At 45.3% G+C, this 254,679-nt stretch overlaps 1 protein-coding gene across 1 annotated transcript; it reads left to right on the top strand.

Moving 5' to 3' along the window:
• Nucleotides 1–11,499: 11,499 nt before the first annotated feature.
• Nucleotides 11,500–146,013, top strand: ANKK1 (ankyrin repeat and kinase domain containing 1). The gene is made up of 8 exons (XM_073585302.1): nt 11,500–11,757; nt 89,826–90,120; nt 121,859–122,010; nt 128,921–128,970; nt 130,267–130,422; nt 137,450–137,583; nt 138,338–138,377; nt 139,685–146,013. The coding sequence occupies exons 1-8, from the start codon at nt 11,570–11,572 to the stop codon at nt 140,968–140,970; spliced, it is 2,301 nt and encodes a 766-aa protein (XP_073441403.1). The 5' UTR covers nt 11,500–11,569; the 3' UTR covers nt 140,971–146,013.
• Nucleotides 146,014–254,679: the final 108,666 nt, after the last annotated feature.

Genomic DNA, 254,679 nt, shown 5'->3' with positions numbered 1-254,679 from the left:
GGTGTTGGACCCCTAATAACTTGTGAAGGAATAATTTTAATAAACATGTAAAAAAAATGTATTTACACCCCCTCCACCAGTAGAATATAAAAGTTTTAATCACTCACCTTCTTGTATAATGCAAAAAGCAAGTTACAAAAATGATTAACAAGATAATAATAAAAGTAAACAAATAAAAGCAAGAAAGTATATACATATATATTTATATCATATACGCTTATATATATATTTCTATATACTTTAAATACTGTATATATACACATACACACATATCTATATCTATATATATATATAAAAATGAATGTATGTGTGTGTATGTGTGTAGCGGCCACGCTCACTACATATAGCCCCACCCAATCACTAAGCATCTTTCATTTCACCAGAGCTGTTTAAAAGAAGCTGAGCTGTGATTGGTTGCTATGAGCAACAGTTTTCCCACTCCACAACACCTCAACAGACACCGACCAGGTGGGAGAAATCTAGTAGCCCCGGGAACATAAGCTCCCAGCCATTGTCTGCCCCCCAGAAAGGAGCAGAGATCACATGACAGAAATGAATCACTCGCTCCCTCCTCCATCCCATAGTCCAGTGCCCACATACCCATCACACATCCTCCATCCCATAGTCCCGTGCCCATATACCCATCACACATCCTCCATCCCATAGTCCCGTGCCCATATACCCATCACACATCCTCCATCCCATAGTCCCATAGGCACATCTTCCTTCTTAAAGGGATCTCCGGTATGGAAGTTAGGGCAAATCCCTCAGCGCTTTGGTTCTCACCCCAGGCTCCTTTAAAGGGATCATTGGTATGGAAGTCAGGGCAAATCCACTCAGTGTTCTGTTTATGACTTCAAGCCCTTCTTAAAGGGATCCCAGGTATGGAAGAGAGGGCAATTCCACTCAGCGCTCTGGTTCTGACCCCAGAAACCTCTTAAAGGGATCCCTGGTACGGAAGTGAGGGAAAATCCACTCTGCGCTTTGGTACTAACCCCAGGCCTCTCTTAAAGGGATCTCCGGTATGGAAGTTAGGGCAAATCCCTCAGCACTCTGATTCTGACCCCAGACTTCTATTAAAGGGATCACTGGTATGGAAGTGAGGGCAAATCCATCCAGCGCTTTGGTTCTCACCCCAGGCCTCTCTTAAACGGCTCCCTGGTATGGAAGTGAGGGCAATTGCCTTCAAATGCTTTGGTACTGACCCCAGGCTCTCTTAAAGGGATCCCTGGTATGGAAGCTAGGACAGTTGCACTCAGCGCTCTGGTTCTGACCCAAGGCTCTCTTAAAGGGATCCCCAGTATGGAATTCAGGGCAATTGCCTTCAAATGCTCTGGGACTGACCCCAGGCTCTCTGAAAGGGATCTCCGGTATGGAAGTTAGGGCTAATACCTCAGCACCCTGATTCTGACCCCAGGATTCTATTAAAGGGATCATTGGTATGGAAGTGAGGGCAAATTCACTCTGCACTTTGGTACTGACCCCAGGCCTCTCTTAAAGGGATCTCCGGTATGGAAGTTAGGGCAAATCCCTCAGCACTCTGATTTTGACCCCAGGCTTCTATTAAAGGGATCATTGGTATGGAAGTCAGGCAAATCCACTCAGCGATCTGGTTCTGACGCCAGGCCTCTCTTAAAGGGATCCTCTGTATGGAAGTTAGGGCAATTCAACTCAGCGCTCCGGTTCTGACCCCAGGCTGACAGGATGATGCAGGATATTAGAGGTAGTAGTCTGGTGGCTCTGATAGGATGATGTGGGATATTAGGGGTAGTAGTCTGGTGGCTCTGGCTGATGGGATGATGTGGGATATTAGTGGTAGTAGTCCGGTGGCTCTGGCTGACGGGATGATGTGGGGTATTAGTGGTAGTAGTCCGGTAGCTCTGGCTGACGGGATGATGTGGGATATTAAGGGTAGTAGTCTGGGGGCTCTGGCTGATGGGATGATGTGGGATATTAGGGGTAGCAGTCCGGTGGCTCTGGCTGATGGGATGATGTGGGATATTAGGGATTGTAGTCCAGTGGCTCTGGCTGACAGGATGATGTGGAATATTAGGGGTAGTAGTCCGGCGGGGCTGACGGAATGATGTGGGATATTAGTGGTAGTAGTGCGGTGGCTCTGATAGGATGATGTGGGATGTTAGGGGTACTAGTCCGGTGGCTCTGATAGGATGATGTGGGATATTAGGGGTAGTAGTCTGGTTGCTCTGATGGGATATTGTGGGATATTAGTGGTAGTAGTCCGGTGGCTCTGACGGAATGATGTACGATATTAGTGGTAGTAGTCCGGTGGCTCTGACAGGATGATGCGAGATATTAGGGGTAGTAGTCCGGTGGCTCTGACAGGATGATGTAGGATATTAGTGGTAGTTGTCTGGTGGCTCTGGCTGACGGGATGATGTGGGATATTAGGGGTAGTAGTCCGGTGGCTTTGATAGGATGATGTGGGATATTAGTGGTAGCAGTCTGGTGGCTCTGGCTGACGGGATGATATGGTATAACAGGGGTAGGTGTCCGGAGGCTCTGACAGATGGGATGATGTGGGATATTAGGGGTAGTAGTCCGGTGGCTCTGGCTGATGGGATGATGTGGGATATTATAGTGAATGTGGCTATGAGGAGTGGGCGGGGCTATACACTCAGCTTTATATATATAGATGTAATCATTATAATTTGTTATAACTAACCGTAGTTAGTTACTATGCCCAGGCAAAGCCGGGCTCTTCAGCTAGTATATATATATATATATATATATATATATATATATATATATATATATATATATTATTATATTATATATATTTTTCCATTTTTCTACCTACTTTAAAAAATTAGAAACTATATATATGTATATGTGTGTGTGTGTGTATATATATATATATATATATATATATATATACAGTGGGGGAAATAAGTATTTTATCCCTTGCTGATTTTGTAAGTTTGCCCACTGACAAAGACATGAACAGTCTATAATTTTAAGAGTAGGTTAATTTTAACCTTGAGAGATAGATTATCAAAAATAAAGTCCATAAAATCACATTGTATAAAATTATATAAATTTATTTTCATTTTGCAGTGAGAAATAAGTATTTGATCTCTCTGGCAAACAAATAAAATTCAGAAAATCACATTGTATAAATGATATAAATGTATTTGCGTTTTTCAGTGGGTAATAAGTATTTGATCCCTCTGGCAAACAAGACTTAATACTTGATGGCAAAACCCTTGTTGGCAAGCACAGCAATCAGACATTTTTTAGAATTGATTTTGGTCCACTCCTCTTTGCAGATCATCTCTAAATCATTAAGATTTTGAGGCTGTCGCTTGTCAACTCAGATTTTCAACTCCCTCCATAAGTTTTCTATGGGATTGAGGTCTGGAGACTGGCTAGGCCACTGCATGACCTTAATGTGCTTCTTTTTGAGCCACTCTTTTGTTGCCTTGGCTGTATGTTTTGGGTCATTTTCTTGCTGGAAGACCCAACCACGACCGATTTTTAATGTCATGGCGGAGGGGAGGTTGACACTCAGGATTTTATGGTACATGGCTCTAACCATTCTCCCATCAATGCCCTGTGCCCTTAGCAGAGAAACACCCCCAAAACATGTTGTTTCCACCTCCATGCTTGACAGTGTGGATGGTGTTCTTTGGGTCATAGGCAGCATTTCTCTTCCTCCAAACACAGCGAATTGAGTTAATGCCAAAGACCTCAATTTTTGTCTCATTTGACCACAGTACCTTCTCCCAATCACTCACAGAATCATCCAGGTGTACATTGGCAAACTTCAGACGGGCCTGCACATGTGCCTTCTTGAACAGGGGGACCTTGCAGACACTGTAGGATTTTAAACATTTACAGCGTAATATGTTAAGCGAACAATTGTTGGGTAACTCACCAAACCCTGACTAATGCACTAGCAGGATACAGCAAAGCCCCAATGATAAAGGCTGGGGCAGCACAGGTGCACTCCACTGATGAAGACAGCCAGTTAACCCATCAAGGTCCGGCTGCCTAGTGGGAAATGCACACTAATAAGGCTTGCATAAGACCTAAGTCACACTAATAAGTGTGATGCATAGTGTCTGAGCAGCCTATCAATGACGCCAATATAGGCAGGCCGCTCAGCACTGTATACATGCGTCACACCAAAAACCAAGCCAACATGAAGGGCTAAGCTGTATCCTGTAAAAATGATAAAAAGTGCAAAAAGATAAATGATAAAAAAATGGGGTATTGGTTACTATTTTGGCCAAAGCAGATAAGCTCACAACCCACCGTCAAGGGTCCCCAGATATTGTGAGTCCCTAACACTAAATCTAAATAGCGAACAACGGAAAAATAAATTTTCCAAAAATTTATTTTTCCGTTTTTTCCGTTGTGGCCCAGCTGTCTTGAGATCATTAACAAGTTCCCCCTGTGTAGTTTTAGGCTGATCTCTCACCTTCCTCATGATCAAGAATACTCCATGAGGTGAGATTTTGCATGGTGCCCCAGATCAATGTCAATTGACAGTCATTTCTTTTGTGGTGTTGCTATCAGTCATCAAAGAATAAAGTTACATTAAAACCAGCACACATTTGTTTTTCTCGTGAAATTCTCAATAACTTTGATGTCACATGACCCTCTTTCCATTGGAAAAAATAAAATTGGATCCAAAATAGCTGACTTCAAAATGGCTGCCATGGTCACCATCCATCTTGAAAAGTTTTCCCCCTCCCATATACTAATGTATATATAAACACATGGGCCATCGACACAGTGAACTGTTAGGAACGGCGGAACGCACTAAATAAAAATAATAATAAAGTGCGTTCGCCGCTCGGGGTCCACCGTGCAGTAGGTGATATAACCGCTGCTAAGTGGTGGCAGGAGCAATATGGCGGTAGTGCGCACAGGGTTAAACGTCACCCAGGTGCGCAGAGCAATCTCTGTTAGGTCACAGAGATGCCAAATAAATACAAATACAAAGGCTGAGCCTGTTGAGGTCACAGTACTCAGTATAAATGCACACACGGTATCAGGTCACAGGAGTAGCCCAAGACGGAGGCACTACATCCGTCTAGACCTACCGTGTGTGCGGCGTCGCAGCTTCAGACGCTAAGGAGGGCTGCTACTGCAGCGCGGCATGGACACTGCTGCCAAACCACAAAGCTATGACGCAAGCGCAATGTCGGACGCTAGCAACTGTGGATGTTGCAGCAGAGGAGCGCTGGCGCTGATTCTAAACTCAGTCCCTAACCACATACGTAATATCAGAGGGAAGGGGTTTTATAATGGGTCATTCACAAGAATCATAAATCCGTCCTCATGCACACAGCAGCAAGTAAGTCTATACTAGCGCATGGCGGAACAGCCATGCGCGCCTTTTATAGCAGCCGGGACCTTCCGCAAGCTTCCAGATCTCTGAGATGGACCAATGAGATCTGGAGCGGGACCTGAGCACATGACTCTCGATCTCCAATGGGAGATCGTCCCATGAGCATGCTCAGTAGGAGGGCAGAAGGACTTAAATAGCAGGAGACTGTAGAATGTTAGGGTCTGGATCCCTGCAGAGTAAATGCAGAAATCCGACGCCTAATAGTGAACAAGTCTGTAGGACAGTGTTCACACCACCAAAAGACTGAAACAAAGAAATACACATTATAACAAATGTATAAAAATACTCTGTTGTAAAAAGTAACAGTAAACAGCAAGTGCTAGCAAAAATATGATAACAAAACAGGGTATTTGGTTGATACATTTTTTGCAAAAAATGTATACTAAGCCGCTCTACTAAATGTCAAGGTATACACATATCAGAGCAGTCCCTAACTGATGTATTTAAAAACCTGAACATGTGTACAGTACCTATATGAGCAGGATTCAGAAAGGTAATGTCCGATGTGGACACGTTGTGGAAGATGGCTTATATGTGCATGGTCCACAAGGGAAGGATGGATATCTCCCTAATCTTGAAAAAACAGGAAACCAATTGAATATAAACACATGGGCCATGCACAAAGTGAACAAGTCTGTAGGACAGTGTTCACACCACCAAAAGATTGAAACACAGAAAAATACAGTATAACAAACATATAAAAATACTCTGTTGTAAAAAAGTGACAGTAAACAGCAAATGCTAGTAAAAAGATGATAACAAAACAGGGTATTTGGTCGATACGTTTTTTGCAAAAAATGTATACTAAGCTGCTCTACCAAACGTCAAGGTATACACATATGGAGCAGTCCCTAACCGATGTATTTAAAAACCTGAACATGTGTACAGTACCTATATGAGCAGGATTCAGAAAGGTAGTGTCCGATGTGGACACGCCGTGGAAGATGGCTTATACAGTTAGGTCCATATATATTTGGACAGAGACAACATTTTTCTAATTTTGGTTCTAGACATTACCACAATGAATTTTAAACAAAACAATTCAGATGCAGTTGAAGTTCAGACTTTCAGCTTTCATTTGAGGGTATCCACATTAAAATTGGATGAAGGGTTTAGGAGTTTCAGCTCCTTAACATGTGCCACCCTGTTTTTAAAGGGACCAAAAGTAATTGGACAGATTAAATAATTGTAAATAAAATGTTCATTTCTAGTACTTGGTTGAAAACCCTTTGTTGGCAATGACTGCCTGAAGTCTTGAACTCATGAACACCACCAGACGCTGTGTTTCCTCCTTTTTGATGCTCTGCCAGGCCTTCACTGCGGTGGTTTTCAGTTGCTGTTTGTTTGTGGGCCTTTCTGTCTGATGATTAGTCTTTAACAAGTGAAATGCATTCCTAATTGGGTTGAGATTAGGTGACTTACTTGGCCATTCAAGAATATTCCACTTCATTGTTTTAATAAACTCCTGGGTTGCTTTGGCTTTATGTTTTGGGTCATTGTCCATCTGTAGTGTGAAACGACGACCAATCAGTTTGGCTGCATTTGGCTGGATCTGAGTACACAATATGGCTCTGAATACCTCAGAATTCATTCGGCTGCTTCTGTACTGTGTCACATCATCAATAAACACTAGTGAGCCAGTGCCACTGGCAGCCACGCATGCCCAAGCCATCACACTGCCTCCGCCGTGATTTACAGATGATGTGGTATGCTTTGGATCATGAGCTGTACCACGCCTTCGCCATACTTTTCTCTTTCCATCATTCTGGTAGAGGTTGATCTTGGTTTCATCTGTCCAAAGAATGTTCTTCCAGAACTGTGCTGGCTTTTTTAGATTTTTTTTTAGCAAAGTCCAGTCTAGCCTTTTGATTCTTGATGCTAATGAGTGGCTTGCACCATGCAGTGAACCCCCTGTATTTACTTTCATGCAGTCTTCTCTTTATGGTAGATTTGGATATTGATACGCCTACCTCCTGGAGAGTGTTGTTCACTTAGTTGGCTGTTGTGAAGGGGTTTCTCTTCACCATGGTGATTATTCTGCGATCATCCACCACTGTTGTCTTCTGTGGGCGCCCAGGTCTTTTTGCATTGATGAGTTCACCAGTGCTTTCTTTCTTCCTCAGGATGTACCAAACTGTAGATTTTGTCACTCCTAATGATGTAGCAATTTCTCGGATGGTTTTTTTTCTGTTTTTCCAGCTTAAGCATGGCTTGTATCACCTGCATGGAGAGCTCCTTTGACCGATGTTTCCTTCACAGGAAAACCTTCCAAATGCAAGCACCACACCTCAAATCAACTCCAGGCCTTTTATCTGCTTAATTGAGAATGACATAACGAAGGGATTGCCCACACCTGTCCATGAAATAGCCTTGGAGTCAATTGTCCAATTACTTTTGGTTCCTTTAAAAACAGGGTGGCACATGTTAAGGAGCTGAAACTCCTAAACCCTTCATCCAATTTTAATGTGGATACCCTCAAATGAAAGCTGAAAGTTTGAACTTCAACTGCATCTGAATTGTTTTGTTTAAAATTCATTGTGGTAATGTCTAGAACCAAAATTAGAAAAATGTTGTCTCTGTCCAAATATATATGGACCTAACTGTATGTGCATGGCCCACAACAGAGGGGTGGAGACCTCACTAATCTTGCAAAAACAAGAAACCAATTGAATATAAACACCTTAACGTTTGATTAAGCGGCTTAGTATACATTTTTTGCAAAAAACGTATAAACCAAATACCCTGTTATGTTATCTTTTTACTAGCACTTGCTGTTTACTGTTACTTTTTTACAACAGAGTATTTTTATATGTTTGTTATGCTGTGCTTTTCTGTGTTTTAATATATATATATGTATATATATATATATATATATATATGTAGTTTCTAACTTTGTAAAGTAAGAAAAAATGTGTGTGTGTATGTATGTGAAATGAGGCCTGATATCCAAAGCGTTAAATCTTTGACTCATAGTTATTCCTTATTATGCAGGTTGTGAAAAAATATGATTCTATTATTTTCATTTTATGGCCTATTTTATAGTAAATGTTATATTGTAGCAAAATTATGGGTTATGGTTGCACTGACAGCTATAATTTTATATTGTTCTCCAGACACTGCAGATACATTTATTTATATTGTCCTTATGGTCATAAATCAGACTTCTGACATCTTCCATTTAATGTGTTTCGTTTTTGTGAGATTGGATTTTCAATATTACGAGTTTAGAGTTTAAATCTTGAGATTTAGGTATAAAAGTTTCAGCTGAAGTATAAGGAACATTGGTAAACATTTACCATAAAGTAAATGATGATACTGTTTTGCTCTTTTATAACAGCCTTATAATTACTAAGTATTACTGGTATGTGTCTGACTCATGTACAGAAAATGTGAGATTATCCTTTTACACCTCCGTTGCAACCTATGAGTACTATAAGCAGATATTGCAAAAAATGTACAGTAATTATACCACATGGAGAGATTTTCCTCAGCTTGACCCAAAACCGAAAGCAGCACCAAAACAGAACCAAAATCTACCACTAAACCTCCATGCATGGTTCCATCCTTTGATATTGTCATATTTTATTTTAATTCAGAGACAGTGCCACACTTATCCCATGCAAAAAAGCAGTCCGTCCAGTAACGTGCAATAAATAGCCACAAATTCCAAAAACATACAAACACATTGTAAAAAAAAGTGACTTCAGTATAAAAATTAAGTGGCACACACTGATCACAAAGCTTAACACTAGGTTTCTCTGTCACCAGCTTCTTCAGGAGCATGGTTGACTTTTTGCTCTTGGACACTCCATATCAGATACTTTGGATACTTTTGTAATTCAGTCTGTAATAGCCAATATCCTGATCTCGAGCAATCTATATGTTCTCTCCATTAGGGCTATTCAAATTAGTGTAGCTGATAAAAGCTAAAAGCTACACAACTAAGCTGCAAGAGCAAACATGCAAAAATGTGCAACTAATTATAATAAGCAATTACTTACCAATCAATTTTCAGTGATCTATTTGAAAGCGTGAAGTCTTATTAGGCAACAAGTTATTTGAGTGCATTGTACTGTAGAAGTATACTTATTTATGTACTAGCTGAAGAGCCCGGCGTTGCCCCGGCATAGTAACCAACTGTGGTTAGTTATAGCAAATTATAATGATTATATTGCACATCATATATTCAACACTACAGATTGGCAACACAAATTTACTCAACGATTACCCAAGTATTGATAGTATTTTATTTTCAACTCATTCAAGAGCCTTTTTAGACCTCATTCACACGTTATTTGGTCAGTATTCTTACCTCATTATTTGTAAGCTAAAACTTGGAGTAAAACAATCAGTGGAAAAGTATATTAGAAACACGTCACCACTTCTATATATTTCTCCCAACCGTGGTTTTGGCTTATAGATACTGAGGTAAAATACTGACCAAATACTGAACATGTGAATGTGGCCTTATACACAGCCTCCTCCTGCAGCGCCTCACTCTTCTGTATACACAGCCACATACTGCAGCAGCACCTGCTTCTCTCATTCATCTCACACCTCCCATTTTCCCCCTCACACCTGCCATTTTCCGATTACTATTTTCCCCTCACTCCTCCCATTTCCCCCTCACACCTGCCATTTGCCAGGACCTGTTGAAGCGCTCGAGCAGCGTGAAACGGCCGTTGTCAGCCTTTCTTGTACTCCTTATGTCACTCCCCCGACTTGACATGTTCATGATATGTCAATAAATCAGTGAAACTTCGATCTCGATGAGTGCGACCTTTTCTCTTTGCATGGATTCTCAGGATTGACTGTTTCCAGGTCTGGCACCCGAGATTCCCAGTTGCTGGGCTTCTGTATGCCGCACATCATTTGAAGTCATACGGTAACAGCGGTGCCGTCCGCTTTTTATCTTGAGTTTTGTGACATACATACATACACTCAGCTTTATATATATATAGATTTTACTCATTTATATAGCGCCGTTACAGACATTATTTTGGCACTGTCCCTGATGGCGCTTATAATCTAAATTCCCTATCAGTATGTCTTTGGAATGTGAGGAATCCGGAGTACCCAGAGGAAGCCCATGCAAACTCGGGGAGAACATACAAACAAGGATGTTGTCCTTGGTGGGATTTGAACCCAGGACCCCAGGGCTGCAATCCTGCAGTGCTAACCACTGAGCCACCCAGTAATGTGAAATAAAAGCCTTTAATTACAAAAATGTAAAAAGCCATCATGAAAAAAAGTGCCTTCAACATAAAAATTCAGTGGCATACACTAGGAATAAGCGAACCCGTCGATGTTTGGGATTTGAGCGAACTTTATTCCAAAGTTCTGTTTGGGCACCAGAACTATACCCGAATTTGAACCCAAACCCCATAAAAGGCAATGGGGACCCGAACTTTGGTTCTCTTTCTCAGGTACTCTTGGGTTTGCTCATCTCTAGCATAGACTGAACACAAAGCCTGACACTGAGTTTCGCTGTTACCAGTTTCTTCAGGGGCACTATTTATGTCTTTCAATTGGATATTCCATATTAAAAATGAGCTGTGGATATATTTTTTAATTCTGTCTGTAAAATCCAATATCCTTGACTTGTGCATACTTTTCATATGTTCTCTTCAATTACATAACCTGTTAGGGCTATAAACAAATAGGATGGCCGGTAGACCTCAGAAATCTGCAAGTGAAACATGCTACAATGTGTAGTTATTAACAATAAGAAAACAATTACCAATAAATCTAACGTGATCTATTTGAAAATAAGGTCTTTGAGTCCATTTTAGCCATACCTTGTCCACCCGTTGGCCAACACCAACTGTTCATAATGTTAGGAAAGCAAAAACAAATCAAAACTGTAAAATAATAGAAAGTAACACGACCTCTTGTAAGATAAATAAACCGTGACTCATCTTTACTGTACTTCAAAGGTTTCCCCATGTAGGGATTAGAGAACTACTATTTTAGTGGTTCCATTCTGTCCTGACATAACATACCTGAAGTTGTGAAACTGGTATATACAAGTCACTATAGGACGGAATTCCACCTGCATTACACATTACCTGTTCCCGCCCCCTGTGAATAATGCCGTCATTCTCAATCCAGGAAGAGGAACTCTTAAAAAATCTGAAGTTGCAGTCTGACACACGAATCCTAACAAATGTGCCAGGAGGACACCTCAGAAACATGGCTGTGGACGGGGAAGAGAGAACTAGCAACCTGACTCAGTTTAAGAAGGAGGACTTTGAGAATGAATGGATTCCTATAGCTCTAGGTGGATTTGGGAAAGTGTACAAAGTTAGGCACAAGAAATGGTGGTCAGTCTATGCTGTGAAGTGTTCGACTGCATTCTACGGAGATCCTGAACTTGAAAGGTATTTTTATTACAACTCCTACTATATTTCCTAATGTGTCCTGAAAATTATTTTAGGCAGGTTCGATTCCGTCCGAATAAAATTTGGTCCAATTCCAAAGTGCCCTGTTTTCTGTGAAAAGATGTTTTTGTGTTCTGATGTCTCTCCGGACCGAAAGCATTATAAACGAAGGAGAGACAAGAGGCTATAAAGGAAAATTATACAAAACGTTCACTGTAATATCTCTAGTGATCTAGGACAGTTGTTTACATCCAAGGTTGTCTAGTGGCAACCCTGAAGATCTAAGGCAGTGAATGGGTTACTGGTACAACCCCAGTGGGATAGGGCAGTGAAGAGGTTCCTGACAACATTAAAGGTGATTTAAAGCAGAAAAGAGGTTAATAGTAGCATCCCTGGGGATCTAGAGCAGTGAAAAGGTTACTGGTATTCTAGGGCAGTGAAATGTTCACTGGAAACATTCTTGGTGATCTAAAGAAGAGAGGAAGTTACTGGTAACATCCTTGGTGGTCTGGGGGCAGTGAAAAGGTTACTGATAGAGGTTGGAAAAGTTGGGCTTGTTTAGCTTACAAAAAAGACTCCTCAGAGGAGGTCTCATATACATGTATCAATATATGTGTGGTCAGTACAAAGGATGGCATATGACTTATCTGTCTAAAAACCATACTAAGGACAAGGGGGGTACTCATTACAGGTGGTAGAAAGGTGATTCCGGCAGCTAAATAGGAAAGGGTTCTTTACAGTTACAGCAGTCAGATTGTGGACTGCGACCACAAGAGGTAGTAATGACCGGCACTATAACAGCTTTTATACAAGGGCTTGACAATTTCCTCAGTACACAGAACATTGTGTGATAGATCATTTGGGGGAAAAAATGTACCATTGAGGTTGACGTCGATAACCTATGTGACTCTGTAAACAAGGTGCACAGACCATTTACCAGCCCCTGGTCCTTGAGATGTAGCAAATCTTAGTTTGATGATTAGCACTCTGTTATTTGTGTTTTCTACATCTTGTCTCTGTTATTGTATCAGGATGTGCCGAGATTTTTCTACCTCCGTCATCTATAAGCACTTAGGTGAACATTAGTTACATGGCCTTGTCTTGTTTACCAACTACTAGACCTTTTTCTGCTTTGCAACAGTGTATCCAGGGAACGATTGTCACTTCTGAAACAATTAGAAGCGCAAAGAGCTTGTGATCACAAAACTTTTTATACAATTCTTTTATTATCCGTCAAGTACAAATGTTTCTAGAGGCCTCAGTGGGGGAATAACTCGTAACTTATGTGTCAAGAACATATTTTTCTGTTTTCACTGTTTACCCAAGTAAAGCTGGAGTGCTACTCTGTATAAATATTCCGCAGCCATGTCTACATCACGTGGCTGCTACAGAAATGGAGTGTTGTCATTTTTAGGTTTGCTACATCTTTACAATGGTTCTTTTGGAAGTAGGACAGAGTAAAGGGCAAATTTACTCAAAGCCTCAAAGCAGTGACCAGGTAGAGAAAAGTGCTGACAGAAAAAGACAAATTATCAGGAAATGCTTAAAGTGTAAATAAAACTTAAAAAAAATATCGGATATGTTGTAGCCTGAGGTTATTAGCCTTTACCGGAGCGTGCACAGATCGGTGTATAGACTCACCGATTATGGGTCCGTACACCGGTCTGCACGCTGAAGCATAAACTGTAAGCTTCTGCCCCTTAGGGTTTGTGCATCGACCGTATGTTGGGTAAAGTGCAATCCGACAAAACATGAGATCGCACTCGGACAAATGTTATTCTATGAAGTCGGGAACATGTCTGACTTTTCATTGGACCGAATCTGTTTGCATGTGTAAATGGGATCACAGTTGGCCATGCAAGATAATTGGTCTGTGGAAAAATACGGACCACACTGGCATGACTTTCAAGTGCCGTCCGATTTTCACAGACTGACAAAATGAAGAAACTGGAGAAGTTTTATTTTTCCATCTTCTCCAAATGCGAGAAATTATGATCACACTCTGATCGACCTCTTATTAGAGTGAGATCAGAGTGTGATTAACCTAACTGGACCGATTTTCTCGGATATGACACCAGCCTTAGTTTTAGCAATTGGTGGAGGATTCAGGATCAGGACGACTGCCGATCAACAGAGGCTACAACCTCAAACGGTGCAAGCGATAAAAACAATATTTACTGTAAGAACTACAATTTTGAGGGGCTTTGTGCAAATAAAGAGTAATATGTGGGATGCACAAAGAAGATAAATTGACCCATTTTCACCAATATTGCATTCATAGTTTTCTAATATCTGTTGGCAGACTTCTTGAGAACTTTGCACAGGTCTCTTCCTCTTCCTGACCCAGTTTCACTGAGTCTTTAGAGTGATTATTAGGAATGAATGCACCAGAATTTGCTGTGTATAACATCATCCTTCCTATTGTGTTACTAACAATACTTTAAACATTTTTTTAAAGACAGCACCTCCTCAAAAAAGCCCTTAGCCCATCAAAGTTTTTATCCTCTTACTCTGTTGCAATCACCATATTATAAAGCTCTGTGCACTTATAGTTGCTCATTTTGTCTTTCTGCCCAGCTAATTCTTCTCTTTTCCATTAGGTTTATGACATCACGTGATTAAACACTGACTAGCTGAATCCTTTTAAGCTCTATGCAGAAACAGGAGGTCAATTTTTCCTGTATAACTCATGAGTCATCACTGCTAAAGTCCCTGTCAGAGGGGAGGAGCGAGCAGCTGGGTCAGGAGTTGAAGAGGGGAATGATTTTTGCAGGGAAAAGAGACTTCCTGTTTCTACATAGAGTAGAGAAAAGAGAAGAATTAACTGGGTAGAAAGGCAAAATGAGCATTTGTAAGTACACAGTGCTGTAAAATATGATGACTGCAATATATTAAGAGGATAAAACCTTTGCTGGGAGTGCTTATTTAATGAGTAAGAGTTATTAAGAAGCAATCTTATATTAATTAAACTAAGTATTCATAGTCTTCAATAATCTGATAATTGCTCAACAATGAATAATGAATAGATAATTTGATAACAAAACTATATATGTATGTATGTAGCTAAATTGGCTACACATTGTGGATGAATAAATAGATCACAGCTGGCTCTCTGATATTAGAATTGTAGATAGGATGTCTTTCTTCTTGGGCAAGAAATTAGTTTTGTACCCGAATCTTCTGTAGCTAAATGCCATGGCCAAGTATTGGTTTGGTAGAGCCCACACACTGGGTATTATCCATACCAGCTCCACTCCAACACAAATATACTAAGCGCTTCATATATTTTTTACTAGTATAGCGGTTTTCATCAAACATTTTAAAAGCACTTTATCTATATTTTTGTCTCCATATAGTGCTGCATGATGTATAAAGAATAATGCAGAGGTTTTTCTGTGTATGGTGTATACCTGTCCACTCCTAAGTGATGTGTGATTTCATAGTTGATTCTTTATTCTTTGAAATGGTCTTCCTAATTCTGAACACGTCATAATGTATCAGGACTTACAGAGAAGACGAAGTCTCATCATATTGCACTTGATCTTACCCTAGTGGCAGCAGTTATAGATCAGAGACATACTGTTCATAATGCTCATACTAATACTGCTCCTAATGTGTACAGCAGAGTCTCAGTGTATCTTATGTTAAGTATACAGCAGAGCCTCAGTGTATCCTATGTGATGTACACAGTAGATTTTCAATGTTTACAATGTGATGTGTACAGCAGAGTCTCAGTGTATCCTATGTCCTGTATCCAGCAGATTCTTAATGTTTTCCATGTGATGTACTGCATATAGCAGAGTCTCAGTGTATCCTATATGATGTATACTACAGATTTTCAATGTATTCCATGTGATGTATTCAGTTTAAAAGCAGTATATCCTATGTGACGAATAGAGTAGAGCTTCAGTTTATATTCTATGTGATGTATATAGCAGTGTTACTGTATCCTTTGTGATGTATACAGCAGAGCCTCAGTGTATCCTGTGTGATTATATACAGCATAGTCTCAGTGCATCCTATGTGATGTATACAGCAGAGCCTCAGTATATCCTATGTGATGTATACAACAGTGCCTCAGTTTATCCTGTGTGATGTATACAGCAGAGTTTCAGTGTATCCTGTGTGATGTATACAGCACATTCTCAGTGTGACCTGTGGGATGTATACAGCAGAGCTTCAGTGTATCCTATGTGATGCATACACAGAGCCTCATTTTATCTTATATGATGAGAAATAAGAATGGTGGCACTCACCATATGCTCCAGTAAAAATAGTCCTTTATTCCAACAAACATATCGAAAAAGGCGGTAGGCAGAAGGTGTGTGGGAGTGTGGAAAACTGGACGACAGCCATTTCGAGCTACAAACCTCACTTCTACGGGTCCACCTCAGGAGATGGTATAAAGGACTATTTTTTACCGCAGCTTATGGTAAGTGCCACCTTTTTTTCCCTCTTCACATAATGCAAATGTGATTTCTATGGTGAAGCACCTTTAAATGTAGCTGCAGGTGGCGATTTCATTGAAAAAAGGACTGCCGATACCAATGTAATATAAACTGGTGCCTATTAGCCTCACTTTCACAGTTATTTATCCTATGTGGTGTATACAGCAGAGTGATAGTGTATTCTATGTGATCTATACTCTAGATTCTCAATGATTACCATTTGATGTATACAGCTCAGGCTTCTATGTGATCCAACTCCAGCCTATGTCTGCTGACTCCTGCTGGTAAAAAGTTTCTTCCTGTCAACACATAGCATTTTAAGGCTGCTGACATCTTATAGAAATGCATTGAAGAATAGGCACATAGGAAATATATAGAGATGAGCAAAACAATTCGTAGCGAATTAAATTTGTGTAGAACATTTTGGGAGTAGATGAACCCTACAAATTCAAAAAATCATTTTGCTGACTGCAAAAGATTGCATCAACTAAAGAAGAAACACAAGATCTTGATCACAGATGGACAGGCTTGCCCATTATTCCTTGTAGCTCAGATCACATGGCATACATAACCAATCATGAAGGGCTTTCATTGCATAAAAGCAGAAGCAGGTATCGCAGTGACCATTTTGATGTGTATCTGGATAGTGAAAGGCAATTGCAGCTCAGAACAGCTAACCTCCACTTTCCCATCGCTATATATGTTAAGGTTACTTTAATATTATTAAAGCTGGGTTTTTGTTGCAGAGCTTGGACGGAGTTGGTGGCAATTCTAGTGGACCTCAGAGTGGTGTACACATGTTTTCAGGGCAATTGTACAGGCTTTACAGTACTATCAATTAGTGGCAAATCAGAAGTGTGCCTACTTTGGACATGATCTGCATGAAATAACACTGATCCTAATATATCTGCAGCTTTAGTCCTTGGAACAAATCTCATGGAATTACTTAAAGTAGAAAGAATATGAGAAAATGTAAGAAGGAACTGAAATAAGGTCTGGGAGAGGAAATCACATGGGAATTTCCAATTATTGACCACTGATAAGCCACTTCCAGGCTGGCACTAATTATGGGGCTGCTCTACGGCCGACACTGTTTATCAACATAGTCCTAGAATGTTAAGGGTGCTTAGCGATGACCTTTGTCACTGGCACTATTTGTTGGGGTAATCTTTGGCTGGCACTGTATGTAGGGCAGACTCTAGTTATTAGTAGAGCGCAGGCTCGTACTGGCCCATAGGGTAACAGGGGAATCCCCCGGTGGGCCACTGTGCAGATCTGGGTTCCCAACCGAATTGTATGTGCAGTACTTGGCATAATTCACTTGATTTACTCTGTACAGAAAAAAACAGCATCTCATCATTCATTAACCAAAGTACCCAGTTTATTATTATATAGAGATATAAGTAAATTTGTGAAAGAAGGTTGTGTAATATTTGTATGCATGTGAAAAGTGGGGCTCCCCAGAGTCAATGTTACTGGTGGGCCCTTGGCATCCTAGTCCAACACTGGCGGAGCGCCATAAAATACCATAACTATTTTTCTATATGTTTTCTTACAGATGTTTTCTTAATTTTTTTTCATTTACCATAGATACTGTTAGTTGTCTCAGTTTTGTGTATAGTATTGTACATGTATAGCAGTTGGTCACACTCAGTTTACAATGAACTTTGCAAAGCTGATTAAGCTTTGCATTTACTAGTTTCTGTGACTTGTAGTTTTGCTATAGAAAGGACTGCAGAATTCCTTCCCTGTAAATAATGGCACGCTCTTCCTTATACTCAAGTAGGCAAAATCTGCATTCAGATCCCAACAGTAGGCCAAATTTTTGTCTTTTGTCTTTGAACCTTTCTAAATAACCCTTTGAAAAACATTGCATAAAAATGTAGCTTAAAGGGGTTGCTTACCTTTGGGGGACTACTGTCTTTTTGTAATCAGTTGGTGAGAGTAAAGTTGCAGAATACAGTACTTTGAAAAAGTATTCATACTACGTGAACTTTTCCACATTTTTTCACGTAACACCTACAAGCTTAAATGTATTTTTTGGGGACTTTATGCTATATACCAATACAAAGTAGCGTTTGTGAGATGTAAAGGAAATTATACATGGTTTTCTAAATATGTAAAAAAAAGTACATTTAAAAATTGTGATTCAACCACCTGTAGTCTGATACCCCTAAATAAAATCCTGGGTGCCGAAATGCCTCCATATGTCATATAATTAGCAAACTGAGTCTACCTATGTGTAATTTATTCTCATTATGACTACAGCTGTTTTGTGAAGGTCTCAGATGTTTGTTTCAGAACTTGTGTTGAGCATTCCGATACCGCAAGTATCGGGTATCGGCCGATATTAGCTGTATCGGAATTCCGATACTTAGTTCCGATACTTTTTTCATATCGAATACCGGAATCGGAAGTTCCCATAATGCTAGGAGCCCGCTCGATTTGATTCAGCCAATGGGGATCCTCAGAAGTGTGGGCATATCCTGTTAGGCATGTAGGCATGTTAACAACTGGCATGGCTGTGATTGGCTGCTGAAATGATGTCATGATGCACTATAAAAAGCGCTGCAGCCACCATTTCTGGTCACTCTGCTGTGAATTCAGTTAGGGACAGGCTGCTGTTGAAGACTGTGAGGGACAGTTAGAAATAGCGATTCCACAAAACATATAGTGCTTAACCCAGGCTACATAAACCACCACTGTAGCTTGCTTTTCCCTAGCAGCGCTGTTTTTACAGCTGTCTGCAAGGGCTGTGTGAGTGCAGACCCATGCTGTGTAGTGTGTCCTGCAGGCACGTCTGCTTGTAGGCCGGCCAGCGTGTGTCTCTGCCTCATACACATTTTTCTTTTATTGCTGCTTTTTTTTTCTCCTGTATAGTGTGCTTCCATACGTATCCATATACGTTGGTTGCAAACACTAAAGGAGTGGACAGCGGAGCCTTTCAGCAGCCTTTCAGTGCTATAGCCCATTTCTCTGCACTGTTTTTGGCTGTCTGATAGGTCTCTCTGTGTGTGAGTGCAGCTCACGTTGCAGTGTGTTCTACAGCCACCGCTAGCTGTAGTCCGCTCAGCGTGCGTCACTGCCTCATACATAGTCCTTTTTTTGCAGCTAATTTAGCCAGATTTTTGCTCCTATATTAGTGTGCTTCCAACCGCATCCATTGTCATTGGTTGGTTGCAAACACTATATAGGATTAGATAGAGGAGCCTTTTTGCTGGCTTGTGCCCTTCAGGGCCAGCCAGGCTAGTATCACCCTATTTTTTGGAGCCTCATCAATTGCATTGTAGGTTAGCTTCCTGCATTGTAATCGCTCCAAAAAGTTTGTGATACTATAGCTTTCAAACTTTGGTCACATCCTTTCCTTTCCCCCCACCCAAAAAAAAGGAAATAAAGTTCACCAAACACTCCACTTTACAGTTGTGTAGGCCACATTAGATCATATTAAAGTGTAGTACACACACTCTTAGCCAAATTAGTGTTTCTTATACTGGTTAGCAGGTGTTCAGGAATAAGAACACTAAGCCACCCCTTTTTTACTTTTCTGCCTATCTTTATCAGTCTACCAAGATGAAGAAGGCAGGGAGTAAGGCACGTGGTCGTGGCCGTGGAGTTTCAGCAGGGAGAGGACGGGGGGATTCAGCAGGGAGAGGACGTGGGGATTCGGTGTCTGCTGCGGCCACCAGTGACCCAGCATCCCCCACTTTTACCAGGCAACAGTCCTTCATGCGCAGCTTTGTAGGACCTCGCCGTACCCCACTGCTGCGTGACGAACAAATTGAAGCCGTTGTCAGATGGATGGCAGCTAACGCATCCACTTCAATGACTTCCGCATCCTCCCAAGGCCAGAGCACTGAAGAGCAACCATCTGTCTCTTCACCACCTGCCAAATTGCCCAGGCAGTCTGAGAGCCCTGGACAGGAGCCATCTCAATCTTTACTTCTGTTCTCAGAATCTGTTGGCTTGGAAAGAGGTGGCCAGCCAAGCAGCATTCTAGAGCGTGAAGAAGAGGGAGTATGCAGTGATGCGCAACTGCTTTGTCCCTCTGAATCTGAAGAGGCGGGTGGGCCAGTGCTTATGGTCAGCACACCTCAGTATGCATCAGATGATGATGAGACTCAGTTGCCAATTTCTGGTGCGTACGGTGCTGGCGAGACAACCCAGGACCAGCCGGTGCTTGAAGAGGGGAGTGGAGATGATGAGGTCCTTGACCCATCATGGCGTCAGCCACAGGAAGGTGGTGGGAGCAGCTCTGAGGAAGAGATTCCCTGAACGGCCAAAAGAGGAGGGAGAGGGCGGGGGCAGACTTGGTTGCCTGTAGCCTCCACTTTGGCACCCTTGAGGAGCAATCCTCTTCCAAAACACAAAACGGGCGCTCCCAGGACTTGCAGTGCGTGGTCTTTTTTTGACACAGTTGCAGATGACATTTGCTTTGTCAAATGCAAGCTGTGTCATCAGAAAGTGAAACGAGGGAAAAATGTGACCAACCTCAATACCACAAATATGTGGAAACATGTGCGTACCAAGCACAAGGTGGAGTTACACAGACACACTGAAGATGTAGGCCAACCTTCAGCAGCACCTACCACCTCTTCAGCTCGTGTTGGGGCCTCTTCCTCCAGCTCACACACAGCTGGTTCAGCTTCCTCACTGGAACGCCATGGAAGAACCACTGCCACTGTTGTCCAGAGACCCAGTGAAATTCCACCCACTGAACCACGTTCGCAGTCATCAGCACACTCCAAGGCCACTCACCAGCAATCGGTAGCACAGGCATGGGAGAAAAAGCGGCCATACTCGGCAAACCATCCCCGAGCACTGGCTCTGAATGCCGGCATTGCCAAACTACTGGCCCTTGAGATGCTGTCATTCAGGCTGGTGGAGACTGACACCTTCCGGAACTTTATGTCATTGGCAGTTCCACAATACAATGTGCCCAGCCGCTTTTATTTCAGCAGGCAAGCTGTCCCTGCCCTGCAAAAGCATGTGGAGGGAAAAATTAAAAATGCGCTACTAAATGCCGTCAGTAGCAAGGTCCACCTGACCACCGATGCGTGGACCAGTAGCCATGGACAGGGACGATACCTTTCCCTCACTGCCCATTGGGTCAATGTTGTGGAGCTGGGTACAGATCTGGAGAGTGGCTCTGTATGTATTCTGCCAACTCCAAGGATTGCAGGAATGCAGTCTGTACATCTTGAGTCCTCCTCCTACTCTAGTTCCTCGGAATCAGCACTGCGTGAGCCTGTTAGGCCAGATATGAGCACAGGTGTGGCCAAACGTCAACAGGCCGTCCTTAAATTAATTTCTTTGGGGAATCGGAGCCACACAGCACAGGAGCTCTGGAATGCCATCAAGCAGGAGAGCCATGTGTGGTTTGTGCCAGCGAATCTCCAGCCAGGTTTGGTAGTGAGTGACAATGGCCGAAATCTAGTGGCAGCTCTGGGCCTAGGCAACCTCACTCACATACCATGTCTGGCACACGTGCTCAATTTGGTCATGCAGAGCTTTCTGAGGGACTATCCGGATCTTGATGCACTGCTGCACAAGGTTCGCCTAGAGTGTGCTCACTTGCGGCGTTCCAGCATGGCAAGATCGCGCATTGCATCTCTGCAACGCCGATTCCACCTGCCAGAACATCGCATCATATGTGACCTCCCCACCAGGTGGAATTCAACGTTACATATGTTGGAGCGGTTGTGTGAGCAGCAGGCAGCAGTAATGGAGTACCAGCTGCATCAGGCGCAAACAAGTCGCACTGTGCGCCGGACACACTTCACCACCACTGAGTGGGCCACTATGAGGGACATCTGCCAAGTTTTGCGTGCCTTCGATGACTCCACGCGGATGGCCAGTGCAGATGATGCACTAATCAGCATGACTGTCCCCCTCATCTGTCTGCTTCAAAAAACCTTACAAGCACTAAGTGAGGAGGTTTTTGAAGAGGTCGAGGATAAGCAGTCAGAAATGCCATCTGCTTCTGGCAAGTCTGCGCAAGGTGCTTCCACACAAAGGCCCAGGCAGGGGACACTTAGTGAGGAGGATGATGAGGAGTCAATGGAGGAGGAGGAGGAACACATCTCTCCAGAGGAGGGAGGTACACAAGGCTCTAGTAGTCAGTGTGTACAGCGAGGGTGGGGTGATGCTGAGCAGGCAGAGATGCTGCCTCAAGCTGGGGACAGCGTTTCCGGTCCAGTTGGCAGTCTGCAGCACATGGTTGATTTCATGCTGCAGTGCTTGTTAAATGACCGCCGCATCGCCAACATTCTCCACACGGCTGATTATTGGGTGTACACCCTCCTAGATCCTCGCTACCGGGACAACTTACAAAGCCTCATACCACAGTTGAACCGGGAGCGAAAAATGCGGGAGTACCAAGAAACACTTGTGCAGGCCATCATGTTCTCCATTCCCCCCACAAGTGTTGCTGGTAGTGCTTTTCAAAGCAGCCATGTGGGTAGAGGCAGTGGAGGAAGCTCTGCACAAAGAGGTAGCAGAGGCAGTGCCGCAGGACTAGGCAAGGCCAGTATGGCCCAAATGTGGAAAAGTTTTGTGGGACCGCCACAAACGGCTACACCATCACAGACGGCTCCAGTCAGCAGGAGGCAACGTTTCCATCAGATGGTGACAGACTACTTGTCGTGCCCTGTTCGTGTTCTCCCAGACGGCTCTTCCCCATTCAAGTATTGGGTCTCTAAGCTGGATACATGGCCAGAGCTTAGCCAGTATGCATTGGAGGTGCTGGCTTGCCCTGCTGCCAGTGTATTATCGGAACGTGTCTTTAGTGCTGCAGGTGGTGTGGTAACAGACCGTCGCACGTGACTATCCGCCGATAATGTTGACCGGCTTACTTTTGTGAAAATGAACAAGGCCTGGATCTCACCTGAATTTGCCAGTCCTCTTCCAGAATAAATAATTGGCTGGCAACAGGATCCAGGTCTCCTGTTGTGTTCATGTTTCTATGACCTGAACTTTATTTCCTGGGCTACAGCAACGCCCGTTGTTGCTCCGAAGTGCTGTCCGCACAGACAAAACACTCGCTCATGTGTAAGTGGAGTTCGGTAACGTCAGCTGATCCCCTGCTGTGTGTACGGCAAACTCTCCTGCTGCCTACAACTTCTGACTACCTCTGATTTAATATGTTCTCTGATTTGCCCTCTGTCTCCACTCTGTTTTGAGTATTTCCTCCGGCCTACAACACCGCCTGTTTCTGCTCTCAAGTGCCGTCTGCACAATCCACACTTGTTCCTGTGGTACCTGGGTCCTGTAACATCTGCTCATCTCCAGAGTTGAGCACGGCAATGTCTCCTGCTTTGTCTACATTCCCACTACTTGTAGTGGAAATGTGGACAGAGCAGGAGACATTGCCTGACTCGCCTCTAGGGAGAAGCTGCTGTTACAGAACCCCAGTAACACAGGAACAAGTGTGGGTTGTGCAGACGGCATTTCAGAGCAGCAACTGGCGTGGTTGGAAGCCAGAGGAAATACTCGAAACAGAGTGAAGACAGAGGCCTAATTGGAGTACGTTGACAGTTAGTAGTAGTCTAGAAACAATCGCAAACTGCCACCAAGTAGGCCTCGGCCTGCTACCTGATTTTCCCTGGGCTCCGACACCGCCAGTTGGTGCTCAGAAGTGCTGTCCGCACAGACAAAACACTCGCTCATGTGTAAGTGGGGTTCGGTAACGTCAGCTGATCCCCTGCTGTGTGTATGGCAAAGTGTCCTGCTCCCTCCACAGTCAAACAACCTCAGATTTACACCTGGCTCCAAGTAGGCCTCGGCCTACTACCTCATTTTCCCTGGGCTCCGACAACACCCATTGGTGCTCAGAAGTGCTGTCCGCACAGACAAAACACTCGCTCATGTGTAAGTGGGGTTCGGTAACGTCAGCTGATCCCCTGCTGTGTGTATGGCAAAGTGTCCTGCTCCCTCCACATTCAAACAACCTCAGATTTACACCTGGCTCCAAGTAGGCCTCGGCCTACTACCTCATTTTCCCTGGGCTCCGACAACGCCAGTTGGTGGTCGGAAGTGCTGTCCACACAGAAAAGCACACTTGTTCATGTGAAAGTGGGGTTCGGTAACGTCAGCTGATCCCCTGCTGTGTGGAGGACAAACTGCTGCTGCCGCCAAATTTTAGATACTTCAGATTTAAACATTCTCTGATTTGGCCTCTGTCTCCACTCTGTCTCTAGTATTTCCCCTGACCTCCAACACCGCCAGTTTCTGCTCACAGTTGCCATCCACGCATTCCACACGTGTTCCTGTGTTACTGGGGTTCTGTTACGTCAGCAGATCCCCCAATGTGTGTCCGCCACTGTCTCCTGCGCTGTCCACCTTCCCACTGCAAGTGGTGGGAATGTAGACAGAGCAGGAGACAGTGGCAGACACATCAGGGGATCTGCTGACATTACAGAATCCCAGTAACACAGGAACACGTGTGGATTGGGCAGACGGCTACTGTACGCATAAACTGGCGGTGTTTGTGGTCACGTGAAATCCTGGAAACAGAGTGGAGACAGATGCCTAATTGGAGCACGTTGACAGTCTGTTGTAGCCTACAAACAATCTAAAACTGCCACCAAGTAGGCCTCGGCCTGCACCCTGGTTCTCCCTGGGCTCCAACAACGCTAGTTGGTGCTCGGAAGTGCTGTCCACACAGAAAAACACACTTGGTCATGTGAAAGTGGGGGTCAGTAATGTCAGCTGATCCCCTGCTGCGTGGAGGGCAAACTGCTGCTGCCTCCAAATTCAAACAACGTCTTATCTTAAACTGCCTCCAAGTAGGCCTCAACCTACAAAATGACTATCCCTGGACTCCAACATCGTCAGTTGTTGCTCGGAAGTGCCGTCCACACAGAAAAACACACTCGTTCATGTGAAAGTGGGGTTCGGTAACGTCGGCTGATCCCCTGCTGTGTGAAGGGCAAAGTGTCCTGCTCCCTCCAAAGTCAAAATACCTCAGCTTTACACCTGGCTCCTAGTAGGCCTCGGCCTGCACCATGATTGTCCCTGGGCTCCAACACCGCCAGTTGGTGCTCGGAAGTGCTGTCCACACAGAAAAACACACTCGTTCATGTGAAAGTGGGGTTCAGTAACGTCAGCTGATCCCCTGCTGTGTGAAGGCAAACTGCTGCTGCCTCCAAATTGTACCTACTTCAGATTTAAACATTCTCTGATTTGGCCTCTGTCTCCACTCTGTCTCAAGTATTTCCCCTGACCTCCAACACCGCCAGTTCCTGCTCACAGTTGCCGTCCACGCATTCCACACTTGTTCCTGTGTTCCTGGTGTTCTGTAACGTGAGCTGATCCCCCAATGTGTGTCCGGCACTGTCTCCTGCGCTGTCCACCTTCCCACTGCAAGTGGTGGGAATGTGGACAGAGCAGGAGACATTGGCAGACAAACATCAGGGGATCTGCTGACATTACAGAACACCAGTAACACAGGAACACGTGTGGATTGGGCAGACGGCTACTGTACACATAAACTGGCGGTGTTGGTAGTCACGTGAAATCCTGGAAACAGAGTGGAGACAGATGCCTAATTGGAGCACGTTGACAGTCTGTTGTAGCCTACAAACAATCTAAAACTGCCACCAAGTAGGCCTCGGCCTGCACCCTGGTTCTCCCTGGGCTCCAACAACGCTAGTTGGTGCTCAGAAGTGCTGTCCACACAGAAAAACACACTCGTTCATGTGAAAGTGGGGGTCAGTAACGTCAGCTGATCCCCTGCTGTGTGGAGGGCAAAGTGTCCTGCTCCCTCCAAAGTCAAAATACCTCAGCTTTACACCTGGCTCCTAGTAGGCCTCGGCCTGCACCATGATTGTCCCTGGGTTCCAACAACGCTAGTTGGTGCTCGGAAGTGCTGTCCACACAGAAAAACACACTCGTTCATGTGAAAGTGGGGTTCGGTAACGTCAGCTGATCCCCTGCTGTGTGGAGGGCAAAGTGTCCTGCTCCCTCCAAAGTCAAAATACCTCAGCTTTACACCTGGCTCCTAGTAGGCCTCGGCCTGCACCATGATTGTCCCTGGGTTCCAACAATGCTAGTTGGTGCTCGGAAGTGCTGTCCACACAGAAAAACACACTCGTTCATGTGAAAGTGGGGGTCGGTAACGTCGGCTGATCCCCTGCTGTGTGGAGGGCAAAGTGTCCTGCTCCCTCCAAAGTCAAAATACCTCAGCTTTACACCTGGCTCCTAATAGGCCTCGGCCTGCACCATGATTGTCCCTGGGCTCCAACACCGCCAGTTGGTGCTCGGAAGTGCTGTCCACACAGAAAAACACACTCGTTCATGTGAAAGTGGGGTTCAGTAACGTCAGCTGATCCCCTGCTGTGTGGAGGGCAAACTGCTGCTGCCTCCAAATTGTAACTACTTCAGATTTAAACATTCTCTGATTTTGCCTCTGTCTCCACTCTGTCTCTAGTATTTCCCCTGACCTCCAACACCGCCAGTTCCTGCTCACAGTTGCCGTCCACGCATTCCACACGTGTTCCTGTGTTACTGGGGTTCTGTAACGTCAGCAGATCCCCCAATATGTGTCCGCCACTGTCTCCTGCGCTGTCCACCTTCCCACTGCAAGCGGTGGGAATGTGGACAGAGCAGGAGACAGTGGCAGACACACATCAGGGGATCTGCTGACATTACAGAATCCCAGTAACACAGCAACACGTGTGGATTGGGCAGACGGCTGCTGTACGCATAAACTGGCGGTGTTGGTGGTCACGTGAAATCCTGGAAACAGAGTGGAGACAGATGCCTAATTGGAGCACGTTGACAGTCTGTTGTAGCCTACAAACAATCTAAAACTACCACCAAGTAGGCCTCGGCCTACACCATGATTGTCCCTGGGCTCCAACAACGCCAGTTGGTGCTCGGCAGTGTCTTTGGCACGGGGACTCCCTGTTGCCCAGCCTGGTTCCAGCACGACTGCTGTTTCCGGGTAGTGTCAAGGTCACTATGCCACCAATCCGTCGTCCTGTCGTCTTGCGGCCGGGTTAGCCGACTCTACGTTGCCTGCAGTTTAGGTGACTCCTATGTGGACTGCGGGAACTGGCACCGAAGGCTGGATCCGTAGTGCCAATGGGACATGGACCCCCTGTAGGACTGTGGGTTTCGGTAACTGCGGCCGGCTTGCGGCCTGGCTACTTTGCTTTCAATGGGTACCTTCTGCTACCCACCCGGGTTCCAGCACTGTCTGCTGGTTCTCGCCAGAGCCTTTGGCCTAGGTGCCTCCATCTCGGTATCCGAGGTCCAGCACCGTCAGCTGGTCCTTGGTAGTGCTTTCTAGCACAGGTACCTCCTGCCTATTAACCGTGGTCCAGCACCGTCAGTTGTTCCTCGGTAGTGCCATTGGCTCTTGTAGCTTTTGCTACCCATCTGGGTTCCAGCACCGTCACCTGGTTCTCGGCAGTGTCTTTGGCACGGGGACTCCCTGTTGCCCAGCCTGGTTCCAGCACGCCTGCTGTTTCTGGGTAGTGTCAAGTTCACTATGCCACCAATCCGTTGTCCTGTCGTCTTGCGGCCGGGTTAGCCGACTCTACGGTGCCTGCAGTTTAGGTGACTATTATGTGGGCTGCGGGAACTGGCACTGAAGGCTGGATCCGTAGTGCCAATGGGACATGGACCCCCTGTAGGACTGTGGGTTTTGGTAACTGCGGCCGGCTTTCGGCCTGGCTACTTTGCTTTCAATGGGTACCTTCTGCTACCCACCCGGGTTCCAGCACTGTCTGCTGGTTCTCGCCAGAACCTTTGACCTAGGTGCCTCCATCTCGGTATCCGAAGTCCAGCACCGTCAGCTGGTCCTTGGTAGTGCTTTTTAGCACAGGTACCTTCTGCTTAGTAACCGTGGTCCAGCACCGTCAGTTGGTCCTCGGTAGTGCCTTTGGCTCTTGTTCCTTCTGCTACCCATCCGGGTGCCAGCACTGTCTGCTGGTTCTCGCCACAGCCTTTGGCCTAGGTGCCTCCATCTCGGTATCCGAGGTCCAGCACCGCCAGCTGGTCCTTGGTAGTGCTTTTTAGCACAGGTACCTTCTGCTTAGTAACTGTGGTCCACCACCGTCAGTTGGTCCTCGGTAGTGCCATTGGCTCTTGTTCCTTCTGCTACCCATCCGGGTGCCAGCACTGTCTGCTGGTTCTCGCCACAGCCTTTGGCCTAGGTGCCTCCATCTCGGTATCCGAGGTCCAGCACCGTCAGCTGGTCCTTGGTAGTGCTTTTTAGCACAGGTACCTTCTGCTTAGTAACCGTGGTCCAGCACCGTCAGTTGGTCCTTGGTAGTGCCATTGGCTCTTGTTCCTTCTGCTACCCATCCGGGTGCCAGCACTGTCTGCTGGTTCTCGCCAGTTTCTCAGCCTTCTTGTACCTTCTGCTACATTTCCAAGATCAAGCTTTTTGAAATTGTCTTTGGTAATCCTTATTGATCTCCATGACGATGACACTGATGATGACGACCCTGAAGACTACACCAAAGAAGACCAGAAATATGACCCTAAATAATAAGACCAAGAGTACAAAGAACATGAAGACAACCACCAAGATACAGAACAAAAGACAGAAGAACAAGAAGCAGAAGAAGCAAAAGCAGAAGAACAGAAAGCAGAAGAACATTAAGCATAAGACAAAAAATCAGCATAGAAGAAATCAAAATTATAAGCAGAAGAAGACTAAGCAGTAAATGGGGGTGAGTCCGTTCCTCCTCGTGGTGCCCCTGGAAAATGCCTGCTGCTGCAGGCCAAACTGAACGCGGACAAATCCTGTTGTAAATCTTTTGTGACAGGCAGAACGTAAGGTGTAATCTCATAACTTTTATAGATAAGTACTACAGGAATGCCTGTCACCATAAGAAAATGAAGAAAAAGAAGAATAGGAAGAAGATGAAGAAATAGCATATGAAAATTAATAATAGCCGAATAAGAAGAATATGAAGAGTGGAAAAAAAAATTAAGAAGGTGAAGAAGAAGAAGATGAACAAGGTGAAGAAAAAGTTGATGAAAAAAATGCTACTGCTGCGGATCATGAAGGAGAAAGTGTGGGAGAAGTACAAAAGAAGGTGAAGAGCATGGAAGTTGCGAAACATACATATCTGACTAAATATAAAAAAGTTAACATAGTCAATATCTTTTTAACTCCGAACGTCTTGAAAAAAAAATTGGAATTAATGCTATGCCATGTGATTTGAATAAACCACTATGCTTTTAATGTCTCCTCCACCTCCCACAATACATTCTACATGATTCTTATTTGTTTTCAATTATGTAGTAGAATTAGCCAACAAGGAAATAAAGGCCTTTTTTTTAATTCCGATACCGGAAGTCCCATTGACTTGAATGGGACTTCTGGTATCGGAATCGGCGATACCCGATATTTTTTTCGTATTGGGCGATACCATCCGATACAATATTTTTGGGTATCGAACGGTATCGCTCAACACTATTCAGAACATTATGGATCATATTGTTTCATGGAAACCAAGGAACACACAAGACAGGTCAGGGATAAAGTTGTGATGAAGAGTAAAGTGGAGTAAGGTTCTAAAAAAATTGCCTCAAGCTCTGAACACTTCACGGAGGACTGTTCAATCCATCATCCAAAAATGGAAGGAGTATGGCACAAATGCAGTATTGACTCGAGGAGGCTGAAAACAAATGCACATCTCAATTTTCAGATTTTGATTTTTAAAATATTTAAAAAACATGTATCGTTTTGTTACACACCTGTCCCAGATCTTGGCTTTGCTCCCTTTCCCCCCGGTTTGCTAAATGTTGTTATTGTCCATGTCAGACTTTGCAAGTAGAGTTGAGCGACTTTGGTCAGATCGGGTTTCATGAAACAAAATTTGTTTCAGATGAAACTGGTCCGACTAGGGCAAAAAAAGACGGAGTTTCGTCCGAAACCCGACCCCAATGCAAGTCAATGGGAAATAAAAGTCGGCATTTAGCGGATGACATTCATCCACTCAATGCCGACTTTTATTCCCCATTGACTTGCATTGGGGTCGGGTTTCAGACGAAACTCTGCCTTTTTTTGCCCTAGTCGGACTAGTTTCATCTGAAACAAATTTTGTTTCATGAAACCCGATCCGACCAGAGTCGCTCAACTCTATTTGCAAGTAGTCCAGTGTGCTCCCATGTTATAATCTAGCTAGGGTTATATAAGGCCTACCAAAACCCACCCATATGTTGGTATTAAGACTTTTAGTTTGTACACCGCAAACTGGCTGTGGTCTCCAGGACGTCTCTTCTCTACCTACAGCTTCTATCCCTCAGTTTCCTGTCTGCGGCTTTCAGAACCACTGCTGTCTTTGTTCTACAGGACATCTCCTGTTTGCCTGTGGCTTCCAGTTCATCTGCTACCTGTTTGCATTCTCCCAAACGTCTCCAGTCTGCCTGCAACTTCTAGTACCTCTGTGACCTGTTCCCGGTTTTCCAGGACCTCTGCTAAGGGTTTGTGGTCTCACGGATATCTCTGGTCTTCTGGCTGCTTCCAGTGCCTCTGCTACCAGTTTGCAGTTTCCAGTACCTCTACTGCCTGTGTGCAGTCTCCAGAACATCTCCTTTCTATCTGCAGCTTCCATTAACTTTGCTACCTGTCTCACGTGTCCCTCACCTGCCTGCTGCGCCTGTGGCTTGTGTACCCACCTGGATCTTGGGCTTCAATGATCCACCTCACTGAACAAGCCTAAAATATTTCCTTTACACTTCACAAATACTTGCTACTTTATGTTGGTCTATCACATAAAATTCCAATAAAATACATTTAATTTTGTGTGAAAAAAAATGTGGAAACGTTCACAAGTATGAATACTTTTTCAAGGCACTGTAGATACATTTTTATAGACATTAAAGGTACAGTATACCATAATACAATACAATATTTTTATTTTTTCTAAATTCAATGTTAATTTATGGAACAAAATACAAATTTGCTTTCCTTATCAATTCAAAGAGACAACAAAAAAGCCTTTACTTGTGTATTTCCAGGGAATAAAGCAAAAATAAGGTCACAGAGGTCAGAAGTGTCCAAATGATATATCTCGTATATTTGCTGTAAGCAAATTTTTTTCCTTAGAAAGCTGTATTGCTTCTTGTTTCTGTATCAAAAAATGCAGCAGAAAGGGGGAACAGGTGAAATCTGGCAGAAAACACAACAGATGTTATCAATAAGGAACAAGAAGTGACTACTTTTCCCTATACATACCAAATACCACTTTTTAGATTTCCGTGTTCAGAAACCTCTGACATAATTTTTGAATTAAAGGTATTTTCAGACACTTTCTGGAAAAAATTTCTGTTCTCATTATGTACATAGAGTAAAGACCCCTTAAAGCCTTTTTTGTATTTTGACTGTCTTCACATTATCTTGACTCTTCAGGAGTGTGAGAGTTTCTCCAGCTTTATGGGAGCATTTTTATTTATGAGCACACTCCGTGATATGTTTATGGGACACTGACATTGCTATAATCTGTCGAGGAGGTTCATAAGAAGCAGTAAAAAATGAAAAATGCTACATTGTATCAGGAGCTTGTTGTGACCTCTGTTTTTTAGTATGTTTGCTTTTACAGAAGGTCAATATAGAAAATAAAAATACAAGGCACAGAAAATGTCAGTAATATATCATTTAAGCATTAGTTTGTGCACTCATTACTGAAGTTTTTTAAGTTGGGAATAACCTTTTAAGTCTCAAAAAAAGAGCTAAATCAGCCATAAGTCAGGGATCACATTAAGGGTATTGTTTCTGTTTTCCTGCTGGCTTCTGTAAATTAATATTTGCTCTCTTTGTCATCTGAGTGGGTTGTTTTTTTTCTCCTCTGGGATAGATAATTCCTCTTAGAATATACGAGGGGCGATCCAAAAGTAATGATAATCAATAATAAACACAATGAATATAGTAAAAAAAAAATATATATTTTTCTACATAGTCTCCTAACAAGTCTATACATTTAGTCCATCTCTTTTCTAAACTTAGAATTCCCTTCGAAAAAAATTCTTGATCTTGACCCTCAAAAAACTCCCCAACAGCGGTTATCATGTCGCTATTGTCGTCAAATTTCTTGCCCCGGAGGTGTTCCTTGAGCCGAGGAAAGAGAAAGAATTCACTGGGGGCTAAATCTGGTGAATAGGGGGGGTGTTCCACCAGTTCAAAGCCCGCTTCTTGAATGGTAGCCATGGCAACTGCAGCTTTGTGAGCCGGTGCGTTATCTTGGTGAAACAGCAATCCAGCCCGCCTTTTCTCATTGATAGCCTCCCGCAATCTACTTACTTGTTCTGCGTAGTAGGAGCCCGTAATAGTGGCTCCCTTTTCCAAATAGTCCACCATAATAATTCCTTCAGCGTCCCAAAAAACGGACGCCATAACCTTCCCTGCTGAGCTTGACACTTTGAATTTCTTCGGCGTCGGCTCGTTTCCATGTCATTGATTGTTGTTTAGTTTCGGGATCAAAGTGGTGGATCCAGGTCTCATCCATGGTCAAAAAACATGACAAAAAATTCTCCTTGTCTGCTTGGAACTTTTCGAGATTTGCTATTGAAATGTTAACTCGTTTCTTCTTTTGCTTGTCAGTTAACATTTTTGGCACCCAACGCGCGGAGACCTTTCTCATATGCAATTCTTTTGCAAGGATTCTTTGAATACTGCCATATGAGATCCCTGTGACCTCAGCTACATGCCTGATAGTCACGCTTCGATCTGCCAACACAACTTCTTCAACTTTTTTCACGTTTTCTTCATTGAGGGATGAGGATGGGCGTCCTTCGCGATGTTCATCTTCCGTCGATGTTCTTCCCAGCTTAAATTCCTTGGCCCAGTGTGCAACTGTGGAATAAGGAGGAGAAGAGTCCCCCAATGTTTCCACCAAGTCGCTGTGTATGTCTTTGGTAGACATTTTTTTCAAGCAGAGGTATTTGATGACAGCTCTGAGCTCGTTTTTTTCCATTTTGATGCTCACTCCTTGGCAGTTCATATTCAAATGAATGTAGCTCCCGGGAATCGTGGCCTATTTAAGTGATTTTTTTTCCTGGACTAGTGGGTACCTAAGAGAGAAGAAAACATTTTATTTTAATTTCTGTGTGCAATAGAAATAACCGATTATCATTACTTTTGGATCGCCCCTCATATGCACATGATGCATTTTGATGAATTTTTGGAGCTCAAAAAACACCTCAAATATCACTTTAAAAACTTTTCCTATTCAATAGTGCTGTAAAATCACTTTGGCGTTCACATCTTTAGTGTTTGGAGGGTTTATAATTTCCAGTTTTAGTTTTGAAAAACATGTGGAGGAAAAAAAAGAAAGAGAGTGCACATAATTTCTTTGAATCTGATCCTGATGGAATCTATTCCAAACTAGACACTGTCCAATCAAAAGGTTGCAAAAACCTGTTCAAGAAAAAAAAAAAGCTCTTTCAAAAAGCTTGTAAAGCACATCAACCAGGAATTTCTTCAGGAAACAAAAGGCTATGTTCAAAACTCAACAGTTATGCTGGCCTGGAAAAGGTGTTGTATCCACATACATAAAAGGTATTGTGAACACAGAAGGTTTTTTTTAGGAGTTTTTGGAGCAGAAAATGAGCAAAAGCTGAACAAAAATTCTCCAAATCTCGAAAAGTCCTCTAAAACTGCTCTAAAAGCTCCCCAGAAACACCCTATTTCCACATTGCCTTTCAGACATAGAAAGAGAGAACCTGCAGCTGCATTCCCCTCTTCTTTTTTCCTCTTTTTTGTTATAATTATAATGTAAAGTGCTGCGGAATATGTTGGCGCCATAGAAATAAAATTATTATTATTATTATTATTATACTTGATTGATTTTTGGATGAGCGTGGAGATTTTTAAATTCTTATAGAAACCCCAAATCAAGGATATATTAGAAACTAATTAAATATATTACTTATTTAAAGAAACATAGATTGATAGATTCTTTAGCAAAAAAAATTAGATATATACTATTTAGGGCTCATCCAGACGTTCGTGTACGAGAAAAACAAACCGATTATTGTGATGAAACTTTTGTCAGAGTGTGGTCAGAGTGTGGCATCCAAGTGCGGTATGATTTTTTTTACAGATCATAAACTATTTTGATTGGACCATTGCATCAAAATTGGACCGGTCTCTGCAATTTTTCATGGACCGCTTTGTCTGTGAAAAATCATGGACATGTGAATGGCCTCGTACACTATCACATGTATGAGACCTCTCTGTGAAATCCACGGATAGCACTCAATCGCCAAAATTGGACTTCTAAATGAGGCCTCAAGAACATTTTTACATAAATACTTTTCAAAACCTGTTGATGTTTTAGCTGTGCATATATATTTTATCACCTTCTATTTTTAATCTCCGATTCTAATTTGTGCCACACTTTATTCTTCGAATAATTTGCCATTAGCAGATTCGAAATCTGATCTGAACCTGACAGAGGGCAAAGAGGTTAATGGATGTGAATATACAGCAAGTAGTTAGTTTTCCGGACTTGTTATTCTTCACATCAACAGTGTTTTTTCACTTTGACAAAATCACTTTTTTTTGCTGTTGTCTTATTCGGACTTTATTAGGAATATAATCTGTATGCAAAATCCGGTCACGGTGTTCTGCTTGTCACCATTAGACATATGTGTCATTAGATTTTATTATTATGTCTTTGGCAATGGGCAAATTTTTGTGTTTTCCGTCCTCTGTTATGTAACGACTCATTTTAGGTCCCAGATAAATCATCGGAGCTGAAGCACTGATGGAAATCGAGCTGAAAAATAGCAATTATGTTGAATTTCAATGCCTGATTAAAGTTTCATTTGTTCCCTTTTCAATAGTTGGCAGTGATCCATGAAGAAGAATTCTGCACAGTCTCGCAGATTGATGCCGCCAAGTGCGGGAGAAAATAGCTTCAAAGGGTAGCCATTCCTCTAAAAGAGATCGATTCATGTTACCCAAACCATTGACAACATGAATCACAGCCGGGCTGCACGATTGGAGTTGGAGTTAGTTATATTCTTCTCTTACATGCTCCAATACGTCAGAGAAAATATAGGTAGTAGTTTCGGACAAGGACCATAGGTGGAGACCAGACTAGTCCATTCCCTGCAGAGCTAAGCATTTAGACACTGAACCGGTGACTTTCTCAGTGGTGAAACACATAACCCTGTTTTCTATCCATGTACCAATAAATATTTTGAAAGAATACCATCTACAGTGAAGGAAATAAGTATTTGATCTCTTGCTGATTTTGTACGTTTGCCCACTGACATGGACAGTCTATAATTTTAAGGGTAGGTTAATTTTAACATTGAGAGAAAGAATATCAAAAATAAAGTCCATAAAATCACATTTTATAAATTATATAAATTTATTTGCATTTTGCAGTGAGAAATAAGTATTTGATCTCTATGGCCAACAAGACTTAGTACTTGGTGGCAAAACCCTTGTTGGCAAGCACAGCAGTCAGATATTTTTTGCAGTTGATGATAAGGTTTGCGCACATGTCAGGAGGAATTTTGGTTCACTCCTCTCTGCAGATCATCACTAAATCATTAAGATTTTGAGGTTGTCGCTTGGCAACTCAGAGCTTCAACTCCCTCCATAAGTTTTTTATGGGATTAAGGTCTGGAAACTGGCTAGGCCACTTCATGACCTTAACCCCTTCACCCCCAAGGGTGGTTTGCACGTTCATGACCGGGCCAATTTTTACAATTCTGACCACTGTACCTTTATGAGGTCATAACTCTGGAACGCTTCTATGGATCCCGGTGATTCTGACAATGTTTTCTCGTGACATATTGTACTTCATGTTAGTGGTAAAATTTCATTCAAATAACTTGCATTTATTTGTGAAAAAAACGGAAATTTGGCAAAAATTTTGAAAATTTTGCAATTTTCCAACTGTGAATTTTTATGCCCTTAAATCACAGAGATACGGCACACAAAAAACTTGATAACTAACATTTCCCACATGTTTACTTTACATCAGCACAATTTTGGAACCAAAATTTTTTTTTGTTAGGAAGTTATAAGGGTTAAAAGTTGACCAGCGATTTCTCATTTTTACAACACCATTTTATTTTTAGGACCACATCACATTTGAAGCCACTTTGAGGGGTCTATATGATAGAAAATACCCAAAAGTGACACCATTCTAAAAACTGCACCCCTTAAGGTGCTCAAAACCACATTCAAGAAGTTTATTAACCCTTTAGGTGTGTCACAGGAATTTTTTTGAATATTTAAAAAAAAATGAACATCTAACTTTTTTTCACAAAAAAAATACTTCAGGTTCAATTTTTTATTTTACCAAGGGTAACAGGAGAAATTGGACTGCAAAAGTTATTGTGCAATTTGTCCTGAGTACGATGATACATGATTTGTGGGGGGGAACGACTGTTTCGGCGCATGGCAGAGCTCAGAATGGAAGGAGCGCCGTTTGACTTTTTCAATGCAAAATTGGCTGGAATTCAGATCGGACGCCATGTCACGTTTGGAGAGTCCCTGATGTACCTAAACAGTGGAAACCCCCTACAAGTGACCCTATTTTGGAAACTAGACCCCCCATGGAACTTATCTAGATATGTGTTGAGAACTTTGAACCCACAAGGGCTTTACAGAAGTTTATAACGTACAGCGGTACAATTAAAAAATCATATTTTTTCCACAAAAATGATCTTTTCACTCCAATTTATATTTTCCCAAGGGTAACAGGACCCTAAAAGTTATTGTGCAATTTGTCCTGAGTATGCTGATACCCCACATGTGGGGGTAAACCACTATTTGGGCGCATGGCAGAGCTCGGAAGGGAAGCAGCGCCATTTGACGTTTTTGGCTGGAATTGAGATCGGACATCATGTCGAGATTGGAAAACCCCTGATGTACCAAAACAGTGGAAACCCCCCACAAATAACACCATTTTGGAAACTAGACCCCCTAAGGAACTTATCTAGATGTGTGGTGAGAACTTTGAACCCCCAAGGGCTTCACAGAAGTTTATAACATAAAGCCATACAATTAAAAAATCATATTTTTTCCACAAAAATGATCTTTTCACCCTCAATTCTTATTTTTCCAAGGGTAACAGCACCCTAAAAGTTATTGTGCAATTTGTCCTGAGTACGCTGATACCCCACATGTGGGGGTAAACCACTATTTGGGCACATGGCAGAGCTCGGAAGGGAAGCAGCGCCATTTGACGTTTTTGGCTGGAATTGAGATCGGACACCATGTCGCGATTGGAAAACCCCTGATGTACCTAAACAGTGGAAACCCCCCACAAATGACACCATTTTGTAAACTAGACCCCCCCAAGGAACTTATCTAGATGTGTGGTGAGCACTTTGAACCCCCCAGTGCTTCACAGAAGTTTATAACGCCCGGGCGTGAAAATAAAAAATTCGTATTTTTTCCACAAACATGATCTTTTAGTCACCATTTTTTTTTATTTTCCCAAGGGTAACAGGAGAAATTGGACCCCAAAAGTTGTTGTCCAATTTGTCCTGAGTATGCTGATACCCCATATGTGGGAGAAAACTACTGTATGGGAACACGTCGGGGATCGGAAGGGAAGTAGTGACGTTTTGGAATGCAGACATTGATGGAATGGTCTGCGGGTGTCATGTTGCCTTTGGAGAGCCCCTAATGTACCTAAACAGTGGAAACTCCCCACAAATGACCCCATTTTGAAAACTAGACCCCCTAAGGAACTTATCTAGATGTGAGGTGAGCACTTTGAACCCCCAAGGGCTTCACAGAAGTTTATAATGCCAGGGCATGAAAATAAAAAAATCGTATTTTTTCCACAAACATGATCAATTATTCCCCAATTTTTTTATTTTCCCAAGGGTAACAGGAGAAATTGAACCCCAAAAGTTGTTGCCCAATTTGTCCTGAGTAAGCTGACACCCCATATGTGGAAGAAAACTACTGTATGGACACACATCAGGGCTCGGAAGGGAAGTAGTGACGCTTTGGAATGCAGACATTGATGGAATGGTCTGCGGGTGTCATGTTGCCTTTGGAGAGCCCCTAATGTACCTAAACAGTGGAAACCCCCCACAAATGACCCCATTTTGAAAACTAGACCCCCTAAGGAACTTATCTAGATGTGAGGTGAGCATTTTGAACCCCCAAGGGCTTCACAGAAGTTTATAATGCCAGGGCATGAAAATAAAAAAATCGTATTTTTTCCACAAACATGATCAATTATTCCCCAATTTTTTTATTTTCCCAAGGGTAACAGGAGAAATTGAACCCCAAAAGTTGTTGTCCAATTTGTCCTGAGTACGCTGACACCCCATATGTGGGAGAAAACTACTGTATGGACACACGTCAGGGCTCGGAAGGGAAGTAGTGACGGTTTTGAATGCAGACTTTGATGGAATGGTCTGCGGGTGTCATGTTGCCTTTGGAGAGCCCCTAATGTACCTAAACAGTGGAAACACCCACAAATGACCCCATTTTGGAAACGAGAACCCCTAAGGAACTTATCTAGATGTGTGGTGAGCACTTTGAACCCCCAAGGGCTTCACAGAAGTTTATAATGCCCGGGCATGAAAATAAAAAAATCGTATTTTTTCCACAAACATGATCAATTAGTCCCCAATTTTTTCATTTTCCCAAGGGTAACAGGAGAAATTGGACCGCAAAAGTTGTTGTCCAATTTGTCATGAGTACGCTGACACCCCATATGTGGGAGAAAACTACTGTATGGACACACGTCGGGGCTCAGAAGGGAAGCAGTGCCATTTTGGAATGCAGACTTTGATGGAATGGTCTGCGGGTGTCATGTGCGTTTGGAGAGCCCCTGATGTACCTAAACTATTGAAACTCCCAATAAGTGACCCCATTTTGGACACTAGACCCCCCCACGGAACTTATCTAGATGTGTGGTGAGCACTTTGAACCCCCAAGTGCTTCACAGAAGTTTATAACGCTCGGACGTGAAAATAAAAAAATCATTTTTTTCCACAAAAATGATATTTTTGCCCCCAATTTTTTATTTTCCTAAGGGTAACAGGAGAAATTGGACCCCAAAAATTATTTTGCAATTTGTCCTGAGTAGGCTGATACCCTACATGTGGGGGTAAAACACTGTTTGGGTGCATGGCAGAGCTTGGAAGGGAAGGAGCACCATATGACTTTTTCAACTCAGAATTGGCTGGAATTGAGATCAGACGCAATGTTGCATTTGGAGAGCCCCTGATGTGCCCAAACAGTGGAAACCCCCAATTCTAACTCCAACCCGAACCCCAACACACCCCTAACCCTAATCTCAGCCCTAACCCTAGCCCTAACCCAAGCCCTAACCCTAACCCTAGCCCTAACTCTAACCTTTTCCCTAACCCTAACCCTAGCCCTAACCCTAGCCCTAATGGAAAAATGGAAATAAATACATTTTTTAAATTTTATTATTTTTCCCTAACTAAGGGGGTGATAACGCGGGGTTTGATTTACTATTTATGGCGGTTTTTATTTTTGGCAGCTGTCGCACGCTAAAAGACGCTTTTTATTGTAAAAATAGTTTTTGCATCACCACATATTGAGAGCTATAATTTTTCCGTATTTTGACCCACCGAGTCATGTGAGGTCTTATTTTTTGCGGGACGAGTTGACGTTTTTATTGGTACCATTTTCGGGCACGTGACATTTTTTGATCGCTTTTTATTCCGATTTTTGGGATGCAGAATGAACAAAAACCAGCGTTTCATGAATTTCTTTTGGGGGAGTGCCTTTACACCGTTCCGCGTGCGGTAAAATGGATAAAGCGGTTTTATTCTTCGGGTCAGTACGGTTACAGCAATACCTCATTTAGGTCTTTTTTTATGTTTTGTCGGTTTTATGCAATGAAAACTATTTTATATAAAAAACAATTATTTTTGCATCGCTTTATTCTGTGAGCTATAACTTTTTTATTTTTTTGCTGATGATGCTGTGTGGCAGCTCGTTTTTTGCGGGACAAGATGACATTTTCAGCGGTACCATGGATATTTATATGCGTCTTTTTGATCGCGCGTTATTACACTTTTTGTTTGGCAGTATGATAATAAATCATTTTTTTTTGCTTCGTTTTTTATTTTTATTTTTTAAGGGGTTCGCTAAAGGGGTTAACAAATGGGACAGTTTTATAGGGCGGGTTGTTACGGACGCGGCGATACCTAATATGTGTACTTTTATTGTTTTGGGGGTTTTTTATTTTCAAAAAATGAATTTATTGGGGAATATTTTTTTTTTTTTTACTAATTTATTTGGCGATTTTTTAAAAATTATTTTTACACTTTTTTTTATTTTTTTTTTTACTTTATAACATAGTCCCAGGTGGGACATCACTGTCCTGTGACAGATCGCTGATCTGTCACATCATAGATCACTGTGACAGATCAGCAATCTGTCACAGGCATTGAAGAAGACTTCCTCTTGCCTGCGCTTTGCAGGCACTGAGGAAGCCAGCTTCCTCAAGGCCCCCGAAGGCCCCCGTTGCCATCTTGGATTCGGGGGCCTGGAGGAAAGGAGTCCCCCGCAGCAGCACTGCACATTGCGCTGCCGTGGGGGGCTCAGGGAAGCACGGAGGGAGCCCCCTCCCTGCCGATGCTTCCCTTTAACTCCCGGTACACCGCGATCATGTTTGATCGCGGTGTGCAAGGGGTTAACGTGTCGGGGGCGGTCCGTGACCGCCCCTGACACATAGTGCCGGGTGTCAGCTGTGATAATCAGCTGACACCCGGCCGCAATCAGCGGCGCTCACCACGTGGGCGCCGCTGATCGCGGTAGACGTACTATCCCGTCCATGGGCATAGGGGCCCGGGTCCCATGGACGGGATAGTACGTCGGATGTCAGGAAGGGGTTAATGTGCTTCTTTTTGAGTCACTCCTTTGTTGCCTTGGCTGTATTTTTTGGTTCATTGTCTTGCTGGAAGACCCAGCGATGACCCATTTTTAATGTCCTGATGGAGGTAAGGAGGTTGTCACTCAGGATTTTACGGTACATGGCTCTATCCATTCTCCCATTGATGAGGTAAAGTAGTCCTGTGCCATTAGCAGAGAAACACCCCCAAAGCATAATGTTTCCACCTCCATGCTTGACAGTGGGATTGTTGTTCTTTGGGTCATAGGCAGCATTTCTCTTCCTCCAAGCACGGCGAGTTGAGTTAAAGCCAAAGACTTCAATTTTTACCTCATCTGACCACAGCACCTTCTCCCAATCACTCACAGAATCATCCAGGTGTTCATTGGCAAACTTCGGACAGGCCTGCACATGTACCTTCTTGAGCAGGGGGAACTTGCGGGCACTGCTGGATTTTAGACCTTTGCGGTGTAATGTATTACTGATGGTTTTCTTGGTGACTGTGGTCCCAGCTGCCTTGAGATCATTAACAAATTCCCCCCATGTAGTTTTAGGCTGATCTCTCACCTTCCTCATGATTAAGGATACTCGACGAGGTGAGATTTTGCATGGTGCCCCAGATTGAAGTCGATTGACAGTGATTTTGTATTTCTTCCATTCTCTTACTATTGCACCAACAGTTGTCTCCTTCTCACTCAGGTCTTGTAGCCCATTCCAGCTTTGTGCAGGTTTATGATTTTGTCCCTGACATCCTTAGAAAATTCTTTGGTCTTGCCCATGTTGTAGAGGTTAGAGTCTGACTAATTAATTGAGTTTGCAGACAGGAGTCTTTTATAAAGGTGACTATGTAAGACAACTCTCTTTAATACAGGTAGCGATTTGATTAGGAGCGTCTAACTAGTCTGTAGGAGTAGGAGCCAGAACTCTTAATGGAGATAGAGGATCAAATACTTATTTCCCACTGCAAAATGCAAATAAATTTATATAATTTGTACAATGTGATTTTCTGTATTTTATTTTTTATATTCTATTTCTCAATGTTAAAATTAACCTACCCTTAAAATTATACTGTTCAAGTCTTTGTCAGTGGGCAAACTTACAAAATCAGCAAGCGATCAAAAACTTATTACCTTCTCTGTAATTCTTCCTATTCTTCAGCAGAACTGTGGCTCTTCCTCTCTTTTTCACTTTTAGTTATTAATGGCAGCATCTTCCAGCTCACAGGGGCATACCGCAAAAGTAGCAGCTGGTACCTCCATATCCCAAGACATTAAAACAGAGTTGTGCCTAATTGCAACACATCTTATATATGATCTAGCACGTGGTTTATGCTTCTATGTATCATACACATTTCAAGTTACAGTTCAAAACTATGGAGTGTGTGGAATTTTCTTTAACAGATAGATAAGTGTGATCCATCACTGCACATAACACATCTCCTGAGTCCAGTGGTAGCAGCTGTACACCACTCCATCCGACGCTCAGCATTGTGTTTGGTGATGTACGGCTGCATGAAGCTTCTCGGCCATAAAGCCCCCGGAGGAGGTGCAGTGTTTGTGTTGATGTTATTCAAGAGGAGGTTTGGACTCTGCATTTATGGGGTCAGAGAGTGGTGGTGACTTTTCTGCCCTCTGCTTCTCAGCACCCACTCTGTAACATTACGAGGTTTCCACTATGTCATTGAGATGGTGCGGTTCATTTCTCAACAATATCACTCACAGATAATGAAGGAATATTTAGGAGGAAGAAATGTCATGAACTGACTAGTGAGCTCTGCAACACTGGAGGATCTGTCATATGGGATAAAAGGCAGATTGCAGGTGAGGGGCTGGACGTTAGACACAAGGGGAGCGATGGACCAGATGTTATACACTGGAGTTGAGGGAATGGATGTTATATACTGGGACGAGGGGCTGGATGTTTTGCACTGGGTGGGTGAGGAGCTTGATGCTATACACAGGGGATTGAGGGACCATATGTGATACACTTGGGGGCAAGGGGCAGGATGTTATATACTGGGGGCAAGGGGCCAGATAATATACAGTGGGTACGGAAAGTATTCAGATCCCTTTAAATTTTTGACTCTTTGCTTCATTGCAGCCATTTGATAAATTCAAAAAAGTTAATTTTTTCTCATTAATGTACACTCTGCACCCCATCTGACTGAAAAAAACAGAAATGTGGAAGTTTTTGCAAATTTATAAAAAAACAAAAACTGAATAATAACGTGGTCATAGGTATTCAGATCCTTTGCTCAGACACTCATATTTAAGACCCATGCTGTCCATTTCCTTGTGATCCTCCTTGAGATGGTTCTACTCCTTCATTGGAGTCCAGCTGTGTTTAATTAAACTGATAGGACTTGATTTGGAAAGGCACACACCTGTCTATATAAGACCTCACAGCTCACAGGGCATGTCAGATCACATGAGAATCATGAAGTCAAAGGAACTGGCCAAGGAGCTCAGAGACAGAATTGTGGCAAGGTAAAGTTCTGGACAAAGTTACAAAAGAATTTCTGAAGTACTCAAGGTTCCTAAGAGCACAGTGGCCTCCATAATCCTTAAATGAAAGAAGTTTAGGACCACCAGAAGTCTTCCTAGACCTGGCCATCCAACCAAACTGAGCAATCGTGGGAGAAGAGCCTTGGTGAGTGTAATGAAGGAGCAGCTGCCATCTTGGATATGGGGCCTAATGCTCGCCTCATGTCTGAGCTTGGCATCCATTTTGGTCTGAGTTCACCAGAATTGCAGGCAGCCAACTGTTCCTACCCCCCCAGGGCCTGTGTGCATAGTGAATAAAGCAGGAATTAGTGCTCCAATGTTGAATAGCAAGGCCTTTTAGTATTATAATGAGATAAGGCCCAAAACAGAACTTCAAAGCTTAGGTAAGGAGCCGCGCCAGCATGGGGCAGGAAAATGCCTGAGGTCTTTAATTAGAATATACCTGTCAGCCAGACACAGGAATACACATCCATTGTGTGTCCCAGTCGCTCCGGCTCCATCCTAGGATCATGGATTATGAACACATCTTGCGAGTTATGGATTCATGAAAATATCCGAGTGACCCTGAGGAAATCGCGCATCTGGCAGTGTGTCTCCTGAGTCGGTGAGGGCGCTGGGACCTGAGATATAGAGATTGGCCCTCCACAGTGACCCAGTGGGGCCATGTTTGCTCTCCACATGACAGGCAAAACAAACCACATTCACTGGTACCTCTCATGTCCTGATCTGACCATGCTGTAGAAAGTTACCCCCTTTCTTAGATATTTCGAATAAGTTCTGCAGAGAGCTAAAGGGTAGAGATTATTAGCCCACCCTCTGACATAGGGGGAGGAACCTAGCGTGTTTAAGAACTAGCAGCCCATGGCAGAGACAGACACTCACACAGAAGAACCAGACGATGATGATCTAAGAAGGAACTGGGGACAGATCTGCCAAGGGGAGCAGCGGCCCATGCTTTGGGGGTCTGTCCGGCAACTAAGATTCTTGTACCTGTGGACTGCAGAGCTCCCGGCACCCTCTTGCAACCTGGTAAATTGACCTCCAGCTTAATATCTCTAAGTCTTGTACCTTATTATTATATTTTACTCTGACTGCAAATCCACTGTAATTCCATTGTATAGCTTTCTGTATATTTCTGTAATTATCTAGTGCGCCCTTAAGGCAATTAAACTATAAAATTAATCTTGGCTGATGCTTTTACTCTGATCACGAATCTTAGAATACCCAGCGGGTAACAGGACATCCTCCCCGGCGGTCATTTGCTCTAGGTGCAGTTCCCTTACTGACCTGAGAGACCAGGGGGGCGCCGGAGAACTGTGCCTGTGTAGTTACGTCACAGTGGTGACGTGGGAGGAACGGGTCCTGTGTCCTCCACAATTGGTGGCAGCGGTGGGATCAGAGTAATTGTGTGCGTGGGACCCCTACTCCCAGACACTAGAGACTACCAGCGGTAACTTTCACTGCTGGGGTCTTAAGGTCAGCCCAGCACTAGACGGTCAGAATGCAAATATAGTAAGTTGTGTGCGAGGCCAGGGTTGCAGCTGCGTCAGTAACCAAAGGTTCTCAAGATGGCGGAAGGCACCAAGAGTAAGGCAAAGGGGGAGGCCAATGCTATGGTCTATCAGGAGGTGGTGGAGGACAATACCAATGAAGGCGAGGGGGAGTTCAGCCAGGGCTCCCCAAGGAGCCAGACCCCCGTGCTCAGTCCCACAGTGGACAGTCCACCACCTGCCCACCCCAGCCTGTCCAGATCAGAGGCCCTTTTCCAAGCGGCTATGGCACAGCTCGAGGCTGGTAACGACGCCGCCCATGACAGACTCCTGGTGGCGGCAGAGAAAGCGGCAGAGCGTGAGCATGCCGAACGTGTGCTGCAGGCTGCAGAATGCCGTGAAGCTGCAGCGCACCGGCACCGACTGGAGATGGCTCAGCACGGGTTCCCGCTGGACGCACCAGCCCCACCGGGGACCAAGGCTTCCAAGGTCTGGGTGGAGGACTTCCCCCTGTTTGGAAAGGATGGAGACCTGGATTCCTTTCTGCTGGCCTTTGAGAGAACCTGCCTACAACCCCACTGGCCCTGGATCAGTGGGCAAGGTACCTGACCCCCCATTTGAGAGGTAAGTCCCTGGAAGTTTTGGGGGACTTACCTGCCGGGAAGGAGCAGGACTACAACAGCATCAAGCGGGCCCTGATCCAGCGCTACAACCTCACCCTGGAGTCATACCACAGGAAGTTCCGGAGCCTGCAGCGGGGCTCAAAGGACACCTGGACTGACCACATGCCGGCACTGCTGAGAGCTGCGGAGCACTGGACCTCGGGTCTAGAGCTCACCACCCGCCAGGAGGTCCAGGAACTGTTTGTCACAGAGCAGTTCTTGTGGAACTGCCCAGAGGACCTCCAGCAGTTCCTCCGTGACCGGAAACCAAAGGGGGCTTCTGCTACAGCCGCCTTGGCAGACGAGTATGCCAACAACAGGGCCTCTGAGCCAAAGAAGACTGCCAGCAGCACCTGGAGAGGGGGTAAGCCCAGTCCTGCCCCTGTCCCCCCAGCCCCCAGAGTGCAAGGGGTGTACCCCCCTGCTGCCCTCTCCAGGCCAGGAGCAGAACCCAGACGTTGTCATCATTGCAACCAGCCGGGACACTTTAAGGCTGCGTGTCCCCAGTGCCATAAGGCCCCATCACTGTCCCAAAAACCCTCCACTGTTTTGTGTGTGGGAGGGGGTGGTGGGAGGTCCCTTGACAATTACCAACCCGTCACCATCGGCCACTCAGCGGTCGGGACTGCGGGACACAGGCGCTGAACGAACCCTGGTACGTCCTGAGGTGGTGTCCCCTCAAGACTTGGTGCCTGGGAAAACCCTTTCCATCTCCGGAATTGGAGGTGTTGAACCGGCGCTGCCCGTCGCCAAGGTGTTTTTGGACTGGGGCGCCGGGAGGTGAATGCCGGAGGTGGGAGTAACGCCAAATATTCCTGCCAATGTGTTGCTTGGGACCGATTTGGGGCGGCTAGTGTCTCAGTATGTGGCCACTGAACCCCCAAGTCCGGCTCCCCAAGAATGTCATGACTGTACTGTGACTGCTAATGTTAATGTGTTGAATGTGCCTCCAACAGTGGAGGTGGGAGTAATGCCTAATATTCCTGCCAATGTGTTGCTTGGGACCGATTTGGGGCAGCTAGTGTCTCAGTATGTGGCCACTGAACCCCCAAGTCCGACTCCCCAAGAATGTCATGTCTCTACTGTGAATGCTAATGTTAATGTGTTGAATGTGCCTGCAACAGTGGAGGAGAGAGTGAAACCTGATGGTAAGCCATGCATTGACATTACAAACACAGGGCTCACAGTGAGGATAGGTGAGAAGACTGCAGGGGAGAGCTCAGAGGTGGAGGGAGGGGCTGCTATGGGCAGTATAGGGCCCCTAAGTGAATCCAGCCTGCTGAGTCTAGGGCCTCTGCAGAAAGAGGACCAGGCCATGGGGGGAAGGGGCGTCCCGGGAGAGGAGCCACCAGGTAAGACCCCAGGGCAGGAGTTCCCCGCATCCGGGATGTCAGGAGGCCAGGGAAGTCTGCCTGACCTAGCGACTTGGTTGGGGCTGAGGGGAAGCAGGCGCTACCTGTGGTCTCAGTGGTCATGGCTGCTGTTACCAGGAGTAGGAGCGCCGGAGCCCAAGGAGCCTCACGGAGGTCGACCAAGTGGCTGCCGAGTCAGACAGCGGCCAGGAGACAGATCCCGGGGAGCTGACTGAGGATGTGGCAGTTTCGTCAATTCTTGCCACATCGAGTCAGGGATTTCAGGCAGCGTTGGAAGCTGACGCTAGCCTGAAAGCTCTCAAGGAGCAGGCGGCACAGCCTTCCCTGGAGTCTGACCGCGAACGAGTGGTCTGGGACCAGAGATGGCTGTACCGGTTAATGGTCCAGCCGGGTTCACCGGAGGCGTGGCCCAGGGACCGACAGTTAGTGGTACCCTATCCGTTCAGGGCAGAATTGTTGCGGATCACACACGAGATTCCCATGGCCGGACACCTAGGGATCACCAAAACCAGGACCAGGCTAGCTCAGCATTTCTACTGGCCGGGAATGAGGACTGAGGTGATTGCCTACTGCCGTTCGTGTGACACCTGTCAGAGGGTGGGGAAGGTGGGGCGGCGCCCCAAAGCCCCACTGGTAACTCTGCCCATCATCGAAGAGCCTTTCTTGAGGGTGGCTGTGGATCTCATTGGACCTTTCTCCACTCCCAGCCACTCCAGGAAATGCTTCATACTAACGGTAGTGGACTATGCCACCCGGTACCCGGAGGCAGTAGCTTTGTCGTCCATTCGGGCTGACAAAGTGGCCACTGCCTTACTGGAGATTTTCTCCAGAGTGGGGTTTCCCCAGGAAATGCTCACCGACCGAGGGACCCAGTTCATGTCGCAGCTGATGGAGTCTCTCTGTAAGCAGGTACAGGTGCAACATCTGGTAGCCAGCCCGTACCACCCACAGACCAATGGCCTGTGTGAGCGGTTCAATGGCACCTTAAAGCAGATGCTGAAGATGTTGGTCGACTCCCACGGGAGAGACTGGGAGCGGTATCTCCCACACCTGCTGTTTGCCTACCGGGAGGTCCCACAGGCCTCAATGGGGTTCTCCCCTTTGAGCTCCTGTACGGTCGACATGTACAGGGGCCCCTTACTCTGGTGAAGGAAGCATGGGAAGGGGATTTGGCCACCCCTGGAGTGTCAGTCATTGAGTATGTCATGCGCTTCCGGGACAGAATGATGGCCTTGACACGGCTGGTGTGTGATAATATGGCCCAAGCCCAGGCTGACCAGAAGTGGTGTTACGACCAGAATGCTTGGGAGCGGACCTACGAGGTGGGTCAAAAGGTGTGGGTACTGGTCCCCGTACCTCAAAACAAGCTTCAGGCGGCCTGGGAGGGTCTATACCTCGTGCACCAGCGGCTCAACGCTGTCACCTATCTGGTCACCCTGGACCACGCCCGTGGAAGGAGGAAGGCCTTCCACGTGAACATGATGAAGACCCATCATGAGTGGGAGGCTTGTGCCCACCCAGTGTGCAACCTTCCCGAGGAAGGATAGGTAGAAACCCTCCTGGATCTGCTCACCCAAGCCAAGGCGGGTGGATCCATCGAGGATGTGGGGGTTGGCCACCAGCTCTCGGAGGACCAGCGTTCCCAGCTAGTGGTCACCCTACACCCCTTTCGGAAGCTGTTAAGCAGCCTGCCTGGAAGGACTGAGACAGCCGTCCATGACGTGGACACCGGCAATCACCCCCCGATCCGGCGTTCAGCATATCGGGTCTCTCTTGAGGTGCAGCAGCACATGCGCCAAGAGATAGATGAGATGCTAAAGCTGGGGGTGATCCAAGTGTCCAACAGCATGTGGGCTTCGTCTGTAGTCCTCGTCCCTAAAAAGGACTGAACTACGTGGCTCTGCGTGGACTACCGGGGGCTCAGCGCTGTGACGGTCACTGATGCGTACCCAATGCCGCGCATCGATGATCTGCTCGATCAGCTGGCCGGGGCCAAGTACCTGACCTTCATGGATCTGAGCAGGGGGTATTGGCAGATTCCCCTGACCCCTGGGGCACTGGAACGCTCTGTCTTTATCACCCCATTCGGACTGTACAAGTCCACGGTGATGCCATTCGGCATGAAGAATGCCCCTGCCACTTTTCAGAGTATGGTCAACATGCTGCTCGAGGGACTGGAAGGGTATGCAACCGCGTACCTAGATGACATTGCCATCTTCAGTCCCACCTGGGAGGATCACCTAGAGCACCTGGCGCAGGTGCTCAGGCGGATCCAGCGAGCAGGCTTGACCATTATGCCAGAAAAATGCCAGCTGGGTATGAGAGAGGTCCACTACCTGGGACACCGGGTAGGTGGGGGAGCTCTGAAGCCAGAGCCTGGGAAGGTGGATGCCATCGCATCCTGGCCCACCCCCACAACCAAGAAGCAGGTGATGTCCTTCTTGGGGACTGCCGGGTACTATAGGAGGTTTGTTCCACACTATAGTGCCCTGGCCAAGCCCCTGACGGACCTCACCAAGAAGAGGCTGCCCATCGCAGTCGACTGGACAGTCGCCTGCGAGACAGCTTTCCAGGCGCTCAAGACCGCCCTTTCTAGTTCTCCTGTACTACAAGCAGCCGACTTCACGCAGCCTTTTATAGTGCAGACCGACGCCAGCGACTTCAGCCTCGGTGCTGTGCTCAGCCAGGTCGACAGTAAGGGTCATAAACACCCCGTTCTGTACCTGAGCCGGAAACTCCTGCCGAGGGAAGTGGCCTATTCCACGATGGAGAAGGAATGTCTGCCAATTGTGTGGGCCCTGTAGCGTCTGCAGCCATACTTGTACGGACGCCAATTCACCGTGGAAACAGACCACAATCCCCTCAGCTGGTTACACACGGTCTCTGTGACGAATGGGAGGTTGCTACGCTGGAGCCTCGCTCTCCAGCAGTATCACTTCACCATTCGCTACAAAAGAGGCAGGGACCATGGTAACGCTGATGGGTTGTCCCGGCAAGGAGAGGGTGTGGAAGGGCGCATAGGGGAACACAGGAATGTGATACCCCCTAGCGCCCTCTAAAGCAGGGAGGTGTGATGAAGGAGCAGCCGCCATCTTTGATATGGGGCCTAATGCTCGCCTCATGTCTTAGCTTGGCATCCATTTTGGTCTGAGTTCACCAGAATTGCAGGCAGCCAACTGCTCCTACCCCCCAGGGCCTGTGTGCATAGTGAATAAAGCAGGAATTAGTGCTCCAATGTTGAATAGCAAGGCCTTTTAGTATGATAATGAGATAAGGCCCAAAACAGAACTTCAAAGCTTAGGTAAGGAGCCGCGCCAGCATGGGGCAGGAAAATGCCTGAGGGCTTTAATTAGAATATACCTGTCAGCCAGACACAGGAATACACATCCATTGTGTGTCCCAGTCGCATCGGCTCCATCCTAGGATCATGGATTATGAACACATCTTGCGAGTTATGGATTCATGAAAATATCCGAGTGACCCTGAGGAAATCGCGCATCTGGCAGTGTGACTCCTGAGTCGGTGAGGGCGCTGGGACCTGAGATATAGAGATTGGCCCTCCACAGTGACCCAATGGGGCCATGTTTGCTCTCCACACGACAGGCAAAACAAACCACATTCACTGGTACCTCTCATGTCCTGATATGACCATGCTGTAGAAAGTTACCCCCTTTCTTAGATATTGGGAATAAGTTCTGCAGAGAGCTAAAGGGTGGAGATTTTTAGCCCACCCTCTGACATAGGGGGAGGAACCTAGCGTGTTTAAGAACTAGCAGCCCATGGCAGAGACAGACACTCACACAGAAGAACCAGACGATGATGATCTAAGAAGGAACTGGGGACAGATCTGCCAAGGGGAGCAGCGGCCCATGCTTTGGGGGTCTGTCCAGCAACTAAGATTCTTGTACCTGTGGACTGCAGAGCTCCCGGCACCCACATGCAACCTGGTAAATTGACCTCCAGCTTAATATCTCTAAGTCTTGTACCTTATTGTCATATTTTACTCTGACTGCAAATCCACTGTAATTCCATTGTATAGCTTTCTGTATATTTCTGTAATTATCTAGTGCGCCCTTAAGGCAATTAAACTATAAAATTAATCTTGGGCTGATGCTTTTACTCTGATCACGAATCTTGGAATACCCAGCGGGTAACAGGACATCCTCCTCGGCGGCCATTTGCTCTAAGTGCAGTTCCCTTACTGACCTGAGAGACCAGGGGGGCGCTGGAGAGCTGTGCCTGTGTAGTGACGGCACAGTGGTGACGTGGGAGGAACGGGTCCTGTGTCCTCCACAGTGAGAAAGGTAAAGAAGAACCCCAAGATCACTGTGGCTGAGCGCCACAGAGGCAGTAGGCAGATAGGAGAAAGTTACACAAAGTCAACTATCACTGCAGCTCTCCAACAGTGGGGCCTTTATGGCAGAGTGGCCTGACTGAAGCCTCTACTCAGTGCAAGACAAATGAATGCCCGAGTAGAGTTTACGAAAAACACATGAAGGACTCTAAGACTATGAGAAATAAGATTCTCTGGTCTGATGAGATGACGATAGAACTTTCTGGTAATAATTCTAAGTGGTATGTGTGGAGAAAACCAGGTACAGCTGATCACCTGCCCAATACAATCCCAACAGTGAAACATGGTGGCAACATCATGCTATGGGGGTGTTTTTCAGCTGCAGGGACAGGATGACTGGTTACAATTGAGGGAAACATGAATGCGGCCAAGTACAGAGGTATCCTGGATGAAAACCTTTTTCGGAATGCTCTGGACCTCAGACTTGGCCGAAGGTTCACTTTCCAATAAGACGATGACCCTAAGCACATAGCTAAAATAACAAAGGAGTGGCTTCAGAAGAGCCCTGTGACCATTCTTGACTGGCTCAGCCAGAGCCCTGACCAATTGAGCATCTCTGGAGAGACCTGAAAATGGCTGTCCAACAACGTTCACCATTGAACCTGACGGAACTGAAGAGGATCAGCATGGAAGAATGGGAGAGGATCCCCAGATCCAGGTGTGGAAAACTTGTTGCATCATTCCCAAAAAGTCTAATGTCTGTACTAGCTCAAAAGGGTGCTTCTACTCAACACTGAGAAAAGGGGTCTGAATACTTATGACCATGTGATATTTCAGTTTTTATTTTTTTTAATAAATTTGCAAAAATTTCTAAATTTGTTTTTTTAGTCAAGATGGGGTGCAGAGTGCCCAATAATAACAAAAAAATGAACTTTTTTGAATTTACCAAATGGCTGCAATGAAATAAAGAGTGAAAAATTTAAAGGGGTCCATCGTTGTATGAGCCAAAGTGAAGTGGACTTCATGGGAGACGACCAAGGAGTACACCATTGTTCAAAAAAATCATAAAAAAGCCAGACTTTAATTTGCTAAACTACATGTTGACAAGCTACAAAGCTTCTTGGAGAATGTACTATGGACAGATGACACAAAGATGGAACTTTCTGTTAAGACACATCAGCTCTATGTTCACAGAGGGAAAAATGAAGCATATCAAGAAAAGAACACTGTCCCTACTGTTGAACATGGAGGGGACTATGTTATGTTCTGGGGCTGCTTTCCTGCATCTGGCACAGGGTATTAGAATGCTGACCATTGTCAGCATAACAATTAAAGTGATACCTTAATATGTTGATAATAATATCAGCTGGCAAAATGGAGAAAAATGTGGACTAATCGCAAATAAATATAGCAACCGTGAGCAAAGCTCCAAAAACACGAGAAAAAGTCCAGAAGGAAAAATAAAATATAAATATTTTATTGTTGCACTAGAAAAGACAATTGACTGGTACAAAAAGGAATGGGAAGGGGACAATGAAATGTGGCACATTCATAACCGCATGGGTATGAAACAAGGGGTGCTGGGCCAATTACAGCCTATGTATCTGATATAATGTTAAACATGGTATAGCAAATCATACCATCAGGCAAGAAATAATCCATGCAATAGACTTCCTCTAAATCAAATAAACATCACATATTCTATATATAGTCAGATGCCGACATCATACTAGAAGTGAAAGTGAAAGTAAATTATACCTGATGGGCAGCAGCCAGAGGCTTCCTTGTGTCCAGACACTCACCCCGACACGCGTTTCAGAGGGTCAGTCCTGTTCATTTTCATAGATTATTTTTATTTATTATTACTTTTCTCAAATTCAAGTTATTTCTATGACCATTGTGACTTTTTCTGTCATTAAACGAGGGGTACCAACAATTTTGACCACGTGTGTATGAAAGCCTGCATAGAGTTTACTAAAAAACACATAAAGGACTCCCAGACTATGAGAAAATAAGAATCTCTTGTCTGATGAGACGAAGATAGAACTTTTTGGTGATAATTTTAAGCGGAATGTGTGGAGTAAACCAGGCACTGCTCATCCCTTGCCCAATACAATCCCAACAGTGAAACATGGAAACTCATGGCCGTACTAGCTCAAAAGTGTGCTTATACTCAATACTGAGCAAAGGGTCTGAATACTTATGACATGTGATATTTCAGTTTTTCTTTTTTAATAAATTTGCAAAAATTTCTACATTTCTGTTTTTTTCAGTCAAGATGGGCTGCAGAGTGTACATTAATGAGAAAAAAAATGAACTTTTTTTAATTTACCAAATGGCTATAATGAAACAAAAAATGAAAAATTTAAAGGGGTCTGAATACTTTCTGAACCCACTGTGCACTGTTTTTCCCTGCACAATGCTGTGGCGTTTGGCTGAGCTTTGCTGCGCAGGAATTGTGAAGGGTACTCAGAGGTACATTATCAATTGTTGCCCCTTTGTTTTCTGAGCTGATGATGGTTTCGGTTTCATCGGCTAGAGCCCCAGCAATCATAAACCGATGGCATATCCACATCATTTTATGAGATAAGAAAACCTCTTTGAGATGAACAATTATTTTGCAGTCTCAGCAGATGCCGCTCCGTCAATGTGCGATTAAGTTCTGAAATGGGCAGAATTTTGAATGCAGCTCTGGAGAATAATACTGACTATACTACAGTTCTGGTACAAGATATGTAACGAAAAGTATTAGGAAAGCTACCGATCAGTTACAGTAAATTAATATTTTATAAAAGCTGTGAAATGGTGTAGACTAAAAACGATCTAGATTTCCTTGGCAGAATTACTTGGTAATGAGAGGCTAGCACTCAGTCATGCTGATGTATTTGTATGAGACACTCATGACTCTTCTCTATCCTTCACTACTTTGTTTTTGTTCTTTACTTTTCAAAGTGACTCATTCCTAAAATACTTCTTAAAATGGAAATAAGAAGATGACACTTGTCAAAGAAATCTGGCTTGGCGGCTGGATGAACCGGTTGGATGACATTAGTGAATAGTCACTTTAACGCTGCTGTTTTGTAAAATAGCTGATCTTTAGCGTGACAAAGAGAAAGTCTAAACAGCTTACATTTCTGATTCAAGCCTGTGATAAGAGGAATTTACAGGGGAACAGTGCACTTGACAACCAGTATCTCACTTTACTGATGTACATTCCTTTCTTACATATACAGAAAATACAACTAATGTAATCCCTGGCCTCGCTGTAAACAGTCGGTAATGGTAAACTGAACTCTTGGAAATTTTTCAACCGTGTTTTAGAGCGGAAAATCTACAGCATTTTACAGTAATGGAAGAGAATTTGGAAATCTCACCTCCATGTTGAAGAGATGTCTCATGCCAAAGCTTTTTTTATTCTAGAAAATATAATTTTCTTTTGCATCTATTGCAATTTTGTTGCCGAAATTTGTTGGGGCCTGCAGAAAAATCCAGCAGAGTAAATATTTAATAAAACTCTTGATGCTCATTGCTTCTGCCTCGCTTCTGCCTCTTTCGTCTCTACCCATGTTGGTAGCGGCCTTTCCAACCAATCAGAGACTGCAGAGGTCACATGTCACCAGAAGAGCATTGAAAGGGTCTAAAGGGGACAGAATTTTTTTTTTCTTCGTGTACCATCAGAAGTAGAGATGAGCTACTTTGCCTTTTTTCAGGTCGAGTCGGGTTTCATGAAACCTGACTTTTGCAAGAGTCGGGTCAAACGAAATCGGCCGATTTTTGTGAAAAGTCGAAGGCCGACTGAAACACGAAACCCAATGCAAGTCAATGGGGAAGCAAAGTCGGCAGAGAGTGGAGGACAGGAAACACACCTACAGTGCCCTTTTGTATGCCAAAAACATCAATTCTTATTACTGAAGCATTTCAACCTTAATTTACTTCATAATACTAGTTACGCACTTAAAAATGGGGGTTATTTGGCTAAATTTGTTGGGGGGTAGGGCTGGCTCCAGGTTTTCATGTGCCCTGGGCCAAAGAGCGCCCCTTTAACACATACCACAACTCACGATGCTCCGATATGGCAGAGAAATAGCGGTATAGTACAATGAAAAATACTTCACTTTTTACATCTCATGACTGATATCCATTTTAAATTCTCCAATAGCTCCAAAAACGGACTGTATATTACTCCATACAGTATTATGGCCACCGCATAGTGCGCTATACAGAGTAATGAGGCCCATATATTTCTCCATACAGAATCATTGGTCCCATATAATGTTTGAAACAGTATATGATGAGCTCTACATAATGCTACAGTATATGTTGGTCCCCATGGATGAAGCTGCACTGTCTTATGGGCCCAAATAATGCTCCATATATAATGGGCCCCATTTCTAATGCTCTAGTGTATAATGGGCCCTGTAAATGCTGCTCCAGTGTCTGATGTCCACCTTTGGAATGCTCCAGTGTATGGTGGGCCCCATATATCATTCTCCAGAGTATAGTGCTCCCCAAAAATTGCTGTCCCAACATTGAAAACAATTAAATAAGTCTCCTCAAATAAGTCTCCTCGCTAGAGAATCCCTGTACTAGTCTGGGCGTACAGACGTGATGTCATTGCGCTCTCTGATCAGAATATCACTGTCAGGAAACGCGGAAGACGGCATGGCGGTGGAGCAGGGAGAGGTAAGTATTTCAACTTTGCAAGTGCTGTGATCCTGAGCAAGCAGGGGGGCCCACTCGTTGGCGACGGCACTGGCACAGGGCCCCTCATAATATGGCGGTGTGTCTGACGGCGGGTGGGCCGAACCTGCACTTTCATCTGCACCTTCCTCTTTGTCACTGTGTAAAGTGGTAAACCTTAAAAGGTGTCCCAAAGCCGAAAAAATGCTCAGAAGACAAAAATTAACATATGGAAAAGGGCAACTACATTTAGAAAAGAGGCGGAGGAGTAAGAGGAGGTGGAGGAGACACAGATATAGGCTTGTCATGCCCTTATGAAGTCAAGAAAGGCTGGAATAAAAATGTAAAATACAAACCAAAAAAAAAAAATTCTGAAATCGAACACGATCATATACCGTCGGACTTCCCACCAATAAATTATGCCAACTGGCGATCGGGCGGCGTTATTCCCACGAACCTCCAAACAGTGTCCATGAAGGAAAAGTGTTTGCTTTCCGGGGGCAGTATGATTGCAAAGCTGAACCTTAAAGGAATGTCCAAAAGGGCACCAGCAGGAGTGGAGCCTGCGGCTTAAGTGGACTCCACCCGGGAAACCACAACCATGCCACCTCAAGAAAAGATGCACACATTGAAAGTTTTGTTGATTCTGTGTGTGGTGTGGTATGTCCATTTGTAGTTGTGCTAGCGATTTGTCAGCTTTATTCCGTTAACGAACGAGACTCCGACATGCCCCCGCGGTACGCGTCAAGCTTACTAGAGGGATACATGAGGCTCTGGCATGCGAGATCGAGCAATAACATTCTATCATGGCCTTACATGTCCGGGGCTGCATGCGTGCTACACTGAAAGGACCAGCTTTGTCGCTTACAGGTGCAGATAACCCGCTGAACACCGTTAGTGATGGGGATCTGTGATTCCAATTATTCCCCGCGAATGATGATTTCCCAGTAAGTGCAGGTCAACCGCAATTCCTGAATTAGGCCTAACCGGCATTCCTGAAAAAATGCAAAAAATTACGTGTCCAAACCACAGGTGCTGTAGCTTGCTTAACAGCTCGGCAGCCGTTCTCAGGCCCAGTAGGGATTCCACAAGATTCTGGAAAGTTGATAAAGGGTACAGTTTCACTGGATAACACATATATATGTAGCATAGGTTACACATTGAAAACCTATGTCTATATATCAGGAGGCAGGCTCAGACGGTCTCAGGCCCAGTATGGATTAGACGTGATTGGACAAAGGTGAGAAAGGGTACCGTATCACTGGATAACAGGTATGTATAACATAGTATACACATTAAAAACCTATGTCTATAGATCAGGAGGCAGACTCAGACGTTCTTAGGTCCAGTATGGATTAGACGTGAATGGACAAAGGTGACAAAGGTTACCGTATCACTGGATAACAGGTATATATAGCATAGTTTAAACATTTAAAATCTCCGTGTTCTCAGTATAGATTAGACAACAATCTAAAAAGTCGAAAAAAGGAAATGTATTTGAAGTGTACACCAGTATTCACTTTTGGTGGTAATTTTTAATCTTCATACATATTTCTGTCTCAGTAAGACAGTCCAGACTCTCCGCAATAGGAAATGAGATGCATACAATTGCTGACATAAAGTCTAGTGATTGCAGAAATCTAGGAATGACTGTTCACGGGAAAAACGTCTGCACAATTCTCAGAGGCGATGCTGACCCTCAATTAATTTGTGTGTGGAGACAGCAAAAACAGTTCTTTGTGAAGAAAGTGTTGCTGTATCGCAGTACCATTGATCCCATCGCCGTTACTCATATCCATCCAATTTTGATCACAGGGAGAGATGTAAACATGGTGCTCACTGCCTAACATGATCTGTCACGTAACTTTGGAGTGCAAAACACAGAAGCCACAGGCCGCAGGCGATTCAATTGGATTGGCATGAGAGGGCACATTTAAAAATATGCGCTGGAATGTCACACGTCTGTGGGTAGGAAAACTGTGAAAGCTGATGAGAAACAACCACTGCATCTCATTGTGAGTCGACGTCCATAAGAAATGGAAGCCATTGATCATCTGAAGCTAGAGCCCGGCCAGCGGGACAGGGCATAGCTACGTCTTAACCATCATCTTCTATCAGTTCAACAAATTTGTAGTGGCAGTCCCAGTGAAGGATTTGACTACACAGCGGAGGAGCAGGGAGAGGTAAACATTGCAAATGCTGGGACCCTGCCCAAGCAAGGGGGGCCCACTCGTGGGCGTCGGTACTGGCACTGGGCCCCTCATAGTACGGCGGTGTGTCTGACGGCGGGTGTGCACCCCCACCGTCAGAGACACTTGATTGCACTATGAGGGACCCTGTGCCAGGGCCTGCGCCCAAGAGTCGGCCCACCCACCTGTCCAGGGCAACAGCACTCGCACGATTGCGTGCGCTAGGTGGTGACCCCGGCCATGGGGGGAGGAGGCAGCCCAGTTAGGGAGGTTTACAAAATGGCATATGTTGATGTGGGACATTCACCTGCTGCTAAAGGCGAAATTGGTCAAGTCCTAGGAAGAGGAGGACCAAAGAAAGCCAATTTTCTGGCAACCTATGTGTCATCAGGGTAAGGTGTGACAAAAACTTGGAAACCCATGCATGGTTCATTTTAATGAAGATTAGATCATCCACATTTTGGGTCGAGAGACGGGTCCTTTTTTCTGTCAGAATTGATCCAACAGCACTGAAGACTCTTTCCGATAGCACACTTACAGCTGGGCAAGCGAGCTCCTGTAAGGCATATTGTGCCAATTCAGGCCAGGTGTCCAGCTTAGCGGCCCAATAGTCAAATGGGAATGACCTGTGAGGGAGAACATCGATATGGGATGAGAAGTAGTTTGTAACCATAGTTGACAAATGCTGTCTCCTGTCACTTTCAATCGATGCAGTATTACCAGTCGTGTGAGCGGGACTTGAAAAATCAGTCCACAATATGGTCATGAAACCCCTGTCTCCAACGCCACTTTTGATGTGTGCACCACCAAAACCTCTTCCAAGTTGCCCACGGCCCCTACGGCTCGTGTGAGAACCATCACCGCTGCTGTGTGCTGGGAATGCCTCAAGCAACCGGTTTACCAGAGTTGCTTGTTTGTTAGCCAATATTAGGTCAAGGTTCTCCTGTGGCATGATGTTTTGGAATTTGCCTTTATAGCGTGGATCCAGGATGCTGGCCAACCAGTAGTCATCATCGTTCATCATTTTGGCAATGCGGGGGTCCCTTTTTAGGATCTGCAAGGCATAATCTGACATGTGGGCCAATGTTCCCGGTGTCAATGATGCACTGCGAGTGCTGGGTTGAGGAGCACTTTCTGGCAAATCCACATCCCTCCAGTCACGCACAAACCCTGTACCAGACCTTGCCATGCCAACATTTTCTCTTGCCCCACGAGAAGCATCCTCCTCCCCTAAATAATCATCCCCATCATCATCCTCCTCCTCCTCTTCCTCTTCTTCCTCCACCTCATCCAGGAGAGTTCCCGGAGCAGACAATGGATGACTGTCATCAAGGCTTCCCTCCTCCTCTTCCTCATCATCCTCGGCTGCAGACGCCTGCTCCTTAATGTGTGTCAAAGCTTGCATGAGCAGACGCATAAGTGGGATGCTCATGCTTATGATGGCGTCGTCTGTGCTTACCAGCCGTGTGCATTCCTCAAAACACTGAAGGACTTTACAGAGGTCTTTCAGCTTCAACCACTGCACACCTGTCAACTCCATGTCTGCCCTCAAAGTGCCTGCCCATGTATCCTCCCACAAATGCATTAAGGCCTGCCTCTTTTCGCACAGCCTCTAACCCATGTGCAGGGTGGAGTTCCACCTTGTTGCAACGTCGATAATTAGCGGTGCTTGGGAAGGTGGAGCAATCGCTGCAGCTTCTGCATACGACTGGAGTGTACCGGCGACCAGCGGATGTGCGAGCACAGTCTTTGGACCTTCTGAAGCAGGCCTGTTAACTCCGGATAATTATTGAGGAAGCACTGCACCACCAGGTTCAAGGTATGAGCCAAGCAAGGTATGTGTCTGAGTTTTGAAAGGGCTATAGCTGCCACAAAATTCCGGCCGTTATCACTAACTACCTTGCCTGCCTCAAGATGTAGACTGCCCAGCCATGACTCAGTTTGCTGCTGAAAGTAGTCAGCCAGTACCTTCGCAGTGTGTCTGTCGCCCAAACACATCATCTTCAACACAGCCTGCTGATGCTTTCCACTAGATGATCGATAGGGGGACATCTCGTGTGCAACACTGGCAGCTGCGGATGGAGTGCTCGTGCGACTGCGTTCTGTGGACAAGCTTTTGCTTCTGGAGGAGGAGGAAGGTCGAACGCCTACAGCCAACTGTTGGCTAGATAGCACTGTCCCACCACCGCTGTCCCCTGTGGACCCTGCATCCACCACATTAACCCAGTGCGCAGTGATGGACATGTAACGGCCCTGGCCATGCCGACTGGACCATGCATCAGTTGTGAGGTGCACCTTTCCACTCACTAATTGCTTGAGTGCATGTACAATGCGGTCTTTCACATGAAGGTGGAGGGCTGGGATGGCTTTGCGAGAAAAGAAGTGGCGACTGGGTAGGTCATAGTGTGGTACTGCGTAGGCCATGAGTTCGCGGAAAGCTGCGCTTTCAACCAAGCGATAGGGCATCATCTCTAACGAGATTAGTTTGGCAATGTGGGCGTTCAAACCCAGTGTACGCGGATGAGAGGACGAGTACTTTCTTGTCCTACTCATAGTCTCTGGTAGGGTGAGCTGGACTTGAGAGCTGCATATGGTGGAACTAGCGGTGGACATGGCGGACTGAGAGAGGGTTGAGGATGGTGATGGAGTTGGTGTTCTTTCTGATGGCCTAGATTCAGTCTTTCGTTGCAATAACAGTGTGATTCCCTGACTGATTTGCCCTTGCGACGACAACTCAACATTTGCTGCTGGTGGTGTGCTAACCGGTGGGCTTACAGTGGGGGAAACAATATAGTGTTGCTGACTACCTTCTTTGGGAGCAGTTGCACATGTGGTACGTGAGTTTTGGTAGTCCGTCCACGCTTGCAAGTGCATGGTGGTTAAATGTCTTAGCATGCAACTGGTATGTGGAGAATTGGAATCTCTCTAGACTTCAGGACACAGTTGGATTCCGTCAGGCCCTGGTTATATTACATCGCAATGTGACAGGCAGATTCTGGATGGTGTAAGAAATGTGTATAGAGGACTGTGGAGAATTTGAATCTCTCTAGACTTCAGGACACAGTTGGATTCTGTCAGGCCCTGTTTATATTACACCGCAATGTGACAGGCAGATTCTGGATGGTGGTAAGAAAGGTGTGCAGAGGACTGGGGAGAATTGGAATCTCTCTAGACTTCAGGACACAGTTGGATTCTGTCAGGCCCTGTTTATATTACACCTCAATGTGACAGGCAGAAATTGCCTAGTGTATGACAAACTACAAGGTGTATATAGAATTGGGCAGAATTGGAATCTCCCTAGATTGTAGGTCTGTAAGAATGGACAAACTCCTCAGCTTTTCCTTACAGAGTCACACACTTAGATAGCTTCAATTTGGCCGTGATGACAGCCATTACACGGTACTGTGAGAGGAGCGTACACGTACACCGCTGTACAGTGTATGTAAAATTGTCAAGCTCTGTGTTTTTGTATACGGACTCACACACGCTGTCTCTCTCTAGTTTTGAATGTAATCAAACAGCAAATATACTAAACTGTTTGAAAAACGGACAAAACTATAAGGTGTAGGTCTGTAAGAATGGACAAACTCCTCGGCTTTTCCTTACAGAGTCACACACTTAGATAGCTTCAATTTGGCCGTGATAACAGCCGTTACACTGTACTGTGAGAGGAGCGTACACGTACACCGCTGTACGGTGTATGTAAAATTGTCAAGCTCCGTGTTTTTGTATACGGACTGACACACGCTGTCTCTCTCTAGTTTTGAATGTAATCAAACAACAGATATACTAAACTGTTTGAAAAATGGACAAAACTATAAGGTGTAGGTCTGTAAGAACGGACAAACTCCTCAGCTTTTCCTTACAGAGTCGGTGTAGGTCTGTAAGAACGGACAAACTCCTCAGCTTTTCCTTACAGAGTCACACACTTAGATAGCTTCAATTTGGCCGTGATAACAGCCATTACACGGTACTGTGTGAGGAGTGTATACCGCTGTACGGTGTGTGAAAAAATGAGCGCTCAGTACCTCACCAGGACAAAACAATAAAATTTGGATTGCTTTTAAAAAAGCAGTTTGAACACCAGTGTGCAAACAGCAATGCAGCTAGCCTTAAAAGGCAGGCTAATCACCACCAGCGCTGCTGCACAAAAGCAAAAATCTTCACATTTCACTGCACATTAACTACAATGAAAAGCGCTATCAGCAGAAGCAGTTTTTTTTTTCTTTTTGCCTTCCTAACGCTATTCCTACAGAATCAGCAGCAGCTCTCCCTATTCTGAGATCAGCATGAGTAACATGGCGGTCGGCGTGCATGCCCTTTTATACCCCCTGTGACACCCCACAAAGCAAGCCAATCACTTGCATGCCCTTCTCCAAGATGGTGGTGACCGCTGCCTATGTCATCACGTTGCCAACAGTGTCCGTTCTTCCTGATTGGCTGAAAAAGGGTGCTAAAGCATCTTTTGAAATGCGACTTTGGCGCTGAAGTCGCCGACCTTGTGGCCAACCTCACGCTAAGGTCGGGATTCGTTTCATGAAACCCAACTTTGGCGAAAGTCGGCGACTTTTGAATTTTTTCGACCGGTTTCGCTCAACTCTAATCAGAAGGGTTAAAGCAATATAATCTACTTTTATTTGCTCAAGAGCTAAAAAAATTCCAACATTGATTCTTTTTATGGGTGTTGAAAAATTAAAGTAAGATTTTATAGGTTTAAGACTTCTGGCGCTGACTTGCTTATGATGCTCATTCTGGAAATCTACACAGGAGAGTAGTCGATACCTGAAATAATCCATATCTACTAGAGATGAGTGAATCAGGCAAAGTTTGAATTTGCCTGTTAGTGGGGATTTTGCCGGGAAAGTAAATTTTTGTCAGCCAATTGAATGTCCCTTATTACACTCTGGGGTCTCTCCAGACCCTAGAGTATAATAACCGTAAGATGTAAAACATGAATAGATCCTTAAACTCACCTCAAAGCTCACCTCTCCAACCCCCTTGTTGCTCCCTGTCACTTGTCCAGTCTTCTTACTGCTATTGCTCTAGCTGAATTCCCAGACTTTTACAAGACAGGTCCACACTTTTGACAATTAAGTGGTCTAGGACAGTTCTGCTCATGCATGCACAAGGTCACTGTGCACGTCATGATGTTATCACAATGTCACGATCCAGGTTGGATCTGACAGAGTAAAAGCACAAAGTAACCTTTTTTTCCCTTGGCTGTGTGCCAAAGGTGGTTTTGCGCCCGGGGGCCATTAGGGTCATTGCACTGTGGTGATTTCAGTTGTAGTTTTCCCCCCGGTGGCCATTAGGGTCATTACACTCTGGTTATCTTAGTTTGTGCACGTAATTATGTTACAGGTGTGATAGTTCTATAAGAGAGTATCAGGTGTGTTAATCATGGTTGGTGATGAAGTATTCATTTGCAAGCAAGCCTGGGTGAAGGATGGAGCTAAAGGAGAGTCATGGGCAGCTCAGTGAGATCCCTGAAGTGTCAGCTATGGTGTCTGCAAGGAGTTCTGGCATGGCGTGGTGGAGTCGCAGCTATGGTGTTGGCAAGGATTTCGTGCATGGATTGGTGGAGTGGCAGCTATGGTGTAGAGCTGCACTCAAAATGCTGGACGTTGTTGCTGAGAGCTGGACTCAAGCATGCTGGACTTTTTAGCAGAAAAGCTGGACTCATTTGCGGGACTCTGTTTCTGGACAGCTGCACGCAGGTGTGGACTCTGTTTGCTCCAAGGCTTCACTATGATGCTGAGAAGGTCCGTTTCTGGACAGTGCACCGAGATGTCAGACACGGTGGAGGAAAAGATGCACACAGGTGGTTGGCTCTGTTGCTGGGAGCGTAAGCAGCAGAGCAAAGCTAAGTGGTGTTCCCTTGTTTTGTCACTTTTCCTTATGTGTGTTTAGTGCAGTGGTGGGATTAGTTTCCGCAGTGACCAATTCTCTAGCGAGGGTTTAGGTGCAGGGCGAGTCAGGGTTTTGAGGTTCCTGATCGGCGCCCGGTGCAGAACCGACCTAGGGAATGTTAGGAGTGTAGAGACACTGACTCAGGGGTGCGCAGGAGGTCTCCACGTCCCCCATTCTCTATCGCAGGGCCACCATTGTTATTGTTACCCAGGTTTCCCCTTTTCCCCTATGTCTTATTGTATTAGTTACTGGCCTGCGGGCCGTGTCACATAGGACAATTACACGTGCCGCGTCCAGTTGTATCAGTTACCGGCCTACTGGCCGTGTTACTCAGGATGGGGCACGTGACACACAATATGAAGTTATACATGCCTATGTCCAAACGTCCAAGCCTCATTACTGCTGATGGTAAAAAATGGTTCTGTAAAGATATGGCTTCTTGACGTCCTTTGTACCATGAAATCCTCATGTGCATGTATAGAACCATCCTGGACCCCTTTAGAGCCAGAAGTCCCAGTTTACCATGAAGAGGCCCAGGGATTCGGAACAATAAGAATATACAAAAGGTGATGGTGAGGAGTGGAGGGCTGGAGGAGTGCGCAGTGAGATCATTATAGTAACATAGTAACATAGTTTTGAAGGCTGAAGGAAGACCTTATATCCATCTAGTTCAGCCTATTTTTAGTGCAGCTGTTCTGCATTGTTGATCCTGGGGAAGGCAAAAAACCCACAGAGTAGAAGCCAATTTTCTCCATAGGGAAAAAAATTCCTTCCCCTAGCTGGGTCAACCATCTACTAATAATATTCTGTTATTCGTAACCTTCTATACTGTTACTCACAAGAAAAGCATCCATTCCTTTCTTAAATTCATTCAGTGAGTTGGCCATCACCACTTCCTCAGGAAGAGAATTCCAGAGCCTCACTGCTCTTACCATGAAGAACCCTCTTTTATGCTGGTGCAGAAATTGTCTTTCCTCCAAACGAAGAGAATGCCCCCTTGTTCTTGTCACAGTCCTTGGTACAAACAGAGATCTCTGTATTGCCCTGTGATATACTTGTACATATATATTAAGTCTCCCTAAAGTCTTCTCTTTTCTAGAGTAAATAGACCTAATTTTGATAACCTTTCTGGGTATTGTAGTGAACCAACTCCATTTATCATTTTAGTAGCCCGCCTTTGAACCCTTTGAAGTTCAGTAATGTCTTTCTTGAGCACCGGCGTCCAAAATTGCACACAATACTCCAAGTGTGGTCTGACGAGTGATTTGTACAGAGGGAGAATTATGTTTTCATCTCGTGTCCCCAGACCTCTTCTAATGCATCCCATGACCCTATTTGCTTTGGTGGCAGCTGCCTGACACTGGGCACTCCAATTTAGCTTCTTAGTGACTAAGATGCCTAAGTCTTTTTCCATGTCTGATTTCCCCAGCAGTTTCCCATTTAGTAAGTAATTATAGCATCTGTTTCTCCTTCCCATGTGCATAACCTTACACTTATCTGTGTTAAACCTCATTTGCCATTTTTCAGTCCAATTCTCCAATTTACTCAAATCTGTCTGTAGTTGCAAACTGTCCTCCTTTGTGTTAGCCACCTTACATAGTTTTGTATCATCTGCAAATACTGATATTTTACTGCATAAGCCATCAACTAGATCATTAATAAATATATTAAATAGTAGGGGGCCCAATACAGAACCCTGTGGTACCCCACTAGTAACCCTGGCCCAATCTGAGTATGCACCATTAATAACCACTCTTTGTTTTCTATCACTAAGCCAGCTACCTACCCATCTACACACATTTTCCCCTAGCCCAAGCTTTCTCATCTTACTTACCAATCTTTTATGTGGGACAGTGTCAAATGCTTTAGAGAAGTCGAGATAAATTACATTCAATGATTCTCCTTGGTCCATTTGAGAGCTTACATCCTCATAGAAGCTGATCAGGTTAGTTTGACAGGAGCGTTTCTTCATAAATCCATGTTGATATGGAGTTAAACATTTATTAACATTGAGATATTCCATAATGGTATCCCTTAGAAACCCTTCAAAAATTTTACCCACAACAGATGTTAAGCTTACCGGCCTAAAGTTTCCAGGTTCCCTTATACACCCCTTTTTGAATATTGGTACCACATTTGCTTGCCGCCAATCAAAAGGAACAGGCCCTGTTTCTATAGAGTCTTTAAATATAAGGAATAGAGGCCTGTCTATCACATTACTTAACTCCCTTAATACCCGAGGGTGAATGCCATCAGGGCCTGGTGATTTGTCAATTTTAATCTTACTAAGTCCGTTCTGCACTTCTTCCTGGGTTAGGCAGGTAATACTTAATGGGGAGTTTACAATATCACTCTGCATTTCCCCTGGCAAATCCTTTTCCTGTGTGAACACTGTTGAGAAAAAAGTATTTAAAACATTTGCTTTTCCCACATCACTCTCTATGATTTCACCCTCATTGTTCTTTAAAGGGCCGACACCATCAATTTTAATCTTTTTACTGTTTATATAATTAAAGAATAGTTTGGTGTTTGTTTTACTTTCCTTAGCAATGAGTCTCTCGGTTTATTATTATTATGCATTTATATAGCGCCATTTATTCCATGGCGCTTTACACATGAAAAGGGCAAATATAGACAAGTATAGTAAACATGTGTAAGACAAGGGACACACAAGTACATAAGGAGAGGGGACCCTGCCCGCGAGGGCTCACAGTCTACAGGGATGGGTGAGGATACAGTAGGAGAGGGTAGAGCAGGTCATGCTGTGGTTCAGTAGACCGAGGATCATTGCAGGCTGTAGGCTTGTTGGAACAGGTGGGTCTTCAGGTTCTTCTTGAAGGTTTCCGTTGATGGTGAGAGTGTGATGTGTTGCGGCAGGGAGTTCCAGAGTATGGGGGAAGCACAGGAGAAGTCTTGTATGCGGTTGTGGGAAGAAGAGATAAGGGGGGAGTAGAGAAGGAGATCTTGAGATGATCGAAGGTTGCGTGCGGGTAGGTATCTAGAGACCATGTCACAGATGTATGGAGGGACAGGTTGTGGATGGCTTTGTATGTCATGGTTAGGGTTTGAATTGGAGCCTCTGGGCGATAGGAAGCCAGTGAAGGGTCTGGCATAGGGGGGAGGCTGGGGAATAGTGGGGAGACAGGTGGCTTAGTCGGGCAGCAGAGTGTAGGATGGACTGGAGCGGAGCCAGAGTGCTAGAGGGAAGGCCAGAGAGTAGGAGATTTCAGTTTCCACTTTTGCTAAATGTATTTGTTTTTTACACATTTTATTTTTTCTGTATAACTTTTTAATGCTTCTTCATTGCCTTCTTGTTTTAGCTTCCTAAATGCCTTGTTCTTGTTATTTATTGCCCTTTTTACATCCTTATTTAGCCACATTGGTGTTCTCCTGTTCCTAGCCCTTTTATTTCTGTACGGTATGGCTAGCTCGCAGTGGGTGTGTAAAACTGATTTAAATATTTCCCATTTATTTTCTGTGCTCCTATTTTTGAGAACATTGTCCCAATCAATTCGGCGAAGGTCCTCTCTAAGCTGATCAAACTTTGCTTTCCTGAAATTCAGCGTTTTCGTAACCCCCTTCCAGGGCACCCTACTGAAGGACAAGTGGAATTGTATTATATTGCGGTCACTGTTCCCTAGGTGCCCATCGACTCGTACTTCTGTTATTCTATCTGGCCTGTTGCTTAAAATTAAGTCCAGAAGGGCTGTCCCTCTAGTTGGGCCCTGCACAAGTTGTGACACATAATTATCCTTGGTCACTGAAATTGGTTTCCTTTCTGAGATACACAGGTTTCAGTTTCCCAGTCTATGTCGGGGTAGTTGAAGTCCCCCATAATAATCACCTAATTGTGATTTGTTGCTTTGTCTATTTGTTTCAATAATACATTTTCAGTGGTTTCTGTTATATTTGGTGGCTTATAACAAACCCCTATGAGGATTTTATTACTTTTCTCTTATTGTATCTCCACCCATAGAGACTCCACCTCTTCATTTCCCTCTTGTATATCTTCTCTTAGTGTGGGCTTTAAAGTGGACTTTATATATAGACAGACTCCACCCCCTTTCCTTTTTTTATGATCCCTCCTAAACAAATCATATCCTTGCAAGTTAGCCGCCCAGTCATAGCTGTCGTCTAACCATGTCTCAGTTATTCCTACTATGTCGTATTTTTCCTCATACATTACCAACTCCAGATCTTCAATCTTATTGGTCAGGCTTCTTGCTTTGGTCAGCATGCAGGAAAGAAGTTTTGCTTCATTTTTCTTAGCTTCCTTCTGAGTACCCTGTCTTGGGTCCTCTTTACCACATCTAGTATCCTTGATTAGTTTGTCCTTCTGCTGCATGTTCTTGTCTGCTATTTTTCCTCCCATCCCCTCTTCTTCTAGTTTAAAGCCCTCCTGATGAGTGTGGCAAGTCTTCTGGCGAATGTGTGTTTCCCAGGTTTTGTGAGGTGTATCCCATCTCTTGCGAGAAGTCCATCGTAGAGGTAATTCACGCCATGGTCCAAGAATCCAAATCCTTGCTGCCTGCACCACCGTCGTAGCCAGTTGTTCACCTCTAGTATCCTATTCCATCTTCTGATGCCATGGCCATCGACTGGGAGGATTGATGAGAAAACAACCTGTACGTTCCGTTCCTTTATTTTCTTCCTCAGAATTTCAAAGTCTTCGCAGATAGTTGGTAAGTCATTTCTTGCCGTGTCGTTTGTGCCTACATATATCAGTAGGAAAGGGTAGTCGACCATGGATTTGAGGATATAGGAATGTATATGTTAAATATCATTTACTTTTTGATGGCCCTTGTGACTCAGCAAAATGCCAGTTTGTGGCCTCCGTTTTGCTAAATCCTTGCGGAGGCGAATTGCAAAAAAATCCATATTTTGGGCAATGCAAATTTTTGTAATATTTAGTTGGAATTCAATTCCAGTTGAATATATTATATTTGATTATCTCTAATATCTACTCAAGTTGAGCTAGTTTCCTCATTCTATGGCATCTGTGTATAGATACCTTTATCGAATTAGGATGTTTTAGCATTCCCATATATACAGCTTTTTAGGACACTACCTATTGGGCCACAGAAATCATGAAACCCAATAGTTTAACTCAGAAGTTGTTTTAAAAAAGATATTTGATACATAAAATTAGATTTATTCTTTTAAAGTAAACTTCTAACTTGGAATAACATTACATTGCATAACATTACTGTCATGATCCAGGTTGGATCTGACAGTTTAAATGCACAAAGTAACCTTTTTTTTCCCCTTGGCTGTGTGCCAAAGGTGGTTTTGCCCCCGGTGGCCATTTGGGTCATTGCACTTTGGTGATTTCAGTTGTACTCTGGTTACCTTAGTTTGTGCACGTAATTATGTTACAGGTGTGAGTGCTCTATAAGAGAGTACCAGGTGTGTTGATCACTGTTGGTGATTAGTCCTCAGTTACAAGCAAGCCTGGGTGAAGGATGGAGCTAAAGGAGAGTCACGGGCCGCTCAAAGAGAGTCCTAGAGTGGATTGGTGGAGTCAGCGATGGTGTCTGCAAGGAGTGCTGGCATGGCATGGTGGAGTCGCAGTGATGGTGTCAGCAAGGAGTGCCTGCATGGCTTGGTGGAGTGGCAGTTGCGGTGTAGAACTGCACTCACGGTGCTGGACTTGGTTGCTGAGAGCTGGACTCAAGCATGCTGGACTTTTTGGCAGAAAAGCTGGACTTATTTGCGGGACTCTGTCTCTGGACAGCTGCATGGAGGTGGTGGACTCTGGTTGCTCCAAGGCTGCACTATGGTGTTGGACCCGGTCGGAGGAAAAGATGCACGCAGGTGGTGGGCTCTGTTGCTAGGAGCGTAAGCAACAGAGTAAGCAACAGAGCAAAGCTAAGTGGTGTTTCCCCTGTTTTGTCACTTTTCCATATGTGTGTTTAGTTCACTGGTAGGATTAGTTTCTGCACCAACCAATTCCCTAGTGAGGGTTTAGGTGCAGGGCGAGTTAGTGTTAAAAGGTATCCTGATCGTCGCCCGGTGCGGAACCGGCCTAAGGAATGTTAGGAATGTAGAGACTCTGACTCAGGGAAGTGAAGGAGGTTTCCACGTCCCCATTCCCTATCGCAGGGCCACCATTGTTATTGTTACCCAGGTTTTCCCTTATTGTTTAAATTCGCCTTACTGGAGGCGGGATTTCCAGATTTACGTGTGACGTGTATTACCTAAATTCGCCTGTTGGAGGCGGCGTATCCAGCTGCATGTGTTATTATTTAAATTCGCCCAACTGGAGGCGGTGTATCCAGGGTCACGCGTGTCATCTAAATCCGCCCTGATGGGGGGGCTGTGTCCAGCCACGCGTGACCGTGACAGAATCACCAATCTTACTTTTTTTCTCTGGTTAGCCTCAGGCCATGTTCAGACCTGTGAGTATTGGCTGCTGGGCCTCACTGAGGAGAGTGAGGAGCTGCATGGTGTGAAGCAGTTCCAGCAGCAGTAATCAGGGTCTGGGGCCTTCCCTCTGGCTCAACCAGAAAATCAAAAAGACGGCTCCGGCAAAGAAGCCCCCTAGAGTCGCTGCTGGGGAGCAGGACTTGTTCATACATGTGGACATACCCAGACAGGTGGGTGGAGTTGGTCCCCATGGTGCAGTCTGGGGTTCCCCGAGGTGAAGGGGTGCGTCCCTGTAGTGAGCAGACTGGTGTTATAGTCTGCGGGGTTTACGCCAAATCTTCCATACTACCGAAGAAGCCGCCCCTCCTGGTCATTCGGAGGAAGGCGACCAGGGAGTGTATTTTTCCTCCATATCCCGTGCCCCTTCCTCTCCAGTGTGAGCAGTACGTGTGCTGCAGGAGAGTAGGGGCATGTCTTAACCCTCGCCATTAGCCAACCCAGAGAGGCGCAAACCTCGTGGTGAAAAGGGTTGGAGGGTGGTTTTCCCTTGGTGAATAGCGGGAGTGTGAGTGTGGTGACACAGGGGGACGCCTCTGTTGTCGATCCCAGAATGAGTTCACCGAAATATGACAAACAAATGTGTGGCAATAAACGTTCAGGTCCGGACCTGTGTGTGAACGAGCATGTATGGGTGGCCACCAAAAAACATCTTGTGGAAGTGTGTTGCAGAGTCTTACCAGCTCATACCGAACATACACATACTCATACATAACTCGTTCCCCAGGTCGATGCTTTGGAGATGAGTGGTGCCTCCAGAACATACTTTGCCATAACCAGCGGTGCGTTTGTCATAAACCTGAGGTGCAGGTAGTTGCTGGGGTGAACTCTGGATCTAGGTGTCTCCGCTGTAGGTGGTGCCCTGATGAGGAGTGGTCTTGAGGGTCCAGAGGCCCCTCATTAAGGCGAGGGTAGGTGAGGTTGGATCTGACAGTTTAAATGCACAAAGTAACCTTTTATTTCCCTTGGCTGTGTGCCAAAGGTGGTTTTGCCCCCGGTGGCCATTTGGGTCATTGCACTTTGGTGATGCCTCTACCTTGTGCCAGTCATTACACTGGTTACCTATCCACTCCAGAATCCAGTACAAACTTATTACCCTCACCCACAAAGAACTCCACGGTTCAGAACCACCCTACATCTCCTCGCTCGTCTGAATGCACTACCCAGGTTAATATGATTTATCCTCAATCTCCAGAGTTTTAAGTGTGCCTTAAAAACACATTTGTTCAGACTAGCCTACCACATCAACACATTAACCTAACTACCCCTGTGTTGCCCACTCAAAATTTTTTCCATAACCAGGTTCCTCGCATCATGTTCTCACAGGCTTTATGCATTTCATAGCCCTCTGTGTTTGTACTGTTACATACTTAGGCTGATAACCAGTTCATACAGCATTATATGAACACTTGATTCTTAATGTCCCGTCACACACAGCGAGATGGCTAGCGAGATCGCTGATTTTGTGACACATCAGTGATCTTGCTAGCGATCTCGCTGTGTGTGACATGCATCAGCGACCGGCCCCCCTGCCGGGTATTGCTGATCGTGCTCTAATGTCCTGGGCCATTTTTTGATCATTGGTATCCCTCTGGCCAGCACGCTTCGCTGCGCGTGGCAGCGAGAGACCAACGATCAGCGAGCTCCCAGCACTGTAAGCAGACGCTGAGAGCTGGTATCCAAGGTAAATATCAGGTAACTAAGCGCGCGTCCCTTAGTTACCCACTGTGTACCTTGGATACCTGCATGCTCGCGCTGGGAGCTGGTATCCAAGGTATACAGTGAGTATCTAAGTGATGTGCGCGCTTAGTTTCCCGATATTTACCTTGGATACCAGCTCCCAGCGCTGGCACGCAGGTATCCAAGGTACACAGCGAGTAACTAAGTGATGTGCACACTTAGTTGCCCGATATTTACCTTGGATACCAGCGTCCTCGCTGGTCCTGATCGCTGGTGAGAGCTGCCTGTTTGACAGCTCACCAGCGATCATGTAGCGATGCACCAGCGATCCTGAGCAGGTCGTATCGTTGTCGGGATCACTGGTGCATCGTTTAGGGTGACAGCACCCTTACACTTTGGCTGGTCCGAACAATGAAAGCAATTGTTACCATCCACCTTTTGTGTCTCCCCTTTTCCTTATAGATTGTAAGCTTGCAAGCAGGGCCCTCATTCCTCTTGGTATCTGTTTTGATCTATGTGTTTATTGTTATGCTGTAATGTCTATTGTCTGGACAAGTCCCCTTTAAAATGTAAAGTGCTGCAGAATATATCGGCGCTATAGAAATAAAATTATTATTATTATTATTACATTTCTAGTCCACATATGTAAAATACAGAACTTTGCATTATCTGTTCATGGCCTTTTTGCTGTTTAACTTAGTCACTAGTCACATGTCTATTTGCACTTTCCATTTGCCTGTTTTGTTTTAGGAATAAATAGGCTCTTATTCACCAGATTATGCCAGAACTCACAAGTAAAATTATTTGAAAAATTGCAAAATTTGTGCACAATTCGTGGTTTTCCAAAAATGCTAAAAATGTTGACATCCTTACTCCAGTCTTGGTCATCAGTGCCAAGTTTTTGAAAAACAAGCAGAATTTAGTTGCAGTTGGTTCTGCATGTATATTAGTGATCAGGGCATCAATGGTTTACCTCTATTTCACCCATTTTACTAAAAACTAGTCCTTACGATAAAGGGGTTATCCAGGTCTAAGAACAGCTGGTTGTGCCTGGCACAGATTTCTCCCAAAATAGAGTGGTTACAGACCACTCCTTCCGATGATTTAGTGGCTTCCAGGTACACAAATCAGCGGCATTTCATCTGCTCTGCATTGTTGACGAGTTGTGACTGTCGACGTTGTGGTGTTTGCAGGTACGCAGGATACAGTGACGAGTCGCGAGACAATTTGGTGCTTGCTATAATAACGTTTATAAGACTAGAGGGAACTTTCCTCAGTCGCGGCCTGATCAACAAAAGGGTGTAACACGGGTTGCCCTCGCAGGGGCTCTATACAAGCAAACACAAACGGATAGAACACGACTACTTCCGGCAATAACCGGTCACTATAGGGCTGTGGTACGGCCGGCTACGGGTCCTTAATTATATAGTCAACTTAGCCGTCCAGACGTCCCTCGCCGTTCGTGATGGTGGTCTTTCGGTGTAGTAGTCGCTGGGCCCAGTTGCTGAGGCGTTGACGAAGTCTTCGCGCGCTCCGGCGCGCTGATGACACTGGAGCCCGACAGGCCCCGGTGGAGTCCTTGAACGGATGGGCCGCAGTCCCCAGACTGGGGCAAGTGGCAACGATGTAGGGTGGAGAATCACAGGCCACCTGTGCAGCTAACGGCTGTGACGGGGAGTCCATGGCCAGCAGAGGCTCGGCCCCTGCTGTGGACCAGAGTGGGACAGTGGTGGCCGCTGATGGCACTGTACTTGCCGCGGCCACTGGTGAGAGCAGGGTGGCTGCGGGTGGAGGGGAACAGGCCGCAGCCGTGGGTTGGAGCGAGATGGCAGTGGCCGCGGGCGAATGCGGGTAGGCCGCAGCCGGGGGCTGAGGTGAAGCGGCAGAGGCCGCGGGTCGAACTGGGGCTGCAGTGGCTGCGGGCTGGAGCGGGGCAGCAAGTCTCGGATGATCGCCTTGGCACCGTCCTTCTGGAGTCCTCAGTGAGCATCTTCCCTGGCACTGGTAAGTCGCTCTAGCTTTCAGTCGCTCCCACGGTCTCCTGCTGCCTCTGTTCCGGTATGCTGACTCATTGTCCCGGGAATTCCCCGCCTCCTTTATACTGGTCCCTCCCCCAGCCCATCTGTCTGTCACAACGGACCGTCCCCGAACTCTGTCCCCCGGGGACAGTTTTCCCCGGAACCTAGATGACGGCTCCCTTGGTTCTGGCCCGGACACTCGACGGGGGCCGTTCCTCCCACACTCCCCCGCCCTGTATATGCCAGTCCTCGGGCGAGGGTTTTCGTAGACTCGGGTTAGTTTTTTGGGACGACAGTCCTTGTCGCCATACAAACTGGTCCTGTTCGTAACATTCAGGGGGTTTGCCAGCTGTTGACCGCTCAGAGCGTCGAAGCTCTTGTGTACTGGAGTCCTCTGGGGTGGTGGAGGGTGGTTGAATAGTTGGTTCTGGTGGGATTCTACTGTAGTGCCACTACTGGGGCGACCCGCAGCTGCAACGGGGAAGTCCTCTTCATCATCCAGGTCCCAGACCATGGGCAGGGGGTCGGGGAACTGGAGGGTTGGTTCGAGCCGTGGGGGATCGGTAGACGTACAAGGCCGTATCATGTTACGGTGCACAACCCGAGTGAGGGGCGCGTTGTTTCCTTCAGACTGTATTTCATGCACAGGCCCGTCGGGGCTTATTCGGCGCAACACTCGATACGGGTTCACCTCCCACCGTGGTTCTAACTTGTTTTGGGGACGTTGATAAAGTACGAGTACCCGATCCCCAGTCTGAAAGTCAATGGGTGGGGGCAGTGCTCCCCCTTGGCATTCTAGATCCTGGAGCTTCGTATGGACGATACGGTGGAGGGTCTGCAGCCGGTGCTGGTGGTTGTGAACCCACGAGGATACCCCGGTCCAGGGTTGGGGCTCCTCCGGGTTCAATTCCACCTCCGTAATTCCTTTGCCTTCCCGTCCGAACAGCAATGAGTAGGGGGTGTAACCAGTCACTTGATGCACCCGATTATTATATACCCACACCAGCTCGGGGACATATTCATGCCAGCGGACCTTGCGGTCGCTCTCCAGGGTGCGCAGCATTTGGATTAGCGTACGATTGAATCGTTCGCAGGCTCCGTTTCCCTGCGGGTGGTACGGAGAAGTCCGCGATTTATCGATACCGTCCGAATGTATTCATTGTGGACAGCCATACACTTGGATAAAGTTCTTACAAATCGCATAGGCGGCCGACTCCGCTGTTTGGTCTTGAGTGGGGGTGACAACGGCGAACTTGGTGAAAGGGTCCACCATAACGAGACAATGTTCATATCCTTGATAGGCAGGACCTATGGTCTGATAGTCCACTGTAAGAAGCTCCAGGGGGGCTGATGTTACAATAGTTTGGACCGGGGCTCGTTGCGCGGGGGGTTTAGCGAGCTCGCACGAGCGGCAGGTTCGGCAAACTTCTTCTACAGCAGTGTGCAAGCGTGGGTGGTATGCTATCTGCTGCAACCATTGTATAGTCTTTTGAGCACCAAAATGAGCCCCCTTCTCATGGGCTTCCCGGGCCAGTTGGTTGAGATGGGCTCCGGGCACGATCACCTGCCATATCGTAGCTGACGTGGTTCGTGACATGGCTTTTCGATATAAAAGTCCCTTTTTGATGATTAGTTTTTCCCACTGACGCAACATTAGGAACATATCTTGGGTCAAAGTCTGTCTCTGTGAGCCTGTGGGCAATTTACCGGTGGCCACCCATCGGCGTAGGAGTCCAACTTCTGTATCTTCCTGTTGCTGCTGAATCCATTTGTCACAGGGCTGTTCCAGCATCCCTCCTAGGAGTCCCGGTGCTTCTTGCGTGTTGACTGTAAGCGCGGCGGTGGTGAGGGCAAACGGCATCTCATCTGCTTCTAATTCGTCGTCTTGACTTCTTCCTGGGGTGGTGTGTCAGATTCTGGAGAGTGCGTCGGCGTGCATGTTTTCAGCTCCCCGTTTGTAGATGATCTTATAATTGAATATGGCCATCCGAGCCACTCACCGCTGCTCTAGGGCCCCCAGTTTGGCATTCTCCAAATGGGCTAACGGGTTGTTATCGGTCCGCACTACTACTTGGGAGCCCGCCAGGTACTCTGCGAATCGCTCCGTCATTGCCCACAATACCGCGAGGAGCTCAAGCTTAAAGGAGCTGTATTGTCCGGGTTGCATTCTGAGTCGTGCAGTGACCGGCTACTGTAGGCGATCACTTTCTCCCGGCCGTCCTGCACCTGTGACAACATAGCTCCTAGTCCCTGGAGGCTCCCGTCGGTATGCAGGATGACGGTTGTGAGAAATCCGCATATGCCAGTACTGGGGCGTCCGAGAGAGCAGCTTTGAGATCTTGAAATGCATCCTCTTGTGGTTGCTGCCACGGGATCTTCGGTCCATTCGCCCGGCGGGAACCCCCTTCAGCAGGTCTTGCACGGCTTGAGCTCGGCGTGCAAAATTCTTCATGAACCGACGGTAGTAGCCGGCCAACCCCAAGAAGGCCCGCACATCCTTTACCGTTTCGGGAGTAGGCCACCCCTGGATGGCAGCGACCTTTTCCAGGGATGGTCGGACGCCCTCTGCCGAGATGGTATGCCCCAGGTATTCGATCTGGGTGCGGAACAGGTGGCATTTCTGGGGCTTTACCTTCAACCTGTACTTCTGCAGCCGGCCGAGCACCTGCCCCAGCCGCCTCAGGTGGTCCTCGAACGTGGCGGAATAGATGATAATATCGTCCAGGTATATCAACGTGACTTCAAAGTTGAGGTCTCCTAGACACCACTCCATCAACCGCTGAAAAGTTCCTGGGTCGTTGGCCAGCCCAAACAGCATCCGATTGAACTCGTACAGTCCCATGGGAAGGATGAATGCCGTCTTGGCTCTGGATTCCTCCGAACAACGTTTAGCAAAATCCAAGTCCATCAGGTTCAGAGCCGCTCCCGAATCCACAAAAGCCTTAGCGGAAAATGTGGACAGGGAGTAGATCAGAGTAATTGCCAGAAGAAACTTAGGTTGAACACCACCCACAGCAAATGTGTGTTTAAAACGTTTCTCTCGTTTAGGGCAGACAGAAATCATATGAGAGGCATCTCCACAGAAAAAACACAGCTTATTATGCCTTCTGAACTCCTGACGTTGCGCCCTAGACAAAACTCTATCACATTGCATAGGCTCAGACATTTGTTCAACAGGTGGCAACATTTCTCGTGTACCTACCACAGTATCTTTTACAGTTTCTGACAAACCCTTCCGAAAGAGAGCTGCCAAGGTAGTAAGGACTGCCCACTTTCGGAATTTTTGACAGTATAACTCTGCAGAATCCTGACCCTGGCTCAATGTCGACAGGGCTTTCTCAGCTTGATCAATAGCATTAAGTTCATCATACAACAACCCCCAGGCTTGAAAAAATGCATCCACATTAGTTAGAATAGGATCATCAGGTATCAAAGAAAACGCCCAATCCTGGGAATCTCCGCGCAGCAAAGAGATGACAATTTTAACCTGCTGCGCAGAGCTCCCCGATGAGTTAGGCTTCAAGGCAAGAAATAATTTACAATTATTCTTAAAAATCAAAAATTTAGACCGATCCCCAAAAAACACATCAGGAGTAGGAATCTTTGGTTCAGCAGCATGTGAATGAGCAAGATAGGCAGAAATTCCCCGCACTTCAGCAGCCAGCTGCTCCACACGATCAGACAATTGCTTAACCTCCATTAACAAAATTCCTCCTACGGCCCCAGAGAAAAAGAGGAAAAAATATACATTAAAAAAAAATTTTGACACTTTTTTTTTTTTTTACAATTCTTTCCTGCTATTGAGTACCCTAGAATCTGCGGTATGGCTGGTGATTCTGTTATGAATGAGTCACCGGAGGAGGAAAAAAACAAAAAAACAAGCTAAGTCCAGAAAACCGGAGAGGTTGGTAGCTAGCGGATTGCAGACCCCTGATCCTATTCACAACAACTAACAGTAGCCGTGGGGTGTTCCTACGGTGGTCCTAGACACCTAAATCACAGCCAGAGAACTAAATAAAGAAAGAAAGGGGAAATGTAAACTGCCCCAGAGCAGACCCCAAAGCAATAGACAGCCCCCAACATGTATTGACGGTGAAAACAGATGAAAACACAAACACAGACAGAAAGACAGGCTGAGCAAACGATGGGGCCCTCACTAACTAGATAGGACAGGAAAGAAAAGCAACTGTCTGCAATCACGCAAAAAACCCTGACAAAAATAATGTCCAGCACGTCTGATAGAAAAGGCCCTGAAGTCATTAGACTTCAAAATTACTATATCAGCACTCAGGTATATTCTGAAAACAGAGCAAAGAGATCAACTGATCAGAGACAAAAATGGAGTTCAGCCAGTCCTAGCCAGGGCTGGCTGAACACAAACACTAAGTAAACCAGACAAAATCTCATGGAACAATAGAAGAGCAAAAACTTAGCTTTAGTAGACAGGACTAAACTGGAGGCCAGAGCTCAGAGCAGAGAGGATCACCAGCAACCCCTCAGGGCGTCGGCGGCCTTATATCCACTCAGAGATTCCGAATGTCCACTCACACTCCACCTGTTCAGATGACAGGTTTTTCCCCATCCAAATCAGTTTTACTACCTCCTTTCACCAGCAGAGGGAGTTCATCGGACATCAAAGGTGAAGGAGAAAATGAGCTCATAACAGGGCTCTATACAAGCAAACACAAACGGGTAGAACACGACTACTTCCGGCAATAGCCGGTCACTATAGGGCCGCGGTATGGCCGACTACAGGTCCTTAATTATATAGTCAACTTAGCCGTCCAGACGTCCCTCGCCGTTCGTGATGGTGGTCTTTCGGCGTAGTAGTCGCTGGGCCCAGTTGCTGAGGTGTTGACGAAGTCTTCACAGGCTCCGGCGCGCTGATGACACTGGAGCCCCACAGGCCCCAGCGGAGTCCTGGGGCAAGTGGCAACGATGTAGGGTGGCGATTCACCGGCCACCTGCGCAGCTAACGGCTGCGACGGGGAGTCCACAGCCAGCAGAAGCTCGGCCCCTGCTGCGGACCGGAGAGGGACAGTGGTGGCCGCCGATGGCACTGTACTTGCCGCGGCCACTGGTGAGAGCAGGGCGACTGCGGGTGGTGGGAAACAGGCCACAGCCGTGGGCTGAGGTGAGGTGGCATTGGCCGCGGGTCAAACTGGGGCCACAGTAGCAGCGAGCTGAAGCAAGGCAGCAAGTCTCGGATGATCGCTTTGGCGCCGTCCCTCTGGAGTCCTCAGTGAGCGTCTTCACTGGCACTGGTAAATCGCTCTAGCTTTCAGTCGCTCCCACGGTCTCCTGCTGCCTCTGTTCCGGTCTGCCGACTCATCATCCCGGGAATTCCCCGCCTCCTTTATACTGGTCCCTCCCCCAGCCCATCTGTCTGTCACAACGGTCCGTCCCCGAACTCTGTCCCCCGGGGACGGTTTCCCTCGGAACCCAGATGACGGCTCCCTTGGTTCCGGCCCGGACACTCGACGGGGGGCCATTCCTCCCACAACGTCATGCTGATTAACAACTGTCTCCCTGCTGCCCAACTGCAGTATATTGGCTGTCAATCAGCATGACATCAGCAGTTACACCCTGTCAATAGAGCAGCTCAAAAGTGGAAGAAGAAGAGCTGCTCTGTTGAAGTGGCACAGCTGAATCACCGGCAGGAGCGGTCAGTGACTCTTCTGTGCTGGTGCCAGATAAAACAGGCATATACAAGTAGTTGCCTCTGTTAACACCAACCTGCCTGTTAGTCTTTAGAATAAAATAATATAGTCCTGAACAATCCCTTTAATGATGTAAAGAGTACCTGTTTGCTTTTATTAGATTATTGTTTTAGTAGATACTTATATTCCCCATAAAACAATAATTCTGGAGATTCTTTCCTTAAATCTCCCTATTGTGCCATTCTTCCATTATTCATCCTATAAATGTACAAATAAATTGACAACTGGGTGTTACCATTTCCTTTTGTCAAAGGGGCGTGTCTGTACACAGTTAGCACTGATTAGACATTTTCAGACTTTGTAGAGACACACTGGCAAATATTTAATAACATCTGTCAATTTATTCAGGTGGGGGATAAAAGAGATACAACACAATTTAAAGATTTGAGAATAGGTTTTCCAAAATTGCTTTTCTGTGGAATGCAATTATTAAAAAAGTCATGTCAGGCGTGAGATCACAACCTCTTTCATCTATAAACTTTTTGAACATACAAGATATTTCAATGTTAGCACATAGATGCTTTTCCACAAAAGAACAACCTAAATTAAAGTCCCTATGGATTAAGTTGTTATTGTGTTAGAAAAATCTCATTTGCATAAAAATCTCTTGAACACGTTGAGAATAGAATATGTTGATCAGTGGGAGATTAAATCAGTTGATTAGTTTAAAACATTCATGTTTTTAATTATGTCTCAACTTCTCCGGAGACTTGGGGGGCTTAAACCGTTAAATGAACATCATAAGAGTCGCCTTGTCACAGTCGAGGATCAAGCACTAATGTTCGAGAATTATTTTAAGTATTCATACTAAGATCATCCTGAAGAGTGAAGTCAAAGTAATGTAACTTACCTTCACGATAATAATGTGGCCGTCACCCCCTCTATTATATCACTGGCTCGTACAGTAGATAAAAATTTTTTCCAAGACTTTGGTCTAGTGACCACGTTGATCTGGATTGGGCCAGAAGAAGTGCAGGCTATAGTGAAACGGCTTTAAGGCCCGTCACACACAGTGAGATCGCTAGCGAGATCGCTGATTTTGTGACACATCAGCGATCGCTCCAGCGAGATCGCTGTGTGACAGAGATCAGCGACTGTCCCCCCTGCCAGGTATTGCTGATCATGCAGGATCGTCCTGGGCCATTTTTTGATTGTTGGTCTCCCGCTGGCCAGCACGCAGCGAGAGACCAGCGATCAGCGACGCTTGATGCTGGTATCCAACGTAAACATCGGGTAGCGAAGAGTCGCGTGGCTCTTGGATACCCGCTGCTTACCCTAGATACCAGTGCACGCTGGAATCTAGGGTAAACAGCGGGTATCCAAGAGCCGAGCGGCTCTTAGTTACCCAATGTTTACGTTGGATACCAGCGTGCACGCTGATATCTAGGGTAAACAGCGGGTATCCAAGAGCTGCGCGGCTCTTAGATACCCACTGTTTACATTGGAAACCAGCTTGCTCGTGTCACGGTGACCCGTCCTGTGTGACACAACCCACAGGCCGGTAACTAAAACAACAAGACGCGGCACGTGATACTGTCCTGTGTGACACGTCCTGCAGGCTGGTAACTAAGACAACAAGACACGGGGAAAGGGGAAACAGTTACAACAGTGGGCCCTGCGATAGGGAAAGGGGACGTGGAGACCTCCTGCACTCCCCTGAGTCAATGTCCCTAACGCTCCTAACGTTCCCGATGCCGGTTCTGCACCGGGCGTCGATCAGGAACCTGTCGCCCTAGCACACCCTACACCTATCCCTTGCTAGGGAGCTGGGTGGTGCAGGCACTGGCCCCACCGCTGTACTAATACACACTAAGGAAAAACACAAACAGGGAAACACCACTTAGCTTTACTCTGTTGCACTTGCTCCTGGCAACAGAGTCCACCACCAGAATGCAGCTCTCCTCCTGAATCGCTGCCACCAAGCTCTGTAAGAGCTAAAAGGAAATCCCCTATGACTCCTTCCACACCAGGGCTAAGACAGTGCTGCAAGGAACGCTCTCCAGCTCCTTCCTCCACCAAGGATGGTTGAAATGAACACTATCACCAACACTGATTGCAACACCTGTGACTCTTTTATAGCAGAGCCAGCAATCACACCTGCATTATAATCATGTGCACTTAACTAAAGAAACTAGAGTGCAATGACGCTCACCACCACAGGGGGCAAACTTAGAACAAACGACACCATAGTGCCATAATCCTAATGGCCACCGGGGGGCAAAAACCAAACTTAAGCACAGCTTAATAAGAAAAAAAAAAGGTTACCTGTGCTTTTTATCAGTCCTGATCCAGCATGGATCATGACAGCTCGCTGGTCCTGATCGCTGTAGGGGCTGTCTATGTGACAGCTCATCAGCGATCAGCCTAACAATGTCCCAGCGATCCCATCCATGTCGGATCATTGGTGGGATCACTGGGACATCGTTATGTGTAGCGGAGCCTTTAGATATTGTGCTTCCTGCACCACCCTGTCTGTTTGTGCATTGCTGTTTTTGTCTTACTGGTGAGTGCTATCCCTCCCATTCTCCCTGTATTGGACTATATACTGTAGATTTCTACTCCAGGTATTTGACCACTTCCAATTTGAAACGGTTTGACTTGGCTCCAGCTTAAAACTTGGTAGCAATTTTTCAGCTCAATCTCCAAGTCTCACGGTCCTGATTTCTATGTTATGTTCTATTCTCAAACTAAGGCTACCTCTGGCCAGCTATTTTCTGCCTGAGCCAGACAAGTCGTGCACTGTGTGCCCTGGTTTGCAGCCAGATACAGTTTTTGATCTGGATCTAGGACCAATCTGGTGCACTACAGTAGATGACTGAGAGTGATCATATAGAAATCTATGAGCTCAGTTCTAGCATTAGTTTCCCTTCAAGAATTCATTACCATGCTAGAGGGGAAACAAGACAAGGAAAATGAGCACTTGTGAAATACGAAGGATTGAGTTTTTACATCCAGTATCTCTCATCTCTGTCAGTCACCGATGAAATGTTCATAGCAAAAATGGTGTTGGCAGAGATGCCAGGTGGCAGTCAGCAGATAGGGCAATTTGAAGAACAGATTTTGTGTGCCCAATGCCAGCTGATGTGGTTTATTGGGCTTTTTGCTAGTCTTCTGACTCAGTTGTTCTTTGACAACTTTTTTGGATCAACCCATGGATGCCTATTTTTGTTTGACCTCAGAATGTTCAATGCCTTATTGGCCTGTACACTCTGCCTGCCTCTGATGGGTACTGCCCCATTGACTCCTGGTTTTGTATTTAGGTTCCGATTCTGTCCTGGTCCATTGTTCATTTGATTACAAAGCCCAGGCCAACGTACTCCACCAGCCAAGGACTTTTCTGCTAAAAAAAACCCCATGAAGTATTTGCAGCAAAGTCCAGAATGATCTGCGCCAAGTCTGGCTGTGCAGCTTGCATTGAGTTTATGGCTTCATTATAGTGATTTAGAGCTCTACACCTGCTCCGTAACTGAGCCCATTTAAACAATGAATTATAAAACTCCAATGAATCATTGTTTTTTTTTTCCCCTTAGGATTCACTTTAGCAATTTTATTGCCTCTTTTCCAAACCTCACTCAGTCAATCTCCTATTTAATAGCAAAACAAACAAATATTACACTTGAAATAAACAAGTTAAGAAATAAGGAAAATGAAAAAATAAATGCAAACTGAAAGAAATATAATAAATATAATACATCTATTTTACTAACAATATGTTGACAAATATTCCTTTTGCCCTCAATATTCATTACAGAATATTAGCTTTTCTTTAAAATCTGACCTAATCTAAAATACAACATATCTCGCTCTCCTGTTATTCTAGAGGACAGTAGGATTACTTTTTAAGTACCTAATTAAATTGCGACTGGATATGGTTGTGGTGATATGAATACATTTTCAATACATCATGTATCCCAGAGTGCTTGAAAAGTAGATGGTATGACGCATTTGTAACACATAATGGGATCTGGAATTAGAAAAAAAATTATAGAATCTAACACAATATTATATATCTGTGTCTAAAATTATATTATATTTTTACAAAATGATTACTATTAGATTATATTATTATTAGTATTATATTATAGATATTTGTTTTAATAAAATACAATCTTTAAATAATAATGAATAATATATATCTGTATATAATTATATTTGCAAACTGATTATTATTAGATTACAAAATTGTTACTATTATATTTATTTTAAAATAATAATAATAAATTATTATATAATTTGCCAAAAATGTGCATTTTCCCTGATAAATGTTGTTAATTTCTGGTGCTAAAATCTCGTTTTGCAATAGGGAATTACCAATATTACCAAAAGATTGTACCAGGTTGTAAAAAATAAAATAAATATGTAATAATAATAATAACAACTTAATAATACCAACTTATTACTACGTTATTATTGTTATTATTATAAAGTTAATAACAATAATTTAATAATAATCGTAATAATAATACCAATTATTATTACATTATTGTTGTTATATAGATAATAATAATAATAATAATAATAATAATAATAATAATAATAATAATATCATCTGGTATACGCTCTTGACAATATTTTCTTTGTAAAATTTGGATTTATAGCACCAGAAATTGGAAACAATTCTTAGAATAAACACATTTACGGCATACTCTTCAATTGTATTTTCATTGACGGGGCTACTAGGGCTAATAGGAGCACCACCAATATCTATAGTGCTTTGCATTCACTGACAATGAAGAAGAAATATCTGTGACAGTCACCAAATAGTGAAAAAAAATCTTACTTTACAGTTCAGTCTATTGAAGCCTTGAACATAATGAAGGGAAGAGAAGCATGGTGTGAAATTTCATCTTTATTTTGTTGGTTAAAGTAGGGAATGTTACCATTTATTATTTGATTAAGGCTATGTGCACACGTATGCTGAAAATTTCTACATAAAAACAGGACTCCTTCCCAGAAAATGCGCGTTTTTGCCGCGTTTTTTTTTCCACGTGTCCCCAGACACATAGAAAATAGCCAGAAATGCGGAATTTACCGCGAAATTAATGAGCATCAATCAATCAATCAAATTTATTATCGCCAAGTACATATTACATATATACAAGGAATTCTTTGTGGCAAAGAGGCAACATAATATATAACAACAGATACAACAAGTAACATCTAACAAGACAGATACAGTATATAGTCTACACATGACGATTTAATTGTTGAACAGAGAGTGGATAGAAGCTGTTCATATGGCGGTTTGGGCTGCATTTGGGGACTCTGAAGCGACGTCCTGAAGGGAGTAGTTGGAATGAGGAGTGTCCCGGGTGAGAGGGATCGGATGAAATTTTCAATGCGTGGGATCGAATACTCTTATCATAAAGATCCTGGATTTTAGGCAGGGGGGAGCCTATAATTCTCTCTGCTGTTCTGAAAGTCCTTTGTAAGCGGAGTTTGTCATGCGCAGTGGCTCCCCCATACCAGACTATCAGAGAGGAACAAATCACAGATCTGATGACAGCATTAAAGAATAAGATCAGCAGATTCTTAGACAAACCATATCTTTTCAGCTGACGCAGGAAGAACATCCTCTGTTGTGCTTTTCTTATAACAGCATCCACGTTTTTCCCCCATTTAAGATCATGAGAGATGATAACACCAAGGAATTTGGTCTCTGTGACCCTAAGAACCACTTCGTCATGGATGTAGATTGGAAGTATCTCATGTTGATCTTTCCTAAAATCCACAACCATCTCAGCAGTTTTTTTAGTGTTGAGTACAAGATTATTGGCTTTACACCAGTCACATATTCTTTCCACCTCACTCCGATACAAGTCTTCAGCATTTCCCCTGATGAGACCAATCAGTGTCATATCATCGGCAAATTTCAAGATTTTTACTGAGTCTGCTGAAGAGATGCAATCATTCGTATAGAGAGAAAACAGTAACGGGGACAAAACACACCCCTGAGGCGCCCCGATGTTTGTGACCAAGGTGTCCGAAGTGAATGGTCCAACTTTTACACTCTGTATCCTGGCTGTCAGGAAGTTATAAATCCACAAGCATAAGTTGAGAGGGACTCCAAGAGCTACCATTTTCTTATGAAGTAAATTCGGATCAATGGTATTGAACGCTGAGCTAAAGTCCATGAAAAGAATCCGGACATATGAGTGCCGTTCATCTGTATGATCCAAAATGTACTTCAGTGCCAGATTGACATGTCGTTTGCCGAACGATTCTCCTTATAGGCAAACTGAAGCGGGTCCCATAGCTTCTGCCTGAATTTTATCAGGTGGGACATCATAATTCTTTCAAAGACTTTCATAGCTACAGATGTGAGTGCTACTGGTCTATAGTCGTTCAACTCAGAGGATCCCACTTTCTTGGGGACAGGGATAATTGTGGAATTTTTCCAACACTGAGGTACAACGCACTCTTTCAGTGACACATTGTATATATTTGTCAGTATAGGGGCAAGCTGGGTAGCACATACTTTCAGACACATTGGAGATACACCATCAGGGCCAGGTGCCTTTTTGACCTTAAGTCCCTTCAGGATGCGTATCACCTCTGCCTCGGAGATCACTACTTGGGTGTTGCACAATGAATGATCTTTATATGAACAGACTGAGGAGCTTAGAGATGAATAGCCACTGTGTGTAGAGCTTGCCTCAAATCTGCAGTAGAATTCATTTAACTCTGCTGCCAGACTTCTGCTGGGGTTCACTATAGTGGGGTGGCTTTTATAATTGGTGACCTCTCTTAATCCTCTCCATGCAGATCTAGTATCTTTTGATGAGAACCTTTCCTCCAGAATCTTTGCATACTCGTGTTTGGCTAACTTGATCTCTTTAGATAGCGAGTTCCTAAGTTTCTTGAATTCAGTAATATCGCCTGCTTTATAAGCCTCCTCTTTTCTCTTATGGATCAACCTGACTTTATTTGTAAACCACGGCTTGTTGTTTCCCCAAAAGTGGACAGATTTGGATGGAATAAACGTGTCTTCACAAAAACGGATATATGAGGACACTGCATCAACCCATTCATCCAGACCCGAGCATGTTTCCTGGAATACCTCCCAGTCCGTGCATTCAAAGCATGCTTGCAGTTGCAATTTTGCCTCCTCAGACCATGTCTTCTTTGTATAAACTGTAGGTTTGGATGTTTTCAACCTTTGCCTGTAGGCTGGAATTAAATGAATTAGACAATGATCTGAAAAACCCACTGCTGCTCTCCTCACTGCCCTGTAGGCCCCTTTTAAGACAGTATAGCAGTGATCAAGCGTATTGTTCTCTCTCGTGAAGCAGTTTATATGTTGAGTAAATTTGGGGAGATCCAGGTTGAGTTTTCCTTTGTTAAAGTCCCCCATTACGATCACAAATGCTGCGTTTTTTACCGCGAAGCGTTTTTTTCGTGGTAAAAAACGCATCAATATGTGCAAAATGCATTAAAAAGAATGGGAAGCTTCTTTTAAATGTTTTTTGATTGGATTTTTTGGTAAATCCGTGGGAAAAACGCGAAAAAAAATGCTGTGTGTGAACACAGCCTTAAGGTTTTCTTTTGCATCTATGGTACAATCACACAGTGATCCACAAAGCACAAAGTTGCAAATCCCAGTCCCTAATGAGGTTCACAATCTAATTATCTTATTACATTAGAATGAATATCATAGGGCACCAATACTCCATACAATGTGTCATTTAACTCTTGGTTTGATTCGACCAACATGCCCCAGTGGTATAAGGGTATGTGCACACGGATTTAGGTGCGTTGTACAGTACCATTGTTTTCCATGGTAAACTGAAAAACGCTGTGCACATGCTGCAGATTTTTCCGCGCGGACTTGCTGCGGTTTACCAGCCGCAGCATGTCAATTCTTTTGTGCAGAACCGCTGCGGTTTCACACCTTATCCATTATGAGGTGTGAAACCGCAGGGAAAAACCGCAGGCTAATCCGCAGATAAACCACAGGACAAAAGTTTGATTTATCTGTGGATTTTACTACAAAATCCGCACCACCAAAAAACTATGTGTGCACATACCCTTAGTCTAGCCTTAGAGCCTATTCGATGCTGTGCGGTATTCACTTTTCCAAAATCATTAATAGCAGATTATTTTCCATGGAACCAGTATACATAGTCTTAAATTCGATTTATGGATATAGATAATGTAGCTTTTGAACTGGCAATCAATATAAGATTGGTGGATGTCTGACTTCCTTCACCTTCACCAGTTAGCTGGTTGAAATGGCGTTAACAATCTAATGAGTGCCCTACCACCTTCATTGCTTACCAGACACAACCTCTTACGTTTTGTAGTGAGTATATCGAGTATGACCGCTTATTTCTGCCCAGTTCCATTGTGTTATCGTGGAAAAGATTTGCGGATAATACCTGCGCTGCTGTAAAAAGTCTGATTCAAACAATTCAGAGATAAAAGATGATGGTTTATTCACTCTCAACGCATTTCAAAGCCCTTGGACTTCTTCCTTAGGAAATTATATAAGTGTACAGTCATACATACATATGCTGCTTAAATAAGTTTAACATTCAAATCTGGCGCCAAAAGAGGAGATCACATGTCAGACAGTGTCAAAGTTCAGGAGCAGGACACATGACACAGCACATGACAGTTATAGTATAGTTTGTAAAGTTCGTTTCACACTATTGAAAAAAGTTTTGATGTTATGCAGTTATGAACATATATTTTTATTTGTTTATAGTCTTATTTGCAGGTACATCAATTTAAAAGTAGAGGTTGAAAAATCAAGGGGACAGAAAGGAAACAAACCCATCAGAATAGGAAAAAAAAATCTGTATTTGAATGTTACTTATTTAAGCAGCATATGTATGACTGTACACTTACTGTATATAATCTCCTGAGGAAGAAGTCTAAGGGCTTCGAAACGCGTTGTGAGTGAATAAACCATCATCTTTTATCTCTGAATTGTTTGAATCGGTCTTTTTACAGCAGCGCAGGTATTATCCACGAATCTCTTCCATGATAACACAATGATAAAACCCTATCTGCGCTTCTCTCTCCTTCAGTTTGTTTCTCTATTGCCCAGTTCCATTGAAATATTTAAGAATAAGTTGGAATACTTCTAGTCACAGTCACTACAAATCATATGGAGCCATATTCCCTTTAATCAGGAGATCGGTGGGGGCTGTCGGGAGTCATAAAACATTTTTAAAAATGGTAACATGCCCTATATGTCACAGACTGGGATGTTTTGGGTGCCTTTTTGACCTATTGTTGTGCCTGTGCCAAATGTGCATCACTTCCATGTCTTGTCGTAATATATTTATCTAGAAAATTATTTATGCAGAATCAAAGGGATTATAAATACTTGACGATATCTGGCCACACACGTATGTGATATCTGGCCAACTATCTGCTGGTTCCGACAACTTCTGAGCCAAATATTTATGTGTTTTCAATGGTGCGGGTAGAAAAAAAACTGCTGGCAGATAGCTAATGTGGGGGGTTTTCTCTAGGAGAACTGTATGGGTTGGTTGATTTAATTCAAAATGCCCGAATATTCTCACCCCAACATCATCTATGGGTATAGAGTTTGAGAGGCCCCCCTACATATTAGGTGTTTGGTTGATCCCAACGATATTTATGGGTTTGGTTGACTCTTACTTAATATGTATGGGGCCATATGTCCCAATAGTTCTTGCAATTGCACATATCAATTGTGAAAACTCATTCTACCTTGACCTGCTACTATGTTAATAATTATGATGTGTGCAATCTTTACAATATGGCAGTTCAATAGCTATGATTAATTCTGATGTGATACATCAAGGGAAAAAATTGGGGTATAGTTATGTGAAGAAAAACCTCATTCCGTTTTGCTTCCTCTTTCATGCAGCACAACCTATAACAGCTTGATGGAAGAAGCATCCAAGATGGAAAAGATAAAATTCAGGTACATTGTACAAATTTATGGACTTTGCACAAATCCTCTGGGAATTGTGATGGAGTACATGGAGAATGGATCACTCGAGAAACTTCTTCCCACACACACCCTGAGCTGGCAGCTAAAGTTCCGTTTCATTCATGAGATCGCCCTGGGAATGAACTTTCTCCATATTATGAGTCCTCCACTTCTCCACTTGGACTTAAAACCTGGGAACATTCTTCTGGATGAGCATCTGCATGTTAAGGTAAGTTGATGATTAAACCTAATTAAAAACAACTTTAAAAGTACCTTACCATTTTGTGTCTTCATCTCCTTTGCAGTCCTGTGTGTCTCCAGTCTCCATGGCAAAAGACTACAAATGAGCATTTGCCCTTTTTTGGATGAGTTATATTTGACGCTGTCTCCTAGGCATTTTCTCATTAGGAATTCCTACAAATGAGCCCTGTGTAGTCTGATCCTCCAGTACTAATACGTTAGGAACATTTACCAGAAATACAAGATAGATATAAAGAAGCTTAACTGTAGGATCAGATTAGGCCATGTTTGTGCTGTTGGTTACAAGTAGATAAAACAGAAAACAATTATACTGTAAGTATAATAATATAAAAACAAACAATTGAAAAAAAAAGCAGGAGGACACAATGTGCTAAATCAACTCTGCTCAAAATGAGTTTTATATCAAAAGTGTCAATAGAACATATAAGAATCTATGAAGGTTATTATACACTTGGTGAAGAAAGCCACCGCCTGACACCTTGTGTAGTCACATAACTCATCTAAAAATAAAATCTGAACACAACTGGCTGATACTTATTTTCCCTGATGTCATTTATCGAAGGAAAAGTGGTGAGACCCCCTACACACATCAGATGATCGTCCAGTTGAGACGGTTGTTTAGTGGATGTCAGCCCCACCGCTGGGTCTTTATGGATCCCAATAATAGGGGCACTGTTTAAATGAATCAGCATGCTCACAGCTACTCCATGCAAAGTCTATAGGGATAAGATAGAGGACAGAATAGAGTACTCAGTTTTTGAGACTTTGAATAAAATGGCAGTGCATGTGGTCGACCATAGCAAGAATAAAACCAGACTCTTGTTCCTTTAACATCCATGCAGCAGAAAGTAAAATCTATAACCTAATTTACAGCAATTTCATGTATAAATTAAATATTTTATCTCCAGGTGCATCTACTTCCTTATACTTTTCAAATAGTTAGCAACAGGAGTGTAAAGTAACAAAATGTTCCAAGTTATTGGGCAAATGTTGAGTGCACCATAAATTGCAACTTTTTCATGACAAATTACAGTTACAGTATTAATAAATTCTCCCCCAAAGTTTTTGATGGGGCTAACTGTGAGTGATCTCACAGGAGAAGGGGATCGTCGACTTCGCTCACCTCAGGGGATTGAAGAGAAGGGTCCGCAGGGATCGACTCTCTGGCACCACCACTTGCTCAAGGTCAGTCAGGGAACTGCACCGAGGGCAAATAGTCACCAGAAAGACTTCTCTTATAGGTACGAGTTAGTGAGGTGCTCCCAGTCAGGTGGTATATATATCACCAGTCCAGGCTGCGTCAGCTAACTTATCCTTCGTCCATTAGAAAAACACTCAGCTCCATATGAGGAGCTGTTTCTTATCTCCTAGGCTGTTCCCTCCCACACTTTGTTGCCTTCCCTGGGCAGGGCTCCCTCCCTCCTCCCATGTCTGAGAATATGATTTTCTGCCTAGAACAGTGGAGGTTTATAACTTTGTGCCCAAAGCTCTGAATGTGTTGGTTGTACCGCCACTGGATTCTGCTGGATTTTATCTGTGCATAGTGAACAAAGATGCCTACTGTATGTACTTCCTATTAGCTATGCTTTATAACTCCATAGTCCAGAGTGCTACAGGTGGCAAAATAATATAGGTGCATGGGGAAAGGAACGCCGAATCAGATTATGTGCTCAGCTAGTCGCAGAGATATTGCATTCTGTTATTATAGGTCATTTTCCAGATTCAGTACCTCAGAGCTTGCTGTGACTTGTTGTACCATGGGGTTTCCATGTGTTTCAGTCAGATAAAAGAGAGCTGGCTGCAGCTGCAGAAGAATTCACATCATTGTGTCAAGAGCTTCAAAGGGTTTGCTTCTACCTACTTAATTAAAGATAAACACTGCATGGCTTTTTGTGACCTTGGGGGATGCAAGGGTGGAGGCACAATTCAGGAGGGGAGAGACTTGTACTTTGGCCCTCACACCTCCCCGCTTTAGAGGGTGCTAAGGGGCATCACATTCCTGTGTTCCCCCAAGCCCACTCCCGCAATCTCTCTGTCATGGTTTGAACAGGGTTCTTGCCGGGCACTCACAGGGTTCAGTGTTCGTGGCCTCTTTCTGGATCTGGGAGGGGTATTTATACTCACTCTTTACCAGGGTTCTCTGTCAGCTTTACTGTTGTTCTGGTGTGTCTGACCCCTGGTGTGCGTGTATTCTGCGTTGCTCGTTTGCTTCCCGTGTATGACCCGGTCTGTCCTCTCACTCTGTACTCCGTCTCTCATTTTGGTACTATTGTCTTTTCTGGTTCTGACCTCCTGGCTTGGCTATCGTTACTCCGTTACAGTTTGTCCCTATTGTACCATCTATTGCCCGTTCTGGTTTTCTGATCTATTGCTATGTCCTGACTATCCATTCTGTCTAACCCTTTGGTACTGTATTTCTATCTTGTGCTTGGACCCCGGCTTCATCTGGTTTCTGTCTCTGTCTATGCCCCTTGGTAATATTGTCCTGTAGTTACCTTTCTAGGAGTTTCCCTGCAGCTCCTAGCTCTGTGGAGCTTAGGCCACACCCCCAGCAGTCACGTGCTTCAGGTCCTGATACTCTGAAGCATGCATCGTCACTGCTGCTGCCCTGCTCCACAGGTATCTTTGAGCACTGTTTTTGTACTCAGGACACATGCACTGGCTCAGTGAGCAAGTGCAGTGTGGGGTTCCTGACACTCTCCTTGCTGAGATAGCCTGTCAGTGTTGCCATGGTCGAGGCCCCTTTTGTGGCGAATGGAGAAGTGCTCCAACGCAGCAACCTCCCATTTGTCCCAGAGATGGTGTGCAACCAGCTGAGGAGGTTGTGGTCCGTCTCCACTATGAAGGGATGCCTGTACAAGTATGGTTGCAGATGCTGCAGGGCCCACAAAACTGCCAGGCACTCCTTTGCCATTGTGCAGTAGGCCACCTCTCTCGGCAATAGCTTCCTGATCATGTACAGGTCCACTGCATTGACCTGGCTGAGCACGGCACTGAGGCCAAAGTCACTGGGGAGTTGGAAAGAGTGGCCTTGAGCGCATTGTGAGCAGTCTCACCGGTGACTGACCAGTCTCCTGCGAGAGGCAGCTTCTTCTTCATGAGGTCATCAGGGGCTTGGCCAGGGTACTATAGTGTGGGACAAACCTCCTATAGTACCCAGCAGTCCTCTGGAAGGACATCACCTGTTTCTTGGTCTTGAGGGTGGGCCAGGATGTGATGGCATCCACTTTCCTGAGTTCTGGCTTCAGAATCCTCCACCTACCCAGTGACCCAGGTAGAGGACTTCACTCATTCCCAGTTGGCACTTTTCCGGCTTGATGGTCAAACCTGCCAGGTGGATCCGCCTAAGCACCTGCATCAGATGCTCTAGGTGATCCTCCCATGTGGGACTGAAGATGGCAATAACGTCCAGGTACGCAGTCACGTACCCTTCAAGTCCCCGGAGGAACGTGTTGACCATCTGCTGAAAAGTGGCAGGGACATTTTTCATGCCAAATGGCATCATGGTGGACTCGTACAGTGCAAATGGGGTGATAAAGGCAGAGCGCTCCTGGGCTTCGTGGGTCAGAGGGATCTGCTGATATCCACGGCTCAGATCCATGATGGTCAGGTACTTAGCCCAGGACAACTGATCGAGCAGGTCATCAATGCGTGGCATAGGGAATGCATCAGTGACCATGACAGCGTTGAGCCCCTGGTAGTCCACGCAGAAGCGGGTCGTTCTGTCCTTTTTGGGGATAAGGACTACGGGCGATGCCCACATACTGTTGGATGCCTGGATCACCCCCAGCTTCAGCATTTCGTCAATCTCCTGGTGCATCTGCTGCTGCACCTCAAGAGAGACCCGATATGCTGACTGCTGGATTGGGGGGTGATCCCCATTGTCCACGTGATGGACAGCCAACTAGATCCTTCAGGGAAGGCTGCTGAACAGCTCCCAGAAGGGTTGTAGAGTGCCAGCTGGGAGCATTGGTCCTCAGTGAGCTGGTGGCCAACCTCTAATTCCTATATGGATCTACCCGCCTTTGCTTGGGTGAGCAGATCCAGGAGGATTTTGGCTTCTCCTTCCTAGGGAAGGTTATACACAGGGAAGGTGCAGGCCTCCCGCTCATGATCGGCCTTCATCATGTTCACATGGAAGGCCTTCCTTGTTCCACGGGCGTGGTCTACGGTGACCAGGTAAGTGACATCATTGAGCCTCTGGTGCATGAGGTATGGGCCCTCCCAGGTTGCCTGAAGCTTGTCCTGTAGTATGGGGACCAGTACCCAAACTTTCTGACCCACCTGGTAGGTCCTTTTACAAGCATTCTGGTCATATCAGCACTTCTGGTCAGCCTGAGCCTGGGCTATTTTGTCCTGCAACAACTGCGACAAGGCCATCATTTTGACCCTGAAGCGCACGACATACTCAACAACTGACACTCTAGGAGTGGCCAAGTTTCCTTCCCATACCTCTTTCACCAGAGCAAGGGGCCCTCGTACACACCGCCCATACATGAGCTCGAAGGGGCGAACCCCATTGAAAACTGTGGAGCCTCCCAGTAGGCAAATAGTAGTAGGTGTGGGAGGTACCGCTACCAGTCACTCCTGTGGGTGTCAACCAACATCCTAAGCATCTGCTTGATGGTTCCATTAAACCACTCGCACAGACCAATAGTCTGTGGATGGTACGGGCTGGCCACCAGATGCTGCACCTGTATTTGCTTACAAAAGGACTCCATCAGCTGCGACATGAACTGGGTCTCTCGGTCAGTGAGCATTTCCTGGGGAAATCCCACGCTGGAGAAAATCTCCAGTAAAGCGTTGGCCACCTTGTCGGCCCGAGTGGACGACAAGGCTACTGCTTCTGGGTATGGTTGGCATAATGCACTACCGTTAGCATGTAGCGTTTCCCGGAGCGGCTGGGAACGAACAGCGGTCCGGTTTTGCTCATAAATGATGGGCAATAGCACCAGTGGAGCTTTGGGGTGCCGCTCCGCCTTCCCCACTCTCTGACAGGTGTCACACAAATGGCAGTAGGCAGCCACATCGGTCCCCATTTTAGGCCAGTAGAAAAGCTGGGCTAGCCTGGCCTTGGTCTTAGCGATCCCTAAGAGTCCGGCCATCGGAACCTCATGTGCGATCTGCAACAAATCCACCCAGAACGGATAGGGTACCACTAACTCTCGGTCCCTAGGCTACGCCTCTGGTGACTCTTGCTGAACCGACACCCGCTACAGCCCTGCCTGGTCCCAGACCACCCGCTCAAGGTCTGAGTCCATGAAAGGCTGTGCCGCCTGCTCATTAAGGGCCTTCATGCTGTCGTCGGCTTCCAACGCTGCCTGAAACCCCTAACTAGATGTGACCAGAATAGATTAAACTGCCATGTCTTCTGTAAGTTCCCTGGGGACCCGTCTCCAGGCCTCCCACTTGCTCAACCACCATTTGGTCGGAAGGGGGAAGGCCATCGGACCTCCGTGAGGCTCCTTGGGCTCCAGCACTCCCACTCCTGGTGACAGCAGCCATGACCGCTGTAACCCTGGGTAGTGCCTGCCTCCTCTCGGCTTCCACACAAGACGCCTAGTCAGTTGGACCCACCTGGTCTCCTGGCATCCCAGGTGTTGGGACCTTCTGCCCTGGGACCTTACCTGGAAGCTCCACCTCTTCTGTGACAGCCCCAACCCCATTAGCACGTTCCCCTTACTGCAGCTGTGCAGAACCCAGCAGTTTGGACTCACTTAGGGGCCGTACAATCCCTGTGACAGCCCCTCCCACCAACTCTGGTTCTGGCCTTGCAACTACATGCCCCCCACCTCTCCCTCCAGAGCACACTGTCTAATCACATCTGGGGGCAATCTCACACCTTCCTGTGTCTTCAGGCTCCATCTCATCTGAGAGCACTGTATGTGTCCTGTCAGCACATGAGTGGCTCTCAGCTCCCACCTCCCCCCTTGACGAAGAGGGAACAGGCAACCCACTTATAACATTATTAGCAGTAGGCAAATCAAGACACAGTGGGGGATCAGGACTTGGGGTCTCAGTAGCCACATACTGTGACACTAGCCACCCCAAATCTGTCCCAAGTAAAACACTTGCGGGAATATTTGCCAACACTCCCACCTCCCGCATTCTCCTCCCGGCGCCCCAGTCCAGATGAACCCTGGTAACTGGCAGCACCAGTTCGATGCCTCCGATCCTGGAGACAGCAAAGGTTTTTCCGGGTAACAAGTCCTGGCGGGACACCATCTCAGGCCTCATGAGGGTCATCTCGATGCCGGTGTCCCTCAGTCCCATAGCACTGGCGTGGTTTATGGTGATGGGCTGGTAATTGCCATGGAACCTCCTACCACCCCACTCATATACATGACAGCAGAAAGTTTTGGGGATGAGGATGGGGCCTTGTGGCGCTGGGGACACATGGCCCTGATGTGTTCGGGTTGCTTGCAGAGGTGACACCTCATGGGTACTACCCCTGGCCTGGAAAGGTAAACAGAGGGGGTGCCCTTGGCATTCCAGGGGCTGGTGAAACAGGGGCAGCCTGCTTCTCTTCACGGGCCCAGTTATTGGCATAGTCATCTGCCAGGGCAGCTGTAGCAGCGGCTCCTTTTGGTTTCCGGTCATGGAGGTACTGTTGGAGATCCTCTGGGCAGTTCCACAAGAATTGTTCCGTGACAAATGCCTCCTGGATCTCCTGGCCGGTGGTGAGCTCCAGACCCTTGGTCCAGTGCTATGCAGCTCTCATAAGGGCCCGTGTGTGGTCGTAACACGTGTCTTTGGGGCCTTTTTGCAGGCTCTGGAACTTCCTGTGGTAAAACTCTAGGGTGAAGTTGAACTGCTGGACCAGGGCCTGTTTGATGCTCTTATAGTCCTGTTCCGCCCTGGCAGGCAAGTCCCCCAAAACTTCCAGAGACTTACCCCTCAAATGGGGGGTCAGGTACTTGGCCCACTGATCCAAGGCCAGATGGTGCTGTCGGCAGGTCCGCTCAAAGGCTCGCAGAAAGGAGTCCAGGTCTCAGTCCTTCTCCAGCAAGGGGAAGTCCTCAGCTCGGACCTTGGCTGTTTTGGGTTCCAGAGGTACTGTGGTGGGCAAAAGGAGACCCTGCTGGGCCAATTCCAACTGATACTCTCGCTCTGCTTGGCATTCTGACACTTTCAGGAGGCTTCCTCGCGCCTCGCTTTGAGACTTTCCAGGGCAGCTTGAAAGAGGGCCTCTGACCTGAGCTGTCCAGGGGGAATGGCGGCAAGACACTTGGGGAGTCCGGGCAGGACTCCCCTGGTTCACCCCGTCTTCGGAATCAGTACAGTCATTCTCCACATTACAGGCTAGCTCCACGGCCATCATTTTTGTCCAGCTTTGAGTGCTTGCAGTCTTTTCAGCCCTCTTTCATGGACACAGCGGCAACCCAAGCACCCACACACCTACAGTACTTTGCACTCGGACTGTCTAGTACTGAGCTTATCTTAAGACCCCAGCAGCAAAAGCTACTGCTGGTACTCCTTAGTGTCTGGGAGTAGGGATCCCACACACACTATTATCTTGATCCCACCACGCTGCCACCAATCTGTGAGTGTTCGCACAGGGGAAGGGGGCATCGACTTCGCTCACCTCGGGTGAGGCGAGAGAAGGGCCCACAGGGATCGACTCTCTGGTGCCACCACTTGCTCTAGGTCAGTCAGGGAATTGCACTGAGGGTAAATAGTCACCGGAAAGGCTTCCCTTATGGGTACGAGTTAGTGAGGCGCTCCCAGTGAGGGGGGATATATATCACCAGTCCAGGCTGGGGATATATATTTAAACCTCCCAGCCATCACTGCCAGAGTTTCTCACTAAAACAATACATTATTCTGCCACCAGTTGCTCATTCGAAATAAGCCCTGTCCAACAGTAAGCTTATATCGGGTCAGAAACCAACTCGGGTAGCGTATAATATAACCAACATGCATGTGGACATGGGGATTCATGGATCGAGTTAAAAGAGCAGATTAATTTTATGTTTAATTGTCTAAAAGGCACACTAGAAATATACAGGTATATATTTACAAGAACAATATACAGGTATACAGTCAGGAGTACAGGACAAAGATATGGTATAGATAGGTTGCAATTACTGTGTTATGTAGCATGTGAGCATGTGACCACAGGGAGGTGCAGATGGATCACACGTCCAAATCTTAGTTACAGGTTTTCCTGGCTGCATCAGTTAACGTAACCTCCGGCCATTAGAAAAACACTCAGCTCAAAATGAGCAGCTGAATGGGTTGGTTGTACTGCCACTGGATTCCACTAGATTTTATCTGCGCATAGAGACCAAATATGCCTACTGTATGTAATTCCTATTAGCTATGCTTTATAACTCCATAATCCAGAGTACTACAGGTGGCTAAATAATATGGGCGCGTGGGGAAAGGGGCAGGTGGGGAAAGGAACGCCGATTCGGATTATGTGCTTGTCTAGTCTCAGAGAATTTGCATTCTGTTATTATAGGTCATTTTCCATATTCAGTACCTCATAGCTTGCTGTGATTTGTTGTACCATGGGGTTTCCATGTGTTTCCGTCCGACAAAAGAGAGCTGGCTGCAGCTGCAGAAGATTTCACATCATTGTGTCAAGAGCTTCCAAGGGTTTGTTTCTAGCTTTTTAATTAAAGATAAACACTGCATGGCTTTTTATGACCTTGGGGGATGCAAGGGTGGGAGCACATTTCAGGAGGGGAGAGACTTGTACTTCATCCCTCACACTAACATTTAGTCAAGGTCAGGAATGAAAAGTACAAAATACTATAAGTACTTTACCTTCTCCATATCAACTTCCCATGTTGGGTGGTGAGCTGTACTGGTTACGTTATATCTACTGATTTCTGATGACTCACATGTCAAAGCGGCAGGTATTGTGCACCTGACCAATTATGATAAATTTCACACTTGTCTTGCTCTAATGAATCATGCACCTGTATTATTCATTAGTGGTGGGTATCACTCACTGGTCCTATTATATTGAGAAGGATAAGTGCTTGATATCTACCGTTAACAAGCCACAACTGTCCTACTTAAAAAGTATGGCGTGTGCTGTAACTGCTGCTAACCCTTCTCACCTGGCCTAGTCTAATGACTAGATGTGCTACAGTTGTGGCAAAAAGTATTGACACCCCTGCAATTCTGTCCGATAATACTCAGTTTCTTCCTGAAAATGATTGCAAACAAAAATTCTTTGGTATTATTATCTTCATTTAATTTGTCTTAAATGAAAAAACACAAAAAGAATTGTCCTAAAGCCAAATTGGATATAATTCCACACCAAACATAAAAAAGAGGGTGGCAAAAGTATTGACACTGTTCGAAAAATCATGTGATGCTTCTCTAATTTGTGTAATTAACAGCACCTATAACTTACCTGTGGCACCTAACAGGTGTTGGCAATAACTAAATCACACTTGCAGCCAGTTGACATGGACTAAAGTTGACTCAACCTCTGTCCTGTGTCCTTGTGTGTACCACATTGAGCATGGAGAAAAGAAAGAAGACCAAAGAACTGTCTGAGGACTTGAGAAACCAAATTGTGAGGAAGCATGAGCAATCTCAAGGCTACAAGTCCATCTCCAAAGACCTGAATGTTCCTGTGTCTACTGTGCGCAGTGTCATCAAGAAGTTTAAAGCCCATGGCACTGTGGCTAACCTCCCTAGATGTGGACGGAAAAGAAAAATTGACAAGAGATTTCAATGCAAGATTGTGCGGATGTTGGATAAAGAACCTCGACTAACATCCAAACAAGTTCAAGCTGCCCTGCAGTCCAAGGGTACAACAGTGTCAACCCGTACTATCCGTCGGCGTCTGAATGAAAAGGGACAGTATGGTCAGAGACCCAGGAAGACCCCACTTCTTACCCCGAGACATAAAAAAGCCAGGCTGGAGTTTGCCAAAACTTACCTGAAAAAGCCTAAAATGTTTTGGAAGAATGTTCTCTGGTCAGATGAGACAAAAGTAGAGCTTTTTGGGCAAAGGCATTAACATAGAGTTTACAGGAGAAAAAAGAGGCATTCAAAGAAAAAAACACGGTCCCTACAGTCAAACATGGCGGAGGTTCCCTGATGTTTTGGGGTTGCTTTGCTGCCTCTGGCACTGGACTGCTTGACCGTGTGCATGGCATTATGAAGTCAGAAGACTACCAACAAATTTTGCAGCATAATGTAGGGCCCAGTGTGAGAAAGCTGGGTCTCCCTCAGAGGTCATGGGTCTTCCAGCAGGACAATGACCCAAAACACACTTCAAAAAGCACTAGAAAATGGTTTGAGAGAAAGCACTGGAGACTTGTAAGGTGGCCAGCAATGAGTCCAGACCTGAATCCCATAGAACACCTGTGGAGAGATCTAAAAATGGCAGTTTGGAGAAGGCACCCTTCAAATATCAGGGACTTGGAGCAGTTTGTCAAAGAAGAATGGTCTAAAATTCCAGCAGAGCATTGTAAGAAACTCATTGATGGTTACCGGAAGCGGCTGGTCGCAGTTATTTTGGCTAAAGGTTGTGCAACCAAGTATTAGGCTGAGGATGCTAATACTTTTGTCTGGCCCATTTTTGGAGTTTTGTGTGAAATGATCAATGTTTTGCTTTTTGCTTCATTCTCTTTTGTGTTTTTTCATTTAAGACAAATTAAATGAAGATAATAATACCAAAGAATTTGTCTTTGCAATCATTTTCAGGAAGAAACTGAGTATTATCTGACAGAATTGCAAGGGTGTCAATACTTTTGGCCACAACTGGATACATTTTGCTAATGAATAGCAAGGATCAGCTGCTCATGAAAGGTTTCACTCCGTAAGAACGAAAATATAGATACTTGGCACTCCAACATGTAGAAAAAAAAACAGATTTTTATTTTGGCAATACAACAAAAATTAGTTGTAATGTTTCAGTCCCAAAGTATGGACCTTCATCAGACATGGATTTCTAATGTGTTCCAGGCAGACAAAATATGAAGACAGCGCTGTAGAAAAGCGATCTTAATTGCAAGGTGCTAGACGCTGAACTGACTGACGGAGCATCTGAAGTCATGACGTCTCTTGCCCCGATCCCCACCCAATGCAGAAGGATTACCTTTTTAAGGCTACAGTATTGAGTATATGCAATAAGGACTTTGACCACACTGTCAATCTAAAGATCCACTTAAATAAAAAATTACAGCACTTTATCTCTACTCTGGACCTGCCGACTGCCGTTTTTCATCTTTGCATTATATATTTAAATACCAATTACTACAGATGTGTACGACAGTTGTATTCTCTCAAGTTCAATATGAAAAGTACATAAGTTTTCATACTCTTGCTAGATTTATTATTTTCTTGTCATCCTTGTATCTAATCTACATGTGCGGATGTCTGTCTCATGGAATCGTCCCCACGGAGCAGCTGTCGCCTTTGCAATGATATTCTAAATATGTTTAATTTTTACTAATGGTTGTCCTAGTCCTGACATTGGAGTTTATACCACTACCGGATAATATTTAATGCATTTTTACTGCTTTAATGTGCTTGCTAGTGCTCCAGGCTATGGCATTGACACTGAATTTTAAATATGCTCATACTTGAAATTGCAGGTAGAAGCAAGTATTGTTCACTATATCAGGAATGTGGTGACCTACAAACTGCAGAGTGACACGATGCAATATACATGCTTGTCATACAACATGTCCATTATATTTGTATATTTAATTATACAGTGATCAAAGATGGCTATGCTGCAGTATAATATAGTTTGTAGATTGACGTAATGTACTGCAATATCAACATAAAATGTAGTACATTAATTCAATATAATGGCGCAGAGATAGCGCATGCGCATACTGCAATCTCCAGTACCATTTTATTGAAATAATTTACTGCAACGCAAACACAGCAGCGAGCAGGCGCCGGCCATAGGTATAGTGGTGGTGGATGGCACATGCGCATTGTTATGTTGACGTTGTAGTAGAATCCTTCAATAAAATGGTGCTGGAGTCGGTGAGTGCATGTACCGCGTTATCCAGTGCCATTTTTGTGAAGGAACTGTGTCTGCAAATTTGCATATATTGTGTCTTTAATAAAATGACGCTTAAGTAATGTACAACAACATGAACATAGCACTGCGCACGTGCCAGCGAAAGGGATAATTACAACGGCAGGCATGTACGCACTGCTGGCATTGTAGTACAATTCTTCAATAAAATAACACCAGATTCAACATTACCCGGTAATACACTGCTCAAAAAAATAAAGGGAACACTTAAACAACAGAATATAACTCCAAGTAAATCAAACATCTGTGAAATCAAACTGTCCGCTTAGGAAGCAACACTGATTGACAATCAATTTCACATGCTGTTGTGCAAATGGAATAGACAACAGATGGAAATTATTGGCAATAATCAAGACACCCTCAATAAAGGAGTGGTTCTACAGGTGGGGACCACAGACCACATCTAAGTACCAATGCTTTCTGGCTGATGTTTTGGTCACTTTTGAATGTTGGTTGTGCTTTCACACTCGTGGTAGCATGAGACGGACTCTAAACCCAGACAAGGGGCTCAGGTAGTGGAGCTCATCCAGGATGGCACATCAATGCGAATTGTGACAAGAGGGTTTGCTGTGTCTGGCAGCGTAGTGTCCAGAGGCTGGAAGCGCTACCAGGAGACAGGCCAGTACACCAGGAGATGTGGATGGGGCCGTAGGAGGGCAACAACCCAGCAGTAGGATCGCTACCTCCGCCTTTGTGCAAGGAGGAACAGAAGGAGCACTGCCAGAGCCCTGCAAAATGACATCCAGCAGGTCACAAATGTGCATGTGTCTGCACAAACGATTAGAAATCAGCTCCATGAGGATTGTCTGACTGCCCGACATCTACAGATGGGGGTTGTGCTCACAGCCCAACACTGTGCAGGACGCTTGGCATTTGCCAAAGAACACCAGAATTGGCAAATTCGCCACTGGCACCCTGTGCTCTTCACAGATGAAAGCAGGTTCACACTGAGCACATGTGACAGCATTGAAGCTATGGACTGGGCCGCCTGTTACCCAGACCTGAATCCAATTGAGTGCATCTGGGACATCATGTCTCGCTCCATCCACCAACATCATGTTGCACCACAGACTGTCCAGGAGTTGTCGGATGCTTTAGTCCAGGTCTAGGAGGAGATCCCTCAGGAGACCATCCGCCGCCTCATCAGGAGCATGCCCAGGCGTTGTACAGTAGGGACGTCATACAGGCTCGTAGAGGCCACACACAATACTGGGCATCTATTCCTTGTCATGAGGCATTTCCACTGAAGTTGGATAAGCCTGTAATTTGATTTTCCACTTTGATTTTGAGTATCATTCCAAATCCAGACCTCCATGGCATATTAATTTTGATTTACATTGATAATTGTTATGTTTTATTGTTCTGAACACATTCCGCTATGCAATGAAAAAAAATTTGCAACTGGAATATTTCATTTAGAGCAGTGTATTTTGTTGACGACATTGTGTCTGTGAATTCACAGTGTTTTCAATAAAAGTGCGCCGTAATGGGGTATGCGCATGTGCTGACTTCGGCGCCACACTGCGCAGGTGCCGGCCATCCCGGCTTCGGACAGAAGTATACATCTACCATTATATATATGATGCAGAATACTGTGGCGCTAGTCGCTACTCCTAAACAAGTCACAAGGCTGGGTAGTCAAAAGGTCCAAGTTTAAAAGCCAGGTCACAGTCTGGGGCCTGAATTCCAAGAAGGTAACGGATCACGACAAAAGGGCTAGGCAAACGCAAGTTCAAAGGCAAATCTAAGGTCAAGGAACAAAGATCAGAATACAAGACTAGGAGCATAGAGCACACACACGCCCTTGAGCAAGGATACAATTGACTCCAATCCAAGGCAGAGAGCCAGCTGAATGGAAAGGTAATTGTTCGAAACAGGAGACACGCCCTGGTCCTGATTGGACGGCTACACTGTCACTCAAGACACTGAAAGCTCATCATTCTCCAGCATCCGATTGGACGGCTGAGCTGTCCATCACCAACCTGACAGCTCAAAGCACCCCTGTCATAGATTGAACATCAGAAATGTAATTTACTGTGTCTAATAGATTATGATTTTTTTTAAATTTCAAAATGAATTCACCATCCTTTGAACCAAATCGCTCATCTTTAGGACAAGTAATTAAATCTTTTTGGCTCAAGTCCTCTTAAAAATATATGGGAAGTCATTACCACTACTTGAGTTTGGCTTTATTGCAATGTATTTTGCAGTCTTGGGCATAGTTCTCAATGGAATTGTGAGTTGCTGAGAGCCCCCCACCAGAACATAACCCTTGTCCAATGCTTGGAGGAGCACATAACTAGTTGTGTGACCGACCCTTCTAATGCATGATGAGTGGCACTATTTAAGAACCAGATACTAGTGTCTTGAGTAGTTCAGGCATATTGTTGTGGGGTATACACATCCTGGGTATTCCTGAAGTCTTCTGTATGTGGCAACGCAGTTGCACTTGTAGGAAGTCCCTCCATCCTCTCAGGTGGGAGTGAGAGGATAACTACTTGCGGTTGACAAAGGTGCAGAAATGGAAAGGCCTGATGTAGCCGCTGATGCAAGAGGTGAAGGAACCACCAGCCTGTGACCCTTGAGGGGCTGTTGAAGAACAAACTGTCAATGATATAAGAAACTAGGTGGTCATCTGGGTACTAAAGTGAAACCCCCCACCTGTTACCACCTGTTGAGAGCTACAGTGCGGAGGCCTTGTATGTGGAGGTGGGAGGCTTCTGACCTGTCAGCACAGAGATGACCTAAGGTGTATGGAGATAAACTGCAAAAAGCTACTGTAACATCTAAGATGGATCAGAAGTACAGAAGGCTCCTGGCTGCAGACCAAGCCTGACAGACTGATGGACATGGGAGGATAAGAAAGACAAAATGACAAATTAATTGGATGAGGATGAGATAAGGCATCATTTCCTTCATGGATACTGGGAGACATTTATCATTGCATTCGTGCCAAATTTTCTCTGCAAATTGGGAAGTTCCATTGTAAATGTAATCCAAATTTATCAGTTTTACTCCACCATTTATTAGGACCACCATAAGACCTAAAAATTACATGAAAACTGATCAGTTTATCCTTTTAGCATGAAGTGATGACATATTCATAAATGCAAAAAAGAAAAAAGAAAAAAATCTGGACCCGTGTGTTTAATCTGGAAGTGTGTTTAACGCGAAACGGCCTTAGTCCTGTTTCTTGCCTGCATGCCTGCACTTATGCTGCCCTCATAAACCTTGTCCATGTATGCTTTTCTGAAATAAAGGACTTAGGTTTTTTATGATACGGTAAACGGAGTGTGCTGCTTTTTTCCTTATTTTTTGGATATTCATAAATTCATTTTCATATATAAGTCACATATTTTTGACTGGTCGTAGCGGACGGTATGAAAAAATACAAATACATTTCATGTTGTAACAATCTAAAAAGTCACAATTTGTGCAAAATTCCACATTAACGTGCAACATTTAACACATTAATCTCCTGCTTTTTCTAGCATTGGAAAGTGTACTAATTAACCTGCTTAAAACAGTCACAATTTGGAACAAAAAGTTTGGCATTCTCTTGAGACTTTTGAGTCTGAAACTTTTATCTGACATTGATAAGTTTACTACTATGTCGCGTCAAACTGATCATTAACCCCTTAATGACCCCTTCTTTTCAGAACCATAACTTTTTTATTTTTCTGTCAATATGGCCATGTGAGGAATTATTTTTTTGCGGGACGAGTTGTACTTTTGAACGACACCATTGGTTTTACCACGTAGTGTACTCGAAAACAGGAAAAAAATTCCAAGTGCGGTGAAATTGCAAAAAAAGTGCAATCCCACACTTGTTTTTTGTTTAGCTTTTTGGCTAGGTTCAATAAATGCTAAAACTGAACTGCCACTAAGATTCTCCAGGTCATTACGAGTTCATAGACACCAAACATATCTAGGTTCTCTTTTATCTAAGTGGTGAAAAAAATTCCAAAGTTTGCTTAAAAAAAAAAAAAAAAATTGCGCCATTTTCCGAGACCCGTAGCGTCTCCACTTTTCGTGATCTCGGGTTGGATGAGGACTTTCTTTTTGCATGCCGAGCTGATGTTTTTAATTATACCACGTTTGTGCAGATACATTCTTTTGATCACCCGTTATTGCATTTTAATGTAATGTCGGGGCGACCAAAAAAACGTAATTCTGGCGTTTTGATTTTTTTCTCACTACGTCGTTTAGCGATCAAGTTAATCATTTTTTTTTCTTGATAGATCGGGCGATTGTGAACACGGCGATACCTAATATGTGTAGGTTTGATGTTTTTTATTGTTTTATTTTGATTGGGGAAAAGAGTGATTTGAACTTTTATGTTTTTTTATTTTTTAACTTTTGGCATGCTTCAATAGCCTCCATAGGAGGCTAGAAGCTACAATAGTGCGATCGGCTCTGCTGCATAGAGGTGATGCATAGATCACCTCTATGCAGGAGAATTACAGCATTGCTATGAGCGCCGACCACAGGGTGGCGCTCATAGCAATCTGCCATCAACAACCATAGAGGTCTCGAGGAGACCTCACGTTGTTATGGCAACGCATCGCTGACCCCCGATCACGTGACGGGGTTGGCGATGTGCATATTTCCGGCCATGCGCCGGAAGCTCTAGCTAAATGCCCGATGTCAGCGTTTTATAGCGGGATTTAACTAGTTAATGGGCGCGGGTGGATCGCGATTCCACTCGCGCCTATTGAGTGCACATTTCAGCTGTTTAAAACAGCTGACATGTGGTGGCTTTGAGGTAGGCTCACCGCCGGAGCCCAACTCAAAGCGGGGGATACTGGCCACTGCCTTACTATCCAGTCAGCGGTCAGTAAGGGGTTAAGGGGCGTCATTTGATAAATAAGAAGCGGAACAGTTGAATTGAGTCTGCAAAAGATTTGGCATAAATTCTGTAATCTTTTATAAATGTAAATTTATTTATTTTACTCACCTATGGAATGACATTAATTTTCGCATAACTTTACAGACATCATTCATCATCACTGTCCCCATTGGGGCTCACATTCTAAATTTCCTATCAGTATCTCTTTAGAGTGTAGAAGGAATGAGCTGCAATACCAGCCACAGCCTAAGCACAAGGATGGCGCTGTTTCTGGAAAATAAATAACAGTCCCTTTTTTAATCTAATTCAGAATATCCTTTGAAAAAGTAAATGATCTAAAGCGTTTCATGATTAAGGAAAGGAAACTACAATGGGACATATGCACCGTAGGTATCAGTCATTTATCAGTTTTGACACAAGCTAAATAAAATGTTCCAGTTCTGTTGATTTTAATTATATCTGACTAGTTGCTACATTACGCACGCTGGTAGGGGAGCCACACGCATCCACTTTCGTTAGGTTGTTTATTACAAACCCAGTGCGGGGAGTATTGATAAATGAGATTGATATTGATTAATTAAGTTATTTAACTTGCAGTGTGAAGTAAAATCCACACTCTTAGGTCGGGGTCACACTAACCGACGCAAAATACCGTCCGTAGTTTGCAGGCGTAATACAGATGAATGACCCCTAAATAGTGCTCCGTATGTCATCTGTAAGCAAGGTGTGGTCGCGTATTTTGTGCATGTCAGCATCCGTATGTAATCCGTATGTAATCCGTATCGCATCCGTATGGCGAGATTTTCTCGTAGGCTTGCAAAATGGACATTTAACGGTTTTGAGGCCTGCTAACTATTTAAATCATTAGCCTGCACCCTATTTATTGGCTCAGGAACTGGTGGCTGCCTCCATTATGTCCATTTGTGACCTTGCCTTCACTAGGTGTTTTGCTGTTGTATGTGCAACATGGCAGACAGTCTGACTTTCAACACAACTGATCAGGTTCTCTTCAACTGGCTTTTGTCACGCCGCTTTGGTCAACCATACCCATGGATAGTGGATCCGCGGAGGAGGAGACGCATGTGGGTCCATCCGCTTTTGAGGCAACGACTCACAAAAGGTCATTTTCACCGCCTCTATTCTTCTCTGCGGGAGCATCCTGCAAAATTCTACCAATACTGTCGCATGAGCATTGCCACATTTGATCGACTCTTGGAGACAGTGCGCCCTGGGATAACCTTTCAGGACGCAAGGATGCGCAAAGCTATATCTGCAGAGGAGTGACTTCTACTCACATTACGGTATGTACTACACAACCACATTCTCTATGTTCATGATGTGCTGCCCAAAGTATGTATTTTTGGCTTCTTGGACTAAGTTTAATGCCCTCATCTTATTCCAGATATATTTAAGCTTACACACCAGAATGTTATGTGTAATTTGTACTGAATATCACTTAGTCATTGTGCGACAAAATATGTGTGTTAGTAGATCTGAATTACTAACAAGTTTGGTATGTATGTACCTGGTATTTGTTTAACTTATGCATTCTAAAATGTTCCATTTCTGTTGTTCTTCAGCTTCCTGTCCACTGGCCTGTCTTATGCCGCCCTCCACCATGAGTTCCTCATTGGAAGATCTACCATTTCTGGCATAGTCAGGTCGACATGTAGTGAAATCTGGTCAAGACTCCATCAACTCGTCATGCCCGAGCCCAGGATGGAAGACTGGTTGAGGATATCAAGGGACTTTGAGGAGGAATGCCAGTTTCCTAATTGTACTGGGGCCCTTGATGGCAAACATATCCGGGTGCGTAAGCCGCCGAACTTTGGCTCCCAATTCTTCAATTATAAACAATACTTTTCTGTTGTATTGTTGGCTCTGGCCGACCCTCACTACTAGTTTATAATTGTTGACATCAGGGCCTATGGAAGGACGGGAGACTCTCGAGTCTTCAATACTTCCATTATTGCTCGCCGGCTATGCACCAACCAGTTGGATCTACCCCCACCACGCCAGCTACCAGGCTCCACTCAAGAATCAGTCCCTTATGTCCTTGTGGCAGATGAGGCGTTTTAGTTAACGCGCAATGTCATGAGGCCATATCCCCGGCGCAACCTGGACCACCGGCGCAGAATTTTTAACTTGCTCCTATCACGTGCTCGGCGACTGGTGGAGTGTTCCTTTGGCATTCTTTGTGCCAAATGGCGTGTACTCCAGTCTGCCATTCAGCTGAGTGAACAAAATGTTAATGAAGTTGTTAAAGCCTGTGTGGTACTTCATAACTTCACCAGGATACATGATTGTTCCTCCTCTGCTGGTGTTGTGCGTGGGTCAGACAATGTGCATAGGGTGACACCACCTATCAACCCTCAACGTAGACCGCTCTCTGGGCTCAATGTGCGTGATATTTTCACAAATTACTTTATGTCACCTGAGGGGGAAACTTCTTGGCAAGAGCATGCTGTGTCTATGTTATAATTTTTGGTTTATGCGTGTCTAAATATATATATTTAAACCTCTTATGATTCTATGACTGTTTAATTGCATTGGTAAGCGTATGTTAGTATGCTGACACGGTTTTTTTTTAATTGAGACAGAGACGTAAAATGTAGTAGACAAATGTTTACTTTTGCCTTTTTTTTTTTTTTTTTTTTAAGCAAAACATATTATTGCCATATGAGAAAAGTTGCAATGGCCCTAATTGGCCTTTGTTCAGATGTGAAAATTGAGTAGAATAAACATTTTCCAACATAGAAAACAAAGCAAATACCATTAGGCAATACCAAAATGGCAATATTATAGATTTTGGTACGACGGGGGAGCAGAAGGCGGAAGACCAGCCTGTGTTTGCTGCTGGCTACTTTGCCCAACTCAGCCATCGCCCTGTGTGGGGGCATACTGTTGCCCATGATGTGGGTAGTGTACTGCCTCCTGGGATTGTGCTTGGTACTGGCCAGAGTGATACTGGAGAGGGGCCTCTTGTTGGAGCTGGTAGGCCCATGTCTCATACCCACCAATATAGACATGTCGTCCCCAACCAGGTTGGGACCAGCCTCCAAAACTGGGTGTGAACAAGTGACCATATTGTTGAGTTTGGCTAGAGCCAGAGATATGTGGCTGCTGTTGGAAAGGTTGGGTAGGGGGAGGAAGGGAGTGAGGTGTAGGCCCATGTATTTGAGGATCCTCAGAGCCTGTTTGAGCAATCATTTGTGTGGGGTGTCTAAGGCGCATTAGATTTCTGGGTGAAAGCTGCCACCTCTCCAGATATTCAAATAACTCATATGGGGTATTGGGGTGTGTGCTTGCATCAAACAGGATCTGAAAACATCCTCGAATACAGAGCCTCACCTCTGCTCAGTTTTCTCTCACGGGAAAGGGCACGAAGATAAAGAGCCAGGCTGCGTGAGTATGCCTCCTCGCCATCATCATTATTGACTCTAGCCAGACAGTTGAGTACCCCTGTGTACATATTGGTACGGGTATCTTGGGCAGGGATATGGCGACTTCTTCTTTCTCGCCAGGATGGTCCATTAGGCTGGGTGGAGCCCCCGATCTGGCCAGTTGGGCTGCTGCTCATGTTGCCCTGCTCCTCCTGTATGGCTGACGGTGCAGCAGCAGACGGTCCTGCTTGTGGATGTGGTCCTGGTGTTGGGGTTTGTGGCGCAGGCACTGGGTTTTCCTGAGAGGAATCTTCACCCATGCTTCTTGGAGGGGGAGAAGATGGTCCAGCCACCTCATCCCCTACAGACCCAGGATCTATGATAGGCTCGGTATCTGAGCCAGTTCCTCTCTCCGTAAGGTTGGACTCAGTTCTGTTTTGAAATCGAACAGAGCAACCAAAGAAATCAATTTTTTTGTTCCTGTAAAGTATCTGTGTAATGTGGTGTGATGTATCTACTTACGGTCTCAGATCCAGAATAGGAGCCAGGAAGGAGAGGCGGTCATAATATATATATTTCCGCTTTATGTGGCCCGCATCACCACTCCTGGACCGCTGCTGACGTTCCCGCCTGTATTGGTCGCGGATGCTGCGCCAGCGTCTCATCACATCTTCCACTGCAACGTGACAGGAAATGTTCTCAATTTCACATATTTGCTAGGTCAAATTTGCTACCAAGTAGCCTAGGCATGTGGCCTTCTAGGATGTGCTTTCTACCCAGGGTGGCATATATAATTGGGGCATCCAGGCCAGATAAACAGGGTCACAATAGTTCATGTATCAAGTAACTACACTTAATAACTTGGTTGGCTAGGAGGATGAGGAGCTTGTGGCCTGGGCCAAATGATGGCATTGTAAAACCATGGGTCACATCAAAATCTACCCGCCTCATGAGGCAAAAATTATAAGCACAGGAAGGGGGGGCTGAGTCTAAATGCCGTTTTGGATGTGAGGTAATTTTAAACAGTTTTTGGGTTGTACTTACTCAGTTGCTGCTGCTCCTCACGTGGCCGATCAGCAAAATCGTGGAACATTTGGCGACATATGCGCCTCCATGATGCCTCCTTTCTTGCCCGGTTGGCATAATGGGCATCACGTTGGTCCCAGATTTCTGGCCGCTCCTGCACTAAAACAATAAGCATCTCCATATTGAGAAAATATGGCGCCATGACGCTGCTTGACTCCATGGAGGCGTACTTCCTGGATGTCTGGAGCGCTTTATGAGCTCATTTGCATGTCTAAGCTTTCTGATGATGGATTGGCCCATTTCCTGTCACCTGCTGAAAGACCTGCATATTTCTTGCAAGTCACACGTGTGGTCCGTGTGTAATCCGTATTTTCTGCGCACCCATAGACTTGCATTGGCGTACTACAGGTGTAGTATGCTGACAATCTCAGCATGCTGCGATTGGCACAGACCGTAGAATACGGATGAGAAAAATACGGCTGTTGGGAGCAAACCCATAGAGAATCATTGGTCCGTGTGTAATGCGATCTTTTAACGCCTCTCACTCGCCCGTATTCCTCTCTAGTGTGACCCCGGCCTTACTTTACAGTCTAAACACCAGTCTAATTAAATGGCAGGGTGGTCTGGAGTAACTGGAAAATGTAAAGAAAGAACAAATAATAAAAATATAAAATGGAAGAATTCATACAATTTTATTGTAGTCATGGTTTACCGCCTTTTTCTTTTTAGGCCAAGAAAAAAAGAAATATATATGCGGTATATATTTCTCTCTTTTTTTGCCTAAAAAGAAAAGCAGCAAACCATGACTACAAGCTCCATGACCTGCCTAAATGGGCTATTCAATATATATACAGTATATATATAATGTATATATATATATACACATATATATATATATATATATTGAATAGCCCATTTAGGCATGTATGATGGCAAACGAGGTTCCTACTGCAAGTGCTCTGTGACAATAATTTCCCTTAGAAGCAATGCTTAAAGCCCCCTTTACATTTAGCGATGCACCAGCGATCCCGACCACGATATGACCCAGTCAGGATCGCTTGTGCATCACTAAATGGTCGCTAGCAAGCTGCCAAACAGGCAGACTCACCAGCGGTGTAGCGACACAGCAGCAGTCGTTACTTACCTTTCAGACGTGGCGATGAAGACGTCCTCCCGCCCGCGTCCACGTGCCAGCAGGAAGCCCAGCAGGAAGCGCCCGACGAGAAACGGACCTGGACAAGCTCGCGCGATCAGCGATAGCCAGCGGGGAAGGCGGTCGGAGGTAAGTATCACATATAGCGATATCGCTAGCAATATCGCTGCTGCGTCACAAAATCGGTGACGCTTTAGCAATATTGCTAGTGATATCGCTATGTGTAAAGCCCCCTTAACTCTCTATGTTTGGCTAACAATATTAAGGCTAATGCATTTGTTTATTTTATAGCTTAATTAAAGTAAAGAACTTGCTACTGTGACGTCCGCCTGCGGGTCTGGGCTGCAGCCAGGCAACACCCCGAGAAACACTGATACCCTTTACCCCTATACAGGGATCTGGATTTATAGCAGAGCCCAGGAGGCGCTGTCTGAGTAGGAGCAGTGACCAGAGCAGGACGGTCGTCAGAAAGGTGTTCCAATACAGGACACAAACGTGGAGATATGCGGGTCTAAACCAGTCGGGCAGCAATGGTACAAAAACGGTAGACAGAAGCAGAGTCAGATTCAGGCCGAGAGTCATAAACCAGGAGAGTAGCAGAGGTACAGAATCGTTAGGCAGAAGCAGAGTCAGATTCAGGCCGAAAGTCATAAACCAGGAGAGTCGCAGAGGTACAGAATCATTAGGCAGAAGGAGAGTCAGAAGTCCAGGCCAAAGTCAGTCAGTCAGAAAGTAATTCACACAGCAACACACAGGGGAACCAAGAATATATCCGGCGGCTTGCAAGACCAGTCCCAAGGTATTTCAGGGATCAGGTCACCCCTCATAGGTTCCTGGACTGATGATGTCATCAGTACCTCCCCCAGGACCAGGCCAGATTGAGATGCAGTAACCTCTTGATGACTGACAGAGGGGTGGAGCCTGCGTCCACCAGATGCCTGCGCAGGTGCCCTTACTCTGTCAGCACCATAACTCCCGGGCGAGCCATGGCGCCTCCTAGTGACCGCGACAGGAGCAGCAGACCCAGAATTTAACGGCGACGTGACAGACCGGCGCCTCCTAGAGGCTAAAGCCGGGACAGTAGGCTCTGAGCCTGACGTGACAGAACCACGGCCCCTTCCAGTGGCCGAGGCAGGAACAGCCGTCCCTGAGTCTGACGATAAAGTGGCGGTCCGGCGCCTCCTAGTGGCCGCGACCGGAACAGCAGGCCCTAAGTCTGGCGGAAACGTGACAGTACCCCCCCCCTCCAAGAGGGGCCTCTGGACCCTCAAAACCCGGTTTATCAGGGTGAAGGAGGTGAAACCTTCTAATCAACCCCTTGGCATGAATGTCACTAGCGGGGACCCAGGACCTCTCCTCTGGGCCATAGCCTTTCCAATGAACTAAATATTGCACAGACTTTCTCACTAAACGGGAATCAAGGATGCCCTGGACTTCGTACTCCAAGGCACCCTTGACCAAAACTGGAGGAGGAGGGGACTGGACGGGATGAATTGGGGAGCGGTACACCTTGAGAAGGGATTTGTGGAAAACATTAGGAATTTTAAAAGACTGAGGGAGCCTTAAACGAAAGGCTACCGGGTTAATTACTTCTAATATCTCGTAGGGACCAATAAACCTGGGCCCCAGTTTGGCAGATGGCACCTTAAGCTTAATGTTTCTGGTAGACAGCCAAACTTTGTCCCCAACTCCTAGGTGCGGCCCTGTGGACCTCCGTTTATTTGCGGCCGAAGCCTGCCTGACCTGGGACCCTTTCAAGTTTGTGTTCACCTCCGACCAGACTGTCCTTAAGTGACGTATGGAATTCTCTACTCCCGGAAGCTCCGACATCTTGGCCGAAAATGAACCAAAACGTGGGTGCAAACCATGATTGCAGAAGAACGGGGTGGTTTTGATAGATTCCTGGTACTGGTTATTTAGAGCGAACTCAGCTAATGGGAGATGTTCCTCCCAATCAGACTGATGTTCCGAGACATAGCAGCGAAGATATTGCTCTAGAGCCTGGTTGGTACGCTCCGTTTGACCATTGGTCTCAGGGTGGTAAGCGGAGGAGAAGGATAATTCAATAACAATACGTTTGCAGAATGCTCTCCAGAATTTGGAAACAAACTGGGTACCTCGGTCGGACACGATATTCTCTGGAGCGCCATGCAGCCTTATTACATGAACAATAAACAACTTACTCAGAGTTTCTGAATTAGGTAATCCAGAGAGGGGAACGAAATGACATTGCTTACTGAACCTGTCCACCACCACCCAGATGCATGTCTTCCCCTCTGAGGGTGGTAGGTCAGTAATGAAGTCCATGGAGATGTGGGTCCATGGACTCTCTGGAGCGGGCAAGGACTGGAGCCAGCCGGCAGGCCGATTGTGAGGGGACTTGGCGCGAGCACAGATTTCACAAGCTAATACATAATCCTTGCAGTCCTTAACTACCGTTGGCCACCAAAAACTCCTAGTCACAAGTCTGGCGGTATTATTGACCCCAGGATGGCCTGCCAGGACGGAGTTGTGCGACTCCTTCAGAACTTGTAGGCGAAACGGCGCTGGAACAAACAATTTCTGGGGGGGCGTCGAGTCAGGGGCTGGTTCTGGGGACCTACGGATCTCCTCCAGAAGGTCCAGAGACACAGCCGACACAACAATACCATTGGCCAGTATTGGAACTGGCTCCGAGTCCTCAGCCTGTGAGGGGCAGAAACTTCGAGAGAGAGCATCAGCCCTCACATTTTTGGTAGCAGGACGAAAGGTTATTAAGAAATCAAACCTAGAGAAGAACAAGGCCCACCTCGCTTGTCTAGGATTTAATCTTTTAGCTGACTCCAGGTAAGTCAGATTCTTGTGATCTGTAATCACAGTGATCTTATGTTTGGCGCCTTCGAGGAAGTGGCGCCATTCCTCGAAGGCCCATTTGATCGCCAATAACTCCCGATTACCTATATCGTAATTCTTCTCAGTGGCAGAGAATTTGCGGGAGAAAAAGGCACATGGGCGAAGCTGAGTGAGTGATGCAGTGCCTTGCGACAGCACTGCTCCAACTCCGACCTCAGAGGCGTCCACCTCTACAATAAACGGGCGGTCCAGATCAGGCTGAACCAAAACTGGGTTGGCTACAAAGCACTCTTTTAACGTAGCAAAAGCCTGAATTGCCTCAGGGTTCCAATTGGTCACGTCTGCCCCTTTTCGGGTCAAATCCGTGAGTGGTTTAGCAATTTCGGAGAAACCCCTGATGAATTTTCGGTAATAATTTGCAAACCCTAAAAATCGCTGCAGCGCTTTTAGCGACTTGGGTTGCACCCAAGTTTTAATAGGTTGGATCTTGGCAGGATCCATACGGAAGCCTGTGCTTGAAACCACATATCCTAAAAATTGTACCTCCTCCGCAAAAAAAACACATTTCTCCAGTTTAGCAAACAGGGAGTGTTCTCGCAGTCTCTGCAGTACAGAGCGAACGTGCTGAGCATGTGTCACAGGGTCAGCAGAATAAATCAAAATGTCATCTAAATACACGACGACATACACCCCACAAATGTCCCTGAAAATGTCATTTACAAAGTGCTGGAACACGGCAGGTGCGTTACTGAGTCCGAAGGGCATTACCAGGTACTCAAAGTGGCCAAGAGGGGTATTAAAGGCTGTTTTCCACTCATCCCCGTCTCTTATGCGGACTAGATTGTATGCCCCCCGGAGGTCCAGTTTAGTAAACCAACGGGCTCCCATTAGCTGATTAAAAAGATCAGGGATGAGTGGAAGCGGGTACTGGTTCTTTATAGTGATTGCATTCAATTCCCGGTAATCAATGCAGGGTCTGAGACCACCATCTTTCTTTTCTACAAAGAAGAAGCCAGCTCCAACTGGTGAAATAGATGGTCTAATAAACCCCTTTTTTAAGCTATCTGCTATGTACTCGTTCATAGCCTGACGCTCTGGACCTGAGAGATTAAATATTCTCCCTTTAGGGAGACGGGCATCTGGAATCAGATCTATAGGGCAATCATACTTTCTGTGAGGGGGTAGCTTTTCAGATTTTGCAATAGAAAAGACATCCTCAAAATCTCTGAAGGCAAACGGTATGTGGAGGGGTTTAACTTTAACTTGGTTTACTGTTAGCGACATGCAGTTTTCCTGACAGTGTGAACTCCAGCGTATAACATCGCCTAGGTGCCAGTCGATGACTGGATTATGCTGGCGTAGCCATGGCATCCCCAAAATGACTGCAGCAGACAAATTATCCATCACAAAAAATGACATAACCTCGGTATGCAATGCTCCCACCGACATAGTGATTTTGTCAGTAACAAATTTAACCCCCTCCTGGACAATAGATGTGCCATTAATAGCCGTAGTTTTTATAGGGGCATTAAGTCTTAATAGGGGTACACCGAGACTTTTAGCAACCAAAGAATCCATAAAATTCCCTTCAGATCCACAATCCACATATGCGTTCACACACTGAGATTTCTGACCAAAAGAAAGGGCAATAGGCAATAAAACTTTAGCCGCATCTGCGGGCAATACCTGTGCCCCTGGGCAACCATAGCCAGAGTTGCCCAGAGGCCGATGTCTCAGTAGTATGGATCTCTGACGCTCAGCTCTTTCTCTGAAGGCTCCAGACTGCAGCATACTGGTGCAGGAAGATGAAAGTGCTCCTTCAGGCTGTGCACTGAAACAGGTGTTTAGGCCAGAAATCAGCTCAGTCAGAAGAAGGGAGAGAAAAAAAAGTTCAGGGAGACTTCTTTTGTATATGCTGGATATATACACAAGAAGCAGTTTTTTTTTTTATATGGCCGGATGTAATGTGACGTCCGCCTGCGGGTCTGGGCTGCAGCCAGGCAACACCCCGAGAAACACTGATACCCTTTACCCCTATACAGGGATCTGGATTTATAGCAGAGCCCAGGAGGCGCTGTCTGAGTAGGAGCAGTGACCAGAGCAGGACGGTCGTCAGAAAGGTGTTCCAATACAGGACACAAACGTGGAGATATGCGGGTCTAAACCAGTCGGGCAGCAATGGTACAAAAACGGTAGACAGAAGCAGAGTCAGATTCAGGCCGAGAGTCATAAACCAGGAGAGTAGCAGAGGTACAGAATCGTTAGGCAGAAGCAGAGTCAGATTCAGGCCGAAAGTCATAAACCAGGAGAGTCGCAGAGGTACAGAATCGTTAGGCAGAAGGAGAGTCAGAAGTCCAGGCCAAAGTCAGTCAGTCAGAAAGTAATTCACACAGCAACACACAGGGGAACCAAGAATATATCCGGCGGCTTGCAAGACCAGTCCCAAGGTATTTCAGGGATCAGGTCACCCCTCATAGGTTCCTGGACTGATGATGTCATCAGTACCGCCCCCAGGACCAGGCCAGATGGAGATGCAGTAACCTCTTGATGACTGACAGAGGGGTGGAGCCTGCGTCCACCAGATGCCTGCGCAGGTGCCCTTACTCTGTCAGCACCATAACTCCCGGGCAAGCCATGGCGCCTCCTAGTGACCGCGACAGGAGCAGCAGACCCAGAATTTAACGGCGACGTGACAGACCGGCGCCTCCTAGAGGCTAAAGCCGGGACAGTAGGCTCTGAGCCTGACGTGACAGAACCACGGCCCCTTCCAGTGGCCGAGGCAGGAACAGCCGTCCCTGAGTCTGATGATAAAGTGGCGGTCCGGCGCCTCCTAGTGGCCGCGACCGGAACAGCAGGCCCTAAGTCTGGCGGAAACGTGACAGCTACTTGCCATAAATATATATTATTTTTACTTGATGTAAGAGCTGCTGTTCTCCTGAATCTGACAATATTTTTCTCTTGTTCCTGGTCCTCTTCGTTCCTGAGATAAGGACCCCCTCTACCACTCTGTAAATCTAGTCTTGTTATCCAAGTGAGTTTGGATCTTAAGGAGAGTTGACAACCATGCCCACTTGGCTAACAAGACTAGATTTATCTACAGTGAAGAGGAGGCCATATCTCAAGAACAGAGAGGAGCAGGAACGAAGAGATGCTTTGGAGGAAGCTGTATGTGAAACGCGTGTCAGGGGCGCTTTTTTCGCTGCCACGCAGGATTTTTCTACCTCCTTTCTCTATACCATTGTTGGTTGATCTCTTCCTTACAGCTCTTATCTAGTATAGCACAGGATTGCTTTTATTTTACTATATCCTGTTTCCTATTTATCATTCTGTCTGGAATTCATAATTGGGATATAACAAATCGATATCTAATTTATGCATTGTCTTTGAACCAGTGACCACACTCCTGTGGTTAATACACACCTATTCTATCATCAATTACTCACACTGTTCTCATTTTTTCTGTGAAGATTTTTTTATACTCCAAATTAGATTGTTTTGCATCTGTTTAATCTTTCTGTAGGACTTTATTCCATTTCATACTTGTTTTATGCTGATGAATTCCTCTGTAGATTGACTATTGATTGCTATGTTTCGGTGTTATTTTATATATGACATTTTTGGTGTGTATTTATTTATTATTCAATTACTGACTATTTATTGGCTGTATCTTCATATGTGGCTTAGTCTATATCTGACACTTTCATTTTAGATTTTTTTAGCATGTCTTGAAATTTTGTTAAATAAAGATTTGTCTTTTTACGCTTGGCTAATACTCCTGTGTTGATATAGGTTTTTTTGGTTATTATTATGGGAGAGAGCCCTTGATAATGTTGGTCCATTAGGTAACTGCACTCATATAAATCTAGTCTTGTTATCCAATTGGGTGTGGTTATTAAGGAGAGTTGACAACCATGCCCCCTTGGCTAACAAGGCTTGATTTACCTTTAGGGAAGAAGAGGACGTATTTCAGGAACGGAGAGTAGAAATTAAAGAAAAACATCCTTGGATTCAGGAGAATAGTGGCATTTACTCCAGGTATAAATAAAATGTATATATTTAATGATAGTTACAGGTTCTTCTTAACTGAGGAGTGAAACAGACATGTGGGCCCTAATGTTGTACAATGATAACATTTCAGCTATAATCTAAATTCTGGTTTTAACAGTTGTATATACTTATAATGTTAAAGTTACCCTACACCGCCACATGTACAGTCATAATACCAAATGTCTTCTGCCCTGCTGCCAATGTCGCAATGCATTCGGCACTACTGTATATTTTTTCCCAAAATGCCTACCACAAAGCATGGTGAGCATTATTATTGATTCTAGCTCTTCCCACACCAATGGAAAGGCAAGATGAAGTGGGGTTCAGGCTTTCTACAGTGCTTTCTATTTCTTTACAGCCGTCTTGTATTATATTGGAAAGTGATGGACAGTGCACCTTGTGGTCTCCCATTTTATAGTATGGTGGACCATTGCATGCAATCATAGTTTCTGCCATCTGGGTTGTTGGTGTTCTGGAAGAGCCACCAGTGTAGCAAACACCAAAAAATAGGCTGGCATTAACAAAAGTGCATTTCGATGTTGGAACATTGACCCACAACTCTCATAGGAAAGGTGGAGAGGTGGTGATAAAATGACACCATGTGGATCAGTGTTAATGATGCATATGTGGTGTCTAGATGACCAAAGTGTGGCTTATGCGCTCATTAAGCCTGGGTTTGTCCATTGGAACCTGAAGCCTACAACCTACAGTAACCATAAAACCGCTGCACAATCTGCTCTCCCCTCACCTACTGTATCTTCACCATCCCTTGTAGACTGTGAGCCCTTGCAGGCAGGGCCCGCTCCCATCCTATACCTGTTGTGACTTTTATTGTGTAAGATTACAGTGCTCGTTTTTATATATACCCCTTTTCACATGTAAAGTGCCATGGAATAAATGGTGCTATAATAATAAATTATAATAATTGGTAGCACATCGGTGCATGCACTGTGATATTGGAACACTAACTCAAAATTCTAATAGAAGATGGGACAGAAAGGAGCATGGGTATATCCACTGGTGGCACATAGGTAAATGGAAGTGTTGTGAGTCCTCTCAGTGATGATCTTATGTTGTAAATTCTTAAGCATTCAGTAACTCTGGATAAGAAAAATAAAAAAAAAATCTGTATTTCTCTATATAAAATCAATAGCAGGGTAAAGCAGTTGTTCAGTGGTGAAAACAAGTTATCCTCTATGCACCGGATATGTGATAACTTGCTGATTAGTCGGTGTCCAACCACTGGAACCTACAAGGATCTGCAGAATAGGGAACTTTTATCCCCAATGAGGACATTTTATCCCTGTTACAAAATGGGGGTCAGGTTGGAATCCCATTCATACCTCCGTCAAGCTGCCGGAAAAAGCCAAGTTCATCGCTTTGCAGTCCCATAGGGTAGGGAATAAATGGTGTAGAGGTCACACATGCGCACTGCTGCCCCATTATAAAAAGGATAAAAGTTTCTAGTTTGCCGATTGGTTCAGATTCTTGAGCTCTGATCCCAACCGAGCAACAGGATAGGTTAAAACTGTTTTCACCAGACAACCTCTTTAAAATGTGAACACTCCTGGAGAGGAACATCCAGTGTCCAAAGTATAGTTGACACAATTTTATTGTGTCAGTAAAGACATATAATACACATTTGGGGCACAGCACCTTTTCTACAGTATGTAAGATCTAGAGACGTGACATACAGTACCTTCAGGATACACACAGCACTAGTCATGATTGTAAAATATATGACCAAGGCAATTAAGGAGAAGGAACGCCTTCACAACCATTTATTTAAATTGTTTCAAAGCATCTTAAAAATATAAAATTGGGAAACTTTGAAAATAATTTTACTTAAACATTTGTTATCGACTCCTATACAGACAAATGTGAAAGAAGTAACAGATTACTATTTCTGTACTTCATGACTGTAGGATCAGGTTACAGTGTTTTTTTTCTTTCACCATGGACACAAATAGGGAGGAGCTGAAGATACAAAATGGCAGGAAATTTTTAGACAAGATTATCTCCGAAGCAGCTTTATGTTTTTGTATTTTAAATACATTCAAAAAGAAACACTGCAAAAAATAGTTTCAACTAACAGAACCCTAGTCATAAAGATCCATGATCAATAAAACAGCTTTCAGATTTCCAAATAAGACATTTGAAGAAATTTACGAATAGGTTATTTATAGTGCAGAAATGTGGCTACATCTATAATAATTCTGTTTTCCGATAACTTTCCACCACTTACATTCCCTTTTCTGGTACTGTGCAAATCCTCGTTGTTCCTGAAAATACTAATCACTCTAATTTCAGATTTATTATTCTACCCAAGTATGTTAAGTGACTGTTTAATGGTTTGGGTGTGACTATATTGAGAATTTTTCTCTCTTCCAGATTTCTGATTTTGGCCTCTCTAAATGGAAAGAAAATTCAACTCGGAAGGAATATATAGAAAGATCAGCAATCAAAGGAACCCTAAGCTACATCCCTCCAGAAGTGTTCCTGGAGAGTAGTAGGGTGCCAGGAACTAAATATGATGTGTACAGGTATGATGCCAAGAGTACTGTACAAGCCAATGTCCAGAAAATAAAAGCTATATATTTATTAAAGACATTGCCTGAGATTTAAAAAAAAAAAAAAGTTTCCTGAGTGCAGAAAAGTTAATAAGTTTGAAAAATGCTCAACACTAACTGTTTTTAAACCCCCCATGGCTCCAGAGCAGGTCTCCGGTGGTGCGCACCAGTTTATGCTTACTTCAGTGCCATGATGACCTGTCAAAGATGTTGGTGATCAAGGGTCATAGTGTTATGTCTGTATGTGCAGCATAAAACTGTTAAGACTAATAATTGCCTGCACATTATCATGAAGGTACCAGGACAAAAAAGAACTACTTTGGGGGCTTGAACAACTTTTTATTGTCCTATAAACAACATATATCACTTACTCATAGGATAGGTGATCAATGTATGCTTATTGGAGAACTTATTACTGGGATTTCCTCTAACTGTGAAAATAAGGGTCTCCAAGTTCCCTCTGTGAATAGAGTGGTAGTGAGTATGTGCGACCACTGCTCTGTTAACAGTCTATAGGAATGGTGGTCGCATATGCTCACTACCACTTCATTCACACAGAAAACTTTGGGCCTTCCGTTCTCCATATCTGTGGGGTTATCAGCAGCAGTACCACAAGTGATCATTTATCATGTATCCTTTGTAAAAGCAATAACTGGGAAAACCTCTTTCCAGTACCTAAAAGACAATTTTGAGACTAAGATTAAAACAAATGAGGTCTTATACTATGTTGCATGTTAGGATAGACACATTCTGATTGTAATCCTAGAACCGTAGATAAAAATGGTATTTCAGAAATGATAGCACTGGAATCCAGAATCGGGTTGTTGTGCTCAGGCTCTACCCAGCATATTCTGCCTAAACCAGAAATTTTGACAATAATATTTTTAGTATAGGATTTCAGGAAAGAAAAAACAGACCTGGCTGGGCACCTGACACAATCTTACCTTGGACATAATAATGTATGTTTTGAACAAAAACATTTTGGACTTTTCATAATCTTTGTTTACCGTAAAGTTCTGCCGAAATGCGTCAGAAGGGAACTAAGGGGCACTGCTTTGAGGTCAAGTAACTTTTCAAAGTGGTTTATGATCTATGTAGGCCAGGACATTTGTTTATCTGCTCAATATGTTTATTGTGCCTTGCTGTCTTAACTTAGTTTGATTGATTGCTAACGAGTGAGAAAAAAAAGTAAGATCTTAGATCTGGCCTCCTATATATTCAGACCTAGCATGGGGAAGCATTTATGCAGGGGGGCATTTAAGTACATGTAATCGAAGTACATGTATCAAAGCACGGCCAGTTATAACATGGCAGTTAGACAGGGCTGGAGACAGGTAAGAAAAATTAATAAATCTATTCTCAGTACATTTGGATTACCACAAATATTCACCATGTGCATTTGTATAATTTATATCCTGGCTGCTGCATTCACTCACATCCATCGCCCTTGCATTAACTCTTTACACTCCATCCATATCGGCTCCTCTGTCCTTTCCTCTCCTATGTACAGTACTCACACTCTTTTCACATTGCTAAACAGCACAGATCCATTCACTTGCACATTCCAACACAAGAGATGCTTTCACAAATCACTTAACTATCTGCTCACTCTTTCTATTCTCCTTCTTCTAGTTGCAGGAGATATCTCTCCCAACTCCAGCCCCTCATGTTACAGTAAGTCGAACACCTCAACTGCTACACTCAGAAACCACTCTAATCTTATTAATATTCCCTGCATGCCGTCTATTTCTTTTAATTGAGCCCTTTGGAATTCTTGCTCAGTGTGCAATAAACTCTCCTTCATTCATAACCTCTTCCTTTCCGATTCTCTTAACCTTCTGGCTCTTACTGAAGCCTGGATCCAGCAGTCAGACACCACTGCTGCTGCTCTTTCATATGGTGGACTACACTCATACCCCAAGATCGGACAACAGAGCAGGTGGAGGAGTTGGTCTTCTCCTATCACCCAAATGTACCTTCCAGGTTATCCCTCAAGTACCCTCACTTGTCTTCCCTTCTTTTGAGGTCCATGCTGTCAGACTCTATGCAAGTGATAGTGGTTTATCGTCCTCCGGGCCCGTCCCATCAGTTTCTGGATCACTTTGCCACCTGGCTTCCACACTATCTCTCCTGTGACATCCCCACCCTCATCATGGGAGACTTCAACATCCCCATTGCTCTTCCCCTCTCACCATCTGCTTCTCACCTTTTATCTATAACCTCCTCTTTCGGCCTCTTGCAGCATACTAACTCCCCCACGCAAGAAGACAGAAACCCCCTCGACCTGGTCTTCTCCTGGCTTTGCTCAGTGGATGATTTCACAAACTCCCCTCTCCCGCTCTCTGACCACAATCTTCTATCATTCTCTATAAAGAACTGCCATCCCGCCCAGGTCACCCCCACTTTCAACACTTTTAGAAACATACAGGCCAGTAACACCAAGAAACTTATGAAGAACTTGCAGTCATCATTGGCCCCTATCTCCTACCTCTCATGTCATGATTCTGCACTGAAGCATTACAATGAAACAATTCAAAGTGCTCTGGATGAAACTGCACCTCCTATACATAGAACAACTAGGCACAGACGGCGACAACCCTGGGACACGCTACAAACACACTTCCTATAGCGGTGCTCCAGGTGCACCAAACGTCTGTGGAGAAAATCCAATCTACCCGAAGATTTCATCCATTACTAGTTTATGCTTAAAACATACAACACTGCCCTTCACCTCTCAAAACAAACCTATTTCAACACCCTCATCACCTCACTATCCAATAATCCGAAACATCTCTTTGACACTTTTCATTCCCTACTTAAGAGTGCAGGCCCCAACCATGGATCTCCATGCTGATGATCTGGCTAATTATTTAAAAGAAAAAATTGACCATATTGGACAGGAAATTATCTCCCAATCACCTCATACCATGCACTGTCCTCCCTCCCCCCACTTCATCTAGCTCACTCTCTGATTTTGAACCAGTAACAGAAGACAAAGTAATCAGGCTCCTTGCATCTTCTTGCCCTACCACTTGCACCAATGACCCCATTCCATCACATCTCCTCCAGTCCCTTTCACCTGCTGTCACCACTCACCTATCAAAAGTATTCACCCTCTCACTCTCTTCTGGTATCTTTCCTTCCTCATTTAAGCATGCCATCATCCAGCCATTACTTAAAAAACCATCCCTCGACCAAAACTGTGCCACTAACTATAGAACTGTCTCTAATCTTCCCTTCATCTCTAAACTCCTGGAACACCTGGTCCACACCCATCTTATCTGCTATCTCTCAGATAACTCTCTTCTTGACCCTCTACAATCGGTTTCCACTCTCTACCCTCTACTGAAACTGCCCTCACTAAAGTCTCTAATGATCTTCTAACAGCTAAATCTAATGGTCACTACTCCATGCTAATTCTCTTGGATCTCTCCACAGCATTTGACACTGTGGATCATCAGCTCCTCCTCACTATGCTCCATTCCATTGGCCTCAAGGACACTGTTCTCTCTTGGTTCTCCTCTCTCTGACCGCTCCGTTACTGTATCTTTTGCTGGCTCCTCCTCTCATCTTCCCCTTACTGTTGGGGTTCCTCAAGGATTGGTTCTAGGCCCCCTCCTCTTCTCTTTGTATACTGCCCCTATTGGTCAAGCAATCAGTAAATTTGGGTTCCAGTACCACCTCTCGGTTGATGACACTCAATTATACACTTCTCCTGATATCATGCCTGCCTTTTTGGAAAACACCAGTGATTGTCTTACCACTGTCTATAACATCATGTCCTCCCTCTATCTGAAACTGAACCTGTCAAAAACTGAACTCCTCATGTTTCCTCCCTCTACTAACCTACCTATGCCAGACATTGCCATTACTCCCCAGCAGCATGCCCGCTGTGTTGTGGTCATACTTGATTTAGAGGTTTCATTCACCCCCCACATCCGATCATTGGCTCGCTCTTGTTATCTGCACCTCAAAAACATTTCTAGAATTCGACCCTTTCTTACTATTGACTTTGTAAAAACTCTTACTGTTTCTCTTATTAATTCTCGTCTGGACTATTGTAACTCTCTACTAATCGGTCTCCCACTTACCAAACTCTCCCCTCTCCAATCCGTCCTGAATGCTGCAGCTAGGATCATATTCCTCACCAATCGTTACACCGATGCCTCTACCTTGTGCCAGTCCTTACACTGGCTACCTATCCACTCCAGAATTCAATATAAACTTATTACCCTCACCCACAAAGCCTTCCATGGCTCAGCACCACCCTACATCTCCTCCCTCGTCTCAGCCTTACACCCTACCCGTGCCCTCCGTTCTGCTAATGACCTGAGGTTAACATCCTCATTAATCAGAACCTCCCACTCCCGTCTCCAAGACTTTTCATGTGCCATGCCAAATCTTTGGAATGCACTACCTAAGCTAGTATGATTAATCCCCAATCCCCACAGTTTCAAGCATGCCTTAAAAATGCATTTGTTCAGACTAGCCTCTCGCCTCAACGCATTAACCTAAATATCCCTGTATGGCTCATTTCAAATATTTTTACCATAACCAGGTTCTTAGAATCATGTTCTCACATGCTTTTTGTATTTAATAGCCCTCTGTGTCTGTACTGTTACATATTTAGACTGTTAAGTGGTTCATGCAGCAACAGGAACACCCAATTCATACACTAGGGATGGTCTAAACAATAAAAACAATAAAAGCAATTGTTACCATCCACCTTTCGTGTTTCCCCTTTTTCCTTATAGATTGTAAGCTGGCGAGCAGGGTCCTCATTCCTCTTGGTATCTGTTTTGATCTATGTGTTTATTACTATTCTATGCTGTAATGTCTTTTGTCTGTAGAAGTCCCCTCTATAATGTAAAGTGCTGCGGAATATGTTGGCGCTATAGAAATAAAATTATTATTATTATTATTACTAGTGAGGGCAGGACCACACCTGGATGCTGACCATATCAGGGCATGAGACTTGCATGCGGCATGACAGGGTAGTATTTAAGCAAAATAATCCCCCACCTCCATGCTGTCCTTTAGACCTTGGATGGCTCATCAAAATGTGCGCTGGTTTTATTGAGCACTTTTTTGTATTTTGTCTGTTTAGCACCTGTGGTTAGCGTTGCATGTCTCATCTTATACATGATGCATATTAAAAGTTTTGTTTTATTCTAAGAATATTTATCCTTGCTGCTATTACCAAAACAAAATTAGCTACAGAGACTCCCAATTAGGATGTGTCATTTCTAGGAGAAAGCATAGTTGGAGTCAGTGTTTCAACCATGTCACTGGTCTGAGCTTTCAGTCATCAAGAGTGTACTGTCCTCGAAAAAGAGGATGCACGGGAGTGGTGTGCTCCTGAAGAAACTACGTGGGACCCTTTAAGGCATTTTTTCCCATTTAATTGCCCCATTTATTTACTGTCTGTGGACTTCCTTTGATCCATTATTGGTGCACATTCCTTTAAGGATTGCCAGTTTATTAAAGAACTCCTCAGTCAGTTAGTTATAATATTCAGTTAGTTTTGTATGTCGGCTCTGCTAAAGGACTCCCCGCTGTTATGAAAAAAAAAGGTGTTTTTTTACTTGAAAGTTCTAAAAAAAATTTTTGCCTCTTTAACGCTTAGGTTATCTGTGTTTTGAAATGCCCACTGATTGCTCAAAACATGAAAGAGTGCAAAAATGATCAGCTCAGCAGGCAGAAGTGCTCAGCTCCCTCGTGAGTGTGCATACAGCAGTGTACATATCTGTAGACTTTATTATGAGACCGTACACTGCTGTACAGTATGTACGTTCATGCAGGAGCTGAGCTCTACTGCCCGATGCTGAGCATGATCATTGTAAGCCTGGAAGCCTGCTTCTCCCCACCAAAAAACAGGGCATACAATTTTAATATTTAGCTCCATGTCTATGTTCATCAATGTTCTTGGATCAACATTCCAAGGTGTTGTGCGGTGAAATAAAAAAATTCTTGAATGGTTAATAAATGTGTATTACTTAAACTTACCAAAATGCTCACATTTTCCACACTTGTCTGTGATGTAATGAAGGGATTGGATGTTAGGCTGAATTTATTAGCCAAGATAGTCCTCTTCTCTGTCTTGGCAGACACTAAGCCATCTTGAGAAGCGACACCGGAGAGATCAGACTCCATAGTCTAAAATCAGCCTTTTGGGGAAGTTCAGAAAATAAAATATTAGCAACTTTCAATAACTTAAATTTTGAACCACTCGAGAATTTTTGATGTCTTAGAACAACTTCTTTCGCAAAATCAAAGCCAATGATTTAAGATGCTTAACACTAGGATGCTAGTATTAAAAAGGTTTTCATTAGCAAAAAATCTCCCAAAGTTCTCCCACTTTGGAAAAAAAAATGAATTTTGCAATACAATTATCTTTATATTCTGCCTATTATCAAAAAAATGTTACAATGGCTCACAGTGATTGGTCATTATGGTCTTATGACGTCATCATGGCGCAAAAGGAACCAAGAGTCCGGGCAGTTGAGGACTTAAGCGGAATTTATGGACAGGGATTTCTTATAAATCTTAGAGTTCTGTAGGGGAAAAAGAAAAACCATTATACTTAACATTTATTTTCCCCCTTAATTTACGGAATTTTTAATCTTTATATGGTTCCACCAATCCAGAAAATTGCCGTATTGCCTTCCTTTATCCGATAGCCTCCTTTGATCATATCTTACAGATGACTGTCCCCTAAGTCAAATCTCTTCATCGATGAATCAATAATTTGGATTTTGTGTCTCTTCTGGAAACACTTGGAATAACTGAATTATTCTGAAAAGCATAAATAGAACACAAAGCTGAAGAATATTGCTACTGTCAAACATGGAGTCTTTATTGTGTGTATTTGCTTTCTTTTCAGCTATTCAATTGTTATCTGGGAGCTTCTGACTCAGAAAAAGCCTTTCATAGGTAAATCTCTTTTTTCAGCCTTTTATGTCAAAATTTAATTTTCTGCAAGGTGTCAGCCTAAATGGAAATTGGATAGCTTGTAAATACACAATGACTGCACAAAATGAAATGGTTGGAAAGGGCACAAAGAAAAAAAAAAAGAAAGCCGTGTAATTATTTTACGACTGGAAGGTACGGTGTGTAGAGAACAGGGGTGACAGAGATTCAGCATTTACTGTTCGAAGTATTGATTTAATTTATGTCTTTCTGGAATTTTTTGCTTGTAAATAGCAGGTCAGTGCAAAATGACAGCTCAACCCAATCATAAGGGCTTTGGTGCACTCTTGGCATGGCCGAAAACTTCAGTGCACCTTCCCATCTTCTTATTTGCCATTTTTCTCCGCCCTTCTCTGGCTTTTGTAAAGCGAGAGCTGTCAATCCCAAAAGAGGAGGGCAGAGACAGATGGAAAAAAGTAGGTGGGAAGGTGTTGAAACCCCTACGCTTGGTTTCAATCAACAGTCATTTTGTAATGACAGACTACCTTTAAAGGCACATAATTCCCTCGGTAAGTAATGGCTGCAAAGTACAGGGAATGTCATTACCTAAGATTTATTTATTGATGGGAACTAAAAGGGTAGAAAATAATGATAAATCCCCACCACATGTCACTCTTCACTAGACCCCACCACTATTATGTGGGGTGTGACGCCCCTAATTAATGTCAATGACATGCTTTCAGAGCACATGACTGCATGAAGTGCGACGCATGTCATTAACTTACTGTAGACAGTGTAGAGCCTAGTGAAGTGCTGCAGGCCTGGAGAGAGAAGAAAATAGAAGACAGAAGAAAGTAATCAGAGGACCAGTGACGGCAGGAGATGCATGGAGAGGTGAGTATAAGATTTTCTTTTCTCCTTGCCCCAGTCTGTTTCACTGACAGGTGTCTCCCTATGTAAACAGAGAAAAATCTGTAAATCAATGGTAATGGGGCAGAATAGTTCCCGGGTGGATTTCCAAAGTCTGTTTACTCTGGAACAACTCAACTTTCCATTCCAGATGAAAACATTCTTGGCTGCAATCACAATGCATGAGACGAAGTCATTCAAGCAGCATGTATCTGATGACAGGTTCCCTTTCAGCACACTTATTGTATATGCCATCAATGATTTAAGAATAGTTTAGTATTTACTAAAATTATGTTAAAATAGTTGCAGCTATTGGAGAGTACTTTGGCTTCTTTGACATATAATTATAGAGAACATTAAAATCTAGAGTGTAAAGTTTCCAATTTGATGTACTGAACTCTCTGTCTTTAGGTCAGAGCATGATGACAGTGATAGTAAAGGTAGCAGCGGGGCACCGGCCTCCTGTGGAGGACATTTCTGAAGATGCGCCTGTGGAATGTCAGCAGATGATTGACTTAATGAAGAGATGCTGGAACCAGGATGCCAATAAACGACCAAGTTTTTCTGGTTTGTATTCCCTTATTTTATGGCTAGTGAAGCACCTTATCCATGTATTTATGTGGCTAACCATAAATTAACATGGATTTCCCTACTGATAATACAAATATGATCAAACTTTTTGCAGATTTTGCTAGGGTTTAAATTTGACCATAATCAACTTTTATGGATTATCCTAACATCCTAGTCATTGAGTGACTGCATACAGACACATTTGTGATAAACATTTCCCTGCAAAGTATTACAAAAACATCATTTCTTTCCATGATGATAGTAAGTAGATAGAATTGTTTGGTGTTTTATTGATCAATGTTGTTTCTCATAGCAATCCAGCATTGACAACTATAGAGGTCTGCTCTAGACCTCTGGTTGTCATGGCAACCCATTGGTGACCCGCGATCACGTGACGGGGTCACCAATGGGTGGGTTTTCTGGTGCGCTTGCCGAAAGCGCTTGTTAAATGCCACTGTCAGAGTATGTGATTTCACCCGTGGCTGTTAGAGGCACATGTCAGCTGTTCAAAACAGCTGACTTATGCTGGAAAAGATGTGGGCTCACCGCCGGAGCCCACATCAAAGGCAGGGTGTCCGATTAACATATTATTAAGCTCAGTGTCGGAAAGGGGTTAAAGCACGACAACAGAGGTTTTATTCAATGCTAGAGTAGTGCTTCTAATCTAAGGTCCCTGCCCCCAGTCTTATACTCACTGTCAAGCATCTTCACTCTTTACAGCTCCATGTTATGATTCGGTCACTGAGGAGGATTACCCAGGAATTAGCTAAGCAACTAGGAAACCAGAAAGGTTGGCAACTTAGCGGATTGCAGACCCCTAAACCTAACAACACAACTAGCATTAGCCGTGGGATGTGCTTACGATGCCCTAGACGCCTTGGCACAGTCAAAGAGTTAACTAAGCCTAATGCAAAAAAGGGGTAAGCTAAACTGCCCCTGAGTAGAACCCCAAAGGAATTGATAGCCCCCAAACATATATTGTCAGTGAGACAAGATGAAGCACAAACGCAGGCAGAAAATAGAGTGAGCAAATGATGGGGCCCAAACTGTCTAGATAGGACAGGACAGAAAAGATACTGTCTGCAATCACAGATCAAGAGAGTTCACAACAGTATCCCCCCTTGAGGAGGGGTCACCGAACCCTCATCCACGCAACCAGGCTGATCAGGATTGGCCCGGTGAAAAGCACGAACCAATCTCTCAGCATGAATGTCAGAAGCAGAGACACAAGAATTATCCTCCTGGCCATAACCCTTCCACTTGACCAAGTACTGGAGTCTCCGTCTAGCCATGCGAGAATCCAATATCTTCTCTACCTCATACTCCAGATTACCATTAACCAATACAGGATCAGGGGATGCAGCCATGGGTACCTCTGGCTCCACAAACCTTTTCAACAAAGATTTATGAAAAGCGTTGTGAATCTTAAACGTTCCTGGAATAGCCAAATGGTAAGAAATGGGATTAAGGACTTCCAAAATCTTATAAGGTCCAATGAACCTTGGCTTGAATTTTGGAGACGCAACTTTCATAAGAATATTTTTTGAGGACAACCAAACCATGTCACCCACTTTAAAATGGGGACCAGTGGTCCTATGCAGGTTGGCAAACCATTGGGCCTTCTCCTGAGAATGAGACAACTTATCCACTACTTGATCCCAAAACTGCTGCATTCTCTCTACCACAGAATCCACACCTGGGCAGGCCGAAGCCTCTACCTGCCCTGAAGAAAAATGAGGATGAAACCCAAAGTTGCAGAAAAAAGGAGACATCAAAGTGGCAGAATTAGCCCTATTATTTAGAGCAAATTCGGCCAAGGGCAAAAATGAGACCCAGTCATCTTGATCAGCAGATATAAAACATCTCAAATAGGTTTCCAAAGTCCAGTTTGTTCTCTCAGTTTGCCCATTGGTCTGAGGATGAAATGCAGAGGAGAAAGACAACGGAATTTCCAGTTTAGAACAAAAAGCTCTCCAAAATGAAACAAACTGAACTCCTCTGTCCAACACAATGTTTTCAGGAATACCGTGCAAACGAACCACCTGTTGTAAAAACAAGGGCACCAACTCAGAAGAAGATGGCAACTTTGGGAGTGGTACGAGATAGACCATCTTAGAAAATCTATCACAGATCACCCAGATAACTGTCATTCTCTGAGAAACAGGGAGATCAGAAATAAAATCCATTGAAATATGGGTCCATGGCCTCCTGGGCACCGGCAGGGGCATTAACACTAGAACTACCGCATGTTTCATAATACCTATAACTACCTTTAGGGGTCATTTTGACCCCCATTCAAAAGTACTGACTCTGGAGTAAAAATAACTTTTTTGTTGCCAACAAATTAAAGAACATTTATTTTAACTTAGTAGGAACAGTGTTAAGATCAAGTACAGCATGCATTTTCCTTTTACATGGTCATAGCATGCGGTGTCCAACAGTTAACACTAACAGTACTTTCTTCCACTTTCCCAGTGCATTTTCCACAAACTGGTTTGTTACAGCTTGCGCAAGTTTTAGTTGTTTTGTTTGCATCTTCCAACTCCATATTTTCGACGCTTGCGGATTTCTTGTCCTTTTGTTTGTGGTTCAGACATTGCGGATGATGGGCCACTTCTTCTGACTCTTTTTAAGATAAATTCTGAAGACATTTGAAAATTTCATCACTTGTCAGATCCCTCTGCTTAGTCATGCTTCAAATATGCGTCGCAAAAAGGGACTTGTAAGATCGCAGAAGTAATAAAACGACACTGTACAAACATGCAGAGTTGTACCTTCAACCGTAATGTTTGCTACTGAAGTGCAGACAGAAATCGCTACAAGAGACATGGATCAAACATGTTCAGACAAGTTTAGACAAAACAAAATGCTGAATCATCCCTGATATGCAAAGATACAATTACACTCTACAACTAGGGAGAAGCACTGTGATTTTCTGTACTCTGTAATATTAGGTGACTTGCCAACTACTACTTTTATGTATGGGGTCAAATTGACCCCTTCAGTACTTACAGGTATGAATTGTAAAATCTGGGCCCCTGAAAAAGTTACAAATCATTTTTGTGTCCTAAAATATACACTACCATGAATAAATAAAAGTCACAAAAAGTCAGAACTCGTTTGTTAAAATTTTAGAAATTATAGGAAAAAGAAATAGCAAAAGGGTCAAAATGACCCCTCCGGTAGTTCTAGTGTTAACAAACCACTAGAACGAGAACAGGGTTTGGACCGAGAACAAGTCCCACAGGACTGCACAAAATTCCTGACATCACGAGATAAAGCAGGCCACCTAAAAGACCGACTCATCAAATCTCTGGTACCAAAAATACTTGGATGACCAGCTAATGTGAAGCAGTTGATTTCAGACATTACTCTTCTCCTCCACTGGTCAGGAATATACAATTTCCCCATAGCGCATCATTCAGGTTTGTCCTCCTGAAATTCCTCCAGGGCAAGTCTCAAATTGGGTGAAATGGCGGAAAGAACCACACCCTCATTTAGAATGGTAGTAGGTTCAGTCACATCAAGAGAATCAGCAAAGAAACTCCTAGAGAGGGCGTCCGCCTTAACATTCTTAGTGCCCGGAAGAAAGGAGATCACAAAATTAAAATGCGTAAAAAACAAGGCCCACCTAGCCTGTCTAGGGTTCAATCGCTTGGCTGATTTGAGATAGATCAGGTTCTTGTGGTCGGTAAGGACCACAACTTGATGTCTGGCTCCCTCCAACCAATGTCTCCAGTCTTCAAAAGCCCACTTCATGGCCAACAATTCCCGATTCCCCACATCATAGTTACGTTCAGATGGGAAAAATTTTCAAGAAAAGAAGGCACAAGGATTCATTTTAGAGGTTTCTGGATCTCTTTGAGACAAAATGGCTCCTGCACAAATCTCAGAAGCATCTATCTCCACCTGAAATGGGAGTGAAACATCAGCTTGCCGTAAGACCGGAGCAGCAGTGAATCTCCGCTTAAGCTCCTGGAACGCTGAGACTGCCTCTGGAGACCAATTCACCACATCAGCGCCCTTTTTAGTCAAATCCATCAGTGATTTTACAATCCCAGAAAAATTACTTATGAATTTACGGTAGAAATTAGCAAAACCCAAAAACTTCTGGAGGGCCTTCAAGGAAGTTTGTTGAACCCAAACATAAATGGCCTTGACCTTGGCCGGCTCCATTTCAATAGCAGATGGGGACAAAATGAATCCCCAAAACAAAATCTTTTGTACGCCAAAGAGACATTTCAATCCCTTAACATACAGAGCGTTTTCTCTCAAAATCCGGAACACAGTCCGTACATGTTCCACATGAGAATCCCAATCACTGGAAAAAATCAAAATATCATCCAAATAAATGATCAAAAACTTATCCACAAAGTCCCAGTAAATATCGTTCATGAAAGATTGGAAGATGGAAGGGGCATTAGTGAGCCCAAAAGGCATCACTATTTACTCAAAATGTCCCTCATGAGTATTAAACGCTGTCTTCCATTTATCACCATGCTTGATGTGAATAAGATTATCAGCCCCCTAAGGTCGAGCTTAGTAAACCAACTAGCACCTGTAACTCTGGAAAATAAAGCAGAAATCAGGGGTAACGGATACTGATATTTAACAGTGATTTTATTAAGAGAACGATAATCAATACTTGGCCTTAATGAACCATCTTTCTTGGCCACAAACAAAAAAACAGCACCTAAAGGTGAAGAGGATGGTCTGATATGACCCTTCTCCAATGACTCCTTGATATAAGATCGCATAGCATCATGTTCAGGTACAGATAAGCTGAAAAGCCGACCCTTGGGAAATTTACAACCGGGCACTAAGTCAATCACGCAATCATAACAGTTATGAGGAGGCAAAGATGCGGACTTTCTCTTGCTAAATACGTCAGAAAAATCAGCCAAATAATCAGGAGCATCATCAGACTGGGGAGAGGTGGAGAAAACAGGAGTGTCACTATGAACACATTGACAACCCCAACTCACCACAGACACAGATTTCCAATCCAAAACAGGATTATGGGTCTGCAACCAAGGAAAACCCAGTACAATAATGTCATATAAATTATGCAACACCAAAAATTTACAATTCTCTTGGTGGTCCGGGGTGACCTGCATTATCACCTGCCTCCAAAACTGGGGTTTATTCTCCGCCAAGGGGGCAGCATCAATACCTCTCAAAGGAATTGGGGTCCGCAGGGGAAACATGGGAAATGCACGTTTGGCAAAGTCAAAATCCATCAGATTCAGAGCTGCTCCTGAATCAACAAAAGCTTTAGCAGAAAATGAAGACAAGGAGCAGATGAAGGAAACCAACAAAAGGAATTTAGGCTGTACACTGCCTACAGCAAATGAGTGAGCAAAACGTTTTTCCTGCTTAGGGTAAACAAATAGCATGAGAGGTGTCCCCACAAAAGAAGCATAACTTATTACACCTTCTAAACTCTTGACGTTGCGCCCTAGACAAAACCCTATCACATTGCATGGGCTAAGAAGTTTGTTCAAAAGGCAGCACCGCCTTTCGCATAGTTTTACGTTCACGTAAATGTCAATCAATTTGAATGGCTAGTGACATAGAGTCATTAAGACCAGAGGGGACCGGAAATCCCACCATAACATCTTTTACGGTTTCTGCCAAACCTTTCCGAAAGAGAGCTGCTAAGGCGTCATCATTCCATTCAGTAAGGACAGCCCACTTTTGGAATTTTTGACAATATAACTCTTCCGCATCCTGACCTTGGTTCAATGCCAATAAGGTTTTCTCAGTTTGATCAATAACATTAGGTTTATCATACAACAACTCCAAAGCTAGGAAAAACGCATCCACATCAGCCAAAATAGGATTCCCAGGTGTCAAAGAAAAAGCCCAGTCCTGGGGATCGCCGTGCAACAGGGAGATGACAATTTTAGTCTGCTGCACCGAGTTCCCCGAGGAGCTAGGTTTCAAGGCAAAAAACAGTTTACAATTATTCTTAAAGTTCAAAAATTTATATCGATCCCCAGAAAATACATCAGGAATAGGAATTTTTGGTTCTACAGCAGACGATTGCGCGAGATAGGCAGAAACTCCCCGAACTTCCGCAGCGAGCTGCTCAACACGATCGGACAATTGCTTAGTCTCCATTAAAGAAAAAATCCTCCTACGGTCCCCAGAGAAAAAAAGGAAAAATATATAGCAACCTCTTCCCCACTAGATCAGCATTCTGGTGTGAACTGAAAGCAAAGCAAAAGATACTAATATAATTAGCAATACAGAACAGAATGACATAAGCGTGACATATGAGTAGGGTCCAGCACAAATCCCAGCAGGGAATAATGCTGAACCCACACAGCAAAGCAGAAAGCAGAGAAAGGCAAAAACTATATCAAATGCAAAAGATTCCACCAAGCAAATAACTTATCTAAATGATGCAAGACCAAGGAGGGGAAAAAGCAGACTTCAAAATGCACAGGAAGAGAAACCAAATCACCAGCAGCAACTCAAAGAAGCTTGCTTGAATCATCATCTTCAGGTGACACACTTCTGTCAACATGACCAGCTCCACTACCTGCAGCAACCACCAAAGGGAGCCCCGACTCAGAAATCAGATCAAGAGAGTTCACAACAGCTCCATTCCTGTTCCATAGTGCCATCTTGTGACCGCAACCTCTGACTAGCTAGATGTCCTCTCCCAATGCAAGTCTGAGAGACAGAAAAATGCTCTCTTAGACTTCTATTGAGTTGTAACCTCTGACTTGCTATATGAAACGCTAGAAAGATCCTGCAGGTCACAAACTACCAGAGGCCGACAGGAACAGCAACGATAGAAGGGCAAGATGGCTGCACGGGATTATAAGAGTCGGGTCAGAGACCTTAGATTAGAAGCACCACTCCAGTGGTAAAATTTTAAAAAAAAATGCTGGAATGGTGCTTTAAGTGGAGTCTAGCTGTGTAGTCAGAACCACCTTCTGTGAACACAGTTTGGTATGGCCTGTATGGCCCCAGTTACAAATTGAGAACTCATTTCTTCTTTCTCTCTATTTAGATATCATGGTTGAATCCCACATGTTACTCTGCTTAGTGCAAAGTCCTCTCCCAGAACATGAAGCATCTGTACCCAAAGCTGAACAAGTTCCTCTGAAGTCTTCAGCTGCAGTATTACATAATGGATACAGTGATGTAAGTAAAGTTGTTAGGCCCCAGTGAATGCCTATTGAGGTTAATCTTTTTCAAGAAACTTTGACTTAAATTGATAGTACCAGCAAAAATAAAGAAAATAAAAACTCATATTAATCTTATCAAAAATATATGCTTTCCCCACTTGTGAGCCACTTCTCCATCCCTTTCCCCTCCCCGCCACCTGGAAAACAGCTAAGCTAAGGGATCATAATACAGCTGTCCATTAAGTCTATTGCAATGAAGAGGAACAGAATCTGTGAAAAGGGCAATGAGACACACATAGAGGGTGCTGCTGTTTTCTATTATGGGTTTTAGGTCACGCATAACCGGATTCACAGCTACGCTGCTCAGTATTGTTGTATAAAGTTGCAATTACTGTTGTAATTAAGATGCATTTTGGAGATGAAGCCACCTCTTCTTCAGGTATCGAGTATGTAGGAAGAGAGCATAGGGTGAGACCTGTCAGTCTAAGGATCGAGGTAGGGAGAAGCCACACCTATGGCTGTAATGGTGCAACCAATGTCTGATTCAAACGGCTGTGGTTTCGGCAGAAGTACTCTCTTGCCAGATTCCTTTAACCAAGGCAGTAATATCTCATATCTTCTGGTTTGAAACCAAAAGCACTGACTAGTTTGTCAATGCGTGCCCCACCACTGTTTGGCAGGAAGGTTCAGTACCATTATGATATATTCATTATGAAAAATAATTATGATGAAGAACAATAACTTGTTCATTATGTGTCTCATTATTACAGGACAGCCAACAAGCATCATTTGCGAGCTCTTCATACAGTGGTAAGATTATTTGCAATTCATATAGCATCATTGAGAGATGTAAGAGTTCATTGAAATGAGTATATTTTTGGTTCATATCTGGAGGTGTCCAGATGCCATGAGGACTTCATCCCATTTGTGTCTGTTGGGTACAAGTTCAATGAATCCTCTGAGCCACCTTTACTAATAGTGATGTAATTTTCCCTACATGAAATAATAATTATATGAAGGTTCAACCATTTGTATTTTTATTTACTCTGAAGGGGGTCAGAAGCAGTAAAAATACCCAATTGCCCCAATTTATCAAGAATGACATTTTGTACGCCAGTCTTAATGAAGAGTGCGCTGAATTAAGATGCACAAAATGTATTAAGAGGCATGCTCCTCTTAAAGGGAACGCGTCATTAAGTTTTTGTCATATACAGTACGGCCACCACCATTAAGACCTCTTTTACAGCACACTAGAATGCAGTAAAAAAGTCCCCAATCCCCTCTGCAGAGCCCTAAAAGGGTCTATCATACTCACAGACTGTGCAGTCGGATCTGATGGGAATCTCTGGTCTTAATCCTATGCCTCCTCTCTTCTTACTATCGCTGTCCTCCTTTTCTGCTTCATATGGATGACACGTTCCATAAAGCTTCCCCCACAGGCACTCTTGTGTACATGTAATTTGTTCTACTGAGGGCAGAGCACAGTACTGTAATGCACATGAGCCGAGAAAGGCCAAAGAGTGCCGATGACCTAGAAGTAAAACCAGCACATACGCAACACCGTACTTTGCTCTGCCCTCAGCCTGGAGGACAATATGTGGATGACATAGAAAGCATCATCCGCACAAAATAAGCAGGAAGATGGCAAGTAAAGGAAGAGAGGAGGCACCGGATCAAGGCCAGAGACGCCCATTGGCCCACATTGCACAGTCTGTGAGCATAATAAAAAAAAATTTTTGATCTGCAGAGGGGATTGGAGACTTTTTTTTACAGCTTTCTAGTATTGTGGTGGCCATACTTTATATGGAGAAAACCTTAGAAATATATTAAGCTGTCATGCTCTGCTTGGGAGAACCGCGATTAGTATGTGTTTTGTGGCCCGTGATCGGACCAACATCCATGGACGTCTGCATGAATCCTAAAGCATACACAACTGAAATAATATAGCCAGTATATGATTCATGGTGTTTGCGATTTATATGCTATAAGGTTCCCTTTCAAAAACTTGCCCTAATGGTTTTCTGCTCAACGATGCAAACAATATTATAAGATGAGGGATCTATTTATGTCAATTGAACGTGATACCTCAATGAATTAATCATTGGCTTTCATTTCAGTTACAGACAGCTTCATTATGAAAATCCTAGAAAGCAGCGATATTTCTTGGTCGGATGAAAATAATTTCACTTTTCTTCACTTTGCGGTGGCTGAAGGAAACTTTGAGAGGGTGAATCATTTTCTCAGCTTGAACGCTAACGTTAATAGCCGCACGGTGAGTGGATCCACGCCTCTGATATTGGCAGTACAGAGAAAACTACCAGACATATGTGCTTGCCTAATAGAGAATGGAGCTGATGTCAACATTACGGATGAAGACAGGTGGTCACCTTTGCATTTTGCAGCCCAAGGAGGAGATGATCGTATAGCTCGGTTACTCTTAGACCATAGAGCACGCGTTGATGCATTAGAACGGGATAATTGGACACCGCTGCATTTGGCTTCCCAAAATGGTTTTGAAAATGTTGCACGTGTTCTTTTTACACGTCAGTCCAACCCAAATAGTCAAGAAATAGATGGAAAAACTCCTCTCCATGTAGCTTCTTGCTATGGTCACTATAATATTGTCAAACTTCTAATCGGCCAAGGATCTGATCCAGACGGCAAGCAAAAGAATCAAAGAACTCCCCTCCACATTTCTGCTGATCGAGGTTACTTTCGAGTGGTTCAGCACTTGATACAGAAAGGAGCCAATCTGAACTCTGTTGATGAGAATCACTATACACCTTTACACATGGCGGTTGTGAAAGGCAAGAGCTTGATATGTAAACATCTTATAAAGCATGGTGCCCAAGTTAACCTGAAGACGAACCAGGGATGGACACCTTTACACCTTGCAATATTCAAAGGACATGCCGAAATAGTACATTTACTTAAGGACAATGATGCTAAAGTAGATGCCGCTGGAGATATGTTATGGACTCCGCTACATTTGGCTGTTCGTTATGGCGATGACTCGGTTGTTTCCCTCCTACTAGATATGGGAGCTGACCCAAATGTTGCTGAAATGTCTGGTTGGACACCTCTTCATTTTGCAGTTCAGAGAGGGTCTTTTTGCAGTGTTATTAAGCTAATTGAGAACAAAGCTAATGTAGATGCTCAAAACAAGTTTGGTTGGACATCATTACACGTGGCTGTCCTAAATGCTAATGCTGCTATTGTGAAGACTTTACTCCGGGCTAACGCCAAGAAGAACATAGAGGACACCAGTGGTTGTACCCCATTACAATTGGCAATAAGGAATCAAAAACACAGCATTATTTCTCTACTAGAAGGAGGACCAGACTCTTCTTCAAACAGCTCAACCGAAGAGGATTTAGGTCCTTACCTTAATTTCCAGGAATAATATGAAACCTGGAAACAATATGGTGTAAAGGATTTGAAAATTAGGAGGTCTTAAAGAGGTTTTTTCATCTGAAAATGTTATTGCATATTACTAAGACATGCCTACCATTTTCATCTATGGTCTACAATCTCTAAGACCTCCAACAATCCATTTTAAATTGGTGGTCTCATCTAGATCTTCAGGAGTGCACCGCTTCTCTGCAGACTGGCTTCCTGTTTCCTGGGTGGAGTTCTCTTGATTGACAGGTCAGACCAGAGGCTCGATTGTGCCACTGTCCCTGTGTTTCTTTCTCAATCAAGCAATGATTGTCTCTTTCAAGAGAATTGGATAGATTATGGTAATGACACGCGGCTCAAACTCTGATCAGAGTTTGAGCTGAGTATCCGTTTACTGATCCAATTTTCTCTGCCGAGAGAATCTCTGGAGGCACAAATCTAGCAGGAACATGAGGAAATAACCAAGTCTTTAGAACAAATAAATCACTAGGAAATTCATCAATAACTAATACAGTATTAAACTATGAAAAACAAATTCAAATAAAATGAAGAAAACTAGGAACCACAGACTAAGAGGGTTAAATAATGATAACAATATATGTGATTGTAAAATAATATTACATTTTTTTTTAACATACGCAGCTAGAGGTTGTTATAGAACGCAAAATATTTATATTAATTACTAATAGCAATGTATGAAAATGATATCTAACAAAGTTCTATAGAAGATAAAGCACAAGTTGAAATAATGGTACCTGTAGACTTTGTTTGCACACAGACATTCTTTTCTGGTTAATCCTGAAGGCATGGTCCATTGGTTGGTATAGTACAACAACACTCTCTTCTGCAAGTATTGCTTCTAGGTAGAATACCTCCATTACAATGTGCAATATGGAGGCAACATAGATTATTTTTTGTGCAGTGAGACAGATCAGAAGCTTTATTAGATTTCAATCAGTTGACTTATAAGCAATTATTTATCTATATTGGGTGTATATAACAGCAATTTTTTCATGCTTTAGTGCCTTGGAATAAATACTCATTAATGTAAGGGGCCATTACCATTGCATTTCTACTCTAAGGCTATGTGCACACGATGCGTTTTCGCAGCATTTTTTGCACGTCTAAATAGTCCAAAAACGCAATGAAATACTTATGCAAGGTAATTCAATGCCAATCCAGAAGTGTTGTGCACATGATCAGTAAATTTCCATCCGTATTTGCAGTATTTTGTTTTCTGCAGTATGTCAATTCTTTTTGCATTTTTGCAGCGTTTTTGATTCATTGACTTCAATGTAGTCAGTCAAATCTACAGCAAAAACGTAGGTGTAAAAAGGTTTGCGCATTTGCTGCAGATTTGCTGCCAAAAATGCTGCGAATTGTCAAAGGAAATGATGTCAGAAGGAGGAAGAGTGTGTGGGTGGAGAATGAGTGTGAGCGGAGAATGTGTGTGTGTCTGTGTCTGTGTGTGTGTACCTGTAATATGCAGGTGCTGGGATGCAGTAACACAAATGCTGCAGAGCAGGGGTTAACTATATTTAATTAGTCAACAGTAGGGGACTCCACATAGTGAGATAACAGGGTTAAAGGGTACAATACTAAAATGAAATAAACAGTTGTTTAACTAAACAGTCTCTGGTTAACAGTTTTACTTATCATGGCTCCGCAGCCTGGCACTCACTGAAAGTCCCATGGGTAGCAGGATGCTGGCGGCGGTTGGTGTGGTGTCTGCTGGCATCCTCGCCCAGCACACAGTCCTACTTCTGGCGGTAGCGGGCGGTCTCCAGTTTTGCCCGTTGAGCCAATAGTCCATATATCCGCAGAGCAAAAGAATAGAGCTCTCTGCAGGATTCCGCTCGGCGTGTGCCTCTTTGAACAGCTGCCGTCACCTAAAGGCCTGAGCTGTAATGCTCCGTTGCGATACTCCGTTGATCGCACGCTCCCCTGCGCACCTGCCGGTTTCGGTGTGCCCCTCACTATGCCACCCTTTCTCTTCACATCATGGCCTGTCTCTCCCTTCACAGTGGTTGCGGTCTGCACTTCATCAGCATTGTGGCGGAAGACTGCTCAGTTGCCACGCAACCCATTTTACCTCACACTGACTGGCCATGCCCCTTCACCCTGGTTACTGGCTCTCTCCGGCTGCAATCTCACTCCCATCAGGAACAGGAGGTTTGGCTCCAGCAGTTCTAGACCCGACGCTTCAGCAGCCGTAGCAGCCCGGTCCTGCCTTCTACATCCCCACGCGATGAACAGCCCATAGTGATTGTACTTAGGCGTCATCTGATGGGACTACTATTCCCATCCAGCTACGTCTTTTATCACATATAACAGAGACAGCATGAGCCGATGATGGGAGAATAGTCTCATCATCCGGCGCCTGTGTTCAATTGTAAAAAAAAAATCTAAACATTTACATAATTACATACATAGTCACATACAAAATATATACTCACCGAATGCCTAATCCCCGATGCCCTTGTCTCCCACAAGCAATCAAAAATAATAAACCAACATATATTCACCTTTTAGCCGTAGTGCATTTAATAACAAGTGTCCCACGGTGATCTCATGTGTAGAACAGCCACATCGGGAGATGTGACTGCTCTATCCGGCCTCTGGTGATACACTGACAGGAGGTAATCGCTTCCAGAGTGTATCACTGAACTGCTGTGAGAGTTCACCAACTGATCAGCTCCGATTCTCATGCAGTGGTGCCGTAAATGAGAGCACCAGAGCGGATGAACTCTGGTGAACTCTCACGGCAGCTCAGTGATACACTACGGGAGCGAGAACCTTATATCAGTGTATCGCCGAAGGCTGGGAAGAGCAGTCACATCTCCTGATGTGACTGTTCTTACACATGAGATTGGCGTGTGACACTTGGTATTAAATGGACTACGGCAGACAGGATAGTATTATATGTTGGTTTATTATTTTTTGATTTTTTGCAGCAGACTAAGGTGTCGAGGATTAGGTGTTCAGTAAGCATGGTAAATTTAAATTCAATCACTATTCAATAAAGGAGTCTGTGTGATTATTTCAAATAAAGGACTTTATTCGGGGTGTCTGTGTTTTATAAAATACCACTATGGGGTTAGTAATCGATAGGTGTTTTATAGACGCCTCTCCATTACTAACCTGTGGACTTGATGTCACCTGACAATACAAAGGTGACATCAACCCCACAAATATCATCCCGACTTGCCACCGCTACAGGGCAAGTGGGAAGAGCGAGGCTAAGTGCCAGAATCGGTGCATCTATAAGATGCGCCATTTCTGGGGTGGCTGAGAGCTGATGTTTTTAACCTGGGGGGTGCAAACATCCATGGCCCCTTCCCAGGCTATTAATCTCAGTCCGCAGCTGTCAAACTATCCTTTGCTTGTTCAACTTTATAGGGGGACCCCATGTCAATTTTTTTCTGGGGTTCCCCTGTAAACTAGCCAGTAAAGACTAAGCAAACAGCTGTGAGCTAATATTAATAGCCTGGGAACCATTATGGCTATTGGCTCCTTCCCCGAATATTAACAATATCATCCCTCCGCCATCGGCTTTCCCTCTGCTGATTATGAAAATTATGCTGGAGCCCACGCAATTTTTTAAAAAAAAATAAACAGATATTGTGTTTCATGCAGATTTCTGACAGTTGCTGTTTTGTTACAGCATATGTAGGATAACTTTGTTACTGCTCCTATATAGGATGGTGACTGTGTGTGTGTGTGTGTGTGTGTGTCTTTATTTAACTATTTATGCACCGTTTTTATTAATGAGGGTATCTGGCTCTCACCTGTTCATTACTAATCCTCTGGCTTGGTATTGCACACACACACACACAAACACACACACACACACATATATATATATATATTCACTTATATTTCTTTTGTGTGGGTGTAAACATTATAAATTTGAACATGGTATGTAATGACATTATGGTCTTCAATGGAGAATGAAAAAGAAGAGGTTGAACAAGGAAATTACATCACAATTCTTTTTTTTAATAGTATATATTTATTTGGCTCTATGGATTTACAAAGACGCGTGCAAAATCGCATAAAACCGCGCATATTTACCGCTGCATTTTTCTGCCAAGAGATGCAGAAACCTTGCAGAAGTTTCTGCAAGCAAATATGCAACGTGCGTAGGTAGCCTAATTTCAGGTGTTCTATTTGAATCCCCGAAAAATTGGATTTAGATGGAATCCTCGATAAAGCCATAGAATACAATGACACAATTAGAGTTCAAATGGACTTTGATTTATTTTTACAACTCCACATATATAAAAATCATAAAGGGTGCTTGAGGCGTTTTTGGTGCGTCAAGCACTGTTAGTGGTGAGAAAATCAGAACCATGACTAAGGGTGCTTGACGCACCTGAAACGCACCAGATTTTTTTTACTGTTCTAAGCAGATCTGGATGATACTTTTAATTTTTAACAGAAGATTTTTATGTCCATTAAGCTGGATCTCTTCTCTTTGCTTTTGCTTTTTTGGCAGAAGCACTATCCATCCTGCGGACAGGACTTAAATCAGAGATTACTGGTGAGCTGGACTATTGATGTTTTTGTTTTCCAGCGGTGCCTATCTTTTCTGATGGACACAATAACGTAGTAGATTATTTTTAGATATCCATATGAAAAAAAATGGAATCCATTTAAACTCCATTTGTATCATCATCTCTATGGCACTGGCTGTCAAGGTTTCTATCTGAATCTAGTCGGATTCCCGTTTTTTGTGGATTCGTGGTTGCTTAAAAAACGATGAACATGAAATGTATGACAAATATACATGGTGTGCGTTTCAAGCCCTGTCATCATATTGCTCGTAAGTTTGTCATAAGGCTCTTGTACATTGTTTTTTATGCAGGCCTCTGTAGGTTGTTCTTCAAAAATGCACCTTAATATATTTATACTTTGTTACTTTTCAGTCCTTATAAATATAATATGCTCTTTACCCCCCTTTAGTATTTCTTCAGCCCTTTATTGAGCTACTGTTTTTTTTTGTGTGTTTTACATACTAATAAAGATTGTGTTTTGCAGCACCTTTCCTTTGGGTCTTGTTATTGTTGTAACGCCTCTTGTCTCTATAATTGTGCCCATATAGTGTACAATACATCTGAAATTGTACTATAACCTTGCTTGTGCAGTTCATATTCTATTCCTTTCTTTCTTTTAAACCTATCTAATAGTTAGATACATGCGGATCATTTGAGTTCTGTTCATGGGGACCACTGTCGATTCAGAGAAGGGCGGTCTATAATATCTGATCAAAATGGTCACTGTTCTGTTCATTCTACATAGGACTGCCGGAGATAGCTGAGTACAGTCACATAAATGGAGTCGTGGCACGCATGCATGACCACTAGAGATGAGCGACTTAGCCTTTTTAGGGTCGAGTTGGGTTTCATGAAACTCGACTTTCTCAAAAGTCGGATCGAACGAAATCGGCCAAATATCGTGAAAAGTCGAAGGCCGACTGAAACACGAATCCCAATGCAAGTCAAAGGGGAACCAAGGTCGGCAGGGAGTGGAGGACAGGAAACACACCTACAGTGCCCATTTTAATGCCAAAAACATCAATTCTTATTACTTAAGCTTGTCAACTTTAATTTACTTTATAATAATAGTTAGGCATTGAAAACTGGGGGTTATTTGGCTAAAGTTGTGGGGAGGAGTAGGGCTGGCTCCAGATTTTCGTGGGCCCTGGGCCATCGAGTGTCACCTCTGATACGGCAGAGAAATAGCAGTATAGTACAATGAAAAATACTTCACTTCTTACATCTCATGACTGATATCCATTTTAAATTCTCAAATAGCTCCAAAAGCGGACAGTATATTACTCCATACAGTATTATGGCCACCGCCTAGTGCACCATACAGAGTAATGAGGCCCATATATTTCTCCATACAGAATCATTGGTCCCATATAATGTTCGATACAGTATATGATGAGTTCCACATAATGCTACAGTATATATTGGTCCCCATGGATGAAGCTCCACTGTCTTATGGGCCCAAATAATGCTCCATATATAATGGGCCCCATTTCTAATGCTCCAGTGTATAATGGGCCCTGTAAATGCTGCTCCAGCATCTGATGTCCCCCATTTGGAAAGCTCCAGCATATGATGGGCCTCACGGATGATGCTCTAGTGTATGATTGGTCCAAATAATGCTCCATATATAATCTGCCCCATTTACAATGCTCCAGTATATGATGGGCCCCATGGATGATGCTCCAGTGTCTTATGGGCCCAAATAATGCTCCTTATATAATTGGCCCCATTTCTAATGCTCCAGTGTATAATGGGCCCTGTAAATGCTGCTCCAGTGTCTGATGTCCACCTTTGGAATGCTCCAGTGTATGGTGGGCCCCATATATCATTCTCCAGAGTATAGTAATCCCCAAAAATTGCTCCCAACCTTTAAAACAATTAAATAAGTCTCCTCGCTAGGGAATCCCTATACTAGTCTGGACTCCTCGCCGTCCCTATCATCCATCTCTCTGCACTTGGACTGTTTAGGCAGAGGGCGTACAGACGTGATGTCATCGTGCTCTCTGACCAGAATGTCACTGTCAGGAAACACGGAAGACGTCACGGCGGTGGAGCAGGGAGAGGTAAGTATTTCAACTTTGCAAGTGCTGTGATCCTGAGCAAGCAGGGGGGACCCACTCATTGGCGATGACACTGGCACAGGGCCCCTCATAGCACGGTGGGGTGTCTGACGGCGGGTGCGGTGGTGTGTCTGACGGCGGGTGCCCTCCCACCGGCAGAGACACTTTTGCGTACTATGAGGGGCCCTGTGCCAGTGTTGTCGCGCATGAGTATGCCCCCCACCTGCTAAGGAACCTGCACTTTCATCTGCACCTTTCTCTTTGTCACCGTGTAAGGTGGTATAGTATGAGGCAAGGGGAACCTGAGTTTCATCAGGGTCAGATTCTGGCTGTGCAGAGTGAGAGGGGAATGTAGTGGTCTGGGTCAATGTACCAGTAGAATCATCTAGCAGTGGCTGTGCATCAGTGCATTTGTGGCGCCCCCAGGAGTACGGTCGCCACAGTGGCATTACCTTCCTCCTAGGGAGTGTGATGTCATGCTTGGGAGCAACGAAGGATCTCTCTAGCAGTTAAACCAACACACAACACAGTTCCCACTCCAGGCCAGCAGGGAGACCTCTGAACCTGACTGCTGAGGAGCTGCTCTCTGTGGTCGGGAGGAGGTAAGTTAGGGCAGTCTGTGATGGGAAGGGGAAGTGTGTGGACGTGAAAAGGGGAGCTGGAGGATGAGCAGAGTTAAGGCTCACTCCTAGCTGGAGCGCATGGTAGGGATTCCGGTCTCCGAGTTTGTAGGGACACTGACGGTCCTGCAGCAGAAACCGGAGAAAGTAGCAGCTGTAAATGCTCTGTTCCCAACTAAGGCTCGGAGGCCCCAGCAGCGACGTGTGTGAGCCAGAAGGAAAAGGCTATGGCTGCCTGCCATACGAGAAAGTTCCAAAAGAGAGTCAACAGGGGGAACTTCAGTGAACTCAGTACTGCGAGTACCTCAGATAAGCGCTAGAACGGAGGCCACACTACCTATCTGCAGAGAGAGAATTCCAAATTTGCTTCCAAGCTGACCAACTCCTTCTCCATCTGTACTCAGGGTCCTGGACGGCACTTACCAAGTACAGGTAAAGGAACTGCACGACTGTGTCTGTCATCTTTCTCCTGTGCCTGGTGCACGGCCCTGCTACATCCTGCACTGCACACCATCTACCAAATCTTTCATCTGCCCTGCGACTATGGCCCTACCTGTGCAGGGCTTCTACATCTTAGCTGCACCATAACATCTGTCCCAGATTAGCGACACTGCAGCGCGGGTCAATCTGATCAGAAACCACAGGTGGTGTCACGTATCAGTCACCTATAAAAGTTATTCACCCCTTTGCATGGACGCCCAGGGCCACGGAACGGGTCATCACCACCAACGTGACACATCCCTCTGAGACACCGGCCCGGTACCGATTAACCCCACTGTCCTGGCTGGCCACCCACACTCCATGTCAGATTCATCTTGGACTGGGGAATTCACGATTTGACTTGATAACCCAGGCATGGTATGATAGAAAGAGCTACATGGATTAATGTGAAGTGTGGCCTGCTGCATCATTCACTTTTGGTGGGGGTGAAGGACACAAGGAAAGGGGTTCTTCCTGACCAGGAGCCAGCATTTGATGACTCAGTGCTGGTATTTTTTGAAACTTCAGAAGAGGAGGGCATAATTGCTGGAGTCTGTTTCGGCAATGTAAGCCAAAACCAGTTCCTGATGCTCCGGCTTTAAAAGCGGTTAACCTACTCCCAGAAAAGGTAGCCTTCCAGGCGTTCCGGAGCCAGACCATGAAGCAGGCTCAACACCTCCTGCCTTAGCTGCTATTGTGCTTTTGCCACTACCACCAGATGCACCACCACCATCAGCACCAGCTGACCCCCCACATCCGCGGCCTCTTCCACCAAACTTCAAAATGTTGCAGAAAATGAACCCAAAATAACATCAGATATATGATACTGTATCAGAAGCGTACAACTCTATACAGTCAAAGGATGATTGTCAATCTCCCTATATATACCATCAGTCACACAGAGATGCTCACAGGCTCAGTATGGATTAGACAAGAATATAAAAATTTGAAAAAGTGTACAGTATCATCAGATAGCAGGTATATATAGTATAGTTTAAACATTCTAAATCTCCGTAGATATTTCAGGAGGCAGACACAGACGCTCTCAGGCTCAGTATGGATTATAACACAATATAAAAAGCCGTAAAATGGTAATGGATCTGAAGAGTACAGCTGTACACAGTGTAGGGGTCATTGTTGACAATCTCAGTATTTATTTCCACAGTCAGAAAATAACTCACTTGGTCAGTTTGGATTAGACCAGAATATAAAAAGCAGTAAATGGGTAATGTATCCCAAGCGTAGAGCTGTATACACTTGTGTTGGGGTAATTTTTAAATGTACATCTAAATTGCAGGAGTAACCCACAGACTGTCACACATTCAGGATGGATCACACCACAATATAACAAGAAGTAATAGCAAAAAATAATCACACATGTGGGGCTATGTTCCAGGTGTCAATGATACACTTAGAGTGGTGGGTGGAGGAGGACTTCCTGGCAGAAAGGGTACAGTATCACCAGATACCAGGTATATATAGCATAGTTTAAACATTAAAAATGTACATCTATATATTCAGGAGTAGTGTTGAGCCACCCCGCTAGCGTTCCAGTTCGTTTTGGTTCGTCGAACACGAGGCAAGTTCGTCGAATGTTTGTCGAATGTTCGACGAGCAACCTCGAACACCATTGAAAACAATGGCAGGCAAACACAAACACATACAAACACATAGAAAAATATTACAAAACACCTTAAAAGGTGTCCCAAAGCAGACAAAATGCCCAGAATACAAAAATAACATATGGAAAACGGCAACTATATATAGAAAAGAGGTGGAGGAGTAAAAGGAGGAGGAGGATACACAGATATAGGCATGTCATGCCCTTATGAAGTCAAGAAAGGCTGGAATAAAAATGTAAAATACCAAAAAACAGTAAAAATCTGAAATCGAAGACGATCATATACCGTCGGACTTCCCACCATAAATTAGGCCAACTGCCGATCGGGCGGCGTTATTCCCACGAACCTCCGAACAGCATCCATGAAGGCAAAGTGTTTGGTTTCCGGGGGCAGTATGGTTGCAAAGCTGAACCTTAAAGGAATGTCCAGACGGGTACCACCAGGAGTGGAGCCTGCGGCTTAATTCGACTCCACCCGGGAAACCTCAACCATGCCAGCTACAGAAAAGATTGACAGATTGCAAGCTTTGTTGATTCTGTGGGTGGTGGTGGATGTCCGTTTTTAGTTGTGCTAGCGATTTGTCAGCTTAATTCCGTTAAGGAACGAGACTCCGGCATGCCCCCGCGGTACGCATCAAGCTTACTAGAGGGACACGCGAGGCTCTGGCACGCGATATCAATCAATAACAGGTCTGTCATGCCCTTACATGTCCGGGGCTGCATGCGCGCTACACTGAAAGGTCCAGCGTGTGTCGCTTACAGGTGCAGATTACCCGCTGAACCCCGTTAGTGATGGGGATCTGGGATTCCAATTCTTCCCCGCGAACGAGGATTTCCCAGTAAGTGCAGGTCAACCGGAATTCCAGAATTAGGCCTAACCGGCATTCCAGAAAAAATGAAAAAATTAAGTGTCCAAACCACAGGTGCTGTAGCTTGCTTCACAGTTGGGCTCCTATGCTGAGTAGCACGCAGTTCTTACATAAACAGGTGGCATAGCTTGGTTCACTGGTGGGCTCCTCTGCTGAGTAACAGACAGTGCTACAAGGCCCAAAAGGATTTTCTAGACAAGATGTGGTAAAAAATAATTTGAAACACATACGGCGTAGCTTCTTGACAGGTGTACTACACCGCTTGCTACCACACACCGCTACTATGCCATGAAATAGTCTATTAACATTGCAAACTATTATCAGTATCAGGGAGGAGGAGGAGCGCCGAGAGATGGCTGCTCTGGCATGAGGCTCCTGAGTTTTTTAGTTTTTTTCCCCGTTTAATTGTTAATTCTCCCTTTGGTTCACTCACCATTGCGTGGCTACAGGATTCGGCAGAGCTGGGAGTGGTGTGGAGACTGCGATCAGCTGGGACCGGTGTCTTTCTGTCCTCGTGGAGCTCTGTGCCTGGATCCAGCTGGGAGAGGGTGGGGCTGCTGGCTGCCTGCCAGCTTTCCTACAACTTGTACCCATTTCCAGAAAGCAGATGATCCCAGGATGGGAAACCTGGTGGAGTGTGCGGTGCTGGAGTTGTTCTGGAGATCTTGTGGTCCATGTGGAGCTGTAGGGCTACGGGATTCGGCAGAGCTGGGAGTGGTGTGGAGACTGCGACCAGCTGGGACCGGTGTCTTTCTGTCCTCGTGGCGCTTCGTGCCTGGTTTCAGCTGGGAGAGAGTGAAGCTGCTGGCTGCCTGCCAACTTTCCTACAACTTGTACCCATTTCCAGCAAGCAGATGATCCCGGGATAGGAAAACTGGTGGAGTGTGCGGTGCTGGAGATGTTCTGGAGATCTTGTGGTCCAGGTGGAGCTGAAGGGGTGAGCTGGGCAGGTTTGGACTGACTGTTGGCGTGTCCCCTGATGTCCCTGTCTTGTTGCACCCATGCCCTCCCCCCCAGCAGTGCTGGGAGCACCCTTTATGGAAAGTTGTACATTTAACTCTGCTAAGCAGTGACTGTTCAGTCTTTATAGCTACAAGCTGAGTGTAATCATGGCCACTGCACTCTGTAAACCTACTCTTATGATTTCAAGGGATGATTTATTATTCTGGAATCATCCGCAATTTCTCATGGACTCCCCTTCTTGGAGCATGATTGCTAATTTGAGTACATAAAATCCATTACTTCTGTGAAACCTGTGGAGGTGTACTGCAAGAGAGGCAGGAGAGGAGGCGTCCTGGCACGCCTTCGGAGGAGAGGGTTCAGAACAGCTCTTCCTTCACTCCACTTGGCTAATGTCCGTTCCTTATCTAACAAAATGGAAGATCTGAGCTTACTTTGTAACATGAGATCTGATATGGCCAATTCAGCTGCTCTTTGTTTTACTGGTTGAATGAGACCATCCCTGATTGCAGTCTGGATCTACCTGGTTTTGTTATCTACAGAGCTGACCGTGATTGTGTAGCTTCAGGTAAACAAAGGGGGGGAGGGGTATGTCTCTACATCAACACTAGCTGGTGCTGTGATGTTAACATACTGGGAAAAGTTGCTCTCAAGATCTAGAGTACCTTGCACTCAATTGTAGACCATTTTACTCTCCAAGAGAGTTTTCATCTATGGTTCTGGTTGCAGTATATATTCCCCCTCAAGCATCTGTTAAAGCTGCTATTGGTGAATTAGCTTGCAAAATATCAGAATGGGAGAAAGGATCTCCAGAAGCATTTGTGATCGTAATGGGGGACTTTAACAAAGGAAAACTCAACCTGGATCTCCCCAAATTTACTCAACAAATAAACTGCTACACGAGCGAGAACAATACGCTTGATCACTGCTATACAGTCATAAAAGGGGCCTACAGGGCAGTGAGGAGAGCAGCAGTGGGCTTTTCAGATCATTGTCTAATTCATTTAATTCCAGCCTACAGGCAAAGGTTGAAAACATCCAAACCTACAGTTTATACAAAGAAAACATGGTCTGAGGAGGCAAAATTGCAACTACAAGCATGCTTTGAATGCACGGACTGGGAGGTATTCCAGGAAACATGCTCGGGTCTGGATGAATGGGTTGATGCAGTGGTCTCATATATCCGTTTTTGTGAAGACACGTTTATTCCATCCAAATCTGTCCACTTTCGGGGAAACAACAAGCCGTGGTTTACAAATAAAGTCAGGTTGATCCGTAAGAGAAAAGAGGAGGCTTATTAAGCAGGCGATATTACTGAATTCAAGAAACTTAGGAACTCGATATCTAAAGAGATCAAGTTAGCAAAACAAGAGTATGCAAAGATTCTGGAGGAAAGGTTTTCATCAAAAGATACTAGATCTGCACGGAGAGGATTAAGAGAGGTCACCAATTATAAAAGCCACCCCACTATAGTGAACCCCAGCAGAAGTCTGGCAGCAGAGTTAAATGAATTCTACTGCAGATTTGAGGCAAGCTCTACACACAGTGGCTATTCATCTCTAAGCTCCTCAGTCTGTTCATATAAAGATCATTCATTGTGCAACACCCAAGTAGTGATCTCCGAGGCAGAGGTGATACGCATCCTGAAGGGACTTAAGTCTCCAATGTGTCTGAAAGTATGTGCTACCCAGCTTGCCCCTATACTGACAAATATATACAATGTGTCACTGAAAGAGTGCGTTGTACCTCAGTGTTGGAAAAGTTCCACAATTATCCCTGTCCCCAAGAAAGTGGGATCCTCTGAGTTGAACGACTATAGACCAGTAGCACTCACATCTGTAGCTATGAAAGTCTTCGAAAGAATTATGATGTCCCACCTGATAAAATTCACGCAGAAGCTATGGGACCTGCTTCAGTTTGCCTATAAGGAGAAACGTTCGGCAAACGACACTGTCAATCTGGCACTGAAGTACATTTTGGATCATACAGATGAAGTGCACTCATATGTCCGGATTCTTTTCAGGGACTTTAGCTCAGCGTTCAATACCATTGATCCGAATTTACTTCATAAGAAAATGGTAGCTCTTGGAGTCCCTCTCAACTTATGCTTGTGGATTTATAACTTCCTGACAGCCAGGATACAGAGTGTAAAAGTTGGACCATTCACTTCGGACACCTTGGTCACAAACATCGGGGCACCTCAGGGGTGTGTTTTGTCCCCGTTACTGTTTTCTCTCTATACGAATGATTGCATCTCTTCAGCAGACTCAGTAAATATCTTGAAATTTGCCGATGATATGACACTGATTGGTCTCATCAGGGGAAATGTTGAAGACTTGTATCGGAGTGAGGTGAAAAGAATATGTGACTGGTGTAAAGCCAATAATCTTGTACTCAACACTAAAAAAACTGCTGAGATGGTTGTGGATTTTAAGAAAGATCAACATGAGATACTTCCAATCTACATCCATGACGAAGTGGTTCTTAGGGTCACAGAGACCAAATTCCTTGGTGTTATCATCTCTCATGATCTTAAATGGGGGAAAAATGTGGATGCTGTTATAAGAAAAGCACAACAGACGATGTTCTTCCTGCGTCAGCTGAAAAGATATGGTTTGTCTAAGAATCTGCTGATCTTATTCTTTAATGCTGTCATCAGATCTGTGATTTGTTCCTCTCTGATAGTCTGGTATGGGGGAGCCACTGCGCATGACAAACTCCGCTTACAAAGGACTTTCAGAACAGCAGAGAGAATTATAGGTTCCCCCTGCCTAAAATCCAGGATCTTTATGATGAGTATTCGATCCCACGCATTGAAAATTTCATCCGATCCCTCTCACCCGGGACACTCCTCATTCCAACTACTCCCTTCAGGACGTCGTTTCAGAGACCCAAATGCAGCACCAACCGCCTTATGAACAGCTTCTATCCACTCTCTGTTCAACAATTAAATCGTCATGTGTAGACTATATACTGTATCTGTCTTGTTAGATGTTACTTGTTGTATCTGTTGTTATATATTATGTTGCCTCTTTGCCACAAAGAATTCCTTGTATATATGTAATATGTACTTGGTGATAAATTTGACTGATTGATTGATTGATTAATGTGAAAATGAAGTTACGCTTTTGGTGAACGAACCTTTCTCGAACGGAACCTCGAACAGCCGAATTTTAAGCAAAGTGTTCGAGTTCGACGAACGGCTGGAACACCACCCAAAACAGCTGGAATTTTAACTTGGCGGACAGGTCAACTCGAACACCTCTCATCTCTAATCAGGAGGCAGACTCAGACATTCTCAGGCCCAGTATGAATTCGACAAGATTGTAGAAAGCTGAGAAAGGGTACAGTATCACCGGATAACAGGTATATATATAGCATAGTGTACACCTGAAAATCCTATATCTGTATATCAGGAGGCAGACTCAGACGGTCTCAGGCCCAGTATGGATTTGACGTGATTGTACAAAGTTGAGAAAGGGTACAGTATCACTGGATAACAGGTATAGATAGCATAGTTTAAACATTAAAAACCTATGTCTATATATCAGGAGGCAGACTCAGAGGGTCTCAGGCCCAGTATTGATTTGACATGATTATACAAAGTTGAGAAAGGGTACAGTATCCCTAGATAACAGGTATAAATGTAGCATAGTGTACACCTGAAAAACCTATGTCTATAGATCAGGAGGCAGACTCAGAGGGTCTCAGGCCCAGTATGGATTTGACATGATTGTACAAAGTTGAGAAAGGGTACAGTATCCCTGGATAACAGGTATAAATGTAGCATAGTGTACACCTGAAAAACCTATGTCTATATATCAGGAGGCAGAATCAGAGGGTCTCAGGCCCAGTATGGATTTGACGTGATTGTACAAAGTTGAGAAAGGGTACAGTATCACTGGATAACAAGTACATATAGCATAGTTTAAACATTAAAAACCTATGTCTATATATCAGGAGGCAGACTCAGAAGGTCTCAGGCCCAGTATGGATTTGACGTGATTGTACAAAGTTGAGAAAGGGTACAGTATCACCAGAAAACAGGTATATATATCATAGTTTAAACATTAAAAATCTATGTCTATATATATATCAGGAGGCAGACTCAGAGGGTCTCAGGCCCATTATGGATTTGACGTGATTGTACAAAGTTGAGAAAGGGTACAGTATCACTGGATAACAGGTATCTATGCAGCATAGTGTACACCTGAAAAACCTATGCCTATATATCAGGAGGCAGACTCAGAGGGTCTCAGGCCCAGTATGGATTTGACGTGATTGTACAAAGTTGAGAAAGGGTATGAACCACCCGACAGGGCAGTGGGGTGCTCGGTACCGGGCCGGTATCTCAGAGGGAGGTGTCACAGTAGCGGTGACCTAGTCCGTGGCCCTGGGCGTCCATGTAAAAAGGGGTTAAAGCGTGGCTGGTTAAAGTTTATGAGTAGATGATACGTGACGCTACCTGTGGTGCTCGGCAATAAAGGGGTTAAGCCGACGCTGCAAACAGATCCTCTGGGACAGATGGTGTGGTGCAGCATTGATGTAGCCCTCCACAGTTAGGGCTGTAGTCCCAGGGCAGAGTCAATGAAGAGGATAGGTGTTGAGGAAGAGGGTGTAGTGTCTGGCACAGAGGTGTAGCAGTGCTGGAGAGTTTGCAGGAAGAAGGCAAGGACACAATAGGGTGCAGTTTCTTTTACTTTTACTTTGCTTGGTAAATGCAGTCCAGAATTCCAGATTACAGATGGAACAGAGGCTGGCCGGCCTGGAAGCAACTTAGGAATCTCTCTATCAGATGGGTTGTGTAGTCTCCTTTCTAGCGCTTATCTTAGGTACTTGCAGTACTGTGTTACACTGAAGTTCCACTTGCTTGTTCTCATTTAGAACTCCCTCATATGGCAGACAGCTGTAGCCTTCTACTTCTTCTGGCTCACCCGTTGCTGTTGTGCCTCCGAGTCTTATATGGGAAGAGAGCATTTACAGCTTCCTATTCCTCCGGTTTCTGCTACAGGATCATCAGTATCCATACAACCTTGGAGACCGGGCTCCAGATCATGCGCTATAGCTAGAAGTGAGCACTCAACTCTGCTCAATCTTCCAGCTCCTCTCCTCCACGTCCACACACGTTGCCCTCCTCACACAAACTGACTAATTTCCCCTTCCCAGGCCCCAGAGAGTAGCTCTTCCCACAGTTTTGGGTTCAGAGCTCCCTCTGCTGGCCTGGAGTAGGAACTGTGCTGTGTGTTGTTTTTAACTGACAGAGAGACCCTTCATTGCCTTCAAGCATGACATCACACTCCCTAGGAGGAAGGTAATGCCACTGTGGCAACCATACTCCTGGGGGCGCCACAGGTACAGTATCACTGGATAATAGGTATATATAGCATAGTTTAAACATTAAAAACCTATGTCTATATATCAGGAGGCAGACTCAGATGGTCTCAGGCCCAGTATGGATTTGACGTGATTGTACAAAGTTGAGAAAGGGTACAGTATCCCTGGATAACAGGTATAAATATAGCATAGTGTACACCTGAAAAACCTATGTCTATATATCAGGAGGCAGACTCAGAGGGTCTCAGGCCCAGTATGGATTTGACGTGATTGTACAAAGTTGAGAAAGGGTACAGTATCACTGGATAGCATGTATATATAGCATAGTTTAAACATTAAAAATCTGCGTGTATATTTCCGGAGTCCGACAAAGACACTCACAGCCTCAGTATGGATTAGACAAGAATCTAAAAAGTAGAAAAAGGGTTATGTATTCGTAGCGTACACCAGTATACACTGTTGGGGTATTTTTCAATCTTCATATATATTTCAGTCTCAGTAAAACAGTCCAGACTCTGCGCAAGAGGAAACGATATGGATACAAGTACAGACGGAAAGTCGACTAATTGCAGAAATTTTGGAATTTCTAATCACGGTAAAAACTCCCGGGAGAATTCTTAGAGGCGATACTGACCCTCAATTACTTTGTCTGTGGAGACAGCAAAAACAGTTCTTGTGAAGAAAGGTTTGCTGTATCGCAGCACCGTGGAACCCATCACCGTTACTCATCTCCATCAAATTGTGATCACAGGGACAGATGTAGACATTGTCCTCACTGCCTATCATGATCTGTCAGGTAACTTTGGAGTGCAAAAGACACAAGCCACAGGCGTAGGCGATTCTATTGGATTGGCATGAGAGGACACATTTAAAAATGTGGGCAGGAATGACACACGTCTGTGAGTCGGAAAACCGTGAAAGCTGATGATAAACCACCACTGCATCTCATTGTGAGTCGAGGTCCATAACAAATGGAAGCCATTGATCATCTGAAGATAGAGCCCAGCAGGACAGGGCAAAGCTATGTCTTAACCATCATCTATCATTTCACCAAATTTGTATCGGCAGTTCCAGTGAAGTATTTTACAGGCCAGACTACACAGTGGTGGAGCAGGGAGAGGTAAGTATTGCAAGTGCTGGTGCCCTGAGCAAGCAGGGGGGCCTACTCGTGAGCGGCGGTACTGGCACAGGGCCCCTCATAGTACGCTGGTGTGTCTGACGGAGGGTTTGCACCCCCACCGTCAGAGACACTTGATTCTACTATGAGGGACCTTGTGCCAGTGCCGTTGCCAAAGAGTGTGCCCACCCACCTGTCCAGGGCAACAGCACTCGCACGGGTCCGTGTGCCAGGTGGTGACCCCGGCCCTGTGGGGGGAGGCAGCCCAGTTAGGGAGGTGGAAAAAATGGCATATGTTGATGTTGGACATTCAGCAACTGCAAATGGAGTAATTGGAGAAGTCCACGGAATAGGAGGACAAAAGCAAGCCATTTTTCTGGCAACCTACGTGTCAGCAAGGGAGGGTGGGACAAAATCCTTTGAAACCCATGCATGGTTCATTTTAATGAAGGCTAGATCATCAACATTTTGGGTTGACAGACGGGTCCTTTTTTCTGTCAGGATTAATCCAGCAGCACTGAAGACTCGTTCAGATAACACACTAGCAGCTGGGCAAGCGAGCTCCTGTAAGGCATATTGTGCCAATTCAGGCCAGGTTTCAAGCTTACTGGCCCAATAGTCAAAGGGGAATGACCGGTGAGGGAGAACACCGATATGGGAGGAGAAGTAGTTTGTTACCATAGTTGACAACTGCTGTCTCCTGTCACTTTCGATCGATGCAGTATTACCAGTCGTGTGAGCGGTACTTGAAAAATCAGTCCACAACATGGTCATGAAACCCCTGTGTCCAACGCCACTTCGGCTGTGTGGACCACGAACACCTCTTCCATGTTGCCCCCCACGCCTCGTTGGAAAAACATCACCGCCGCTGTGTGCTGGGAATGCCTCAAACAAACGGTTTACCGGAGTTGCTTGTTGGTTAGCCAATATTAGCTCTAGGTTCTCCTGTGGCATGATGTTTTGGAATTTGCCTTTATAGCATGGATCCAGGATGCTGGCCAACCAGTAGTTGTCATCGTTCATCATTTTGGCAATGCGGGGGTCCCTTTTTAGGATCTGCAAGGCATAATCAGACATGTGGGCCAATGTTCCAGGTGTCAATGATGCATTGCGAGTGCTGGGTGGAGGAGCACTTTCTGGCAAATCCACATCCCTCCAGTCACGCACAAACCATGTACCTGACCTTGCCACGCCAACATTTTTTCTTGCCCCCTGAGAAGTATCCTCCTCCCCAAAATAATCATCCACATCATCCTCCTCCTCTTCTTCCTCCACCTTGTCCACGAGACTTCCCTGAGCAGACAATGGCTGACTGTCATCAAGGCTTCCCTCCTCCTCTTCCTCCTCGGCTGCAGATGCCTGCTCCTTAATGTGCGTCAAAGTTTGCATGAGCAGACGCATAATTGGAATGCTCATGCTTATGATGGCGTCGTCTGCACTTACCAGCCGTGTGCATTCCTCAAAACACTGAAGGACTTTACAGAGGTCTTTCAGCTTCGACCACTGCACACCAGACAACTTCATGTCTGCCTGCAAACTGCCTGCCCATGTGCCCCCCACAAATGAATTACAGCCTCCCTCTGTTCGCTCAGCCTCTGAACCATGTGCAGGGTGGAGTTTCACCTTCTTGCAATGTCGATAATTAGGCGGTGCTTGGGAAGGTGGAGCAATCGCTGCAGTTTCTGCATACAACTGGAGTGTACCAGCGACTGGCGGATGTGCCAGCACAGTCTTCGCACCTTATGGAGCAGGGGTGTTAACTCCGGATAATTATTGAGGATGCACTGCACCACCAGGTTAAAGGTGTGAGCCAGGCAAGGTATGTGTCTGAGTTTTGAAAGGGCTATGGATGCCACAAAATTCCGGCCGTTATTACTAACTACCGTGCCTGCCTCAAGATGTAGACTGCCCAGCCATGACTCAGTTTGTCGCTGCAAGTAGTCGGCCAGTACCTCCGCGGTGTGTCTGTTGTCGCCCAAACACATCATCTTCAACACAGCCTGCTGACGCTTACCACTAGCTGTTCAATAGTGGGACACCTCGTGTGCAACACTGGCAGCTGCGGATGGAGTGCTCGTGTGACTGCTCTCTGTGGACGAACTTTCGCTTCTGGAGGAGGAGGAGGATCGAACGCCTACAGCCAACTGTTTCCTATACTGTGGGCTAAGCAGCACTGTCCCACCGCCGCTGTCCCCTGTGGACCCTTCATCCACCACATTAACCCAGTGCGCAGTGTTGGACACGTAACGGCCCTGGCCATGCCTACTGGACCATGCATCAGTTGTGAGGTGCACCTTTCCACTCACTGATTGCTTGAGTGCATGGACAATGCGGTCTTTCGCATGCACGTGGAGGGCTGGGATGGCTTTTCACGAAAAGAAGTGCCGACTGGGTAGGTCATAGCGTGGTACTGCGTCGGCCATGAGCTCGCGGAAAGCTTTGCTTTCAAACAACCGGTAGGGCATCATCTCTAACGAGATTAGTTTGGCAATGTGGGCGTTCAAAGCCAGTGTACGTGGATGAGAGGATGAGTACTTTCTTGTCCTACTCAGAGTCTCTGGTAGGGTGAGCTGGACTTGAGAGCTGCATATGGTGGAACTAGCGGTGGACATCGCGGACTGAGAGAGGGTTGGTGATGGTGATGGTGTTGGTGGTGTTGCTGATGGCCTAGATTCAGTCTTTCTTAGCAATAACATTGTGATTCCATGACTGCTTTGCCCTTGCGACGACACCTCGACATTTCCTGCTGGTGGTGTGCTAACTGGTGGGCTTACAGTGGGGGAAGCGTTGTAGCGTTGCTGACTACCTTCATTCGGAGCAGGTGCACATGTGGTAAGTGAGGTTTGGTAGTCCGTCCACGCTTGCAAGTGCATGGTGGTTGAATGTCTAAGCATGCAACTGGTATTCAAATTTCTCAGATTTTTCCCTCGGCTAAAGGTGTTTGCGCACTTCTTACAGATAACTTTTGCCTGATCATTAGGATTTTGTTCAAAAAAGTGCCACACTGCACTCTTCCTACTATGGAAGAGATTTTGAGACCTTGCACGCTGTGCTAATTTGACCATCTGGCCAAGCTGTCCTGCAACTCTTTTGGTTTTTGTAACACGTTTTTGGACTGCTACGGTCATGCCAGATAACAGCTGTTGCGATGTCGTTGCCTGCTGCGGATCCTCCTCCTCCTCCTCTGAGCTATTGGCAGCGGCACCCTCTTCCCCCAATGGATGCCAATCTGGGTCAACAACTGGGTCATCCATCAACTCCTCTTCAATTTCTTGTGCACCTTCCTCTTTGTCACCGTGTAAGGTGGTATAGTATGCGGGAAGGGGCACCTGAGTTTCATCAGGGTCTGATTCTGCCTCAGTACACTGTGGGGACAATGTAGTGCTCTGAGTGAGTGTACCAGCAGAAAAATATAGCAGTGGCTGTGCATCAGTGCACTCCATATCAGATTCATCTTGGACTGGGGAATTCACGATTTGACTTGCTAACCCAGGCATGGTATGTGAAAAGAGCTCCATGGAGTAATCGGTAGTGTGGCCTGCCACATCCTTCACTTTTGGTAGAGGTGAAGGACACAAGGAAAGGTGTTGTTCCTGACCAGGAGCCTCCAATGACGACTCAGTGCTTTTATTTTTTGAAACTTCAGAAGAGGAGGCGAGAGAGCTGGAGGCTGTGTCAGCAATGTAAGCCAAAACTTGTTCCTGAAGATCCAGCTTTAAAAGTGGTTTATCTACTCCCAAAAAAGAGGGCCTTCGAGGCCTTGAGGAGCCAGACGATGACGCAGGCTCAGCAGCTCCTGCCTTGGGTGCTATTGTGCTTTTGCCACTACCAACAGATACAACACCACTACCACCACCATCGGGACCAGCTGGCAACCCCCGCCCACTTCCGTGGCGCCTTCCACCATACTTCCTCATTTTGTGAAAATGTACCCAAAATACCACCAGCTATATGGTACTGTAAAACAAGGTAGAAGGTGTATCTACTATTGGTGAGAATTTGAATCTCACTATAGATTTGAGGACGCAGAACTATTGTCTCAGGCCCAGTAGAGATTACACCTCAATGTAACAGGCTGAAATTGGATGGTGTAGGACAAGGTGGAGGGTGTCTATAGGATTGGTGAGATTTTGAATCTTACGATAGATTTGAGGACACAGAACTATTGTCTCAGGCCCAGTAGAGATTACACTTCAATGTAACAGGCTGAAATTGGATGGTGTATGACAAGGTGGAGGGTGTCTATAGGATTGGTGAGATTTTGAATCTCACTATAGATTTGAGGATGCAGAACTATTGTCTCAGGCCCAGGAGAGATTACACCTCAATGTAACAGGCTTAAATTAGATGGTGTAAGACAAGGTGGAGGGTGTCTATAGGATTGGTGAGAATTTGGATCTCACTAGAGATTTGAGGACGCTGAATTATTGTCTCAGGCCCAGTAGAGATTACACTTAAATGTAACAGGCTGAAATTGGATGGTGTATGACAAGGTGGAGGGTGTCTATAGGATTGGTGAGATTTTGAATCTCACTATAGATTTGAGGACGCAGAACTATTGTCTCAGGCCCAGTAGAGACAACATCTCAATGTAACAGGCTGAAATTGGATGGTATATGACAAGGAGGAGGGTGTCTATAGGATTGGTGAGAATTTGAATCTCACTATAGATTTGAGGACGCTGAACTATTGTCTCAGGCCCAGTAGAGATTACACCTCAATGTAACATGCTGAAATTGGATGGTTTATGACAAGGTGGAGGGTGTCTATAGTTTTGGTGAGAATTTGAATCTCACAATAGATTTGAGGACGCTGAACTATTGTCTCAGGCCCAGTAGAGATTACACCTCAGTGTAACATGCTGAAATTGGATGGTGTATGACAAGGTCGAGGGTGTCTATAGGATTGGTGAGATTTTGAATCTCACTATAGATTTGAGGATGCTGAATTATTGTCTCAGGCCCAGGAGAGATTACACCTCAATGTAACAGGTTGAAATTGAATGGTGTATGACAAGGTGGAGGGTGTCTATAGGATTTGTGAGAATTTCAATCTCACTATAGATTTGAGGACGCAGAACATTTGTCTCTAGCCCAGTAGAGATTACTTCTCAATTTAACAGGCTGAAATTGGATGGTGTATGACAAGGTGGAGGGTGTCTATAGGATTGGTGAGATTTTGAATCTCACTATAGATTTGGGGACGCAGAACTATTGTCTCAGGCCAAGGAGAGATTACACCTCAATGTAACAGGCTGAAATTGGATGGTGTATGACAAGGTGGAGGGTGTCTATAGGATTAGTGAGAATTTAAATATCACTATAGATTTGAGGACGCACAAATATTGTTTCAGGCCCAGGAGAGATTACACCTCAATGTAGCAGGCTGAAATTGGATGGTGTATGACAAGGTGGAGGGTGTATATAGTGTTGGTGAGAATTTTAAACTCACTATAGATTTGAGGATGCTGAAATATTGTCTCAGGCCCAGTAGAGATTACACCTAAATGTAACAGGCTGAAATTGGATGGTGTATGACAAGGTGGAGGGAGTTTGTAGGATTGGTGAGAATTTGATTCTCACTATAGATTTGAGGACGCAGAATCCTTGTCTCAGGCCCAGGAAAGATTACACCTCAATGTAACAGGCTGAATTTGGATGGTGTATGACAAGGTGGAGGGTGTCTATAGGATTGGTGAGATTTTGAATCTTACTATAGATTTGAGGATGCAGAACTATTGTTTCAGGACCAGGAGAGATTACACTTCTATGTAGCAGGCTGAATTTGGATGGTGTATGAGAAGGTGAAGGGAGTCTATATGAATTGTCGAGAATTTGGATCTCTCTAGAGATTTGAGGACCCTGAACTATTGTCTCAGGCACAGGAGAGATTACACCTCAATGTAACAGGCTGAAATTGGATGGTGTATGACAAGGTGGAGAGTGTCTATAGGATTGGTGAGAATTTGGATCTCACTATAGATTTGAGGATGCAGAACTATTGTCTCAGGCCCAGGAGAGAATACACCTCAATGTAACAGGTTGAAATTGGATGGTGTATGACAAGGTGGAGGGTGTCTATAGGATTGGTGAGAATTTGAATTTCACTATAGATTTGAGGATGCTAAATTATTGTCTCAGGCCCAGGAGAAATTACACCTCAATGTAACAGGTTGAAATTGGATGGTGTATGACAAGGTGGAGGGTGTTTATAGTATTTGTGAGAATTTCAATCTCACTATAGATTTGAAGACGCAGAACTATTGTCTCTAGCCCAGGAAAGATTACTCATCAATGTAACAGGCTGAAATTGGATGTTGTATGACAAGGTTGAGGGTGTCAATAGGATTGGTGATAATTTGATGCTCACTATAGATTTGAGGATGCGGAACTATTGTCTCAGGCCCAGGAGAGATTACTCCTCAGTGTAACAGGCTGAAATTGGATGGTATATGACAAGGAGGAGGGTGTCTATAGGATTGGTGAGAATTTGAATCTCACTATAGATTTGAGGACGCTGAACTATTGTCTCAGGCCCAGTAGAGACAACACCTCAATGTAACAGGCTGAAATTGGATGGTGTATGACAAGTTGGAGGGTGTCTATATTTTTGGTGAGAATTTGAATCTCACTATAGATTTGAGTTCGCTGAACTATTGTCTCAGGCCCAGTAGAGTTTACACCTCAATGTAACATGCTGAAATTGGATGGTGTATGACAAGGTGGAGGGTGTCTATAGGATTGGTGAAATTTTGAATCTCATTATAGATTTGAGGACGCAGAACTATTGTCTTAGGCCCTGGAGAGATTAAACCTCAGTGTAACAGGCTTAAATTTGATGGTGTATGACAAGGTGGAGGGTGTCTACAGGATTGGTGAGATTTTGAATCTCACTATAGATTTGAGGACACAGAACTATTGACTCAGGCCCAGGAGAGATTACACCTCAATGTAACAGGCTGAAATTGGATGTTGTATGAGAAGGTGGAGGGTGTCTATAGGATTTGTGAGAATTTGGATCTCACTAGAGATTTGAGGACGCTGAACTATTGTCTCAGGCCTAGTAGAGACTACACCTCAATGTAGCAGACTGAAATTGGATGGTGTATGAGAAGGTGGAGGGTGTCTATAGGATAGGTGAGATTTTGAATCTCACTAGAGATTTGAGGATGCAGAACCCTTGTCTCAGGCCCAGGAGAGATAACACCTCAATGTAACAGGCTGAAATTGGATGGTGTGTGACAAGATGGAGGGTGTCTATAGGATTTGTGAGATTTTCAATCTCACTATAGATTTGAGGAAGCTGAATTACTGTCTCAGGCCAAGTAGAGATTACACCTCAATTTAACAGGCTGAAATTGGATGGTGTATGACAAGTTGGAGGGTGTCTATAGGATTGGTGAGATTTTGAGTCTCACTATAGATTTGAGGATGCAGAACTATTGTCTCAGGCCCAGGAGAGATTACACCTCATTGTAACCGGCTGAAATTGGATGGTATATACCAAGGTGGAGGGTGTCTATAGGATTGGTGATAATTTGAATCTCACTATAGATTTGAGGACGCTGAACTATTGTCTCAGGCCCAGGAGAGATTACACCTAAATGTAACAGGCTGAAATTGGATGGTGTATGACAAGGTGGAGAGTGTCTATAAGATTGGTGAGAATTTGTGATCTCACTAGAGATTTGAAGATGCTGAACTATTGTCTCAGGCACAGTAGAGATTACACCTCAATGTAACAGGCTGAAATTGGATAGTGTATGACAAGGTGGAGGGTGTCTATAGGATTTGTGAGAATTTCAATCTCACTATAGAGATGAGGACGCAGAACTATTGTCTCTAGCCCAGTAGAGATTACGCCTCAATTTAACAGGCTGAAATTGGATGGTGTATGACAAGGTGGAGGGTGTCTATAGGATTGGTGAGATTTTGAGTCTCACTATAGATTTGAGGACGCAGAACTATTATCTCAGGCACAGGAGAGATTACACCTCATTGTAACCGGCTGAAATTGGATGGTGTATACCAAGGTGGAGGGTGTCTATAGGATTGGTGAGAATTTGAATCTCACTACAGATTTGAGGACGCAGAACTATTGTCTCAGGCCCAGGAGAGATTACACCTCAATGTAACAGGCTGAAATTGGATGGTGTATGACAAGGTGGAGGGTATCTATAGGATTGGTGAGAATTTCAATCTCACTATAGATTTGAGGACGCAGAACTTTTGTCTCAGGCCCAGGAAAGATTACTCATCAATGTAACAGGCTGAAATTGGATGGTGTATGACAAGGTTCATACACCATCCAATGGTGTCACTAGGATTGGTGATAATTTGATTCTCACTACAGATTTGAGGACGCAGAACCCTTGTCTCAGGCCCAGGAGAGATTAGACCTCAATGTAACAGGCTGAAATAGGATGGTGTATGACAAGGTGGAGGGTGTCTATAGGATTGGTGAGATTTTTAATCTCACTATAGATTTGAGGATGGAGAACTATTGTTTCAGGACCAGGAGAGATTACACCTCAATGTAATAGGCTGAATTTTGATGGTGTATGAGAAGGTGAAGGGAGTCTATAGGAATTGGCGAGAATTTGTATCTCTCTAGAGATTTGAAGACGCTGAACTATTGTCTCAGGCACAGTAGAGATTACACCTCAATGTATCAGGCTTAAATTGGATGGTGTATGACAAGGTGGAGGGTGTCTATAGGATTGGTGAGATTTTGAATCTCACTATAGATTTGAGGATGCGGGACTATTGTCTCAGGCCCAGGAGAGATTACACCTCAGTGTATCAGGCTGAATTTGGATGGTATATGACAAGGAGGAGGATGTCTATAGGATTGGTGAGAATTTGAATCTCACTATAGATTTGAGGACGCTGAACTATTGTCTCAGGCCCAGTAGAGACAACACCTCAATGTAACAGGCTGAAATTGGATGGTGTATGACAAGTTGGAGGGTGTCTATAGTTTTGGTGAGAATTTGAATCTCACTATAGATTTGAGGACGCTGAATTATTGTCTCAGGCCCAGTAGAGATTACACCTCAGTGTAACAGGCTGAAATTGGATGGTGTATGACAAGGTGGAGGGTGTCTATAGAATTATGAAATTTTGAATCTCACTATAGATTTGAGGATGCAGAACTATTGTCTTAGGCCCTGGAGAGATTAAACCTCAGTGTAACAGGCTGAAATTTGATGGTGTATGACAAGGTGGAGGGTGTCTATAGGATTGGTGAGATTTTGAATCTCACTATATATTTGAGGACACAGAACTATTGACTCAGGCCCAGGAGAGATTACACCTTAATGTAACAGGCTGAAATTGGATGTTGTATGAGAAGGTGGAGGGTGTCTATAGGATTTGTGAGAATTTGGATCTCACTAGAGATTTGAGGACGCTGAACTATTGTCTCAGGCCTAGTAGAGATTACACCTCAATGTAGCAGGCTGAAATTGGATGGTGTATGACAAGGTGGAGGGTGTCTATAGGATAGGTGAGATTTTGAATCTCACTATAGATTTGAGGACGTTGAACTATTGTCTCAGGCCCAGTAGAGATTACACCTCAATGCAGCAGGCTGAAATTGGATGGTGTATCACAAGGTGGTGGGAGTCTGTAGGATTGGTGAGAATTAGATTCTCACTATAGATTTGAGGATGCAGAACCCTTGTCTCAGGCCCAGGAGAGATTACACCTCAATGTAACAGGCTGAAATTGGATGGTGTATGACAAGGTGGAGGATGTCTTTAGGATTTGTGAGAATTTCAATCTCACTATAGATTTGAGGATGCTGAATTACTGTCTCAGGCCAAGTAGAGATTACACCTCAATTTAACAGGCTGAAATTGGATGGTGTATGACAAGGTGGAGGGTGTCTATAGGATTGGTGAGATTTTGAGTCTCACTATAGATTTGAGGATGCAGAACTATTGTCTCAGGCCCAGGAGAGATTACACCTCATTGTAACCGGCTGAAATTGGATGGTATATACCGAGGTGGAGGGTGTCTATAGGATTGGTGGTAATTTGAATCTCACTATAGATTTGAGGATGCTGAACTATTGTCTCAGGCCCAGGAGAGATTACACCTAAATGTAACAGGCTGAAATTGGATTGTGTATGACAAGGTGGAGGGGGTCTATAGGATTGGTGAGAATTTAAATCTCACTATAGATTTGAGGATGCAGAACTATTGTCTCAGGCCCAGGAGAGATTACACCTCAATGTAACAGGTTGAAATTGGATGGTGTATGACAAGGTGGAGGGTGTCTATAGGATTGGTGAGAATTTGAATCTCACTATAGATTTGAGGACGCAGAACTATTGTCTCGGGCCCAGGAAAGATTACTCCTCAATGTAACAGGCTGAAATTGGATGGTGTATGACAAGTTTGAGGGTGTCACTAGGATTGGTGAGAATTTGAATCTCACTATAGATTTGAGGACGCAGAACTAATGTCTCAGGCCCAGGAGAGATTACACCTCAATGTAACAGGCTGAAATTGGATGGTGTATGACAAGGTGGAGGGTGTCTATAGGATTGGTGAGGTTTTGAATCTCACTATAGATTTGAGGACGCAGAACTATTGTCTCAGGCCCAGATGAGACTACACCTCAGTGTAACAGGCTGAAATTGGATGGTGTATGAGAAGATGGAGGGTGTCTATAGGATTCGTGAGAATTTGGAACTCACTAGAGAATTGAGGACGCAGAACTATTGTCTCAGGCCCAGGAGAGATTACACTTCAATGTAACAGGCTGAAAATGGTTGGTGTATGACAAGGTGGAGGGCGTCTATAGGATTGGTGAGAATTTGGATCTCACTAGAGATTTGAGGATGCTGAACTATTGTCTCAGGCCCAGTAGAGATTACACCTCAATGTAACAGGCTGAAATTGGATGGTGTATGAGAAGGTGGAAGGTGTCTATAGGATAGGTGAGATTTTGAATCTCACTATAGATTTGAGGATGCGGAACTATTGTCTCAGGCCCAGGAGAGATTACACCTCATTGTAACAGGCTGAAATTGGATGGCTTATGACAAGGTGGAGGGTGTCTATAGGATTGGTGAGATTTTGAATCGCACTATAGATTTGAGGACGTTGAACTATTGTCTCAGGCCCAGTAGAGATTACACCTCAATGCAGCAGGCTGAAATTGGATGGTGTATCACAAGGTGGTGGGAGTCTGTAGGATTGGTGATAATTTGATTCTCACTATAGATTTGAGGATGCAGAACCCTTGTCTCAGGCCCAGGAGAGATTACACCTCAATGTAACAGGCTGAAATTGGATGGTGTATGACAAGGTGGAGGGTGTCTATAGGATTTGTGAGAATTTCAATCTCACTATAGATTTGAGGATGCTGAATTACTGTCTCAGGCCAAGTAGAGATTACACCTCAATTTAACAGGCTGAAATTGGATGGTGTATGACAAGGTGGAGGGTGTCTATAGGATTGGTGAGATTTTGAGTCTCACTATAGATTTGAGGATGCAGAACTATTGTCTCAGGCCCAGGAGAGATTACACCTCATTGTAACCGGCTGAAATTGGATGGTATATACCAAGGTGGAGGGTGTCTATAGGATTGGTGATAATTTGAATCTCACTATAGATTTGAGGACGCTGAACTATTGTCTCAGGCCCAGTAGAGACAACGCCTCAATGTAGCAGGCTGAAATTGGATGGTGTATGACAAGTTGGAGGGTGTCTATAGTTTTGGTGAGAATTTGAATCTCACTATAGATTTGAGGAAGCTGAACTATTGTCTCAGGCCAAGTAGAGATTACACCTCAATTTAACAGGCTGAAATTGGATGGTGTATGACAAGGTGGAGGGTGTCTATAAGATTGGTGAGATTTTGAGCCTCACTATAGATTTGAGGATGCAGAACTATTGTCTCAGGCCCAGGAGAGATTACACCTCATTGTAACTGGCTGAAATTGGATGGTATATACCAAGGTGGAGGGTGTCTATAGGATTGGTGAGAATTTGATTCTCACTGTAGATTTGAGGATGCAGAACCCTTGTCTCAGGCCCAGGAGATATTACACCTCAATGTAACAGGCAGAAATTGGATGGTGTATGACAAGGTGGAGGGTGTCTATAGGATTTGTGAGAATTTCAATCTCATTATAGATTTGAGGATGCTGAATTACTGTCTCAGGCCAAGTAGAGATTACACCTCAATTTAACAGGCTGAAATTGGATGGTGTATGACAAGGTGGAGGGTGTCTATAGGATTGGTGAGATTTTGAGTCTCACTATAGATTTGAGGATGCAGAACTATTGTCTCAGGCCCAGGAGAGATTATACCTCAGTGTAAGAGGCTGAAATTGGATGGTATATGACATGGAGGAGGGTGTCTATAGGATTGGTGAGAATTTGAATCTCACTATAGATTTGAGGACGCTGAACTATTGTCTCAGGCCCAGTATAGACAACACCTCAATGTAGCAGGCTGAAATTGGATGGTGTATGACAAGTTGGAGGGTGTCTATAGTTTTGGTGAGAATTTGAATCTCACTATAGATTTGAGGACGCAGAAGTATTGTCTCAGGCCCAGTAGAGATTACACCTCAATGTAACAGGCTGAAATTGGATGGTGTATGACAATGTGGAGGGTTTCTATAGGATTGGTGAGAATTTGGATCTCACTAGAGATTTGAGGACGCTGACAATGGTGATCTCAGTCCAAGTATGGACGCAGGCAGCCTAATAAGCAGGATTGCTGCACACACAAAAGGGTGTAAAAATGAACGTTTGGTAACTGTGCAGAAAAGAGGAAGAAAAGTATTTTTGCTTTTCAAAAAGCAGTTTGCACAGCAGTGTGCAAACAGCAATGCAGCGATCAGGTAGCCTTATAAGGCAGCGTAATAACCAACAGAGCTGATGCACAAAAATAGAGCCTCCCCTGTCGCTGCACACAAAGTGTTGTGTTGTACAGTGGAAATCACTAACAGCAGAAGCAGTTTTTTGGTTCTTCTTCCCTGCCTAACGCTCTCCCTTATTCTGAATCAGCAGCAGCAACCTCTCCCTAATGCTAAGATAGGCAGAAGTAAGATGGCGGTCGGCGTTCACGCCCTTTTATAGCCCCTGTGACGCCACACAAAGCCAGCCAATCACTTGCATGCCCTTCTCAAAGATGGTGGTGACCGATGCCTTTGTCATCGCATTGCCTACAGTGTGCGTCCTCCATCATTGGCTGAAAAAGGGCGCTGGAAGCATCTATTGAAACGCGACTTTGGAGCTCTGGTCGCCGACCTCACGCTATGGTCGGGTTTCGTTTCATGAAACCCGACATCAGCGAAAGTTGCCGACTTTTGAATATGACTGACCCATTTCGCTCAACTCTAATGACCACTGCTCACTGCCAACATGCCAGTGTTCATGGGAATGGTGGAGATTGCAGCTGATGGACCACTAAAGAACATATAGCCCCTTGAAGCACTCTTGTTCAGCTTTTGTTTCCGTGTAGAACTTAGAATAAAGGATGACAGCACTAAATATCATATAGAGGTTTAGTTTTACACAAACCAAGAACACTAAATGGGTTGTCCACCACTAGGACAACACCTTCTCCGTTTGAAAGTTTGCCCCCGTTATAATAAAAACACCTATACTCACCTCCTGTACTGGCGCCGTTTCAGCTATGTCGGCAAGTCTGTACCTGGGGCTCACTTGAGGTTGTTACGTCACCTGAGCCCTGCACTAAATCAGAGCCAGCGTTACTGTCTGCTACTTAGGAAGTATAAATAATCAAGAGGAAGTAAGGGCTGCGGCTGGCCAATCCCTTTCTCTTGATTACTTATAAGTCCAAAGGTGGGAACAGTGATGCCTGTTCTGATTGGGAACAGGGTTTGCGTGATGTAACAATGTCATGTGCCGGGAACATGTGTACTGTGATCATTGGAATGGTGCCAGCACCACTGGAATGGCACCGACACCACTAGAATGGCGCTGGTACCACTGAAATGGCGCCAGCACAACTGGAGGTGAGAATAGGTGTTTTTATTTTAATGGGGACAAACATTCAGAGTGAGAAGGGGTTGTCCTAGTAGTGGACAAACCCCTTTAACAAAACAAAATAAAATAGCAGCGACAATTGTGTTAACTTATATAAGCCAAAATGGAAAGCGGTGTGGAAAAAATAAAAAAGAGATCTGTAAATCATAATTGTAGAAATATTTTTGGATAGCATAAGCAAGGACAAGCACAAAGAAGGTAAAGCTAAATTCACCCTACAATATGGATACTTGGGGAGTACAGACAATAATAAGCTTCCGTCTAGGTTATGTACCATCAAGCAGCATTCTAATAGTTTATTACTTTTTTGTGCTTGTCGTTGCATGTGATATCCAATAAAAATTCTGCATTTATGATTAGCGAGAGCTCATTTGCACTTTTTCCCGCACCGCTTTCCTCTTCTTCTTCTGTAAGTCAGCATGTTCCTCACTTGCCATTTTCTTTGTACATATTGCATGCAGTATGAAATAAATCACTGTTGCCTGTTCCTGCTCTACACTATTACTCAGCATGCTATCACACTGATTTCAATGTCATCTTTAGGGACCAGGAATTTCAAACATTAACACCGCTACTCACTGCTACCAAAGTAACCTCTTTTGTCCAGTTTAAGCGTTTGTTCAAGGTTAAAAAATTTTTTCCTGCCATCAACATTTTCACATCATTCCATGGGCTGTGTGTATTGATACCTGTTATTTAAATCAGGTTTTTATGTTAACTTTTTTTTTTGCTATCATCATATCACTATTAATATAAAAATAAACTATAATTTTTCAATTTGGTCACTAAGCATAATACAAGACTCAATGTTCCTGTTCTGTCCATATGACCTTTCAGCTGTCTCATTCTCCCCACAAACATTGCAACAGTGAAAAGGAACATCTCTATATACAGTAGATAGCACAGGATCCACCATTCACAACATGTGATATCACAGCACACCTCCTCCTGTACAATGACTGATAACACCTCTATATACAGTAGATAACACAGGATCCACTATTCACAACAGGTGATGTCACAGCTCACCTCCTCCTCCTGAAAAATGACTGATAATACCTCTATATACAGTAGATAACACAGGATCCACCATTCACAATAGGTGATGTCACAGCTCACCTCCTCCTGTACAATGACTGATAACACCTCTATGTACAGTAGATAACACAGGATCCACCATTCACAATAGGTGATGCCACATCTCACCTCCTCATCCTGTACAATGACTGATAACACCTCTATCTATATACAGTAGATAGCACAGGATCCATCTTTCACAATAGGGGATGTCACAGATCACCTCCTCATCCTGTATAATGACTGATAACACCTATTTATACACTAGATAACACAGGATCCACCATTCACAATAGATGATGTCACAGCTCACCTCCTCTTCCTGCACAATGACTGATAACACCTCTATATACAGCATATAACACAAGATCCATCATTCACAATAGGTGATATCATAGCTCACCTCCTCCTCCTCCTGTACAATGACTGATAACATCTGTATATACAGCTGACCTATTGTGAATGGTGGATCCTTTGTTCTCAGCTGTATATAGAGGTGTTGTGAGTAGAGATGGGCGAATCCAAACAGTAAATTTCAGAGTCCATACCGAATACCTATTGCTTGGCCATGGACACTGAACATGGACTTCACCAGGAAGAACCATAGCCGATGAAAGATAAGAGACAAGAATCTCTAGATGTGAGAATTCTAACAAGTTCTCCAAGTCATATTAGATGTGTATACTTAACCCAAGATCCAAATAAAGTAAGGGGAATATTTTACAAATAAATATACATTTTATTGCACATTGGTTACAGACAAAATATTGTAATAAGGTAAAATACAGACAAGCAGCTAAAAGAACCGGTGCTAGCGCAAAATGTATAGATGGAAATTAAGTAGCACTCGGAAGACAAACACATGTCTCACATTAGACACCCACATAGGGCTAGACTAAAGGCCCCTTTACATTTAGCGATGCACCAGCGATCCCACAACGATACGACCCGGTCAGGATCGCTGGTGCATCGCTAAATGGTCGCTAGTGAGCTGCCACACAGGCAGATCTCACAGCGATGTAGCGATGCAACAGCGGTCGTTACTTACCTTTCAGACGCGGTGATCCTAACGTCCTCCCACCTGCGTCCATGCGTCGCTCATCGTCGCCAGCAGGAAGCGCCCGACGAGAAATGGAACTGGACGATCTCGCGAGATCAGCGACAGACAGCGGGGGAGCCGGTCGGAGGTAAGTATCACACATAGCGATATCGCTAGTGATATCGCTGCTGCGTCACAAAATCGGTGACGCTTTAGCCATATCGCTAGCGATATCGCTATGTGTAAAGGCCCCTTAAGTAAAGGATAAATGTGCGCAGGAAATCAGTCAGCAAAATAGACCAGTAGGTGTAATGAATAATCAAGACTACCAACTGCAAACAAATAGCCTATTGTTGCCCTAGAGCAGATCATAGAACAGCCAGTTGCTGTATATGAGTATTTTAATGCAGACTGAGAGATGCAAGCTGAGAAATGGAAAACAACTGCGAATGTGTCTCAGAAAAAAGTATTACATAATAAGAAGATGCAATGAGAAGTTACCTTGAGACATAATAATGTCCCCGTGGGGGGTGTGCAGGTGAGACACACGGGAGCCTTGACCAGGGCCGGCCCGAGAGATTACGGCGCCCTAGGCGAAACTATTTTGTTGCGCCCCTACTATTCTTGGCAGTAGATGAAAACTTGGGATATAAATTTAGGAGCAAAATAAACCACAGCAACAATGATTAATTAACTCTCTCCTAACTCTTTAATCTTCTGAGAAGTTGTATAGGACAAATATATACAAAGTAATCAATAACACAAAACAAAAACGACCATAGGTAATTCAAATTTTTGTTTCCTTGCCTTTTTTTTTTAAAAGGATGACACTAAGTCACCGAGATTAATTTGTTTAGCAACTTCAGATTCTATCGAAATTGTTGCCAACCCAACCAACCTCTCTTGCGTCATATTTGCCCTTAAATATGTACACTTTTCTTTCCATGACTAAAACTTTTTGCCTTTTGAAAAGATTTTTTATAATTTTTTCTATTTTTTCTCTGGCGCCCCCTTTGGGTCGGCGCCCTAGGCGGCCGCCTAGTTCGCCTATACGTTCGGGCCGGCCCTGGCCTTGACGCGTGTTTCACCACCTTGGGCTTCGTCACCAGGAAGTCTATGTTACTGTTAAGGTTCGGCCCCCCGAACACCAGGTGTTTGTCATGCTGAAATGTGCATAACAGCGTGACAAACACTGCTTCTGATCAGCGGTAAAATCATCACCGCTGGTCAGACAGCCGCAGTTCCTGTGCTGTCAAAAAACTGCGTGAGCGCGGAGCTGTGATGGGAGGTATAAAATTTACCTCCGGTCACTGGTGTCAGCTGATGAAACTCCCATGAGCCGACATCTGCTGATGCTAATAACAGTGAGAGCAGGAACTACTGATGGGAGTATTCATCAACCGGCATCTGCACTGTAAATAAATAATAATACAAAAAAAAAACGTTGTGGGTTCCCCCGTATTTTTGATAATCAGTCAGTCAGAACTCACAGCTGGGTGCTGCAACCCTCAGCTGTCAGCAATAGCAAGGTTAGTTATCAAGAATAGAGGGGTCCCAACTCCCATTTTTGATAACCAGGCATTCTAAAGCAGACAGTTGTTGGCTTGTAATCTCAGGCTGGTAAGTGGCCATGAATATTTGCCACCCCAACCTATAAATAGCAACCCGCAGCCGCCCAGAAAAGGCGCATCTATTAGATGCACCAATTCTGGTGCTTTGCCTGGTTCTTTCCACTTGCCCTGGGTTGATGTCACCTTTGTATTGTCAGGTGACCTCATGCCCATGGCTTAGTAATGGAGAGTCATCTATAAGACATCTGTCCATTACTAATCATATAGTTATACAGTTATTTTAAAACAAAACCAGTTATACTCACCCAACACCCATTCCTTTGAAACCTGTAATAAAACAAAAATTAAAAAAAATATCACTCGGCTGTCCCATGTTGTAATCCAAGTCTGGGGATGAACAGTTTTTAACCTGGATGGTGCCAAGATGCGACCGTCCAGGCTGAGAACCACTGGGAGAATAAGCTACATTGGAGACTAGCAGTGACGTCATCAAGGTCACCGCCGATCACTGAGGTTGCGTTCCCAGTCGGGCCAATGAATTGCTGTGACCTCAACTGAGATCACTGCTTGCACAGTGAGAAAAAGTCTGACGGTGTAGATGTGAGTTCACTGAAGTTCACCGGGAGAAATTTCTCCTACATTAGGAGACAAATGTGCAGAACCCAGCCACGGCCACTAACAGAAGACAGCGCAGATACACAATTGAGCAGTTCTAGGTGGAGACAATGACATAGAGAGCAGTTGATCAGTGGTGTCAGCAGCAGCTACAGGCCAGAGATATCCAATTATGAAGCTGCACTGTCTTCTGGTGCCAGGTACTGCACATCCATCTCCCATTGAGTTGAATAGGAGGCAGATGTGTTGCACCCAGCTACGGCCACTATCAGAAGACGTAGCAGCTCCGCAATTAAGCATTTCCGGCCAATAGCTGCTGCCGACACTGAGATCAGTTGATCGACAGGGGGCCAGGTGTCTGACCCCGATCGATCAGACATTGATATTATATTAGCACTCACAGTGGTCTGTAGAGAGAAAGAACAGTTTTTCCATCATAGATGAGATTCTTCAGCTGTAAAATCTCATTGAGCGGCTGAATACTCTCCGGCTTTTCAATATGACATGGAATCTAAGTTTCTCCCATTTACTGCAGTACATCACCATGTCGGCTTCAATATGCCTAATTTCCTTTTGCAGGATGAGTGTACAGGTCTATAGCGCAGGTTGACACTGATTAAAATATCTCTGTATGTCATATAAAAATATTCGCACCATCATTTCATTGTGTAATACATTATATGAGATTGCAGTGGGTGTCCTATATATTGACCAACGGATAATGATTTTTCAATGTCAAAGTAAAAACAAGTCTTGAAAATCAACCCATATTAGTTATAATCACTAAAGAACCCCAAACTAAACTGAGACATTACGTCTGGAGAAGGTCTGAGGCATGGATTTATCTTAACTGTACTGTATTTTGAATATTGGCATAACACATGTAAAGAACAGATGAGCAACGTGATATTACCTCCTTTGAAATCTTAATTTCTAAGATGTGACGTATTCTCACTATCCAGATTCACCATAAAATGGCTGCTGAATTCCCTGCATCTGCTTTTATACAGACTATGGCAGTCCCTCCTGATTGACTGTGCTATAATTGTGATGTTATAGCCGCAAGGCATTATGAAGAAGCCTACATATGTACCCCTGACGTTATGTGAACCTTCTCTATCACATGCAATCTACTGCAATGTGTAAATTGGAGGCAGTTATTTTAGGTGATTCGCACAAAGTAAATTGCAAATTGTTTGAACTTTGCTGGGTTTAGCAAATCCCTTAAAAAATTAATCATGAATTTAGTTTGCACTGAACTATTTAGCTCATTTATCAATCAATCAATCAATCAAATTTATTATCGCCAAGTACATATTACATATATACAAGGAATTCTTTGTGGCAAAGAGGCAACATAATACATAACAACAGATACAACAAGTAACATCTAACAAGACAGATACAGTATATAGTCTACACATGACGATTTAATTGTTGAACAGAGAGTGGATAGAAGCTGTTCATATGGCGGTTGGTGCTGCATTTGGGGACTCTGAAGCGACGTCCTGAAGGGAGTAGTTGGAATGAGGAGTGTCCCGGGTGAGAGGGATCGGATGAAATTTTCAATGTGTGGGATCGAATACTCTTATCATAAAAATCCTGGATTTTAGGCAGGGGGGAACCTATAATTCTCTCTGCTGTTCTGAAAGTCCTTTGTAAGCGGAGTTTGTCATGCACAGGGTGGGCCATTTATATGGATACACCTAAATAAAATGGGAATGGTTGGTGATATCCATGTCCTGTTTGTGGCACATTAGTATATGGGAGGGGGAAACTTTTCAAGTTGGGTGGTGACCATGGTGGCCATTTTGAAGTCGGCCATTTCACATAGTAACATAGTAACATAGCTATTAAGGTTGAAGGGAGACTTTAAGTCCATCTAGTTCAACCCATATCCTGTCCTAACCTGCCCTAACATGTTGATCCAGAGGAAGGCAAAAAAAACCCATGTGGCAAACAGTAGGCTTCACATTGGGGAAAAAATTCCTTCCCGACTCCACATACGGCAATCAGACTAGCTCCCTGGATCAACGCAATATTAAGGAAACTAGTGTATATACCCTGTAATATTATACTTTTCAAGAAAGGCATCCAGGCCCTTCTTAAATTTTAGTAGGGAATCACTCATTACAACATCATATGGCAGTGAGTTCCATAGTCTCACTGCTCTTACAGTAAAGAATCCGCGTCTGTGAGTATGCTGAAACCTTCTTTCCTCCAGACGTAGAGGATGCCCCCTTGTCCCCGACACAGGTCTAAGAGTAAAAAGATCATTAGAAAGGTTTTTTTACTGTCCCCGCATATATTTATACATTGTAATAAGATCACCCCTAAGCCTTCGATTCTCCAAACTAAATAACCCCAAGTGTAATAATCTGTCTTGGTATTGCAGACCCCCTAGTTCCCTAATAACCTTGGTCGCTCTTCTCTGCACCCGCTCCAGTTCAGCTATGTCTTTCTTATACACCGGAGACCAGAACTGTACACAGTATTCTAAGTGTGGTCACTAGTGTTGAGCATTCCGATACCGCAAGTATCAGGTATCGGACGATATTAGAGGTATCGGAATTCCGATACTGACTTCCGATACTTTTGTCATATCGGATACCGGAATCGGAAGTTCCCATCATGCTATGAGTCTGCTTGCTTTGATTAAGCCAATGGGAATCCTCCGAAGTGTGGGCACATCCTGTTAGGCATGTAGGCATGTTAACTATTGGCATGGCTGTGATTGGCTGCCGAAATGATGTCATGATGCACTATAAAAGCCACCGCAGCCGCCATTTCTGGTTCACTCCGCTGTGAATTCAGTTAGGGACAGGCTGCTGTAGAAGACTGTGAGGGACAGTTAGAAATAGCGATTCAACCAAACATCTAGTGCTTTACCCAGGCTACATAAACCACCACTGTAGCCTTCTTTGCCCTAGCAGCAGTGTTCACAGCTGTCTGCAAGGGCTGTGTGAGTGCAGCTCACGCTGTGGAGTGTGTCCTGCAGCCACGTCAGGCTGTAGGCCACCCAGTGTGATCACTGCTGCCTCATACATCTTTTAATTTTTGAGCTGCATTTTTTAAATAATTTCAATCTAGTGTGCTTCCATCCGTATCCATATACGTTGGTTGCAAACACTAGTAGTAGACAGCGGAGCCTTTCTGCAGCCTTTCAGTGCTAGTGTCCACTTTGCTGCACTGTTCACGGCTGTCTGAGAGGTCTCTGACTGTGTGTGAGTTCAGCTCACGCTGAGTAGTGTGTCCTGCAGCTACGTCTGGCTGTAGGACGCTCAGCGTGCGTCAGTGCCTGACACATATTTGTATTTGAGTGCAGCTCATTTTTTCTTCTATTAGTGTGCATCCATCCGTCTCCATCTACGGTGGTTGCAAACACTATATAGGAGTACACAGCGGAGCCTTTCTGCAGCCTGTCAGTGCCAGTGCCCACTTAGCTGCACTGTTCACGGCTGTCTGAGAGGTCTCTGACTGTGTGTGAGTGCAGCTCACGCTGAGTAGAGTGTCCTGTAGCTACGTCTGGTTGTAGGACGCTCAACATGCGTCACTGCCTCACACATATTTGTCTTTGAGTGCTGCTCATTTTTTCTTCTCCTATTAGTGTGCATCCATCCGTATCCATCAACATTGGTTGGTTGCAAACACTATATAGGAGTAGATAGAGGAGCCTTTTTTTCTGGCTTGTGCCCTGCCGGCGCAGCCAGATTAGTATTACCCAATTTTTTTGGAGCCTCATCTTTTGCATTGTAGGTTACCTGCCTGCATTGTAATAGCTCCAAAAAGTTGGTGATACTATCAGTTTCAATTCTTTGTTCACATACTTTGAGTAGAGTTGAGCGATACCGTCCGATACTTCAAAGTATCGTATCGGATGGTATCGGCCGATCTTTAAAAAAAGTATCGGTATCGCCGATTCCGATACCGGAAGTCCCATTCAAGTCTATGGGACTTCCGGTATCGGAATAAGAAAAACCCTTTCCTGCCCTTGTACAGCCTCTCTGGGGTCTGTACGGGCCTTTCGGGGGGCTGTGCCGGCCTGCCAGGGGGTCTGTGCAGGCTCCGGTGGTCTGTGCCGGCCTGCCGGTGGTCTGTGCAGGCTCCGGGGGGCTGTGCCGGCCTGCCGGGGGGCTGTGCCGGCCTGCCGGGGGGCTGTGCAGGCTCCGGGGGGCTGTGCCGGCCTGCCGGGGGGCTGTGCCGGCCTGCCGGTGGTCTGTGCAGGCTCCGGGGGTCTGTGCAGGCATCGTCCGATGGGACTACAAGTCCCATCGGGCGATGCCTGCTACCATGACAGTGATTGACACATTAGCCAATGATGGGACAGTAGTAGTCCCATCATCCGGCTAATGTGTTAAATGTAAAAAAAAATAAAAAAAAAATTACATGCTACATACATACAACATGCATACTACATACATGCTACATTCATACTACATGCAACATACATACTACATATATACTACATGCATGCTACATACATACTGCATGCTACATACATACTACATATATACTACATACATACTACATGCATGCTACATGCATCATACATAACACATATATACTACATGCATGCTACATACATACTACATATATACTACATTCATGCTACATACTACATGCTACATACATACTACATATATACTACATGCATGCTACATACATACTACATATATACTACATACATACTACATACATACTACATGCATGCTACATACATACTACATGCATGCTACATACATACCACATACATAACACATATATACTACATGCATGCTACATACATGCTACATACATACCATATACATACTACATGCATGCTACATACTACATGCATGCTACATATATACTACATGCATGCTACATACATACTACATGCTACATACATACTACATATATACTACATGCATGCTACATACATACTACATGCTACATACATACTACATATATACTACATGCATGCTACATATATACTACATACATACAATACATTCATACAATACATACATAGACATACAGTACATATAACATAGAGTAACATACTTACCAATACTTGTCACATTGTTCCCCGAAGCCATTGTCGTCTACGGAATAAATATTAACATAACAAACCACAAAAATACTCACCCACGATCCGAAGCAGTCCACGAGTGTGTCCCACGACGATCTTGGGTAGAGAACTGCAGCATCAGCTGTTGCTGCCGTTCTCTACTGGCTGCAGGAATCCAATGACGGAAGGTAGGTATCCTTCCGCACTGTATTCCTCCGCCACTTAAAAAAAAAAAAGTCCCTAGTCTCACTTTATGCCATTGCTGTGTGGGAAATTCCCACGCAGCAATGGCATAAAGTGAGACTAGGGACTTTTTTTTTTTTAAGTGGCGGAGGAATACAGTGCGGAAGGATACCTACCTTCCGTCATTGGATTCCTGCAGCCCGTAGAGAACGGCAGCATCATCTGATGCTGCCGTTCTCTACCCAAGATCGTCGTGGGACACACTCGTGGACTGCTTCGGATCGTGGGTGAGTATTTTTGTGGTTTGTTATGTTAATATTTATTCCGGAAAGACAATGGCTTCGGGGAACAATGTGACAAGTATTGGTAAGTATGTTACTCTATGTTATATGTACTGTATGTCTATGTATGTATTGTATATATGTAGTATGTATGTAGTATGTATGTAGCATGCATGTAGTATATATGTAGTATGTATGTAGCATGCATGTAGTATATATGTAGCATGTATGTAGTATGTATGTGGTATGTATGTAGTATGCAGTATGTATGTAGCATGCATGTAGTATATATGTAGCATGTATGTAGTATGTATGTGGTATGTATGTAGCATGTAGTATGTATGTAGCATGCATGTAGCATGCATGTAGTATGTATGTGGTATGTATGTAGCATGTAGTATGTATGTAGCAGGCATGTAGTATGTATGTAGTATGTATGTAGTATGTATGTAGCATGCAGTATGTATGTAGCATGTATGTAGTATATATGTAGTATGTATGTAGCATGCATGTAGTATGTATGTAGCATGTATGTAGTATGTATGTAGTATATATGTAGTATGTATGTAGCATGTATGTAGTATGTATGTAGTATATATGTAGTATGTATGTAGCATGTAGTATGTATGTAGCATGCATGTAGTATATATGTAGTATGTATGTAGCATGTAGTATGTATGTAGCATGCATGTAGTATGTATGTAGTATTTTTTTTTTTTTTTTTTTTAACATTTAACACATTAGCCGGATGATGGGACTACTACTGTCCCATCATTGGCTAATGTGTCAATCACTGTCATGGTAGCAGGCATCGCCCGATGGGACTTGTAGTCCCATCGGACGATGCTTGCACAGACCCCCGGACATCAGCACAGCCCCCCGGCAGGCCGGCACAGCCCCCCGGCAGGCCGGTACAGACCCCCACAGGGTGCACAGACCACCGGCAGGCCGGCACAGCCCCCCGGCAGGCCGGCAGAGACCCCGGGCAGTCCACACAGCCCCCCGGCAGGCCGGCACAGCCCCCCGGCAGGCCGGCAGAGACCCCCGGAAGGCCCGAAATGACGGCGCATCATGATGCGCACACACCGCGCATCATGATGACGTCAGGCCGTCAATCAACTGAACTTCCGATTCCGATGCCGAATTCCGATATTGAAAAAATATCGGAAGTCGGTATCGGAATTCCGATACAGCAAGTATCGGCCGATACCCGATACTTGCGGTATCGGAATGCTCAACACTAACTTTGAGTTTGTTTCCAACAAAGAAACCACAAAAAAAGTTCACCAAACACTACATTTGGAACTTGTGTAGGCCACATCAGCTCCTATTAAAGTGTAGTCCACACACACACACACTTCATAAAATTAGTGTTTCTTGTACCTGTAACCAGCTGTTCAGGAATAAGCACACTAAGGCCCCCCTTTGTACTTTTCTGCCTATCTTAAGCAGTCTGGCAAGATGAAGAAGGCAGGGAGTAAGGCGCGTGGGCGTGGGCGTGGGCGTGGAGTTTCAGCAGGGAGAGGACGTGGGGATTCTGCAGGGAGAGGACGTGGGGATTCTGCAGGTAGAGGACGTGGGGATTCTGGGCCTGCTGCGGGCACCAGTGGATCAGCATCCCCCAGTTTTAGCAGGCAACAGTCCTTTATGCGCAGCTTTGTAGGACCTCAACGTACCCCACTGCTGCGGGAGGAACAAATTGAAGCCGTTGTCGGATGGATGGCAGCTAACGCATCGACTTCAATTACTTCCGCATCCTCTCAGGACCAGAGCACCGAAGAGCAACCATCTGTCTCTTCACCACCTGCCAAAGTGCCCAGGCAGTCAGAGAGACATGGACAGGAGCCATCACAGTCTCTACTTCTGTTCTCGGAATCTGTTGGCTTGGAAAGAGGGGGCCAGCCAAGCAGCATTCCTGAATGTGAAGAAGAGGGAGTATGCAGTGATGCGCAACTTCTTTGTCCCTCTGAATCTGAAGAGGCGAGTGGGCCAGTGCCTATGGTCAGCACACCTCAGTACGCATCAGATGATGACGAGACTCAGTTGCCACTTTCTGGTGCGTACTGTGCTGGCGAGACAACCCCGGAGAAGCAGCTGTTTGAAGAGGGGAGGGAAGATGATGAGGTCCTTGACCCATCATGGCGTGAGGAACAGGAAGGTGGTGGGAGCAGCTCGGAGGAAGAGATTCCCCTACCGGCCAAAACAGGAGGCAGAGGGAGGGGGAAGACTTGGTTGCCTGTACCCTCCACTTCGGCACCCGTTAGGAGCATTCCTCATTCCAAAGGCAAAACGGGCGCTCCCAAGACTTGCAGTGCGTGGTCCTTTTTTGACACAGTTGCAGATGACATTTGCTTTGTCAAATGCAAGCTGTGTCATCAGAAAGTCAAAAGAGGGAGAAATGTCAGCAACCTCAATACCACAAATATGTGGAAACATGTGCGCACCAAGCACGAGTTGGAGTTGCAGAGACACCCTGAAGACGTAGGCCAACGTACAGCACCACCTACCACCTCTTCAGTTCGTGTTGGGGCCTCTTCCTCCAGCTCACACACTGCTGGTTCGGCTTCCTCACAGGATCGCCAAGGAAGAACCTCTGCCACTGTTGTCCGGAGACCCTGTCAGATTCCACCCATAGCAGCACGTTCCCATCCATCACAGCCATCGGTAGCACAGGCATGGGATAAAAGGCGCCCTTACTCGGCAAACCATCCCCGAGCACAGTCTCTGAATGCTGGCATTGCCAAACTTCTGGCAGTTGAAATGCTGTCATTCAGGCTGGTGGACACTGACACCTTCCAGGACTTAATGGCATTGGCAGTCCCCCTATACAACGTGCCCAGCCGCTTTTATTTCAGCAGGCGAGCCGTCCCTGCCCTGCAGAAACATGTTGAGGGCAAAATAAAACATGCGCTACTAAACGCCGTTAGTAGCAAGGTCCACCTGACCACCGATGCATGGACCAGTAACCATGGACAGGGACGATACCTTTCCCTCACTGCCCACTGGGTCAATGTTGTGGAGCCGGGTACAGATCTGGAGAGTGGCGCTGTACGTGTTCTTCCAACGCCACGGATTGCAGGACTCCAGTCTGTACACATAGACTCCTCCTCCTACTCAAGTTCCTCAGAAACAGCAGAGCAGGAGCCTGTTACGACCGATATGAGCACAGCCGTGGCCAAACGTCAACAGGCTGTACTCAAATTAATTTCTTTGGGGAATCGAAGCCACACAGCGCAGGAGCTCTGGAATGCTATCAAGCAGGAGAGCGATGTGTGGTTTGGGCCAGCGAATCTCCAGCCGGGCTTGGTAGTGTGTGACAATGGCCGAAATCTGGTGGCAGCTCTTGGCCTAGGCAACCTCACACACATCCCATGTCTGGCACATGTGCTTAACTTGGTCGTGCAGAGCTTTCTGAGGGACTATCCGGATCCTGATGCACTGTTGCACAAGGTCCGCATAGAGTGCGCTCACTTGCGGCTTTCCAGCACTTCAAGATCGTGCCTCGCTGCTCTGCAGCGACGATTTGGCCTTCCGGAACATCGCATCATATGTGACCTACCCACCCGGTGGAATTCAACGTTACATATGTTGGAGCGGTTGTGTGAGCAGCAGGCAGCAGTCATGGAGTACCAGCTGCAGCAGGCGCAAACAAGTCGCACTGTGCGCCGTTCACACTTCAGCACCATTGAGTGGGCCTCTATGAAGGACATCTGCCTCGTTTTGCGTGCCTTCGATGAATCCACGCGGATGGCGAGTGCAGATGATGCACTAGTCAGCATGACTGTCCCCCTTATCTGCCTGCTTCAACAAACACTGCAAGCACTAAGGGATGAGGTTTCGGAAGAGGTGGAGGATGAGGAGTCCCAAATGCCATCTGCTTCTGGACAGTCTGCGCTACGTGTTTCCTCACAAAGGCCTAGGCAGGGGAAACTTTGTGAGGAGGATGAGGAGGAGTCGAAGGAGGAGGAAGACATCTCTCCAGAGGAGGGAGGTACACAAACCTCTACACAGTATGTACAGCGAGGGTGGGGTGATGCAGAGCAGGTCGAGGTCACGCCTCAAACAGGGGACAGCGGTTCTTTGGCAGTTGGGAGTCTGCAGCACATGGTTGATTTCATGCTGCAGTGCCTGAGAAACGGCTGCCGCATCGCCCACATTCTCGTCTCGGCTGATTATTGGGTGTACACCCTCCTAGATCCTCGCTACCGGGACAGCGTACAAAGGCTCATACCAACGTTGAACCGGGAGCGTAAACTGCGGGAGTACGAAGAGTCACTGGTGCAGTCCATAATGTTTTCCATTCCACCCGACAGCATTGTTGCTAGTGCTTTACAAAGCAGCTCTGTGCGTCGAGGCAGTGGAGGAAACTCTGCACAAAGAGGGAGCAGAGGCAGCGCCGCAGCACAAGGCAAGACCACTATGGCCCAAATGTGGCAAAGTTTTGTGTGTCCACCACAATTGTCTACACCATCAGCGACGCCTCGAGTCAGCAGGAGGCAACGCTTCCGTCAGATGGTGTCAGACTACATGTCTTGCGCTGTCGCTGTACTCCCAGATGGCTCTTCCCCCTTCAAGTTTTGGGTCTCTAAGCTGGATACATGGCCAGAGCTTAGCCAGTATGCATTGGAGATGCTGGCTTGCCCTGCTGCCAGTGTATTATTGGAACGCGTCTTTAGTGCCACAAGTGGTGTACTAACAGACCATCGCACGCGACTATCTTCCGATAATGTTGACCGGCTGACTTTTCTGAAAATGAACAAGGCCTGGATCTCCAAAGACTTTGCCATTCCTCTTACAGACTAAATTAGTGGTTGGCAACTGTATCCAGGTCTGCTGGTGTGTTCATTTTTCTACCACCTGAACTATAATCCCTGTGCTTCAACACAGCCAGTTGTCGCTCAGATGTGTCGTCTGCACAGAGAAACACACTAGCTCCTGTGTTAGTGGGGTTCAGTAACGCCAGCTGATCCCCTGCTGTGTGGACGGCTGTGACATCGGCGGCCGTACCCGCCGATGCCCCTTTAGCGGCGGTGCCCGCCGCAGCTTCCCCTCACCTGCCTCCTCCTGCTCGCGCGTCCTTCCGCGCTGCTTGCCGCTCTGCTGCGGGTAACCGCGCCGGCCTTAGGCCGCGCGCGCGCGTTCCTCCGGCCTCTGTTGGCAGGGGGCGTCGCTAGGGGAGGGTCTGTAGGGCGCACTTCCGGTCTCCGCGTATATCAGGCGCCCGCTCCATTCTGAGGGCGCCTGATGATTGTTGTGACTCGCAGCACCCATCGGCCTTATCTTTTCAGTGTTCCCTGCCTATCTTTGTTGCTCCGTTGTCTGTCCTGGTCCTTGTCCGTCAGCCTGTCTCCTTCCGTGGTCCTCCCTGTACCTTTCCTGTAGTCTTCCTGCCATCACCTTCTGCCTTCCTCCCCGCTACTCCTGCTCTGTCTGCCAGTCCTCCGAGTCGTCCCTGCTGGCTCCGGCTGTCGCGGTTCCGCCCCCTGTGGTCCTGCCCCTAACGATCCCTGTACAGGGGTCGGTCTTCACCAGGTGCGCTCGGCCCAGGGGCTCCGGATCCGCGATCCAGGGGGTCCACTCTTGGACGTACTGCCAGAGGCGTCACAGTATCATCAGGCCATGGATCCCGCCGGTGCCGCAGCCGCCACACAAAAGGAATTACTTTTCCTTCGTGAAAATCAGAGCCGGATAATGTCCTTTATGAAGTCTATGGACACCCGGTTGTCCGCCCTGCAGACCTCTGACCCCGGACACGCTCCCCTCTTAGTCAGCCTTCAGCAGGAGCTCGCGCAGCAGCGCGACGCCCAATCCCACATCTTGGGTTACATGGCATCCGTGGATGACCGATTACAGGCCCTGCAATCCTCTGCTGCCGCTGCAACTTCCTCCCCGGATGTAGCCTCTACCCCGGCTCCCCGTCTGGGCAAACCCCCCAGGTACAGTGGAGATCCCAAGTTATGCCGGGGCTTTTTAAATCAATGCAGGCTACATTTTGAGCTTGCCCCCCTTCAGTACCCCACTGACCGCGCCAAGGTGGCGTTCGTTGTGTCCCATCTCGAGGGTGAGGCCCTGTCCTGGGTGAACCCCTTATGGGAGAGAGATGACCCCGTCGTGTTAAGCATACAGACCTTCTTAGAAACCTTTCGCAAGGTATTCGATGAACCGGGTCGCTTAGCGTCCTCCACTGAGGCCCTTTTTAACCTCCGCCAGGCTTCCCTCACAGTGGGGCAATATGCCATCCGCTTCCGGACCCTCTCTTCTGAGTTGGGGTGGAACAATGAGGCCCTTGTAGGAGCCTTTTGGAGAGGCCTCTCCAGTAAGATCAAGGATGAGCTTGCCGGGCGTGACACCCCCACCACTCTGGAGGACCTTATTTCGCTAGCCACTCGCATAGACCTCCGCTTTCAGGAGCGCGCTCGAGAGGCAGTCGGAGAGAGGAGGTCCTTTAGGCTGTATCAGGCTCCTGTCCCCCGTTTCCCGGTATCTCCCGTTAGCACCGCTCCTGAGCCTATGCAGGTCGATCGTGTCAGGCTGTCCGAGCAACGCCGCAGGGAGAGGATGACCAAGGGCCTCTGCCTGTACTGTGGGGGTGCCAACCATTTTGTGCGTACTTGTCCGGAGAAGCCAGAGAGATCGGGAAATGCCTCCACCTAGGTCAGGTAAGAGAGGACCCCCTAGGTGATCAAAATTCCTCTCTTCCCCTTACCCTTTCTGCTTTGCTAATTACAGGTCAGGGGCGTGGATCTGTGGAGGCGTATGTGGACTCGGGTGCTGCCGGTAATTTCATCCGCCAGGAGGAGGTTGACAAACTCCAGATTCCGGTGTTGGTTTTGAAGAACCCTCGCGCTATTTCCTCCGTTGACGGTAAACCTTTACCCGGACTCATCACCATGGTTACCGCCGAAGTAGACCTTCAAATCGGAGCTCTCCACCTCGAGAAGATTGCCTTCTATGTCTTGCCACAACTAGCCCATGCTGTTCTCCTAGGGCTTCCCTGGCTCAGACGGCACGAGCCTGTGATTGACTGGCGCTCTGGGGAAGTTCTCCGTTGGGGGCACTCCTGCCAGGAGCACTGCCTACGGGCTCTCACGCGTCCCCGTCCATGCTTAAAGCCTGCCGACCTCCCGGGTCTACCCGCACCCTATCACACGTTTGCCGACGTGTTTAGCAAGAAGGAGGCGGATTCCTTACCCCCTCATCGCTCCTATGACTGCCCTATCGACCTAGTTCCTGGTGCCACTCCACCCAGAGGGAGAACTTATCCTTTGTCCCCAGCAGAGACCTCGGCTATGTCGGAATATATACAGGAAAATCTGGCCAAGGGGTTCATCCGGAAGTCCTCGTCCCCTGCGGGCGCAGGCTTCTTCTTCGTCCGGAAGAAAGATGGGTCCCTGCGACCTTGTATTGATTACCGGGGCCTGAACAACATCACGGTTAAAAACCGGTACCCGCTCCCGCTGATTCCTGAACTCTTCGACCGGCTGAGGGGGGCCAGAATCTTCACGAAGTTGGATCTGCGGGGAGCTTACAACTTAGTCCGAATCCGAGCGGGGGACGAGTGGAAGACGGCCTTCAATACCCGGGACGGCCATTATGAATACTTGGTCATGCCGTTCGGTCTCTGCAATGCTCCAGCGGTGTTTCAGGAATTCGTAAATGAGGTGTTCCGAGACCTACTCTATTCCTGCGTGGTGGTGTATTTGGACGATATCCTCGTTTTCTCGACCGACCTCTCCTCCCATCGGAGAAGTGTACGCATGGTCCTGCAGCGCCTTCGAGAAAATCGTCTTTACGCCAAGATCGAGAAGTGCCTTTTTGAGCAAACAGCCTTACCCTTCTTGGGGTATATCATCACGGAGTCCGGTCTTAGGATGGATCCGGAGAAGCTGTCCGCGGTACTCCAGTGGCCTCGTCCAGTTGGCATAAAGGCCATCCAGCGTTTCCTCGGCTTCGCTAATTATTACCGGCAGTTTGTACCCCACTTCTCTACAGTCACCAAGCCCATTACGGTCCTGACCCGTAAGGGGACGAAGCCTAACGTCTGGCCTTCTGAAGCCGAGGACGCCTTTCTGACCCTGAAACGCTCGTTTGCTTCTGCTCCGATCTTACACCGTCCAGTGGCTAGTAGGCCCTTCATCCTGGAAGTTGACGCTTCCTCCACTGGAGCTGGGGCAGTTCTCTCCCAACAGGCTCCATCTGGACGTCTTGTCCCCTGCGGGTTCTTCTCCAAATCCTTTTCTCCCGCGGAGTGCAACTACTCCATTGGGGACCGGGAATTATTGGCCATTAAGATGGCGCTGGAGGAATGGCGATATCTGCTCGAGGGGGCAGTGCACCCCTTTACTATCTTCACGGACCACAAAAACCTGGCCTACCTGCAATCTGCCCAGAGACTCAACTCCAGACAAGCCAGGTGGGCTCTGTATTTTTCCCGTTTTGAGTTTAAGCTCCATTTCCGGCCCGGCAGTAAGAACATCAAAGCTGACGCGCTTTCCAGGTCTTTGCAGCCACCAGAGAAGGAGGAGGACCCATCTTATATCATCGAGCCGGCTAAAGTTATCTCCGTGGCCCCCGTGAGGTTCTCTAACCCTCCGCCTGGCAAGACCTTCGTTCCTCCAAACAAACGTCTGGAAGTACTGCGCTGGGGTCATTCTTCCAAGGTTGCTGGGCACGTTGGGATTAAGAAGACTCTTTTGCTTCTGTCCCGGTATTACTGGTGGTCCTCTCTCCACCAGGATGCAAAGGACTTTGTAGCCTCCTGCAGGACTTGTGCTCAGAACAAGATTCCAAGGACTCTGCCCTCCGGCCTCCTTCATCCGTTGCCTGTACCAGAGGCTCCTTGGCAGCAAATCGCCATGGACTTCGTGACTGATCTGCCCCGCTCTGCAGGATGCACTACCATCTTGGTCGTCGCTGACCGCTTTTCCAAAATGGCCCATTTTATTCCCCTGGTCGGACTGCCATCTGCTCCAAAGTTGGCCGAGATCTTTATCCACCACGTGTTCCGGCTACATGGTCTCCCTCTGCGAATCGTGACCGATCGTGGGGTCCAGTTTACTTCCCGATTCTGGAGGGCCCTCTGTCGGCTCCTGGGCATGTCTCTCGACTTCTCCTCAGCGTATCATCCTCAAACCAACGGCCAAGTGGAACGGATTAACCAAATTCTGACCACCTACCTACGCCACTTTTCTAACGCCCATCAAGATAATTGGTTCTCTCTTCTACCTTGGGCGGAATTCGCTCATAATAATCATTCCAGCGAATCAACGTCCAAGACACCGTTCTTTGTGGTAACTGGGCTAAATCCTGGGGTTCCATTGCCTTTTTCCGCATCATCCGGAGTTCCTGCAGCAGACACTCTCGCCAAGGAGTTTTCACAAATTTGGAAGGAGACCAGAGAGGCGCTCGAGCTGGCCAACGTCCGAATTAAGAGACACGCGGACAAAAGACGAAGGGATCTACCCCCGTACCAGCCCGGGGACAAAGTCTGGCTTTCTACCAAACATATCCGCCTGAAGGCCCCTGCTTACAAATTAAGTCCTCGGTACATCGGGCCTTTTGAAATACTTGGGCGCATTAACAAGGTAGCCTACAAATTGAGGTTGCCGGCGTCACTCCGGGTCCCTAACGCCTTCCATATCTCGCTCCTCAAACCTGTGGTCTTGAATCGGTTCCAACCAACCTCCATGTCTTCTCCCTCGCCCATTTGTTCTAACAATATCTTTGAAGTAAAGGACATCCTGGCTATGAAAAGGGTCAAGGGTAAAACTCTTTTTCTTATCGACTGGAAGGGTTTTGGCCCAGAGGAGAGGTCCTGGGAGCCCCGAGAAAATGTCGATGCCCCCCTTATCATGAAAAGATTTCTGACCAGCCTCAGAAGGAGAGGGCATATGGGAGGGGGTACTGTGACATCGGCGGCCGTACCCGCCGATGCCCCTTTAGCGGCGGTGCCCGCCGCAGCTTCCCCTCACCTGCCTCCTCCTGCTCGCGCGTCCTTCCGCGCTGCTTGCCGCTCTGCTGCGGGTAACCGCGCCGGCCTTAGGCCGCGCGCGCGCGTTCCTCCGGCCTCTGTTGGCAGGGGGCGTCGCTAGGGGAGGGTCTGTAGGGCGCACTTCCGGTCTCCGCGTATATCAGGCGCCCGCTCCATTCTGAGGGCGCCTGATGATTGTTGTGACTCGCAGCACCCATCGGCCTTATCTTTTCAGTGTTCCCTGCCTATCTTTGTTGCTCCGTTGTCTGTCCTGGTCCTTGTCCGTCAGCCTGTCTCCTTCCGTGGTCCTCCCTGTACCTTTCCTGTAGTCTTCCTGCCATCACCTTCTGCCTTCCTCCCCGCTACTCCTGCTCTGTCTGCCAGTCCTCCGAGTCGTCCCTGCTGGCTCCGGCTGTCGCGGTTCCGCCCCCTGTGGTCCTGCCCCTAACGATCCCTGTACAGGGGTCGGTCTTCACCAGGTGCGCTCGGCCCAGGGGCTCCGGATCCGCGATCCAGGGGGTCCACTCTTGGACGTACTGCCAGAGGCGTCACAACGGCAAAGTCACCAGCTCCATCAACATTCAAACCACTACTGATTTTTAACCGTGCCCAACTTAGGTCTCTGGCTCCACTGTCTCTACTATTTCCCCTGGCCTCCAACCCCGCCATCTACATCTCTGAAGTGGCGTCAGCACAATCTACACTTGTTCCTGTGTTCCTGTGGCTCAGTCCCATCAGTTTATCCCCTGATGTGTGTCCGGCAAGGTCTCCTGCTCTGTCCACATTCCCATAACCAGTAGTGGGAATGAGGACAGAGCTGGCGAACTTGCCGGACAAACATCAGGGGATCAACTGACGGGACTGAGCACCAGTAACACAGGAACAAGTGTAGATTGTGCTGACGCCACTTCAGAGATGTAGCTGGCGGGGTTGGAGGCCAGGGTAAATAGTAGAGACAGTGGAGCCAGAGGCCTAAGTGGAGCATGGTTAGATCAGTAGTAGTCAACAACCTCCATAAAAACCGCTGCCCATTGGCCTCTGCATGTGGCATGCGTAATCCTGGGCTCCAACAGCGTCAGTTGGTGTTCAGAAGTGTCGTCTCCACAGAGCCAAACACATTTGTTCAAGTGTTAGTGGGTTTCAGCACTGCCAGCTGTTCCCCTGCTGTGGAGATGGCAAGTCTCCTGCTGCCTACACCTGCCAAAATCCAGTAGGCCCCAGCCTGCTCCTCGCCTAATCCTGGGCTCCAACAGCGTCAGTTGGCGTTCAGAAGTGTCGTCTCCACAGAGCCAAACACATTTGTTCAAGTGTAGAGTTGAGCGATACCAGCCGATACTTGAAAATATCGGATCGGAATGGATCGGCCGATCTTAAAAAAAAGTATCGGTATCGCCAATTCCGATACCGGGAACCAATGCAAGTCAATGGGGCCAAAATATCGGAATTAAAAAAAACCCTTTTTTTCCTTGTAGGTTAATTCTACATGAAGAAAAACAACTAAGAATAATGTAGAATGTATTGTGGGAGGTGGAGGAGACATTAAAGCCATAGAGGTTTAGCCCAATCAAATGGAATAGCAGGAATTAAACTTTTTTTTTTAAGACGTTAGGAGTTACAAAGATATTGACTATGTTAGCCTCATTTATATTTTGCCAGACATGTATGTCTTCCTCTTCTTTCTTCTTTCTTCTTCTTCTTCCTTTTTTTACCTTCTTCTTCTTCTTCTTATTCCTTTTTTTACATTCTTCTTCTTCTTCTTCCTTTCTTTACATTCTTCTACTTCCTTTTTTTACATTCTTCTTCTTATTCCTTTTTTTACATTCTTCTTCTTCTTCCTTTTTTTAAATTCTTCTACTTCCTTTTTTTACATTCTTCTTCTTCTTCCTTTTCTTACATTCTTCATATTCTTCTTATTCAACAATTATTATTCTACATATTCAACTTCTTCATCTTCTTCCTATTCTTCTTCATCATATTCTTGTTTGTGTCAGGCATTCCTGTAGTTGTTATCTAGAAAAGTTAGAAGTTTACACCTTCCGTTCTGCCTGTCACAAAAGATTTACAACAGGATTTGTCCGCGTTCAGTTTGGCATGCAGCAGCAGGCCTTTTCCAGGGGCACCACGAGGAGGAACGGACTCACCCCCATACACTGCTTAGTCTTCTTCTGCTTATAAATAAGATAATATCATTTGCTCAGAGTATTAGTCTTGTGCTTAATGTTCTTCTGCTTTGTTTTTTTATGCTTCTTTGTCTTCTCTCTCTTCTTGTTCTGCATCTTGGTGGTTGTCTTCCTGTTCTTTGTCCTCTTGAACCAGCTGACGGTACTGGCACCCGTAGGGGCAGCAGAAGGAACAAGAGCCAATGGCACTACCGAGGACCAGCTGACAGTGCTGGAACCCGGTTACTAAGCAGGAGGTACCTGTGCTACAAAGCACTACCAAGGACCAGCAGACGTTGCCGGAACTCGGATACCGAGATGGAGGCACCTAGGCCAAAGGCTCTGACGAGAACCAGCTGACAGTGCTGGAACCCGGAGGGGTAGCATAAGCTGAAAGAGCAAATGGAAATAGCGAGGACCAGCTGACAGTGCTGGCACCCAGAGGGGCAGCAGAAGGAATAAGAGCCAATGGCACAACCGAGGACCAGCTGACAGTGCTGGAACCCGGTTACTAAGAAGGAGGTACCTGTGCTACAAAGCACTACCAAGGACCAGCAGACGTTGCCGGAACTCGGATACCGAGATGGAGGCACCTAGGCCAAAGGCTCTAATGAGAACCAGCTGACGGTGCTGGAACCCGGAGGGGTAGCATAAGCTGCAAGAGCAAATGGAAATAGCGAGGACCAGCTGACAGTGCTGGCACCCGGAGGGGCAGCAGAAGGAATAAGAGCCAATGGCACAACCGAGGACCAGCTGACGGTGCTGGAACCCGGTTACTAAGCAGGAGGTACCTGTGCTACAAAGCACTACCAAGGACCAGCAGACGTTGCCGGAACTCGGATACCGAGATGGAGGCACCTAGGCCAAAGGCTCTGACGAGAACCAGCTGACGGTGCTGGAACCCGGAGGGGTAACATAAGCTGCAAGAGCAAATGGAAATAGCGAGGACCAGCTGACAGTGCTGGCACCCGGAGGGGCAGCTGAAGGAATAAGAGCCAATGGCACAACCGAGGACCAGCTGACGGTGCTGGAACCCGGTTAATAAGCAGGAGGTACCTGTGCTACAAAGCACTACCAAGGACCAGCAGACGTTGCCGGAACTCGGATACCGAGATGGAGGCACCTAGGCCAAAGGCTCTGATGAGAACCAGCTGACGGTGCTGGAACCCGGAGGGGTAGCATAAGCTGCAAGAGCAAATGGAAATAGCGAGGACCAGCTGACAGTGCTGGCACCCGGAGGGGCAGCAGAAGGAATAAGAGCCAATGGCACAACCGAGGACCAGCTGACGGTGCTGGAACCCGGTTACTAAGCAGGAGGTACCTGTGCTACAAAGCACTACCAAGGACCAGCAGACGTTGCTGGAACTCGGATACCGAGATGGAGGCACCTAGGCCAAAGGCTCTGACGAGAACCAGCTGAGGGTGCTGGAACCTGGAGGGGTAGCAGAAGTTACCCCTGAAAAGCAAAGTTGGCATGCCGCAAGCTGGCCGCAGTTACCGAATCACACAGTCCTACAGGGGGTGCTTGTCCTACTGGCACTACGGAACAAGCCTTTCTTACCAGAACCCGCAGTCCACATAGGAAGCACCTAAACTGCTGGCACCCTAGCCTCGGCTAACCCAACCGCAACACGACATGGCAACTTGGGGTGGCAAACTGACATTGACACTTCCCGGAAACAGCAGGCAGGGCTGGAACCAAGCTGGGCAGGAGGGAGTACCCGTGCCAAAGTCAGTTATGAGCAGCAACTGGCGATGTTGGAGCCCAGGGACAAGCACTTAGCAGGCTGAGGCCTGATGTGCTGTCAATTGGGAGGCAGCAGGACAGATTGCCATCAAAAAAGCAGTGGAACAGCTGACGTTACTGAACCCCACAAACACAGGAGCTAGTGTTTTACTCTGTGAAGACGGCACTTCTGAGCAACAACTGGCTGTGTTGAAGCCCAGGGACAAGCACGGAGCAGGCTGAGGCTGCATTGAAGTAATTTTAAGATCGGTTGTAGACTTCTACTAATTTTAACCAAGCTCCACTTAGGCCTGTGGCTTCACTGATTTTCGTATTTCCCCTGTCCTCCAACCCCGCCAGTTACAGCTCCGAAGTGGCGTCTGCACAATCCACACTTGTTCCTGTGTAACAGGTGTTCAGTCCGGTCAGTTAATCCCCTGATGTGTGTCCGGCAATGTCGCCTGCTCTGTCCACATTCCCATAACTAGTTATGGGAATGTGGACAGAGCAGGCGACATTGCCGGACACACATCAGGGGATTAACTGACCGGACTGAACACCTGTAACACAGGAACAAGTGTGGATTGTGCAGACGCCACTTCGGAGCTGTAACTGGCAGGGTTGGAGGACAGGGGAAATACGAGAGACAGTGGAGCCACAGGCCTAATTGGAGCACGGTTAAAAATCAGTAGTGGTATGACTGTGTAGGCAGCAGGAGACTTTGCCATCCACACAGCAGGGGATCAGCTGACGTTACTGAACCCCACTGAGACACGGGAGCAAGTGTCTCTTTCCGTGTGGACGGCACTTCCGAGCTACAACTGGCTGTGTTGAAGCCCAGGAAATAGGAGGGTGTAGGCAGAGGCCTACTGTATTTGGAATGTGGAGACAGCAGGAGAGACTGCCATCCACACAGCAGGGGATCAGCTGACGTTACTGAACCCCACTGAGACACGGGAGCAAGTATCTCTTTCCGTGTGGACGGCACTTCCGAGCTACAACTTGCTGTGTTGAAGCCCAGGAAATAAGTGGGTGTAGGCAGAGGCCTACTGTATTTGGAATGTGGTGACAGCAGGAGAGACTGCCATCCACACAGCAGGGGATCAGCTGACGTTACTGAACCCCACTGAGACACGGGAGCAAGTATCTCTTTCCGTGTGGACGGCACTTCCGAGCTACAACTTGCTGTGTTGAAGCCCAGGAAATAGGAGGGTGTAGGCAGAGGCCTACTGTATTTGGAATGTGGTGACAGCAGGAGAGACTGCCATCCACACAGCAGGGGATCAGCTGACGTTACTGAACCCCACTGAGACACGGGAGCAAGTATCTCTTTCCGTGTGGACGGCACTTCCGAGCTACAACTTGCTGTGTTGAATCCCAGGAAATAGGAGGGTGTAGGCAGATGCCTACTGTATTTGGAATGTGGTGACAGCAGGAGAGACTTCCATCCACACAGCAGGGGATCAGCTGACGTTACTGAACCCCACTGAGACACGGGAGCAAGTGTCTCTTTCCGTGTGGACGGCACTTCCGAGCTACAACTGGCTGTGTTGAAGCCCAGGAAATAGGAGGGTGTAGGCAGAGGCCTACTGTATTTGGAATGTGGAGACAGCAGGAGAGACTGCCATCCACACAGCAGGGGATCAGCTGACGTTACTGAACCCCACTGAGACACGGGAGCAAGTATCTCTTTCCGTGTGGACGGTACTTCCGAGCTACAACTTGCTGTGTTGAAGCCCAGGAAATAGGAGGGTGTAGGCAGAGGCCTACAGTATTTGGAATGTGGAGACAGCAGGAGAGACTGCCATCCACACAGCAGGGGATCAGCTGACGTTACTGAACCCCACTGAGACACGGGAGCAAGTATCTCTTTCCGTGTGGACGGCACTTCCGAGCTACAACTGGCTGTGTTGAAGCCCAGGAAATAGGAGGGTGTAGGCAGAGGCCTACTGTCTTTGAAATGCGGAGACAGCAGGAGAGACTGCCATCTCCACAGCAGGGGAACAGCTGGCAGTGCTGAACCCCACTAACACTTGAACGAATGTGTTTGGCTCTGTGGAGACGACACTTCTGAACACCAACTGACGCTGTTGGAGCCCAGGATTAGGCGAGGAGCAGGCTGGGGCCTGTTGCGTTTGGCAGGTGAAGGCAGCAGGAGACTTGCCATCTCCACAGCAGGGGAACAGATGGCAGTGCTGAACCCCACTAACACTCGAACGAATGTGTTTGGCTCTGTGGAGACGACACTTCTGAACACCAACTGACGCTGTTGGAGCACAGGATTAGGCGAGGAGCAGGCTGGGGCCTGTTGCTTTTGGCAGGTGAAGGCAGCAGGAGACTTGCCATCTCCACAGCAGGGGAACAGCTGGCAGTGCTGAACCCCACTAACACTTGAACGAATGTGTTTGGCTCTGTGGAGACGACACTTCTGAACACCAAATGACGCTGTTGGAGCACAGGATTAGGCGAGGAGCAGGCTGGGGCCTGTTGCTTTTGGCAGGTGAAGGCAGCAGGAGACTTGCCATCTCCACAGCAGGGGAACAGCTGGCAGTGCTGAACCCCACTAACACTTGAACGAATGTGTTTGGCTCTGTGGAGACGACACTTCTGAACACCAACTGACGCTGTTGGAGCACAGGATTAGGCGAGGAGCAGGCTGGGGTCTGTTGCTTTTGGCAGGTGAAGGCAGCAGGAGACTTGCCATCTCCACAGCAGGGGAACAGCTGGCAGTGCTGAACCCCACTAACACTTGAACGAATGTGTTTGGCTCTGTGGAGACGACACTTCTGAACACCAACTGACGCTGTTGGAGCCCAGGATTAGGCGAGGAGCAGGCTGGGACCTGTTGCTTTTGGCAGGTGAAGGCAGCAGGAGACTTGCCATCTCCACAGCAGGGGAACAGCTGGCAGTGCTGAACCCCACTAACACTCGAACGAATGTGTTTGGCTTTGTGGAGATGACACTTCTGAACACCAACTGACGCTGTTGGAGCCCAGGATCAGGCGTGGAGCAGGCTGGGGCCTACTGGATTTTGGCAGGTGTAGGCAGCAGGAGACTTGCCATCTCCACAGCAGGGGAACAGCTGGCAGTGCTGAACCCCACTAACACTCGAACGAATGTGTTTGGCTCTGTGGAGACGACACTTCTGAACACCAACTGACGCTGTTGGAGCCCAGGATTAGGCGAGGAGCAGGCTGGGGCCTGTTGCTTTTGGCAGGTGAAGGCAGCAGGAGACTTGCCATCTCCACAGCAGGGGAACAGCTGGCAGTGCTGAACCCCACTAACACTCGAACGAATGTGTTTGGCTCTGTGGAGATGACACTTCTGAACACCAACTGACGCTGTTGGAGCCCAGGATCAGGCGTGGAGCAGGCTGGGGCCTACTGGATTTTGGCAGGTGTAGGCAGCAGGAGACTTGCCATCTCCACAGCAGGGGAACAGCTGGCAGTGCTGAACCCCACTAACACTCGAACGAATGTTATTGGCTCTGTGGAGACGACACTTCTGAACACCAACTGACGCTGTTGGAGCCAAGGATTAGGCGAGGAGCAGGCTGGGGCCTGTTGCTTTTGGCAGGTGAAGGCAGCAGGAGACTTGCCATCTCCACAGCAGGGGAACAGCTGGCAGTGCTGAACCCCACTAACACTCGAACGAATGTGTTTGGCTCTGTGGAGATGACACTTCTGAACACCAACTGACGCTGTTGGAGCCCAGGATTACGCATGCCGCATGCAGAGGCCAATGGGCACCGGTTTTTATGGAGGTTGTTGACTACTACTGATTCTAACCATGCTCCACTTAGGCCTCTGGCTCCACTGTCTCTACTATTTTCCCTGGCCTCCAACTCCGCCAGCTACATCTCTGAAGTGGCGTCAGCACAATCTACACTTGTTCCTGTGTTACTGGTGCTCAGTCCCGTCAGTTGATCCCCTGATGTTTGTCCGGCAAGTTCGCCAGCTCTGTCCTCATTCCCACTACTGGTTATGGAAATGTGGACAGAGCAGGAGACCTTGCCGGACACACATCAGGGGATAAACTGATGGGACTGAGCCACAGGAACACAGGAACAAGTGTAGATTGTGCTGACGCCACTTCAGAGATGTAGATGGCGGGGTTGGAGGTCAGGGGAAATAGTAGAGACAGTGGAGCCAGAGACCTAAGTTGGGCACGGTTAAAAATCAGTAGTGGTTTGAATGTTGATGGAGCTGGTGACTTTGCCGTTCACACAGCAGGGGATCAGCTGGCGTTACTGAACCCCACTAACACAGGAGCTAGTGTGTTTCTCTGTGCAGACGACACATCTGAGCGACAACTGGCTGTGTTGAAGCACAGGGATTATAGTTCAGGTGGTAGAAAAATGAACACACCAGCAGACCTGGATACAGTTGCCAACCACTAATTTAGTGTGTAAGAGGAATGGCAAAGTCTTTGGAGATCCAGGCCTTGTTCATTTTCAAAAAAGTCAGCCGGTCAACATTATCGGAAGATAGTCGCGTGCGACCGTCTGTTAGTACACCACCTGCGGCACTAAAGACACGTTCCGATAATACACTGGCAGCAGGGCAAGCCAGCACCTCCAATGCATACTGGCTAAGCTCTGGCCATGTATCCAGCTTAGAGACCCAAAACTTGAAGGGGGAAGAGCCATCTGGGAGTACAGTGACAGGGCAAGACATGTAGTCTGACACCATCTGACGGAAGCGTTGCATCCTGCTGACTCGAGGCATCGCTGATGGTGTAGACAATTGTGGTGGACACACAAAACTTTGCCACATTTGGGCCATAGTGGTCTTGCCTTGTGCTGCGGCGCTGCCTCTGCTCCCTCTTTGTGCAGAGTTTCCTCCACTGCCTCGACGCACAGAGCTGCTTTGTAAAGCAGTAGCAACAATGCTGTCGGGTGGAATGGAAAACATTATGGACTGCACCAGTGACTCTTCGTACTCCCGCAGTTTACGCTCCTGGTTCAACGTTGGTATGAGCCTTTGTACGCTGTCCCGGTAGCGAGGATCTAGGAGGGTGTACACCCAATTATCAGCCGAGACGAGAATGTGGGCGATGCGGCGGTCGTTTCTCAGGCACTGCAGCATGAAATCAACCATGTGCTGCAGACTCCCAACTGCCAAAGAACCGCTGTCCCCTGTTTGAGGCGTGACCTCGGCCTGCTCTGCATCACCCCACCCTCGCTGTACATACTGAGTAGAGGTTTGTGTACCTCCCTCCTCTGGAGAGATGTCTTCCTCCTCCATCGACTCCTCCTCATCCTCCTCACAAAGTGTCCCCTGCCTAGGCCTTTGTGAGGAAACACGTAGCGCAGACTGTCCAGAAGCAGATGGCATTTGGGACTCCTCATCCTCCACCTCTTCCGAAACCTCATCCCTTAGTGCTTGCAGTGTTTGTTGAAGCAGGCAGATAAGGGGGACAGTCATGCTGACTAGTGCATCATCTGCACTCGCCATCCGCGTGGATTCATCGAAGGCACGCAAAACGAGGCAGATGTCCTTCATAGAGGCCCACTCAATGGTGCTGAAGTGTGAACGGCGCACAGTGCGACTTGTTTGCGCCTGCTGCAGCTGGTACTCCATGACTGCTGCCTGCTGCTCACGCAACCGCTCCAACATATGTAACGTTGAATTCCACCGGGTGGGTAGGTCACATATGATGCGATTTTCCGGAAGGCCAAATCGTCGCTGCAGAGCAGCGAGGCGCGATCTTGCCGTGCTGGAACGCCGCAAGTGAGCGCACTCTATGCGGACCTTGTGCAACAGTGCATCAGGATCCGGATAGTCCCTCAGAAAGCTCTGCACGACCAAGTTAAGCACATGTGCCAGACATGGGATGTGTGTGAGGTTGCCTAGGCCAAGAGCTGCCACCAGATTTCGGCCATTGTCACACACTACCAAGCCCGGCTGGAGATTCGCTGGCCCAAACCACACATCGCTCTCCTGCTTGATAGCATTCCAGAGCTCCTGCGCTGTGTGGCTTTGATTCCCCAAAGAAATTAATTTGAGTACAGCCTGTTGACGTTTGGCCACGGCTGTGCTCATATCGGTCGTAACAGGCTCCTGCTCTGCTGTTTCTGAGGAACTTGAGTAGGAGGAGGAGTCTATGTGTACAGACTGGAGTCCTGCAATCCGTGGCGTTGGAAGAACACGTACAGCGCCACTCTCCAGATCTGTACCCGGCTCCACAACATTGACCCAGTGGGCAGTGAGGGAAAGGTATCGTCCCTGTCCATGGTTACTGGTCCACGCATCGGTGGTCAGGTGGACCTTGCTACTAACGGCGTTTAGTAGCGCATGTTTTATTTTGCCCTCAACATGTTTCTGCAGGGCAGGGACGGCTCGCCTGCTGAAATAAAAGCGGCTGGACACGTTGTATAGGGGGACTGCCAATGCCATTAAGTCCCGGAAGGTGTCAGTGTCCACCAGCCTGAATGACAGCATTTCAACTGCCAGAAGTTTGGCAATGCCAGCATTCAGAGACTGTGCTCGGGGATGGTTTGCCGAGTAAGGGCGCCTTTTATCCCATGCCTGTGCTACCGATGGCTGTGATGGATGGGAACGTGCTGCTATGGGTGGAATCTGACAGGGTCTCCGGACAACAGTGGCAGAGGTTCTTCCTTGGCGATCCTGTGAGGAAGCCGAACCAGCAGTGTGTGAGCTGGAGGAAGAAGCCCCAACACGAACTGAAGAGGTGGTAGGTGGTGCTGTACATTGGCCTACGTCTTCAGGGTGTCTCTGCAACTCCAACTCGTGCTTGGTGCGCACATGTTTCCACATATTTGTGGTATTGAGGTTGCTGACATTTCTCCCTCTTTTGACTATCTGATGACACAGCTTGCATTTGACAAAGCAAATGTCATCTGCAACTGTGTCAAAAAAGGACCACGCACTGCAAGTCTTGGGAGCGCCCGTTTTGCCTTTGGAATGAGGAATGCTCCTAACGGGTGCCGAAGTGGAGGGTACAGGCAACCAAGTCTTCCCCCTCCCTCTGCCTCCTGTTTTGGCCGGTAGGGGAATCTCTTCCTCCGAGCTGCTCCCACCACCTTCCTGTTCCTCACGCCATGATGGGTCAAGGACCTCATCATCTTCCCTCCCCTCTTCAAACAGCTGCTTCTCCGGGGTTGTCTCGCCAGCACCGTACGCACCAGAAAGTGGCAACTGAGTCTCGTCATCATCTGATGCGTACTGAGGTGTGCTGACCATAGGCACTGGCCCACTCGCCTCTTCAGATTCAGAGGGACAAAGAAGTTGCGCATCACTGCATACTCCCTCTTCTTCACATTCAGGAATGCTGCTTGGCTGGCCCCCTCTTTCCAAGCCAACAGATTCCGAGAACAGAAGTAGAGACTGTGATGGCTCCTGTCCATGTCTCTCTGACTGCCTGGGCACTTTGGCAGGTGGTGAAGAGACAGATGGTTGCTCTTCGGTGCTCTGGTCCTGAGAGGCTGTGGAAGTAATTGAAGTCGATGCGTTAGCTGCCATCCATCCGACAACGGCTTCAATTTGTTCCTCCCGCAGCAGTGGGGTACGTTGAGGTCCTACAAAGCTGCGCATAAAGGACTGTTGCCTGCTAAAACTGGGGGATGCTGATCCACTGGTGCCCGCAGCAGACCCAGAATCCCCACGTCCTCTACCTGCAGAATCCCCACGTCCTCTCCCTGCAGAATCCCCACGTCCTCTCCCTGCTGAAACTCCACGCCCACGCCCACGCGCCTTACTCCCTGCCTTCTTCATCTTGCCAGACTGCTTAAGATAGGCAGAAAAGTACAATGGGGGGCCTTAGTGTGCTTATTCCTGAACAGCTGGTTACAGGTACAAGAAACACTAATTTTATGAAGTGTGTGTGTGTGGACTACACTTTAATAGGAGCTGATGTGGCCTACACAAGTTCCAAATGTAGTGTTTGGTGAACTTTTTTTGTGGTTTCTTTGTTGGAAACAAACTCAAAGTATGTGAACAAAGAATTGAAACTGATAGTATCACCAACTTTTTGGAGCTATTACAATGCAGGCAGGTAACCTACAATGCAAAAGATGAGGCTCCAAAAAAATTGGGTAATACTAATCTGGCTGCGCCGGCAGGGCACAAGCCAGAAAAAAAGGCTCCTCTATCTACTCCTATATAGTGTTTGCAACCAACCAATGTTGATGGATACGGATGGATGCACACTAATAGGAGAAGAAAAAATGAGCTGCACTCAAAGACAAATATGTGTGAGGCAGTGACGCACGTTGAGCGTCCTACAACCAGACGTAGCTACAGGACACTCTACTCAGCGTGAGCTGCACTCACACACAGTCAGAGACCTCTCAGACAGCCGTGAACAGTGCAGCTAAGTGGGCACTGGCACTGACAGGCTGCAGAAAGGCTCCGCTGTGTACTCCTATATAGTGTTTGCAACCACCGTAGATGGAGACGGATGGATGCACACTAATAGAAGAAAAAATGAGCTGCACTCAAATACAAATATGTGTGAGGCACTGACGCACGCTGAGCGTCCTACAGCCAGACGTAGCTGCAGGACACACTACTCAGCGTGAGCTGCACTCACACACAGTCAGAGACCTCTCAGACAGCCGTGAACAGTGCAGCAAAGTGGACACTAGCACTGAAAGGCTGCAGAAAGGCTCCGCTGTCTACTACTAGTGTTTGCAACCAACGTATATGGATACGGATGGAAGCACACTAGATTGAAATTATGTAAAAAATGCAGCTCAAAAAATAAAAGATGTATGAGGCAGCAGTGATCACACTGGGTGGCCTACAGCCTGACGTGGCTGCAGGACTAACTCCACAGCGTGAGCTGCACTCACACAGCCCTTGCAGACAGCTGTGAACACTGCTGCTAGGGCAAAGAAGGCTACAGTGGTGGTTTATGTAGCCTGGGTAAAGCACTAGATGTTTGGTGGAATCGCTATTTCTAACTGTCCCTCACAGTCTTCTACAGCAGCCTGTCCCTAACTGAATTCACAGCAGAGTGAACCAGAAATGGCGGCTGCGGTGGCTTTTATAGTGCATCATGACATCATTTCGGCAGCCAATCACAGCCATGCCAATAGTTAACATGCCTACATGCCTAACAGGATGTGGCCACACTTCGGAGGATTCCCATTGGCTTAATCAAAGCAAGCAGGCTCATAGCATGATGGGAACTTTTCGATTCCGATTCCGGAATCCGATATGACAAAAGTATCGGAAGTCAGTATCGGAATTCCGATACCGCTAATATCAGCCGATACCCGATACTTGCGGTATCGGAATGCTTAACACTATTCAAGTGTTAGTGGGTTTCAGCACTGCCAGCTGTTCCCCTGCTGTGGAGATGGCATGTCTCCTGCTGCCTACACCTGCCAAAATCCAGTAGGCCCCAGCCTGCTCCTCGCCTAATCCTGTGCTCCAACAGCGTCAGTTGGTGTTCAGAAGTGTCGTCTCCACAGAGCCAAACACATTTGTTCAAGTGTTAGTGGGTTTCAGCACTGCCAGCTGTTCCCCTGCTGTGGAGATGGCAAGTCTCCTGCTGCCTACACCAGCCAAAATCCAGTAGGCCCCAGCCTGCTCCTCGCCTAATCCTGGGCTCCAATAGTGTCAGTTGGTGTTCAGAAGTGTCGTCTCCACAGAGCCAAACACATTTGTTCAAGTGTTAGTGGGTTTCAGCACTGCCAGCTGTTCCCCTGCTGTGGAGATGGCAAGTCTCCTGCTGCCTACACCTGCCAAAATCCAGTAGGCCCCAGCCTGCTCCTCGCCTAATCCTGGGCTCCAACAGCGTCAGTTGGTGTTCAGAAGTGTCGTCTCCACAAAGCCAAACACATTTGTTCAAGTGTTAGTGGGTTTCAGCACTGCCAGCTGTTCCCCTGCTGTGGAGATGGCAAGTCTCCTGCTGCCTACACCAGCCAAAATCCAGTAGGCCCCAGCCTGCTCCACGCCTGATCCTGGGCTCCAACATCGTCAGTTGGTGTTCAGAAGTGTCGTCTCCACAGAGCCAAACACATTCGTTCAAGTGTTAGTGGGGTTCAGCACTGCCAGCTGATCCCCTGCTGTGTGGATGGCAAAGTCTCCTGCTGCCTACACAGTCCTACTACTAATGATTTTTAACCGTGCTCCACTTAGGCCTGTGGCTTCACTGATTTTCGTATTTCCCCTGTCCTCCAACCCCGCCAGTTACAGCTCCGAAGTGGCGTCTGCACAATCCACACTTGTTCCTGTGTTCCAGGTGTTCAGTCCGGTCAGTTAATCCCCTGATGTGTGTCCGGCAATGTCGCCTGCTCTGTCCACATTCCCTAGTTATGGGAATGTGGACAGAGCAGGCAACATTGCCGGACACACATCAGGGGATTAACTGACCGGACTGAACACCTGGAACACAGGAACAAGTGTGGATTGTGCAGACGCCACTTCGGAGCTGTAACTGGTGGGGTTGGAGGACAGGGGAAATACGAAAATCAGTGAAGCCACAGGCCTAAGTGGAGCTTGGTTAAAATTAGTAGAAGTCTACAACCGATCTTAAAATTTCTTCAATGCAGCCTCAGCCTGCTCCGTGCTTGTCCCTGGGCTTCAACACAGCCAGTTGTAGCTCGGAAGTGCCGTCCACACGGAAAGAGACACTTGCTGCCGTGTCTCAGTGGGGTTCAGTAACGCCAGCTGTTCCCCTGCTGTGTGGATGGCAGTCTCTCCTGCTGTCTCCGCATTCCAAAGACAGTAGGCCTCTGCCTACACCCTCCTATTTCCTGGGCTTCAACACAGCCAGTTGTAGCTCGGAAGTGCCGTCCACACGGAAAGAGACACTTGCTGCCGTGTCTCAGTGGGGTTCAGTAACGCCAGCTGTTCCCCTGCTGTGTGGATGGCAGTCTCTCCTGCTGTCTCCGCATTCCAAAGACAGTAGGCCTCTGCCTACACCCTCCTATTTCCTGGGCTTCAACACAGCCAGTTGTAGCTCAGAAGTGCCGTCCACACGGAAAGAGACACTTGCTCCCGTGTCTCAGTGGGGTTCAGTAACGCTAGCTGATCCCCTGCTGTGTGGATGGCAGTCTCTCTTGCTGTCTCCGCATTCCAAAGACAGTAGGCCTCTGCCTACACCCTCCTATTTCCTTTGCTTCAACACAGCCAGTTGTAGCTCGGAAGTGCCGTCCACACGGAAAGAGACACTTGCTCCTGTGTCTCAGTGGGGTTCAGTAACTCTAGCTGATCCCCTGCTGTGTGGATGGCAGTCTCTCCTGCTGTCTCCGCATTCCAAAGACAGTAGGCCTCTGCCTACACCCTCCTATTTCCTGGGCTTCAACACAGCCAGTTGTAGCTCAGAAGTGCCGTCCACACGGAAAGAGACACTTGCTCCCGTGTCTCAGTGGGGTTCAGTAACTCTAGCTGATCCCCTGCTGTGTGGATGGCAGTCTCTCCTGCTGTCTCCGCATTCCAAAGACAGTAGGCCTCTGCCTACACCCTCCTATTTCCTGGGCTTCAACACAGCCAGTTGTAGCTCGGAAGTGCCGTCCACACGGAAAGAGACACTTGCTCCCGTGTCTCAGTGGGGTTCAGTAACGCTAGCTGATCCCCTGCTGTGTGGATGGCAGTCTCTCCTGCTGTCTCCGCATTCCAAAGACAGTAGGCCTCTGCCTACACCCTCCTATTTCCTGGGCTTCAACACAGCCAGTTGTAGCTCAGAAGTGCCGTCCACACGGAAAGAGACACTTGCTCCCGTGTCTCAGTGGGGTTCAGTAACGCTAGCTGATCCCCTGCTCTGTGGATGGCAGTCTCTCTTGCTGTCTCCGCATTCCAAAGACAGTAGGCCTCTGCCTACACCCTCCTATTTCCTGGGCTTCAACACAGCCAGTTGTAGCTCAGAAGTGCCGTCCACATGGAAAGAGACACTTGCTCCCGTGTCTCAGTGGGGTTCAGTAACGCTAGCTGATCCCCTGCTGTGTGGATGGCAAAGTCTCCTGCTGCCTACACAGTCCTACTACTACTGATTTTTAACCATGCTCCAATTAGGCCTGTGGCTCCACTGTCTCTCGTATTTCCCCTGTCCTCCAACCCCGCCAGTTACAGCTCCGAAGTGGCGTCTGCACAATCCACACTTGTTCCTGTGTTCCAGGTGTTCAGTCCGGTCAGTTAATCCCCTGATGTGTGTCCGGCAATGTCGCCTGCTCTGTCCACATTCCCATAACTAGACAGGGGAAATACGAAAATCAGTGAAGCCACAGGCCTAAGTGGAGCTTGGTTAAAATTAGTAGAAGTCTACAACCGATCTTAAAATTACTTCAATGCAACTGACTTTGGCACGGGTACTCCCTCCTGCCCAGCTTGGTTCCAGCCCTGCCTGCTGTTTCCGGGAAGTGTCAATGTCAGTTTGCCACCCCAAGTTGCCATGTCGTGTTGCGGTTGGGTTAGCCGAGGCTAGGGTGCCAGCAGTTTAGGTGCTTCCTATGTGGACTGCGGGTTCTGGTAAGAAAGGCTTGTTCCGTAGTGCCAGTAGGACAAGCACCCCCTGTAGGACTGTGTGAATCGGTAACTGCGGCCAGCTTGCGGCATGCCAACTTTGCTTTTCAGGGGTAACTTCAGCTGCCCCTCTGGGTTCCAGCACCGTCAGCTGGTTCTCGGCAGAGCCTTTGGCCTAGGTGCCTCCATCTCGGTATCCGAGTTCCGGCAACGTCTGCTGGTCCTTGGTAGTGCTTTGTAGCACAGGTACCTCCTGCTTAGTAACCGTGTTCCAGCACCGTCAGCTGGTTCTTGGTTGTGCCATTGGCTCTTATTCCTTCTGCTGCCCCTCCGGGTGCCAGCACTGTCAGCTGGTCCTCGCTATTTCCATTTGCTCTTGCAGCTTATGCTACCCATCCGGGTTCCAGCACCGTCAGCTGGTTCTCGGCAGAGCCTTTGGCCTAGGTGCCTCCATCTCGGTATCCGAGTTCCGGCAACGTCTGCTGGTCCTTGGTAGTGCTTTGTAGCGCAGGTACCTCCTGCTTAGTAACCGGGTTCCAGCACCGTCAGCTGGTCCTCGGTAGTGCCATTGGCTCTTGTTCCTTCTGCTGCCCCTCCGGGTGCCAGTACCGTCAGCTGGTTCAAGAGGACAAAGAACAGGAAGACAACCACCAAGATGTAGAACAACAAGAGAGAGAAGACAAAGAAGCATAAAAAAACAAAGCAGAAGAACATTAAGCATAAGACTAATACTCTGAGCAAATGATATTATCTTATTTATAAGCAGAAGAAGACTAAGCAGTGTATGGGGGTGAGTCCGTTCCTCCTCGTGGTGCCCCTGGAAAAGGCCTGCTGCTGCAGGCCAAACTGAACGCGGACAAATCCTGTTGTAAATCTTTTGTGACAGACAGAACGGAAGGTGTAAACTTCTAACTTTTCTAGATAACAACTACAGGAATGCCTGACACAAATAAGAATATGATGAAGAAGAATAGGAAGAAGATGAAGAAGTTGAATATGTAGAATAATAATTGCTGAATAAGAAGAATATGAAGAATGTAAGAAAAGGAAGAAGAAGAAGAATGTAAAAAAGGAAGTAGAAGAATTTAAAAAAAGGAAGAAGAAGAATGTAAAAAAAGGAATAAGAAGAAGAATGTAAAAAAAGGAAGTAGAAGAATGTAAAAAAAGGAAGAAGAAGAAGAAGAAGAATGTAAAAAAAGGAATAAGAAGAAGAAGAAGAAGGTAAAAAAAGGAAGAAGAATAAGAAAGAAGAAGAAAGAAGAAAGAAGAAGAAGACATACATGTCTGGCAAAATATAAATGAGGCTAACATAGTCAATATCTTTGTAACTCCTAACGTCTTTAAAAAAAAAGTTTCATTCCTGCTATTCCATTTGATTGGGCTAAACCTCTATGGCTTTAATGTCTCCTCCACCTCCCACAATACATTCTACATTATTCTTAGTTGTTTTTCTTCATGTAGAATTATCCTACAAGGAAAGAAAGGGTTTTTTTTAATTCCGATATTTTGGCCCCATTGACTTGCATTGGTTCCCGGTATCGGAATCGGCGATACCGATACTTTTTTTAAGATCGGCCGATCCATTCCGATCCGATATTTTCAAGTATCGGCTGGTATCGCTCAACTCTAGTGGTCACACTAGTGACTTATATAGAGGTAAAATTATGTTCTCCTCATGAGCATCTATGCCTCTTTTAATGCATCCCATTAATTTATTTGCCTTTGCAGCTGCTGCCTGACACTGGCCACTAAATGTGAGTTTGTCATCCACCCATACACCCAGGTCTTTTTCAGTGACAGTTTTGCCCAGTGTTTTACAATCAAGCACATAATTATGCATCTTATTCATTCTACCCAAGTACATGACCTTACATTTATCCCCATTAAAGCTCATTTGCCATTTATCAGCCCAAGCTTCTAGTTTACATAAATCCTCCTGTAATATAAAATTGTCCTCCTCTGTATTGATTACCCTGCAGAGTTTAGTCTCATCTGCAAATATTGAAATTCTACTCTCTATGCCCCCTACAAGGTCATTAATAAATATGTTAAAAAGAAGCGGGCCCAAAACTGACCCCTGTGGTACCCCACTGCTAACCGTGACCCAGTCCGAGTGTGCTCCATTAATAACCACCCTTTGTTTCCTATCCCTGAGCCAGCTCTTAACCCACATACACATATTTTCCCCTATCCCCATTGTTCTCATTTTATGTATCAACCTTTTGTGTGGCACCGTATCAAAAGCTTTTGAAAAGTCCTGTACACCACGTCCACTGCATTCCCTTGGTCCAGTCCGGAACTTATCTCTTCATAAAAGCTTATCAGATTAGGCTGACAGGAACGGTCCCTTGTAAACCCATGTTGATATTGGGTCATGAGGCTATTCTTCTCCAGATACTCCAGTATAGTATCTCTTAGCAAACCCTTCAGTATTTTACCCACAGTTGAGGTTAAACTTGCTGGCCTATAATTTCCGAGTTCAGTTTTTGTCCCCTTTTTGAATATTGGCACCACATTTGCTATACGCCAGTCCTGTGGTACAGACCCTGTTATTATGGAATCTTTAAAGATTAAAAATAATGGTCTATCTATGACTGTGCTTAATTCCTGCAGTACTCGGGGGTGTATCCCATCCGGGCCCGGGGATTTGTTAATTTTAGTGATTTTTAGACGCCGCCATACTTCCTGCTGGGTTAAGCAGGTGACAGTTAATGGAGAATTTTTATCCCTGATCATGTTATCTGTCATGGGATTTTCTTTTGTAAATACTGTTGAAAAAAAGTCATTTAGCATATTGGCTTTTTCCTCATCCTCATCCACCATTTCACCCAGACTATTTTTAAGGGACCAACACTATCATTTTTTAGCTTCTTACTATTTATGTAGTTAAATAATATTTTGGGATTATTTTTACTTTCTCTGGCATTGAGTCTCTCTGTCTCAATCTTTGCTGTCTTGATTTGCTTTTTACAGAATTTATTTAACCTTCTGTGTTTAGTTAATGCCTCATCACTACCTACTTGATTTAATTCTCTAAATGCTTTATTTTTAGCTCTTATTGCACCCCTTACAGCTCTATTTAGCCATAGTGGTTTCCTCTTATTTCTAGCATGTTTATTCCCATATGGTATATATTGTGCACAGGTCCTATTCAGGATGCTAATAAACGTCTCCCATTTTCTTTGTGTATTTTTATGTCTCAGGATATCGTCCCAGTTAATTGCACCAATATCATCCCTCATCCGTTGGAAATTTGCTTTCCTGAAGTTTAGTGCCCTTGTAACCCCTCTACTACACATCTTATTAAAGGATACATGAAAACTTATTAATTTGTGATCACTATTACCCAAGTGACCCCCAACCCTTACAGCGGTCTGGCCTGTTGGTTAATATTAGGTCTAGCAGTGCCCCCCCCTCTTGTTGGGTCCTGAACCAGTTGTGAAAGGTAATTGTCTCTCATAGTTGTCAAAAGCCTATTACCTTTGCTGGAACTGCAGGTTTCGGTTCCCCAATGTATTTCAGGGTAGTTGAAGCCCCCCACAATAATGACTTCTCCTTGAGTCGCTGCTTCATCTATTTGCTTTATGAGGATATTCTCTGTTGCTTCCATTATTTTTGGAGACTTATAACAAACCCCTATCAGTAATTTATTATTTTTCCCCCCTCCCCTTATCTCTACCCACAGGGACTCTACATTTTCATTAGATTCATATATATTATCACGCAGGATGGGTTTTAAGGAGGATTTTACATATAAACAAGCGCCTCCCCCTCGCTTATTTGTACGGTCATTTCTGAACAGACTATAGCCCTGTAAACTAACCACCCAGTCATGGCTCTCATCCAGCCATGTCTCAGATATCCCCACCATGTCATTATTATGTTCCAACAACATTAACTCCAATTCCTCCATTTTGTTGGCGAGGCTTCTGGCATTAGTATACATGCACTTTATGTATCTCTCTGTACCTCTATTCTTTCTTAAATTATTAACTGTTCTAACCCCACCCCGCCCCAATGTCATTATTTGTGCCCAGGTCTCTATCTGCACTGTCTTCCCCTCCTATAAAAGGAATACCCTCCCCCCGTCCCTAGTTTAAACACTCCACCAACCTTCTAGCCATTTTCTCCCCCAGCACAGCTGCACCCTCCCCATTGAGGTGCAGCCCGTCCCTAGCGTAGAACCTGTAGCCAACTGAGAAGTTGTCCCAGTTCTGCAGGAACCCAAACCCCTCCTTCCTACACCAATTCCTGAGCCACTTATTAACCTCCCTAAATCTCCCGCTGCCTCTCTGGCGTGGCACGTGGTACAGGAAGTATTTCCGAAAATACCACCTTGGAGGTCCTTGCTTTAAGCTTACAGCCTAATTCCCTGAAATTATCTTTAAGGACCTTCCACCTACCTCTAACTTTGTCATTTGTGCAATGTGCACCATGACCGCTGGATCCTCACCAGCCCCTCCCAGTAATCTGTCAACCCAATCAGCGATGTGTCAGACTCGAGCGCCAGGTAGGCAGCACACCGTTCGACGATCCCTGTCTTTGTGACAGATTGCCCTATCTGTTCCCCTAATAATTGAGTCTCCCACTACCAGAACCTGTCTGGCCTGCCCTGCTCTCCTATTTCCCCCCTTACTGGAGCAAACACTCCTCTGGCTTTCAGAGGACATACCTTGTTGCAGCAGTGCTACTCCTGCACTAACACTCCCCTCATCTGCCAACTTAGCAAACTTATTGGGGTGAGCCAGATCAGGACTAGCCTCCCTGGTGCTCTTCCCTCTACTCTGCCTTCTAACTGTCACCCAGCTAGCTGCTTCATTGTCCTGCAGCTCCAACCTAGCATCCCCCTCCTCATCTATCCCATTGAGCGTCTGCTCAGTGAGCAGAAGACTCCTTTCCATATTGTCTATGGATCTCAGTGTTGCCAGTTGGACATTTAGATCCAGTATCTGGGCTTCCAAATGCACAACGTGCTCACATCTTGCACAGCAGTATGCACCCTCGACCGGCTGTTCAAGGATTTCATACATGCAGCAAGAAGTGCACTGGATGGCATTGGCAATAGTGGAGCACATCCTAATGGGGATTGCACCAGACCAAAAGAATAGCAAAAATAAATAAAAGTATTAATAAAATATAACAGAAATTCAGTAAGACCTCCCTTGGAAACTCCCTGAATCCAAAGTCACTGAATCACAAGTCACACACTTACCACAGTTTGCACTTATGCTCAGGTCACACTCAGCTCGTTCAGACTCGCTCAGGCAGAAGATTTAAAAGATTTTTTCCCCCTTTTACCAGTACACCACCCTGCTGCTCAATGCACTTCCAAAAGGAGTTGAGCCCCAACCAGCTGCCCCTTATAAACCCTTAATTATGAACTCCCACCCTTAATTAACCCCTTGTGAATATAGTTACACTTCAAGATTTAAATGCAATATAGTTAACCCTTAAAAACACAGATAGTAAAAGAAGAGATTAACCCTGTAGAGAGAAAAAATAGGTTAAACAAGCCCCCCAAAAATGAACAGGTAGAAAGCACTCAGCAACCTACAATTCAGCAACTGCATTTGTTATAGGTTTTCCAAACACCTCTTCACTGAAACCCAAGTCACACACTTACCACAGTTCGCACTTACGCTCAGGTCACACTCAGCTCCAGATCCTACTTTATTTTTTTCAATGGTAAGAGGGTCATGTGACACATAAAACTTATTGAGAATTTCACAGAAAAACAATAGCATGCTTGGTTTTAACATAACTTTATTCTTTCATGAGTTATTCACAAGTTTATGACCACTTATAAAATGTGTTCAAAGTGCTGCCCATTGTGTTGGATTGTCAATGCAACCCTCTTCTTCCACTCTTGACACACTGATAGCAATACCGCAGAAGAAATGCTAGCACAGGCTTCCAGTATCCTTTGTTTCAGATGTTGCACATCTCGTATCTTCACAGCATAGACAATTGCCTTCAGATGACCCCAAAGTTAAAAGTCTAAGGGGGTCAGATTGGGAGACCTTGGTGGCCATTCAACTGGCCCACGATGACCAATCCACTTTTTCAGGAAACTGTTCATATAGGAATGCTCGCACCTGACACCATAATTGATGGTATGGTGTGGTATATGGGGTACACAGATAGTGGGGCCATTCTTCATCAATGGAAACCTCAATGCCACTGGATATCTGAAATTGCTACATGATGATGTGTTGCCCTCTTTATACACTAAAGAAGGCACCTTCCCTGAGTTTTTCCAGCAAGATGGTGCACCACCACATTATGGGTGTCAGGTCCGAGCATTCCTACAAGGAATCTGACCCCCTTAGACTAGCATTTCTTCTGCGGTGTTTCAGTCAAGAGTGGGAGAAGAGGGTTGCATTGACAATCCAACACAATGGGCAGCATTTTGAGTACATTTTATAAGTGTTCATAAACTTGTAAATAACTCATGAAAGAATAAAGTTACGTTAATGCCAAGCACACCATTGTTTTTCTTGTGAAATTCTCTATAAGTTTGATGTGTCAGATGGAAAAAATAAAGTTGGATCCAAAATGGCCGACTTCAAAATGGCTGCCATGGTCACCACCCATCTTGAAAAGTTTCCCCCCTCCCATATACTAATGTGCACTAAACAGGAAGTTGATATCACAAACCATTCCCATTTTATTTAGGTGTATCCATAAAAATGTCCCACCCTGCATATTAAATTTGTCTCTTGAAAGTCTAGAGTCCAGAAACAAATTTGCGGAAAGGCGAGGGTGAATGTGTCTGTAGATGTTTTGCCCAAAGTGTTTCTTTACATGCAAAACTTTTGAATATATTACTATTTGCTTCCTACTAATTGGATTCTAAGTGAATAAACACTAGTCCCACCTTTTGCACCTTCTAGCCTTGGAACGCCTCTTTTACTCTTTTGCTTTGTTTAACTGCTTCCCTATAGAGTTTGTCTCAAGTTCTTTCTTCAGGAACACACCACCCTTGGCACCCAGTTTTCTGCTTTCCCAGGAGTGGTACCTATCTGAAGATTGACAGTTGAGAACAGTGGCATGGCCACACCAGTCATATGCACTTAGCGCTGTAGTCGTGATATTACTGCTGCAGTCTGTAAGCAATCACTGAGAGCAGTGGTCGAGAAAAAAGGAAGCTAAGTACAGCTGATACTATACTATTGTTTTTACATAGGCTAGCCGATTGGGTGAATAGAAATTTAAATATGGAAATTTTTTTCAGTCTCTCCTATGAATAGTTTATGGAAGTTTTAACCTTGATGCTTCTGCATCGTCACCCTTCTTATAACCCATCGCACATACAAAAGATGTCATGACATTGCTTACACCTCCTGCCGCGTGGTCCTGTGCGAGGAAGGTGACAGACTGTCATCTCACATTCACACTGTAAGACTTCTCCTTGCCTGTGCTTTGTTTTTAGAGTGATAGAGAAAAGAAGAGGGACACTAAATAATGATTGTTACATTCATAGGCGCAAAAACTACAAATTAGATAAGCATATTAGCCAAATATGTAAGCAATATAAGCCTTTAGTGGAATTTAATGCCATTTTGCCAAATATTTGATAAAGGCTTCAGTCTCACCGCTAGCCCAGCGAAATAATCAGAAAAAGGGAAAAGAGATGCAAGACAGTTATGGTACTTCCAGGGATTAAATTCAATCTCCTGGGACCTAATACAAAATCTTTAACAAGGTCCTTTATTTTGCATCTTATTCATAGCGCAATTTCCAACATTTTGAGGACATTTAAGCCCCTTAGCAAATTTGTCCCTCCTGACCATGCCCCTGTTTGTCAAACTACATGCAGTCATATTAGAGAAGGGGTCTATCGGATCAGTCAAGGCTAAGCATTGGAGCAATGCATGCAGGGCAGAAAAAAAAAATCCATCACTTATAGACACCTTTCCATTACTAACACCAGGGGTTGATGTGAGCTGCGTTTTAAGACACTACACAGCTGACAGAAACCATTACCCGATTGCCAAAGCACTAGGGTAATTGGTAAGTGCTTCATTTCTGAGGCGACTGTGGCATGGTATTTTTAGGCTGGGAAGGGCCCAATAACATGGACCTTCCCAGCCTGATAGTATAAGCTTACAGCTTTCTGCTTTACCTTTGCTGGTTTAAAAAATATGGGGGGATTCCAAGTTTTTTTTCATTTAATTATTTATTTGGCTTAATACAAAACTCTACAACCTTTCTAACTATATATCCAATATCTATTATCTTCTAGTATCTATTTTTGTATCTATTATCTATCTATCATCTATCTATTATCTATCTATGATCTATCATTTATCTATCTTATTATCTATCTATTATTATTATTTCTTTATATAGCACCATTGATTCCATGGTGCTGTACATGAGAAGGGGTTACATACAAATTACAGATATCACTTACAGTAAACAAACTAACAATCACAGACTGATACAGAGGGCAAAGGACCCTGCCCTTGCGGGCTTACATTCTACATGATGGTGGGGAAGGAGACAGTAAGTTGGGGGGTTACAGCAGCTCCGGTGTTGGTGAGGTGGTAGCTCCAGTAGTGGTGAGGAGTCAGTGGGATCATTGCAGGCTGGAGGATTTCTTGAAGAGGTGGGTTTTCAGCTTCCGTCTGAAGGACCAAAATGTGGTTAATAGTCAGACATGTTGGGGCACAGAATTCCAGAGGATGGGGGATATTCGGGAGAAGTCTTGGAGGCGGTTAGGTGAGGAGTAGAGAATGACATCTGGGGAGGACCGGAGTTAACGTGAGGGAAGATATTGGGAGATTAGTTCAGAGATATATGGAGGAGACAGGTTATGGATGGCTTTGTATGTCAGTATTAGTATTTGAACTGGATACGCTGAGGGAATGGGAGCCAGTGAAGAGATTTGAGAGAGGGGAGAAGCGGAGGAGTAGCGAGGAGAGAGATGAATTAGTCAGGCAGCAGAGTTAAGGATGGACTGGAGAGGTGCAAGAGTGTTAGCAGTGAGGCCACAGAAAAGGATGTTGCAGTAGTTGAGGCGAGAGATGATGAGGGCATGCACAAGCATTTAAGTAGATTGAGGGTCGAGAAAAGGACAGATTCTGGAGATATTTTTGAGCTGAGGCGACAGGAGGTGGAAAGCGCTTGGATGTGCAGTTTGAAGGACAGGGCAAAGTCAATAGTTACTCCGAGGCAGTGGACTTTCGGTACGGGGGAAAGCGTGATGTCATTAATGATAGATAGATAGATAGATAGATAGATAGATAGATAGATAGATAGATAGATCAGGTAAGGAAGATCTGTGAGATGGAGGAAAGATGATGAGTTCAGATTTGTCCACATTGAGTTTGAGGAAGTGAGAGAAGAAGAAGGAGGATATGGCTAATAGACACTCGTGACATTAATTACCTGCAGCTATGCAGGTAACTGCAACCTCCACTAGATGGCAATAGAATGGAAGGACACTAAAAATTCTGCAAGAGCAGACCTGCAGTGCTGCAGTGAAGCCACCACCAGGTGGCACCAGAATAGTCAAACAAGCTGAGTCAAAACCTAGACCATCATGCAGTACCAAGGGAAAAAGCAAAGCACAGATTCAGTGGAGAGCCAAAGCATCAATACCAGATAAAAGGCAGAAGTACCAGGGACAAGAGGCAAAAACAAGTCAGAGGCAAAACCGAGTCAAACACTGGGAAATCCAAAAGCAATCAGGAAACACAAAGACGGGACAGGCAAAGAGGGAGGAACAGACACGGGCAAGGTCAGAAAGTGCAGCAGGACAAATCAGGGTACTATCAGAGTCAGATACGAACGCCGTGGGCAGAAAATATAACTGACATGGCCTGCAGGATGCAGCAGGTAGAAATAGCAAACCTGAACCCAAAATGAGACCAGGCAAAGTCAACCCATGACACGATCAGCCCGGAAGAAGGGCAGACAGGACTCAAAACCCAGACTGGATCTTGACACTATCTATCTATCTATCTATCTATCTATCTATCTACCTAGTATCTATCTTTTCACATCTTTAAAACTTAAAAATCAGTAATTTCTTGAATTCATTACATTGCAGTACATGTTACACACACGGAACAAGGATGCCACACAGAGAACACATGGCTTGAGAAAACGTACACCAGGATGCTAGTAAAAAAAAAGAACAAATGGTCAAAATGTATCCTCCCACAAGGATGTGTTTTTATGTGTAAGTGTGAAAGGTGCTTTAATTTTATATGAGTAATGAGGTCATGCCTCCTACAGGTTGTATGTGAAAGGTGGTGATAATATAGCAACACTGAGCCTAAAATAGCTGACTAGTGGGTCTAAATGGTGGGACATATGACAGAACTTTACACATTTGGTATTACATGCATTAAGCAATAGACAAGCATACATTAAGTTGTAACCAGGGGTGGGATTCAGCCGGTTCTCCCCGGTTAGGTGGAATCGGTTGTTAAAAAAGCAGCTGGTTCCCCGAACCGGGGAGATCCAGAGCCGCAATCTGGTACTTTGATGTTGCAGGAGCCGGAGCAGAGGAGGACTTTTGCTCTGCTTCCTAGCCCCACCAGCATATACCGTGCACTGATACGTGCTCTGTCTAACTACTGGGACTGAGCACACCCCGGCGGCCCCCTGCACTGATTCCTGCAGCAGTGCAGTGCGGCTATTGGCGGGTAACTGGAGCACTGGGCAGCGCGCCGCTGCCCAGTGTGAGCTGAGCCTGCACTGGACTCGTCTGTGGCCTGCTGCCTGTGTGCCAGAATTTCTATCACCCGACCCGGTTACTGGTGCGGACCATGTGGTGGTTTGCTGCCAGTGTGTGTGGGCACACGCGGAGGAGCAGGATGGGTGGTGTGGGGCCTGGGGGCCATCCAGGAGGCCTTGTCAACTGCGGGACTTACTTACTTCAGACGCGTCACAGCCTGTCACTGTTTACTCTACTCCAACAGCAGGTCAGTATGTGCTGCCTATTGAGGACCTGTGCTGCATATTGGGGACCTGTGCTGCCTTTTGGGGACCTGTGCCTGCCTATTGGGGACATTTACCTGCCTATTGGGGACTTGTGCTGCCTATAGGGACCTATGCTGCCTATTGGGGACATTTACTTGCCTATTGGGGACCTCTGCTGCCTATTGGGGACCAATGCTGCCTATTGGGGACCTGTGCTGCCTATTGGGGACATTTATAGTACCTGCCTATTGGGGACCAATGCTGCCTATTGGGGACCAATGCTGCCTATTGGGGACATTTACAGTACCTGCCTATTGGGGGCCAATGCTGCCTATTGGGGACCTGTGCTGTCTATTGGGGACCTATGCTGCCTATTGGGGACATTTACCTGCCTATTGGAGACTTATGCTGCCTATTGAGGACATTTACCTGCTTATTGGGGGCCAATGCTGCCTATTGGGGACCTATGCTGCCTATTGGGGACCTTTACCTGCTTATTGGGGAACAATGCTGCCTATTGGGGAACTGTGCTGCCTATTGGGACCAATGCTGCCTATTGGGAACCTGTGCTGCCTATTGGGGACCTGTGCTGACTATTGGGGACATTTACAGTACCTGCCTATTGGGGACCAATGCTGCCTATTGGGGACCTGTGCTGCCTATTGGGGACATTTACCTGCCTATTCGGGGGCCAATGCTGCCTATTGTTGACATTTACCTGCCTATTGGGGGCCAATGCTGCCTATTGGGGACCTGTGCTGTCTATTGGGGACCTATGCTGCCTATTGGGGACATTTACCTGCCTATTGGAGACTTATGCTGCCTATTGGGGACATTTACCTGCTTATTGGGGGCCAATGCTGCCTATTGGGGACCTGTGCTGTCTATTGGGGACCTATGCTGCCTATTGGGGACCTTTACCTGCTTATTGGGGAACAATGCTGCCTATTGGGGATCTGTGCTGCCTATTGGGACCAATGCTGCCTATTGGGAACCTGTGCTGCCTATTGGGGACCTGTGCTGCCTATTGGGGACATTTACAGTACCTGCCTATTGGGGACCAATGCTGCCTATTGGGGACCTGTGCTGCCTATTGGGGACATTTACCTGCCTATTCGGGGGCCAATGCTGCCTATTGGGGACATTTACCTGCCTATTGAGGGCCAATGCTGCCTATTGGGGACCTGTGCTGTCTATTGGGGACCTATGCTGCCTATTGGGGACATTTACCTGCCTATTCGGGGGCCAATGCTGCCTATTGGGGACATTTACCTGCCTATTGGGGGCCAATGCTGCCTATTGGGGACCTGTGCTGTCTATTGGGGACCTATGCTGCCTATTGGGGACATTTACCTGCCTATTGGAGACTTATGCTGCCTATTGGGGACATTTACCTGCCTATTGGGGGCCAATGCTGCCTATTGGGGACCTGTGCTGTCTATTGGGGACCTATGCTACCTATTGGGGACATTTACCTGCCTATTGGAGAGTTATGCTGCCTATTAGGGACATTTACCTGCCTATTGGGGAACTTTACCTGCCTATTGGCCAACAATGCTGCCTATTGGGGATCTGTGCTGCCTATTGGGGACCAATGCTGCCTATTGGGAACCTGTGCTGCCTATTGGGGACATGTGCTGACTATTGGGGACATTTACCTGCCTATTGGGGACCAATGCTGCCTATTGGGGACCTGTGCTGCCTATTGGGGACATTTACCTGCCTATTGGGGGGCCAATGCTCCCTATTGGGGACATTTACCTGCCTATTGGGGGCCAATGCTGCCTATTGGGGACCTGTGCTGCCTATTGGGTACCTATACTGCCTATTGGGGTCATTTACCTGCCTATTGGAGACTTATGCTGCCTATTGGGGACATTTACCTGCCTATTGGGGGCCAATGCTGCCTATTGGGGACATGTGCTGTCTATTGGGGACCTATGCTGCCTATTGGGGACATTTACCTGCCTATTGGAGACTTATGCTGCCTATTAGGGACATTTACCTGCCTATTGGGGACCTTTGCTGCCTATTGGGGACATTTACCTGCCTATTGGGGGACCTATGCTGCCTATTGGAGACCCATGCTGCCTATTGGGGACATTTACCTGCCTACAGTATACAGTATTATAGTATGGGATGTGACATCACCGCACAGTATACATTATTATAGAATGTAATGTGACATCACCGGACAGTATACGGTATTATAGGATAAGATAAGATATTTTAGGATAAAGTTGTGTGTAAATGGGTGTGGCTTAATAATGAGTGAAGCTTAAAAATGGTTGTGGCTTAAAATGAGTCTGGTTTTCCTACACACAAACACGGAACCTGTTGTTAAAAATTTGAATCCCACCCCTGGTTGCAACATAGTAAATGTGATTTAGCCAGAGATACCTATCCAATGTTTCCACACTACTGAACTTGTAAATTGCTTCATGAAAGCTGTACAACTTTTCTAATTGCACTGGTTGATCAGAACTAGTACATTATGTGGCTCATTAGATCATTATTAAATCATACATTTTGCAGCGAGCTACAAAGCAAGTTGCCATTATTCACTTGTGACCAAGGTGAATAATGGAATCCTCTAATATACTGGCAGTAATTTCACAGCTGGTTGTCCAGTAATGGAGGGAATAACCAAAAGAAACAAATATTAGCGACGCACCGAGATGCTTATGGAAGCAAAGTAATCTATTATATCACCTAACACAGTCTATACTGCAGCAAAAACATATATTACAACCAGACGTGATCAAATCTCTTAAAATTCAATATCACCAGGTTTGATAAACTAAAGCAAAATTAATCCATAGTGCCCTGAAAAGATGTGTGTGAGACTCTGAGGTCTCATAGAACAGTGTCCAGTTTGTTTTAAACTTTTCATTACAAACACAACCAAGAGGTCTCATCCTATAAATAGATGGTACCCAATAGTAACCAACTCACCATAACACAATACGCTGAGAGAAATTTCATGTTTCTCAAAATGAAACAAAATGATCTAAAAATTATCCCTCTTACCCATTTGTGATCAGGCAGACCATTCCATGCAGAACACTGACTTAGGATTCGCTCAAACTTGCGCATATAAAAAAGGTCCCAGTCTTATCCAGGAAAGTGGGACAATTTTCTCTCCTTTTTGATCCATGTGCTGTCCATATGCAATCCATTTTTTACTCGGCAGCTATTAATATTTTATGGGACCATTTACAGTTTCCTATGCTACAAAATTGTAATGAAACTGTGAAAATTACATGTCATAGTGATGGTCCATATGGCATGTAATTTTTTTTTCTTGCACTGTGCCGATTTTGGAGTGAAATCTCAGTATGCTGTGATTTTTTTCTCATGCCAAATGCAGCTGAGAAAAAACATGTGCAGATCTGCACTGCCTCATTGAATAACATTGGTCTAAGTGTAATCCAATTATTTATCGGATTACACTTGTCTTATTTATACACCACTGTGAGCAAACCTTAAAACTGATGGTGTCGCTGACAGATTTAACATCATCTTGCAGTGACTGAAACAAATTATGTTACATACAGTATATTCCATAATGCACTCTACTTCCTCCCCAATAATATGCTTGCCAAAGGGATAAGAGGTCATTTGTGGCCTGTGTTTGGTAGTAGTACTGTCAGCTGGTGTTCATGGTGGTGGTGCATCTGCTTCCGCTAGCTGCTTCCACATTCTCACCTGTAGTATGGATTTTTTGTTTTGCTATATTGGGGTACAAATGTATTTTTGATAACTTTGCATCACACTTTTCGGTAAGTGAAAAAACAAAAAAAGCAGTGATTCTGGAATTTTTTTTACCACTCAGTATAATTTACATGCTACTCTTTTTGCAGGTCTATAAGATAATGAAAATAACAAATGTAAATATTTTTTATGTTTACTGTTGGTAAAAAAAAATGCAATTTAAAAACAAATTTTGGGATTTCTGAAGGACAAGTTCTAGTTTTCACAAGTATTATGGGGTAAACTTCGCTTTTGATAATTTTTTATTTAAATGGAATGTGTCACTAGTATTTTGCTCCCTCAGCTGAGTCATTTCTCTTCCATGTGGTGTCATTGCTGACAGCCTGAAATGAGAAGTGGTGTTCTGTCTTGAAGGGAATCTGTCACCACTTTTTTCAGCTGCCGGCACCGACATCAGGGACTTATCTACAGCATTCTGTAATGCGGTAGATAAGCCCCCGATGTAACCTGAAAGATAAGAAAAAAGAGTTAAATTATACTCACCGGGGGTGGTCCAGTCAGATGGGTGTCGCAGTCCGGGTCCGGCGCCTTTCATCTTCTAGAGATGACGTCCTCTTCTTTCCTTCCTGTTGTGGTTCCGGCGCAGGCGCATTGCTCTGCCCTGTTGAGGGCAGAGCAGAATACTGCAGTGCGCAGGCGCCAGACCTCTCAGACCTAAACAGGGCAGAGCAGTGCACCTGTGCAGGAGCCACGACGGGAAGGAAAGAAGAGGACGGCATCGTATGAAGATGGGCGGTGCCGGACTGGACCGTGACACCCATCGGACCGGACCGCCCCCCCCGGTGAGTATAATTTAACTCTTTTTTCTTATCTTTCAGGTTACATCGAGGGCTTAGCTACAGCATTACAAAATGATGTAGATAAGCCCCTGATGTCGGTGCCGGCAGCTGATAGTGGAAAAAAGGGATGACAGATTCCCTTTAAGTAACGGCTTTTTATAGTAAACTGTCTGCTAGACATCGGTGTAATGAATAATTACACTTCTCTATGGTTCAATTCTTGTTAGTTTTGTAGTCTTAGCTATAGCGTTAACCAAAGAAATGAGCTGGAACATAAGTTGGTATACATGCAATGTGGAGGAGCATGTTCACACTTTATCCATTTCACAGACAAAATCCAAGAAAAAAAAACAAAATAGGCAAATACAATATATTAAGTAAATAAGTATATAGTAATAGTGCATGCAAATAATATAGGGCACTTAGTTAACATTATTTTGATCAAAAAAGCATAAAAGTCATCTCACTGCAACAAGGTGTACCCAATCGAGACGGTCCTGTTTCTACTATTAAAAGCTCACCTCGTGTCTGCTTAGGCCTATTTCACACTTCCGTTTTTTTTGTTTAGTTGCAATCCATGAAAGATGCGAAAAACGGATCCGTTTCCGTTGTGACACCACCGTATGCCACCGGACCATTATTTTGACGGATCCGCTGAAGTCAGAAATTTAAAGGAACCACGTCCTGGAAAAGGAGAGAGATAGAGAGAGAGAGTTAAAATCCCTGCCACAGCAAATCTGCCGGGCATGTGCAATACAAAATAGCGGACCGTCGCTCTGAAAAAACGTTTCAGAGTCTGTCTCATCCGTCCGGGAGCTGGTAACATTCTGATGGATCCGTCAAAAAACGGGTGAGACGGAAGACCGTCAGTCAAGATCCACCGCTAATGTAAATCTATGGGGGAAAAAAACGGATCCGCCAAAAAAGGGGCAGATACGTTTTTTTCTAAAATTGGCGGATTGACGTCAAAAAACGGAAATATGAAACAGGCCTAACCTCAATTTAGATAAGGGCAGAACAGGACTCAAGCCTGACAGTTGAGGCACCTTCCCATGGGAAGATTAAATGTCTTGTGTTGCATTTCAAACTATTACCAGTGGCGATGCGCTTATTTTCATTGGAGGCTACTCATTTTTCAACATGTTGTTGAATTAATTTGTTAGGAAAATTACTTTTTTCCAGTATGCAATAATGCAAATCACAAGTTTGTAAATAAAGGCTCACATCTGGGGGAGAATTTTGTAGTATGGTATCCCAAGAAAAAATTTGGATTATAAAAGGAAACTACAGGTTTTCTGACAAATCTTTTGGGGTGTACTCATTTATGCTGAGCACTGTACATTCTTATAGGACAACAAGCACAAGTAAAATACAAATAATTTTGTCATTGTTTTAATAGTAGAAAACTTACATAAGTGCAGAACCAGCATATCCCATTACAAAAATGTGAACAAGCAAGATGACACACACTGTGAAAAATACTCAAAGTGTCTAATGTCAGAAGTTTCAAGTGCACCAAAAATATAAAAAAAAGACTCAGACTAGTTAACTGGTTAAATAAAATAAAGAAAATGCTATTAACCTTGAATGATCCTTCTCAGATTCTCCATCGGCATTCCCATGCTTACCTGGTCTTTAATTCCTGGGCACATCTCTTGACACACATTAGTTCGGCTAATCATTAGCTGCGGTGGGTGTAGACTACCCCGCCGGTTTCTACTGGCAGTGATGACACATGACTCCTGCAGGAAATCAGAAGCTGCAGTGGTACCCAACATGTCAATTCTATGACCGGTGACTGTCTGCAGAGGTTACGCACCATTTCCTCCCGAAGAGGAAGTCAGAAGACCATATTGGGATTCGGGCAGCAATATGGAGGATTGCTGGACGACTGGTTGGTAAATAAATATTTTTTTCAATATTTAGTCCATGCTGGGCCTAGATATAAAGAAAAAAGAATTGTTCTATCAAAATAATAACATAAAGAGAAATAAAGCATGAAAAATAAAATATTGGAACGGTTGATTTGAAAACTATGACCATGATGGAGAAAATGATTTATAAGTCTCTGCTACATCATGAACAAGGAGTTCACACATTCCGTACAGAAAATTAATAAATACTAATGTTTTTATTGGAAACCTGTGACACTTTCTGCCATTATTGAGATATCCTAACAGATGCATTCATTTGTCTTTCATTCTACATGAAATCATTGCTATGGTAACATAATGTGCCCACTTAGCAAATAAATGAGAACTGGAATATAAAATAAGAAACCCAAATTTCCTTATCAAATGCAAAAGATCTTTGTGAGCATGGTAAGTAAAGCAAAACGGAAAATAAGCATCTTACAGGTATAAAAAAAGGAATAAAATGGAAACAACTTGCTGTTAAAGCAAAATATCTTATACCTAAAAATATCTCAGAAAAATATCATGTGGACCACTTACTTTTTTATATTAAATTTTCAATATGTTAGAAAATCAAAACTAAAGGTTGTAAAGGAGCTGTCCTGTCTTTTCTGCTTTATTAAATGTTTGTATTCCCCAATACAATTCAGTCATGTAGGCCTATATTTTCTTTTCTTATAACTTTGTGTTAATAAATTGAAAACAGGATGTTACCAATCCTCTAGTCAGAGGGGTGTGTCCCTACATAGTCTGATATTGTGAGCACCGATTGAACATTATGACTGTGTGTTGGCAGTGGATTATTCAGGATACTCTCCAAGCGTGTGACAACAGAGCTTCTATATTCAGGAACAAACAGGAACAATATATGATAAGCTTAATAGATCAGGAATAAATAATTAGTGTGTCTCTATCTGTGCAGCATCTACAGCAGGCTGCTTCTCCTCTCATACACAGACACAGGAAAAACATGAAATACAGTCACAAGCTCTTCCAGTGTGAGCCTCATGGAAGTTTTTTTTAACTTTATAAACAGCATACATATCTAGCAACTAAACACTCATAGACAGGAATGGAGTTGATGCACCAAACGTACTCCAACACTGTGTCTAGGCACATGCCACCACCATAGTTGTTTTGTTAGGGAGAGTCAGGTATCCCACAATGATGAGTGGTATCGTCCTGTCTCAGAACTGGAGTTTGCTCCTCTAACTCAGTTCACTGAACTCTGATGTAATCCATGTAAGGCTTAGCAAATGGCTCGGCGTGATATCTTGTGATCACCTGCCTGGGACTATATAATGCCGACACATGCCTGAGTCTTGGTATTCAGACTTTATAGTTACTCTAGATTTCTGTCTCCTATCCGCTCCTTGTTGCTTCCAGGATGTCTCCTGCCCCCTGCGTCTCCCAGGACCTCTGCTACGTATCTGCCTATGGTTTCCAGGATGTCTCCTGTCCACCTATGGCTTCCAAAACATTTGCTACCTGTTCCCGGTCTTATGAGACCTCTGCAACATGTCCACCTGCAACTTCCAGGACATCTTATTGCCGCCTGTGGCTTCTAGTACCTCTACTACCTGTTACCAGTCTTCCAGACCTTCTACCTATTCCCGCTCTTTCAAGACCTCTGTTACGTGTCCACCTAAGACTTCGAGGATGTCTCGCTTCTGCTTTCAGCTGACAGGACCTCTCCTACCTGACTGCAGCCTCCAGGACTTTTGCTACCTACCTGGTGCTTTCAGGACCTCTGCTACTTATCTGTGGTCTTCAGGACCTCTGCTACCAGTCTGTGGTCTCCAGGATCTGTGCTCAGTGTTTCCCACATGCCTCAACAGCTTGCTGCACCAATGCTCATGGCTCGTGTGCCCACCTTCCTCTCGGGCTTTGAGGATCCACCTCATCTAGTGACTCTAAGGCTACGTTCACATGTACAGTATTTGGTCATTATTTTACATCAGTATTTATAAGCCAAAATCAGTAGTGGGTGAAGAATGCAGAAGTGGTGACGTGTTTCTATTATACTTTTCCTCTGATTGTTCCACTCCTAATTTTGGCTTACAAATACTGATGTAAAATACTGACCAAATACTGAAAGTGTGAACGTTGGCTAACATTGAGAGTAGCTCATAGCTTCCTTCTACTGAGTTGCTGTTTATCATGTGTTTGCTAGTTATTCTATTCTAATTAATAGCTTGAGACTTTACAAGAGACTCTTCTACATTTTCTCACCTCCTGATGCAAAAGTCAGAGGCACTGAGCTAAACAGTATAACTGGAGTAGAGGAGACTCGTTTCCGCAGAACTGGAATAGCAGAGATGTATTAGTTATAACCAGAGAATGCAGAGCTGGAACAGAAGAGTTGTTATAATTAAGACTAGATGTAGAAGAGTTGGAAGAAATTAATTTTTTTGTAGTGGAAACCAGATGTAGGATAGCTGGAACAATGGACTTTGTTTAGTGGACACCAGATATAGAAGAGCAAAATTAGTTGTAGTAGAGACCAGATGTTGTAGAGTTGGAACATTGGAGTTCTTGCTGCAGGAGAGTTGTTATAGTGAAGGCCAGATGTAGCAGGGCTGCAACAGTAGAGTTGTTGTAGTAGTAACCACAGGATGCAGAGTTGGAACAGCAGAATTGTTATAATTAATTCTAGATGTTGGAGAGTTGGTACTGCTGAGTTTTTTTTTTGTAGTGGAGACCAGATGTAGGAATGCTGGAACAGAAGAGTTTTTGCAATGAAGGCAAGATATAGCAGTTCTGGGACAATGGAGTTTGTTTTAGTGGACACCAGAAATAGAAGAGTTGGAGCAGGAGAGTTTGTTGTAATAGAAACCAGATTTAGTAGACCTGCAAAAATGGAGTTGTTGCAATGGAGACCATAGAGCTGGAACATTGAGTTAGATTATTGTAGACAAGATACAGCAGGGTTAGAGCAGTGCAGTTGTATTAGTGGAGACAAGATGTAGCAGAGCTGGAAAAACAAAATTGTTCTAGTGGAACAAAGTAGTGACAAGAATACCATCTACTTTACCTGAATACTCAGGTGGTATCCTGCCAACTGAGTTGAGTGAAACAAACATATCAAGAGTCCATGATTGGAGTAATTCATACTTTAACTATTAAAATTTAAATAATTGTAAAAACGTATTTTTTTTTTCAGGAGTTAAAATATAAGAACGTATAGCCTCCAGCATTACTCCATATATTACATTCCTGATGTTGTGTCTAGAGAGAAAAAAATGAATACAATTCTCAGTATTGATGTCAACCGGCAGTTTTAAGAGTGTCGAAATTTCAAAGAAATCAAAACATTGTGATGACTGATCTTTACTTTCTTTCCTCTTAGTGAAAACTGTGATGGGTGCTGCGAAAAAAAGCCATCATTGTCTGCAATTATAGAGATTCTTTTGTTTCGCGAAATGACTGTAAAGTGACTGATGTCATTATCATTTTCTGCAGAATCAGTGACTGAGAATGAGTCTGTGCTGTTTTTCTCGTCGGCACAGGTTCTCACGTGATTCATCGCACGCCGTACCCAACGCTAGAAACTTTCATCTCTATGAACACTATTGGCAACTCCTGTCCAGCTTTGTCTTAAATCAAATGAGATGGCAACGTTGGCAGAGCGGGAGGTTTCACGGGAGCTCTGCATCACACTGTTCCTACTTAAACTTGCTAGTGACTGGCAGCTGTAATATGTAAATCTTTCTTCAAGGACTCATTTTTCATGGACAAAAACTTCCTAAATGTAGCCTTTTTTTAAAGAGAATAAGTTTGTGCATGGAGTAATAGTTCTTTCTAATGGGAAAGGAGATCGCATATTTTCAAAGATACTGGAATAGGGTAATAATATGTTCTACAAGGCTTACACTATTTCATAAAAATGAGACCCATGGTGCCTCATAGAGTAAATGATGATGGCATAAAGGAAAAAGTAAGTATTCCATAGCAAGGAATCTATTAAAGTTTGTGCTAAGTTTCAGTCACATTTTTCTTAAAAGTTTATATGTTTGCATCACAATAAAATCCAATCTTGGTGGCAGAAATGTGTGGCTGAAATTGAAGGATTTCTTCAGTGGATATATCACTGATTGGCTTATGATCTTAGGGCTTTTGCACATGGCCGTATTTTCGGCCCAAGTGTGATCCGACAAAACATTGAAGACCATTGTTATTCTACAGGTCCGGACACATGTCAGAATGTTTTCCTCGAACTGATTTGGTCCAAGAAAAATATCATTGCATGTCTGAATTGAATCTGGGTCGCACTCGGCCTTGCAAATCGTTGAGTCCATTGGACTGAACTCGGTTGTCTTCTGAGTGCAGTCCAATTTCTATACACTGACAGAATGACAAAATGGAGAAGATGGATACATTATTTTCTCCATCTTCTCCTCATTCGAGAGATCACACTATGATCATACTCTGATCCGAATTTGATGACAGTGTGATTTGCATAATTGATCTGATTCTCTCAGATGATAAAATGTACACTTGTGTGACTCTAGCCTTAGTCTGATTTAGCAGGGTTAATTCTTGTGCTTTCAGAATCTGGGGGAAATAAGGGGAGTTTTTGCAAGCCATGATCACATGCGTGTAATCTATTCCATGAATGTAAAAATTACATTTACAGGAAAGGGAGAAAAAAAATCCCATGAATTAAAAAGGAGTGTCTGGTTTCCTAGGCAAGGAGGACATGCACTCAAGCTATTTGCCGTACAGCTTGGTCCTTTATCCAGCCAACCTCAGAGCCCCTGCGCTTCTCCAATGCTTCAGAAGCAAAGCTGTCTCTGCTAATAGCCTAGAAGGGCTCATCCATGTCACCGATCTGAAATGTCAATCTTCGGGAGCGCACAATCCCCTTGCAAGGGGGAGGCTAGGAGGCAGAGGAGCAGTGTGCTCCTAAAAAAGCAGACATCAGACAAGCCCTTTAATAGACCCTAGTTTGTAGTGCAGTTTGTAGATTTCTGTAAGACGGATAGAAAGGCAGTTTTCAGAGATGTAATTTGAAACTCCTGAGCCCCAAAGAACTTGTAGTAGGGACCTGTAGTAGGGACTAATACAGCTGCCTTCTTGCATGACAGAGGGTCTACGTGTCCCTTGGAGTACAAGAAATAGGCTGCAATTGCTACCTCTGTGCCTCTTGTTACCTATGTTTTAAGTGTATGAATATCTAAACAATAAATCGTAATTATTGTAAGGGTTAATCACAATTTACTGTATTGTTGGAGAATTGTGATGTGATATATGATCAGGTCAGTAGAGGGCAGCGGTGAGAGGCCAGCGTTGGAGCATGGCAGTTTTTGGCAGTTGGGAGGAGTTAAAAGAGAGTCCAGATGGAAGTAAAGCTGCCTATCCTTGGAGAATGTCTGGATAGGGTGGGTCTTTTGTTATTGACTCTGGGATGGGTTGTTTGACTTGACATGAGCCTACTCGGTGGGGACAATCTAGTATATAGCATCTTGGGCTAGGAGGCGTGAGACTTTATCTCTAAGGACTTAGAAAAGTCCTGCGCTGGAGAGATTGGCAAAACCTAAGAACTTAAAGATGGCGTTTCTATCGCCCTGTGTTGGAGAGATCGGCATTCCCCAAGAGATTGAAACCTGCATTTCTCATTATTCAGGATGGCAAAGACCATTCTGCTTCAGTTTCAGGACGTACCAGAACCATCTTACATCTGAATATATATGCGCATATTTGAAAAGCCTTATAGAGGTCGAGTTAAATAGGAGAAAAGGCCTCTTCTGTAAAAGACACTTCGAAAACTGCTCAGTGCAGGCGATTACTAAAGTATTGGCACAATATTATTGTTTTATTGATTTATGCATAGAAAGAGTTAATAGCATAACCCTGCCATCATTGTATTTGTTACTTATACACTGTTTACCTACCACCCTTTCCCTTGCTTTATAAACTGGTTAGTAAGTATTCAGATTATATTACGGTATCTAATCTTTGTGCATATCTCCTGATTGTTGCTGTATTCAGCTCCTTTGGCAGTCCCTCATCCATGTTTCAATCCTCATAAAATAAAATCTCAGTATCTGTACCTACATGGGATTTCTGTGACTTCCAAGTTGTCTTTCTGCTCTGCTCCCAATCCTATAGGCTCTAACCCCAATCTAGCCTTACAATGGTGCTTTGAGTGGAGCATAGGACTACTCAAGTTCAGAGCCAGACTACGTCCATCAGTCCCATAGAGAAACGAAAAAAGTGGTTTGGTACCGTGTTAGCCAGTAGAAAAAAATATATAAAGTGCTCTCAGTGAGAGAAACAAAATAGGAATCTTGTGGGTGTGATACCTTTTAATGGTTAACAAATTATAGTGAATGATGTTACAAAGCAAGCTTTCTGGACTGCTTACGTCCCTTCATCAGGCTGATATAACAAAATATTTGAAGAAACCTTATTTATATACAGTTTAAAGCACAGGCATGGTGTGATACATGGACATTTCAATAAACAAACACTGAGCTTGAAGAGAGAATCCTTAATTAGGTAAGATTAGATAAGTGGTTTGAAAGTTCTGTGAGATCAAAGGGCTATTTGGAGGAAATATCTCAGATATGGTAATGGATGGCACATGTTAAGGAGCTGAAACTCCTAAACCCTTCATCCAATTTTAATGTGGATACCCTCAAATGAAAGCTGAAAGTCTGAACTTCAACTGCATCTGAATTGTTTTGTTTAAAATTCATTGTGGTAATGTCTAGAACCAAAACTAGAAATATGTTGTCACTGTCCAAATATATATGGACCTAACTGTAATTTGTTAGCCATTAAAAGGTATCACACCCACAAGATTCCTACTTTGTTTCTCTCACTGAGAGCACTTTATATATTTTTTTGCCATAGAGAATGATTGGATAAGTGGTGTAAATGCACAAGCACTGCACTCTGCAGATCCTTGTGATCTGTAAGAGTCCTAGCATGGAATAGGTGATACAGGTGTACATACCCTTTAAAAACCGTTTACTTATGAGAATAGTATAGTATAATGCATTGTGTATAATGGTGTGGATGTAGGGAATAAATAGATATATAGAAAATATGGTTTCCTAATTTCAAGGTCACTAAGTGACTCACTGGCTTATGTATAAGAGGTCTCAATTGAGAAGTGGAAGGAACATGTTATGTTGATCGATGCCTTCATTCTATCAATTATTACTGCCACATGACTACAGAAAGTGTAAGTGCACTACTCTTTATTTATTAGAGAGAAGATAATAAGGTCTGTACAATATACAATGCCTTGCAAAAGTTTTGCTTAGCAACCAATACTCCATGGATTTTCTGTAAGGCTTTCGGAAGATTTATTTTCAGATTTTCATCTCAAGAAATAAGCAAGAAACCATAATCTTCCATTTTATTATGGCTAGACTATAATTTATGTATTGATCAATTGGCTGACTTCAAAAAGCCACTGCTTTTGGGTATTATGCCATGCTGGGTATATAAATAACAAAGGACTAATATACTGCCCTTTTAACTAAATGAATCTCCACAAAACAAAATCTGTTTCAAGTTAGAACACTTACAAATAATTTATTGCTTGGCACTTAAACTATTTTTTAGCAGAACAGTGCACCACAAATTGGTGACCAACCCATTGCTCTCGGGGAAGCATGTCAAATTGTTGGATGATTTGTGGAGGGTGAATGCTAACCTATTCATGACATATGTCACGTCTCTAAATCTGATGCAGGCTCGCAAGCTAAGTTTGTATCTTTCCCGACAGACGATGGCTGAATTATTCAGCCATCATCTGCCTGTAACAGCCGTGGGTGGATTGGGTCTCCACACGTTAACTTGTTAAATGTTGCTGTCAATCTCTGAAAGCGACATTTGATGTATGCCGGCATAGTTGAAGTGATCGATGATAGTAGCTTCAAGTCCCCTAAGGGGTTAACAAATACAGTAAAAAGTAAAAGAAATGTTTTAATCAAAATATAAAATAAATTATTCAGATCGGTAAATGGCATAACGAGAAAAAAAGTTGAATTGCCAGAATCGCGTTTTTTGGCTAACATGACATTGCAATAAAATCCAGTAAGAGGCAATCAAAACATATCTAGAGATAAGCAAACCTTTCAAGATTTGGTTTGGTTCAGATTCGCGAGTATCGAGAAGTTCACTGAACATGTCTAAAACCCCATTGAATTCAATATTAGGAAAAACCAAACTCATAGACAACAGCTTCAGGGGTGCCAAAACAGCCCAAATTAAGGGTAAACGCCAGGAAAAGTGACATCAATTGACCTAGATTGCAAACTGTAGCATTGCATGCATGAATGCATGGGACAGGGCTTGGACCAGCATTTCTAGCTTAAACATTGATCAGTAACAGGTGGATGAGTGACAGGTGTAGGCTAGTGATGAGCGAGTATACTCGTTGCTCGAGTTTTCCCGATCATGCTCTGGTGTCCTCCGAGTATTTTGGCGTGCTTTTTTAGTTTTTACTGCCTCAGCTGCATGATTTACGGCTGCTGGACAGCCTGAATACATGTAGGGATTCCCTAACAAACAGGCATTCCTCACATGTATTCAGCCTGTCCAGCAGTCACAAATCATGCAGCTGCATCGACAGAAACTAAATCTCAGAGCATCCCAGAATACTCGGAGGACATCCGAGCATGCTCGGGGAAACCGAGCAACGAGTATACTCACTCATCACTAGTGCAGGCCTGGTGCTCTGAGAGGTCTGTCAAATTCAGGCAACACACATGAAGGAGACCCAACTTGGATACCAAATATTTCCAAATATTAGGGAAAGACACCAAGAAAAGTGGCATCAATTGACTCACAGTAGAAATTTGATAATGGAACAGCAGCAGTCTGGGCCAGCATTTTTAGCTTTGAATTTAAGTTTAAAGTAAGATGAGGTGGATGATGGGCTGGTGTAGGCCTGCTGTGCTGGGAGTCCTGATACCTCATGCAACAGCTCATATGTCTTTTCTGCTTAGCCACACTCAGGTGCCACAAACATCAGTTTCTAGACTACTATTGGGAGAAAAATGTAAGGATAGTAACACAAGTAGTTGACTGAAAGCCGATGCAGGCATGCTGTTCTGCTAAACCTACTGCTACATGTAACACACATGAAGGAGACCCAACTTGGAGGCCAAGCATTTAAAAAAAATTATTGCCACACACCACTAAAGTGGCATCAATATCCCCAAAGTAGAAATAGTATAATGGTTCTCTGACATTGCTTCCACTACAGGCAACCCACTAGATGGAGACTTGAAGTCACCACATTTCAAAAAATTGTTTGTAATATCAGCAGCAGCAACAGCAGGCACAGAAGCCACGACAAAGGTGGCACAGACTGCAGTAATGCAAGATCAATGCAGCACACTAAAAACTACACTGTCACCTAGTCTGCCCAATCTGCGACAGGGATGCAAAAGTCATTGAGATCCATGACTTGTTCATATTGATGAAAGTTAGATGGTCTACACTTTCAGGGGACAGCCAGATGCGCTTATCCATTAGGACATCACCTGTAGCGCTGAAGACACGTTCTGAGGGAATGTTGGTTGACGGGCATGACAAAACCTTCAAAACGTGGCAGGCGAGCTCAACCTAACCGCCCCTGATGGCATTGATATTGAGCTCGAGATACTCCTGCACAATTCTCTCCAGTCATTCAAAACATGTCAGACTTGTACTCTGTTCTGCTGGTGCATGGGCTTGTCTAAAATAAAGTGCGTGAAACGACTCAGAAATTTCTTCTGCCACTGACACTGCTGCTAATGTATATGTGTTGACGACTCGATGTTCCCGGGGTTGGAAGCCTATAACTGTGATGCACACTGTGTGCTTCACTGCTGTCTTGGGGAAAAGCACTCTTAAGATTGTCTATAAGTGTGTTTAGATACTCCAGCATTTGCATGTCCCTTTCCAGGGGGGAAGCATCTTGCAAAATTTACTCTTGTACCATGCATCTCACAGAGTGGCAACCCAGTAGTCAGCACTATTTCTAACCCTAAGAATACAGGCATCATGTTGAAGATCGTGTATAGGGATGAGCGTGCATACTCGTTAGGATTCGGTACTTGGCGAGTAATGCGGTACTCGAATCCTGGCGAGTGTTTCACTACTCGCCTCGCAATATTCGGCACAACCCGCACAGTCCCCGCACAGCCCAGCACAGTCCCCGAACACTCCCCGCACAGCCCAGCACAGTCCCGCACAGCCCTGCGCAGTCCCCACACAGCCCAGTACAGTCCCGCACAGCCTGGCACAGTCCCCGCACAGTACTTGCACAGCCCAGCACAGTCCCGCACAGCCCTGCACAGTCCCCGCACAGCCCTGCAGAGTCCCGCACAACCCAGAACAGTCCCGCACAGCCCGGCACAGTCCCTGCACAGTACCTGCACAGCCTAGCACAGTCCCGCACAGCCCGGCACAGTCTTCGCACAGTCCCCACCCAGCCCAGCACAGCACACACACACAGCCCATTACTTGCATTTCCCATAGACTTTCATTGGACTCGCTACTCGTTACGAGAACCCAAGTATTAGGAGGTACTGGTAACGAGTACAGCGAGTCCGAGTATTTCACTACACGCTCATCTCTAATCGTGTAGCAAGAAGGTGCTCATGTCCAAGTCCAGGGTATATTAATGGCAAGATAACACTCAATCTTGCTTCCTTCACTGCCTCCTGCCAATCACGGAAAACAGAGATGGGATTGTTATCCTTTTCATCTCCTGACTGTTGTGCGGTGTGCGCCCATCATCTCTTCGTCTTCCTCCATTTGTTCTTTGGCTCCTGCACCTTAACTAACAGTTAGTTTAGCACCATGAGCTACCCTCGATCGCTGTAATCCACCATCCCATGGCACCCTCCTGTGCGACGACAGTTCAGAACTTAAAGATATTGCTATTCCTTCCGCATCCTCCTTTGCTTCTATCTCTTCGTCCACCACCTCCTCCCACAGACTATTCAAAGTGTGCTCCAGCAAGTAGATGACCAGAATAATGATGCCATCATCAGCGATAACCATCTCAGTAGCCATTTTGAAACTGTGCAGAAGGGTGTATAGGTACCTCATTTGTGCCCTCTATGCAAGAGTAATTTGCACCACGTCTGTACTGCATTGATGAAGGCAATGCAAAAGGACATACTGTACCAGGGCTCGTCGCTGCTGCCACAGTTGCTACAACATGTGTAGAGTGGAACTCTACCATGTTGGCACATCACAATGAAACATTTAACTGAAAGCTGAAAGACCTCTGTTGCGATGCAAGTTGATGACCTGTGGGATGCAAAATGATGGAAGTGAGCACACAGCGATGATGCTTTCTGCAGCAGTGCATTGAGGCCAGGATAGTGGTGGAGTATCAGATATAGAGGATTGACCTGCAAGCTTCGAGGATTCCAAGACTTGAGGAGCAGCCCCTTGTCTGCCTGTCCCCATTGCCACAAGAGTCAACCAGTGTCCAGTCAGTGAGGTGTAATGCCCCTGGCCATGTTTGCTTGTCCAGGTGTCAGTGTTGAAATGCACCCTGGCAAACATCGATTTTTTTCTAGGAACTGGTGATGTTGTCTGTGACATGCTTGTGTAGCGCAGGCATAGCTTTCTTAGGGAAGTAATGGTGACTGGGCAACTGGTACTGGAGGACTGCAATGGCCATCAGTTTTCAGAAACTGTCTGTATCCACTAAGTGGAAAAGCATTATTTCCATAGCCAACAGATTGAAAATAGTGGAGTTCAAGCTCTTAGCTTTGGCATGTGTGAATGGAAATATTCTGTTACGTGACCACAACTGCAGGACCGAGGGCTGGCTGCTGTGCTGAGACAGGTTGGAGTAGGGTGAACCAAACAAACTGTTGGACTGAGTGAGGTGCAGGTGGAGATGTTATGATGGATTGAGAAAGATGTGGTGTGCTTGATGAAACAAAAACAAAAGGCATCTCCACTTCCGTAATAGCTGACGGGCTCTCACTCACCCTAACTGTAGGGGGAAAACAAGTGGAGGTTCTGCGGCCATAGACCTGTTAGAGAACACTTGGCACGGTAACGGAGGATGAAGAAGCATCAGATGTGGTTGATGGGACGGCCGGTGGTTGAGGTGGCCCGCTAGTCAGCATCTTAGTGCAGGTGATTCCCAGACTAATGCGTGTTGATCACGAATGTGTTGGTTCATGCCTGTGGTATTCAAATTATTGCAATTTTTGCCTCTACTGAGTCATTTTTTGCAAAGTTGTCAGATAACATGAGTTGGGTAATCTTTTCCAGTCTCACAAAAGACCCAGGCTAGGCAACCCTTACAGCCCCTGCGAAATGCAGACCCGAGACCGCTGAGGATGCAGTGCTTGTCATGGTTGCATCACTCCATGTCTGCATGGGAAGCCACAATGTACCCTCTTCATCTTCCTCCTCCCCCACCTCCTTTGCTGAGCTACTCAGCTGCGTATCTCTGGGTTCACACGAAAGTGGAATCTACAGTATCATCATCATCATCTCTGTTCTCCCACTCCTCACTCTGAGAGTCACCATCCTCCTCTTCCTGCCCTTACAGTACAGTACAGTCCACGTGCACCTTAGGTATATGAGTCTCATCATCATCACCCCCATCCCTGGGGGTTAACATCTGGTATCGAGAGTATCGATTCTGCTCGGACCCTACTTTATCTGACCCCGGATCCAACTGAAAAAAAATTGGGGCATCGCTGCTTTGACTTCAGCAGATACTCTTTCTGACCCTCATTTACAAAGCGTACCACTGTGATGCTGCCAAAGAAAGGGAGTCGAATAGCCCATCCAATAATATATGTCAGTTGTCTTTGGATAGGATGTTGTTTGCTCAGTAGATATTTCAGAAACATTACCATTTACCATCTAACCAAAATACACCTTAAACGCCAAGCCTATCCCCCCTTCCACCATGACCTCGCTTTTTTACACTCATGTTGGATGTACCCTTCCCCTCTTTTAACCAGCTGTTTCACAACCCTAGAACCAGACCTGTCAGTCACGTGTCACTAGAGTTGAGCGAAACGGGTCGGTCAAATTCATAAGTCGCCGACTTTCGCTAAAGTTGGGTTTCATGAAACGAAACATGACTGTAGCACGAGGTCGGCCATGAGGTCAGCGACCAGAGCTCCAAAGTCGCGTTTCAAATGATGCTTCTAGCGCCCTTTTTCAGCCAATGATGGAGGACGCACACTGTGAGCAACGCGATGACATGGGCAGCGGTCACCACCATCTTTGAGAAGGGCATGCAAGTGATTGGCTTGCTTTGTGTGGCGTCACAGGGGCTATAAAAGGGCATGCACGCCGACTGCCATCTTACTTATGCCGATCTTAGCATAGGGAGAGCAGCTGCTGCTGCTGACTCTGTAGGGAGAGCGTTAGACAGGGAAGAAGAACAAAAAAACTGTTTCTGCTGGTAGCGGTTTTCACTGTACAACAACACAACAGTTTGTGTGCAGTGACAGGGGAGGCTATAATTTTGTGTATCAGCTCTGTTGGTTATTAGGCTGCCTTATAAGGCTCCCTGATAGCTGCATTGCTGTTTGCACACTGCTGTGCAAACTGCTTTTTTAAAAGTAAAAATACTTTTCTTCCTCTTTTCTGCACAGTTACCAAGCGTTCATTTTTCCACACTTTTGTGTGCAGCAGTCCTGCTTATTAGGCTGCCTGCTGCCATACTTGGACTGAGAGCATCATTGTCAGCCTCCTAAAATCTCTAGGGAGATTCAAATTCTCCCCAATACTATATACACCTTGTACTTTGTCATACACCAGCCAATTTCAGCCTGTTAAATTGAGGTGCAATCTATAGTGGGCCTGAGATAATAATTCAGCCTCCTAAAATCTCTAGGGAGATTCAAAATCTCCCCAATACTATATATAACTTGTACTTTGTCATACACCAGCCAATTTCAGCCTTTTAAATTGAGGTGTAATCTATAGTGGGCCTGAGATAATAGTTCAGCCTCCTAAAATCTCTAGGGAGATTCAAATTCTACCCAATACTATATACACCTTGTACTTTGTCATACACCAACCAATTTCAGCCTGTTAAATTGAGGTGTAATCTATAGTGGGCCTGAGATAATAGTTCAGCCTCCTAAAATCTCTAGGGAGATTCAAATTCTCTCCAATACTATATACACCTTGTACTTTGTTATACACCAGCCAATTTCAGCCTGTTAAATTGAGGTGTAATCTATAGTGGGCCTGAGATAATAGTTCAGCCTCCTAAAATCTCTAGGGAGATTCAAATTCTCCCCAATACTATATACACCTTGCACTTTGTCATACACCAACCAATTTCAGCCTGTTAAATTGAGGTGTAATCTATAGTGGGCCTGAGATAATAGTTCAGCCTCCTAAAATCTCTAGGGAGATTCAAATTGTCCCCAATACTATATATACCTTGTACTTTGTCATACACCAGCCAATTTCAGCCTGTTAAATTGAGGTGTAATCTATAGTGGGCCTGAGATAATAGTTCAGCCACCTAAAATCTCTAGGGAGATTCAAATTCTCCACAATACTATATACACCTTGTACTTTGTCATACACCAACCAATTTCAGCCTGTTAAATTGAGGTGTAATCTATAGTGGGCCTGAGATAACAGTTAAGCCTCCTAAAATCTCTAGGAGATTCAAATTCTCCCCAATACTATATACACCTTGTACCTTGTTTTACATTACCATATAGCTGGTGGTATTTTGGGTACATTTTCCCAAAAATGAGGCAGTATGGTGGAAGAGGTCGCGAACGTGTGTTGCCAGCTGGTACTGATGGTGGTGGAGGTGGTGCATCTGCTGGTAGTGGCAAAAGCACAATAGCACCTAAGGCAGGAGGTGTTGAGCCAGCATCATCGTCTTGCTCCAAAAGGCCTCAAAGGCTCCCTTTTCTGGAAGTAGGAAAATCGCTTTTAAAGCCGGAGCTTCAGGAACAAGTTTTGGCTTACATTGCTGACACAGCCTGCAGCTCTATCGCCTCCTGTTCTGACGTTTCAAAAAATAAAAGCACTGAGTCATCAGTGGAGGCTCCTGGTCAGGAACAACATCTTTCCTTGTGTCCTTCACCGCTACCAAAAGTGAAGGATACGACAGGCCACACAACCGATTACTCCATGGAGCTCTTTTCACATACCATGCCTGGGTTAGCAAGTCAAATCGTGAATTCCCCAGTCCAAGATGAATCTGACATGGAGTGCACTGATGCACAGCCACTGCTAGATTTTTCTGCTGGTACATTCACTCAGAGCACTACATTGTCCCGCAGTGTACTGAGCAAGAATCTGACCCTGATGAAACTCAGGTGCCTCTTCCTGCATACTTTACCACCTTACACGGTGACACAGAGGAAGGTGTTATGATTGGGTCACCGTAGAAGGCAAAAACAGAAATGCTAGCTAAGTCCAGAAAACCAGAGAAGTTGGCAGCTATCGGATTGCAGACCCCTGAACCTATCAACACAACTAGCAGTAGCCGTGGGGGGTTCCTACGATGCCCTAGACCCCTCGATCACAGCCGGAGAAATAGCTAGGCCTAAAGAAAGAAAGGGGAAAACTAAACTGCCCCAGAGCAGACCCCAAAGCAATAGGCAGCCCCCAACATATAATGACGGTGAAGCAAGATGAAAACACTAACACAGGCAGAAAGATAGACTGAGGAAAAGACGGGGCCCAATCTAGCTAGATAGGAAAGGACAGGAAGGCTGCTGTCTGCAATCCGTGAAAAACCCTATGAAAATAAGAGCCAACAGACTGACAGTGAAAAGGCCCTGAAGACGCTAGGCTTCAAAAAAGCTATGTCAGTACTCAGGAATATTCTGAAGACAGAGCTACAGGCAAAAGGAGATTCAGCTCACCCCAGAAGGGAATGGCAGACTCCAGAAAAGCAAGGAAAACAAAAACAAAACACTAATGCAAACAGGCAAAGCAGAAAAACTTAGCTTAGAGGAGCAGGAATCAGACTGGTGTCCTAGAAGTCCACAGAGAAATCACCCGCAGGGCAGAAGGGCGTCGGCAGCCTTATATCCAGTCCGTGACTCCACTCAGCCAGTCATCCTCATCAGGTTCAGGTGCCTGATAATCAGGCTCATTACCTTCCTTCACCAGAATAGGGAGTTCACCAGACCTCAGTGACGAAGGGGAAAATGAACTCACAACAGGAAGGTGCACATGAAATTGAAGAGGAGGTGATGGATGACCCAGTTGTTGACCCAGATTGGCATCCATTGGGGGAAGAGGGTGCCGCTGCCAATAGCTCAGAAGAGGAGGAGGATCCGCAGCAGGCATCGACATCGCAACAGCTGTTATCTGGCAGGCCCATAGCAGTCCAAAAACGGGTTGCAAAAACCAAAAGAGTTGCAGGACAGCTTGGCCAGATGGTCAAATTAGCACAGCGTGCAAGGTCTCAAAATGTCTTCCATATTAGGAATAGTGCAGTGTGGCACTTTTTTTAACAAAATCCTAATGATCAGGCAAAGGTTATCTGTAAGAAGTGCGCAAAGACCTTTAGCCGAGGGAAAAATCTGAGAAATTTGAATACCAGTTGCATGCTTAGACATTTAACCACCATGCACTTGCAAGCGTGGACGGACTACCAAACCTCACGTACCACATGTGCACCTGCTCAGAATGAAGGTAGTCAGCAACGCTACATTGCTTCCACCACTGTAAGCCCACCGGTTAGCACACAACCAGCAGCAAATGTTGAGGTGTCGTCGCAAGGCCAAAGCAGTCAGGGAATCACAATGTTATTGCTACGAAAGACAGAATCTAGGCCATCAGCAAGACCACCATGTACACCATCACCATCACCAACCCTCTCTCAGTCCGCCATGTCCACCGCTAGTTCCATCATATGCAGCTCTCAAGTCCAGCTCACCCTACCAGAGACTCTGAGTAGAACAAGAAAGTACTCATCCTCTCACCCGTGTACACTGTGTTTGAACGCCTACATTGCCAAACTAATCTCGTTAGATATATTGCCCTACCGGTTGGTTGAAAGCGAAGCTTTCCACAAGCTCATGGCCTACGCAGTACCACGCTATGACCTACCCAGTAGGCACTTCTTTTCTCGAAAAGCCATCCCAGCCCTCCACCTGCATGTGAAAGACCGCATTGTCCATGCACTCAAGCAATCAGAGAGTGGAAAGGTGCACCTCACAACAGATGCATGGTCCAATAGGCATGGCCAGGGCCGTTACGTGTCCATCACTGCGCACTGGGTTAATGTGGTGGATGCAGGGTCCACAGGGGACAGCGGCGGTGGGACAGTGCTGCCTAGCCCACGGTATAGGAAACAGTTGGCTGTAGGCGTTCGACCCTCCTCCTCCTCCAGAAGAAGAGAAAGCTCGTCCACAGAGCGCAGTCGCACAAGCACTCCATCTGCAGTCGTCAGTGTTGCACACCAGTTGTCCCACTATCGAACAGCTAGTGGTAAGCGTCAGCAGGCTGTGTTGAAGATGATGTGTTTGGGCAACAACAGACACACCGCGGAGGTACTGGCCGACTACTTGCAGCGACAAACTGAGTCATGGTTGGGCAGTCTACATCTTGAGGCAGGCAAGATAGTTAGTGATAACGGCTGCAATTTTGTGGCAGCCATAGGCCTTTCAAAACTCAGACACATACCTTGCCTGGCTCACACCTTGAACCTGGTGATGCAGTACTTCCTCAATAATTAGCCGGAGTTAACATCCCTGCTCCATAAGGTGTGAAGACTGTGCTCGCACATCCGCCAGTCACCCGTACACTCCAGTCATATGGAGAAGCTGCAGCGATTGCTCCACCTTCCCAAGCATTGCCTAATAATCAACGTTGCAACAAGGTGGAACTCCACCCTGCACATGGTTGAGAGGCTGTGCGAACAGAGGCAGGCTGTAATGCATTTGTGGGAGGATACATGGGCAGGCAGTTTGAGGGCAGACATGGAGTTGTCAGGTGTGCAGTGGTCGAAGCTGAAAGACCTCTGTAAAGTCCTTCAGTGTTTTGAGGAATGCACACGGCTGGTAAGCGCAGACGATGCCATCATAAGCATGAGCATCCCACTTATGCGTCTGCTCATGCAAACTTTGACGCACATTAAGGAGCAGGCGTCTGCAGCCGAGGAGGAAGAGGAAGAGAAGGAGGGAAGCCTTGATGACAGTCAGCCACTGTCTGCTCAGGGAACTCTCCTGGGCAAGGTGGAGGAAGAAGAGGAAGAGGAGGAGGAGGAGGATGATGAGGATGATTATTTAGGGGAGGAGGTTGCTTCTCAGGGGGCAAGAGAAAATGTTGTCGTGGCAAGGTCAGGTACAGGGTTTGTGCGTGACTGGAGGGATGTGGATTTGCCAGAAAGTGCTCCTCCACCCAGCACTCGCAGTGCATCATTGACACCTGGAACATTGGCCCACAAGTGTGATTATGCCTTGCAGATCCTAGAAAGGGACCCCCGCATTGCCAAAATGATGAACGATGACGACTACTGTTTGGCCTGGATCCTCGCTATAAAGGCAAATTCCAAAACATCATGCCACAGGAGAACCTAGAGCTAATATTGGCTAACAAACAAGCAACTCTGGTAAACGGTTTGTTTGAGGCATTCCCAGCACACAGCAGTGGTGATGGTTCTCCCATGAGCCATAGGGGGCAACATGGAAGAGGTGTTCGTGGTGAACACATCCGAAGTGGCGTTGTAGACAGGGGTTTCATGACCATGTTGTGGACTGATTTTTCAAGTACCGCTCAGACGACTGGTAATACTGCATCGATTGAAAGTGACAGGAGACAGCAGTTGTCAACTATGGTTACAAACTACTTCTCCCATATCGATGTTCTTCCTCACAGGTCATTCCCCTTTGATTATTGGGCCTGTAAACTGGACACCAGGACTGAATTGGCACAATATGCCTTACAGGAGCTCGTTTGCCCTGCTGCTAGTGTGCTATCCGAAAGAGTCTTCAGTGCTGCTGGATCAATCCTGACAGAAAAAAGGACCCGTCTGTCGACCCAAAATGTTAATGATCTAACCTTCATTAAAATGAACCATGCAGGGGTTTCAAAGGATTTTGTCCCACCTTCCCCTGATGATACATAGGTTGCCAGAAAAATGGCTCGCTTTTGTCCTCCTCTTCCTCGGACTTCTCCAATTCCTCCATTTGCAGCTGCTGAATGTCCAACATCAACATATGCCATTTTTTCAACCTCCCTAACTGGGCTGCCTCCGCCCCAGGGTCGGGGTCACCACCTGGCGGACGCACCCGTGCGAGGGCCATTGCCCTGGACAGGTGGGTGGGTGACGGCACTGGCACTGGCACAGGGTCCCTCATAGTACAATCAAGTGTCTCTGATGGTGGGGGTGCACACTCGCCGTCAGACACACCGGCGTACTATGAGGGGCCCTGTGCCAGTACCGCCGGCCCCGAGTGGCCCCCCTTGCTTGCTCAGGGCCCCAGCACTTGCAATACTTACCTCTCCCTGCTCCAACGCTGTGTAGTCTGGGCTGTTAAATCCTACACTGGGACTGCCACTACAAATTTGGTGAACTGATAGATGATGGTTAAGACGTAGCTATGCCCTGTCCTGCTGGGCTCTATTTTCAGATGATCAATGGCTTCCATTTGTTATGGACGTCGACTCACAATGAGATGCAGTGGTGGTATATCATCAGCTTTCACAGTTTTCCTACTCACAGACGTGTGACATTCCTGCCCACATTTTTAAATGTGTCCTCTCATGCCAATCCAATAGAATCGCCTACAGCCTGTGGCTTCTGTCTTTTGCACTCCAAAGTTACCTGACAGATCATGATAGGCAGTGAGGACCATGTCTACATCTCTCCCTGTGATCACAATTTGATGGAGATGAGTAACGGTGATGGGATCCACGGTACTGCGATACAGCAACCCTTTCTTCACAAACAACTGTTTTCACTTACTCCACAGACAAAGTAATTGAGAGTCAGTATCGCCTCTGAGAATTCTCCCGGGAGTTTTTCCAAATTTTCTGCAATCACTCGACTTTCCGTCTGTACTTTTATCCATCTCATTTCCTCTTGCGGAGAGTCTGGACTGTCTTACTGAGGCTGAAATATATATATGAAGATTTAAAAATACCCCAACAGTGTATACTGGTGTACACTTTGAATACATTACCCTTTTTCTACTTTCTAGATTCTTGTCTAATCCATACTGAGGCTGTGAGTGTCTTTGTCGGTCTCCGGAAATATACACGGAGATTTTTAATGTTTAAACTATGCTATATATACCTGCTATCCAGTCATACTGTACTCTTTCTCAACTTTCTACAATCTTGTCGAATCCATATTGGGCCTGACACCGTCTGAGTCTGCCTCCTGATATATAGACATAGATTTTTAATGTGTAAACTATGCTATATATACCTGGTATCCGGTGATACTGTACCCTTTCTCAACTTCCTACAGTCTTGTCAAATCCATACTGGGCCTGAGACCGTCTGAGTCCGCCTCCTGATTAGAGATGAGCGGTGGTCAAGTCGAACTGTTCGCCAAGTTCAAATTCGAGCTGTTTTGGGCGGTGTTCGAGCCGTTCGCTGAACTCGAACACTTTGCTTAAAATTCGGCTGTTCAAGATTCCATTCGAGAACGGTTCGTTCACCAAAAGCGTAACTTTATTTTCACATTAATAATGGTTTTCAATGTTAATAGACAGTCTCATGGCATAGTAGCAGTGTCTGGTAGCCAGCGGTGTAGTACACCTGTCAAGGAGCTACACCGTGTGTGTTTCTAGTAATTTTTTACCGCATCTTGTCCAGAAAATCCTTTTGGGCCTTGTAGCACTGTCTGCTACTCAGCAGAGGAGCCCACCCATGAACCAAGGTGTGCTGCCTGTTTATGAAAGAACCAGTTTTTGACTGCATTTAGCCCAGTTAATACTTTGGGCCTAGTAACTGTGTCTGCTACTCAGCAGAGGAGCCCACCCGAGAACCAAGCTGTGCCGTCTGTTTATGTAAGAACCATTTTTTAACTCCATTTAGCCCAGTGAATACTTTGGGCCTAGTACCTGTGTCTACTGCTCAGCAGAGGAGCCCACCCGTGAACCTAGCTATGCCGCCTGTTTATGTAAGCACTGTCTGCTACTCAGCAGTTGCCCACCCGTGAACCAAGCTATGCCGCCTGTTTATGTAAGAACTGTGTGCTACTCAGCAGAGGAGCCCAGCTGTTAAGCAAGCTACAGCACCTGTGGTTTGGGCACTTAATTTTTTCACATTCTTTCTGGAATGCCGGTTAGGCCTAATTCCAGAATTCCGGTTGACCTGCACTTACTGGGAAATCCTCGTTCGCGGGGAAGAATTGGAATTCCAGATCCCCATCACTGATGGGATTCAGCGGGTTATCGGCACCTGTAAGCGACACACGCTGTTCCTTTCAGTGTAGCGCGCGTGCAACCCTGGACATGTAAGGGCATGACATACCTGTTATTGCTTGATCTCGATTGCCAGAGCCTCGCGTGTCCCTCTAGTAAGCTGGATACGGACCACGGGGGCATGCAGGAGTCTCATTCGTTAACGGAATTAAGCTGACAAATCGCTCACACAACTAAAAACGGCCATGCATCACCACCCACAGAATCGAGAAAGCTTGCAATCTGTCCATCCTTCCCGTGGCTGGCATGGTTGAGGTGTCCCGTGTGGAGTCCAATTAAGCCGCAGGCTCCACTCCTGGTGGTGCCCTTCTGGACATTCCTTTAAGGTTCATCTTTGCAACCATACTGCCCCCAGAAACCAAACACTTTGCCTTCATGGACGCTGTTCGGAGGGTCGTGGGAATAACGCCGCCCGATCGGCAGTTGGCATAATTTATGGTGGGAAGTCCGACGGTATATGATCATCTTCGATTTTAGAATTTTTTTATTTTAGATTTTTATTCCAGCCTTTCTTGACTTTATAAGGGCATGACATGCCTATATCTGTCTCTTCCTCCTCCTTTTACTCCTCCACCTCTTTTCTATATGTAGTTGCCCTTTTCCATATGTTATTTGTGTCTTCTGAGCATTTTGTCTGCTTTGGGACAACTTTTAAGGTATTTTGTATGTGCTTTCTATGTGTTTGTATGTGTTTGTGTTTGCCTGCCATTGTTTTCAATGGAGTTCGATGGTGTTCGTCGAACGTTCGACGTACATTCGACGAACTTGCTTCCTGTTCGACGAACCGAACCGAACTCGAACACTAGCGGGGTGGCTCAACACTACTCCTGATATATAGACGTACATTTTTAATGTTTAAACTATGCTATATATACCTGGTATCTGGTGATACTGTACCCTTTCTGCCAGAAAGTCCTCCTCCACCCACCACTCTAAGTGTATCATTGACACCTGGAACATTGGCCCAAATGATTATTTCTTGTGGATCTTCTTTTTATATTGTGGTGTGATCCATCCTGAGCGTGTGAGAGTCTGTAGCTTACTCCTGCAATTTTTATGTAGATTTAAAAATTACCCCAACACTGTATACAGCTCTACGCTTGTGATACATTACCCATTTACTGCTTTTTATATTCTGGTCTAATCCAAACTGACCAAGTGAGAGTTATTTTCTGACTGTGGAAATAAATACTGAGATTGACAACAATGACCCCTAGACTGTGTACAGCTGTACTCTTCAGATTCATTACCGTTTTACGGCTTTTTATATTGTGTTGTAATCCATACTGAGCCTGAGAGCGTCTGTGTCTGCCTCCTGAAATATCTACGGAGATTTAGAATGTTTAAACTATACTATATATATCTGCTATCTGATGATACTGTACACTCTTTCTACTTTTTATATTCTTGTCTAATCCATACTGAGCCTGTGAGCGTCTCTGTGTGGCTCATGAAATATATACGGAGATTTACAATTATCCTTTGACTGAATACAGCTGAACGCTTCTGATACAGTACCATATATCTGATGTTATTTTGGGTCCATTTTCTCCAAAGTTTGGAAGTATAGTGGAAGAGGCCGCGGACGTGGGCGTGGGGGGGCCAGCTGGTACTGATGGTGGTGGTGCATCTGATGGTAGTGGCAAAAGCACAATAGCAGCTAAGGCAGGAGGTGTTGAGCCAGCATCATGGTCTGGCTCTGGAAGGCCTGGAAGACTACCTTTTCTGGGAGTGGGTTAACCTGTTGTGAGTTCATTTTCCCCTTCGTCACTGAGGTCTGGTGAACTCCCTATTCTGGTGAAGGAAGGTATTGAGCCTGATTATCAGGCACCTGAACCTGATGAGGATGACTGGCTGAGTGGAGTCACGGACTGGATATAAGGCTGCCGACGCCCTTCTGCCCTGCGGGTGATTTCTCTGTGTACTTCTAGGACACCAGTCTGATTCCTGCTCCTCTAAGCTAAGTTTTTCTGCTTTGCCTGTTTGCATTAGTGTTTTGTTTTTGTTTTCCTTGCTTTTCTGGATTCTGCCATTCCCTGCTGGGGTGAGCTGAATCTCCTTTTGCCTGTAGCTCTGTCTTCAGAATATTCCTGAGTACTGACATAGCTTTTTTGAAGCCTAGCGTCTTCAGGGCCTTTTTCACTGTCAGTCTGTTGGCTCTTATTTTCATAGGGTTTTTCACGGATTGCAGACAGCAGCCTTCCTGTCCTTTTCTATCTAGCTAGATTGGGCCCCGTCTTTGCTCAGTCTATCTTTCTGCCTGTGTTAGTGTTTTCATCTTGCTTCACCGTCATTATATATTGGGGGCTGCCTATTGCTTTGGGGTCTGCTCTGGGGCAGTTTAGTTTTCCCCTTTCTTTCTTTAGGCCTAGCTATTTCTCCGGCTGTGATCGAGGGGTCTAGGGCATCGTAGGAACCCCCCACGGCTACTGCTAGTTGTGTTGATAGGTTCAGGGGTCTGCAATCCGATAGCTGCCAACTTCTCTGGTTTTCTGGACTTAGCTAGCATTTCTGTTTTTGCCTCCTACGGTGACTCAATCATAACAGACTCACCCGCCATACCGCAGATCCTAGGGTACACAATAGCAGGAAAGAATTGTGTTTAAAAAAAAAAAAAAAAAAAGGTGTGCGTATATTCTTTCCTCTATATCTCTGAGGCCGTAGGGGGAATTTTTTTTTTCTCTCAATGGAGATAAAGCAATTGTCTGATCGTGTGGAGCAGCTCGCTGCGGAAGTGCGGGGAATTTCCGCCTACCTTGCTCGTTCGCATGCTGTTGAACCAAAGATCCCTACACCTGATGTATTTTTTGGGGATCGATCTAAATTTTTGAGTTTCAAAAATAATTGTAAATTATTTTTTGCCTTGAAGCCTAACTCGTCAGGGAGCTCCGCGCAGCAGGTTAAAATTGTCATCTCTTTGCTGCGTGGCGATCCCCAGGATTGGGCGTTTTCTTTGAAACCAGATGATCCTATTCTGACTAATGTGAACGCATTCTTTCAAGCTTTGGGGTTGTTGTATGACGAACCTAATGCTGTTGATCAGGCTGAAAAGACCCTGTTGGTTTTGAACCAGGGTCGAGATTCTGCAGAGTTGTACTGTCAAAAGTTCCGAAAGTGGGCGGTCCTTACTACCTGGAATGATAATGCCTTGGCTGCTCTCTTTCGGAAGGGTTTGTCAGAAGCCGTAAAAGATACTATGGTGGGATTTCCTGTTCCCTCTGGTCTGGACGAGTCTATGTCATTAGCCATTCAGGTTGATCGGCGTTTACGTGAACGCAGGATTGCACGAGAGGTGTTGCCACCGGTTGAACAGACGTCTGAACCTATGCAATGTGATAGAGTTTTGCCTAAGGCGCAACGTCAGGAGTTCAGAAGGCGTAATAAGCTGTGTTTTTTCTGTGGAGATGCCTCGCATATTATTTCTGTGTGTCCTAAACGAGAGAAACGCTTTGCACACACGTTTTCTGTTGGTGGTGTTCAACCTAAGTTTCTTCTGGCAATTACTCTGATCTGCTCCCTGTCCACATTTTCCGCCAAGGCTTTTGTGGATTCGGGAGCAGTGCTAAGCCTAATGGACTTGGATTTCGCTAAACGTTGTGGATTTCCGATGACACCTCTGCAGACGCCTATCCCTTTGAGGGGGATTGATGCTACTCCTTTGGCTAAAAATAAACCTCAGTTTTGGACCCAGGTGGTCATGCGGGTCGCCCCAGACCATCAAGAAAATTGCAAATTTTTGGTGTTGCATGGTCTGCATGATGCCGTTGTTCTGGGGTTTCCCTGGTTGCAAATTCATAATCCAGTTTTGGATTGGAAATCTGTGTCTGCATTGAGTTGGGGTTGTCGGTGTACCTTTAGTGAGGCTCCGTTTTTTTCCACCTCTCCTCAGTCGCATGATGTTCCTGACTATTTGGCGGACTTTTATGATGTATTTAGTGAGAATGAGTCTGCGTCCTTGCCTCCTCATAGGAGTTATGACTGTGCAATTGAACTAAGCCCGGGGTGTAAATTTCCCAAGGGTCGGCTCTTCAATTTATCTGTACCCGTGCACGAGGCTATGCGGTCCTATATTAAGGAGGCGTTGGAGAAGGGTCATATTAGACCATCCTCTTCACCCTTAGGTGCCGGTTTTTTTTTTGTGGCCAAAAAGGATGGTTCTTTAAGGCCTTGTATTGATTATCATGCCCTCAATAAAATTACTATTAAATATCAGTATCCGCTACCCCTGATTTCTCATCTATTCTCTAGAGTTAGAGGTGCTTGCTGGTTTACCAAGCTTGACCTCAGGGGGGCGTATAATCTTATCCGCATTAAGCAGGGGGATGAATGGAAGACGGCGTTTAATACTCCGGAGGGACATTTTGAGTACCTGGTGATGCCTTTTGGGCTCACTAATGCCCCTTCTGTCTTCCAGTGCTTCATGAACGATATTTTCCGAGACTTTGTCGATAAATTTTTGATTATCTATCTGGATGATATTTTGATCTTCTCCAAGGATTGGGATTCTCATGTGGAACATATTCGGACTGTGTTTCGGATCTTGAGGGAGAATTCCCTGTATGTCAAAGGATCGAAATGCCTTTTTGGAGTACAGAGGATTTTATTTTTGGGATTTATTTTGTCTCCGTCAACTATTGAAATGGACCCGGCCAAGGTACAGGCTATTCATGATTGGGTTCAGCCCACTTCTTTGAAGGCCCTCCAGAAGTTTTTGGGTTTTGCTAATTTTTATCGGAAATTTATAGCAAAATTTTCTAGTATTGCCAAACCATTGACTGATCTGACTAAGAAGGGTGCTGATGTGTTGAATTGGTCTCCGTAGGCTGTTGCTTCCTTTCAGGAGCTGAAGGGAAGATTTACCTCCGCCCCGGTTTTGCGGCAACCTGATGTCTCACTCCCGTTCCAGGTAGAGGTGGATGCTTCTGAGATTGGTGCAGGAGCTGTTTTGTCCCAAAAGGATCCTGTAACAGCTAAAATGAATCCCTGTGCTTTCTTTTCCCGAAAGTTCTCTCCATCTGAACGTAACTATGATGTGGGGAATCGGGAACTGTTGGCCATGAAATGGGCATTTGAGGAGTGGAGACATTGGTTGGAGGGAGCTAAACATCAAGTTGTGGTCCTCACTGACCACATGAATTTGATTTATCTAGAGTCGGCTAAACACTTGAACCCTAGACAAGCTAGGTGGGCCTTGTTTTTTACACGTTTTGATTTTGTGGTCTCTTTTCTTCCTGGAACTAAGAATGTCAAGGCAGACGCCCTCTCTAGGAGTTTCTTTGCTGATCTCCTGTGGTGACCAAGCCTGCTACCATCTTAGGCGAAGGGGTAGTTCTTTCTGCCATCTCGCCCAATTTGAGACTTGCTCTGCAAGAGTTCCAGGAGGACAAACCTGAGCATTGTCCCAGTGGAAAGTTGTATGTTCCTGAGCAGTGGAAGAAGAGAGTGATGTCTGAAGTTCATTGCTCTGCATTGGCTGGTCATCCAGTTATTTTTGGTACTAAAGATCTGGTGAGTCGCTCTTTTTGGTGGCCCACCTTGTCTCATGATGTCAGGAATTTTGTGCAGTCCTGTGGGACTTGCTCCCGGTCTAAATCTTGTTCTCGTTCTAGTGGGTTGTTGATGCCTTTGCCTGTCCCCAGGAGGCCATGGACCCATATTTCAATGGATTTCATCTCTGATATGCCGGTCTCTCAAAGAATGACTGTTATTTGGGTGATTTGTGATATGTTCTCTAAGTTGGTTCATCTTGTACCGCTCCCTAAGTTGCCATCTTTCTCTGAGTTGGTGCCCCTGTTTTTGCAACAGGTGGTTCGCTTACACGGGATTCCTGAAAACATTGTATCTGACAGAGGAGTTCAGTTTGTGTCTAGATTTTGGAGGACTTTCTGTTCCAAGCTGGGAATTCAGTTGTCCTTCTCCTCTGCTTTTCACCCTCAGACCAATGGGCAGACAGAGAGAACAAACCAGACCTTGGAGTCGTATTTGAGATGTTTTATTTCCGCTGATCAGGATGATTGGGTTTCATTTTTGCCCTTGGCCGAATTTGCTTTAAATAATAGAGCTAGTTCTGCCACTTTGATGTCACCTTTTTTTTTGTAACTTTGGGTTTCATCCTCGATTTTCTTCAGGGCAGGTGGAGCCTTCTGCCTGCCCAGGTGTTGACACTGTGGTGGAGAGAATGCACCAAGATCTGGGACCAAGTGGTGGATAAGTTATCTCTCTCCCAGGAAAAGGCCCAGCGGTTTTCCAATCGACATAGGACCATTGGTCCCGAATTTAAGATTGGTGATATGGTGTGGTTATCATCAAAAAATATTGCTATGAAGGTGGCTTCTCCTAAGTTTAAGCCTAAATTTATTGGACCTTACAAGATTTTGGAGATTATTAATCCGGTCTCTTTCCGTTTGGCTCTTCCTGTCACATTTAAAATCCATAATGTGTTCCATAAGTCCTTATTGAAGAGGTTTGTTGAACCAGTTGTTCCTGGGGTGGCACCTCCGGACCCTGTATTGGTTGAAGGTAACGTGGAATATGAGGTAGAGAAAATACTGGATTCCCGTCTGGCTAGACGGAGACTCCAGTATTTGGTTAAGTGGAAGGGTTATGGTCAGGAGGATAATTCCTGGGTCTCTGCATCTGATATTCATGCAAAAAGATTGGTGCGTGCCTTTCATCGGGCTCACCCTGATCGCCCTGGTGGCGTGGTTGAGGGTTCAGTGACCCCTCCTCAAGGGGGAGGTACTGTTGTGAGTTCATTTTCCCCTTCGTCACTGAGGTCTGGTGAACTCCCTATTCTGGTGAAGGAAGGTAATGAGCCTGATTATCAGGCACCTGAACCTGATGAGGATGACTGGCTGAGTGGAGTCACGGACTGGATATAAGGCTGCCGACGCCCTTCTGCCCTGCGGGTGATTTCTCTGTGGACTTCTAGGACACCAGTCTGATTCCTGCTCCTCTAAGCTAAGTTTTTCTGCTTTGCCTGTTTGCATTAGTGTTTTGTTTTTGTTTTCCTTGCTTTTCTGGATTCTGCCATTCCCTGCTGGGGTGAGCTGAATCTCCTTTTGCCTGTAGCTCTGTCTTCAGAATATTCCTGAGTACTGACATAGCTTTTTTGAAGCCTAGCGTCTTCAGGGCCTTTTTCACTGTCAGTCTGTTGGCTCTTATTTTCATAGGGTTTTTCACGGATT

The sequence above is a fragment of the Dendrobates tinctorius genome, unplaced genomic scaffold, assembly GCF_039654945.1.
Source record: "Dendrobates tinctorius isolate UK_male_01 unplaced genomic scaffold, ASM3965494v1 ptg000086l, whole genome shotgun sequence".
Taxonomy (NCBI): domain Eukaryota; kingdom Metazoa; phylum Chordata; class Amphibia; order Anura; family Dendrobatidae; genus Dendrobates; species Dendrobates tinctorius.
The sequence above is the reverse complement of the archived record's forward strand: the minus strand, read 5'-3'. Positions and strand labels throughout refer to the sequence as shown.

Excerpts from the sequence above, each read along its gene's own strand:
- ANKK1 (XM_073585302.1), top strand. The coding sequence starts at position 11,570 with ATGGCTGTGGACGGGGAAGAGAGAACTAGCAACCTGACTCAGTTTAAG. Across the intron at positions 137,584-138,337 it reads TACATAATGGATACAGTGAT|GACAGCCAACAAGCATCATT; the intron begins GTAAGTAAAGTT and ends TCATTATTACAG. Across the intron at positions 138,378-139,684 it reads TGCGAGCTCTTCATACAGTG|TTACAGACAGCTTCATTATG; the intron begins GTAAGATTATTT and ends CTTTCATTTCAG.